At 42.0% G+C, this 258,134-nt stretch overlaps 2 protein-coding genes and 1 pseudogene across 33 annotated transcripts; 2 read left to right on the forward strand and 1 right to left on the reverse strand.

Moving 5' to 3' along the window:
• Nucleotides 1–20,931: 20,931 nt before the first annotated feature.
• Nucleotides 20,932–90,462, forward strand: Nrdc (nardilysin convertase). Of its 2 annotated transcripts, XM_075946303.1 has the most exons (33): nucleotides 20,944–21,482; nucleotides 35,145–35,454; nucleotides 38,323–38,456; nucleotides 39,241–39,310; nucleotides 39,456–39,537; nucleotides 40,783–40,936; nucleotides 46,218–46,291; nucleotides 49,697–49,792; nucleotides 51,014–51,136; nucleotides 55,792–55,849; nucleotides 56,759–56,832; nucleotides 58,000–58,069; nucleotides 61,058–61,135; nucleotides 62,593–62,713; nucleotides 62,791–62,849; nucleotides 63,106–63,160; nucleotides 70,904–71,008; nucleotides 72,636–72,759; nucleotides 75,594–75,680; nucleotides 77,095–77,214; nucleotides 78,450–78,501; nucleotides 80,580–80,730; nucleotides 82,553–82,680; nucleotides 83,543–83,705; nucleotides 84,915–84,946; nucleotides 85,136–85,274; nucleotides 87,114–87,161; nucleotides 87,405–87,457; nucleotides 87,749–87,832; nucleotides 88,617–88,707; nucleotides 88,822–88,938; nucleotides 89,539–89,628; nucleotides 89,751–89,983. In XM_075946303.1, the coding sequence occupies exons 1-33, from the start codon at nucleotides 21,145–21,147 to the stop codon at nucleotides 89,943–89,945; spliced, it is 3,675 nt and encodes a 1,224-aa protein (XP_075802418.1). In that variant the 5' UTR covers nucleotides 20,944–21,144; the 3' UTR covers nucleotides 89,946–89,983. The 2 variants fall into 2 exon arrangements, with proteins under 2 accessions (XP_075802416.1, XP_075802418.1); XM_075946301.1 differs by lacking the exons at nucleotides 38,323–38,456; nucleotides 39,241–39,310 and having other exon boundaries at nucleotides 20,932–21,482; nucleotides 89,751–90,462.
• Nucleotides 90,463–90,667: 205 nt separating this feature from the next.
• Osbpl9 (oxysterol binding protein like 9) lies at nucleotides 90,668–227,756 on the reverse strand. 31 transcript variants are annotated; one of them, XM_075946305.1, is made up of 26 exons: nucleotides 227,592–227,732; nucleotides 208,494–208,586; nucleotides 200,177–200,227; nucleotides 181,559–181,637; nucleotides 161,238–161,314; nucleotides 142,473–142,541; nucleotides 137,019–137,114; nucleotides 135,809–135,856; nucleotides 134,447–134,476; nucleotides 133,315–133,365; nucleotides 123,729–123,767; nucleotides 120,033–120,123; nucleotides 118,952–119,056; nucleotides 115,697–115,856; nucleotides 101,631–101,743; nucleotides 101,408–101,526; nucleotides 100,457–100,542; nucleotides 98,035–98,206; nucleotides 96,512–96,596; nucleotides 95,710–95,820; nucleotides 95,458–95,521; nucleotides 95,211–95,351; nucleotides 94,193–94,271; nucleotides 92,400–92,491; nucleotides 91,726–91,861; nucleotides 91,105–91,351 (listed from the first exon to the last, which is right to left on the reverse strand). In XM_075946305.1, exons 1-26 carry the CDS (start codon nucleotides 227,700–227,702, stop codon nucleotides 91,277–91,279), a joined length of 2,373 nt encoding a protein of 790 aa, XP_075802420.1. In that variant the 5' UTR covers nucleotides 227,703–227,732; the 3' UTR covers nucleotides 91,105–91,276. The 31 variants fall into 31 exon arrangements, with proteins under 31 accessions (XP_075802429.1, XP_075802428.1, XP_075802420.1 ...); XM_075946304.1 differs by having other exon boundaries at nucleotides 118,946–119,056; XM_075946311.1 differs by lacking the exon at nucleotides 208,494–208,586.
• LOC142834156 (rho-related GTP-binding protein RhoG-like) lies at nucleotides 128,119–128,764 on the forward strand (annotated as a pseudogene).
• Nucleotides 227,757–258,134: the final 30,378 nt, after the last annotated feature.

Consider the following 258,134-nt stretch of genomic DNA (forward strand, 5'->3'; position numbering starts at 1 on the left):
TTTAGACTCATGGAGAATGTTAGGCTCACTAAGGCCAGGATTTGAACTCAGTCTGGCTGACTCCATATCCTTCAACTACTCAAGGTTGCCAATGTGCTATGACCGTGCTTACTCACTGGGTCAGTCAGTCATCGAAAGCTGTTTGCTAAGCACCTAGTGTACACTGAACTTTTTAAATAAGAAAGGTGATTGATAAAACAGCAGAGTAATTTTCTAAGTAATATAAGTTTTGTCAGTGTGAATTGACACAAAAATCAGGGAGTAATTTCCTCGGAATATTTATTTAGTTAGTTAGTTGTTTTTCTGGAACATGATCTCCTATCGCTTGGGTTGGCTTTGAACTTCTGATCCTCCTGTTTCTACCTCCTAAGTGCTAGGACTGCAAGTCTGTGCTGTTTCTTAGGCTACGGAGTCATGTCGTCATTCAGCAAACACTGAATTTAGTGTGTGCTACTTCAGATAGTGACTGAGGATAAGGATGTGACTCATGGATCCTGGCAAGGGAAAGAGACAAATAAACCAATAAATACAGTATCAGTGTTAAAGAGATACCATAAAGATAACAAAAATAATGTGGGTACCCAGTGGGAAGGAGGTTGGTCTACTTGCAGGGTAGATACTTGGGTTTAGAGGATGACAACTTGGTGCCAACATTCATAAACTCTAGCAAATACCCCCATGTCCCTCTGGGTTGATTTATTAAGTAGTATTTATGGAGCATATTTATTTATTGAGCATCTACTCTATGCCAGATGCAGCAATATTTTCACTGATCTTATTTGATTCTTAATGGCAACTCAACGGAGTGTTATTGGTCCTGCGGGATAGATGAGGAAACTAATATCCAGAGAGGCAAGGTGACTTAAAGTCAGCCATCTGGCAAGGTTCAGTGTTGTGGAATATTAGTTTAACCTGTATTACATTAGTTTATGCTGTGGGGTATTTGTTTAATGATGCAAAGAGGTGCTGCAATCTTTTTATGTTGCATTTGTTTAACTCTGTGACGCTGTGTTACTTTGCCTGTCTAAAACACCTGATTGGTCTGAACGGCAAATAGTGAGGCAGGAGAGAGAAATAGATGGGGTTGTCAGGCAGGGAGAATAAATAGGAGGAAAAGTATAGCAAAGAGAGTGAGGGGTGAGGAGTGAGAAAAGGAGAAGGGGAGAATGTCAGGGACCAGTCACCCAGTCACACAACGAGCCAACGGGTAAGAAGGAAAGAAAGATACACAGAATAAAGAAAAGTAAAACAAGCCCAGAGGCAAAATGTAGTTGAAGAGAAACTGGATAATTTAAGTTAGAAAGCTGGCTAGAAACAAGTCAAGCTAAGACAGGCATTCATAAGTAAGAATAAGTCTCAGTGTATATTTGGGAGGTGAGTGATGGGCCCCCAGTGAAAAACAACAACAGCCCACCCCACAAGGGTCCGTCTCATTCTTAAATCTGTGTTCAAAACCAATGTATTTCATTGTCTCTTGGTACCAGTTGACACTTAGCACTATACTGAATTACAACAATTCCTTGAGTCTCTTTATTGTCTCCCTCTATTCAGTTGATATTGTTAGAATTTACAGCATCAATCTAACACCACCAGAAAAGTGTAATAGTTACGAAAATAAATAACGTCTGGAAGCCAGGTGTGGTGGTGCACACCTGTAATTTGGGAGGTAGAGTGAGGAGGATGGCCAACCTGATCTGCATAATGAGTTCCAGGTCAGCATGTTCGAGTGGACTAACAAGTGAGATGCTCGAAAGAGAGGGACAGGAAGAAAGAAGGGGGAGTGGAGAGAGAGAGGGGCGAGGAAAGAGATAGAACTGTCTCTGGAAACAGTGTGTAGATTGAATTCTAGCTCCATCCCTTACCAGAAAAGTGACTTTTGGAAATCACCTTGTCACTTTCGGATTCCATATCTGTAAAGGAGGGACATCTCCTAGGGCCACTGTACGTGATAAATGAGTTAGCATCTGTAAACTCTTCAGTAAAGCTGGCAGAGAAAATGCTAGCTATGCCAGTGTTCCTTTTCCCTGCACCTCGTTCTCTTTCCTCCTACATCCCCAACAATGAAACATTTTTTTTGTGTGTGTGTTTTGTTTTGTTTGAGTCAGGGTTTCTCTGTATAGCTCTGGCTGTCCTAGAGCTGGTTTTGTAGACCAGGCTGGCCCCGAAGTCACAGAGATCCACCTGCCTCTGCCTCCTGAGTGCTAAGATTTAATGTGTCTGCCACCACTGCCTGGCCTGAGAGTTCAATTTTTGCCAACTATACCTTCAAAGTGATCCTCTGAGGACAAACAACACCTAACCGACGTCCTTAGTGTCCTATGATTTAGGCCTAACCAACATCCTTGGTGTCCTAAGATGCTAAGTCAGACTTAGGAGACCTCCTTGCATTGGGACCCCGTGAACTTCTCCGGGGACAATGGTCAGTGTGCTTTGGGGTAGGTGATTAGATTCAGAAAGATAAGAAACCTGTCATATGAGCAGAGTGTAGGAAAGAACTGCCTCTGACTTCTGGCCTGAGGAGACAGGGGAAGGGAGTCATTAATGGTGTCTCCTGTACCTGGAGTCATATTCCATGTACCAGATAATACAGTCTCCAAGAGGAAGTGAGACTCACACCATTAAAGAATATCCATCGGATGTTTTTTGGTTTCCTCTTTTTTTAAAAAAAAAAAAAACAAACAAACCTGTTTTACAGGATTATTCTCTGAGCCAAACAACTGCCATTTTTGGAAGATTAGCTGTACCCACTTGCGGAAGATCAACCCAGCTGGGCTTGTTGACTGCTCAAGCCTCCTCTGTAGGGGCAAGGAGGAGCACTGGAATATCCAGACACTCCACACCATTCTTGTCCTAAGTGCTGGTAACCTCAGACTCTAAAGAAAGACTAGGGCTTCCCTCTCTGCAGCTGTGGGAATGCCATCATCTCTGCTGCGTAAAGACTTTCCAGTGTGGCCTTTGGGGGCACATCCCCCACTCAGATAAGTTTCCCCTCACCTATTCTCAGTAAGTTTATGGATTCCCCAAGGGAATCTTTGGTGGAATCCTGCCTCCCTTTGCTTCATTTATAGTTGGGAACTTGGAAAGAGAGGTCGATTTTAGCAACAACAACAAAACCCACCACGACCACAACCACCACCACCTAAAGGCTTTCGTGGTGGAAGAACATGAATAGTGATTAAAAAGAAGCCTGGGGCTAGTCTGCCAAAATCCAGCGAAAAGGCGTCTTTTAATTCCTTCTATCCAGAGTCCTACTGAAGAAAGACATCCACTTCTGTGTGTCTACTGCCCTCTTGTGGCTGATCAGGAACGTTGCTGCCAAAAACAACAGGTGTGTTAGGTCTTCACATTAAACTTCAAGAACTGGTAATGGGTTCACAACAAACGCTCACTGAGTGTAACGGCACCGAATCCTCAGGACATCCCTATGCAGATGTGTTTTGCAGATGAGAAAATCAGGGTTAAGAGTCTTAACCAATGGCAGGGCAATGGTGGCGCATGCCTTTAATCCCAATGCTCTGGAAACAGAGACAGGTGGATCTCTGAGTTCATGGCCAGCCTGGTCTACAGAGTGAGTTCCAGGCTAGCCAGGGCTACACAGAGACAGCCTGCCTTGAAAATGACAAGACGAAACAAAAAGAATGTCATCGGGCCTCAGGAATATCGGCCAACAAGAAACAAACTCCACGTTTTGTTTTGCAGATTCTTTTGTTTCATTTTGGCATATTTTTTTTTGTCCTATTGGTTTTTGTTTCTGTTTGTGGGTTTGTTTTTTTTTTTTTGGTTTTTCGAGACAGGGTTTCTCTGTGGTTTTGGAGCCTGTCCTGGAACTAGCTCTGTAGACCAGGCTGGTCTCGAACTCACAGAGATCCGCCTGCCTCTGCCTCCCGAGTGCTGGGATTAAAGGCGTGCGCCACCACCGCCCGGCTGTGGGGTTTTTTTTAAGAGAAAGAGAGAAGAAAGTTGAGTGGGTAGGGAAGTGGGGAATCATCTGGGAGGAGCTAGAGGAAGAAACACATGATAAAAATATTTTGTATAAAAAATAAAGTTCCTAAATGCAGCTGAAAATCATAAACAGAATGTTATCGGAGAATATAATTTCCAAATAAGATATGTGTATGTATGTATGTATGTATGTTTGTATGTACATGTATGTAAAGAAGGTGTACAGTGTAGCAATGTTAAGACTGAGAGGCCAGGAGGTTGGCTAGGCTGATCTAGCTCACATACCAGTATTAGAGTGTGTAGTTTGAGCAATTTTAAAATTATTTCAGGTCATGGACTCTTGGAGTTCACTTCTGACTAATAGAAAGTACAACACTGGACCTTTTAATGCCAGCTATCTGCTGTAATAGTACTGTCTCTGCTATGTGGGTTTGCGTGTTAAAGCAGTCTATAAGAAATGGATAAAAGATCAAATTAAGGTTTAAATGACAAGCATTTGGTGTGAGCCTTCGTAGCTAATATCAATGAGAATGCATAAAGGAGAAGTGAGCATAGTATCAGGATCTGAACTTTAGTTTATTCTCTCTCTCTGTTTTTCTCTCTGTGTATAGCCTTGGATCTGTAGACCAGGCTGGCTGCGAACTAGAAATCCACCTGCTTCTACCTCCCAAGGGCTGGGATTAAAGGTTTGTCCTTTTTCTTCTTTTTTTTACTTGTTTTTTTTTTTTGTTTTAAAATTTTTTTTTTTTATTTATTTATTTATTTATTAAGTATACAACATTCTGCCTCCATGTGTGCCCGCACGCCAGAGGAGGGCGCCAGATCTCAGTACAGATGATTGTGAGCCACCGTGTGGTTGCTGGGAATTGAACTCAGGACCTCTGTAAGAGCAGCCAGTGCTCTTAACCACTGAGCCATCTCTCCAGCCCCCAGGGCACCAGACCTCATTACAGATGGTTGTGAGCCACCATGTGGTTGCCGGGAATTGAACTCAGGACCTTTGGAAGAGCAGGCAATACTCTTAACCACTGATCTATCTCTCCAGCCCCCCCCCCCCTTTTTTACTTGTTATATATCCTTGGCAAATAAAGCCATCGACCTCAATGACAGTACTTGTTGAGTGGACTCAGAGGGTACTCATTTTTATGTAGTTGAACATCACTATTCCAGTAAACAGATTGTCTTGCTGGATTCTAATGACTTTTCAGTAGATGGAAAGCTAGTCAGGACCAGAGTTAAGATCTGAACTTGCTGAATGGATCTTTGGGATTTTTTTAACATTTTTTTTTATTATTATTTATGTATACAACATTCTGCCTCCATGTATGCCCAAGCACCAGATCTCATTACAGATGGTTGTGAGCCACCACGTGGTTGCTGGGAATTGAACTCAGGACCTCTGGAAGAGCAGCCAGTGCTCTTAACCACTGAGCCATCTCTCCAGCCCCGATCTTTGGGATTTGAAATTGTAGGAGCACATACACAAACAGGCAGAATGATGATCTCCCAAATATGTCCATGTCTTGATCCACGGAATCTGCGAATACATTATTATAAATAACAGGTATTAGTTAAGTTTGCTGAAGGAATTAAGATTATTAGGTAGCTAATCCTGAAATAGGAAGATTATATTGGGTTATCTGGTGGGTTCAACACAGGGTCTTTCCAAGGAGAATAAAGGAAGACATAACTACAGAGAGAGGCCATGTGTCTTGCTTTGAAGATGAGCAAGAGGGACATAAGTCAAAGAATTCGAGCAATAGGTAGAAGTTAGGAGTGGCTCTTCTAGATCATTAGGAAAGGGATGCAAACAGTTGAGGGATGCGGAGCCCAACAGTAGAGTATCTGCCTGCCAAGATGCCTAGTACATAGAATGAAGCCAAACAAGGGAGGAACACAACTATATTGGTGTCTTTACTTTTTTTCTTTAGATTTTATTTGAAATGGCACCTTGCTCTATAACCCAGGCTGGTCTGGCACACTTTCTGTATCCCAGGCTGGCTTCACACTTGTAGCAATCCTCCTGCTTCTGGCTCTTAACTGCTGCGGTTATAGGGATGTATCAGTCACAATACCTGGCTCAACTTTTAATTTTAGCGCGGTGTGACTTGTGTCCAACTTCTGCTCCATAGAAGTAGACAATAACACACTTGTGGTATCTAAGCTGCTAAGCTTGCGTCAATTTGTTTTGTATGCAACAGAAAATGAATACAGTATCTATGGCCATCACTGTGTATAGATTTATTATCTGTTCCTTGCGGTGGAGCAGGAGCAGCAGTGGGCTGGAAATCTGCAGAACAAGGTCCACATTCCACCTGCCATTCAATAGTTATGTGTTTACCAGTAAGTAGCTCTCTGAGTTTATCACAGGCAGCTCTGACCTCAGAGAGCTGTTAGAAAAACAAATGAGATCATGGGTGCGTAGGTGTTTTATAAAGCTGCAATGTATCCGATGCTGGCAATAAATTATTGTTTACAGAGCCTTGTATGTGATCTGCCAGGAAAACATGATAATTAGTCTTTGAAAGTCCTTGGCATTGATGTGGCAATGTGATTGCAAAATATATATTAGGCACATTGAGGAGAAAAATACATTATAAATGGTACCTACTGCTAAACTGGTTGCAATATAATCAGGAAGATAACATTCATAGAAGATTTAAACAGGAATATAAAATTTATATAAAATAATAACAGTACAGAAGCCCACGGTTCTATACGAATTATATATGATTACTCACCAAGAAAACAAAGCAAACAACTTGTATCTCCAGTCCAGTCACGGAATGGGTGATAAGCCTTTATAGGAATACTCAATGAGGCCTGAAGGAGGAACATCTTCAGTAGGACCTTGGAGGCTGTGGCTAGAGGGAGACTCCCTGCTAGTTTGCCCACAAGTGTCTGTCCACAAATCCAGGAATCACACTGTGCATTTAAGGCACCAGGAGTCAGTTCTGCTATTTCAAGTGGTACTCATCTTGTCACTATCCAGGAATTTTTTTTTCCGCAACAATTTCAAACTTTGAGGAAAGTTGCAAGTACAAAGGCTGTTTTCCCTTGAGCCTTTAGAGAATAAGTGTCCGCCTGACGCTGTATCTCCACAAATGATGGAAACCGGAATTTCTTTTTTTCTTTTTTGTTTTATTTTGTTTTTTGTTTTGTTTGTTTGTTTCTTCGAGACAGGGTTTCTCTGTAGCTTTGGAGCCTGTCCTGGAACTAGCTCTTGTAGACCAGGCTGGTCTCGAACTCACAGAGAGTTGCCTGCCTCAACCTCCCGAGTGCTGGGATTAAAGGTGTGTGCTACCACTGCCCGGCTCGAAACCGGGATTTCTTTGATTCATTTTCTTTTTTTTATTTATTTATTATGTATACAATATTCTGTCTGTGTGTATGCCTTCGGGCCAGAAGAGGGCACCAAACCCCATTACAGATGGTCGTGAGCCACCTTGTGTTTGCCGGGAATTGAACTCAGAACCTTTGGAAGAACAGGCACTGCTCTTAACCACTGAGCCATCTCTCCAGCCCCTCTTTGATTCATTTTCATTTTCTTTATTTTTTGATGATAGGGATCAAACTTAGGCCTTTGTATATGCTAAACATATATTCTAACATTAACAGCCAGACCCAGTCCCAAATCAGGAAGTTAACATCAGGGAATTACAGCTGGGGTACTTTTTACTGGGCGGGATATGAACAAACACCTGTACACCACAGATAGGACACCAATAATAGACCAAAGTAAAGATTCCACCAAAATTTCAATTGGGTGAGCCAATCAGTTTGTTGGACTTCCTTATAGGCATGTAGGTGACCCCCAAACAGCTCATCCCTGCAAAGTCACACTGCATCGCAGATAATAGCCTCATAAAAGATGTCCTACCTTAAATTAAGTGCCCAGTTTCTTTCTTTCTTTCTTTCTTTCTTTCTTTCTTTCTTTCTTTCTTTCTTTCTTTTTTGATTTTCGAGATAGGGTTTCTCTGTAGCTTTTTGGTTCCTGTCCTGGAACTCGCTCTGTAGACCAGGCTGGTCTCGAACTCACAGAGATCTGCCTGCCTCTGCCTCCCAAGTGCTGGGATTAAAGGCGTGCGCCACCACTGCCAGGCTCCCAGTTTCTTTCTTATTAATATTCATTGTACACAGACTATGTGACATGCAAGTATGAGCGTTTTCCTCCCTCACATCCTTTCTACCCCTGTTTTCACCCCTTTCATTAGTCCTCCTTGTTTTTCCAGACAGCTTCACTTCTATTTTTGCGTCATATAGACGTCTATGACATTACGTATCTGTATAAAATCTGAAACCATAAATGAGAGAAAACACATGATATCTGCGTTTCTAAGACTGACTTAATTCACTGACTATGATTATCTCCATTTGCATCCATGTTTCTTTTTTTATATATATTTATTTATTATGTATACAATATCCTTTGTGCGTGTATGCCTGAAGGCCAGAAGAGGGCACCAGACCTCATTACAGATGGTTGTGAGCCACCAAGTGGTTGCTGGGAATTGAACTCAGGACCTTTGGAAGAGCAGGCAATGCTCTTAACCACTGAGCCATCTCTCCAGCCCCTGCCTCCATTTTTCATTTTTCTACAGATGACATAGCTGCTGCTTCTTTACAACTGAAGCAAATTCCATTCTGTCATATACACATGCATATCTCACATTTCTTTTCCCCAGTGCCTGTGATGCCGGGTGCCTAGGTTGATTCCCTAACCTCGTTATTGTGCCCGGTGCTGACATAAACACTGGTGAGCAAGTATCTCTGTGATATGTCAACTTAGAACCCTGTGGTTAAATATCCAAGATTGATACAGCTAGGTCACGTGGTAAGGTTTCAGTTTTTTGAGACCCCCCACTGGTTTCCATGGTAACGAGGTTAACTTGCATCACTACCAGCAGTGTATGAGGGTTCCCTTTGGTCCACACCATCACCACCACTTGTTTTCCCAGTCTCCTGCAGCCCAGACTGGTTTCAAACTCACTAAGTCACCAAGAATGACCATGATCTCTTTGAGTCTCCCTCGCCCGCCTCCTGGGGGATTATAGATATATACCCATACACCTACGTTTAGGAGGTGCCGGAAACTGAACCGGGATTTCACGAATGCTAGGCAAGCACTCTTACCTACTGAGCTACATTCCAAGCCCTTACTCCTTTTCTTAATGACAGCCCTTCTGACTAGGGTGAGGTGGAATCTCAATGTCGTCTTAGTTCTTGTTTCTCATGTGTCTATAGCTATGTGGAATTATATCTGAGTCATTCATTCTAATCCATTGGTCCGTGTCTGCCTTGAGCTGCTCTCGTGGTGTTTCTATGGCTATGGCTCTGTAGTATAACTTAAAATAAGGCACGGCGGTAGCGCCGGCGTTGTTCCCTTTGGTTATCTGGAGGGTTTTGTGCTTCCGTATGAAGCTGAAGATTCTTTCTCGATTTCTATTTTTAAAAAATGACATTGGAATATTGATGGGGATTGCACTGAATCTGTAGGTTGCTTTTATTTAGTAATACAACCATTTTCACAATAATAATTCAAGGGAGGTCCTCTTGTCTGTCAGTGGTTTTTTTTTTTCACTTCACTTTTTAATACTTTAAAGTCTTCATTGTAGAGGTCTTGGACTTCCTTGGTTAGTTTTATGACAGGATACATCCTCTTAAGGGAATTGTGAATGCAATTGTTTTTCTATTTTTACTCTTCAGCGGGCTTGTTATTGGTAGATAAGGTGATTATTTTTAAATTTTATTTATTTCTGAGACAGGGTTTCTCTGTGTACCCTGGCTGTCCTGGAACTTACTCTGTAGAACAGGCTGACCTTGAACTCAGAGATCCACCTGCCTCTGCCCCCTCCCCCACCAACACGAGAATTAAAGGTGTGCACCACCACCACTCAGCCTGGCTATTTTTTTTAGGTTGTTTATTATATATATATATATGAGTGGTCGCCATTCTTTTTCCCAGCATTCTCTCTGCCCCCCAAATCCTGCCTAGCTATTGGCCATGCAGCTTTTTATTAAACCAATCAAATGACACATCTTCACAGTAAACAAAAAGATTATTCCATGACAGGATTTATTTCTTCTTTTAATTTACAGTCCATCATTGAGAGGAGTCAAGGCAGAAACTCAAGGTAGGAGCTTGCAACAGACCCCGTAAAGTAATGCTGCTCACTGGCTTGCTCCCAAGCTCATATTTACCTGCTCAGGGATGCCACTACCCACAGGATGCTATCCTACAATGATTAGCAGTTAAGAAAAGGTCCCCACGGATATGACCACAGGCCAACCTGATGGAGGCAATTCCTCAGTTGGGTTTCCCTTCTTCCCAAGCATGCGATGCTGACTACCAAGATTAACGGTTTCAGGTTCCTTTAGTGGTCACAGAGTCCCTTAGTGGTCACAGACTCCCTTAGTGGTCACAGACTCCCTTAGTGGCCACAGACTCCCTTAGTGGTCAGATTCCCTTAGTGGTCAGATTCTCTTAGTGGTCACAGACTCCCTTAGTGGTCACAGACTCCCTTAGTGGTCACAGACTCCCTTAGTGGTCAGTTTCCCTTAGTGGTCACAGACTCCCTTAGTGGTCAGATTCCCTTAGTGGTCACAGACTCCCTTAGTGGTCAGATTCCCTTAGTGGTCACAGACTCCCTTAGTGGTCAGATTCCCTTAGTGGTCAGATTCTCTTAGTGGTCACAGACTCCCTTAGTGGTCACAGACTCCCTTAGTGGTCAGATTCTCTTAGTGGTCACAGACTCCCTTAGTGGTCACAGACTCCCTTAGTGGTCAGATTCCCTTAGTGGTCACAGACTCCCTTAGTGGTCAGATTCCCTTAGTGGTCAGATTCTCTTAGTGGTCACAGACTCCCTTAGTGGTCAGATTCTCTTAGTGGTCACAGACTCCCTTAGTGGTCACAGACTCTCTTAGTGGTCACAGACTCCCTTAGTGGTCAGATTCCCTTAGTGGTCAGATTCCCTTAGTGGTCAGATTCTCTTAGTGGTCACAGACTCCCTTAGTGGTCACAGACTCCCTTAATGGTCACAGACTCCCTTAGTGGTCACAGACTCCCTTAGTGGTCAGATTCTCTTAGTGGTCACAGACTCCCTTAGTGGTCAGATTCTCTTAGTGGTCACAGACTCCCTTAGTGGTCCCTTAGCAGACACAGACTCCTTCAAATATTGTCTACAGAACTGCTTTAATGGTCATGATTTCTTTCAGCCTCTTTTTGTTATGGAAAGCTTTTCTTTGTTCATTTATGGCAGATAGTTTTGCAGCATATAGTAGTCCAGATTGGCACTTAGTTTCTTTCAGAGTTTGAAATAGAGCATTTCAAGTCTTCTCGGCTTTTAAAAGTTTCTGCCAGGTGGTGGTGATGCGCCTTTAATCCCAGCATTTAGGAGGTAGAGGCAGGTGGATCTCTGTGTGTTTGAGGTTAGCCTGGTCTACAGAGTGAGCTCTGGGCCAGGCTTCAATGCTACAGAGAAACCCTGTTTTAAAAACCCCAAATAATAATAATAATAATAATAATAATAATAATAATAATAATAATAGTAATAACAATAATTTCTGTAAAGAAACCCGGTGCTATTTGATGGGCCTGCTTTTTTGTGTGTGATGGGGTATTTATCTCTTGTAACTTTCAGTATAGCCTTTTTATATTTAGTGTTTTAACTGTAATATGGCTCATGAAGTATCTTGTCTGTGCCTCCTAGGCCTAGACGAGCATCTCTGTCCATAGATTTGGAGAATTTTAACCTATGGTTTTTATTGAAAATGTCTATGCTCTTGGAATGAAATTTTTCTCCTTCTATGTCTATGCCCATGACGTGTATTTGGCCTTTTCATAGAGCCCCACAGACCTTACATGGTCTACTTGTTTCGTCTTAATCATCTCTGAAAGTTCCAACTCCTCTGTCTCATCTTCATCCCTGATGTGTGTCTTCCCTTTGGTCCGTTCTGTTGGCAAGGTGTCCATAGAGCTTTGCATTTGGCTTATTGAATTATTTATTTTTAATATTTTTATTTATTTGCCACACATATATGTAAATATACACACACATACACAAACACACACACACATACACACACACATGTAAGTCAGAGAACCATTTTATGGAGTGGGTTTTTCTCCTGCTTTTCTGTGGATCCTGAAGATTGAGCTCAGGTCATCAGGCTTGGTGGCAAGTGCCATATCAACAGTATGAGTCATTGAATTTTCCACTTCTAGCATTTTAGGTTTTTTTTCTTTTTTTAAGTGTTTCTCTTTATCGAACTCATTGGTTCACCCTTATAATCCCAGTGTGGGAGTCAGAGACAGGTGGATCTCTAGGGTGCCCTGACCAGCCAGCCTAGCCTAATTGGCAAGTCTCAGGTCAATATAAAACCCTGCTCCAAAAATCAATGAAGAGCACTCCAGAGAAGCAATACCTGAGGCTGTGCTTTGTCCTCCGCCCATCCATGTGCAGGTCTGTACCTCTGTGCCTCACCCCCATACACACAGGGAGAAAAGTCATCAGATAATCTAAAACACCCCGGCTCTCAAAAGAGTCAGACACTAATCCGCCCAGAATGTATTTTCTTTCTTTCTTCCTTTCTTCCTTCCTTTCTTTCTTTCTTTCTTTCTTTCTTTCTTTCTTTCTTTCTTTTTTTTTTGATTTTTCGAGACACGGTTTCTCCGAAGCTTTTTGGTTCCTGTCCTCGAACTAGCTCTTGTAGACCAGGCTGGCCTTGAACTCACAGAGATCCGCCTGCCTCTGCCTCTCGAGTGCTGGGATTAAAGGCGTGCGCCACCACCGCCCGGCCAGAATGTGTTTTCTAACAAAAATCTATCAAAAGAAAAAATGAAAAGGAAAAAAAAAGAGGAAAGAGAATGCACACAAAACCAGAACTGTTCTGTTAATGGACTTTGGGTGTGAAGTTAAGGAGAGATAGATGTGTGGAGAGGGCTGGAGGAGTGTTCGGGCTGAATTCAGTCTAGCCCGCTTCCAGGTTTCAGGGGCAACTCCCTCAGCATTCCTTCCTAGGTTCCTAGATGCCTGCCACACCCCTGGGCAGCCCTTGAGAGGTCAGATCACAGATACCAATGGTTGATCCCTTATAGATTGCCTCGTAGATATTGGTCACACCTCTCTCAGCAGCCCTTCAAGAGTCAAATTGCAAATGCTGTCCTCTTTTTCAAAAAGTTAAACTAAAATTTATTTAATTTTGTGTGTTTTGCCTGCGTGTATGTCTGTGTACCACTTGAGTGAGTGCCTGGTGCTTGGTGGAGACCCAAAGAGGCTACTGGATTCCTTAAAACTGGAGTTACAGACAGTTGTGAGTCACCGTGTGGGTGCCGAGAATCAAACTGGGTTCTTGGCTGGTCTTACTGTTGGATTTGTATCTTAGAATATGTATATTTGTTCCCTGCAGGCTCTGGCTCAGACTTTGCTGAATACTTGTGTGGTTTTGATTCAACATTTTGGAAATATTCTGCTGGCCAAGTGTCATCAGGACATATTGTGTGGCACTTACTTTGACTCCACCGAGGGTGTGGTTCACAAAAGTTGGGGGAGTGGGCCACCAGGATGTTGTTTCAATAGGTTTTTTTGTGTTTGTTTGTTTGGGGTTTTTTTTGGTTTTTTCGAGACAGGGTTTCTCTGTAGCTTTGGAGCCTGTCCTGGAACTCCCTTTGTAGACCAGGCTGGCCTCGAACTCACAGAGATCCTCCTGCCTCTGCCTCCCGAGTGCTGGGATTAAAGGCGTGCGCCACCATCGCCCGGCTTAAGTGCCAATTTCTTGAGGGTCTCTGTCTTAAGTGTAGCTCTAGTCATTCTCTTTCACTGAGGGGGGGGCACTCCAGACCATTGATCCCTCCAGAGCAGAGTCTGCCACTCCCCCTCTTCTGTTCTGTAAGGTTTCCTATGTTGCTGCGTGGTTACATGGAATTTCTCAGCGTCCCCTCTCCTGGATGCTGTTCTCTAGCCTCCCCCGGGTTATTCTTTGTGGACTCTGGCAGACTGTATCTGCATGCAGTCACCACCTTCTGGCTCTAACCATCCACGTTCTATGTTATCTAACATCTCCCAAGATCACCTGCAGGTGAGGGCTGGAAAGAGGGGACAGAGGAAGTGCTAGAACCCCAGGTGAGGGTCCTGTGGTCCTTTCTCCTCTTTTACTATGGAGCAACAACAGCTTCATCACCATCCTCACAGGCTACACCACACCATTGCCTAATTATTGGACGTTCAGCTTTTTATTAAACCAGTCAGAGTGACACATCTTCCCAGTGTACAAAAAGATGATTCCACAACAAAGGTTCCTGAAACTGTGTTTGCAGTTGTGGTAGCTTTGTTTCTATTGCTGACAACACGTGACTTCAGGGAGGAGGAGTTGATTTTCACTTACGGTTCCACGGTACAGTCTGTCGTTGTGTGGAAGTCAAGGCAGGACCTTACAGTAATTGGTCAAGAGAAGAGAAAGATGATATATACACGCTTGCTTGTGCTTAGCTCAATGGCTCCATTCTTACACAATTCTGGACACCCTGCCTAGGGGATGGTGCGGTTCACAGTGGGTGGGGTTTTGCCACTTCATTAGCCTAGTTAAGATAGTTCCCCAGGCCCACAGGCAAACTCAATGCTGATAATCTCTCAGAGGTAATTTTGGTTCATTAGAAGTCGACAATTAAAGCTAACCACCATAATGTATAGGAAAAAAAGCAACGTTTATGATCATATAAAGTCCCTGGTCTAGTGCCACATGTAATTAGTCTCCAAAGACAGGACTCCCTAAGAATACGCCTACTTCCTGACCTAGATGGAGACAAAGCTGCTACAGGTGAATAGCAATCAATGGGTGGGACACCTATTAACTGAAACTCCAAAGATATAATTTCCTACATTGTGGGCCTTTGACAGGATTGAGGATAATATCTTCCTTATTTCCTCCCTTTGTTTTCTCCATATATTTTCTTCCACATTTGGCCATCTTCTCGCCCACCTCAGTTTTATGATAATCTCAGATTGCCTAAGGCATGCTCAATAGGGGAGTGGGGAAGAAGGAATGGAGAGAGAGAGAGAGAGAGAGAGAGAGAGAGAGAGAGAGAGAGAGAGAGAGAGAGAGAACAAATCCATTCACTTCACAAAATGGTATTTTACTTTCCTAAGAGTGTTATTGGCATTTCGGAAGAGTTATGGAGAGGATAATGAATAGCTAGTGAGGGGATTTTGTACAGTAGGGGAATAATTTAGGGCGGAAAACTTTAATAGGCTCGTACCGCGCCTCGTTTACTCGATGCAGAACCCACACTCTGCACTTCTGATATCCCAACTCATAAAAATTCCCTTTGACATCTAGACGTAAGCGGGGAGAAGACATGGAAGTACAAGGGTGAGTATTTGGGAAGAGGACGGAGACTGGACAGGGGTTAAGATGATCGAAGTACATCATACAAATTACATGAAAATGTCATGAAGTCTCTTTGCTTTGTGCATAATTAATATATGCTAGTAAAAAGGAGAAAATAATGTAAAATACCCCACTTAAATTCTCATACTAAAATATACTCAAAGATAAAATTATGAATGTAATGAACAAATTCAAAATAGTTAAAGTCTCTCTCTCTCTCTCTCTCTCTCTTTTTTTTTTTGGTTTTTCGAGACAGGATTTCTCTGTGGTTTTGGAGCCTGTCCTGGAACTAGCTCTTGTAGACCAGGCTGGTCTTGAACTCACAGAGATCTGTCTGCCTCTGCCTTCCAAGTGCTGGGATTAAAGGCGTGCGCCACCACCACCCGGCCTAGTTAAAGTCTCTTAACCAATTTTACTTTTGATACTTGAAGCTGTGCTATATGAGTAACATGATTTTTCCCTCAACTCTGGTCTCCATTATTCAAAAGGAGAAATTTTTTCTTATTAAGTATAGAACTTTATGTAATTTTCTTTTAATTTTTATCATCTGAGGTAATTCTGAAAGTAATTATCAAATCTTCAGCATTTAAAAAAGAAAAAGAATTAATCTTTGAATTTTAAGAGTAAGGTTTAGATCTGTCCCTGTGGTAGGTAGTCATTACATAACTAAAATGCGATTTAGAAGTCGTCATTAATCATAGAAATGAGATATTTTTAATTTTGATGATTTCTGAAGTCTTGTCAGAACAAAGGGAAGGATTGTGAAGTCCGTTAGGAGGTAACCCTCAGGTTAATAATTAGGAAAGACCATAGGATGGAGTGGAAATAGAAAAAAAGCCTGTTTAAATAATCTAATAAACTCTGAGGAAGTGAGGTTAAAAGTGATATCTTGGAGCTAGGGACACAGCCCAACCAGCAGAGTGCTTATCTGGCAAGCACATGGTTCTGAACGTGATGCCTGACCCCACATAAAAAAGTCACCCATGGTGGTGCACACTTGTAATCGCCTGGTTAGAGAAGAGACCAGCAGGTGCCTAGGATACACCAGTCAGCCAGCCTAGTCCACTTAGCAAACTCCAGACCAATGAGAGGCCCCTGTTTCATAAAACAAGGAGTATTGTTCCTGAGGAACAACACTAATGTTGTCCTCTGCTCTCCACATGCGTGCTCCCCTCCCCCGCCATGCTCCTACGCGCACACACACAGTTTATAACAATCTTGTGCTCTGTAACTTTATTGGTGATCTCAAAAGAACTTAATTTCGGAAAACATCGATTTTTTTTTTATAAGATGGTTATATAGGCAGCTTAAGTGTACCTTTTCCTTCACAATAACTATGGATATTGAAATGAGATGTGCAACTTTTACTGTATGTGTATTCTGAGACAGGATTCTGTGTAGCCCTTATAGTCCTGGGGCTCATTCAGTAGACTAGGTTGTCCTTGAACTCACAGAGATCCTCCTGCCTCTGCCTCCTGAGTGCTAGGATTAAAGGTGTGCGCCACCACCTGCCTAGGCTGTAGGTCACGTATGGACTTTAACTGTTGGGTATATATTCATCTTTATAGCTGAAAAAAGCAAGCTAAAGTATTTTTGTCACTTCTTGCCAATTCTTTTTAATCAAAATTTTTAAATACATTATTATATGTGTTTGAGCCCTCCTGTAAGCATATGCCATGTGGAAGTCAGAGGATCACTAGTCAGTGTTGGCTCTATCCTGCTGTGTGGCTCCCAGATCAAACCCAGGTTATTAGGCTTGACAGCAAAATACCCTTTATCTGTTAAGCCATCTCACCAGCCCCTGGTTCTTATATTTTATGCACCTAATTTGACACCTGATTTGAAACTTTAACATCTGTTCTAGGGAAACTTTAATCTCTCTCTCTCTCTCTCTCTCTCTCTCTCTCTCTCTCTCTCTCTCTCCCTTCTTCCCTTCCTTTCTCTTTCTCTCTTCTTTCTTTCTCTCGCTTTCTTTCCTTCCTTCTTTTTTTTGAGACAGGATTTTAGTAAGTTTTGTTTAACAACTAGGAACTGACCCATCTCAGGTTTATTTTCCCCCATCTTCAGCTTCTTTTCTTTTCTGATCTGCCCTCACTTGTGTGGTACACAAATAACACGATTTGTTCCAAACAGAGTTAATGTTTTCTCCCCTCCAAAACTGTTTCTCTTCCAGAATTTCTTCTTTTCCAAGTTACTAGCAGAATTGAGAGGGTCAAAACCCAGGCAAATCAAACCAGCTCAGCTCAGACACTAGTTAGCCCTTAAAAGGCCACATACAAAACCAAATGACTGTGTAAAGCAGAGGCTGAAAGGCTAGCCAAAGGTAAGGAGGGAATTCAGGCAATGGGGCACTCATCAGAAGTTCATCCCTGTTGAATAGACAGGGAGCGTTCACATAGGCTGGACTGGTCCACATCAGCTTTCAGCAAGTCCAGGGCTCGCAGTCATTCGGAGCACGTTGTAGCCAGCAACTGATGCTTAGATGTGTCTGCCAGTCAAGTGGGAATCTATTGAGATAAGTTTAAACTAGGAACAGAAATTAAAATTTTTGTACTTACAGCTCCTTTGGGTATCAGTGTGGCGATTTCTCAGAAAATTAGGAAACAACCTTCTTCAAGACCCAGCAATACCACTTTTGGGTATATATCCAAAAGATGTTCAACCCTGCCACAAGGACATCTGCTCAACTATGTTCATAGCATCATTGTTTGTCATAGCCAGAACCTGAAAACAACCTAAATGCCCTTCAACTGAAGAATGGACAAGGAAAATGTGGTACATTTATACAATGAAGTACTTACTACACAGCAGAAAAAAATAATGGTATCTTGAAATTTGCAGGCAAATGGATGGAGCTAGAAAACATTATTTTGAGTGAGGTAACCAGACACAGAAAGACAATTATCATATGTACTCACTCAGGCTTCTAGCCTGAGTCTTTTCCTTTCAGTCTCTCTCCTGAAGAGATAGCTGCTGCCATGGCTCCTCTCCTCTCCCCACCCCCGTTTCTCTCTCTCTCTCTCTCTCTCTCTCTCTCTCTCTCTCTCTCTCTCTCTCTCTCGTCTCTCTCCCTCCCCCCCTCTGTGTCTGTCTGTCCGTCCATCTCTATTCTTCCCCCTTCTTCCTTTACCCCCTTTCCCTTCCATTACCCAGTAAATCTCCAGGCTCACTCTGCATGGTGTGCTTATCCATCTGTCTCTCACCAGTCCTTATGGGACTGGCTGCCCCGCTGAGGTCTCTTACCTGCTATGTAGCTCCCTACCTGGGATGCGCTGCCCCTTGTGGCCCACGGGCCCCTTGGGGACCTGCAGCATTCTATTTTTACCATAACATCCTCCTCTTCGTTTGCTCACACATTAGTGAGTACCTACAGTTTGGTGGGAAACATTCTAAGATCTGGGAATCCTGTATGTATGAAACAGGCAGGCCAATGGCTTATTCTCTGGAATGTTCTGTGTGATCTTTGTCACTGACCCCTTTCCAGATTGTGAGTCTAACCACACCCAGAGCTTTCCATTAACTGAGTTCATTTTCGCACCAATCCTTATACAGTTTCCAAATGTTAGCTTCAATTTCTCTTCTTTGGGAAAACTCTCTGAATAGAGAGTATCTGTTTGTATACCTCCATCTAGAGTTATTTGTATGCTACTTTTTTGGGTCTTTATACTGACATTTTTACACTGAAAAAGAAAGGTATAAACGGTAAGTTACAGAGACACCATCTCTGCCGTTAATGTCTGCTCTTAGGGCTAGAGGGGGGAAGAGACAGAAAAGCATCGAAATATGTGTTTATGGTACCAGAATATTTCAGAAAAACATGGAACTCTTCATGAATTTGCCTATCCCCCATGAGCAGGGACCAGGCTGATCTCGGCACTGGTCCAATGTTAGTATACACGCTGCCACACTGAGCACTTTATGTGCTTCTTTAACGTCCATCTCTCCATCTCTTGTGAGCTCAGGAGAAAGGGGAAATATTTGTTCATTACTTTCAATTTCTGGCACATAGCAGGACTTCACTTGGTTAGTTAAATGAATAAATGTTTCACCCTAGAGAAAACCCAGCCAATCTCAATTAATGGTATAAATTCTTTTTCTCCTTAGGGAAACAAAATTGATAGTTGAAACTGAAGATTTCTTATTTTTGGCATTATTGCTTTGGAGATAAAAAAGCACACACACAACGTCCCTGAACAAAGCATAGACTAGGTCACTTAGGTGTCTATTCAACATTTACTATTGGTGTTCTACTCCACTGCGCAGCTGTTTTAGGGCTGGAGAGGCACAGATGAAGCTACTTTCCGTGAGAGGAGTCCAGTGGAGTAGCTTAAAAACGGATACATTTTTAAAAAATGTACTAACACTGGGATCTCTCAACATGTTCAAACACTTCTGCCCCACACCTCCCCAACACGTTCTCTTCCTATCCTGTACTGTAGTCTTAGCATTTATTGCTTTTGAACGTATCTGTTTCTTTACATAAGACAGTAAACTTCAAGAAAACAAAGATTTTATTTGTTTTGGAGGCAGGGTCTCAATAGGTAGCTCCAGCTAGCTTTGAACTGCTATGTAAACCAGGCTGGCCTCGAACTCAAGAGAGATTCACCTGCCTCTTGCCTCCCTGAGTGCTGAGTTACAAGGCATGGGCTACCACCACACCTGTAATGATTTGTGTTTTGTTTATGACTCTATCCTCAGCACCTGAAATTCAGAGGCAGGAAAGTCGACCACTAATGCATCTACCGGTTTCAAGTCCCCCTCCCCTCTGTTTATTCATGCTGAAAACGTTTATTTTCTGTATATGGTATGATGTCATTATCTAATAGTATCCGTATACTGTATCTTTTCAACTGCTTTTTATTTATAGTGTGTCTGTTCCAGTCTCAGCAATGGCTCTGGCCAACAACAAAACTTGGGAAAGTCACTGGAGGGCGGGCAGTCTTTTCAGCAAAAGTTGACTAAACTTAAAAGGCAGGCTGAGGGTTCCATTCTACGGGAAAGCTTAAAACAAAACAAAAAAAGAAAAACAAAACAAAACCATTTCGCATACAGGAGTGAGATAACCAAACTGATCTTTTAGGGACTCTTTCGGATTTGGGGTGAGAAAAGAACCAACAGCTTGGCGTCTACAGGATGGATAGGTGCAGTTGTTATTTCCGGTGCTGAGTGACCCACAAGAACAGCGTTCATCTCAGGACAGGGTTGGAAAAGACTTCCGGGGCTCCGCTTCTTTAAAAAAGACTTGCTGAGTCACTCTGAGAGCCGAAGGATAAGAAATACATCGCAAATGAGGAGGAAGATCAAGCCCCACTATCGCGGCTCACTCCGGCGTCGTCTCGCTGGGGAATATTTTCTCAGAGCCGCGGAGCGCTACGCGGTTTTCCTAACAGAGTCGCCGGCGCACGTCACAAACGCAGCCAACCTTCTCCCGTCATCTTCCGCCTCTTTCCCTTCGCCCCGCCCACGTCAGGTTTCGAAATGCTCTCTGGGTGCGTCAGGAACCCGGCCGGTTCCCATTGGTCCCTCTCCTTCCCGGCTCCCATTGGCTAATTGGGCAAACGTGACGTCTGTTCCGCCTTGTGACTGGCTAGAATCCACAGCGTCATTGGCTGTCAGGAGGGTGGGATGAAGGAAGTCGGTGTGAGCGAGGTTGGGTTGGAGGAGGGGTTCAGGCCTGTCCTCCCCAGCGGCTGCGGCAGCAACAACGCCGGCCGCCGCCGCCGCCCCTGGGACGCGGAGGAGGAGGAGTGGCTGGAGGAGTAGGAGGAGGAGGTGGGCCTGGGGAGCGGGATGTGCAGCGCCACGACTTGCTGGTGAATGCTGAGGAGAGTCACGGTTGCTGCAGTCTGTGCCACCGGGAGGAAGTTGTGGTGTGAGGCCGGGCGGGAGCTGACTGCTCTGGGGCGGACCGGAGCACGGGGTCTGTGTGAAGAATCTGCGAGACCCGTTCCCACGCTGACCATGCCGGGAAGAAACAAGGCGAAGTCCACCTACAGCTGCCCAGACCTGCAACCCAATGGACAGGACTCGGGCGAGAGCGGCCGGGTTGCTCGTTTAGGAGCGGATGAATCTGAGGAGGAGGGACGGAGCGGGTCTCACAGTAATGCCGGCGACCCTGAGATCATTAAGTCTCCCAGCGACCCCAAGCAGTACCGGTGAGGGACGAGGCTCGGACTGGGGAGAACAGGGTGCGGGCTTCGGTTGGTGCTGCCATGACTTCTGGTCTCCGAGTCTCCCCGGAGGAGCAACAGGGCGTTATTACTCTCATTCTAAATGTTTGCTTGGGTGCAGGTGGCAAGGGCAATTTGGGGTGTTCCAAAGAAGTCTCTGTGTAGCTCTGGCTGTGCTGGAACTAACTCTGTAGACCAGGCTGGCCTCGAACTCACAGATCCGCCTGCCTCTGCCTCCCGAGTGATGGATTAAAGGTGTGCGCCACTATCGCCCGGCTAATTTTGACTTTCCTTAAAGTAAGAACTGAGGTTTTCATTGGGAAGACAGGATGGATGATAAGGGGAATTTGGTGTGATACTAGGAAAGTTTGACAGTTGGCGATCTTAATTTTGGAAAAGAGGCTATTTGAGATGTGACTGTTATTTCTATTCTGTTTCAATCCAAAGATATATGAGAGTCCCGTAAGGAAAATAGGTAAAACGGAGTGAAATTTATGAAGAGGATGGTGTGGCCTTAATAAAAGAACTTTTACAGCATAGCTGGTCTAAGATGGAGTGGCTTGTGACTGTGGGTAGTTTGCCATAACTGGAATGGCTAGACGACTTCTTAAAAAAAAATGTATTAAAGAGGACTTGGGCCTCAGTTGGTGAATGGTAGGCTTGTAAAATCCTGTCTAATCCCGTGTTTCAATCTGTAATAAATGGTAACACAGTCTCCACCTGGATAAACATGATAGTTTGTTTCCGAAAATGTGGCTATCTTGTATTTGAAAGTAGTTCATATTATCTAACAGCTCTGCTTTACTGGCTGAGGAAATTGAAGCCCAGAGAGGTTTTCTTTCTTTAGAATTAGGCAGCTAAATAATATCAGAGCTTGAATGAGACTGGTCATCTGACATAAAAGCCAGTTGCTCTGTTTGCTGATATTTTATGAGGTTCTTATTCATGTTGAGTTAGAAGCCTAAGTAGTCTAGGTTGAAATTTATTATAAGCCTACAGTGTGTTACAGAGCAGAAAAGAAGCCTAGAGATCATCTTTTCTACTTTCCCCTACTCCTGTTCTCCTGTTTTACAAACTGAAACTCAGGTCCAGAAAACAGTGACACAGCCCCCACTTCAAGACCAGTTTAATCTCTCTCTCTCTCTCTCTCTCTCTCTCTCTCTCTCCCTCCCTCCCTCCCTCCCTCCCTCCCTCCCTCCCTCCCTCCCTCCCTCCCTCCCTCCCTCCTTCCTGGCTGTCAGGGTCAGGTCAAGGTATCTTTATAAATTAGGGTTAACTTCTCTTGTCAAAGATGTAATTGTAACATGCAAGTGAACACATAGAAAGTAATAATGTTGCTTGGTTTTTGCCTCTCAGATTAAATTGTCAATACAGGCTTTAGTGTTTTTTTGTTTCCTGTTCTTCCAAAGTTACCTAATAATAGCTCAATGTCAGATGCTGTTTTGTTGCTTTAAATGTGTTCATTGGCCTTATTTTTTTTTTTTGCAAATTTACTTAAGAAATGATTACTAACTATGTGTGCCAGGTGCCAAGGTAGCATTTCTGCACATTGGTCATATATATTACAATAAATAACATTTTGCCCAAGGTGGCATACTAAGATGATTAAACTCACAGTGTAGGAGGATATAGACATTTAAAAAAGGAAAATGAGAGTGGGGCATGGCAGGGTACCCCTTTAATCCCAGCACTGGGGAGGTGGAGAGAGGAGAATCAGAAGTCAGGAGTCATCCTTGCTTATATAGCTTGGGATACATAAGACCCTGGCTCAAAAAACGAACTAGGGAAGGGGAAGCAAAATCAGGGACCTAAAGTTTATGGAATTCCTAATAGAAGTATATATGTTAGAGTAGATTAAAAAATAAAGTAGGATATGTGTTGCTTTTATTGGTTAATGAAATAAGAAACTGGCTTGGCCTGATAGGGCAGAGTAGAGGTAGGTGGGGAAAACTAAACTGAATGCTGGGATAAAGAAGGTGGAGTCAAGGAGAAGCTATGGAGCTGCCACCAGAAATGTGCTGAAAAGTTGCCGGTAAGCCACAGCCACATGGCGATACACAGATTAATGGAGATGGGCTAGTTTAAAGATGTAAATGTTAGCCAGAAATATACTTAAGCTATTGGCCAAACAGTATTACAAATAATATGGTTTCTGTATTATTTCGGGACTGAGCAGCCGGGAACTAACTAGTGGCCTCCTACAACAGTAGGAAGTGATACGCTAGAGGAGCCAGATAGCTTCTTCCAAAAGTGTATGAGAAAGAACTTGGACTTCAATTGGTTGAATGGTGGCTTGTAAAATCCCTTCTAATCCTCCGGTGTTCCAGTCATCTGTAATGAATGGTGACTCAGACCCAACCTGAATAAACTCCTGAGCTAGTTTGTGGTACAAGGAAAAGGAATACTTCAAAAAAGAGAGAATGCAGCTGGATGTAGGGACGCACAACTTTAATCCCAGCACTCAGGAGGCAGAGGCAGGAGGATCGCTGAGTTCAAGACCAGCCTGCTCTACAAATCAAGTTCCAGGAAAGCCAGGGTTACACAGAGAAACACTGTCTCAAACAAACAAGCAAAAATCCACAAAAAAGCCCAAACCAAACAAAAAAAGGCAGGGATAATTCTTTAAAAAGTTACTCTGAGTAAAGAACGTACAAAAAAGAACAGAGATAACGCCTTTTTTTTTTAAAGACAGGGTTTCTCTCTCCAGGCTGGCCTTGAACTCACAGAGGTCCGCCTGCCTCTGCCTCCCCAGTGCTGGGATTAAGTGCGGCACCACCGCCTGATTGACAGAGATGACACTTAAGAGTCACAGTGAGTAAATTGTTGCATCTCTGTCTCATGTTCTTTGTTAAATCCCAACCTTCCCCTTTTCATCCCCCTTTAACTTTTTTTTTATGTACTGAAGTTTCAGATGGGATTTTTTTTTTTAATTTTTTTCTTTTGGTGGGGGTGCTCTCTAACTCTGGCTGGTCTAAAACTAACTATGTAGGCTAGGTTGATTCTGAGTTGCTGGGATTATAGGCGTGCACTACCACATTGTCAGTTTGACTTCTGAAAAAAAGTCTTTCATTTTTGTTACTTTAAAATAAAGATGATAAAACTTAGATCTTTAATTTCTGTGATGTTTTGTATCGAGAAACAAGCATATCAAATACCTTCAGCCTCCAGAACTGAATTACCTTTTATAATACTTGCATATAGATGTTAACTTGTGCCACACCTTTTTATCCCAAACGGATTCTTTCCATTGTGCCTCTGTAGGACTTCATCCAAGATCTATTCTAGTACATAGCCATCGTAGTAAGTCTTGAATATATGAATGAGTGCTAGACCTGTTTAGAGAAATATTATGGTGAAATGATGCCATCAAAGATCTATCAATTTGAGTCAGTTGGTGGTGGTGCACGCCTTTAATCCCACCACTCAGGATGCAAAGGCAGGCAGATCTCTGTGAGTTCAAGACCACCCTGATATACAGAACAAGTTCCAAACAGGTTCCAAAGATCCACAGAGAAACCCTGTCTCAAAAAAAACAAAAAACAACAACAACAAAAAAAAGATTTATCAGTTTGTATTTATTACTAGTTAACAGAATTTTATTTCTTTGTATATATAATTTGTATTTAGCCTTTTTGAAATGTTGGCAATATCTCCTGGATACCTCCAGGATTACATTTATTTAATTGTGTGTGTGTGCAGGTGCGTGCATGTATGCATGTGTTTGTGTAGGCCAGATGACAAATTGCAGAGTTGGTTCTGTCCTCTTGGGATTGGTTTTAGCACAGTGGTCGGTCTGGCTTGCCACGTACCTGTTGTACCAGCTTACTACAGAAAGGAAAGCTTAGAGAGTGAGGTGCGGGCTGTTTCAGAGTATTGCTTTACGTTGTTTACTGTTACATGATGCTGAACAGAAAGAACACAGTCCAGCTACAGTGAGGACACTAATATGTGCTGATTTCCTAGTTTAGTAGTAAGGTGATTTGCTTAGAAGCAGAAACCTTAGACAAATACAAGTTATCAGAAGGCAGACTTATATTAAAAATTAAGAGAATTTGTATTGAATTACTTTTTTTTTTTTTTACTAAAATCCAGTGGTCTGATCAGTGCTTCATTGAATATATTAGGGATTAATTTCCTTTTTATGTACACATACAAATTAATAGTGTGATCATAGGCCCTTAGAGTTATAAAAATAAATCATTTTGTACTTACTTGTATATAAATTCTAAGAACTTAGAAATATTCAATTTCTTGGTCTGAAACTGAATCTACACTCCAATCCCATTAAAAATTTATTTGTTTACTTTAGATTTTAAAATTTCTGTGAATGAATGTTTTGTCTGCATGAATGCATGTATACCATGTGTGTGCCTGGAGCCCTTAGAGGTCAGAAGAGGACATAATTTGGGGCTGTGTAACTGCAGTGGTAGAGTCATTGAGCAGACCCTAAAATGGAGTGCAATGGTGTTATATGTAAAGTCACTGTGTTTCCAGTTTCCAGTCTAAGCTATGTCACCTTGAGCAGGTTAATCTCTCAGGACCTTTAAGAGACACGCAGAGGGCTGGGCAGCGGTGGTGCAACATCTTTAATCCCAGCACTCGGGAGGCAGAGGCAGGCGGATCTCTGTGAGTTCGAGGCCAGCCTGGTCTACAGAGCTAGTTCCAGGACAGGCTCCAAAGCTACAGAGAAACCCTGTCTCGAAAAAGAGAGAGAGAGAGAGAGAGAGAGAGAGAGAGAGAGAGAGAGAGAGAGGGAGAGAGAGAGAGGAGAGAGAGAGGAGAGAGAGGGCAGAGCTATCCTAAAAAACTGAAATAGAAGCTGACAGGAAGAAGCAGAAGGAAAACTTAAATGAAGACCCACTGAAAGAGAACACTTTAGCAAGGAGTGATTGTCAGTAATCCTCATACTTGATACTGTGCATTAACAGAAGACTGAGACCTAAGAAAATATTCCTTCTAAAAATACTTTTAAAGAAATAATAAGGAGGCAGAAGCCATGTTATACTGTTTTAAAGAGTAAATGGGAAGGATGAAATTTTAGGCCACCAGGGAGATTTTTTCAATATTTTTTTAAGTCTGTTTGTCTATATCTACCTACCTACCCTACAGAGTTTCATATATTCCAAATTAGCCTTAATGTTATGTAACCAAGAATGACTTTGAACTTCAGATCTTCCTACCTCGACTTCTCAAGGGCTAGAATTATAGGCATTTGCTCCCCTATCTAGTTTATGCAGTGTTGGGGCTCAAACCCAGGGCCTTGTGAGTGTCAGGCAAACTACCAACTGAGCTATACTCCCAGCGCCCCAAGAAGAGTAAAATATTTTTTTTAAATGTCTATGGGTGTTTTACCTGAATTTGTTTGTGCATCACATATGTTCCTGGTACCCATAGCGGGCCCCCTGGGACTGGAGTTACAGACAGTTGTGAGCCACCATATGGGTGATGAGAATTGAATTCTGGTTCTCTGTGCTCTTAATTGCTGAGCCATTTGTAGCCCAAGAAGACTGTTTAAGGTGGAAGGGATGAGAATTTTTAGGATAATGCGGTGCCTAGAATAGAGGGAGAGCTTTTTCAGGGTGGAAGAGATTACATGTTTCACCTTTAAAAAATTTAAAGGGAAGCCGGGCGGTGGTGGCGCACGCCTTTAATCCCAGCACTTGGGAGGCAGAGGCAGGCGGATCTCTGTGAGTTCGAGACCAGGCTGGTCTACAAGAGCTAGTTCCAGGACAGGCTCCAAAACCACAGAGAAACCCTGTCTCGAAAAAAAAAAAACCAAAAAATTTAAAGGGGAAGGCAATCCTTAGATGTCTGGGAAGTGACAAGATCCATAATATCTATGGAATCTGTGGTTTTTGAAGGGATAGAAAATCTGTGCAGTGGAAGAAGGAGTGGAGAAATTGGAGAGCGTGTAAATGAAGTAGTGTGCACATGAGGTGATTCGCTCCCCGTAGGCATGGCCATGTATCTGTTTGGCTAGATTGTGAGTGGAAGCAGTGGCAAGTATGAAGAAAACTTTGCTTAGTTGTGCTGGCTAGTCTTGTCACCTGACACAAGCTAGGGTCATCTCACAAGAGAAAACTGCTGTTGAGAAAATGTCGGAAAAGTCTGTGGGGCATTTTCTAGGTTGATGGTCGATGTAGGAGGATCTAGCCCACTGTGGGCAGATCCTTTGGCAGGTGACCCTGGGCAAGCCTTGGAGGGCAAAGCAGTAAGCGCTGATCCTCCATCGTCTCTGCTTTAGTTCCTGCTTCCAGGTTCCTGCTCAAGCTTCCCTTCATGATGCACAGTAAGCTGTGGTATGAAACAAACCCTGTCCTCCCTAAGTTGCTTTTGGTCATGGTATTCATTATGATAGCAATAGAAAGCAAACTAGGGAAGAAGCTGGTACCAGAGATTGGACTGTTGCTGTGATAGACCTGATCATGTTGTTTGGGAGGATTGTGTTTGGAACTCCGATTGGAAAAGCCCTTGAGGGCTGGAGAGATGGCTCAGTGGTTAAGAGCATTGCCTGTTCTTCCAAAGGTCCTGAGTTCAATTCCCAGCAACCACATGGTGGCTCACAACCATCTGTAAAGAGGTCTGGCGCCCTCTTCTGGCCTTCAGGTATACACACAGACAGAATATTGTATATATAAAAAAATAAATAAATATTTTTTTTAAAAAAGGAAAAGCCCTTGAATGCTCAAAGAATAATGGACTGCTGTAGGTGATCTTGGAAGATAAGAATGTTGAGAGAGGTGCAGATAGGTGATAGGAAGCTGACTTGGGAAGTTTGAGTGTCCCTCAAAGACTCTATTGAGGCTATTTGTGTGATATTTTGAATTAAGAATCTGTGGTTTTGGCAGCTGGGGCTTAAGAGTCAGCTCTGATTTACTAGAGACTGGTACCAGTGAAGTAAAACCATTTCTTCAGTGGGCGTTGATGCTGGTTAGCTGTTGCTGAAGTATCAGCAATGATGAATATGAGACTGGAGTCACTGAAGTGAAATCTGCAAGGTGTTTCCTTAGGGTCAGCACGCAGAAGCTGCAGTCCAGAGAATGGCTAAGGCTGCATCTTAAGCGGATACTCCCACTTGAAGGGTCATGGAGAGCTGCTGAGGTTTGGCGCCAGGTGACAGGATGAGAGTGCATGCTGAGAGGCCAGGCAGTTCATTGGAGAAGGTTCAGCCTCAGTTGTAGTGGAGACCCCAACATGTTGGAGATGTCAGAAATATGGGATGACCACCACAAACTACAGTAGCTGTGGACTGGAACTAGCCTGAGCCTGCGGGATGAGCTTTGTGTGCTGTGAATGACAGAAAAGTGGGCTGTCTAAGCTCTTTGGAGCCCGGGAAGTCATTATCAAATACCATGTCATGGGGCTAATAGGATTTAATTTGCAGTGCTGGATGTTGGTTGTGCTTTGATTTAATTGTAACTGCCCTGGTTCTTCCCTCTTGGAATATGAAATATGTAACTTACTTTTGATTTTACAGAAGCCACAGTTGAGATACTTTGGATTTTTAAAGAGAGGTTGAATATTTTGAAGAGCCTGAACTTGTACAGTGTTGAAATTTTAAAAAATTTTTTACTTTTCTTGATTCTTTGTGAATTCCACATCATTCATTCTGATCCCATTTATCCTCCTGTCCCTCCAGGCCTCTCTCTGCCCTTGCAACCTCTCCCCTAAATAAAACCAAATCTAAAGGAAAAACCAAGCCAAACAAAAACAAAAATGAATTTTTTTTTAAAGTCTGTGGACTTTAAAAAGTTATATTGTGTATTGTGATAGTAACATGAGAGCTTAGAGATAAACAAGAAAGGAAAGGTTATGGTTTAATAGTGATGTATTTGTATGCCAAGTTGACAAGGGGTCAGTTTTACTGGTTTGTTTTTTGTTTTTGCTGTTTTTTTTTAAATTTATTTTATTTTTTTAAAAAATATTTATTTATTTATTTAGTATACAATATCCTTTCTGCGTGTATGCCTGAAGGCCAGAAGAGGGCACTAGACCTCATTACAGATGGTTGTGAGCCACCATGTGGTTGCCGGGAATTGAACTCAGGACCTTCGGAAGAGCAGGCAATGCTCTTAACCGCCGAGCCATCCCACCAGCCCCTTTTTTAAATTTATTATTTATTTATTATGTATACAACATTCTGCCTCCATATATGCCCGCACGCCAGAAGTGGGCGCCAGATCTCATTACAGATGGTTGTGAACCACCATGTGGTTGCTGGGAATTGAACTCAGGACCTCTGGGAGAGCAGACAGTGCTCTTAACCACTGAGCCATCTCTCCAGCCCCCTGCTGTTTTCTTTTGTTTATTTTTTTTTGTCAACTTTATACACGCTAGAGACAACTGGAAAGAAGGCAGGAACCCCTATTGAGAAAATGTTTCCATTAGATTGGCCTATAGGAAAGTTTGTGGGGCATTTTCTTGATTAACAGTTGATTTGGGAGGATCCAACACACTGTGGGCAGCACTATCCCAGGGCAGGTTGTATAAGAAAGCAGACTGTCCAAGCCATGGGAGGCAAGCCAGTAAGCAGTGATCTTTCTTGGTCTGTGCTTCTTTTCCTGTCTCCAGGTTCCTGCCTGAACTTCCCTTCATGATGATAAGCTGGTAAGATGAAGTAAACCCTTTCCTCTTTAGGTTGCTTTTGGTAATGGTGTTTATCACAGAAATGGAAAAGCAGGGTATTGGTTAGATGTTTGATAGCTGATGCAGAGAATACGGAAGAGAATAGGCGACAGTTGGTGAATGCCAGTAAGAATTTGTGGATTCTTTGAAAAATGGCGTAGGGAGAATGATGTTTTAAGATTAATCTGAAGGCTGCTGCTTAAATTCTTAGGAAGTGTCAAAACTGGCTTAAAAGGCAAAGTTGTACGTTGCGTAGGGTGTACATTGGCACAGATGGCACCAGGTTTCCCCTAAGTGGTATGCTGTATGCTCCCTTTTCACTTTTTGTTGTTTTCTTGAGACAGGGTTTCCCTGTGTAGGTAGCCCTGTCTCCCTGTCTGTCCTGGAACTCGCTCTGTAGACCAGGCTGGCCTCAAACTCGTTGTGATCCGCCCCTCTGCTTCCTGAGTGCTGGGATTAAAGGTGTGTGCTGTAGCACCTAGATTGTTTTGATTTTGAAATCTTTAAAATATTTTATGTGTTTGAGTGTATTGTGTGTGTATCTGTCTGTGCACCTTGTGCGTGCCTGGTGCTCACAGAGGCCAGAAGAGTGCCCTGACTACGGTTCCAGGAGGTTGTGAGGCTTGCTGGAATCTAACCCAGGTCCTCTGGAAGAGCTACAAGTGCTCTTATCCACTGAGCCATCTTTCCAACCCTTCAGTTTTCTTTTAGCTGTTCCCCTACTAACTCAATTTATGTTTGCAGACTAAAACTTCATGAATATGGAGAACTGTCTGCTTTAGCTGCCCTGTGCCTAGCACTTGTAGATTCTCTAATACTATTTATAGAGTATGTGAAGGCATGACTGCTGGGCATTTCTGTAGAACTCTTAGGAATATTTTTTCCCAGAAATTTCTTAGGTTAAATTTATATCTGGCCAGTTTCTAAAAAATGTTTATTTCCTAGAAAATAAATATAAATAGTCAAGTTACAAAACAGGAAGTACAGGTTATAGAACTAATAACCAATGGCAATACCGTAAAGCTTCTGTTTAGTGTAAAGTAAGCATTTAAATATTAGCTATATAGTTATAGTTACTGAATGATATTTGTATAAGGTTATTGTTTTCTTTTTTTTGTTGTTTTTTTTTTTAACTTGTGATTTTCCTGCTGCTGCCTCCGAAAGCTGGGTGTAGAGCTGTGCCACCATGTCCAGGTTGCAGCATGGGTTTTGTAATAGCAAAACGTTGGCAACAGTTTTAAGGATTATGTTGTGGTATAGTTCTACAATGAAGATATTCAAGTTATAGAAAGATAAGTGCTCCTTTCTTTTTTTAAATTTTGAGAGAGGGTCTGGAATTGCTCTGTAAACCAGGCTGGCTTTGAAATAATGACAGTGTGCCTGAGTGCTGGTGTTACAGGGAGGTTGTGTTTTTACAGTGATGTAGAAACTTATTATTGAGTTAGAACTAATGGTCAAAAAACATTGTATAATTTTGTCTTTAAGAGAAAAAGCCCACTAAAAACAGCACCTCTATTCTTAACCTAAAATTATTTTTTGTATAAATGTATATAGAAAAGGAAGATAGAACTTTTGTATTCTTTGATTTTTAATAGTTAAATGATATTAAATAATAATAAATATGAATATTATATGATCGTTGTAGGAATTTAGATACAAAAAAGAAAGGTTTAACATTTCCCACAATCATTGAATCTATTAAATAACTTTAGTGTTTATTTTCTTTTTTTTTTTTTTTTTTTGGTTTTTTCGAGACAGGGTTTCTCTGGGTTTTGGAGCCTGTCCTGGAACTAGCTCTTATAGACCAGGCTGGTCTCGAACTCACAGAGATCCGCCTGCCTCTGCCTCCCGAGTGCTGGGATTAAAGGCGTGCGCCACCATCGCCCGGCTCATTATGAATCTCAGACTGGCCTTGAATTAGGATCCCCCTGTCTCCCTCCTTAGGCTAGGGTTACCAGACATGTGCCAACACTCTCAGCTATTAACATTGTTTTGTCTATTCAGCAAATATTTCTTAAATGTTTGGTACTTGCCAGATGATAGCAAATATGGGAGGGAAAAAATCTTTGTAATTTTCTATTGAGTCAGAAAAAGTGTTTTAAAAGTAGTGACAAATGTTGCCGACACAGGTAAAGAGGATTGACGAGAACAGGGTTGACTGGTGATGGAGTGGTCAGGGACACCTTTCAGCCCAGACTGCCTTGCAGTTGGCTGTCCTTGGCATGAGGTCTTCTCATCTGGTCTTTTCCTGTGAGCTCAAGAACTAGGATTTGCTTCTATTTTCTTATATGTTGCCTTTTTTTTCTAACACTATTTTCAATCTTTTGGTGTATTATTTCGTTGCTTTGATTGGTAAACCCCTTTTTCTGGTTTCATCACATATAAATGGTGCCTAAACAATGTTTGTTTATCTTGCCTGCCTTTTGGCTTTATTTATTTATTTGGCTTTATTCTTGTGGTATGCTGTCTTTGTGACTTGCTTCCTGAAGATTACCAGTTTTGTAGCTTGTTGCTAAATATGTTTTCTTGTTTTATGATAAGCCAGTGTAGCGGGGGCATCTACTGGTGACTCAGCCACAGTTAATCCTCCTCTTGTCAGTAGACATTTGAATTCTTTTCAGTTATTCATGGTCTTTGTCAGTGTTCCATTGCTGTGAAGCAATACTTATCAGCAACTCTTATAAAAGAAAACGTTTAATTGGGGCTTGCTTACAGTAGTTTCAGATGTTAGTCCATTATAATCATGGTGGGAAATGTGGCAGCTCACAGGCAGACATGGTACTGGAGAAGTAGCCGAAAGTTCTACATCCAGATCCACAGGCAACTGGAAGAGAGAGAACCACTGGACTTGGCTTGGGCTTCTCAAACTTCCAAGCCTACCCTCAGTGACACACTTTCTCCAACAAGGCTACACCTCCTAATCTTTTCAAATAGTGCCACTCCTTGGCCTATGGGAGCCATTCAAACCACCACAGTTAATAATTGATCTTATCCCGAGCTTTTCCATACTTCTTATTTATTGGTCTGAAATTTCGACTTCTTTTTTTGGTGTTGTGGTGGAGAATTAATACACATCATGTGTTTAGATCTGTGGTTGTGGTTTTTCTTATTTATTTTCATTATGAATCTGATCAAATTTTTATAACTTTTAAAATTTATGATCTGCTAATGGCCATTTGTGCTCCACAAATCTTGCAATTTTTTTTAATATTTATTTATTTATTATGTATACAATATTCTGTGTATATGCCTGAAGGCCAGAAGAGGGCGCCAGACCTCTTTACAGATGGTTGTGAGCCACCATGTGGTTGCTGGGAATTTAACTCAGGACCTTTGGAAAAGCAGGCAATGCTCTTAACCACTGAGCCATCTCTCCAGCCCCCAAATCTTGCAATTTTATCTCTAAAGAAAACAAAACATAATCACTAGCTTTTTTTAATTGTTTGAATATGATTTTGATATGGTAGGGAATTAAATCCACATTTTTCCTTTTCTGTCTATATGGATGTACATGCTATGAAGAATAGAGTACCACCTTGGATACCAGTCCTTGCTTCTACTTGGTTTGAGACAGGGTCTCTTGTTGCTACTAAGTATGGCAGGCCAGCTGCCCATGGGCAGTCTGCTGGGCAGTCTTCTGTGTTGGCCTCCCATCTTCCATAGAAGCACTAGGATGGAGCTACCATGATTGGCTCATACGTGCCATCTGGAGATGTAAACTCCATCCTCACGTGTGTGTATATAGCAAGTGCTTCACCCACTGAGCCGTCTCCTCAGTGGGTAATACTATCTAGGCTTCAAGGCTTGCCTGAAATGTATTTTGTTTCAGAAGGTTTCCCTGACTGCTTCCTTCTTTTAAGAATATTCTGTGTTTGCTAGTTTGATGATCCTGTTACTGAACAGTGTGTACCTAGTGGTGAAGATGTGGTCTTAGGCGTTTTTCTTTTAACGTAGTGTGATGTCTGACAACGTAATGTGATGTCTGACAACGTAGTGTGATGGAGTTGTTAAATAGATGTTTATTGAGTGAATGCATAAAAGAATTAGTATAAATGTGAGCAGGTTATACTAGACACCTGGGCATCAAATGATAACAGTTTTACTACATAAGAGTCATTTACTTATAGGGCTATGAGTCTGTGGGATTATGTTTTCTTAGAGATACAGTCACTTTTTTTCAGTCTCTAAAAGTAGCTTTGAAAACCTGTACAATGTCAAATGCGTTTTATAGAGGCAAACCAGTGAGCTCACATTTGTGTGGTTGTGCTTTGGTGCTGACCTGGCATGCCTACTTTGACTGTGGAGAGCTGTTTTTCTAGGCCATCTAGATAGAAGGTTTGTTTTTGGTAAAATGCTTATTTCTTAACTGAAGGACTGGGAGAGATGGTTGGTCATGTTCTTAACCTCCAAATTTTTTAAAAATTGATTATTCATTGGTCGAGATAGGTGCTTTCTATGTTGTATGATCCAGGCTGTCTTGAAACTCAGGAACTCCTTCTGCCTCAGTTTTCCCAGTACTAGAATAGCAGGCATGAACTTGGGAAGAGAGTCAGACAGAGCTCACATTTGAGTTCAGGGTTGGCCTGGCCTACCCAATGAGTTCCAGGACAGCCAGGGCTGTGTAGATAGATCCTGTCTCAAAAATCCATATCAAACCAAACCAAAACCGAAAGAACAAAAGAACCTGACAGCTACCAAGATGATAATATATACATATATGTGTGTATGTATGTGTATAATATGCAGTAAAGATTTGTATCTATAGAATGTATATATCTATATCTCAGGACAAATAATCATTATTGCTTTTATGAAGGTTTTATTCATGCCCTAACTGGATGGAGTGGTTCACAATTTAAAAATGTATTAACTAATATGTATGGACCGTGGTTGATGGTGAGTAACTGGAACTTGGGGTAAGTGGGGGTACTTAGGTAGTATTCAGTGTGTGTATTAAACATATGTGTGTTCTTTTTACTGAAACAAAATGCTTTGTGTTTTGTTTTGTTCTCCCTGCCCCAGATACATCAAATTACAGAATGGCTTGCAGGCACTTTTGATTTCAGATCTAAGTAATGTGGAGGGTAAAACATGTGGAGGAAATGCAACAGATGAAGAAGAAGAGGAGGAGGAAGAAGAAGACGAGGAGGAGGAAGATGACGACGATGATGAAGACTCTGGAGCCGAAATAGAGGATGATGAAGAAGAAGGTTTTGATGAAGATGAATTTGATGATGATGAACATGATGATGACGATCTTGATAATGAGGAAAACGAACTGGAAGAATTAGAAGAGAGGATAGAAGCCAGAAAAAAAACCACTGAGAAACAGGTGTGAGTCATGTCTATATCATCTTTCTCATTCGGGAACTCCTTGGGGGCAATGAGTGAACTTGTTGTTTATTTCTTAGTAGCAAAAGGGAAGTATGCATTTATCTTTTGATTAATGTTTTTAAAGCAAGAGTCTAGTTTATATAAAGGTTATATTTTTTGAAAACAGTTTGCTCTGTAATAATGCTTACTGTACAGACTAAAGGAAACAAAAAGTGTAAAATCCATTCATTAGAGGTTAAAAATGGCAATATTTGAGTTTATATATATATTTATGTACACTGCTTTACAAACTGTCAGGAAGTGAGAATCTGTACAATTCTTAGCTGAAGATAAAGGGATAAGATCCTTGGAAAGACTTGAGAAAGGAGAACAAGGCTAGCGGTGTAACGTTTTCACCTGACCCTAGAGTTCTAAGTTACCCTGTGGGTAATTCCTATATAAGTAATTGACCTTGATCTCACCTATGAGAAAGTGTCAACAGCTGGAATTAGTAAGTACATCAGGAAAGTTTAAGTGAGAGACTTGAACTTAGTTTAATGATCAGTGAATTGCTATGTGGGTCTTGATAGGGATATTTTCCTCAACATGTCTTTTGAAGAACACTTCCATTTTGCAGGAGGGAATTCCTCTGTTAGAGGTTAGGTGACATCTTGGAGATATAGTAGAACCGACCAGCAACTGTTTGTTAAAGTTAGTTTCTTGGTTTTGTTTTGTTTGTTTGTTTTTTGAGATAGGGTATGATGTAGCCCAGGCTGGCTTTAAGCCCTGGGTAGAAGGAATGACTTTGTACTCATGATCCTCTAGAGCAGTGGTTCTCAACCTTCCTAATGCTGAAACCCTTTAATACAGTTTCTCATGCTCCCAACTGTAAAATTATTTCATTGCTATATCATAACTGTAATTTTGTTACTTTTATAAATTTTAAATATTTCTGGAGGTAGAGGTTTGGCAAAGGGGTCACTGCCCACAGGTTGAGAACCACTGCTCTAGACTCTACTTCCCAAGTGCTAGGATTACAAGCATGCACCATTATGCTTCACTTAAAGTTGACTAGCAATGCAACAGTATGGTATAATCTTAATATACAGGATTTATAGTTAGGTTATTAATTTAGATCTCAAAAGAATTTGTGGGACTGGCAAGATAGCTTAGTGGGTAGAGGTGATTGCTATGCAAGTCTGATGAGCTGAATTGATCTTTGGAACTCACAGGGCAGAGAAGGGAAAAACTACTGAAAGTTCTCTGACCTCCATATGCACGCTGGTACTCAACATATACCTACACACATCATTATCATCATCAGTCATCATCAAGATTCAGTTCCCAGTTTTTAAAAAAGTGGTTAACCCTCAAAGATTGAAAGTGTATGTTATAAGTAGTAATGATTGTTGTTGGTGTTTTGAGACCAATTCTTGTTAATTAACTCAGGTTAGTTTTGAATGCTCTACCTTCTTGCTTCAGCCTTCTGAGTGCTAGAATTTCAGAGAGCTGTGATTATAGACATGCTCTATCCTGCCTCTGCCTACCGCTACCCCCTTTCTTGAGATGGGAATGTCTTACTTGGTGGTTCAGGCTGGTTTCAAACTCTGGTACAGCCAGAAGCTGGGACTGTAGACATGTCCCACTGCTCTTGGCTTCACTAATTCTCTTAAATTAATTCTTTGAGAGTCCTTCCTCCTCTTCTCCTCTTCCTTCCTCCTCTTTTTTAAAAGACAGAGTCTTACTATGTAGCCCTGGGTGGCCTGAAACTTGCTCTGTAAACCAAGCTGGCCTCAAACTCACAGAGATTTCTCTACCTCTGCCTCCAGAGTGCTGGGATTAAAGACATATACCACCACTCCCCGCACCCCCTTTTTTCTTTTAAGAAAGGTTGTACCAATTTCTTTACCAATTTTTTGGGTAGATTGAGTTATGTTTTTCAGAAGCTTTATTTGTGTGTGTCACATAGTAGGCCAAGTTGTGTTAGCCTGGAGAACTTCAGAGGAAAACTCAAAACAGTAAATAAATTTCTACATATACTACTTGGTAGACGATTTTAAAGTTTTTACAGGCAAACTGGGAATTAATAGGCTTATATCTAATTCTTAATAGAGCAGTAGTAGAGTGGAGAATTTATGTGAAATGGAGCTGTAGCCTGAGTCTGTCTCTGGTGTCTCTGGTGTCTTGCACGGACTGGTTCTCTTTCTCTCGCACCCACTCTCAAGTTCACTGAGAGTTCAAGTTTCTGAGCTCTGTCTTAACTCCCCAAATAACAGTATTATTAATCTTAGCTTCTTACCTCTGAGTCCTGTACTTACCCTCCTGTTTATGAACCTGCAAGTAGCTTCCCTTGTGCTTTGGACTTTCTTCGGTAAGCAGTGAAGTTTGAAGAGATTTGGTCACTTGGCTCTGAAGCAGTGAGCATCCTGGTGGGAAAAGATTCCACGATTGTAACAGTGGGAGATGGTCTTTACTGAGCCATACACAATAAACATTGGGAGGGGAAATGAACAGGTTAGTTTAGGTGAGAGGTGGCTTGAAAATGGCATAGGTTCTGAAGTGATATTAGGATTTAATTTTTATTTGAGAAATGTGAGCCTTATGTAAGATAAATCTCATTAATGAAATGGGAAGAAAGTCTTGCCTTTTGGAGAACATTATCTAATTAGAAGTTAATTACTTTCCTGAAGATTTTTTAAAAATTATCTCCATTTCTGTCCTTCAAAAAGAAGTTTTTCTCGATCTGAAACATTAATAAATTAACAAGATTGAAATTTAAGTATGATATATTTGAATTATTATTTGTTCATAATTTTGAGTTTTATAACTCAATTCTCAAGTATAAATTTCTTGGGTAGAAATTCTCAAGTATGAATTTCTTTTCTAGCAATCGCAGAACCTGTTTTTGCTGTGGTCAAAGCTGACTGATAAACTGTGGTTTAAGTCAACTTATTCAAAAATGTCTTCAACCCTGCTGGTCGAGACAAGAAATCTTTATGGGGTAGTTGGAGCTGAAAGCAGGTTAGGCATCTATTAAACGTCACAGAACAGGTTAGACTGTGGTTTGAAGAAGTGGATATTCTTCCATGTTTTAAATGAGCTTATGTGCCTAAGTCTACAAAAATGGAACTTGAAGTATCAAGTGAGGCTGTTTGGTTCTTCTGAGCGTACAAGATTGGCTTGTATGCCAGCTCCATGCTATTTTTACCTTATCAAACAACGCTTCACCAAGTGGATTAGCTCTGAAAATTGATGCAAAGTTGGGAAAGTTAATATTTACTTTCCTATTTTCAAATTGACTATTTCTTCTACCTAAAATCTTTTAATTAATGATGATAGTAAGTCACAATGGAGTCTTGTGTACATCTTGGCCATCTATTTTGCTAAAAACTAATTTTCCCAAGGAATTTGGCAAATTCATATCAATAAGAAATATGTATGTGTGTTCAATACAAAGTGAAGAACTAAAAAGCCTCTTTAAATCCTGTAGCTTTTAATAACAAAAATTTTCTCTTTTAACCATTTGCATATTTTTTATTAGATATTTTCCTAAATTGTTATTTGCCCCTATCCCATTTTAGTAGTAAAACCTTCTGGGTTTTCACTGAGAAGTTTTACGTTTGTAACTGAAAAGTTTTAAACTGTGTAGAGCTCTTTATTCTATCAAGATATATTAATTCTGCAGATTGCCAAAATCTTGTAACTCAGGGAATAAACTCGCTTCAGAATTCTGAGTCAGCAACATGAAATGATGTCTGGGTGGCTGCTCTCTCCCGTCTCTGTCTGTTTCTGCTTTCTCCCCCAGGTCTGCGCCTGTTGAGCGTTTGGCAGGATGGCAAGTGGAGGAGCAGCAGGGTGAAACTGACACAGTGCTGGTGAGTTTCACTTTGCTGCTCCTCCCGATCCCCAGGGAAAGGCTTCTCTTCCTTCCTGTCGGAAAACTTGTTGGCATGAACCCTTGAGGTACTGGTACTGCCCCAGGATTGACTCAGCTATTTGTATGTGTTCTACTTACCCCAGTCTGCAGCGGCTCTGTGTGTCGGAGTTGGGAGCTTTGCTGATCCAGATGACCTGCCTGGGCTGGCACACTTTTTGGAGCACAGTAAGATCTTGTAAAATATCATTCCCGGGTGTGGTTTCCTTTTTCCCTTTAAATTTGTATGAACTGATTTCAAAGATTAGTAATTGGTTAATTGAAGTACATTTAAACTAAGAAAAAGCTAAGAAAAATATACTGATTTAGGAATAATCATAGGGAAAGACTTTTTTCATCTAAATATACCTATTAAAGATTTGAATGAAAACAGTCTCTTTCTTAATCTGTACTTTATTCCTTGAAGTAAGGTCTCAGTAAAACCCAGAGCTTGCCAGTATGGCTAGCCTCTCTAGCCAGCTTGCTCTGGGGAGCCTCTCTGCCTTCTGAAATAAAATGAATTACAGGGGGCTGTCCCACACCCACCTTGCATTTTACATAGATTCTTTTTTTTGGGGGGGGGGGACAGGGTTTCTCTGTGTTGCTTTGGAGCCTGTCCTGGAACTCACTCTGTAGACCAGGCTGGCCTCGAACTCATAGAGATCCATCTGCCTCTGCCTCCCAAGCGCTGGGATTAAAGGCGTGCGCCACCACTGCCCACATTTTACATAGATTCTAAGGATTTGAATCCTAACTCTCACATTTGTTGAGTGCGTGCTTTAACCACTGAGCATCTTTCCAGCCCCAAACCTATTTCATGTAGACATCATTATTTGGCAACGACATTGAACAGAGCAAGAGACAGTCGCCATTCTCTAGGAATTGGCTAGCTCTGGTTGGAACAGGTCTCTTTCAGTACTAATAGTACCCAATGACACCATAATTGTGGGGGCAAAAATTGTTTATTATTTATAAACAATAAAAAGGCATGGCTAATAAACCACAAGAAGAAACCATAATGTTTAACTACAAGTATGCCTCAATAAAACAATGCTACATGGCTACAGGTGTTTACACATGGACTTTTCTGCATTAGTTATTTTTTATACTTTTAGTTTCTAAGTTATTTGAAAGTAATCTTCTTACCTGACATCCTTTGCGGTAGTAGTTAATCTGCACATAAACTTGTTTAACTTTTAGCCTTCTGATAAGCAAATTAGTCATCTATTTTTAAAAAATGAAATGTTTGGGTTTTCTTGCAGTAGAAATAACTTCGGAGCATTGTAGAATGTTTCACAGCGTCAGTGTAGCAGAGTCAGAAACAGCCATTGTTAATGTGTTGCTTTATCTTTTATGCATAAAAAAGTTCATCTGTGATAATAAAAATGTTGTCTATTTCTTTGTGTTATATGACTTTTTATTCTTTTCATTTAGTGGTATTTATGGGTAGTTTGAAATATCCGGATGAGAATGGATTTGATGCCTTCCTCAAGAAACATGGAGGTAGTGATAATGCCTCAACTGATTGTGAACGCACGGTCTTTCAGTTTGATGTCCAAAGAAAGTATTTCAAGGAAGCCCTGGATAGGTAACTATTATTTAATAACATTATACAAATGGAAATATTGAATATGTTTTATGGTATTTTCAAGAAGTAATCTAGTTCTCTAGAACTGTCAGATTATATGAGGAAAACGGAGGAAACTCTTTTCTTTCTGAGACCAGGTCTCACTGTATATGAATAGCTGTCCTGAAACTCGCTATGTACACTTAGGCTGGCCTTTAACTCACATAGGTCTACCTGCCTTTTGTCTCCTGAGTGCTGGGATTAGAAGCATGTGCCATCATACCAGGCTTGTCTTTTTTTTTTTTTTTTTTTGGTTTTTCGAGACAGGGTTTCTCTGTGGCTTTGGAGCCTGTCCTGGAACTAGCTCTGTAGACCAGGCTGGTCTCGAACTCACAGAGATCTGCCTGCCTCTGCCTCCTGAGTGCTGGGATTAAAGGCGTGCGCCACCATCGCCTGGCTTGGCTTATCATTTTTTAAACTCTCAGGAACCTGCAGTTCAGTGGTTTGGCTTGACTGGCCAGCAAACTCCAGGGATCCCCCTGTCTCTACTTCCCTAGTGCTGAGATTGTGGTTGCGTGGCTCCATACCAGGCTTTTATGTGGATCTGGGATTGAACTCAGGTCTTTATTCTTATATGGCAAGCACTCTATTGATTGTGGCATCTTCCCACCTCCTTATACTTATTTTGAAAAGATTTAGTGTGTGTGTGTGTTTCTGTGTGTGGATGCTCACACATATCACAAAGGGTGTCAGATTCTTAGCAGTTGGAGTGACTGGTGTTTGTGAGCCACTTGGTGTGGGTTCTGGGATCCAAACTCTGGTCCTCGGATAGAACAGTAAATTCTCTTAACCACTGAGCAACCTCTTCAACTCCCTCATTTTTTTTTCTACACTAGCAGTGAAAAATCCAAAAGTGAAATTAAGAGCATAGCTTCTTTAATAATGGCATCTAAAAGAATAAAATACTTCAGAATAAACAAGAGGAGTAAAAGCCTTGTAACAGTAGGAAGTCCACAAATCAGTGATAAGTAATAATAGAGAGATAAGAAGCTGTGCTGTGAGCCTGAGGCTTAGGGTCTTGTTTTTTTTTTTTTTTAATATATTGATGTTTTACCTGCATGTATGTTTGTATGAAGGTGTCAGATCCACTGGAACTTGCGTCACAAGTGTGAGCTGCCGTGTGGGTGCTGAGAATCGAACCCAGGTCCTCTAGGAGACCCACCTGCTGAGCCATCTCTCCAGCTCAACACTTAGTATTGTTAAGAATGGGAGCATAGAATACTTCTTATTGTTAAGAATGAGAATAATTTCCAAACTGACTTAGAGCTTCATCCCAATCATTTCAAAATTTTTGCTGCCCCTTAGAGCAATCAGTGAGCTAATCTTTAAGTTCATATGGGAAAAGTAAGAAGCAATAGTAGTCCAAGTTATATTTAAGAATAAATTGGACACTTATTTCTCCAAGACTTGAAGCTGCAGAAATCCCAGTAATACAACTCTGTGTAAAAATTGACTCTGCTCAGTGGCCTATAACTGGGACTCTAGGAACAAACCATGGCACCTGCTGCCAATAGCAGAGTGCAGGACAGCTGAATGTCCACATGCAGAACAAAGAGCCAAAGTTCTTTATTCAGCTGTTTACAAAATTTCATTTAAATTGAGCCACGCTCTTAAATGTGAGAACAAAAATCATGAAACTTTGAAGATGTCAGCCTTTGTGACGTTTTATATTTGGTGATAGATAGGATGTGGTGTTAGCAAGGAGACAAATGTAATAATAGTCACAGAACTAGGCACCATCTACGTGGACGCTTAGACAAATACACTATGAGAAGGTGATGAAAGGCCCTTTGATGAAATGATACCAAGACAATTGAGTTTCCGTGAATATAGGAATATAATTGACTCCTTAACTCAAGAACACAAAAAATGTTCTGGATAGATTGTAGACTAAAGAGTGAACAAAATTGCTATTCTCTAAAGCCACAATTTAGGTATGCTTTGTCAAATAAGATTAAAAAACAAACCAAAAACCAGAAAGGAAATGGCATATTATATTCATGAGAAGAAACTGAAGAGGTGAGGACCTGGCTCAATGATAACAAGGCTCAGATTTGACCCCAGCACCATTCTCTATTGTTAATAAAACAAATAAAATGTATGGAGAATATTTTTGCAATAAATAACAAATGACCTATATTTTGAATAGTTTTTGATTTTTAATTTAGTAAATTTTTGTACACAAGTATTCAGTATGGTTTAAATTGGTATATAAAACATAAATATTAGTAGATGTATTGTTAGAATTAAAAATACAATAAATCAGAAAGATATTTGAATAAATATTAAAAAAAATAAATTCTTGATATAACTATCTAAAATGGCATTGAGCTTTATTAGGAATCAGGGAAATGTAAATCAAATCTGTTGTGAGATGTAACTATCTCAAAAGTTATGGAAAAATTTAAACTCTGATACTATCAAAGGAAAGTAAGGCTGTAGAGGTGTGGTGGGGGCAAATATATATTGGTACTGCTACTTCAAAAAAATTGTGTATTGTTTGCTAATGCATGTGTGTACTATTCCTTTGTAATTCTTTCCTAGGTGGTACCTAGAGAACAGAGAACTTCTGCGTATGACCCAATACACCGTATAAAAAACTAACTTATGGTAGCAGTGTTTGTAGTACTCAGTTCTAAAGCCCAGGTATCTGTTGATAGCAGTGGAATAGATGCAGAAATTCATCTCAGTGTTAGGCTGGAGAGAGTTAAGAGCACTCCAGAGGTCCTGAGTTCGATTCCCAGCAACCACACGGTGATTCACAACCATCTGTAATGAGATCTTGCGCCCTTTTCTGGCCTGCAGAAGTACATGTATACATAATAAATACATAAATCTTTAAAAAATTCATTCCAGTGAATGTTGTAACAACAGTGAAAATAAAGTACAGTCACATTTGCCCATATGGATGAATACACTATCATAGCATTGAATCAAACAATATATTACATACCGTGTATTTAAATTATTTTGCTTAAGAAGTGTATTCTCAATGGAAGTGATGGTATTTGTTCCCTTTGGTGACAAAAAAAAAAAAGAGTAGTTCTTGAGAAGTTAAAAAAGGTTAGTGCTGGGCAGTGGTGGTGCACTCCTTTAATCTCAGCACTCAGGAGGCAAAGGCAGGTGGATCTCTGACTTTGAGGCCAGCCTGGTATACAGAGGGGGTTCTAGGACAGCCAGGGCTACACAGAAAAAAAGATATTTGTTTGGTTTTGGTCCTGGTATGTTTAATCCCATGTGCTGAAAGTTATTTTATTTTAAATTTTCCTCTGTGTTTGATTTTCTTGTGTGTCAAGTGATCACCATTTGATCCAGCGTTGGGATCAAATCACGGGGGCACGATATGCATGATTAGTGCTGTGAGACTGATTTGATCACAACTCATTGTGCCTGTTGGTTGCTGTTGGTTGTCTTGTTTTGCTTGAAGTATTTTGCATATGACTTTTTTTAGAACTAAGTAAAAATATTTCCTGTTTTTTTTAAGGTATACTAAGTATTAGGAAGAATATAAATGTCTTAATGAATGTGTTGATGCCAGAACAAAGTTGCATAGCAAAAAATTCAGAAAGTTAGTCTTTCAGTTGTTTTATCTTTTCTGGAAAAAGAACAGCTTTGGGAAAGGTGCAGTGGCAACGTCTCTGTAATCTCAATTACTCAGAAGACTGAGGCAGAAGGGTCCCTTGAATTCAGCAGCTCGAGGCCAGATCAGGCAATATAGTGAGTTCCTCATCTTCAAAATGAAACAACAAAAATAGAGGCAGGTGTGAAGACGTACACCTGTAATCTAGCACTTGGTAAGCCGAGGCAGGATGATTGTCACAGTGAGGCTGGATGGTAGTGTGAGACTCTGTCTTAGCAAGCAAGTAGTTTTAAATGCTTAAACAAAACCAACACCAATTGTATTATTATGCATTTATATAAATGGCATTTACATGTGTAATTTGATGTATAATAGTTCATCTAAGTAAATATATTAAAACCAGGGCCATTGGGATGGCTCAGTGGGTAAAAGTATCTGCTACTCAAGCCTGATTACCTGAGTTCAATCCTTAGAACCAATATAAAAAAACAAGATGTGTTTGTAACCATCCATAATCCTTACACATCTAAGGCGAGATGGGAGGCAGCCTCTCGTTGCATGGAAGCTTCAGGGTCAGCCAGCTTGGAGTGTGCATCCCCTTAGAAACACCAGAGAGACCTGCCTTGACCGTGTAGACTCCCGGAGGTTGTCCTCGGACTCCCACGTGTGCACCTGCACATATGCCTGCATATTCTCCGTCTCTGCTGCCTCTCACGTGCACACACATGATAAGAAAATACTAGTAGAGCGCTGTGCTGAAGTTAGATCTCAATATGAAATTCTGATTTTAAGGTCTGTAGTGTCAGCTCGGTGGTTAAGAGCACTTGTTGCTCTCAGGACAGGCCTAAAACTACAGAGAAACCCTGTCCCAAGAAACAACAACAACAACAAAGAGCACTTGTTGCTCTTGGAGAGTACCCAGCAGCCACACAATGACTTGCAACCATTTGTAACTTTAGTTCCAGGGGACTCAACTCTCTCTCCTAACCTCTGTGGGCACCAGACACACATGGTACACAAATATGCCATGTAGGCAATATGTATATAGTATATGTACATACATATAATAAAATTCAAGTAAAACGAAAATTCTAATTTCTGTTTTCTATTTTAGAAATGTTGTAACACTATTAAATGAATAGAGTGAGTTTTGTTTAGTTAATGTATAGAAGTATGAATTTGGTATAAAGATTGTATATTAAATAATTGTGTATTAAAGAGGGCTGGGGTGTTGGATGTCTGTACCTTCAGCTACTTGGAAGGCTGAGGCAGGAGGGTCATGAGTTAAAGGCCAGCCTGGGCATCACAGCAGTGTTTCATCTCTTAAGGTGGAGATGTAGCTCAGTGGTAGAGTGGTTTCCTAACATGTGGGAGGCTGAGGCTGTGAGTTTGTTCCTTAGCACTATAAAAAAAGATGTGGAGTAGGAAGTTTTTGAAAAGGCTTCAATCTGTGTATTTATGTCCTAATACTTTTCTGATTGAGTGCTTTATTTCACAAAGAAACAAGGTGTTTTTAGATTTTAAAATATAGAAACAATAGACTATTATTATTTTGATCTTGTTGGTTTTGAGGTAATTCTCCAATTGAATAAAAATAGTTAATTAAAATGGATATCGTTTGATGAAACTGAACAATCCTAGAAACACTGTTTTACTTTTCAGATGGGCCCAGTTTTTCATCCATCCACTAATGATCAGAGATGCCATTGACCGGGAAGTTGAAGCTGTTGACAGTGGTAAGGAAGCTTTTTATGTTTCAGAACAATTTGTTTCTTTTATTCAAACTGGTGGTTAGCATTTTTTCATTTTTTCGAAACTAAGTCATTATCTTTACATTTCAAAGGGCAACATTGAAATAGATGCATCATATTTAATCCTGAGGTTGGTAAATATCTCATTCAGGATTGAGTTGCCATGAGCCGAAAGGATACTGGGTTCCTAAAGCTAATGTTAAAGTTCAGTTACTCTCTGTGTATGGAGAGACACTTTCCCTGAGGCTCCATTTTAAGTGTACTTACAGTTTGTCCTTTGTTACCTGGCAATTGTGTGTATTCTTTACGGAAAATAACTGTGGTATGTTTGTGGTTGAAGACGTTAAATCCCTGTCGGGAAGTGCACTTCATTTTACTTTCTCTTAACTTTGGGAATTTATTTGCAATGCTGAAAATCAAATAGGAAACTTTAAGTGGGATTTATTTGTTGCAAAAGAAGATTGTAGGAGAAATCAGTCTTAAACATTAGTTATTTTAAGCTAGTTATGATGGTATATTCCTCTAATCCCTGTACTGGAGAAGCTAATGCAGGAGGATAGACCTGAATTCCTGGGCAGGCTGGGCTACAGTGTGAAACCATGTTTCTAAAAAAGAAAAAGGAAAAAAAAACCCCTCAGCCATTTTAATGATAATTCTTATTTTCACTTAAGCAGGTATACTTGCTTACATAATGCACCCTAGTGGTTGGGGTAAAGGGTATGTCCAAAATGCATTTCTCTATCAAGGGTAAAGGGTATGTCCAAAACCCATTTATCTGTCCAATGACAGAGTGTGTTTTCTGAGTGTTCAGATACTTACACTGTATTTTTTTTCTAATCAACTGGATATGTTTGCATGTGTAGGGTATTAAGTACCTGTTGCTGTTGAACAAATTACTAGAAGTCTGGTGGCTTCAATTCAAACAAGTTATTTTCTTGTTGAGGAGGTCTGAAGACTGTTTCTTCAGGACTGCATTTTTGGACTCAAAGGGAGAATCTATTCCTCATTCCTAGGCTATGGCTCCTGTCCCTCCTTAGAGACAGCAATGTTGACTCTTCTTTGATCTCTGTTCTTGACAGTCTTTCTGAGGCTCTCACCCCTCACTCTTAAAACCCTCACTGTTATAACTATTCAAGTAGCCACTCAAGTAGCCCAGCGTATCCTCTCCTTTTCAGGGCTCCTGCCTTTATTCTATCTGCAAAGCCTCTGTTACCATGAAGCTAAATAATTTCACACATATCCAAGATGAGGGAATGGACTTCTCTCCAGCACCGCTCCCTGTACTGCTATATGCACGTATATATGCACACCTCAGCCAAGATGTACACTACTTTAAAACCATTTCTCTTAGGTTACAGCCATATCTTCATATTTTTACAGAGACGTTTGAGAAAAATATTTATCGTGTTCAAAGAACAAATATATTTTTAATGTCTCACCTGTATAATTTATAACTAAAGTGGATTCCTGAATGCTGACTTCTGCTAATGTTTCTATTTTTTTTCTAGTTTCTTACAGACTATTACAGTTGTGCCTCAAGTTTTCCTGGCTTTACTCTCAATTATCATCAGTTAGTTCTACACATTGGCATAAAGAATGGATTGCTTAAGAATCTAATAGTGTCATATCCCCGGGCCCCGTAAAACTTCTGCAGTGCTCTACTCCCTGATAATTAATAATCAGCATCTACTGAGTACTTCTTTGCTGAAACTAGGTTAGAGGGTTTGCTCACAGAGAGGCCCAGAGTCAGTAGTTTCCCCAGCTGTCTGTATTTGTACATGACTGGATGGTCAAGGGCTGTACTCACGTGATCTTTTGTCTTCCTTTTCTCAATGTTGTTCAGTCATATTGACCTGTCTCTTTATCAGAGGTGCCATATTCTCCTTCCTCCCCATTTATTGTTCTCTTTCTTTACTTAGAAAACTCTCTGAGCTTGTCCTTCAAGCTCAGCTTGAGTTACTTCTTAAGAAGTCTGTCTTTACAGTATCCATCACTAACACAGACATATTTGTTGTTTATTGCTTTTCTCCCCTATGAGAATATAAACTTAGTACAGGGCTTTTATTCACATTTCTGCTTCCAACTATTTTTTTATGGCTGACGAACAGTAGGTGTTCTGTAAATATTTTTTGAAAGACTGTCTTATGTAATCCTATGTAAGAGTGATGTACTCTTGGTCCTGTTAGGTCTCTTTATGGAATCAGGAAAGTTTGATCGCTTTCTCAGAGTTGCCTGAGTTCAGTGATATAACTAGGGTTGTTGGTTGTCCTAGTCTGTCTGGACTTCCTTAATAGAACACCCTGGGCTCAGGCTTATAGACAGCAATGCCTTACCATTGTAAAAGCTAAGGAGCTCAGTGTGAAGGCACCAGGAGGTTTGGTCTCTGGCAGGGGCCTGCTTCTTGATTTGTAGACTGCCACCTTTACCTTACATCTTCGCACAACAGAAAGACAGTGGAGCTCTCTGGGGTTACTTTGTCATTTTGGTTGTGAGCCTTCAATGGCTGAGCTATCTCTCCAGCACTTGGGTCACTTTTCTAAGCACACTGTTTTATTCATGAGGACTCATGACCTAAACACTCTAACATTCCCCTCTTTGAAGGCTGTCACATTGGAGATCATTTTTTTTGTTTGTTTGTTTTTTCGAGACAGGATTTCTCTGTGTAACAACCCTCCCTACCTGTCCTGGAACTTGCTCCTTAGACCAGGCTGGCCTTGAACTCATAGAGATCTGCCTGTCTCTGCTTTCTGTGTGCTGGGATTAAAGGCATGCACCTCTACTGCTGGGCATTAGAGATCAGGTTTTAACATACAAATTTTAGGGTGCTAAAAACATTGAAACTATAGCTTAGCAAAGATACTTGTGACTTTAAAGTAATTGTTCTTAACCATCACATATTATTATCAACATAGTTGCTTTGATGATATTTAAACAAAATATATGACTAAGGCCTCAGATCTGAAGACTGATCGATAGAGCATTTTAGTGCTTTCCTCGGGAAATCCTTAGATATAATAACAATGTATCTAGAGCTGAAACATTCAGATCATTAGCTGCATTGCCTCATTTGAAAATAAGAGCAAAACTCTAGAAAGGTGATCAGTTTACTGAGAATGATAGATCAAGTGATAGGACCAAGTTTAGGTCATTGTGTTACCAACTTCAGTTTTATAACATATTTTTAAAGTCAATTTTAGTACCCCCTTTAACCTTATGATACAATTTAATCATGAACTAAGTAAGCAGTAATATCAATTAAAGGAAAATTTAACATAAAAATATTAAAATTTTAGTACCCCTTGCTTCAGTTTTTATTATAAGCTTGAATTTTCAGACAACCAAAAAAAATGAAGTTTCATCTTATTGCAAATGTTTCTTTAAAACTGACAGAATATCAGCTTGCAAGACCTTCTGATGCAAACAGAAAAGAAATGTTGTTTGGAAGCCTCGCTCGACCTGGACATCCTATGGGGAAATTTTTTTGGGGTAAGATACTATAATTTGTTTCTGGATAAAGAAAACTGAGAACAAGACAAACTGGTACAGAGGGTTAGACAGTCAGGTGAGTGCTGCCTGGAAAGCACAAGGCCCTGGATTTGGTCCCCAGAACTGCAAAAATTGGGTGTGGTGGGTGCATTGTCATTCCTCAGGGAGGTAGAGGCAGGAGGATCAGAAGATCACTGTGATCCTCAACGTATAGGCCAGCCATAAAGGAGCAAGTATAACAACAAAATGAAACAAAAACACAATAAAATCTACCCACCCAGAATCCCCCAAACAAAAGAAAAATTAATAAGCTGGGACAGCTAAGTGCTTTTATCTTCTAGAGGGCAGCTAGAAAATTTCAAATAGCAAGATGTGAGCATGCTTGTGCTTGCTACTTTAACACTGGGTGTTGCTAGAACAGAATTGGACATTCTGCGAATGCTGTCTAGGTGCTGATACTGTGCTGGCTGTGTATGCATTATATGTTGGTTCATAAGAGGTAGGTGCCGTTATAATCGCCATTTAAAGGGAAACATGCTTGGGAAGTTGTGTAATTTGCTTAGTTACACAGGTAGTAAGTGTTTGATGAGGATTTGAATGTCTGTTTCTCTGATTGTAAAGCCTGTACCCCAGCTTGATGTTTCCGTTTCTCAAAAGACATCAGGAATGGTTTCTCTAATAGTTTTTGAGCTGTGGCCTAATTTCGTTTAACTGGTAAGCTGTTGAAGTAGTATCTGTTTTTCATAATGGCCTTTTATTGTTGGTAGAAACCACTTGTGACCTATTAATGCTGTCGTAGCTTGGCGGAGACCAAGATGAGTTGATCTAATCAAAGGCTATTTTATTATACATTCCTGTATCTGATGGGTAACATTGGCCTCTGGCTTTTTATGCTTTATTTTTAAGAATTAGGGAGAATATTAGTAAAATAATTTAGAGAGGAAAACAAATCAATATTAGACTGTTCAGCAAAGAAATTTAGACAATTACTGTCTGCTGTTGACATTTTTCTAACCATTGATTATCCTATGTGTCTATTTCAGAACTGTTTCTTGGCTTATGTTATTTTTACATACCAGCTCAGAATTCTTGAGTTACTTGGATAATTTCCTAGGTCTTTTAAGCTTGTAGGACCTTCATTGTTGGTGTAGAAGACCTTTAAAAAAAAAGTACATTTAGTTGCTTCTATAATTTTTAATATGTATTTATTTTTTTATGTAGGAAATGCTGAGACACTCAAGCATGAACCAAAGAAGAATAACATTGATACACATTCTAGACTGAGAGAATTCTGGATGCGTTACTACTCTGCCCATTATATGACCTTAGTTGTTCAGTCCAAAGGTAGTATTATCTGTTACATCCTTAAAGTTACTCTGAATTAGCAGGGCTTGAGTTGCAGTTTATTTTTGAAGGTTTGCAGCATTTTGGAGAAACTTGCATAAGAATCACACAACCTAGAAATGTCAAAAAAAATTAAGAAAAAGATATCTCATGAATGCATAAAATTGATAATAGTTATTTTTATTATTTATTATCATAAAATATACACAAACTGACAAAGATAAAATTAATCTAAACTCGGATAAATATACTGCATTATTTGCAGCAGAGAGAAATGTAAACTGATGTTAGATGCTGTATTAAAGCATAGCTACGTGGAAGTAATGGTCGTAAGTTACTGCTGGAATAGTTTCTTATTTATTGTTGTGATGGTGATCAGTGTTGTGACATCTGCATACAGCCCTGCTGATCATGTCCGAATGGACAGTTATCTTCTCTAGTAAACTGTATTGTAGGGTTTTTTTTTTTCGTTTTTGCTATTTTTTTAAAAAGATCTCATGGTACTCACATAGCTTTTTACTGAATATAATATGTATGAAGACTAAAATATGTGTTAATAGGTTGTTTATGTTATTGACAAGGCTTCTGTTAAGAGCTTGATGTTAGTTTTGGAGACAGTCAAAATTTAAATATCGGGTTTAGAAAGATGGTTCATTAGGCAAATTGCTTGTCATTGTAAGCATGAGGACCTGAGTTCCCATGTAAAAATGCCAAGCACCAGTGTATTGCCTGTAATGTGCTGGAGAGACAGACAAAGGCAGAGAGCTTGATGCCCAGCCAATCTAGCTGAACTTGTAAGTTCCAGGTTCAGTGAGAGACCCTGTCTCAAAAATGCGACAGAGAACAATTGAGAATGACAATGGCATTGACCTCTGGCTTCCCTGCATATCCACAGTACATGTGCATGAACGCATGCACAAACACAGAGCATGCACACACATTCCCATAGAGATAAATTACATGTGGTAGAGTGTGTGTGTGTGTTTTAACTGCCACCGGTCAACATTTCCACATTGTTCAAGGGTCAGCTGTATTACTTTCATAGGATGTTTGTCTTAATAGTATGATATATTAGTTGCTCCATTATTTGACATTAATTAAAAACAGGGGTTACATTGATTATTCAGTAAAGAGAGCTTGCTGTGCTTGGGTCTGAGCAGACTTTGGTTCTCAGCATCCATGATGGGTGCCTAGCAACCGCCTATAACTGTAGCTCCAGGAGATCTCACACCCTCTTTTGGCCTCCACCAGTACCCACGTATTAGGGCACACAACACACACACACACACACACACACACACACACACACACACTCCACTATACAGAAATAAAAATAGAATATTTTTTAAAAAATCGAAGGAGATTAAAATTTCAGTATGTTACAAAGTTCACAGAAATATAAGATCATCTCATACAAATTCTTTCTCATTGAAATGGGTTTATTTATAGGCTAATCTCAAGTGTCTGAGTATACCAATGTAATCATAGGCCATCTAGGGTTTTGAGCAGGCCTCATAGAGCCTCGACCTTCTGGAATTTCAGGCTTGGCTGTTGTGTTTCAGATGACTCAATTTGTGGTTTTATATTTAATACAGATTGACAATAAACTTATAGGGAAGTTGTTTGCCCATCCTTATTTAAGATCCTATAAGGTGATTAAGAGCAGCTCTTAACAATGATAGAAGTATCTTAAATGTACACGCTTGAAGAATGCCCGTGCTCCTTTCCTCCTGTGCTATTATCATGTGAGTGTCTCATTTAAGAAACTGTGGTAGCAACTGGCAGTGGTGGCGCACGCCTTTAATCCCAGCACTCGGGAGGCAGAGGCAGGCGGATCTCTGTGAGTTCGAGACCAGCCTGGTCTACAGAGCTAGTTCCAGGACTGGCTCCAAAGCAACACAGAGAAACCCTGTCTCAAAAAACAAATCAAAAACAAAAACAACACCCCCCCCCAAAAAAAAAAACCAAGAAGAAGAAGAAGAAGAAGAAGAAGAAGAAGAAAAGAAGAAAATATGGTCACTTTCTTTTGTTTTTTTTGGGGTTTTAACCATTTTTAGACTTCTCAAAATCACTTGCTAAACCATTCCTTTTGACATTACTTAATGATTCATATTCTTTAGAACTGACCCTCACCTGAATGATTCTCCTTCTTAGAAGATTTTGCCAAAACCTCTTCAAAATTGAGATCAACGCTCATAGCATATGAAACATTTTCTCACTTTTCAAAATTAACCCACAAATGTGACTCTAAATTTCTAACATACATTGCTGTTTTTAGTATAGAAATTAATTTATAAATTGTTGCAAATTATTTCATGTATATGAAATTTTATTTACCTAGGCATTTTGATCTTTGTATTCTTTTCCTGTATGACATGCTGATTAATATTACAGATTTTTGTTTGGTTTTGAGACAGGGTTTCTCTATATAACCCTTGTTGTCCTGGAATTTTCTGTATAGACTGGCCTGGCCTCAAATTCAGAGATCCACCTACCTTAACCTCCCAAGTCTTACTATAAAATTTTCAAATAAACAATAGAATTTTGATTAAAATCACATATAATCTAGATTACATTGATTTTCATGCTATCTCATTATACTATTTAAATGTCAAATAATTGGGTCTGGGGAGATGGATGGCTCAGTTAGGGAAGAGCTTGTGTCACAGGTTGGAGGGTCTGAGTTTGAATCCCCAGGTACCCATGTAAAAGGCAAGCACAGTGTCTTGCACCTATGATCCCAGCACTAGGGATGCAGAGATGGGGACCCCTGGGGTTTGCTGGCTAGCCTGTCTAGCTGAATTGGTAAGCTCCAGGTTCAGTGAGGCCATGTTGGAAATGTTAAAGTGGAGGGGCTAGGGCTCAGTGGGTTAAGGTACCAAGTGGGAGTTCATTTTACAAAGTCTATATGACAGACCTTCACACACACGACAAATGTCATTAAAAGTAGTTTTTTTGAAGGCAAACAGGAGTAAGTTACAAAAAAAAGTTGGAGAATAATTGAGGAAGACATCAAATGTCAATCTCTGTTCTCCACTTGTACACACACACACACACACAGAGAGAGAGAGAGAGAGAGAGAGAGAGAGAGAGAGAGAGAGAGAGAGAGGGAGAGAGAGAGGAGAGAGAGAGTGCCAGCAAAATGGTTCAGCAGATTCAGTACTTTTTGCCAAGCCTGATTTCCTGAGCTCAGTTCTTGGGACCAACATGGTACAAGGAAAGAACCAATTTCTCTGACTGCTCATAGACATTGGTACACATGAATACACACACACAAACACATATACACACATACACATGCATGCATGCGTGCACAAAATAAATTTAACAAAAATTCAAATATTTGTGTAAATAAAGTAGTTTAGGTTAAATTTAATATTTGATTAGTCTCATTTGTATATATCTTTTTATACTTTAATTTCTTTCTTTTTTTGAAGTATTAGGAATTAAGCTCTGGGTATCTCACAATAATCACATGGTCTGCCACTGAGCAAAACCTTGGGCTCATTTATTGAGAGTTATTGGAACTTATGGATCTGGTTGGAACTGACACATACTGTCCTGTCATAGGTTGGTCACTTAGATACATCTGAAGGGTTTTCTTTTTCATCTTGTGTTTTAATAGAAATTTCAAAAGACCAATTATGCAGTTTAGGAAAGGAATCAAAAGTTAGAAATTGCCGGGCGGTGGTGGCGCACGCCTTTAATCCCAGCACTCGGGAGGCAGAGGCAGGCGTATCTCTGTGAGTTCGAGACCAGCCTGGTCTACAAGAGCTAGTTCCAGGACAGGCTCCAAAACCACAGAGAAACCCTGTCTCGAAAAACCAAAAAAAAAAAAAAAAACAACAAACAAACAAACAAACAAAAAAAACCCAAAAAGTTAGAAATTATAATTTTATTTGTTCTGGTTCTCATTGCTGTGATAAAAGGTTGACAGAAGCAACTTAGGGAAGCTTTTCTTTGGCTTGTGAGTGTGGAATTCACTATAATGGGAACGTGTGCCTGGTCCTCACGTCCTCTGCAGACCCAGACACACAAAGGCAAAGACTGGTGCTCACTGACATCCTCCTCTTCACTGTTACCCAGTGTAGACCACTCGTTCATGGGATGGGGCCACCCACATTCAGATTGGTCTTCCTAAATTAGACCTCACCCACATGCCCAAGGTGTGTCTCCTTTGATTCTAAACCCACCCAAGCTGACAATGAAGATTTACCGTGATGCTCATACCTGAATTCTAAGAAAAATTTTGGGGAAAGCTCAGCAAATATAGTACAGTATATATATATATATATATACACACACACACACACACACACACACACATACATACAGAGCCTGGAAGCCATGTTAGGATGCCAAAGAGAGAAGGGTTAGTCTGGGGAGAGATGTATATTGGAGCGGGTGCAGGAAGGCAGTTGGTGTATTCGCGCACGTCTCTTGCCTCTTCATGCTTGCCTAGTGGTAAACAAAAGTCTTTTTGTTTTTTTAAACTTGGAGTCTAAAAAAGAAGTGGGTATTGTGCAGTTTTCTCTCATAACTGGTTTACACCAGTCAGTGTTCGCCTAATTCAAATGTGTATGAAAACAGACACCAGCGTATCACAGTTCTTTACAATGACTAACCACATTGTGTGTTCGTTATCCTCCTTCAAGAAACCCTGGACACTTTGGAAAAGTGGGTGACGGAGATCTTCTCTCAGATACCGAACAAGTAAGGCAGTCACTTTCTGTGAGTTGCAAGTCTCCACCATTAGAGAGCACACCTTTTTGTATGAACCCCAAATGTATCTTTCTTTTGTTTTTTTTTTTTTTGAAAAGATCATAAACTGAGATCTAAGGAAGTTTACTAGCTTAGTCAAGATTGTATAGCTTTTGAGTAGAAAAGCTAGGATCTATTTCCATAGTTCAAAAATTACATGCTTGTAAATTTATAGTAAGCAATAATTCTGAAGATCTTTTTGCTTTTATTTTTTACTTTTCTGTTATTGTCCAGGGCATTTGGAGCTGTGTAAGAGTGGAGAAGCATGTAAAGCACATCTGCCTCTCCTAACGAATCTTGTTTTTCTTCTCTTTTGTCAGTTGTTTGGAATGTGGAATGTTTTTCTCTATTGAAGAATTATCTTGTAGACAATGGTGATTTTTAAAAAAGATTTATTTATTATTATGTATGCAGGCCAGAAGAGGACACCAGGTCTCATTACAGATGGTTGTGAGCCACCATGTGGTTGCTGGGAACTGAACTCAGGACCTCTGGAAGAGCAGTCAGTGCTCTTAACCGCTGAGCCATCTCTCCAGCCCCAACAATGGTGATATATATCTAATCACTCTGCATATAGTTGTTACATTTAAACAAATTATTTCTAGTACAGCTTTACTTACTAAAGTACTACTTACAGGAGGAAAGCTATAAGTAGGTGGCACCAAAGAGGCAGAAATGATAGGGGCAAGGTCCCTGGGGCAGAGGTAAAGAAAGCAGAGTGCAGTCAGGATTTCTGTCCCTTCGCTCTGTAGCCAGCACCGCCCAGAGTAGATGGCTTACATGCCAGTCACTGAAGTACCCGATGACACTGTCGTAAAGGCTTTTCCCAATTAAATCCTAGTGTGTTTGTTTTCTTTACAGTGGGCTACCTAAACCAGACTTTGGCCATTTAACGGATCCTTTTGACACACCAGCTTTTAACAAACTATATAGAGGTTTGTGAACCTAAGGTTTAATATTGCTTGAAATAATTTTAGCATGTTTCCTAAAATTCTAGTCTGCCAATTATCTTTGAAAATGCAAACACAACAGACGTTATGACTGTTGAAAAGGGACGCATTGGGCTGCCTGGTCTGCTTCATGTTTTCTCCAGATCCCCGTATTCCTTTTGTTCTATCTTCTCCCCTCCTTCTTCATTTAACCTTAAGAAAGTAAAAGTAGAAGAGAGAAAATCATTTGAAAATTATCTTTTGAAATTTCATTATACCTAATGGTATTTGTTAAATGAAGACATCCTCAGGTGTCGAAACTGGAAGGGCATCTTTAAGTCTTACTAGAAAGAGAGCCTGTTTTGGCAAATTTCCTTTGATATGTTATAGGTAAATTAACATAAATATTCAAGATTATAAAAATATATACTTACTAAGTGTATATTTCTAAAAATATATATTCTTTTTAAAATTTGGCACCTGTAGAAAGTACATGATGAGTTGTTACATGATCATATTCTGATTTCCTTTCAATTTGCCAATGTGACAGAGCCATTTTTATGTTTCCTCTTTTTTTCTTTGTTCTTTTAATCATGGAATTTCTTTTTCTTTTTTCTTTTTCCAGTTTCTTTTGATCTTCTCTCTTCTCCTCTACCCCAGTGTCAGTCTCTCCTCGCTTCCTCTGGTCAGCGGGTGTTTTGGCACACCCGTTCTGCTGCAGGCTTTATCCTGAGAATATTTTCTGCTGTTTCTAGCTTTGGATTTTCTATTTATAGATCCATATTCTCCAGAAATACTTTAGCCAGTACACACATTTTATCACGAGAAACGGACTCAGGAAGTCTTAAATGCAAGTGAGTTTTATCAAATCCTGCAAGCAGTGCCACCAGGGGAGGCTGAGGGAGTTTCACATGGACCTCCTGCCCTTAGTCCTGCACCTGTCTTGCCAGAAGGGAGTCAGCCTTGTAGCATTTCAGTTCTCGTTGTTCTTTGTCATTCTTGCTCAAAACAATTATTCAAATTAGAAAATTGGCAACTTGGAGTAACAACTACATTTTATTTAACCATCCTGTGATTGCTGGAGGATGAAATATATTGAACAAACAGTATGTTCTTATGACAGAAAATATGATAGACAAATGCTTATACAGTTCTTCTGGCATTTTTGTTTAGTTGTTCCAATCAGAAAAATTCATGCTCTGACCATCACATGGGCACTTCCTCCTCAACAGCAGCATTATAGGTAAGCGGTCAAGGGAGGTTTGCTTCATTAAATATGGAGCTGGGGTCATAATATAGAGAAGACTGGGGTGCTTTAACTTTGGGGTTTCTATATTTAAAACTCGGGTGTCTTATAAACTAGAATGTAACTACTAGATTATTCAAGTCTTTAGGTATTTCATGGTTTTTCTCAGTATAAAAACTAGAATTTTTTTAATAATGAGTTACTTTTCCTGAGTCTTTGAAATCAAATATTTGGCATTGATATTTACATTTCTAATTATTTTTAATATTTGTAAGATGAAATATATCAATTTATGATTTATTTGTTCATAAAATGTATCTTTTGCTTATCAAAAGTGAAGGTTAAGCCAGTTAGTGGTGGTGCGTACCTTTAATCCCAGCACTCAGAAAGCAGAGGCAGGCAGTTCTCTGTGAATTCAAGGCTAGGCTGGTCTGCAGAGCAAGTTCCAGGACAGCCAGAGCTACACTAAGAAACCCTGTTTTGAGAAACAAAAACCAAAAAACCCCAAAAGTGAAAAGCTGAATAGCGTTAAGTTCCAATTTACTTCTGTGAGATAGGGACATTACATAAACTAGGTTAAAAATGTCAGTTTGTGTATGAGCAGCACAGCTCAGGCAGTAAGTTTTTGTTTTGTTTCATTTGGGTTTTATTAGGTAAGGAACAGTCAATTCTACAAATGCTATATAATAAATAAATGCACATGAATTGATATAAATTTAGCTTATTTTAAAAGATCTATTTGTTTTGTCTTTGAGACATGATTCTCTTTATAGCCCTGGCTGACCTGCAGCTTGAATTTACAGAGATCCATCCGCCTCTGCCTCTCAAGCGCTGGGATTAAAAGTGTGTGCCACCACCGCCAGCTTGTTTTTAAATTATGTATGTGTGTCTGTGTATGTGTGTGTGCGTATGGATATGCACACGACTGCACATGCCTGTGGAGGCTAGCCGAGGGTGTTGGGTCCTCTGGAGCTGGAGTCACTGTGTGCAAGCTTTCCACCACAGGTGCTGAGAACAGAGTTCAGTCCTGTGCAAGAGCAGCACACGCTCTAGACTCTGGAACCATCTCACCAGCCCATCTTACTTTTTTCTTAGGCTGCCAACAAAGCAAAGCTGTACAGGCAAACCCAGCAGAAGGAGAGGAAGCAGTGTGTATTGCTTGAGCTCAGTAAATGTTTTTGTTACATGCTAGAATATTTGAACAATCAAGCCCACTGAAATTAACAAAAGCATTATGACTCTAATGAGAAAGCAGGAAAGTGTGTATTACAAGAATAATATAGCAAAAGCAATATTTAGATTGAATATATAGTTATGAATGCCTTAAGAAATGTTGACATTGTTAAACTAATAGTAAAGGCCATTAGCTAAAACGCTCTTCTGTCGTTGTCTCTGCCCAACAGTAGTAGCTCATTTTATATCCTTCAGACATTAAAACATTGAATATATTGGGGCTGGAGAGATGGCTTAGTGGTTAAGAGCATTGCCTGCTCTTCCAGAGGACCTGAGTTTGATTCTCAGCACCCACATGGATTTTATCACTCCAGTTCCAGAGAATCTGACACCCTCTTCTGGCCACTATGAGCATCGCATGCATGTGGTACACAGGCATACATGTAAGCAAAACACCTATACACATAAAGTAAAAACTAAAAAGAATCAAATATAAAGCATCTCTTATGGAGTGGGATTTCAACACATGCTGTCACACTGACTTTTTGTCCTCTTATGGAGTGTTTGAAGAAATACTGACAAGTTGTAGGGTTGGTTTGTTTGCTGCCATCCAGCTCTTCTATAAGGCCTGATCCTTTATTTAACATATCATTATCAGTCATTTTTATACCCCAGATAAGTGAATTCCCAGTAAATTAACTTTAGTGGAGAGCTCTTTTTCACAGAGAAGCAGTGTTAATAGTTTCCTTCAGATGCAAATGTTTAGTTAGCTGGGCTCATTCAGCAGCTGCTTTACTTTGTGCCTCTCTAGTACCTCATTCAATTCATATTTTAATCTATATTGTCGAGGCTTTGAGAATTGCTTAGCAGAGCTGAAACAATACTTTGATTTTCAAGGACTTACTAAATATTTTGTGGGCATGGTATTCAGTATCAGTAGTCCCTGTATGTTCATTATGTTATAAAAATACTACTAAATTGAAATTTGTAGCCTAATCAGATTTCCTATCCTTTTTCTTTTTTGATAAATCTTTTTTTTTAAAGAAACATACCTTTAAATTGTAGTAGAAACAAATGATGAAAAAATTTGAACAACATATTTTTAAATTGACTATTATATAGTAGTAACTGACTGTTGGGTGAGGTTCTGAGAGTAGTGGTGGCTAGTCGATGAAGAGGAAAAGAGAAATATACTTAAAGGAAATTGAAACTAGACTCTAGATTGTCAAACCTTTAGGGCATTTTTTTTTTATCCTAGAGCTTGGTACAGTAGCGAAAGATATTGTAACAATCTGATTCTGGACACTGATTCATATATTGGGTTCTAAGATGATAATCTGTATTGTGGTAGAGGGAGCTAGGGAGCAGGGGCTCACTGGCCTGCTAGTCTAGTGTAATTGGTAAACCCCAGGCCTATGGATGGAGACCGTAAAGCTGACACTCGAGAGTTTTCTCTGGCCTCCACACGCATGCATGTGCATATGTACCTGAGCACACACATGCCTCTGGCCTCCACACGCATGCATGTGCATATGTACCTGAGCACACACATGCAAGTGTACACGTCGGACCATGAGCACACACACACATGCATACACATGCAAAAAACCTCAAAAACAAAAGTACCACCCCTTTCTCCTGCAAAAAGTGGCTTCATATGAAGTGCCTTACCATTTTCTGTCTTTATATTGTGGCTGTTAACTGATTGAGAATTTCTTGTTTACTGAATTTTTATAAGAATAATCTTAGATTCTCAAACCTGGTATATTTAAACCTTCTTTTGACTTCTGACCATTAATTTTTTTTTTTAAGGGTGAAGCCACTTCATTATATTTCCTGGCTGGTTGGACATGAAGGCAAAGGCAGCATTCTTTCTTACCTTAGAAAAAAGCAAGTATTCAATTGTTCATTATTTCTGTAACAATCTCTGAATAATAAATAGTAGGTTTTACTGTGCATTCCTCTGCTTTAGCTGCCATGAGGTCTAGAATTAAAACACTAATTATAGTCATAGTAATTACCTAGGTCGTTTTAATAACTATATTTTTAAGGTTTCTTAAAAGCTGTCTTTTTAGCTTGTGTTAGAAATAATTACAAGTTAAAAAAATACGTATGGGATTAACAGTTAATTCCATAATTATATAAGAAGGTTAGATAAGTAAGTCAATTATTTAAATGCTGTGGCTCTAGGGTTTCCAACCCAAAAGGTGGAAAAATCATACTGAACACGTGGAGTTAAAAGTATATGCAGCCAGGCGGTGGTGGCTCATACCATTAATCCCAGCACTCGGGAGGCAGAGGCCGGTAGATCTCTATGAGTTTGAGGCCATCCTGGTCTACAGAGTGAGTTCCAGGAAAAGCAAAGATTATCCAGAGACACCCTATCTCGAAAAATCGACTTTCCCCCACCCCCAAATGCAGCTACTTTAGTAGAGTGTGTCCTAATGCATTTCTGCAACTGTTTTATTTCTAGCCGAACAACAGAAACAGAACTTTAGAATCTGGAGCAGCACCTTTAATTTCTTCTTTGTCTTTTTTTCCTGTGTACTAATTTGCAAGAAATATTATTTAAGATATCATTGTGTTCCAGAACATTCACAGAAATTGAGAGGGCGGTTATGACTAAGAACTTTAATGACATGAGTATATATGTGAGCCTTTTAGGATGTGAGCAATGTGCTTTTTGACATGTGACCATTCTTCTTACTGAGCTCTGTTGGACTTGGAAACTCTTCATTTTGATGTACACCCTCTGATTTAAGTTTTTTGTTATTTTAGCCAGGAAACAATCTACTCTCTGTGCTGCTTTATTGGATAACCATGTAGAATAGCTTAAAGGCTCGAAGAATTCACTTGACATTCTGAGTTGGGTTGTATTTTATTTGTTTTAATACTTTTAGAAGAAGATGATAACTAAAATGTTTCTTAGTAACTGTATGAAATAGTTAATTTGTGTTTTTATTTTTTCATTAAGAATCACATTGACATCATAAAACTACTTGTACCATATCTATTAAACAGGGAAAGATGACTACCATTTTTTTTCTGGTGACTTCTAAATGTATTGTCATTCCTTGAACTCCTAAAACTGGAACTTGTAAACTTACTGTTGTCGGGTGTGGTGTCACAGCCTGTAATCTCAGCTGTGGGGAAGCAGAGGCAGGGGGATTACTGCAAGTCCAAGGCCAGTCAGAGCTATGTTGTCAGACTTGGTCTCAAACAAACAAAACCCCTTTAACACTTAAAGTATATGTTTACACAAAAAACTCAGGTTCCAAAAATTTACAAAGAAAGCTTGTTGACATTGTTAATTTAAACACTTATTAGATTAATTTTCCCAACTGTAGGTGCTGGGCTCTTGCATTGTTTGGTGGAAATGGTGAGACAGGTTTTGAGCAAAATTCTACTTACTCTGTGTTCAGCATTTCCATTACACTGACCGACGAGGGCTATGAGCATTTCTACGAGGTAATTAGATGGAGTTAATTTTCTTTTCTCTAGATATGATTTTATGCAAAGACTAATGAAATGTGTTCTGCTTCCAGGTTGCTCATACTGTCTTTCAGTATTTAAAAATGCTGCAGAAGCTAGGCCCGGAGAAAAGGTAATAAAGTTTCTTAGAATGAAACAGAGTTGATCCAAGTACAATTTTGTTTTCACATGCTAAAGTCCTACAAGATGGTGTTCTGGCATTTCTTGCTGTTTGCTTTATTGGCTCTGTATCTTGGTCCCTCTCCATCTGAGTGCAGACTATAATCTTTACTATTATTTAGCTAGCTCTTTTTATTTTTATGCCTCTTGTGGGTGATTGCAATGAGAAATTTTAATATATTTTCTAATTGTCATGTTCTCTTTCACAGAGTTTTTGAAGAGATTCAGAAAATTGAGGATAATGAATTTCATTACCAAGAACAGGTATTGGAAGGCAGATTATTTTTGCATGTTTTCTGTGAACAAGTTGAAACTGTGTCACCATTGTTCCACTCTATGGGATTTTAATCAAGATAACCTTTCGTTTTAGCGTTTAAGTTCCAGGGCAAGCCTAGGCCCGTGACATAGATCACGATGTGTGACCCACTTTCTATCTCATCATCTGTTTTGTCTGTCCCCTTGATAAACATTCAATGGACAGCTTGCCATGGGATTCAGTAGTTTAGGAATTCAAATATTGTAAAGATATTTTACAAGGTAATCAATAGCAATTACCATGTGTAATATTAAGAACACTTGAGCTTTGGGAGTCTAAGGAAAAGGAGTTTTTCCTTGATTGAAGGTCTTCATGGACATGGTAAATTTGAATTGAAGTTGCCAAAGCCATAAGGTTTGTTTATGCTCCAGGGAATTGAAAGCACACTAGTAAGAGCTTTGTGGGGCCCAGGCAGTGGCTCCGTGAGTACACTACTTGCTATTTTTGCATGAGGAGCTGAGTTTGCATCTCTGGTACCCATGTAAATAAGAATGGAGGCCTGGCAAGGTGGCACACGCCTTTCATTCCAGCACATGTGAGGCAGAGGCAGGTGGATCTCTGAGTTTCAGATCAGCCTGGTCTCTGTGGGAAGTTCTGTCTCAAGAGGAAGACATTCAGCCTTGGCCTTTGGCAGACACATGGTTGAGTTCATCCATGTTCACATGCATGCATACATATAAATGATCTTTAGGGCATTATGAAAAAGTTAATGATCCTGTATGTGTGTAGTATGAGGACATGCAGATGAAAGTACTGCAGGGTATTGAAGGTAAAATGTTCAGAGAAGGGGTATGTGTGCTCATATATCTACATGCCCTTTGGAAGTGTGTTGAAGCCTGTGAGTTGCTCCTCAGAATAACGCATCGTGTCAGCTCTTAGGCTGTAGAGAAGCTGGCACACCCTTCACTGCACAGGAATGGCTGGCACACCTTCCCTAGAAATCACTGGTGATGGTCTCCATTTGTTTTCCTCTCTATGTGTATCTTTTGTTTGTTGCTTTTGGTTTTTCGAGACAGGTTTTCCTTTGTAGCCTTTTAGATCTTACTCTGTAGACCAGACTGGTCTTGAAATCATAGCGATCTGTCTGCTCTGCCTCCCAAGTGATGGAATTAAAGGCGTGTGCCACCACCAGCCAGCTCTGTGTGTATTTTTTATTGGCCCATTTATAGTTGTCATCTGTATTTCATTCTCAGTGTCTCTATCACACAGGCATTCTCTTACATACCATTTCAGTCAAGTATATTGCCATAATTGGTAAAGTTAACACTGAAACAATGCTGCTAATGTACAGACCATAGAATAGTGGCTTTAAGTATGTAAAAGTACAGTTCGCAAAAGAATATAGAAATAAAATGCTCAGAATAGTAAAATAGTAACATGTGTCTTTCTTGTGTAGGAAGATCCAGTGGAATGTCTAGTGATTATCAGAGTTGTGCAGCAGTGACAATACATGCCATTTTAAATACCTTTAACAACCGTGTTGTGGTTTCTGTGGCTGGTAGTCATAGACATTGTTCATATTACCGTGTATACTGCTGATAGTGATACTTTTATTAATTTATCTTTACATGGTACTGGGGATAGAACTTGCATGTTAGAGAGGTATTCTACCACTAAGCCTCTGATTGTTATACTAAAAAAATTAGAGATTAATAAAAATATGTAATTTCTTCCCAGCCAAATTTAGGGTCTCTCTGATTTTGTTCACTGACATAAGGGCTCTATATTTGAGAGCTCTGATTTATAGCCAGTCAAACCTCATGAAAAATTTAGGTTTTTTTTTTATGATTACCAAAGTCTGTTCTCTCAATGTATACTATAGATGGAAGTTTCTGTCCCTCCTGGTCCCACAGCCATTTAGTCCCAAATAAACATACAGAGTCTTATAGTAATTATAAACTGTTTGGCCTATTGCTCAAGCTCATTACTAACTAGCTCTTACAATTTAAAGTAACCCATAATTCTTATTTATGTTTAGCCATGTGGCTTGGTACCTTTTCTCAGTAAGGCATTCTCATCTTGCTCCCTCTGCATCTGATTGGTGACTGCCTTTCCTCTTCCCAGAATTCTCCTTCCCTGTTTGTCCTGCTTATACTTCCTACCTGACTACTGGTCAATCAACGATCTATTAAACTGATATGAGTGACAAATCTTTACAGTATACAAGAGCCTTATCCCATAGGATTTTTCCCATTTTTCTTTTCAAAACAAGAACCCAGCCGGGCAGTGGTGGCGCACGCCTTTAATCCCAGCACTCGGGAGGCAGAGGCAGGCGGATCTCTGTGAGTTCGAGGCCAGCCTGGTCTACAAGAGCTAGTTCCAGGACAGGAACCAAAAGCTACGGAGAAACCCTGTCTCAAAAAAATCCAAAAAAAAAAAAAAAAAACCCAAGAACTCAGAATCTAATCTCCTTTGTTAATCTTTTCTTCCTGACCATTATTCATAACAACTTGTAACCAATACTCTAAACAAAGATACCATCCATAATCAATTTTTTGGGAATAATGGCATAGTTTTCTAGGCTACTACTTATTAACTGGGGATGCTGGTAATCTTTGGAGGACCCTGATGTAGGGCTATGGCCAAATCCTGACTAGAATATTCTATGAGACTTGAAGCTGTTCTGGATGTAGAACTCAGAGGAAACTGCAACAGATGCACTCTGAGATGTTAGATCACCTGGACCATCCTCTCTTATCAGAGATTTTTCAGGGGCTCTTTCTCAATTAAACCTGATTTTTCTTAACTCAGAATGAATCCACAGCCTCTCATTTCTTGTGGAAATAAAAGCAGAACCTTTTCCCCAAAATAACATATCTTTTGACTTAAATTTTGAAGTCAAGATATTTTTAAAATATGTGGGTTGGTTTAATCCAGTAACATTTATAATCAAATGTCTTTTGCAGCTGTTGCTCCTTCCTCAGCAGTCAGACAATTCAAAGACAATTAAAGGAGCTGTGCCTCTGCTTGCTTCTAGCAAACAGAGCCCACCCAAGAAAATACTGATCCAAAAAAAAAAAAAAAAGAATCTGTGCTTGACTCTCTTCTTTTGTGAATAGAATCTCTTCCCCAGCTCTCTGAGGTTTTATGTGGATGTAGTTGTTGAACGATGGGTGCCATTTCTAGAAGGAAGTTTATGTCCTGACTGGTCCTGCAGCTGTTCAGTCCCAAATAAACATACAGATACTTCTATTAATTATAAACTGTTTGGCCTATTGCTCAGGCTTGTTACGAACTAGCTCTCACAACTTAGATTAACCCATAATTCTTGTCTTTGTTTAGACACGTGGCTTGGTACCTTGTCTCAGTAAGGGTTTTTTGTCTTGTTTCCTCTGCATCTGGCTGGTGACTGACTCTCTGCCTTTCCTCCTCCCAGAATTCTAGACTGGTCGCCCCACTTATGCTTCCTGCCTGGCTACTGGTCAATCGGTGTTTTGTTAAACCAATAGAGTGACAAATCTTTACAGTGTACAAGAGCATCATACCACAGCAGGAAACCATAAGTAGTGGAGATGTAAGTTCATGAGGAAGGTTGCAGAAACTCCAGTTACTGTTGACTCCTCTGTATATATTTTCTATCCTTGAAGCCATCCAAAACTGAAATCAAAGTCTTACTCTATGAAACAGAATGGCTGCAGTGTCTCACCTGAGCTCTTAGAGAACCCTGTAGGCACTCTTCCCTGTACATAGATTGATTGTTAGAGTTGGTACCCACACATCCTGTCCAGCTACTTTACTGGGAGTGTGTTTTTCCATCAGCTGTGGTGGCAAACACAGGAGTCAGAATCACAAGTGGAGGTATCAGAGTGAGCATCTGTGTACTACAGCTGTAGGTGATACCCAGATTTCTATATTCTACATGGTTAAGAATATCAAGCTGGTCGGTGGTGGTGCATGTCTTTAATTCCAGTTCGGGAGGCAAGCTGATCTCTGTGAGTTCGAGGCCAGCCTCGGCTACAAGAGCTAGTTCCAGGACAGGCTCCAAAGCTTCAGAGAAACCCTGTCTTGAAAAACAAAACAAAAAAAACAAAAACAAAAACTTTTCCCCCTTGTCCCTCTAATTAGTTGGTCGTTATCAGGGTACCCCAACATAAACAATGACATCTTCCTGTGTCGTAGCTCCTCGTCCCTTTCTCCTGCATCTTTGTATACCTTGACTTTAAGATGTGAGTTCGAGAATCTTAGGTGAAAACCCAAGCAAATGTGCAACGAGAACAAATCAGAAAAGCCAGTTTTGCTACATGAATTGCTGAATGACTTAAAAGTATGCCGAGTTATTTCTCTTTTGGAGTTTGTACATTTCTATTTTAAATAAAACTGTTTCCTCTTCAAACTTTTCATCTGACTTTTGTCAATGAAGGCAGATAGGAATGCCTTTTTCAAAGTAATATTTTTAAAGAAAAAATTTAAGTTTTGTTAAGTATGCTTCATAAGTCAAATGTTTGAAATAGAGCTATATAATTTTTGTTTGTTTGTTTTTCGAGACAGGGTTTCTCTGTAGCTTTGGTGCCTGTCCTGGAACTAGCTCTCGTAGACCAGGCTGGCCTCGAACTCCCAGAGATCCGCCTGCCTCTTCCTCCTGAGTGCTGAGATTAAAGGCGTGCACCACCACCGCCCGGCATAAATTTTTAATTATTTGTTGTGTGTATGCTATACTATACATCAGGAGGCCAGAAGACAGTTTGTAGGAACTGGACAGTTTCTGTCAAGTGGGAATTGAACTCAGGTCATTAGGCTTGGTGGCACATTCTTTTACCTGCTCAGCTGTCTTATTGTCTCCGAGAACTGTGTTTTTAAAGATTATTTTTGTAGACAGGAAAATAGGACCAATAATGTAGCAGTTTATTGAAGTGAGTTTATGAAATGGAAAGTTTATAGAAGACAAACCAGTTAAAGGATGTAAATTAGCATGTGTTAGAGAAGCAGTGGATGAGTCTCAGTCCTCAGGCATATCTAGGAGTGGTAGATGTCACAGCTGCTTTGAACAAGTTGTCAGTTTCCTTAGAAACTAAACAGTTAACATTTGACCTCACCAGCTAGCTACGACTCTTAGGCTAGACTCTTGGGCTATACCCAAGAGAATTGAAACATACCCACAAACTTATATACAAAGGCTCAAATCAGCTTCATTTATTATAGCCCCAAATTAAAAATAACTTCATAAAGCATTGAATAAACATATAGTATAATAAATGAATAAATAGTATTCTTGTCATGAAATATTATTCAGCCATAAAGGAGTGATTTATATTACCTTTGAAATGGCATACTTAATGAAAGAAACCAGAACACTAAGGGGTAAATAAAGTCGACACTAGCGGTTGAATAGAGTCGACACTCTTTACCTGGAATGGTACAAGTGAAGTTAGCGCGAGAGAACACAGATGTAGTGGTGGGGCCGAGGGCAGCGAGTCTCGAGTACTGTGAGCTTGGGGAGTGTAATGATGGAACAGCTTTGTAAATATAAAAACTATTGGATCATAGACTTTAAAAGGGTAGATTTTGTGGTTTATGGATTACAGCTTCCAGCGTTAAATCTAAAATTATAACTAAAAATATGCATGTGCATATTTTCCTCTGTGGTGTTAGAGATTGAACACCTTGTCTTGCCATACTGGGCAAGTGCTCTGCCACTGTGACACACCTGGCTGATCTGTCTGTTTTACCAATACCTAGTCTACTGCTTTTGCATCACAGGTCAGCTTTTAGGTAGAGGCAGTTTGTCAGTGCAAATGCTTTTTAATTGCTCAGATTTCTACATGGTGGTCTGTCCCGCGCTACCGTCTCGCCAGCAAGAACGACGCGGCACATTCAGGATCCTTCTGCAGAAAAGCTTTATGCGTCTTGAGAGGGAGAGCATAAGCTTACAGAGCGAAGACCTCAAGGGTCGAAAACCCGGCCCTTATATAGCTTAACAGTCCTCGCCTCGGACGTGTCAAACTCTGACTGGCTGCAGCCTGTCAAACCCTATGATGCCACGGGAGAGGCAAAGAGCAAGGGATGGAAAGTTACTATGTGCATGCGCACTGGCTTGACAAGGTAAACTGTCGTTTACCATGCACATGCGCACTGGCTTGATTACAGTGGTGGTGCTGATGGTCAGCGTCATCTTGCAATGGAGTATGTGGGAACAGCTCCCCACATCAGTCAGAGCAGTTGCATTATAAGGAAGATGCTGGTAAAAAATAAATTACTAAGAATCTAACACAGGGCTGGAGAGATGGCTCAGAGGTTAAGAGTAATGGCTGCTCTTCTAGAGGCCTTCAGTTCAGTTCCCAGCAACCATATGGTGTCTCACTGCCTTGTATAATAAAATGTGCTGTCCTCTTCTGGCGTATAGGCATACATAATAAACAAACAAATAAATGTTAAAAGAAATAAAAAGGTAAAACAGAGCCAGGCCTGAGGACATGAACCTGTATTCCCAACTACTCTGGAGGCTGTGGCAGGAGGATTCTAGTTCAAGGCCTGAAGGATGAAGACAACTTATAAAACTGAACATTTAATTGGCTTGTGGTTCCAGAGGGTTAGAGTCCATGATGCCATATGAATGGCAGCAGGACCCTCTGAGAGTTCGTACATCTCGAACTTCAGGCAGGAGGTGGAGACTGCACCGGGAATGGTAGGCATTAAGGCTCACAGCCCACCCTCAGTAACACGCCTCCCTTTCCAATAGGCCACAGCTCCTAATCCTCAAATAGTTCCAGCTGGGGACCAAGTATTCAAACACGAGCTTATGGGGGGCATTCTCATTCAGACAACCACAGTGTGTTTGGGTGTGCAGTAAATATTTGAAGTGATTGCTCTTTATTCCTGGAACGTTCTACTTTACAAACCAGAGAACTGGTCATTTTTTCACTTTTAAATTGAGATAACATATTGACTAATATATAACTTCTCCGTAGAGACTTTATACAATATAATAATAAATGTCCATTTTTGAGTACAGTGTGATTTTACTACATATACAATGTTTAATGCTCAGATCAGAGTAATTGGCATATTTGTTACTAAACATTTATATATATTTAGGGAATATTTAAATTCTTTTTTTTTTCTGGCTATTTCAAAATATTTGTTGTTACCCATAGCTATCCTTCCGCTCTGCAGAACAGTGCCACTGCCCCGTCCTGTGGGGCCTGTGCCTGGCAGCTGCCTCTGCAACCTCTGCCTGTTCTGTTGATACTCACTCGTTTACTTTTCTGCTTGTCCCTGCTCTTATCTAGTGACACATTGCAGTTTGACTCAGCCTTACAAGGTTTCTCTGTGTAGCTTTGGAGCCTGTCTTGGGACTCACTCTGTAGACCAGGCTGGCCTCTAACTCACAGAGATCCGCCTGCCTCTGCTTCCCGAGTGCTGGGATTAATTAAAGGTGTGTGCCATCATCATGCGGCGAGTTTGATTCATCTTACGAGTAGTTTTTCACTAGTGGTACTTCAGTGTTGAGTCTGGTCTTTACTGACATAGCAGGCATGTGCCCACGAAGAGGCTGGTGTGACTGGAGTGGAGGAGTTAGGTTGGTCTTGGGCTCAGGGTGGCACTTTGCAGGTGCAGCTTCCTGGCACAGCCGCATGGGCTTGCTCTCCTGGGGTCCTGAGCATCCTCTTCCAGTGACGTAGTGCGTGTGCTGTGAGGACCAGGACAGCAGTGTGGCTCCTGTCTGAATCGCTAACGGTTGTACCTCCTTCCAGACAGATCCGGTGGAGTACGTGGAGAACATGTGTGAGAACATGCAGCTGTACCCACTGCAGGACTTCCTCACCGGAGACCAGCTTCTGTTCCAGTACAAGCCAGACGTAAGGAGCAGTCCTGTTTAGAACTTGCTTTAGGAAGGAGGAGAGTGCAAAACTGTAGTGTAAGAGCTGAGAGAATGGAGAGAATGTGCTAAGTTTAGTCAGAATCTTTGTTCAAACAGAAGACTAATGAGTGATTTCTTACGACTGGTACACAAGACCGTCTTTTCTGGTTTTTTTGGAAACAGTCTCATGTATCCTAGGCTGGCCTCACACTTGTTTTCCAATGAAGGTGACCTTGAACTCCTGATCCTTCTGCTTCTCCCAGGTGCTGTGAATGCAGGCGTGTGTCACCATGCCAAGTTCATGTGGGAGTGGCTGTCAGACCCAGGGCCTCTTGCATGCTAGGCAATCTCTCATATGATGAGCTACATCCCCAACCCCATTTGTTCATCTTTTTATATAAAGGATGAAAATCAAAAATTATTATACAACATTTGTAAATTTTCGAGTGCTGAGACACTTAAAATAGTTAAGACAGTTTCTAAGATTTATGTAGTTTGGTTCTGTGCATTCTTTTTTTAAAAAAATTTCCCTAACCTACTTGTAATTGGAAACTCAGGACAATTAATTTAGCTAGGTGTGGTGGCACATGCCTTTAATCCCAGCACTCGGGAGGCAGAGGCAGAGGCAGACGGATTTCTGTGAGTTCAAGGCTAGCCTGGTCTACAGACTAAGTTCCAGGACAGGAACCAAAGCTATACAGAGAAACCCTGTCCCAAAGGAAAAAAAAAACAAAGGAAAAGGAAAAAAAAAAGAAGAAGAGAGAAAGAAAGAAATTAATTACAGACCGGGTCTGATGGCACAAGCCTATAATTATAACTGTTTGGGAGGCTGGGCTGGAGGATCTCAAGCTCAAGTCTGCCTGAGCTGCAGATTAAGATCCTGATTCAAAATAAAAGGTTGAAAAATGCGTATCTCAGTGGAGGAGAGTTTGCCTAGCATGCTTGCACAAGGTTCTAGGTTTAATCTCCAGGGCTACAAGGGATTAAAGACTTACATATAATACTGTTTGCAAGTGAGCAACAGTTGGTTAGCCATGACTCTACTCCTGGGGAACAAGTCAGCTTCTTTCTATAGGGTAGCTTTTGTCAACCTGGGGTAGTTTGCCCTCAGTGAGTATTTGATAATGTCTGGAGATATTTTGTTTGGGACAGTTAGAGATGGGGGATGGGGTACTCCTAGAACCTATTGGGTAGAAGCCTGAGACTGTATGAACTATCTTAAAATGCAGAAGGTAGGACCCAGCAATAAAGAGTTTTCTGGCCCAAGATAATAGCATATGTTAAACATTGCTTCCTGCCACCTAGAGATAGCACAGTAAATGGCAGACCTGCTTCTCTGTTGCTAGTCCCATCAGAGCGTGAGGGTCCAGAGAGCAGCGTGTGAAGCACCATACGGACACAACACTTGGTGTTTGTCAATTTTTTCTCAATAGAAATAAAAATAAAGCTTTTGAAATAGTAATAAGCTTAAAGAGGTTTATAAATTAGGAGGTTTATGAATTAGAAACAGTTCACTGACATCAAGACACTAGGGTAACAATTGCTTTTTTAACAGGAGTGTATTCACTTAAATTGTTACTGTTTTTTTCCCTTCCCTTCTCTCATGTCACTGTCCCCTTTGTTAGGTCATTGCTGAAGCCCTTAATAAGCTAGTTCCTCAGAAGGCAAACCTCGTTCTTCTGTCCGGTGCTAACGAGGGAAAGTGTGACCTCAAAGAGAAGTGGTTTGGGACTCAGTATAGCACAGAAGGTAAGAGGCTTTACTTCCATATATCTAACTCAGTTGGGACTTTTTTTATTTTTATTTTATTGTATTTTATTTTTTTTGATTTTCGAGACAGGGTTTCTCCGTAGCTTTTTGGTTCCTGTCCTAGAACTAGCTCTTGTAGACCAGGCTGGCCTCGAACTCACAGAGATCCGCCTGCCTCTGCCTCCCGAGTGCTGGGATTAAAGGCATGCACCACCACTGCCCGGCGGGACTTTTTTTAAAAAAGATTTTTTTGTGCAATCATGTGTGTGTGTGTACCTGAGGAAATGAGAAAATGTCAGAACCCATGGAACTGAAGTTATTGGCAGCTGTGACCTGCTCTGTGGGTGCAGAGCAGCAGGTACTCTTAACTGCTGAGCCATCTTTCCAGCCCCATTAGCTGGGAATATTAACTTGATGGTTTTTATAGAGACAAAAAATGTATATGTGTGAACCTGGAAACAACCTAAATGCCCCTCAACCGAAGAATGGGTAAGGAAAATGTGGTTCATTTACACAGTGGAATACTACACAGCAGAAAAAAATGACAGCTTGAATTTTGCAGGCAAATGGATGGAGCTAGAAAACATTATTTTGAGTGAGGTAACCCAGACACAGAAAGACAATTATCACATGTACTCACCCATAGGTGGCTTTTAAACATAAAGCAAAGAAAACCAGCCTATAAGCCACAATCCCAGAGAACTTAGACAACAATGCGGACACTAAGAGAGACTTACATAGATCTAATCTACATGGGAAGTAGAATGTAGAAAAAGACAAGATCTCCTTAGTAAATTGGGAACATGGGGACCTTGGGGGAGGATTGAAGCAGGGAGGGGAGCAAAGAAAAATGTAGAGCTCAATAAATATCAATAAAAAATGTATATGTGTGCAATGCATATATAATTTAATTTTTATTATTTTTTAGACAGGGTCTCACTTTGTAGCCTTGACTAACCTTAGACTCATTGTATAGACCAGTATTACTGTCTTTTCCTCTCCTCTCCTCCCCTCCCCTCCCCTCCCCTCCCCTCCCCTCCTCTCCTCTCCTCTCGTCTTCTCAAGACAGGGTCTCTCTCCATAGCCCTGGCTATTATGTAAAACCAGGATGGCCTCAAACTCACAGAGATCTGTTGGCCCCTGCCTCGGAGTGCTGCAATTATAGGTGTGCTACCCTACCAGGCTCAGGGTGGCTGTCTTAAGGTTTCTCATGTCTGCACTATTATCTTCTAACTTCCCATAATAGCTCATTAAGCCCAAAGATCCTGAAGTCCTTTCACCGTCTTCTGACAGATGTGGTCTGTTCTGCCACAGCAGTCCCCACTCCTGGCACCATAGTTAGGGTTTCTGTTGCTGTGATAAAACATCATGACCAAAAGCAATTCAGGAAGGAAAGGGCTTGTTTCTTCTTAGAACCCTCAGGTCATTCTCCATCACCACGAAGTCAGGGCAGGACCAAAACTGAAACAGAGATCACAGAGGAGGGCTGCTTATTGGCTTGCTCAGCCTGCTTTCTTAGAGCACCCAGGGCCACCTGCCAGACAGGGGTGATAGCACCCATAATGAGCTGGGCCTTCCCATATCAACCACCAATCAAGAAAATATCCTGCAGACCTTCCCGTAGGCAAATATGGATGGAGGCATTTTCTCAATTAAGATTCCCTCTTCCTAGACATGTCTAAGTTCATGCCAAGTTGACAAAAACCAACCAGGATACTGGCCTTAAACTGACAGAGATCTGCCTTCCTCTGCTGCCTGAATGCAGGGATTAAAGGAGTATACCACTATGCCTGGCAAAAGTATAAGTTTTTAAAACTTTATTTGGGAATGAAACTTACTTACCCTTAGTGAGCAGTTCTTTTCTGCTTTATTTATATTTTTGAATTAGTGAAAATAGCCTACTTAATCGATCATTTGGTAGGTAGATTTTTATTTTTTATTCATTGTTATCGATAGTACTTATTGTTTTGGAGGGAAAGTCTTGTTATGTAGTTCTGGCTAGCCTGGATGCAGAACCCTCCCGCCTGCAGCTCCAAGTGCACAGCAGCCCTTGCTTTCATCTTGTTTTGGAGCAATAGTTCTCAGCCTGTGGGTCGTGACCCTATTAGGGGTTGGATGATCTTTTCATGGGGCCCCTTTAGACCATCTGTAAACATAAATATTTACATTATAATTCATAACAGTAGAAAAATTAATTATGAACTATCAACGAAAATAATTTTATTGTTGAGGGGTTACCACAACATTGAGGAACTCTATTAAAAGGGTTGCAGCATTAGGAAGGTTGAGAAACGCTGTTTTATAGAGAAATGTTTCTCTGGACATTTCTAGGCGTCACTGCTTAGCTCCTGCTGTACGCAAACTATTGAGAGAGAGAGAGAGAGAGAGAGAGAGAGAGAGAGAGAGAGAGAGAGGAGAGGAAAAAGAACATTTGTCAGACTCCCATGTGTGTCACGTGGGGATCCAGAATAGATTCTGACTGCGTGTGGTACATATATTTATAATCCAGTAGCCAGGAACTCAAGCAGGAGGAGCTCCAGTTAGAACATAGTGCAGGCTGTGGAATGAGAATGTCTCCAGAATGAAGAGGAAGGGAGGTACAGGAAGAAAGATTGACTCTGAACCAGAGATTCTGGGTGAGACCTGAGTTCTGCATTCTGAATGCTGTCGTAGATGATGGTGGTGCTGGGTCCTGCTTTGACTGTGAGTGTCTAGGTTTTATAGCTATGCCTGAGGAGAAATCTAGTGGAAAAGGCCAGTTGATGGCCACCTTGTTAAGAGAATTCTGGGCGTTGCATTATTTGTTGGATCTGTTTGTTTTTTTCTCTCTACAGATATTGAACACTCTTGGGCTGAACTGTGGAAGAGTAATTTTGACTTAAATCCAGATCTTCATCTTCCAGCTGAAAACAAGTACATAGGTCAGTAAAATAGTCATCATCGTGTGTGTCGATCCACGTGGTGATAAGACACAGCTGTGGTGTGTATCAGTGAACCCATATTTTAGGATATCAGCAGTATTCTGGGATGGGAATTGCTATTTTCTTTGTTTTTTTTTCCTCCACTGGAAAGTGGAGAAAAAACAAATTTAGAAATGCAAAGTGACTTATCCAAGTCCCAGAGGAACTTGACTCCTAATAGTCACAGCTGCTCCTTTCCCAGGAACAGACTGTTAGAAGGCTGTGAGATCAGGTCCAGCTTAGCAAGACAAAGAGCTTGCCGCTGGGTCTGACCTGAGTTCCATCCCTGGAGTCCATATGGTGGAAGGAGAGAACTAGCTCCTGCAAGTTGTCCCTGTCCCCACTGCCCTCCCCACTGAGCAAATGTATTAAAGAGAAGATGAACCAGGAAGTCCACATAATGGGCTTGAGTTTGCTGTGATGATTGCTGAAAACTTATGGTCTATGCAAAAGGAAAATAGGCAAATGTTTAATTGTACATAGAAATGTTGTTATTTCAAAACATTTTGTTCTAAATAGATATGTATCTGCAGACCTATCCATTAGCTTGCATTGGCAAACAGATTTCTAAGTTTCAGTGAGAAAATTAAAACTGGAGGTTTTACCAATGTTCGTGACTGTAGTTTACTCAGGACACCTCCTTTCCCAGCAGTCCATTCACCATCCATATCCACCAGAGAAGAGACAGTCCTCACATCCGTGTCCTTGCACCGCACAAGTCACAAGGTCAATGAGCCAGACTGATACACACGTACTTGCAGTATTATTCAGTCATGTAAAGAGGAAGTATTGATACATATTACAGTGTGATGAATCTTTAACATGCTACATCAGGGGCTAGAGAGCCAGCTTAATGGTCAAGAGCTTTTGCTGCTTTTGCAGAGGAACTGGGTTCAGTTTCCAGCCCCCACATGGCATGAGTTACAGATGGTTGTGAGTGACCATGTGGTGCTGCGAACTGAACCCTAATCTTCTGGAAGAACAGCCAGTGCTCTTAACCATCTCTGGCCCCACCAGTACTTTTTAATAAATACATTATGTGCATTTTTTGTTCTCCATTTTCTTTAACTATCTCTTATCGCTTACCTAATTAACATGTTAATTAAGCAGTTTGTCATTAATTTGAAATGACAAGATAAGCTTTATTTAAGCAGAACTGTTTGGTAATCTTTCCATATTGAAGAATATGTTCATTCAAAATTGAGTTATACAAGTACCCTGACCGCACTCTCCTAGTTAGCAATTGCTTGAGAAAAGGAATAAACTGAATGTACTGTTGGGAATTAGACAGTTTCAGTTTTCATCTAATGTAAGGTCAAGTGGATGTTGTATTCCAGTATTTGAAAAATGGTCACTCTTTTGTTCTTGTTGCTAGCCACGGACTTTACATTGAAGGCTTTTGATTGCCCTGAAACGGAATACCCCGCAAAAATTGTGAATACTCCGCAAGGTTGCCTATGGTATAAGAAGGACAACAAATTCAAAATCCCCAAAGGTGAGCTCTGCCCTAAAGGAGGGAAGTCTTTCTCCTGTGTAGCAATCTCTCTGTTCCTGTTGCTGTCTCCTTCCCCACTTTTTCTTTGAATCCCCTTTTTACACTGAGAAATTAATATGGGCTCCTGTTTCTAGGTGTGTGTATAGACACTCTGCTTTCCAGGAAAGGGAAACTCAGCTCTGGGGCTGGTGAGACAGCTCTACAGCTTACACCCCATACCAAGCCTGTGCTCTGGGTTTTAATCCCCAGGACCTGCATGGTAGGAGGAGAGAATTGTCCCCTGACCTACACACAACTTAAAGAATCAAGTCTAGACAGAAATTGTTTTTAAGTATTTATTCTTTCAGAACAATGAAATTAGAACGAGATATTTGACCATCTTAAAGGATTGATTATATTATTTGAAAATTATGTTTAAAACAGATGGGAAGATATGAGGAAAATTATGCCTAGATACAGTAGAAAGCCTAATCTAAACTTGTCACGGGAACTCTTCCCCAACTGCTTATCTCTGCCCTTTACTCCTAGCATGTAAAGCATGTGTAGTTTGGGGCTAAACAGATTCTTTAAATTCTGTATCTTTTAGGTGGTGGCCCCAACTGTGTTGTTCTTGTGTGTGGCAGCTTGGAGTCATAGAGTGAGGCTGCCATTTGATGAGTGTCCTGAACCTAGACACGCCCCCCTTTCACCCTTCCTCCCCATGCCTCCCTTCTCCAAAACTCCACTCAGTATGTCCAGACTGACCTCCAGATGCCAACCCCACTTCGTCCCCAGGCTTGGGAATCTGAGGCTGCACCAATGTTTGCCTTGAGTGACTTGTTAGAAATAGTGATTGCCTTTTAGTCAGCTTCTTTAGAAGACGGCTCTCGTTCTGACTTCTATGAACATTGAGTTACTTGACTAATGTTCCTAACATGTATACTTCTATAAATATTTTTGCCTATCTGAAGTTACTGGTAAATATGGTTATTCGTAGACCTTTCCATATGTTTGATATTCCCATAGGTTAAAGTGTGCCTTCTATGATACTTTATTTGGAATGGTAAAAAAATCCCTTTAAAAGCTTTAGGAATAAACATAAAGTATGAAGGGATAAAAGAGAATAAACATGTAATGAAGCTTTAAGGATTAGTAGTTTATTTAGATTTTAAAAGCCACATTAGGAGAAAATAGTAGGTGTTAAAATATTTGAGGCCTCTACCATCTGTATTTTATCCGTGGTCTTTTTCTTCCAGCCTATATACGTTTCCATCTGATCTCACCTTTGATACAGAAGTCTGCAGCAAAGTAAGTGTTTGGGCTTTTGTTGTTATTGTTTTCCTCAAAAAAGAAAAAAAGTCTAAACTGTGCCTGGCTAGTTTTATGTCAACTTCCAGAAGCCTGACCTTGCTTTTAGAAGACCTGTGGGAAAGCCTGAGGTACATTTTCTTGATTAACTGTTGATGAAATTGGGCTGAGCAAGCCATGGGAAGGAAGCCATCAAGGCATAAGCAGCACCTTCCATGGCCTCTGCATCAGCTCCTGCCTCCAGGTTCCTTCCCTGCTTGAGTTCCTGCCCTGACTTCCTTTGATGATGGACTGTGATGTGGAAATTTAGCAAAATAAACCCTTTCCTTCCCAGTTTCTTTTGGTCATGGTGTTCATCACAGCAGTGATGACCCTGACTGAAGAGTTGGTCCAGGAGGGGAGTACTGCTGTGACAGATGGACCATATTTGGGGAGGACGGTGGGAGGACTCTGGGCTGGAGAAGCCCTGGAGTGTTGGAAGCTTGTTGAGCTGTGGTGGGAACTGGGGGAATGAGACCGGTGCAGGCGATGAAGCCTGGCTTATGAAGTTTCAAGTGGAAGCAAAGACTGTGGGGCCTTTTGTGCGACATTGTGAATTAAGAATCTGTGGTATGTGGTCAGCTGAAGCTGAAGACAGCTGTGACTAAGAAGATCAGCACCGTGGTGGCAGACTCCTCTGGGAAGTGTTTCCTTGGGGCCAGCACACTGACTTCTTAAACCATTGGAAAACAGTTTTATTTCCATTTTTGTTTTCTGTGCTCTAAACAAGGCAGAATAATAACTCGTAAGCAAATCACAGAATTACTGGGTTGGGAAATGTCCTAAAATTAAGCTCTCACTGTAAACTAGGAATGGAGTCATCCAGGGACTGGCTTCCTGTCTTCAGAGAAGGCTGACTGCATTTCTGTTGAGCTAGTACCGAAAGGCTGCAGAATTTTAAGTTTTATTATAAACTGTATGTGTTTGTATGTGTCTAGGGATGGGGTGTGGTGGGGGTGCTGCTGCTGCTGGTGGGAATGGGTGCAGGTTCCAGAACAGGTCAGAAAAGGGCACTGGGTCCATTCGAGCTGGAATCATAAGCAGTTGTGAATTATCTGTTGTGGGTGCTGGGAATTGAACTCAGGTCCTCCGCAAGAGCTTCTAACTGCTGAACCATCTCTCCAACCCCAACATCCAGACTTTTAATTATACCTTGTTCTTTATAAATTATTCATGAATAATTCATTTGTGAAATTGTTCATAAATATTCATTATACCTGGGTTGGGAAAGGCCCTCACTGTACTTTCCAGACTTTTAATTATAATTTGTTTTTTACAAATTATTTTTACATATAAATTATTATAATGATTTGTCCTTTACAAATTATTATATTTATAACTTGCAGACTTTTAACTATACATATTATTCATAAATAATTCATTTATGAAACTATTCATATATTTTCATTTATATAGACAGCTACACTGTGGGAGATCAGAGGGCCCAAAAAGTGAGTTATAGGAAAGGCTCAGAAAATGTTAGTGAATTTCTTTTTTTTGTTTTTAGTTTGAGACAGAGTTTTTCTGTGTAGCCCTGGCTGTCATAGAACTCTTTCTGTAGACCAGCCTTGAACTCCCAGAGATCCGCCTGCTCCTGCCTCCCGAGTGCTGGGGTTAAAGGTGTGCTGCCACCCCCCGGCTGTATTTCTTTTTCTTTGCCTCTTAATTATAAAATCCAGCCCTAAAATAATAAGCATTATGCTATCTACCCCCCACCCCCTTCATGTATTACTGTTCTCCATTTGCTCATATTTTAAATGTGTAAGTCTGAAACCCTAAGCCTGGCTTTGAGGCTGGCTCATTCCCTTGCTGCGTGTGTACGTGTTGTCATTCTCTGTGTATGTGACATGGGAAGATTGGGACAGCTACTGAAGGTTGTCCTCTGATAGGCCTGTGAAGTTAGACTTCAGACCCCAGGGGCTGTATGTTCTAGAGCAGAGAATGAACGCCTTACTAAAGGGAGGTTTCTGATAGAAAGAGGTCTGTGTTCTTGTCTTTCCTGCCAATTGATGATGCTAGTTCCACTTTGTCCTGTCCAGTGTTGTCCTCTTTGACATCTTCGTCAATATTCTTACCCACAACCTCGCTGAGCCAGCTTATGAAGCCGACGTGGCACAGCTGGAGTACAAACTAGTGGCTGGAGAGCACGGTCTCATTATTCGAGTGAAAGGATTCAACCACAAACTACCTGTAAGTAAACGAGTTCTGCTTTCTCTGAGGGAGCTTTGAAATCCTGTATTTATCTGTGTTGTCCCAAAGCACTATAAGCAGAGACCCGATGGGCAGTGCCACAGGTTTGCCTTGCATATGACAACTGTTCTTTGAACATACACAATAAGATTCCTGCCCTGGCTTCCCTCAATGACGGACTGTGATGTGGAAACCCTTTCCCCTGTCAAGCTGGTTTTGGTCAGTGTTTCATGGCAACAACAGAGACACAGACTAGAACAAGCCTATCCCTGAATCTGGGCTTAGTGACTGGCAATCTAGGGTTCTTCTGTCTCTGGGTGCTGTGGTGGGGTGGGGTGCAGGTTCTCATGCTCCATGGCACACACTTTACTGACTGGGCCACCTCCCTGGGCCCACAAAGAGTTTTGTAAATATATATATTATATATAAATATTTATATATATTGGGCTGGAGAGATGAGTCAGAGGTTATGAGCACTTGTCCTGAGTTCAATTCCCAGCAAGCACTTGATGGCTCACAACAATCTGTAATGTGATCTGGCGCCCTCTTTTGGCCTGCAGCCATACATGCAGGCAGAACACTGTATACATAATAAATAAATAAATCTTGAAAAAGAATACACTAATAAGATATATTAATGTATATTCCGGCAATACATAGGAATACACCTGTGCTTTAGGGCTGATCTTATTTTGGTTTGTTCTGTTTCTCTGAAGCCCACGGTGGCATTTAGGTTTGGTCTGAGGTAAATTCTCACAAAAGAGCAATAACAAACTTAAGGAAGGACGTTAATATTCTGGGAACTGTTCACATAAGGAAGGTAGCACAGGAAAGAACCTGGCAGAATCCAGCCCTGCACTGAGAAAACTCTGAAGTCTAATTCTTCCCTTTATAGCGTTGCTGCTGTCTGCCCACCAGGAGACGCTGTGGAGTGACTTACTTTTGCCCACCTTCAAATGTAGCGTTAAGATTCAAACAGATTGAATCCCAGAATGCAGTGAGTGTCATCTGGGAAACATGTTTAGAAAGCTGTTTAAAATACAAACCTTGGAAAATTGGTGTTTTCCAAGTTTTTGAGGTTTGTCTCACCTTAATACTTAAAAGTGATATATATTTATGTATAGAAAAATAAAGATTGATTTTATTTACAGGATATAGGTGTAAACTTCTTAAAAATTTTGAAAATTAAATATAACAACATTGTACAATAAATGATGCACCTTGGCTAAGTTCCTGAATGACAGAGCCGAAGCAGTTTTTAGAAATGATCAGAAACAAGTATTTGAGTTACAAATCGGGAAAAAACAAAACAATGCCCAGGAAAAGGAAAACGTTTAAGTACTATCTAAAGAAAATTGTAAAACTTCACATTTCTGAATAAGAATTTTTTTTTTTTTTTTGAGGCAGGGCCTCACTATACGTCCCTGGCTGTCCTAAAACTGGTTCTGTAGACCAGGCACTGGCCTTGAACTCACAGAGATCCCCTGTCTCTTCCTCTCAAGTGCTGGATTAAAGGTGTGCACCACCATGTCTGATTTGGATTAAGACTAATATTAAACAGTTATCACTGCATCCAAAATTTATATGCAAATAAAATAACCTTCCAGTTGAAGGCACATTTTCCAGGTAGTTTGGAAGGAAGATGCTGGAAACTGAAGACAAACTGCCTCAGCTTTGAGGAATGCAGCAGCCTTGGCCTGTGGGGACTGAGTCCCGAGCACTCCTCTCAGGTCCTGACTCCGTGCTAACTGAGAAAAGCCTTTCCTCCCTGGAGCGGAGTGCGCTTTCCGAGCTTTGCTGCTGAAAATGCCTTTTCTTTTAGCTGCTCTTCCAGCTCATCATTGACTACCTGGCTGAGTTCAGTTCCACACCCGCTGTCTTCACCATGATAACTGAGCAGCTGAAGAAGACCTACTTCAACATCCTCATCAAGCCGGAGACTCTGGCCAAGTAGGTGGACATGGGACATGACTAGAAACTGCTGGCTTCCAGGAGGAGGCATATGGGTTGCTGAACCTTTTAACCTCCACTGTCGAGAAGAGTGCAGAAGGGATCTCCACAGCCTGAGCAAAAGCATAAACCCTCTGTGACAGGGATGCCTTGGCTGATTGTAACCTGCATGGCTATCTTTGTGTGAATCAGAAAAAGGTGCCTCGGGGTGCTCTGCATCTTCTGACAAAAGAACGCCTGTGGGAAGGGCAGAAAAGGCTCTGTGAGGGGGCACAGCCCTTGGTCCTTTGGCTTTAAGCCACTTGATGACTTCATGGCTTAGGCATCTGTAAATGGTCATCCAACAGCCTGACCTTAAACATAGGCCCGCTTTTGTTTTATAAGTGAGAATGAAAAATTGAATCACAGATAGTAAGAACTCAAAAAATCCAATAGCTATTAGGGAGTCAGTGTGGAGATGGGGAGTGAAGTTAGTCAGTCATGAACTCGGGTTACTGCAATCATAGACATTTTACTATACTTCAGCTAGCACTACAAATTAGTGACATTTCTAACAAAACAGAAATAATTAAAAATTTGTGTATAAAAAATTAGTACAATTAGTTAAATTTGACTTACTTAGCAACTTATGTGAAATATTTCACTCTATAGCTGAGTCAGGAAGGTGCATTGTATTGGTGAATAAACCCATTTAAAACTTTGTATGCAGTTTAATCTCTGCTCTTGCTATTTTGGCATTCATTTTCTCCATCATGCTATGGTGGGAATCACCTGTCTTGAAACACTTCTACAGAATCTTGACCTGACCTTTTTCTTAAGATACATTTCTTGCAACATTTGCTTTTAAATGTCCTTTGTGCAGAGATGTGAGACTTTTGATCCTGGAATATTCCCGCTGGTCTATGATTGACAAGTACCGGGCTTTAATGGATGGCCTTTCCCTTGATTCTCTGCTGAACTTTGTCAAGGATTTTAAATCCCAGCTCTTTGTTGAGGGCCTGGTGCAAGGGAATGTCACCAGCACGGTGAGTGTGGTGCTCTTACAGTGGGTGGGACCTGTGAATTTCATTCTTCTCCCGAAAGGTTTTGTTGGGCCAGCATCACCAAATTCTGGTAGGAATTCCTGATCTGATGCCAGGCCAGGTCTTAAGCAAAAGACTGTTTATGACTTAGTGAAAGGGGTTTGTTATTATTTTGCTTAAGATCACATGAGAAAACTATAATGTAGAGATTAAAATAGGAAGAGTTGAGTGATAAAATGTGTGCTGCGCATACATGCATAGCCAGAATCTGCATGCAGGCTTGGCCAAGCTCAGCAGTGAAATTTTAAGTATCTAAGTAGTAAGATGGATAGAAAAGGTGGAATGGTAGTTTCCAGGGGCCTGTGGGGCTGGAAGGGAGGCAGAAGAGAAGTGTTTAATGGGTATATAATTCTGATTTTCCAAGATAGAGATGTTTTGAAAATATGTCTCACAAGCATGACTATAGTTAATTGAATTGTGTGTGTATATATATAATTTCCAAGACAGGGTTTCTCTGTAGCCATAGCTAGCCTTGAAATCAGAGATCTGCTTGCCTCTGTTTCCTGAGGATTAAAAATTGTTCTAGGATTAAGAATTGTACACTTTGTTAAGTGACAAGCTTTGTTATATGAAAATGACGAAGCCTGAAAATAATGAAGTAAACGAAAAGTGCTTAGGAGCTAGCCAGGGAGATGTCCAAATTCCCTGCCAGAGTGGGAAAATGCTCCCTCTTAGATCTGTGGCTTCTATTCTTCCCCTTCTTTCCGGTTTTCTCTCCCAAACCCCAAGCCAGCCTTGGTTTCTGTCCTGCCAAACGAAAGACTTCCCAAAGTCTCAGTAGCAAGAAAAGCAGGACAGCTGGTTGTCTAACACAGTGGGAGGGCCAGGCAGGAGTTTAGGCTGGAGACTTGATGTCATGAAGTAGCTGCAGGGGAAATTATTACAGAGTTGATCATCTTATAGGCAGAACAGAGTCTGAGGAGGAACAGAAGGGATGCAGTCTGTCAGCTGCTCAGACTTGTACAATACAGCACTGGCCGCAGCATGGCCTAGCTAGATAAGCCAGTGTGAATACACTCGGCGGACGGGCAGCGGGAATCATTCAGCACTTGATAAACATCTTGTCCAGTGATCAGGTCACAGGCTCTGCTTTCCTACTGCTGTCTGTCCTAAGTGCTGCAGAAATTGGAGTTATTCTCTTTTATCTTTTAGGAGTCTATGGATTTCCTGAAATACGTTGTTGAGTAAGTATTGGATTTTTCCTCTGAGGTTTAGTGCTCTTCCCAGAAAGAAACAGGCTGGAGCTCGTCTGTTACTCAGCTCTCAGACCCTCCCGGTGCTTGCTTTTCTTGGCCTGATATAAACAGCAGTTGAGAGGGGGTTGAGGGAGAGCACTCAGTGTGCCCATGTGACCTGCACTGACTCTTTTGCAGCAAGCTGAACTTCGTGCCCCTGGAGCAGGAGATGCCTGTGCAGTTCCAGGTGGTGCAGCTGCCCAGCGGCCACCACTTATGCAAAGTCAGAGCCCTGAATAAAGGTGATGCTAACTCGGAAGTCACTGTGTACTACCAGGTGAGTTGGCCCCACCGCACAGCAGGTCTCCAGTACTTAGGCTGAGTTTCACCCTTTTGTTGTATTAAACTTGGGGGAGTTTGTGCAGTTAAAAACCGTCACTAATATGCGCCTCCCTCTTGAAAAAAAATCACACTGAGTATTGTTTTATTAATCAACGGGTAATGTAGAACACACAGTAAACGTGATGGAGCTGGGCAGTGGTGGCACACGCCTTTAATCCCCAGACTCGGGAGGCAAAGGCAGGAGGAGAGTTCGAGGCCAGCCTGGTCTACAGAGCTAGTTCCAGGACAGCTGTGACTGTTACACAGAGAAACCCTATCTTGAAAAACCAAGAAAAAAAAAGTGATAAAATTCCTACATAGTCCCTAACAGAATCCAAGGAGTGAGATCGTTTTAAAGGACAGCTTGGAAAGAAATGAAATGAACCTAGCTAAGCAATCAGCATAGAACTGGTTTTTGTGGGATGGTAAATCCAAGGCAGTTTGCTATTTTCTGTGACTCAGGTCTCCTTTATGTGTGTGTATTTTTTCTACAGTGGAGGGCTGGGGTTGGGTGTGGGTAGGCTGTAAAGGCTTCCCAGCAGACCCCACTCCACTGAGCCTGCTGCAGCATGGCCTTGTTTACTTTTGGGGGGGGGACTTTTTATTGTGTGGCTAATCATGGGCCCGTTGTATGTACATGTATATGTTTCAACAGGTGTATGTGGAAGTAGGTCAGCGGTCAACCTTGGGGATCATTCCTTAGGTGCCATTCCTCTAGCCCTTCCCTTAAGAACCCCGAGACAAGGACTGGCTTGGAGAACAGCAAGCAGGCGAGCCTAGTGGCCAGTAAGCCCAAGGATTACAAGGACATGCCACTACGCCAAGAAGTTTTTTCAGAAGAATTATTTTAATTTTAAGAGTATGGGTGTTTTGCCTGCACGTATGTCTGTGTACCACATGAGTGCCTGGTACCTGCAGAGGCCAGAAAAGGGTATTGGATCCTTGGAACCGGAGTTAACCGTGAGCCACCACTGCCCCAAACCCATCATCTTTTAAATGTGGACTCTGAGGATTGAACTCAGGTCCTGGTGCTCATAGGGCAAGCACTTAGCCTCTGAGCCATCTTGCCGTCATTCCTCCTCCTCTCCACATCTTATTTTGACATTGTCCTGTTTGACGGATGCAAATTCCCCTTCTGATGCCCTGGCCATCTCATACTAGCTGCTTCCATTAGGAAACTTTCCTTTCTCACAGAACACACGAGTGGTCATGGATAGCCCCCTTAAAGGGAACAGAACTTCTTGGTGATTGTTAATCAGACTCCATCCTCTTCCTCTGGTAAAACAGGAAAGACAAGGAATGAGTCTGTGCAAGGAATCTGCAAGAGACCGTATGATCAGCACCCTTGTTTTCTGAGTTAGCTTGCTGTTCTCCAGACTTCTCGGGTACTTCCACAGTACTTGGTTTGACTGCAGAAGCTACCTTTCAGTTTTCATGCATTTTGAGAAACAGATTCAGATCCTCCAATCACTCCACATTTCCTGCTGTCCTCCTTAGGGCTTTCAACTACGTACTTGATTTTACAGTGTATCCTGAGCCTTGCAGGCAGGACCTGTCAGGCTTAGTATTGTTGGCTTCACCCATGTCTACCTGGAAGTCTGCACAAGTGCCAAGAATACAGGTGTTCTAGCACTATTCCTGTTCTTAGGTTCTCAGGATAGTGGGAAGGCATAGTAAATAGGATTGTTGAGACAAGAAGCTAAGGAGTGAAACCCAAGAAAGTAGCTGCCAAGATCATTAAACCCTTGCTTGTAATCGTTAAGTCATTGCTTCTCTGATCATGTTTTCCCTTCAGTCAGGTACCAGGAGTCTAAGAGAATACACTCTTATGGAGCTGCTTGTGGTAAGTTCATGAAGTGGTGTTCAGGAGTTCCTTGTCTACCTATCATGAGGCCAACCTTCATGCCTAAGGGATGTGGACCTGTGCTAGTCAGAAACTTGTAAATGGAAGGTCAGGTGGTCATTTATTCTCATCCAATATGCACAGTCAGGGGCCTGGACCATTTAGAACTGTATGGAGGAGGATCTTGGAGATCATCACACCTTAGGGTGAGAAATAGCTGATGGAAAGTATGTTGAATTACAGATGCACATGGAAGAGCCCTGCTTTGACTTCCTTCGAACCAAGCAGACCCTTGGGTAAGTCTGCTGGCAAAAGCACTGAGAGCCTGGAACTCCCTTGCAGAGTTTGCCAGTCTGCTTTGGCCCTCCCATACCTTACACTATAGTACCTACATGTCAGTATTTCTGCAGTTCCTATGTTGGACTGTGATGGGGTTTTCAGTTTGTTCAGGCATCTGGATAAGCCAGAAAAGTGAGCTTGTACCCAGTTCAGCATCGGGGTGGGTACCTTCACCCCATGTTCATTGCTTCTCTGGACAGGAACCTGGTGACCACATGAACAACTCTAACTTCTCTGTCTGGCTTTAGGTACCACGTCTACCCAACATGTAGGAACACATCTGGGATTCTAGGATTCTCTGTAACTGTTGGGACTCAGGCAACCAAATACAAGTAAGAGAGTAAATGGGTACACTCCTGGTTTTCCAGATGTGAGGGTAGGGTGGGGCTCTACAGGTGCATCCCTGAACATCTGTGCTATGTACAGCTGTGGCTATGCATGGTTTGCTTTTAGTTGGAAGGGGTGGGGTGGATAATGGACAGCCCATCTAGGACTAATCAGAGCTTTACGGGTCCATAGGGTGTGGCTCAAACCCTACAGGTCACTCTGCAGGACTTACTAATATGCTTGTTTTCAGAGAGAAAGTGGATGTTGGACTGATGATGTGGTCATCACTGAATGCACAAAGCCCTGGCCCTGGGTTTTGATTCCCAGTACCACATAAAGCCAGGCATAGCATAGCATCATCTTATAGTCAAGGCCAGCCTGGGCTGCATGACTGTCTTAAACTGCAAAACCAGCAGATGGCTCTGCTGTCCGGAGCACTTGCGCTCTCGCTAGAGATGTCACTGCTGACAGGTCACAGCCCTAATCAAGCTCTGACATCACTCGAACAGTGGCTCACAACTGTCTCTAACTCCAATTTCGGGGAACCTAATGTGCTCTTCTGACCTCTGTGGGTACAGGTACACATGTGAGCAAAACATCCACACACACAACCTGAGGTGTAAGGCCGTGGCAGTTCCAGCTGTCAGTGTGTGAGCACTAGGAAATGAGGCCGGAGAGGAGAGGAACAGGATGTTCTCATTTTCTTTGCTCTCCTGGCTTAGGGTGAAAACATTTAGCCTTTATGCGAGTGAACCTGAATTACTTTGGCTTCTATTCAAATTCTTTCAGCTCTGAAACTGTTGACAAGAAGATAGAAGAATTTCTTTCCAGCTTTGAGGAGAAGATTGAGAACCTCACTGAAGATGCATTCAACACTCAGGTGACTGTTTTCGGTCTGTTCACGTCCCAATATCTAACCAATGTCCCTTTAAAACCCAGTGTGCACGCATGCCACGCTGGCACGTCTGAATGGGTGTGATGTTGTGGCTGACAGGTCACATCTCTAATCAAGCTGAAGGAGTGTGAGGACACCCACCTTGGGGAGGAGGTGGACAGGAACTGGAATGAAGTGGTGACACAGCAGTATCTCTTTGACCGCCTTGCCCATGAGGTAACGAGTTCTCAGATTAGGGCAGCCCTGAGGACACTGAGTCTCGGGTTCAAACCGCAGATGTGGAGGAGGAACCTAGGCCACGGGGCCTGGTTGTCTGTCTCTTAAATCTTTAGTTGTTAGAGTCCCTGTCATTTCTCTGTAAGATGCACATCTTTACCTCTGTTCGTGGACCAATTCAGCCAGAGAAGCTCCACTTTGAGGTTTATTATGAGACTCGATGAGGGTAACTATGGGTTTCTACTAAAGAATATATAGAGTTTATATTTTTATGAACATGGAGTTCTAAAGGTCTTTTGGCAACTTCTAGCTGGAATTACTAAAACCATCACAAAAGAGCTTTGGTCCTCTCATCCAGGTGACTGATAAGCACTGTACTCACTCTGTGAGCCTTCACAGTTGCTGAGTGTGAAGTCCTCTGCTGATGTAGACAGCTGTTAGCAAGTGCAAAGACTGGTCCTTGAGGATCTCTGTCCTTTTGTGGAAGGGTGGGGGCAGACTGAGCAAGTTCCGGAAGATAAACTTAAGGTGCTGAGGAGTGGGGACAGAGGTCTGCCAAGGACAGCCAAGGACACCTGTTTCTTTCCTGTCCTCTGCAAGATTGAAGCACTGAAGTCTTTCTCAAAGTCAGACCTGGTCAGCTGGTTCAAGGCTCACAGAGGACCTGGAAGTAAAATGCTCAGTGTCCACGTGAGTACACTCAACCATTCGGAGTTGCTGGCACCTAGCTGGCAAATTTTTCACCCTAGTCTTCGGCTGCTTCCAGACACCTAGCTGGCAAACTTCTCACCCAAGTCTTTGGCCTCTTCCAGGTTGTTGGATATGGGAAGTATGAACTGGAAGAAGATAGCACCCCTTTTGGTGAGGACTCCAATTCTCGTGAAGGGATGCAGCTGACCTACCTGCTACCCTCTCCTCTCCTGGCAGATTCTACCATCCCCATTACTGATATCAGGGCCTTCACATCAATGCTCAGCCTCTTCCCCTACCACAAAATAGTCAAATAAACTGCAGTCTCACTGGCCTGAAGCAGTGTGTATTTAAAGCCGTGTGTGAATTGTATGGAGTTACACTACTGCCTTAGGACTTCATTGGATTTTGCGATGGCAACCTAGGATTTGATTTACTCTTCTCTCCTCTGCAAGACTAACCCAGGGTTACTGCACTGGATGGCAATGCGCCAGTAGCCAAGTGTGACCCAGACACTTACGTCAGCAGCTTGCCCGGCCTGTGTCCTCGGAGGAGGAGAACCCAGTTTTGTTTTGTTTTTTTTTCGAGACAGGGTTTCTCTGTGGCTTGGAGCCTGTCCTGGAACTAGCTCTTGTAGACCAGGCTGGTCTCAAACTCACAGAGATCCGCCTGCCTCTGCCTCCCGAGTGCTGGGATTAAAGGCGTGTGCCACCATCGCCCGGCGAGAACCCAGTTCTTGTGTGCCTACATGTAACTAATTTGTTATAGCACCAGACTGCCCTGTTTTGTTTTTTAATGTATTTTTAAATAAACATAGTTCTGTATTTCCCTTCAGATCAAGCCATCTCCCGTGGCTTTTTTGGGGTGGGGAAGGTGGAAATGGTGTGCTCCTCGAGCCCTGGAAGGCGGGAAGGTGTTTCAGGCTGAGCTCCCTGTGCTATAGAGGAGCAGGGCTGGAGTCCTGGGAGAAGCTCTGCCTCAGTCCCAGGTTGCTAAATTGGTTTCCAAGGTTAGTCATATAAACAATGAAAGAAACGTATTTTTAAAAAGGTTGGAAAATTATTTTATGAAGCCTTAAGAAGCACTGCAGATAATTGGACTAATCCAAGTTTAGATACAATCTAATAGTTCAATTCTAAAATAAAGGTTATAGGTGAACAATGAAATTTCCTAATACGTGACGTTCATACATTGCTCTGATGTTCTAAAAGGACTCTGCGGAAACAGTGTCTACAGGTGGTGGGCTTGTGGGAAAACTCAGGTGTGTCTGTGTGTCATGTCTAGAACCCAAGATTATATGAACTAGAAGACAGAGATTTTATGCCTGAACAGCAGAAGTAGAGGACAGGACACTAAGACCGGGGTCTCTCTGGAAATGCTTTTCAAAGCATGGGATCTGGAAAAGGAAGAGACATCTTGTTTCAAAGCCTGAAGTTTTTCTCAGGATTGAAGTCAGAATTGTAACTGCACAGAGGAGAAAGGGAAGCGTTTTCCACTTTAATTGTTCATCTGTGTCGTCAAGTCCAGTATCCCTGAGATAGGAACCACTGCAATAAGAAAGGAAGTGACAGGTTCTCCTGAAGGAAGATCGATTGTTGCTTAATTACGCCTACTGCCCTGGTCACCAGGTGTGAACTGAGTCGCCAGCCTAATGTTTCACAGCACCAAGACGCTTCAGTAATGGTTCGTCATAAACCCAGCACTCTCCATCTTCATGGAAGAGCTACAGAAGGAAGAGAGGACTCGGTTAGACAGTGCACGCTGTATTGCATGTGATGCCCATCCCAGGACTCGGTTAGACAGTGCACGCTGTATTGTATGTGATGCCCATCCCAGGACTCGGTTAGACAGTGCACGCTGTATTGTATGTGATGCCCATCCCAGGACTCGGTTAGACAGTGCACGCTGTATGGTATGTGATGCCCATTCCAGGACTCGGTTAGACAGTGCACGCTGTATTGTATGTCATGCCCATTCCACCTGCTGAAATGAGTATCTGGCAGGGACCAGAGGAACTCTTGGGTTTACCTCTTAAGTATTCACAGAAATAACCAAGTTACCGCTCGAAGCTGCAGAGGAAGCAGGATCAGGACTTACCCTCGTCTCCCACTGAATTTCCTTCTCCTTCCTTTCTCGGGCTTCTGCTCTTTGTCTTTCTTCAAGTCTGTGCTTTGCTTCGGTTGCTGCATCAATGTCTCTGATTTTTAAATTGAAAGTGACATCCTTCCAAAGGCTAAAGAGATGGAAGGAGCCTGTGAGCTGGAGAATGTAAACCTACAGCCACCTGACAGCTGCTGAGTACAGACTAGACCTCCTTACGCTGCTAATGGTACCAGAGCAGTAAAGAGCCCTCTGCTACTTGTCCGACCATGTGTCAAGCTGCCTGTCCCTACTTCCTTTGTTGACAACAGCAGGAGCTAAGACTTGGGAGTCTGCCTCTGCCTCTACAACTCTAGGGAGTCAGTTTATTTCTCGGGCTTGAGTGTCTTTAAACAGAAAGGGGAAGGGTCAAGAGGTCAACTGCAGGGACTTCAGGGCATAAGAAGTGGCTCCTTTATGTTGCTGCTATTTCAACTGTAGGGCAAGAGGCAGAGAGAAGTCAGCAAACTTAGCTGTAGTTACAAAGCTCTTAAATGTGGGAACTGACAAAGGGCCCAGGCACTGAGCTCAGCCTGTACTGTTTTTCAATGCTCTGTTTCCCAGACCCACCTGGACCCGGGCCTAGGCAAGCAGGAAGCACCATGGCAGCTTACTCTAGTTATGCTCCTTACCAGCGGGACTCATACTCGTTCTGATCTTCCAATTTCCTCACTTTTTTCTTGATTATAGGCAACTTCTTGGTATCTACAAAGATGGTATTTTCCTAGATAACGAGAGGTAAAATGGTGTGTTATCAGTCAGTGTTACTACAGAGTCAACTTCCCAGGAGACTTTAACACACAGATCCTATAAAGCTCAGCACAGTGAGTTTCAGATGCAACCTAAATCCAATAATTCTTACGCTTAGAAGCTCAAATCAGCAGGCACAGTCTGTGTGTTCACTACATGCTAGAGCTATCTCTTAGAGCTATACCACCTCTATCAAGTAATCCTCATGTCAGGCAGCCTCTCTGAAGACAGGCTCAAATCCTCTCTAGACTCCAGTTCACAGCGCTCCCTGCTCATCTATGTACCTGACTTAGGAGAAACAATGAGAGTACATAAAACCCAAGTTCCTTAATGGTGGACTATCTTATTTATCTGATGCAAAGCCATCAGTGAATTTCATCATAAACCTGAGTGTATAAAACACAAATTAGTTTAGCACTTTGTACTGGCTAATTTTATGTCAGCTTGACACAGGTTAGTCATCTGAGAGAAGGGAGCCCAACTGAAAAACTGCCTCCCTAAGACTGGGCTGTAGGCAAGCCCTAGGTCATGTTCTTAGTCATTGATGTGGGAGGGTCCAGTCCGTTAAGGATGGTATCATCCTTGTTCCGGTTGGTCCTGGGTTCTCCTAAGAAAGCAGGCTGAGGGCTGGAGAGATGGCTCGGTGGTTAAGAGCACTGACTGCTCTTCCAGAGGACCTGGGGTTCAATTCCCAGCACCCACATGGCAGCTCACAACTGTCTGAAGATCTAGTTCCAGGGGATCTGACACCTTCACACCAATGCACATAAAATAAAAAGTTAAATAAACGATAAAAATATTTTTAAAAATTAAAAAAAAAAAAAGCAGGCTGAGCAAGCCATGATGATCAAGCCAGTAAGTAGCACCCCCCTCCATGGCCTCTGCATCAACTGCCCTGCTTGAGTTTCTATATCCACTTCCTCAAATGATGAACTATTACATGAAACTGAGTGAAATAAACCACTTCCTCCCTAAGCTGCTTTTAGTCACGGTCTTGCATCATACCAATAACCCTAACTAAGCACATTTCATCTTACCAACCTTTTGACAAGAGACTGAACATTTACCAGGTGACTGCCAAGTGTGGTGATATTATTTTGTTTGTACTTTAACAAATAAAGCTTGCCTGAAGATCATCAGAGTGCGGAGCTAGCCACTAGTTAGCCATAGAGGCCAGGCAGTGGTGGCACACACCTTTAATCCCAGCACTCAGGAGACAGAGGCAGATGATCTCTACGGGACTCAATCAGTCTAAAAGAGAAACAGAGCTCACATCTTTGATCTCAGCACTTGGGATCACGTGCCTCTAATTCCAACACTAGGGAGGTGGAGATAGGAGTGATATGGTTGGGGAAGAGACAGGAACTCAGAGCATTCTCAGGCAAGGCATTCAGTAGAGGTAAAAAGTCTCTCTAGTCGCGGGCTCATTACTTCTCTGATTTTTCAGCATTTACCCCATATCTGACTCTGTTTTCTTATTAAGACAAATTAGAATTCAAGCTACAGCCAAGCGTTGCTTCTTGTTTTAAGACCAGAAAAAAGTAAAGACCATTCTGTTACCTGCACTGTAGGAGAGTGAGGAGGGAAGGGCCCAGAAGAGATGAAGGAAGCTACATACACAAAGGGCAGGCTACAAACAATGCAGCTTAGACAAAGAGCAAAACACGATTCTTACCCCTGTTGCATATTTTGCATACATGATACCATTCCATTCCCCTTCAATTGAGCAGAAAGATTTCTTATCATTTGGAGAACTAAAACAAAAAACCAATTTAGATTAGTCTCAAGTTTCTCAAGTAGTTTATATTAGTCTCAAGAAAGTGGTCAGAAGAACAAGGGACAGCAGCCGCAAACCCCTTTCATCACAGTGAGAAGCTGTCTGCCCCGTTCTTCCTTATTCAGGACAGCGGCCTTCAGAGGGTGTGTGGATGCAGCAATGGACTGCACACACACAGCAGGAGAGAACCCATCTGTCATCTTCTATAAATTACATCAGAGCTCAGGGATGCTCCAAACAGACCTAACCATGTCTTCCTTCTGGAGGCCGCAGAGTGACTGTCGACCGTGCCACTCAGGCCTGCCCACTTCTCTACCAGTAGTAAACTTTTCTTCCAGGGTTCCATCCTACTTTGGGGGTGGGGGTGACAGCTGAATCTGACATTCAAATTAAATCCTCTTGGGAAATTGATTAAGCAGCTGGTCAGGATGCTGTTTTCAGGGCACAACAGGACAGCCTCCTTTTGCAGGCAATGTCTGATCTACAAACTCTTACTCAGAAACACAGCTGCCTCCCAGGTCCTAACTATTGAAAAAAAAAAATCATGCCAGATACCAAGGTGTGATGTTTCCTGTTTCCCCAATAAAGGGACAGAAACGAGGGCTTCGTACAGGCCTGTAGGTCTTTCCTGGGGCCGCACAGCCTGTTTTCACGGTCCAGCCTGGCAAGAAGGTTGGACTCTATGGTACAGGGAGCTTGGCACCGGATCCCCTGTATACAAGTCCTCAGGGAAGAGAGCCCACCCACCACGCCCGACTGCTCTGGGCCCAGGGTGTAGGTCTCTTCTGACATGAGGTTGTTTTGTTTTAAAAAGGAGACAGGCTTACAAAGTCAGTTGATGGTTAGTTTCTAATGGAGTTTCAAGAGAGTAAAGTACTTCAGAAAAGTGGAACACTGAGGCAGAAAAAATACCTACAAAATCTCTGCAGTAATTCTGTGCTTCTTGCCCCCATAGAAAGGTTTAGTGTGGAAGACGATATTTGCACTGTAACCCGTTTTGGAGCAGTTAATATTGCATTCTCCTCCTAATTCCACCCAGGGCACTGTCAGGATAGACCTAAAAAATCAAAGGTTCTCAGGTAAGACTGGCGGTTTGGAGAGAAAGGAGGGGCGTGGCTTAAGAACAGCAGAGCTGCAGCTGACAAAAAGCACAGTCTACTTGCCTTCCATAGCCATTGGGGAAGGTGAGGATGTAGTGCTCATCGTACTCCAGACAAGAGACACAGCCTGTGGAAGAACAACAGCTCTGCTAGGGCAGCAGCCACAGCCCATTCACTTCAGGGGTGCTGAGGGACACATCCACCCCTGCTCTCTTCTCCAAATTCATTTACATGGAAATGATGACACCCAGCCTTACTTTCAGGGGTCATTTTTCCCTAAGAAAAATGCTAGAATCTACACTACCACACACTTACCCTGACCTATGTTGTGTACCCCAATTGACATCCCAAGGAATTTTGATTTAGTCCAGATATGAGCATTGAATTGTATCTTCTTGTTAAAACACTCAGCGTAAAAGGCTGAAACTGAAAAAGAAAATGTTTCCCGTGAGTGTTAAGTAGCCACTTCTCCAAACTGGCCCCACAGAAAAGCCTTTTTCCTCGCAGAGAAGAAACTCCGGTCATGCTTTCCCCAGAGCAAGTACACTCAGAGCCAGTGGGCAGCGCTCCCACCACCCTAAACATAGGGTCACGGCCAATCCCTAAGGTTTGCAATCTAAAGGGCAATCTGTTCTGGTCAGCAAGTCTTTGCTCATGCTCTCCCTCCCTGATCTGGGCCCTTTCAATATTTCTACTCTTTTTTGTTTCTTGAGACAGGGTTTCTTTAATTATAGCCCTGGCTGTCCCAGGCTGGCCTCAAACTTACAGAGATCCACCTTCCTCTACCTCCTGAATCCTGGGATTAAAGACAAGTGCCATCACGCCCAGTTCAGTATTTCCACTCTTAATACTACACTGAACAAAGATAGTGAGGCTATATATTCTCCCCACCATGTCTGGAACACATCGTGCAGAAACGATAAACGTGACTTTAGAAGCACTGCATGTTACTTCCCAAACCCCTTCATTTTGTACACAGTCAGTCAGTGATGCTGAGTCTTTGAGACTACAGTTTCCAGTTGAGGTAACAGGGGAAGGACAGCACTCAAGTGGTAAGTCGGTAACTGGCTTTAGGACAGTTTAAGACTGAAGGCTGTAGGAAAAACCTGTAACTTACTGGGTGGATGATGGGAAACTTGCTCAGCCACAAACGTTACACTGTTCTTAGAAACCCAGGGTACCGGCCCTTCTGAAACAAGCTCCTGGAAAGAATCGTAACATCAATTAAAAATGTTTCAGATGATGCAGAATCTAGTAAGCAGCATCTCTGGTCCCTCCTGGCCACACACATTTCCATTACGGCACTAAACTGCACTGTCAGTTAGGATCTGTAGTTTCCCCGACTAGACTAAAATTCTGAAGACTTCATGTGCCTAATGTGAGGCGGGCTGTGAAGCCAGGCCTGAACAGCCATCCTTGTGAATGAACAAGAACTAGTATGCTCTGCCTCTCTCTTTAGTAAGGACTACACATTAATGTGGCTCCTGGAAATAGATGCAGGAGTCTCATTTTCCACAAGATTATTATGGGCCAGGCACTACAGACTAAGACCTTTTACATGGCCTACATTCTTGGTTGTTGGTCTCTGTCTGCAAAACAACTCTAAATAGAGCCCTGGGCCAGTGAGATGGCTCATCACGTGCCATGAAAGTCTGGAGACCCGAGTTCCACCTCTAATACTCATGTAAAATGGAGAGAATCTACAAAGTTGTCTTCTGCTCTCACATCCATCATGTCTCCCTCATCAAATAAACAAATGCATAAATATTAGGGCCCTGGGCTCAGCTCTAGGCTACCTACTCTTCTCTAGCAGGCTGTACTCTTGTATAACTTCATCCAGACCATCAAGGACACTAAAGTCTCTTTTCTCCAGAGTTCTCTAGAGAACACACACTCAAATTTCACTCTGAAAGTTCCACTTCCAAGTCCAACAGTCTTGCTTCGCCTGGGTTTATCCTTCCTTCGACAGTAAACTGACAACCGGAGTGCTGACGTCCAGATGCAAGGACGCCTCTCTAACATCTCTCTTCCTGAGTCCGCTCTCCACGCATCAATTTCACCTTGCACATGCAGCTGGAACCAGCTGCTTTTTCTAGAATACTGCCTCTTTAAGCATTGTGGTTCCAAATTTAGTTTTCATAAAATCATTATAATGATCTTTTCTCAAAGCAAGACCAAGACCCCAATAAGTCACAAACTTAGCATTATAGTGTACAAGGCTGTGGTAATTTGACTCAATGCCCATCCTCAGACCATGCTACTCTTTCACCTCCCCTCTACTTACAGAAACGCTCATCAACAATGCTCTTTCAATAGTGAGCATCTGAGATCATTGCTTTCACCATTATTTGATCCTGATAAAGGGAATCTTAAATCATTTCACACAGTGTGAAATAACTGAAAACCATAACACAGGACCACCAGAAGGCTCAGCCAGACAAGGTGTCTGCTGCCAGGTGTCTTGAGTTCACTCCCCAGATCCACACAGAGAGAGCTGCCTCCTGGAGCTGGACTCTGAGCACACAAGTGTCTATGGCACACACTCAACCACATTCACAGAAATACACACACATACACACATGCACACACACACACACTCTCTCATACACATGCAGAGAGAGAGAGAGATGGAGAACTCACTGCGCTCTCTTCAGCATCGTTCGGCAGTGTCCAATGGCACTGAAAGATCTCGCCCAAGATAGGATTGTACGGCTTTTTGGCTACTGATCCTCTCCTTCCGGCATGGAAAGCTGAGAGGTACCATTTCACAACCTGAACCATTCGATCCCTGGGATCCTTCTGGTCACTAATGCTGGAAAAGACAATGACTAATGTGATGTTCTACCCTTAGGCAGGATGAACACTGGTGTAGCATGCAGCATGGTTGGTCTACCTTGGGCCACATGTACTGTGGATGCTGATCCCAATTGGACACCAAAGTACAACATGTACGACTACTTCGTTTACTTACTGTTTGGCTAGAATACTCTAGCAAATGTTTATATCCATTTAGTCAGTCATCACTCAGTTAGAACTTCCCTCATTCCTAGAGTCCCCAGCTCCCTCTGCACACTTCATGCCCTCCTGAGGCAAATTCTGCTGCTAGTTTTGGGAGCCAAATCTTGCTTTGCTTATTCTAGGACTTTATGCAGGGGTGCTGCTTCACTGCTGGAGAGACTCCCTATATTCCAAACCACCAACCACTAATTTAAACATGGCTTGGTTTATGAAAGAGGGTCTTAGTCTGTGGCCATATTGGCCTTTAATTTGAGTTAATTCTCCTACCTAGTTCTTTTAAGAGCTGAGATTACAGGTGGCTTACGCCACCACATCCAGCTGGCTTAATTCTTTTATGGTCAAAAAGCCATTATGTAATTATAATTGTTTTTAATTGATTCAGATATTCTATGAGATTACTGATTTTCTTTTTTAAATTTTATTATTTTGTATTTTATGTGTACTGGCACTTTGCTTGCATGTATGTACATGCACCACATGCATGCCTCATGCCTGTGGGAGACAGAAGAGGGTGTTAGATCCCCAGGAACTGGAGCTACAGATGACTGTCAGCTGCAGATGTCTGGGTTCTGAGAACCAAACCTGGGATCCTTGGAAGAGCAGCCAGAACTCCCAACCACTGAGCATCTCTTCTGCCTTTATGATTTCTTGGGGTGACTCTCCAGTCGACTCTAGAGGAAATGACTGGCTTATTTCTCCCTGTGGTTTTTCTTGTTTTGTTTGGTATTGGGGGTGGTACTGGTGATCGTGTGAGGGCTTCACACTTGCTAGGTCACCTTACTATTGGGCTATGCTAGGCCTGCTGCATAGATCTTGAAGTTGTGTGTGTGTGTATCTTTATATTTTTTTCCTTGATAAATTCATTCTTTCATCATTACAAACTGTCTTTATTTTGTCTCTGGATTTGCTTGTTTTAAGATAGGATCTCACTCTTTAGCCCAAGTGCTTACTATGTATGCTAACTGGTCTCTAACATACAGCAATGCTCCTGCCTCTACCTCCTGAATGCTGGGACTACAGAACATTTATCTTCTTTGCCCCTTTGATGCTAATACAGCCATAAGACTTTGCTGTGTTCAGTGTTTGCATGGTGTCGTGGTGAATGAGAATGCCCCCCTCCACCACAGGCTCAAATGTTTGAATGTTTAGTCCCCAGTCATCAGTTGTTTGGAGGATTAGGAGGCGTGTCCTTGCTGGAGAAGGTATGTCACTGGAGGTGGGCTTAGAAATTTCAAAAGTCCAAACTAGGCCAAGTATCTGTCTGTCTTTCTCTCTCACACACATCCCTGCTACTGTGGTTAGGCATCTGATTCCCCTGAAAGCAATACAAAAAGGTATCGTCTGTCAATTATATATTAAATTTACTGAATACTACCAGAGATTTTTTTAAATACTTGCACTTTGAGAACTGGTAACATGACTCTTAAATCTCGCTTTCTGCTCCTTCTCCCTCTCCTCGCCCTTCTCTGGTTAGTGTGTCCATTGACTATGAGACCTCAGTGATGTGCATATGGCTTCAGGAAGCCACGATTCCTCCACAACAAGGGATGCAGTTACAGAATATGGACTAGAATATTTCCTGTTAAGAAAGTTTGCCTGCTGCTAACAAAAAGCAATGAGCCTTCGCCAATCCCTGTGCACACAGCGCAGACCGCAGGCTTTACATTACAGCTTATGATTCAGGCAATAATTGCACTCTCCAGCTTTTCCTTGCTTCAGGTTATAACAAAGTACCTTCCAAATGACAAGGACGTTAGAAAGGTTTGCTAAGAAAATTAACTGAATTTCAAGTAAGTTCAGTCTTGACCTTTTAAACTCCATCTGCCCACCTGTTAGCTAGCTGGCTTTAAAGAGGCTTCTGAGGTGACTGACTTGATGGCTCCCCCCCACTCCACTACAAGACCTAAGCAGCAGGCCCTCAAAAGATTCAACTTTTACCCCAAATGCTTGAAAGAATACAGAGGGCCCGGCTGGCCACCTGGAAGGAAGGCTACCAAGAAGTAATATCTGTAAAGACTACAAACTGCTGTGCTCAGCCAAGTACCTCACAAACAGGTCCGGATGGGCGAAAAAATCTGCATACATTTCTAAAAGAGATCTTCTCTCAAGAATAAACGTTGGAAGAACTACCTGTAAAACACACATTTGACTCCTGAGGATCGAATTCCACGAGAAACAGATTTCTGCATAGCAGGAAGACATCCATCCCATGACACCCACCACGGGTCCTCAGTTGTGCTTTACTAAACCCTTTCCCAAGATGCTCTGGTTCAGAACACCCAGGGCCCCGCCCACCAGATGTGGAACCCCAGAAGGGTCTCAACAATTCCATGTGCTTCTTCTGCACAGATTTCTGCCATCCGTCAGTGTGACACACTAGCACTTATATCTTAGTTGGAATATAACAAACATCACACAAGATTAAGATTAAAACGCCCTGGGTCCAGCTGAGGGAAAAATGCTCTGGGCACGAGGAAGAGGCAGAGCTAAGAAGCAATGCATCAAGTTGCTTCTTAGAGGACAGTAATACTGTAATAAGACAGACGTGACACAGAAGAAGACATAAAGATGTGGGGACAACCACTCCTTCACCCACAGTTACAGCAGACAGAAGCACAAACCCAGAGTGTGACACGTATTAGCAAGAAAATGATATGGGTCCTGTCAGACTCCAACATTTTCATTTTCAGTAAGTATTTTCATGCCAGAGGGCATGAATCTAAATATGGTTCAGAATCTAAATATTGTGAGGGTGGCAAGGATTTCTCATTTGGGGCCAATCAGTCTCAGTTCTTAGTCCATACAGCCCACACTGCTGTCTGACAACTAGCATTTTCCTCACCCACAGCCATGCTTTGTTTAGCCATCTACATACACACGAAACAGGAGACAAGAAAACACACGTGGGATCGCTATGTTCATTTTGTGGTCATCCACCCATGTGTACCCTGTGTCACCTGGAAGACTTGGATGGAAGGACAGATTTGGTTCCTACCTTGGTAAGGTCCATTCCGAGTCTGACTTGTGATAACAGGTGCATGATAACGCTCTTGTGCTCCTCCACTGATCCCGCCTCCCCTTCATCATCTCTGTCGTCATGGGAATCAAAAAGATCTGCAACAGAACAGGCTATCTTATAGGCCGGTGTTAGATTGGCTGGTGGTGCCCTACCAGTATTACGAAGATTTCTAAGAAAAGAAAGGTTTCAGGCCCCTCACCAGCATCGCTTGTGCCATTGGACATGGAGGAATTCAGTGATTCTGTGGTGTCTGGGCGCTTTAGGCTATTTCCAGAGCTGCTGTGTGTCAAGACCGAGGCAGATCCTGAAGAACTGAATTAAAAGACAAGGGGTGTGGGGAGACAGATCAGTCTTTACAGCTGATGAAAGAGCATGGAACAAAAACGCTGATCACAAGTTACTTGAAACCTATACACGGACAGATGGCAGAACAGCCACTGCATTCCACACCGAGGTCTGGGCTTTGGGCACACGATGTGTCGGTCAAGCCCAGCCCACGGCCATTGTCAAGGCAGTGGGATGCCTGCGTCTGTATCCAAACCTGAAACCTAGATTCCCATTCTCACTTCCTTGTGCACATGGAGATGTGCCAGTCACAGCAACTTCCTCAAAAACGGCAACAGGGATGCTGAGGCAGAAGAATTGCTTTGAATTTGAAGCCAGCTTGAGTTACAGAGTGAGACTCTTTGGGGAAAGATTAAAAAGGTAACATCACCACACCTTATCTCAGGTTTTTATTTCCTGAGGTCCTTGAAGTAGTCCACAGAGGATTAATACTTTCCCCAACATTTCAAAGGTAAATTTCAATTAACAACATTTTAAAATATATTATTTTTACAAATAAATTTACGGCAACTGATTTTATGAGCACCTACCCAAGAATTCATATAGAAATTAAATAACCAGCCAGGCACGGTGGCACACACCTTTAATCCCTGAGAGGCAAAAGCAAGCCATTCTTTTTGAGTTCAAGGCCAGCTGAGTCCACACAGAGAATTCCAGGCCAGCCAGGGCTACACAGTAAGAAATTGCCTCAAAAACCAAATAATTACAAGGGCAAGCAATTATGTAAAGTATAAAAACATAAGCCAAATTTCTCATAATGCATACACTTAAACATGCTACAGAATACCCAGTCTTCTCACAAATCTTTATGTATACTGTACATTATATACCCTAGTTAAATAGTTTACCCTGTTGTCTTTTTCTGACCTTTAAGAAAATAAACTATTTCACAGAAGACCTGAGCAAGTACAGAGTGCCCAGCACCCCCGCTCCTGCACAGCACACCGCCTCTCTCCAACGCTCGGCACTAGGGCAATATTCTCATTCCAACTGTGGGGTCCACAGGACACCCCAGGCCCCCAGCACACAGTTTAGGCTTCACCCCTACTGCTATGCACCTGCCGGGTTTGTAAGACAAATGAAGAACGGCATGTACGGAACACTTCCATCTCAAAGGCCTCTGGGCTCTGCTGAGATTAATAAAGTGAAATCGAGACTAGGGTATGCATTATCCTAGTTTGACTGCAGTGCTCTAGGATACCTTGTTTCCATCTCCTCAGGTAATTACTCACTGCCTTTCTGCTACATCATAGGGGGTTATAAAGTATATCTATAAGAAGGAATGGAATGAGTGAAAGACCCAGGTAGGAAATCAAATTATGTTTACAAAGAACCGCATGGGAATTCTTGCCAAAATGTGTGGCCCCATGGCAGATCATTAAAACAGAGTCAATCTTTTAAGCCAACTCAATTTTATACTAAATTATATCAGATTTTTACCAAATTGATCTTCAAACCTCAACTCCTATTTTATTCTGATAAAATTCCAAAGGCCTGTGATTTATGCTGTGCCTTGTCTCTTTACCAATGGCTGCAGCAGCCCAGCCGGGCATGTGAAACAGTCTCAAGATGGAAACAAACAAATGCATGGGATACATTTCCAGCCATTCCACAGCTCACCCCATTCAGAACAAAGAATGGGATTGTACACAGTATTTAGCTTGTACGTCCAAGATAAGGGAACGTTTTAGGCTCTAACATTAACTAGTATAACTTACGAAGCATTCGTAACAACCCTCCCAGAGAAGCACGATCATTCTGAGAACAGCGATGTACTAGGGATCAATGAAGGCCTGAGGCCCTAGGGGCAAAGCAGAGGTTGTTTTGAATGCACACCTGGCACAGGTTCTTTCCAACACAGCTCTCACTGACGGACAGTCATGGAAGCACACTGGCTAGTGATGCCGTCTCTAACACAAGTTCCTAACTGTGCAACAGTTCCACAGTTCCTAAGGAGCTGAGTAAGTAATGAAAGGGCACAGACTCCCTCCTATCAGAGACACACAGAGAAACACATAAGGACAAGAACTTGACCTGAGTTATAGGCAATTGGAGGTAGCAGTCAGCAACAGGGGTCACAGCTCCGGCTCCAAACCCAGTGGCGGGCAACAGAGAACATGAGCAGACTAGTCGAACACCAGGGCTAGGAGGCCATAGCCAGCACTAGCCAGCACACCCAGCTCAGAGTATTCAAAGCCTCATCACAAACAGAAAGCAACTGAGTAAAATCAACAGCAGCAGCAGCAACAACAATAAAAAGAACTTAGTTTGGCCAAAAGCATCTATATTCTCCATGAGGGTGAGAACCAAACTGAGACAGTCCAAGTCTAATAAGGACTGAGAGACGAGAGGAGCCTGAAATGCCAGGCTCAACACGGTGCTGGCACATGGGTGTGTAGGGGGGCAGGAGGCACAGAAGAGAGAGAAGAGAACCAAACAGAGGGAAGAGTGAGAGGGGCCAGAATTGTGCACATGGTCTTACAGACACACCTATGACGCAATTACCATCAGCATGGCAAGAGCAACCTTTACCCAGAGCAGAGACTTGCGGTGACGCTGTCAGCAGTTCCCTGTGTGCTGCTAGGTTTACTGTAAAAGACTTCAGTGATGTGGCTCAATCTACTGGCTGACAAAAGATCTTCACTCCTGCTATATTTAGAGTGATAGTTAATGGCTGGTGGGGTGTCCCAGAGGGTTCAGACATTTGTCACCAAACCCAGTGATCTGAGTTCAGTCCTAGAATACACAGGGTAAAGAGAGAAAATTGACTCCTACAAGTTGTTTTCTGACTTTCATAGGTGACTGTAGTACACACACACACACACACACTGTAATAACAAAAAGAAAATAGCTATTGTTTAAAGAGACTTTAAATTCTGTTTAAATATAAAACGACAGCCGAAATAAGAAAATCAGCCTTTTACTTTGCAATTTTGTCGAAGTGGTTATTTGCTAAGCTTGTACTGTTCATGACAGTCATTAAGCATATCATTACTGTAGTTTAAAAGTTGCACATAAGACTCCCCCTCCCACTTTTACTGTATGATTTTGTTGAGTGATCTGTTTCTCCATCCCTAGGCAAACATGAATGAAATTATGTTAAATCTTTAAAAATTTCTTTAGGAAAACTGTTAGTGGTTTCTCAACTGCTTCCGTCACGCTGTTCACTCGTGCTGTCCCCAGCCCGCAGGCCTTGCCTGCACCATGCTGTCTAGTAAGTGTCCAAGACTCTTGTTCCACCCACACTATCCCCACACACGCAGGCATAGCTTTGGGTAGCACTGCTTGCATATCAGTGCAAGCAAATTCAGTCATTTGTCCAATTTACATAAATTCCTGTTTAACACTGAACTGGAATCACCTGTTCCTCCAACTCAGAATCAACACTGATATCTGAAGACTGACCAATCAACTCCTCATACATCAGATGAAATTACTCAAGCGTGGACAATAACCAAACAAAAGTTCCACTCATCAGAGAGACCTAGAATCTCACATTAGACACACAACAAAGGAAAGACATCCACATGGCCAGGTTTCCTCACAAACAACAATCTGAAAGGCCAAGGCAGTGCATATCCTCCCCTAAACCCAGCAGTCCTGCAGAAACACTCTCCAGGGAGAACTACCTAGATGAACCCGAGGATACAGAACTTAAAAGAATAATCATAAACGCCATCAAAGAATCCAGAGTTTAGTGCAGACACACACAGCTCAATAAGCTTGAAGAGCAACAATCACCCAAGTGATGACCACAAAAACACCGACACTGGCCAAATGAAACGATAAACCAAATAACCAGAGTTTTAAAACTGAATTCAAGTAAAGGCAGAAGTACTGAAGAGAACCCAAGTAAGATAAAGATTGAATTGAAAACTCAGTAGCCCAATGAGAAAACTCAGGAGGAAGCCTTACAATTAGAATGGAGCAAGGGGAAGACAGATATCAGAGCCTGCGATAAAACAGAGGAACCAGAGCATGCAAACAAAGAATATAAAAAATTAAAACACTAAGGCCATGTGGGAACTGTGGGATATATGAAAACATCGAGTCTGGGGCTGGAGAGATGGTTCAGAGGTGAGAACACTTGTTACTCTTGTAGAGCACCTGGGTTCAGTTCCTAGCATACACATAGTAGTTCACAACCATCCATAATTCCAGTTCGAGGATCCAATGCCCTCTCCTGACTCTGTGGGCACCACACACACACACACACACACACACACACACACACACACACACAGTGCACATACAGACTCATACGCATAAAATAAATACACCTAGTAAAAATTAAATTTCAAAAAGATATTTTAAAAAATCAATTTTTTGAAGTATAGGCACAGATGAGGGGAGAAGAATCCCAGGCTAATGGTATATACCAGGTCTTCGCAAGACCACTGAAGAAAACTTCCATAAATCAAGGAAACACATTTACAGATATAAGTAACACGTAAAACACCAAATAGAACCAGAAAAACCTCCCTATTAAAAAAAAACACTCCCTATAGCACATCATGGTCAAAACACCAAATAAACAGAACAAAGAAAGAGTACTGAAAGCTGCAAGAGAAGGGGAACAACAACAGCAAACTCCACAAGTCACAAAAGAGGGAACGCCCATCAGAATGACAGCTAGCTCATCCATGGACATTTGAAAAGCCTCAAGAACCTGCAGCAATGTCCAGCAACCTGGACTACTGACCCCAGCAAAACTATCTGCCATAGGTGAGGGAGAAAGAAAACACTACCACGATATAAGCAGGCTAACAGGATCCATGACCACCACCCAGTTCTTTTTTTTTTTTTTTGGTTTTTCGAGACAGGGTTTCTCTGTGGTTTTGGAGCCTGTCCTGGAACTAGCTCTTGTAGACCAGGCTGGTCTCGAACTCACAGAGATCCACCTGCCTCTGCCTCCCAAGTGCTGGGATTAAAGGCGTGCGCCACCACCGCCCGGCCCACCACCCAGTTCTACACAGAACACTGGAGGGAATACTTCCGACTGAAGAGAGGAACAAGCAGAAGCAAGAGACCATCAAAGGAGAAAAATGAAAGTGTAATCATTCAAATGCAAAGTACTATTAACAACAGAAAATCCAATAATGAAATAACTGCAAATCACTCTGCTCCATAGTAACTTCAAACACTAATAGTGTCAAGTCTCCAAACAAAGACATGAGACAGCTGAATGTTTAAAAAACAAAATTTATCTTTCTGTTGCCTGGAAGAAACTCAGCTGTGAAGACAGGCAAGCATCACCTTAAAATGAAGACATTGTAAGGTGGGTGGGATTTCAAGTAAATGGGATTGGGAAGCAGGCAAGTGTTGCTATTCTGATAGTCAACAAAGCAGAGTTCTAATTAAAACTAACCAGAGAGATAAAGAAACATTATTTTAATCAAGGGAACGATTAATCAAGAAGATATTTCAATCCTAAACACACATGCATCAAATTCTGAAGCACAGAAAGTGAAGTGCTACAATGAAAAGACTCAAAAGATGAACTCCAGCTCAGTTGCAGATGATGTCAAGACCGCATTTTCTCCAATATGTCACCCAGACAAAAAATAAACAAACTTCAGAATGAAACGTCATCATACAGCTCATGGACCTAAGAAATATCTACAAACTATCCCACCAAAACACCAAAGAGCATATATTCTACTCAGAAATCCATGAAAGCTTCTTTAAAATAAATAGATCACATACTGGGACACAAAACAAATCTTAACAAATTCAGAAAAACTGGAATTTTTGTGTATCCTGTCAGACAATGTAGTAAACTTACAACCAACAGCAAACAAACCTTGAGCATTACACAAACTACTCATGGAGATTAAACAACACATGACTGACTGATGAAATGTGCCAAAGAAGACCTCAAGCAGGGGCCGGGATCCTAACCCCAGCCTGCCACAGGACTCCAGCAAAGTCCCCACCCAACGCTATGCAGCCAGGGTGGGAGGAACTCAGTCAAATGCACCAACCAGGAGCCTACCTGCCCATGGTGCCAGGTAGCTGGGCATTATAAGGATCTCTTTGAGTTAAGGAAGTATGTGGCCCAGCCCAGCCTAAAAGTCAATCTGAGCAGGACAAGGAGACCCATATGCAGGCCTGGGGCTGTCTGCCCTGGGCTCCAAGGAGAAAAACATAGTCCCATCTGGTGCCTTGTAGAACTACTACTAGAATGAGCAGAGGTATGATCTGGTGTTGTGTGGGAGGAGGGAAGGAGGGAGAGAGGAGAGTGAACAGTTCAGGTCCTGTGAACAGAGGCATATCTGAAGAAATGGGAGGAGACGGGAGCAGGCTGAGATGGTGCGGGAGCTGACTGACCCCTTGACCAGGTGCAACACTTAAGAAGAGCAGGCCCTGCACCTCATCAGGGCAGTATAATAGAGCCAACCCTGTTAGCAGAAGGTGGGTGAGCCAGCCCCAAAGTTGTGAGCATGGGAGAGCTGTCCACAGCACTTACCTGTCTTGTACAGGCAGGGGAGAGATGCCTCACCCCTTGCCCCTCCCAAATGCCCAGCAATACCTGAGGCAGATGGGACAGCTGGCCCTGTGGTCCTAAGAACAGGAGAGCTGTCTCTGACCCCTACCAGCTACAGCACTCAAAGAGAGCAGGCCCTGCACCTTGTCTAGGCAACACAATGTAGCTAACCCTGTTGGCACAGGTGTAGACAAGCTAGCCCGGAAGTAGTGAGCAAGGGAGAGCTGTCCCCATCATCCATCTGTCTTATGACAGCAAGGGAGGGGGAGAGTTGCCCTCCTTCCCACCCTTACCTCCACCTACCAATGCCTGAAGCAAATATGAGAACTGGCCCTGAGGTCACAAGAGCAGGAGAGCTGTTCCTGCCCCACGAGCTGCAAAACTTGGGAGAGCAGGCCCTGCACCACACCTAGGGTAACACAATAGAGCCAACCTTGTTGGCGGAGGTGTGGGTGAGCCAGCCCCTAAGTTGTAAAGCATGGGAGAGCTGTTCCCACAGTCACATGGCTGTGTGGGAGGGTGAGAAATGTCTCCCCAACCCAAAAACTGAAAAGTGGGACTCCATAAAACTAAAAAACTGTACAGCAGAGGAAGAGGAAACTCACAGAATGGGAAAGAATCTTTGCCAGCTATACAGCTGATAGAGGATTATATCCAGGCTATACAAAAAACTTAAATAAAAAAAAAACTAGACTAAAAACACCTAATTAAAAAAATGTGCTATGGATCTGAACAATGAGTTTATTGATTAGATAGATAGATAGATAGATAGATAGATAGATAGATAGATGATAGATAGATAGATAGATAGATAGATAGATAGATAGATAGATAGATAGATAGGCAGGCAGGCAGGCAGGCAGGCAGGCAGGCAGGCAGGCAGACAGACAGACAGACAGACAGACAGACAGGCAAAGGGAAACCTTTATTTATTGTAAGTGGGAATGCAAGTGAGAAAAATCAAGTGTGAAGAATTCTCAAAAAGCTAAAACTAGGCCAAATGAGCCATCCAAAGGATGGTAAGCATATCCATCCAAAGGATCAGACGTCCTACTCATTGCTCAGCTGTGTTCATTATTCTATTTACAACAGGTAGGAAATGAAAATAGCGTAAATGTCCTTCAGCTGATGAATAGAATAGATAGTGAAAATATGATTACTTATACACAACAGATTACTATTTGGCAGTAAGGGAAAATGAAATGATGAAATCTGCAGGTAAGTGGATGGAATATAATATATTATACTGAGTTAAGTAAAACAGACCCAGAAAGACAAACACCACACATTCTCCCTCATCTGTGGTTCCTAACTCCACAGCTTCAGGTATAAGTATATAACCTGGAGTAATTGCAGAAGCCAGGAAAAGTAAAAACAAAAACAAAAAACATGAAGGTGGGGGAAGGAAGATGCTCTAGAGGCAGGGAAAGGCAGGACACATGGATGCTTTAACCAGGCAGGGGAGAAAGGAGGGCAATGCAGGGAGAGGGAGGAAGGATGTTTGAAAAGCCACAGGAATCATATATTACTACTGGGGAACTCATTCCTTCTCCCAACCAAGTTTGTCCTCAGGGTTAGGGACATCTGCCCTTGGATATAAGTGGTACAGGGTTGGGGGTGTAAATTAAGTAGGCCCAGGGATCTCTTTTGAAAAGGGATAATAGGTAGGTTAGTGTGCACTTACATACACTAATATGTGTGACAATTTATAGATAATTTACACTGGTATAGATTCTTGTATATTGATATAAATTCAAATTATATTTGTTATATTGAATAAGTTATTTCTGTATATAATATTTGTGCACCTATGCAAAGTTATTTTTGTCATATTGTATGCATGCATGCTTCTACCTCCGCTTAAGATATTTTGTATACTGATGCAATTTTAGTATATACTTATCATATTGCACAATATATTTCTACCTCTGAACAAAATACACATTGTTTACATTTGAAGGTCATTGTCCTTATTTGCTGCACAGTTGTTTAAAAGATTGTTTAATATTTTAATATGAAGCCTTAGACTTTAAACTATATAGGTATTAAGAATTATAGGTCAAGGCTGGGCGATGGTGGCGCACGCCTTTAATCCCAGCACTCGGGAGGCAGAGGCAGGCGGATCTCTGTGAGTTCGAGACCAGCCTGGTCTACAGAGCTAGTTCCAAAGCCACAGAGAAGCCCTGTCTCAAAAAACCAAAAAAAAAAAAAAAAAACCAAAAAAAAAAAAAAAGAATTATAGGTCAATAGTCATCCAGGATTGTCATCTTATAGTCAGAATAATCAGGTTCTATAAATGCACAGAGATTGTATTCTGCATAGATAGGTAACCTTCAACCACTTCAAAGAACTGTAGAAAATGGCACGTAAATAACTTAGGATTCTGTTGACATTGAGACACGATTGCTCCTGGCAGCACCGATCTATTCCTGAGAGAATGTTGGGCACCAAACACACCCCACTTGAAGCATGTTTTCTTCTTGGCAAAACTGGCCTTTAGGCAAAGAACTGCCCCTGCCTCAACCACTGATAAAGTGCAGTGTCCAGAATGGATAAACAGAATACAACCAAAAAGACTGCCAAAACTTGCCAAGACAGGGTAAGATGGTTTTGAAATTTTTACTGCCTCTGAAAACTGTCAGTCAGTCACTCTAGGCCTTAGCCAAAGTTGGTTGCCCCAACACTGCAAATGAGACTTTGGGTGATTGCCCAGGTAGCCAATTGTCTCTGTCATTTCTTGTATCTTTTGGAAGTTGCTCAATTGCACTTCCTGTTTACTTAAGTAATATTACCTCCCTTATCAAGTCTTTGATGGGGTTGAAGACTAAAGAGCTGTAGTTACTTTCCTCTCATGACTTAGTCAAACCATTTCTAATATAAGACTTAGACTCCTTAGGATAGGATAACTATTAAAACATTTAGCATATATTTCTTGCTTGATGTTGTTCATGCTGGTTGTAATTCTAATTTTTATACTTGATATTTGTTCTTATTATATATAGTTTTATATTAGGCTTAGAACTCTCTTATTTAGACAAAAGTGGGAGGTGCTGTGGGAACTCCTTCAGCCAATAGCCTTTAAGATATTGGCCCACTTTGGGTGTGGTCTCAGGTACTATAAAGGCAGACAAAAAGCATGTGCAGGCCCTTTGGCTGCTGGATTCAGTTCCAGTTCCCAGAGCACACAGAGGACTAAGAATCACTACTCTTTCTGTGAGTTTACCCCTAATAAATAAACCTTTATTATACTCCATCCTAGGCTAGTGTAGAAATCATTCATACTGCAACATATTATATCTACCTAAAATTACATACTAAGTATACATGTATACATATGTGTATAGTTTAAGTGAAGTTATGATAGTCACCTAGGATGATAATGCTCCCCCAAGAGCCTAGACTAACACAATCCCCAAGTAAGAGACATGGGGAGCCCTTTGAGTTGATCAGGAGAGCCCAAGCAAATCCCAAACACCATAGGCTACTGCTATTGCCATTCCAGAATTTGAAGAAGTTCCTATTGCTGAAAACACAGGACTTGGAATACTGAGCTGGATCTGACCCAGAGGGCTCCTCTGAGCACTAGCCTTGGAGTACAAGAGATGATACACAATCTATAGTCCTACCCAGCTGTGAAGCCTCGTGGTAACCAACAGCTGTTTGACTGGACTTAACACCCACCCAATAGAGGAAATGTCTAATACTGTAAACCCAGCTAACTCCCCGTGGCCAGTGAGGCCATGGGACCTACAGAAGAACCTACTACAGCTACTTTCCCAACTTTCCCTCTAACTATTCTCTCTAACTGCAGTCTAAATATATATCCTTACAATGGGCAAATGCAGCTCCCATCTCACATCAAAAGCTTCATTTTCTAGCAGAGAACATAACAAAGTCAAAATGCAGACAGAGAGCAACTGACCTTGAGATACCCAGCCCCAACTGATACACCTACCACACAAATGCCATACTCAAGACTCAGGGAACATTAAGGGGGTTGTAATGGTGAGGGAAAGATTTTAAGAGCCAGACGACCAGGATGTGTGCTGCAAAATTTTATCTTCTCTATATAATAGGGAAGACACACCCATAATATCTCAACAAAATGGCTACCTAACAAGATTCAACAGTGACAATGCCAGTTGATGTGGATGGAGGAACTCTCGCCCCTAGTCAAAGAGATACAAGTAATTAACAACTACTGAGAGAGGGAGATTCAAGTTTTCTCCAAGGAGCGCCCCTAATTAGTTATCCAATACCAAGGTCAGCCTTAAGGACACACATACACAAGCAATACTAATGGACTCAGCAGGTTATTTATATGCTTATTCATATATATACACACACATATATGACTACATGTCGAGTATGTATGTAATAATATTAAAGAAAAAGGTCATGAATTTGAGGTGGGAGAAATGAATTAAAAATAGTAAACATGAAAAACTTGGAAAGCTAAGGGGGAGGGATTAGAAGACACAGAGCAAGAGAGAGAAAAAGAGAACCTAACTCTTGTTCATCTGGCCTTCACCCCTTCCTCCCCCAACTCACACGCCAGGTGTTAATCTAGACCATATTTAATTTACTTCCTCAAATTAGAAGTCAAATTCCCCTCACTAAAATGAACTTCACAAGCTACCAGTTGTTTTCCTGACAACTGTTGGTTTTGAGACATTATTACAGATGAATTCCAGTTCTTAATTCACGTACATAAGAGTCCCACACACATTTCTAAGTGAAAGAACTCTCAATGACTAACTGAAATGTGCAGTTCACATATAATCAGTCTCTTAAATTTATCCTGCCACACAAAGTAAAACCCAACCTACAATAATTATACCAACTTCAAAGAAAGCAGGAAAAGCAGGAAGAAATGTTTAGCAAAAATAAAGCTAACTGTGCCTCTGACAAGCAGAAGTAACGTGAAAGCAAAGTCTGTGTTTTCTAGGAGAGCAGTTATGCTAAGCTCAGCACATCTGACTTACACTGTTCTCATCTAAACATTCACAAAGACTTCTCCACACTGAGCTTATTATTAGCCCCATTTCACCAATGAGGAAACTGAGGAGTACACAGGATAAGTAAGTTGACCAAGGGCACCCAACAGAACAGATTCAGAAGGCAATGTATCAGAGATTCTAGAATTCAGGCATCTGAACCATAGCAACCTACCTGTACAGAGGTCGATAAGTCTGTTATTTAATTAGCTAACACCTGTCAAACTTTTTCTGTACAATGTTATGTAGCTAGATTTCAACTAATGGAGGAAAACAAGTCAAATGTTTTCTAATGAAAAACCTATCAGAGGGCCTGCCAACCTTCCTGCTCAGTATCTTCACTCCAGCACTGGCCATTCCCAGGGACCACCACAGGGCAGGTCACTTGAACTTCTTAAGTCTACTACCAGGTTTTGTCTTCTCTTTCTATAGGCAGTAAGCACCATCCCGCAACACTACACAATCTGAGGCACCTATCCACAAAATGCAGACCTGGCCAGAAACTGCCAACATTCATAGGACAATGTTCAAAATTCCTAAAAGCTTACCAAACAAAACCATGTACCTTGCACTTCAGTTGCACTGAGCTACTACTAACAAATCAAGCCCTTATATTCATGCCTTTGGGGAAGGGCACAAAAGATATTATAGCAGTTTTATTTCTAACAACTAAAAATCTGTTAACAACTAAAAATCTGTTAACAGCTTGGCAGCCTATCAATAAATGAACAAAATAGTGTAGTATATACTCCTACAACAGAAAAATGCCCAGCAATAAAAAGGAATATGCTAGTGACATAGCAATACAGGGATAACATGAAGGAACTTCAAAATAAAATGCTGTGTAAAAGAAGGCAAAAGTGCTCACTGACTGTATGGCCCATTAATACAACATCATTTTTGCTCTTTTTGTTGTTGGTACTGCTTTCTGCCCCACCCCAGTGCTGGGTTTAACACACATTAGGCAGGCACCACTCAATTATACCTCAGCCCTGCAACATTCTTTTTTTTTTAGGTTTTATTTTTTTATTATTTTTATTGAGTTCTATATTTTTCTCTGCTCCCCTCCCCTTGAACCCTCTTCTCAGGGTCCCCATGCTCCCAATTTACTCAGGAAATCTTGTCTTTTTCTACTTCTCATGTAGATTAGACCTATGAATATCTCTCTTAGGGTCCTCATTGTTGTCTAGGTTCTTGGAGATTGTGATTTGTGGGCTGGTTTTCTTTGCTTTATGTTTATAAACCACCTATGAGTAGTACATGTGATAACTGTCTTTCTGTATCTGGGCTACCTCACTCAAAATGATGTTTTCTAGTTCCATCCATTTGCCTGCAAAATTCAAGATGTCGTTATTCTTTTCTGCTGTGTAATACTCCATTGTGTAAATGTACCACATTTTCCTTACCCATTCTTTGGTCAAGGGGCATTTAGATTGTTTCCAGTTTCTGGCTATGACAAACAATGCTGCTCTGAACATAATTGAGCACATGTCTTTGTGGCATGACTGAGCATCCTTTGGATATACACCCAACACTCTTAAAGAAAGAAAGAAAAAGTATCTAGTGACAGAAAAGAGATCAGTGATCGCTTGTCCACAAGGAGGTCAGCAGTGGGAGAGGGCAAAGGGACACAACAGAACTTTGAAATGGTTGTGCATCTGAGATTGTGCTGATGGTTTGAAGTACACAGATGTTCATGCAACTATCAATTATGCCTTCACAAAAAAACCAAACCCAAACCAAAACAAACCAAAACAAAGCCAATCACCAGCAGTGAATCCTGTCTGTTGAATGCTCCACAGCACTGCTAATGGAGTAACCAAAGACGAGGGCCACTTTGTCCATGTCATCATGACCTGACTTGCAGAGCCTATCCATTAATGCTGCAAATTCTATCACAGACACCTCAGATTTTGGACTGAAATGTGAGAAATAAAATCCTATTATTTATAAGCTTCCATTTTATAATCATTCAAATAAATAACCCCACATGTCATGGAATATATATATATAATATATATATTTATATTTTTTCAACAAACTAAGTTATTTCTATCATTCCACCACCCAGTAAAATCCCTGCTTTAGTTGTTAAATGTCCCACTCTAATACAAGCACATGTGACAGTGACTCCCCTTTCATAATACCTTACAGCTTACTCAGTTCTCACTGGATCCTCCTCCTGAAGACAGTGCCACTAAAGGAATATACAGAGCTGACATGACATTACTAGCACGTTATCACAGTTGATGTCATTTATTCAGTTTGTTTTACTAAGTCAGGAGTACAAGTCAATACTTATTGCTCAATAAGCCTGCAAAATGCAAGCAGTCCTCTCACAGACTGAGCAAGGCAAGTGTCACTAAGAGCAGTCCAAAGACCACATTGTTTAGAAAGCAGGATCCATTTGAATGCATACATTACTCACATACTTACTCTATTAAGCGCTTTGGGGATGAGCCACTTTGATGGAATTCATCAGCATCATAGAACTCATCTTCACTGCTAGAGTAAGAGAACTCTGGGACTGTATTTGGAGACAAGTTGACATGGCTGGGAGGAGTTAGACTGCTGCTAGGTGGTGAATTCCCACTGCCTAGGAGTCAAAAGTTTTCAATTAGGGAAAAAGATGGCAATTGGGGAGATGGGCCCACAACAGACCTTTCTAAAGTCAAGACCGAGTTTAGTTAAATTGATAAAATGCTCTATATTACTCTTTTATTCAACACTTAAACAATGAAAATAAGAAGGCAACTTGTACTACAAGATGGGGTACAGTCTTTTTATTCTTTTTATGGTACTGAAGACTGATCCCAAGGGTTCATACATACTAGGAGAATGTCTTCCTGCTGAGCAGTAACATCCCCCAGACTGGATATGGCCTTTTAAACAAATGGAAAAAATTTCATACCTCCACTCTGTAATTCAAGATTAACTTGTATTCTGTGTTGGAAAGGGGTTCTTTTGACTATACACATGCTGGTGTTTGGCATCTGACAAGAGACACTGGCACCAGTGGGAGCCAAGGATCGATCTTTCTACTATAGACTCAGATACTAATGCCTGTGGAAATGCAAGACGAAGCCTACACGACCGCTCAGGGTGCCACACTCATATTCATTCTTCATGGCACTCGTCTTAGTAAATATAAACATCCCCATGAAGCCCAGACCCTTCTGCCTAAACCTAAGTCAGGTGCCTATGGCTCGGAGCAGAGGTAAAACAGAGCTACTAAGGGAAAGATGGAGAAAAGGAAGAAGAGAAGAGCATCTTTCTAGTGATGAAGTCTAACTACAGAATCCAGAACTATGGAGAGCCCTCGCGGGGAAAGTCTAATCTCTGAAGTGACTGTTTGGTACACTGTTCAGTAATAAAGCAAGAACAAGCAAGCACCAGTGTACTGAGACTAAGTCACTCAATGTCTGACAGCTGTCAGGCTATTTGAGGCTAATCTATTGTAGATGCCTGGTGGAAACTGAAGTTCAGTTACTGCTACCGCTACCAATCAAAAGCCAAGGAACCCAGGCATGACGGTGTAAGCCTTTGATCCCAGCACTTTGGAGACAGAGGCAGATCTCTGTAATTCAAAGCCAGCTTGGTTCTATCTAGTTAGTTACCGGCCAGCCAAGGCCACGTAGAGAGATCCTGCCAAAAACAACAAAAGCAAATGAAGACCTACCCCCAGACTTTTAGCCTGTTCTTGTAACTTGTTAGGTTCAGGTTAATAAACAAACCAACTAGTTCACAAAGATTCCTTTTAGATAAAACAGCTTGTTCTCTAAAGTAAAACTTATCGCAGAAATTCCAAAGGTAACTCTCCTTACCAAATAATTAAAATTCTCTCTGTTCCTCAATAGCAAAACTAAGAGACCGAAGAAACTCTTATTGGAACAGGAAAACACGAAACAAACAAACAAAAATTAACGACAAATACTCTGGTGACCACATAACAAAGCATAGGAAAAGAGTTGGACTGGGACTGCAAGCTCAAGTACTAAGATTTCAACACGACCTCTCATTAAAGGATGTATTTCTTCTCCATGCCAGAAAAGGAAGAAAAGAGATGGAAAAATAGAGAAATTAGGAGGACAACCACACAGAAATCATATGCTAACTTAATTTTCATTGTCCTTAAACATATCTCCAAAATGTTAGGATACTCTGAAGTATCTTCTTCAGAAATAATTCTCAGAAGATAACCCTCACCCTCTGAAAATAATTTATATTAAAATTAGTTGGCATACAGAAATGTTTGTCACATTTTCATTTACTAACCAGTTTTATGTATTTCCAAGTAGAGGAAATTTTGATCATTTCACAATCTGAACATATATCATACAAAAAAAAATAAGAAAAGCTCATGGGCTTTTTTGTTTGTTTGTTTTCATTTTGGTTTTGTGAAACAGAACCTCTTGCTATGGTAGCCCTGGATAGCCTGTAATTCATTATACGGGTCAGGCTGGCCTCAAGCCTGCAGTGTCCCCCTGATCCAGCTTCTCAATGCTGGCATGATACCTGTGTATCACTACACTCAGCTACAGATTCTGCTTTTAAGCTAAAATATGACATAGTCCATAAAATACAGGAGTCAAAAAAAAACCTTAGTCTCAATGAAATTGTTTATTGGCATTTCCCAAGTAAAGGAACTATTGTTGGCTCATTTTTTTTCTTTTGAAATTTAGAAGGTATTAATCTTGTTAAATATGAAAGGCACCACTCATTGTCCCCAAATTTAATATGGGCTAAAGTCACATGATAATTTTTCACTGTTAACACAGAAAAGTTCTACCAAGAAAGTGTCTGTGGAGTGACAAGAGATACCAAGCCCCCACCTGCTCACCAGGACTTACAGTTTTTAAATCTCCTGGTTGAACAGAGTCAAAAGTAGTAACTGTACTTCCTTGAGTCTGATTCTACAGGTAACACAATGCAAACTTGATTTTAAAGGAAGAAATAAATCTAATATCTAACATGGGTGTAGCCCTGCATATCAGAGAAAGAGAAAAGACCATTATAAATAAATAAAATATAAAATAACATAGTTAACTATATAAAACTGACAAGAATGGGACTGATAAATGTTTGCTAAAAGGTGAATCACTGATACATCACCCTACAAAGAAATTACTAGAGTCACCTAATCATCAGTGGGCAAACCGGTAACAACCACCCAGGTGGCTACAAAAAGAACGTTGCTGAACCATGTAAACATAGGAAACTCTCAATCATCTCTGTTAAGAGAGCCAGGCACAGGAACACACGACTTCACTGAGTTAGAACAGAGAAGAACAAAACTGCACACAAGAGGCGCAGGTGCACACGTAAATGAGGGGGAGCATCAACAAGGCCTTTGACTCCAGTCTGCACTTACATACTACCATATGCCTTTTCCATGAGAAAACGTCCAAGTCTAAAGTGAGCAATTTGTTGCTGTTGTTGTTTTTTAATATTCAATCAGGAGCCCTAAGTAAAGGGTACACAAAGAAAGCCCTACACTAAAAAATTAAAATTATAATTACTAGTGCTCTTGGATCAATCACAAAGTTACCCAATTCGAGAAGGAACTCTAATTAAAAACTATTGTTAGTGCTAGTAGCTATTACATTTCTTCATCCTTTTCCCCACTAGAAGCCAAACACAATCCCACATTAATGGAAAGTCACAAGAAATAAAGGTCACACAAACCTGTACCTGTACTATTTGGTGTTGGAGTCTGATGATGTCCCAAGGTAGCTAACACAGGTCCAACAGGTAAGGAAGATGGACGCTGCTCTGACTTACACAACTGAGCAGGTTCTAGATTTGAATATGTGAAATAAGTTAGAAATGCAATTGTTTGGAATATAAAACTCCTAGATCTGGATTTTTCTATACTGAGTCAAATTCAAGTTATTTCTCTTTATGGTCTCTGAGCCCCTCATAGTACCTGACACTCTCGGCACCAGCACAAGCGGTCAGAGAGGCCAACACCCAGCACAACTGCTCTGTCAAACCTAAGGCTTCTGACAGCAGTGTGCACCTGACACCCAAGCCCTGTAAGATCGGACTCAGGGCCCACTCTCCCTTGTTAGGGCTCAGTGATGTAAGTTCATCCTAGAGCAGTTCATAAAAGACTTCATTTGGTCTCTTTATGAAGGACCTCCTTTTCTTTATACAGTGTAGTCTGTGGTTTTACTAAGTCATTGCGAGAACACAGAACTATATGGTGCAACAAATGGATTTTTGAGAAAAGAGTTCATTATTAGCTCAGGCTAGCCTCAACTCTTGGGGATCCTCCTGCCTGAGTGCTAAGACACAGGTATGAGTCACCATACCTAGCTTCTGTTAATTCTATTTCTTTAAATAGTATTAACTAGTCTCCTCTCAGATAGTAGGGCCTCTTATTACAATTTATATATATTCTCTCTCATTAATGTCTACTGTGGTAAAATATTTATATTGTTCAGAATGATAAAGAATACCCCACATTTGCATATTGCTGGGTTACACTAACTAGATCAGGAGTCTCCCACTGTCTACAAATGCTGAGTCATAGACTTCAGTCCTATCAGCAAAGCGACACCTTCACTGCTGTGCTGCCCTCCACCTCTATCAACCAAAGCTCCTTCCATCGACCCCAGATATTGTCTTCTCTTCCCAGCCCATTTTCAGCTGTAGTATGTGATGGCTACTATTTTTTAAATATATAGAAAATCTGAGAGTAGTGCGATTATCAAACAAATTAATTTTTTCATATCTACTACTCTGTGAAACATGATTCCAAATACTGTACCTGGAGGTAAGACAGTCTGGGAAGGCATTGTGCTGATCACAGGTTCCAAGGGACTAGGTTGGTATATTGCATCTACAGGATTAATAGTACTCTGAGATAAGAAACACAGCAGAGTTATTTTTAATTAAATGTTGTTCTCATGCTTCCCCCCAAACAATAATATGCCACATTTCTAACAGCAAAATCCACAGGAGAGGACATAGGTAACACAAAGGGAAGTGTGTCTTTTTCATACACAGGTGTAAGAGTTCCTCCCAGTGAAGCACAGAAAGGAGGAAGAATGAGTGAATCACTGTCATCAAAGAAGCTAAGTGGGAAACCTGCGGGGCAAGAAAGCAAACACCAGCTCAGTTCCACTGAGTGCTCCGCACCCTTACCTCACCACAGCACTGCCCCTTATAACATGACACCAGTCACGAGGTAACCGCTGGGACCCCATCTCCCGCACAGCTGTACGCCACGCAGTGGAGGTGTCTCACTACACTCCCACAATGGGGGCCTTCGACAGAGCATGGGAAGAAGCCTTCCTTGAGGACTTTTTTTGGGGGTTGGGTGCTCAAACATGTAGTGACCATGTAGGGTAAGGACAAAAATCTAGACTTCTCTGATTCCAAATCAAGAAGTTAATTCTGACAGCATGATGCACTTTAACCCAAACCTCACAGCGTGCTCACTTTGTTCTTTGTTTTGTTTTGTAGCCCAGGCTGTCCTGGAATTCACTATGTGGACCAAGCTGGCTTCTAACTCACAGAGATCCACCTGCCTCTGTCTTCTGGGATTAAAGGTGTGCACCACCTGCCCAGACTCACTTTGTTTTTTTAAAGAGGGAGGTAGTCTGAGTAAATTTAATTTGATAATCAATTAAAAGGACAGATTTTGAGACAGGGTATTATTCTGTGGTTCAGGATAGCCTGGAACTCAGCATGTAGGCCAGGTTGGCCTCAAACTTTTATCTTCCTGCCTCAGCTTCCATCATGCTATGAGTACAGAGGTTTGCTACCATGCCTGGTTTGTTTAAATAATATTTGTGCTACTGAAGGACCCCAAATGTATCTATAAAACTTTAAAAACCACTTAGCAACAAAAACTGAGATAATGGTAGAGGTTTTTTTTTTAAAGTATTGTCATTTAATGTCTAAATTGTTTGTCATGCTATCAAAACTCTTCTCTATTTTAAAAAGTATTCAATCTCATTTTCTTAAATGAAATAATTTGAACATAAGAATTCTGATTCTAGTTAGCACAGATATTAACTGAAAAAGCAAAGGACACCTACAGATGACACCATGATAATCTCAAATAATCAAAAATTTAGCAAAGGGAAGTAGACAATGTACTGAAACTGAGACCTGGCATTTTCATTCCTTGCAGTACTTAAGCCTCTCATTCTCTCTGGGCTCAGTTTCCCCCAGTGAGTAAAATGGAAGAAGAGCCTGGATTATATAGCCTCAATGTAGCAGGACTCAACATGTGGGTCACAATCCCTCTAACAAGCCTCTATCTCTAAAAATATTTAATTACAATTCCTACCAGGAGCAAAATTACAGTTGTGAAGTAGTAACGAAAATAATTTTATGGTTGGGGTCACCACAGCACAGGAACTGTATTAAAGGGTTGAAGCATCAGGAAGGCTGAGAACCACTGCTCTAATGGCTTTCTGACTATTATTCTGACAAGCCTTGAGGCTGCTCTGGAAAAAAACTGCTTGTCTCTCGTGCTCTTCTCTGAGGACTCCAAGCTGCAGCTGTGTGGTGGAGACTCACCGAACATAATAAGGCCCTGGGCTTGATCCCCAGGACTCTAAAACCAAACAAAGGCAAAGTCCCCTTCACTAATACTTTGATCCACATGAATGAAAACACACTATTTTTCCACTGAAGAGTCTAAGAAATAACTAGCATGCAGAAGCCAAGCCCAAGGCCAGGAGAGGACAGTAAGAGGCAGGACTACTGCATAGCCCGAGCACTGGCTCTCAGTCTGTATCATGGCTTCCCATCTTCAAAATGAAACTTTTATACAAAAAGACTCAAGATTGTTTTCTACAAGTTTAATCTTGCTACACATGAATCTTCCCAATGTTCTTAAAACTGCAAAGGATTAAACATGTGTGGTATGCTTTCTAAAACCCTGTCTATTTTTACACACAATGAATTGATCTTTGAAGGGAAAAGAGATTAAAAACAACCAACCCTTGCATCTGTAAAGGGTCTTCTTGGGGACCATGCACATAGCCCCGCCCACAAGGCCGACCACACTGCACTGTGCTGATGCCATGAAGCTGTGGTGTGCCAGTCACCAGGGCTTACACCTTGAATACAACTAAAAATCCCAATATATTTATTTATATTTTAAAAGTGATTCCTTTAACTACTGTCTAAAGAAGATTTTAAAAACCTATAGATAATGAACAAAACAGATGTAAAGGCCACAAGCTCTGCCCTCCAAGGCACCATGAGGAGATTGTCAAGGGTCTACCATGTCATCTCCAGGCCTTAGACAAGCTGGCACTCAATATTAGGGTAAAGAGACTGCTTATTGTTTCACTCGAGATAGTCTGGTGTAGCTCAGGATGGCCTCAAACTCCCTATGTAGCTGAGCATGGACTTTAATTCCTAACCTTTCTGTCTTAACTTCCTGAGTGCTAGGATTATAGGTGTCATCATTACATCTGTTGATGTGTTGGGAGGAGGGAATATGGGTCAAACTCAAGGCTTCGCATGCTAAGCAAGAACTCTCAGCTAAGGTACACTGACAGCTCTACATTAGCAATAGTCAACAGAAGTCACTAAAACTATAAAACTACTGATCTTTGTGTGTATGTACGAGGGTGCCTGTGTGTACACACATGTGTGCCTGTGCGCAGAAGCCAGAGGTCAACAATGGTTGCCTTCTTCTAGCACTCTCTACCATATTTTTTGAGACAGGACCTACAGGTCTCTCCTGTACCCCCAGTGCTATGACCATGGATGCATGCCACCATGCCTGGTCTTTATGTGAGTACAGTGGATGCAAACTCTGGTCCTCGTGGTCTCATGGCAGGCACTTAATCCACTGAGCCATCTACCCAGCCCTCAAGCTTCAAATCATTAAAATCTTTTATTACCAGCTAAGAAATATAGCCATAACTTTCTTCTTATTTATAAATAAAATTTTAAGAGTAATAGAACAGTAAAAAGCTAAGGAAGAATAAGAAAATAACTATGTCAAAGAATCCATGTTTATTTGTTCTACCAAGAATACATTATGCAACACAGTACTATTGACAAATGCATATAAAATCTAAAAAGCAAACAAGAGGAACATATAGATATACATATATTTTTAGTAGATGAAGGTATGTTTCAATACTGCACACCCTCCGTCTGCTTCAATCTGAGAAAAAAGTCGGGTCAGGAAAGCAGTTTGGTGAGCAATGCCTGTGAAAGCTGAATGACCTTCAAGCTGACACATGCAAAGTGATTCAGTCACAGAACCAAGACTTAGAACAATTTTAAGACTGCCATTTTCCCTCCAAATGATTGTTGAAAGATGGTCAACTTTAGGAGCTCAAGAAAAATCGCAAGAGTTAAACAAAAAGCAGTGAGCAGGTGAAGAGAGGAGTCTGTGCTGAAAGTGAACGGAAATTCAGGCTTCTCTTGACATGACTGGTTACCACGCGCTGCGAGAGCAAAGGGACAGAGACCACATCAGACTTACTATAATTCCATCTGCGTGCTGCTCCGCATTACTCTGGTCCTTAGGGAAAAACGTTAAAGACATTAACTTCACTCTTACATTTAAGTAATGTCTTGTGTACTTTTCTTAATAAGAAGGCTTCTTTTACTAGGTAAGGAAGTTAGAAATTACTTCTCTGCTTTCACTGAGACTTTTCATCTCATGTGGTACTCATTCCTAACCAGAAACACCTCTATCACTGGCAACACAACCCAGAAGAAAATAACAGTTACCTCTACAGAGGCACTGACTGGCGCTCAGCATGTATCCTACCAAAGTTTACTGACATTCATAGCAACAATTAAAAGCAGATATGTTGATATAAGGACAGAGACCCTCAAAATTTCTAAGTTTCAACTTTACAATAAGTTATGCCAACTCCTCACAATCCCTACTATTGCACTTGACGGGCATGACCCTTGTCTGAACCATGATCTGAAAAACCTAGAATGGTCATTATTTCACACATCTGGTTATGACTTCAGAATTACACCAATACTTTCCTAGAGATATATTCTAATTTTCATTTCAGTAAACTTAACAGCTGTTTCCACAGAGTGATGATGTAACAGCTAACACTGCCTGGTAAGTATTGTATGTACATTCACTTACTCCATCAATAACCCTGTAACAGGTGCTTTTTTCTTTTTTGTTTTCTTTTGTTTGTGCCTGCATGTTTGGCTGGACTCAAAGGATGACCTGAGCTCTTGATCTCCTTGTCTCCAGTTACAGGCTTACACCACCACACCTGGTTTACATGGGGCTGGAAGCCAGGATTCTGCGCATGCTGGCAGACACTTTACTAACTGAACTGCATCTCATACCCACAGGCAGCATTACTGTCACCACTGGACTGTGGCAGATGGAAGCTCCCAATACAGGCAGCCTCCCTGCAGAGTTCACGCTCTTGGCTAACTACCATTTTGTCTTACCTCTGCAAGGTTGTGTGTGCCTCAGGGGGTGAAGAAAGTGGTGGAAAGTTGGTGACACAAAAATCCTTCCTCACAACTGCGTGAGAAAGGACTTAAGACTTTCAATAGTGGACCCTGAACTCTTCTGCACCCTTCTTCCCACTTGCCTTCTAACAGGCTCTGTGCCCAACATGGGTGTGAAGATGAAGAATTAGTCTTCTGGGGTGCTCTCAGGCATAGACAGGCATGGGAAAGCATCTCCTGGTGAGTACCATCTAGAAAGTAATCAAAGATCTCTGCAAGAAAATACATACTCAGAAAAATATGAGGAATCAAAAATCCTTTAGCCTGAACTGGCCATCTCCTGTGACCAGATCGGTGCTTGGCCCAACTGTCACCAGAGAGGCGTCATCCAGCAACTGGGGGAGAAGATGCAGACCTCAGCCAGCACTGGTCGGAGAAGAGGATAAAGGACTGTAGGAGCCAGAAGGGTCAAAGACACTACAAGAAAACTCACAGAATCAATTCACATGGGCTCATAGGGACTCATGGAGACTGAGCCAATGAGGCAGCCTGCAGGGAACTGACGTAGATACTCTCTATATATTAGAGTTGTGCAGCTTAGGAGGACTCCAAACAGTAGGAGCGGGGGCTATCTCTGTTACAGACTTTTAGGGCCCTACTCCTCACACTGGATAGCCTTGACCAGCCTTAATACATGAGGAGATGCGAAGTCTAATTGCATTTTGATGTGCCATGTTTTGTTGATACTCTTTCTTATCAAAGAAACAAGAGTTGGATTAGGGGAGGGAACAGAGATGGGATGGGAGGGGGGAGAGCAGGGACTGGGATGAGAGAAGGGAGGGGAAACTGAGGCTGGAATATAAAAATCACTGTATGATTGTTGTACTTTTAGAATACTGCAACCTCAGAAAGCTATATTTCTTGGGTTTCTTCATGTTCACTCATGTAAAATTGTACCTATTTCAGAGGATATAATGAGAAAATATAGGAAAGTATTTAAGGGAGAAAAGTTAGATATAAAACTGAGTTTTTAAAAAATATTTATTTATTTATTATATATACAATATTCTTCTGTCTGTGTGCATGCCTGAAGGCCAGAAGAGGGCACCAGACCTCATTACAGATGGTTGTGAACCACCATGTGGGTGCTGAGAATTGAACTCAGGACCTCTGGAAGAGCAGGCAATGCTTTTTTTTTTAAAGATTTTATTTATTTATTATGTATACAGTATTCTCAGTATTCTGTCTAAAGGTATGCCTTCAGGCCAGAAGAGGGTACCAGATCTCATTGCAGATGGTTGTGAGCCACCATGTGGTTGCTGGGAATTGAACTCAGGACCTTTGGAAGAGCAGGCAGTGCTCTTAACCACTGAGCCATCTCTCCAGCCCCCTAAAACTGAGTTTTTTAAATTAAAGGAAACTAATGCAGTGTCCTAGATAGAGTTGTCAACTTGACACTAACCTATGCACATCTGGGAAGAGAAGCCTCAATGGAATAAATGTCTCCATCAGACTGCCTGTGGACAAGACTGTAGGCATTTTCTCGATTAGTGACTGATGGGGAGAGAGGTAGCGGGCTGTTGGTGGTGCCACCCAGGCAGATGATCCTGGGGGTAGAAGAGAGCAGCCTGAGCAAACAATGGACAGCAAGCCAGTAGGCAGCATTCCTCTATGGTTTTTGCTTCAGTTCTGCCTCCAGGTGCCCTTCCTAACTTCTTCAGCAATGGAGTGTGACCTGAGAGCTGTAAGAAGAAACAAAGCCTTTGCTCACGGTGTTTGTCACAGTAGTCAAACTGTAACTAGGACAGCAGTACCAAAGGAAGACATCAGAGACTCAGACTAAGATAAAGTAACAGCTATAGCCTTTGTTTTTTCCACTAGACACTTGGGGGACATTCCAAAACAGGAATGCAAAGAGAAGCCAGGTACACAAGTAGTATAAAAGAGTAATCCCACAGTAGCAAGCAAAACCACAACCATCCTCTAGTATTATGCAGATAAAACATATAAATAAATAAAATGCTAATGTATTAAACTGTCCTTTCTGGAAGCTTTCTGGAAGATTCACTAGAAGGCAATCTTTGTTTGGTCTTTGTTTTAAACATACTGGTCAAATTATATCCGAAAATTTATCTATTAGTATAGACCTTCAGAAATCTAGACATCAATGTGTTCATCAGGAAGAATCTGAAGACTTGGCATCACTTTTTAAAGTGCATATGCAGAGAAGGGCTACTACAGCAGACCTGCAGCAGTTCCTCTGTCTCAAGTCCCGAATACAAAGAGTGGCTCACTAAGCCTCTTGTGGGAACAGCATGGTCTACTGATGAGCCTCTGGTAGAAACCTGGGCACAGTGTCTCTAAGGAGCTTCCCTAATAAACAACATTTCTCACACTTGGTAATGGTTTGTGACTGCAGGAACTGGGCACATCATATAGAATTTCACTAGGGAAGACTTGAGTATGTGTCTGGTTTTCTGAGTGCTATTTCTGTGCTATTCTCTTTGCTGATCTTGGTTATGTAACTCTGTGACTGAATGCTGTGTCCTATCTGTCCTAGCCAGCCTAGCTGAGGTCTAGGAACTCTTGGCCCAGCACACACATTCTCTACAAAATTCCGAGAGGAACTGCTTTTAATATCTACACAACTCAAATTAGTACTTTCCCCTTTATGTAAAAAATTGAGTTAACTACACACTTGAGATTCTAAAGTCAGTAATTCTGATACAGAAAAATTTTAAATATGGATCATTTAGAATTATGGAGAAAGAAAACTCAATTTTCCTGCTCAGTTTATAAACTTATGACATTTTCTTTTCTTCTTCTAGTTTCTAAACAGCAAACTGATTTTTCCCTAAGACTTTAAGAATATGAAATATAGGAGATCAAAAGTGCCAAAATGGTCTGTTGTTAAGCAAATATCATATCCTCTCCAATGCCAAACCTATGTGGGCCTTTGTGACTATCCCCACTAAGAGCAAAAGATATGCATGATTTCCAACACTGCAACCTGCCTGGCTTTCTTGGAAATGACTTCACTGTGAGGAGGCCTGGGCAGCCACAAAGACACTACAGAGAGGGACTGAACTCTTCTCCCCAACACCACCACCATGTAAGTAAGCCATCTTCAAAGTGGGTCCTCCGGACTGGAGAGATGGCTTAGCTTAAGAACACCTCCTGCTCTTCCAGAGGACTCAGGTTCAGTTCCAAGCACTCAAAAGAACGCCAGTTTCAGGGGATCTGGTGCTCTCTCTCTTCCGACCTCAGGGGGCTCGTGTATGCATATGGCACGCGCACACACACAAACACACACACACACACACACACACACAGAGAGAGAGAGAGAGAGAGAGAGAGAGAGAGAGAGAGAGAGAGAGAGAGAGAGCGCACCAGAAGAGGGAGGAGGCACCGCCTCCACTTCCGCAGCTTTGTACACAATGCAGAACATCAAGTGTGTGGTGGTGGGTGATGGGGCTGTAGGCAAGACATGCCTTTTCATCTGCTACACGACTAATGCCTTCCCCAAGGAATACATCCCCACTGTGTTCGAAAATTACAGTGTCCAGAGTGCAGTTGATGGGAGCACAGTGAACCTGAACCTGTGGGACACAGCGGGCCAGGAGGAATGTGGCTGCTGTGCATCCTTTCCTACCCTCAGACCAACGTCTTTGTCATCTGTTTCTCCACTGCCAGTCCACCCTCCTATGAAAATGTGAGGCACAAGTGGCATCCAGAGGTGTATCACCACTGCCCCGATGTCCCTATCCTCCTGGTGGGCACCAAGAAGGACCTGAGAGCCCAGCCTGATACCCTATGGCACCTCAAGGAGCAGGGTCAAGCGCCCATCACACCGCAGCAGGGCCAGGCACTGGCCAAGCAGATCCATGCTGTGCGCTACCTTGAGTGCTCGGCGCTGCAGCAGGACGGCGTCAAGGAGGTGTTTGCAGAGGCTGTCGGGGTAGTGCTCAACCCAACACCGATAAAGTGTGGGCGGTCCTGCATCCTCTTGTGACCCTGGCATTCAGCTTGGAGGCTACCCCTTGTCCCCCCACCAGTTGTGCCTTGGCACCTTGTCTGCCCCCCAGCTGTGCCTTAAGGACTAATTCTGGCACCCCTTGCCAGGGGACTCCCTGATTGCCTTTTATTCCTTAAGGAGGTACACGGGGAAAGGGGCTTTGGGCCCTGCCCCACTCTGCTTGGGAATATCAAGTATTCCATGAGTTCACCTAAGCCAGGGTTGACCCTTCCAAGAGGCAAGCCCAGTGCCACCCTCCATTTCCTGCTACTGACCAGTTCATCCAGCTTTCCACAGAGTTGCTGCCTGTTGTGGTGCCTCCTCTCAGGTTAGGGGCTCTAACCTCTGCCTTTGCTCTTGGAGTAGGCTCTCCAAGATATCACCCCCACAAAGGAGGAGCCACAGAACCCTGAGAAGAAAAATGCCCTAACCTGCCCCATGTGCCCAGACCTTATGTGTCTGCTGACTAACTTAGGCCCCATGCTCCTAGGGGCCTTTCCTACACCATCAGCATCAATAAAACCTCCTGTCTCCATTGGAAAAAAGAAAAGAAAAGAAAAGCGGGTCCTCCAGCCCCCAGTGAAGTCAACACAACACAGAAATGGATGAATAAGTGAGTAGAAGCTATTTTAAGACTCAGTTTTAAGGTGGTTTGTTACAGACTACTGGCATCAGTTTTAAGGTGGTTTGTTACAGACTACTGGCATCAGTTTTAAGGTGGTTTGTTACAGATTACTGGCATCAGTTTTAAGGTGGTTTGTTACAGATTACTAGCATCAGTTTTAAGGTGGTTTGTTACAGACTACTGGCATCAGTTTTAAGGTGGTTTGTTACAGATTACTGGCATCAGTTTTAAGGTGGTTTGTTACAGACTACTGGCATCAGTTTTAAGGTGGTTTGTTACAGACTACTGGCATCAGTTTTAAGGTGGTTTGTTACAGACTACTGGCATCACTGGTGCACTTTCATCTACAAAACCCAGGGTTGGGGATGTAGCCCAGCTTTACAGGAAACTGCAGTGTGGTCCTCAGCACTGCACAACCTGGGAATGTCTGCACACTATTGTAGCCCCAACACTGCCAACGCAAAGCACAGGCCCCAAACTCATCCTTAGCTCACTGAGTGTAAGAACAGCCTGAGCTACAAGTAACCCTACCTCAAAACAAAAACACAAATTCTAGTACAACAAAAACCAAGCACTTCTAATTCCTGTATGATAAAATGAACTACTTGGACAATTTTCCCTCAAACTTTTTTTTCATATATGCTATCTTACAGGATATTCTAAATCAGACTTATTTGCCTTTTAAGGTACATGAAATCCACATAAGCACACAGCCTCTTTAATGCTTTATCATCCATCATAAGCTGTAGATAGCTGGTCTCTTACTTTGCATAGTTGATCAGATTAGCTACAGAAGAGTGTCTAGTCTCCCTGCACCGAAGACTCTACTGAACTCAAAAGGACTTAGGAAAAGGGCCCTGTCACCCCACACAAATCACAGCATGAGTACCACATGCAAGGGCTGTTTCTACCTTGTTTGAACACATGACCATGACTAAGATCTGGAAATATGTCACTAAAATAAGCATGTGTACTTTATGATTTGGGGTAACTTTTGACTAGAATTATGAACTCCAGTATTTTTTTTAAATATTTTTATGGTTTATTTAACTTTATCTTATGTGCATTGGTGTGAAGGTGTCAGATCCCCTGGAACTGGATCTTCAGACAGTTGTGAGCTGCCATGTGGGTGTTGGGAATTGAACCCGGGTCCTCTGGAAGAGCAGTCAGTGCTCTTAACCGCTGAGCCATCTCTCCAGCCCAAACTCCAGTATTTTTAAACCATTGATACTTTTTTTTAAAAAATTAAAGATTAAATACATTCTACACTGCCCTAATGAGGCAGTCTTAATTATATACCCACATAAATTCTTTTTTTTTTTTTTTTTTTTGGTTTTTCGAGACGGGGTTTCTTTGTAGTTTTGGAGCCTGTCCTGGAACTAGCTCTTGTAGACCAGGCTGGTCTCGAACTCACAGAGATCTGCCTGCCTCTGCCTCCCGAGTGCTGGGATTAAAGGCGTGCGCCACCACCGCCCGGCTCCCACATAAATTCTAACTTATAATTCAAGTCTTATGAGATCCAGCAAATGTGGCTGTGAAGATAGAAAATTCACATTAAAGAAGGAATGAATTTGGATTCTTTACTCATACTATAATAAAAATCAAGGTGCAACACTGCCACAAACTTGAGAGAGAAAATAAAAAACATACAAGCAAAATCTTCATCATCACAGACAGCAGAGAATCTAAATGTAAAGCCACAGAAAGGGGCTAGAGAAATGGCTAACGGGATGAAGAGAAGACTCAGTGGTTAAGAGCACTGACTGCTCCTCCAGAGGACCTGGGTTCAATTCCCAGCACCCACATGGCAGCTAATAATAGTCTCTAACTCTAAGGTCTGTCACCCTCACACAGACATACATGCAGGTAAAATACCAATGCAAATGAAATAAAAGTAAATAAATTATTAAGAAAAAAAAACATAGAAAGGCTTTGAGAGGACAAAAAGAAAGAGCAGGTGCTAGGCCAAGAAAGGATCCCTCAACAGAAGCTCAAAAGGCTAGAGCCTTAATCTCTAACACCCAGAATGGTAAGAAAATTAATTTTGGTTAAGCCATCTAGTTTCTATGATATTTTGTTATAAAAGCCTGCGTTGATAAAGGCAGGTGACAAGTGAGTCCTTGAGGAGACAATATGCTCTCACAGAGAAAATAAATGTCAGTAAGCACAATACATCATGTGGCTGTGACCAGTGATGCAGGGTTAGGAAGAAAAAGAAACTGGTGTGACATGGAGATTGTTCAGATAGTCAAGATATTTCGTCTGGCAGAAACTGGAGCAAAGTGAGGGAAGAGACCATCCTGGAGAACATCTGTGAGAGGAGCCACCCAACAGAAGCAAAGGTCCCTAAAACTGAGAAGAAAGCTGTCTCCCCTGAAGAGAAAATTAAAGGGAAACAGGCCCCCCGTTATCAAACAGTGTGGTCAAGCAGTAGATGAAAGAGAGTGAGGGCTCAAACGCTATGGTGCCCAGTTGACATCTCAAGATACCTGCGCAGGCCTCTGTGACGATGGACACAGAAAGGAAGCTTACGGATGCAGAGTCATGTAGGGTGTAGCACGCTTGAAAGCCTTACAACATGCTCAAACTTCCTGCTGGGATTGATTAAAGTGACTCCAGGGTACCACCACTGAAAAGTAGATCTGTCAGCCTAGACTAATACATTCAGCTGTAGGAACTAGTAGAAAGAAACGGAATAATCTGAACTGTAATACAGTTCAAAGACAGAGAACATCAAAAATACTCCTGATGAGGACCAGCAAGACAGTTCAGCAAGCAAAGGTTCTTAACACCAAGGCTGAAGACCAAATTCCCCATGACAGCATCAACACAGGCTAGCTGCTCTGACTGCTACACACAATGAATATATCACGTAATAATCGCTCCCTAATGAGTAACTAAGAAGTAGCCGCTGAGCCAAGAAAAGGCTACACTCGAAGTAGAGCTATCTGTCTGAGTATTTTGAATGTCCTCCAGAGACTCCCCAGGCTGGCCAGCAAGTCTAAGCTGCATTTCTTCCGCCACCATACTAGATATGCTTTTGGATGAGAGCGTAATTCTTCCCTCTCTGTCCCCTCCCCTATATCTGCAGGTGCTCTCCATGCAGTCACGTAAATTTAGATCCAGAAAAACTAAACAAAACCTTAGCCTGAATTTTGTCTCCGGCCCTGCCCTATGCTACTGTGTTACTAACAATGTGAGGGAAAACGAGATTCTAACCCTGGGCAAACAAAACCACGTGAACAAGTAAAACACACCACTGAGTATTTTCCAACCTCCCTGCCAAGCTGTCACCTACGTGCTGCTACCCACTAGCTACAGGCACACAACGGCAAGCATTGGTGAATGCAAGGCTTATTCTCAAACCTACTTCTCTCTCTAAAAGTGGGTATAGATTAGTATTTAGCCCAAAATAATTCACTACCCATTTTGTTCCATGGATAACAACAATTAATGACTGGTTTACCAATGTAGTTCAGTATCCTCTCCTCCTCAAAAACAAACAAAATACACCAATTTCAAAAATGTATTTACTATACTCTATAATGTACAAGAAAACAGCTGTGGTAAAGCTTAACTCTTGATTTCTAAGAAAAAAATTGTGTAAAAGATTTAAAAAAAAATAGCCTTCTATTCCAAGCTGCAGCTGTGGTTAAAGCAAAGAATATGTGTGCCCTTTAAACATGCTCCCTTATTTCCTACCCAAAGAATGGGCTCTTTAAACATACTACCTTACTTCCTAGCCACAATGAAAAATTTTACCAGAAAATAGACAGGTGTGTGTGTGTGTGTGTGTGTGTGTGTGTGTGTGTGTGTGTGTGTGTGTAAACATGCAAACATAGTAATTGTTTAACAAATTATAGACTTCCACAATTCTGTTTACTGTTGAAAAGTAATGTTTCAGAACTAAGTTTGTATATACTAAGGAAAAATTCCAATACAATTTCTTAAATTATAAACTTTGAAAGGAAATATAAAGTAAAGTTTACTTACTTTAGCAATCTGTAGCAGCACAATGCAGTGCTTAATTGATTCTACCATGCTCTATAAAGACAAAACACTGATTTTAGGGTCTTGCTGCAAATAAAATAGTTATATGATATTAGAACTTAAAATAGTCTTAAAAATCAGTTCAAATATACAAAGGAGTAAAGTCTACACATTAAATACACCTTTCTATGTATATGGTGAGTTCTAATTTGATGACAGTGTGACAACCTACTTATTAGCAATTCTATGATTTACTAAGGAAGATCACACTATCATTTATACCAAATAATATCTACTATTTTTCTCTCAAAGAGAAAGTATGCGAGTCCGAGTTTGATTAGCCTTCAATTGTTTAGATCAACAGTAGCAACCCCAATGTCAATGCCTAAAGCAAGACACGGGGCAGAATCTGGTCAGAATACTCAGATCTGAAATATTATTTTGCCTATTTTAAAAATACTTTTATCAAGATACAAATATCATTAGTAACATCATATTAAATAAGATCAAAGGCCAGTGCATTAAGGAAACTCAAATCTTACTGCATTTTCAAGAGGAGAGTATGTATATATTGAGTATCCCTCATCCTCCAAGTTCCAATTCACAATTTCAGGTGTCAGGAAGTCAAACTGCAAGCATCAGCTGCAAGAAACTTAAATGGATCTTGAGTTCAGACTTGAGTCCCCTCCTCTATTTATCTTATATTATGCATGTGTAAACGATCTATTAGAGATACTTCCAGTGCCAAGTATCTCATATATGAGATACCATTTTTTTCTTTTTCCCTTTTTTTTTTGATTGTTGTTGTTGAGATAGGGTCTCAAAAATGAGATCACTATGTAGCTGAGGCTGGCCTTTACTCCTAATCCGTGCTTGGATCACAGGTATGTGCTACCATGTTGAACAACAGCCTCCTATGCACGGAGGATACTTTTATCCCAAGATACCACTGAAGTTAAGACCAGAAACAAATAAAATGGTACATCAGATTAATTTCAACCACAGGGATACAAATTCTTGGCCAATGACTTGATTCTTAAATACCCTCATAAAAATCCACAGAAACTAAGACACTGTTTGTTCTTATTAATAACAGCAGGTTCTAAATTAAAGCCAGAGTTTAGTAATAACTTACATTTGTTGTGTCTTTGAGAGTTTCAACTTTCTGTGAAAAATAAATTTTATAAAATAGAAATAATGAAAATCACAAACAGGTGCATATTGTTATTTTCGGGGATTAGGCATTTGAAGGGTTTTTCACTTACACTATTCCAAGTTAGTGTAATTAAGTTAGGAAAGAAATAGTTTTTGTTATATTTTTTAGTCTAAATCCAATATTTAAATTTAAAATTCCAAATATTTTATGGATAAATACTCATAAAATTCATGCACTTCAAGACTTGTAAGAAAGTATAAAACATTCTTATACCTTTCCGGAAAACAGATTTTATATTTATTATAGACTTCATGATTTTTCAAAAATAGTTTCCTAAAATGTCATTTAAATAAACTAGAAATAAATTCCAAAACTAAGAATTAATGGAAGGTGAGTTAGAACATGAATTTATATTATTATTAAGTGTAGCTGACCAAACTGTAAGGCCACTGTCAGCAAGAAAGCAAAACAATAAAAAATGCTGCACCAGGAACAGTGCAAGAAAAGAGAAGACGCGGCACCTATGAGCCCCGACAAACACCCAGGAAAACCAAACTGAAGGCCTGGAGGCCACAATGCAAGCACTGGCTCTCCCTGTCAAATGCTCTTTCCGAGCAGTTCTCTCCCTGAAGTGACCACATGGAAACAGTAACTTTCTTTTTGTTTTGTTGTTTGTTTTTTAAGACAGGGTCTCACTATGTAGCTCTGAATGTCTTGGAACAAACTATGTAGAACAGGCTGGCCTTGAACACAGATCTGTACTTGGATTAACGGCATGTGCCTGGTCCCAAGTCCTAGAAATGTAATGCCTTTCTACCTTATATGTAAAGAACTTACTCCCAAACATCTAATACTTGCAAAACAGAATTACATTAAAAACCTGAATATTATCCTTTTATTTAATTATTAAGCTGCAACTGAAAATTTACCAGAAAACACCACTTGAGGGAACATTACAATAATACATAGTAGATCAGTGATATTGTTTCTGGTGGGTTGGTAGATTTGGCTTTTTGCTATTGTTGTTTTTTGTTTTGAGATGGGGGTCTCACTATGTAGTCCTCACAAAGCTTAATGTGCTGGGATTAAAGACATGTGCCACCATGCCTCATCCATTTTGTCTTGTTTTATATAGAATCTTGCTAGGTAGTGCAAGCTGGCCATGAACTCCTGATCTTTCTGCCTCAGCCTCCCCAGAGCTGGGATTCTAAGTATGCCTTAGTTCCCCCCCCTCCCGTTTCAACAATATTAACATAATAAAATACAGGTGTATTTCTGTTACTTTTTCAAAACATTTTTGAATTTTAAAAAAATTAAGTAAATTATGGTTACAGAAGTTACCTTTCTCTGTTCATCATCTTTACAATTCTGAAGCTTGTCATCAAAAAGCTACAGGGTATGAAAAAGACACTTTTAGTATCAAGATATTTACTACACTGTGTAGACTCACCAAACAGAAAAGTAAACCTTAGTTCCTAAATATTTCTGCTGTGGCTAACATACACATAAATTATTTCTAGGCTCTGTATCAAATCTCATTCTTCTATGAGAATGACTGTGAACTGCTAAGACCAAATGCCATGGTAGAATTACAGTAAGAAAGTGATTCTTGCCTGTGTTTGCGATTCATGTGTGCGTGTGTACCTATGAGGCAGAAGAGCATGTCCAGTGTCTTCCTCTCCCACTCTCCACTTTGCTCTGTGAGGCAGGAACTCTCACTGAACCTGTTCTGGGCAGGCTAGCTGGTCAGCAAGCTCCCAGGATCTGCCTGTCTCCATTCTGCACATTTTATGTGGAGATCAGAGAACACTGAGTGTCTTCATCATTTTCTAACTTATTTCTGGAGACAGAGTGTCTGCCTCAACGAATGTGGAGCTCTCACACTTGACTTGACGGTGCCCAGAAAGCCTGTGGTATCACCCATGCTGGTGTACAGACATGTGCTGCTGTGCCCAGTGTTTCTATGAGAACTGGGAAACCAAACTCAGACCTTATGCCTGCACATCAAGCACTGAGCCATCTTCCCAGCACCTCCACAAGACTTTTTATTGTTTGTTTTGAAAACAGGGTCTTACTCTGTAAGCTAGGCTGGCCGGGAAATATGTAGCATACTGTATAGTTACTCTCAAATAGGTGATCCTCCTACTTCAGCCTGAGGGTTAGGATTATAGACACTAGACCCACAAAACTTGCAGTAACTAGGAAGATTTATTTAAACTCAAAGTTTTTTTCTGCTTTGTTTCCTAAGTTAATGGGTTTCTTTTTCTTCCTATGACCTATCATTTTAATTCAAAGAGAAAAGTCACTCCCAAAAAAATGAAAGGGAGGAGGAACCCAAGATCTCAGCGACATCCTATTTATCTTTTCCTCAATAATCAAAGAGTATTGAACATACATTTTATCAATATAATTAGAGGATAAGATCCTACTTTTAAGGAGTTATCAATTTTAAAAATTGCTGAAAACCGTGAGGGATGTAAATTACTCTCAAGTAACTTCGAAGCCCAGCTTAGCAACGTTTACTACTTTATGTCAGAACAGCATGCCATACCTTTAATTGTTCTATCAAGATCTGCAGGTAAGCGTCAGCCTCTGTAAGTTTCTTATCAAAGTCTTGGACACTAGGAACAAATCCTGAATCCAAACCCTAGAGGAAAACAAAGTGAATGATCTGGCAGTGCCCAAGCCACACATATTATTACAGGAAACACTTCATCTTCATGAATGTGTAATTTCAACTTTCAAAACCGTCAGTCCATTTACACAAACAAGTTTAACAAAATTTCCCGAGACAAGTACTGCATCAACCTTCCACTCAGGAATACATGCACTGCAGCTGCTCTGAGAGAGGGTTGGTGCCCCACCCTCAAAATCACCACCCCCCACGACTGGCTCCCTTTCCACCAGAGTCACAGTCATTTAGTATAAATTATAATATAATAAGAAATAGAAAACCTCCTAGGCTATTTCATATTTCCTCCCATTGTTTTCCTGTCCCAAGAATCATGTTTGTTTGTTTCTTTAGAGGTAGGGGCTCAATGTGTGTGCTCAGAGGACAGCTTGTGGAGTCAGTTTTCTCCTGACACCACGCAGGTTTTCCGAGACAAGATTTCTGTGGAACAGTCCTGGCTGTCCCGGAACTCTGTACACCAGGCAGGCCTCAGACTCACAGACTGCCTCTGCTCCTGAGTGCTGGGATTACAGATACTTAACCCATCCCATCAGCTCAGAAATTTTCCACCCTCTTTTTTCCTTATTAAAAAAAAAATTTTTTTTTTAAGAGAAAGCTGAGCACAGTGGTACACATCAACAGTCTCATCACTGGGAAGGCTAAGACAGGAGAACTGTAAATTTACAACTAGCCTGGGTTATAGTCTCACAGCCTTTTCTAAGTGCAACTGCTGATTCTTCTCACCTTATCAAGTTCCCTATTCACTTTCAGCCTTGGCGTGAACACTACACTCTGGACAGGGTGTAAATTATTTATCTAGATGCCTCTCTTCTTCCTCAGTTTAAAAGTACAGCAATAGCATACCCTACTTTTTGTACATCTGCATCTCAATACACTTTTTGTTCTGACTGTTCAAAAGAAATTTTGAGCTCTTAATTATCTCTGACTACATGAACAATCGTAAAAGGTTAAGCACTGGGAGAGAACCACATTCCCAGCCCCTGGTATCTACCTGCACACCCAGCTGTCCTGTCCTGAGGAACTACCACCATCGACTTCTAAGCCAACCAGAAAACTGTACTAAATGGGTGACAGATGGTGTAGCCCAGCAAACTCAGCTGTTCCCAGTCTTCTGCCTTTGGCCAACGCACACTGCTTGTTTGTATATTCTCCACTTGAGTGAGCCGACAGTGGAGCTCTCCGTATTATAGCAACATCCCACCTGGGCACACGGAACCCCCAGCTCGCCCCACTCCTTCCCTCTGGCTCTGTCTACTAAAACACCATCACATCACTACTTACTATTCACTGATGCTCTTCTCAAACTACAGTTGACATTCTGACACCAAATGTTAAAAAATTTTAAAAATTACAGCCTGTCATGACCATTGGAAAAGCCAGTTATCTTGTAATTATTTTCTTTTTCAAATTTAAAGCTAATAAATCTTGCCGTATTTACTTTTACAAGCATGTAAAGAAACTAATTGAAGAAAAATCCCTTCCCAGTAAGTGATATATATGAAAACAATGTTTAAGAAAAATTATAATCAATGTATTCACAATCCATATAATAACAAAATTATACTCAAACACATTCTTTTGGGTTTTGTTTGTTTTGACATAGGGTCTCACTATGTAGCCCTGGATGGCCTGGAACTCAGAGACCTGCCTGTGCCTGCCTCCAAAGTGCTGGGATTAACCATGTTGGGCCACCACACCCAGCTACACACTTCTTCATTTTTAAAAACTATCCCAGAGAACTTCATATTAGACATGTCTGCTAAGCAAAGTGGAGTTCAAACATTTCACAGAAGGGACAGTGCCTCTGACACTTAAAACACCACAGGAAAATCGGGTGCCTGCCTTAGTTTTTGTTTAATTCCAAGAGTAATCCAGCATAACTAGCAGTGGTTTAACTATCAGGAGCCAGCTACCATCAGTTAAATACACTGCTCTTACTCAGTAGTTAGGAGAGACCAGTGACACATCCAGAGTGAACAGACGGCAAGGGGGAGAAAGGAAAGGAGATCATCAAGGACTTTGCTCTTCTAAGCTTTTAGAACTATCACTGTCAGGAAATTAACAGCGCTTTTTAAATAAATCAGTTAGTGAAACTCTTCTACAGAAGAGAAACACATTATTTAAACTTCAAGTCTGAACTCCACCTCAATTAATTCTTCAGAAATATTTGTTGTTTCTTGGATCTATGACCTCACTAGGCTCTCTTCTCAATCCCGCAGGCGCTCTTGCACAAGTTCCCTTCACCAACAGAATAAACCCCGGGCTTCATAACCTCACGGTATGGAAGGCTTATGGAGAGGTTTGTAATGGTGGTCATCAGCCTAAAACCGCGGAACTGGAATAACTTCCCTGCACAGCAATACGAAAATTGTAGGTTGCTTTAAAAGAAATTCTACAGAGTTAGCTTATCTACAACCAATTAAATAATATGTACGGATTTATCAGGAGCATGGACAGGCAGGTGGCAATGATGATACCTTTCTTAAAATGACTAAGTGCACTAAAATTACCCCCAGTTTTCCCATCAGCCACCGCCTCTATCTTCCCATTCAGACATTAGAAATGTGGCTGGGGGCTGGAGAGATGGCTCAGCAGTTAAGAGCATTGTCTGCTCTTCCAAAGGTCCTGAGTTCAATTCCCAGCAACCACATGGTGGCTTACAACCATCTGTAATGAGGTCTGGTGCCCTCTTTTGGCCTGCAGGCATACATGTAGACAGAATATTGTATACATAATAAATAAATAAATAATAAATAAATAGATTTAAAAAGAAAAACAAACACAAAAAAATAAGTGATGTGGCTGAGTTGTCTTGTCTCTATCTCATGGAATGACAAGATACTTTTAAAATTTCTGATTACATTTTGTAGTATAAAAATAAAATTATAAAACTGTTGAATTTTTATTTTTTAAAAAAAAGTTGAAGAGCTGGCTCAAAAGTTCAGAGCACTCGCTGTTCTTGCAGAGGGTCCACACAGTGGCTCGCAACTTCATGTAACTCCAGTTCCTGGTGACCTAATGCCCTCTTCTGGCCTCCACAAGCACTGTATGCACATGAACCCACACAGGCACACACACACATGCACGCACATGAAAAACAAACAAAAAAAAAAAAACATTAAAAATTGTATTATATACCTGTTGTTCTTTCCAGCCAATATTCATAACAATGAGACATTACATTTATTCATATTGGTCCTTTTAACTTTAAAAGATACTTTTATTTATTGTGCACACATGCGCGCGCGCGCACACACACGCACGCACGCACGCACACACGCATGTAACTCCAGTTCCTGGTGATCTACACACGGTACTACACATGTATGGATGCCAGAGGGCAGCCTGTAGGAGTCAGTTCTGTTCCCTCTTCAAGTGGATTCTGGGAAATGGAATCTATCATCAGGTTGTGCATCAGGGGCCTTTTACCCAGTGAGCCATCCTGCTGACGCTGCAGACTTCTTTTTAAATAAGACTAAGAACACAGACCTTCCCCAGGCTGAGGGTGGTCTGTCTTCCTTTGGGAAGAACTGCAAGCAGGGCAGACCTTTAAAAACGGTGCTAATGCACACTGCTAAACAGCAGACTGGGAGTAAAACAGACACATTTCTCAGTTCTTGGCACCTGCTCTATCTAACGCTGAGCACATGACTCTTTGACTTCTCTGAAGAGAGACACAAAAGACAAGAGCTGTGCCATTCCTTCATCAGCACCCTCGGGGCTGTCGCAGTGCTAGATGAATGCATGTGGCAGCTGCATCGAATGTCCACTGCTGCTCCCCATGCTCCTTTTGGATTTCTGTTCTCTGCTCCCTCTTTCCTTCTCTTGTCTACGTCCTTCTGCAATAACTGAAGTGGTCATATTGCAGTGCTGGCAATCAGGACCTTGCTGCTCTCTGGCTTACAATATTGAAGTACCACAGTTCTATTATTTGTCAGTCTGGATAGAATTGTACTTTACATTTTAACTAAAAGTCCATAGCCCCAGCATTTAGAAGGAAGATCAAGAGTTCTGAGCAGCCAGACTTCTCTAAAAACACTAAAATTTTAAAAAGATTAAAAGCAGTGATAGAAAAACACACACAAAATGGTCTATGATATAACAAGAAAAATGAATCTTCTAATTTCTAATATACAGGACTAGCTTGATATTCTCAGGGGACACCTAAAAACTAACAGCCAGCAAATTAAATTAAATGAACTCCTATTAACGATTTTAGGTGGGACATTAAATACACAACAAAATGTTTCATCCAAATTAAAAAGAGCATTACAAGGGTCATCTTAAACCCCGAGAAACATGCAAATCATAGCTTGCTTTGGGACTCTCCTAGTAAGACTTTTGAGTCAGGCTGTAAAAGGTTTTAGAGCAACTCCTGATAACAGTGACAGACCAATGAACAAAGGTCAGAGTTACCGAAGGTGGCTTAAGGTATTCTTGACCAGAATCAGAAATTAAGAAACTTATGGGTAGCTAGGTGGTGGTAGTGGCTCATGCCTTTAATCCTAGCACTAGGAGGCTGAGGCAGTCAAATCTCTTGAGTTTGAGACTAGCCTGGTGTACAGAGCGAGTTCCTGGACAGCCAGGCTACCCAGAGAAAATGTGTATTGGGACATCCCCCACCCAAAAAAGAAAAGAAACTTATGGGTAACTTGAGGAACTAAGAGTAACACTGAACAGGAGACTGAGTAATAAACACAAAAGAATGTGAAAAATAATACAGTTTCAATCAGTCTTATTTCTTAATGAAAACTTGAAGGACTGAGTTTGCTATGCAGCATTTTTCTTAAACAGAACAAAATAATATGCAATAAAAAATATGTACTCCCTAAAAAGGAAAAGGAAGCTATGTGTGATTGCACACGCCTAGAATCCCAGCATCTGATAGGTGGAAACAGGAAGTTCATAAGTTCAAAGCTAGCCTGAGTTATAGTAACTCCTGCCTTAAAACAAATTAATTTATTTAAAAGGAAAACTATATTTTAAATAAATTATTTATGTCTTCAGAGAAAGTTCGAAATGATAGAGAGCAAGTCATTGGCAGTAGAACTATAACGAAAATATAGCTTAAAATATTAACAAAGGAAAATTCAAAGAAAACACACCTGATGAAAAGTAAGAAAGAATATGGACAAACAGGCATTTTATTAGCAAAACAAATACTCTAAAAATAATTAATTTTTACACAAATTCCACTTTAATTTAAATAAGAGCACTTGCAACATCTATGCTAACAACTGAGGATGACATGTTTGAGATGACCTGTCACCCAATCAAAGAAGCAGAGGACATACTTACGATTCAATCACTTACAATTATTTTTGAAAATTCAAGAACTGGAGAGATACCAGAAGACTGGAAAAAAGCAAGTGTGGTACTGATCTTCCATAAAGGTAAGAAAAGAGAGAGTAGAAAGTTACCATGCTGTGAGTCTGACATCAGCGACCAAAGGACTAAGAGAAAACCTGTAACTATACAGAGGAAAATAAGGACATAGCAAGTGACACGTTAAAAACCAAACAGTCTGCCAAAATCACTGGCTTTTGTGTTTCTCAGAAAATTAAGTGAGCATATTAAGCTCTTAGGGAAATGGCACCACCTTGTCCTCCTATCAGTTCATTTAATAACAAAAAAAAAGTATACAAAGAAACAACTTAGTAATTTTCATGTGCCCATGATTCCATGAGGGATACTAATGATATCCTGAAACATTTACAGCCCCACAGTGCAGCCACATCAGCCAAGAACAGGTCTTGGAGCTACTGAGGAGTCCTGAAGGCAAGCATGTCTAAGTATTCTTAACTCTAAAGATGGAACAGTCATCTGCCAATTTATCTGGAGACAAGATTATCAATTTTAAACATCCATAAAACTGAGCACAGCGATAAACTTTTTCCTCCACTACACTTTCTTGGAAGACATCTTTCCATGGCTACATATGGCTTCAAATCAGTTTCTCTTACCCACACTGCTGCTATTGGTTTCTTACCAAAACCTTCAGGGCACCCCCAGAATGCATAAAAAGTCTTTTCTGAACAATTCTAAGTGAACAATACTGACACTATAGATTCACCATGAATAAGACATATTGAATTTTTTTCAGAGTACTATACTATAAAGTCTGTTAAATACTTATTTCTTATTTTATCTCAATTGATTATGACACTGTAAATAGTTATAGGCAAAGCTCAGTCCCAGAATCCCAGCACGTGGGGGATTGAGGCAGGAAGACAGCTGAAAGTACAAGGCTAGCCTGGACTACAAAGTAAAACCTTGTCTTAAAATAAAAGAGAGAAGAAAGATCATGAGCTAGACTAACCCTGAACCTATTTCACAAGTGCTTACCGAACATTCAAATCTTCCAACAGTATTTTTTCTTTTCTTTTTTATTGAAACTAAGTTTTTTTTTTCCATACAATATATTCTGATTGCAGCTTCAACTCCTCCGACTCTTCCCGATAGTATTTTTAATTAGGATTCTAACCCACTCCTCTACCTTACAAATACTACTACATTTTTCTATTAAGTTATAGTACTATTTGAAAAGAGGAGACACGTAATCTGAAAATCACACAGGGTGGTGATGTAGTGGAAATGAAGCACTAACAAGTGTTAACAGAGCAAGTTCTGAGTCCTGACTCTACAGTTTCCTAACAGACTCCCACAGCTGTACTCAGGCTGGTTCACTGTCCCTGCTTTCATTTCCCTATCAACAGGAGGGGCCACTAATTAATGGTAGCTGTTCAATTTCCTTTCTAGATCCGGAGCCTTGGAAAGCCAGAATTCACTTTCTTTAATCCCAAGCACAGTACTTCACAGATAAGTCATGCTGATGGATTTTAAAAAGAGAAAAAAGACTGACGAATAATACTATAAGCCACGTGCAGTTTTTCTTGGGAATAAAAAACCAAGAAAAAGGCACAAGCATTAAACTTAACACTCTTTTTAAAAGAAAACTAACAATAAGTTGATGAACTCTGAAGAAGATAATGGATGGTATAAAAATGGTAAAAGCAGTAACAAAACGTGGCAAAATACAGCCAACAAACAGATCAGAGGAAAACCCTGTATGGATGTTCAGAAAACAGTTGGCTTTGTGCCTACAGCAAAGAATGTAAGCTGCACCTAGTAACTACCTTGGTAGCCAAGAGTCAAAAGAAAGCTTCCCTCCACCAAAGATTATAATGGTTAAACACAACTCTAATCAAACAAACTACTAAAACTGTTTCTATTTTAAAAATTTATACAGGAAATAGTTTAATAGTTAAGTTTTTGTTTTGTTTAAAAAAAGAAAAGTGAATGACAAATTCTAAATTGCTCACCCAGAGATAGGGCAGAAATGGGCTGTTTCACTCAACAGGAGAATCAAAAATTAAGATCAGTACAGATATCAGCACTAAAATTCATGACTGGGCACAACTGCTTAGTTCTTAAGATGAAACTCTCTGCACTCTTCCACTGACAGGACAAAATATAAGCATGGACTTCATAAAGTGATAATGGAACAATTTAGCTGGGCAGTGGAGACTCACGCCCAGTACTAGGGAGGCAGAGGCAGGCAGATGTCTGAGTGTGAGGCCAGCCTGGTCTACAGAGTTCCAAGACAGAGAACCCTGTCTCAAAAAACCAAAGAAGAGGGAAAAATCATGAAAACCTGAGTTTGCTGGCCTTTGTAAACTAGTTAGCACTAACTGATTAGCTCACAACATGAGTGACACCGAAAGTACACTTAGAAATCCACTGTAGCTGCACACTGTAAACTGTGTCTTTAGGTTTATACGCCCTCACACTTCCAGCTCCTCCTGAAGTCAAACACACACAGGGGAAGGCCATAGAATTCTGTCACTTCTTGGGTGGGACTCAGGAAATGGGGGCCAAGAGAGATTTGTGCTTACAGTTTTTGCTTGACATGTTTAACTTTTCTAAGTATTTTTTTTTATAAAAACATCAAGGCTTCATGGAAAAATATTCAGAAATCACAAGTTATACATATTTTTCAAAAAATTATATGCAAAGTCACCAGGTTTACTCTTTAAAGATTATCTATGAAATCCTAAAATATACCAAAAAAGAGTTGGCATTGCTGAAACTACTCATACCCCATTCCAAGCAAAATGAATTGTAGCCAAATTTGTAACATCATTAAGGGTAAAGTGCCAGGCAGCAAAAAGCCCTGCAAACAGAGATTGTTGACATACTGGGGGAAAAATGAGCCCCTTAACAAAAAATAAAGCAAGACACTGAGGGCATTCCACACCCATCCTGCCACCGTGCTCATGACTCGGCTTCTAAGAAAGCAAACTTAAGGTTTGCAAACAGAGGCAACTCAGTTAGCTGGGCTACTTGAAGGCTTTTTATTTGTTTTTATTATTCTCAGGTGGGAGTATGCCATAGAATGAGCACACACAGAAGACAACTCTTGGGGAGTGGATGCTGTCCCTCCACCTTTATGTGGGTTCCAGGAATTTCAGTCAGGTCAGCAGGCCTGCACAGGCAGGGACTTTCTTTTACCCTCAAGGCCATTCTTCAAGTTGTCAGTTAGGTTATCTCAGCACTTAGGCAAACTGAAACAGAGGAGCAAACATTCTTCCCTGTCCTAGTCTGAGATTACCAACATTCTACCAAATGCAATCGGTTCAGGTAAATTTCCTGGAAGTACGCTCTATGTGCAAGCAGGAGAAAGTAAAATTAACCGTCTAAGTTTATAAGCTGATCATTTAAGCACACACTTCTCCTAACAACTTCTGATTATGCAATGTTTTCTAAACAAACCCACTATGCTCTACTGATATGACCTGACCTCTGCACAGCAAACAAGCTGACAAATTAACACTCAACGAGATCTGCATGATAAACTATTCACACCAACGTTTTTAGCTCGCATCAAATGAAACAAAACAACCTTTGAAAGAATGGGTTCCACGGTGTCCTGACAAAATCCCTTAAACTGCATTTGCTAAACGGTCTTTGTATAAGTGATTTCTACTGCCAGGTGATGTCCAGTAGAAGGAATCACATGCTCAATTTTGCTGAAGTTGCTCAAAGTATACGCAAAATTATCCAATTTAAAAAGTTGAAAGTCTACCAAGATTGAAAGACCCTCAGAGAGGACCTTTCCTCCGATGATGAAGACCCCAGAACCAGGACACTCTGAGACCAAACCACAGGATGCAATTAGCAAGAGGTTTATTGAGTAGGCACAGGTACCTGCGGGCGGCAAGATCTCTTGAAAGACTTGCGCGCCTGCCAACTGGAAGGCGGGCTTTTTATAGGGAAGAGCAAAAAGCAAGTTTACAGAAGCAAAAGCGTGGTTATCGGAATGAGGCGGGGGGGGGGGGGGCATGAATGGTTTCCTCTCTCAGCATGGATGTCTGGCAACAGTCATCCTGTTCCTATCTTTATAGATATCCTGTTTTGCAGTCAACCTGCTTTGTTGATGTCCTCTCTTATAGACATCCTGCTCTCTCAAGCACATGGGATGTTCTTACGAGAGCAGGCTGGCTGCTGATCCGGAGAATTTTTTTTTTAAGCAAACAGGACGTTCCCCCGGGAGCATGCTAGCTGCGGGTTTTGAGGAGGGGGTCTGTAGGGTCTTTCAAGAATAACCTGAATTCGTTCTTCTTTACTGTATTCCCCAAGCTAGTGCTTGGTTTGTGGCAAATGCTGAAGAAGGGGGGAGAAAAAAGACGGTGACTATAGAACCCCTTCAGCATGCTCACCTAACAGTGCATGAAGAAGATAAGGAAGCTCCTCTAAATTTCACTCAAACAGCACCCCACTCTTAGTAAAAACTGCACAGATGCTGATGTCCGACGCTGACGAGAAACTTTATTACAAAAAGAGGTGACAGGACAAAAGGCTATTGCAGCATGGCACAGAAGGTGATCAGGCAGTGACAAATTTCGTTCTCTCACGCCAACTCTTGTCATGAGCACATTTTTACACACACTACTCTGGGCTTTACAACTCTATGCTACAATGATTATTTATTCATTGGGCAGCTCCTGTGACTACACTCTGTGCTGGACACCCTGGAGATGCCAAGGTGAAACAGACAACTGATCCTGACCTAAGAGTTTCCATCTATTTGAATTGAGATCAACATCTGTCTAGAACAGTGGTTTCTCAGCCTATGGGTCACAACCCCTTTGAGGTCAAATGACCTTTACACAGGGGTTATCTAAGACCATCAGAAAACACAGCTGTTTACATTATGAGTCCTAAGACTAGCAAAATTACAGTAACAATGAAAATAATTTTATGGTTGGGGTCACCACAACATGAGGTGTATTAAAGGGTCGCAGCTTTAGGAAGGTTGAGAACCACTGGTCTAGAGGATCTGATTTGAACAGAGAATGATGCAATGAGAAAGGCACCAGAAGACTCGGAGGAAAAGAGGGTAAGAGAGATTTTAAGGAGGAGCATTGGGGAATCCAGGCTCTGGACAGAGGCAGGAGTCTGTATTAGAGTAGTGGGGCTGTGGCTCATCAAATGTCATGTTCGAACTCTTCTTTCATGGCAACTATTCAGGGCTAAGCAAGTCAACAAAAGATTCTATAGAACTTCAGGAATTAGGGACAGCAAGGAAGCTTTATCCACCTGAGCCTGAAGAAAGAGCAAGGGCTGGACCCAACAGCAAAGGACAACTGGCTTCAAACAGAGACGGGCAGGAGCAGTGACACTTATTCTTGTTCCCTTCTTCAATCTCCTGTCACTGCCTCCCATGGGCTAAAGCCAAACAAAAGCCCAAGAATAAAGAGCCTGTAACACTGGCTCCTGGGGCACAAAGAGAACAGAGAATGATTCTGGGAGAAGGGAGAGCACAGCAAACACAGACTGATTTCAAAGGAAACAAAATTAGCGGCTGAATCAAGAAAATTCCTAAAGCTTGAGCGGCTAGGTGAGCAATGGGTAGAGATGTGCCAAGAGCACCAGGAAACATCCTGGACGTAGGCTCAATCCCTACTTATTACAGACTTGGTAAATCACTTGGTTTCTGGAAGACACCTTCCATTACTTATAAAAGGTGGTGGTGAGAGGTGGGGGAGAACGGCCATCATTTAAATTTTAGGCTTCCTTCCTTCCTGTTCTAGGATTTCCTGAAGCAAATGCATCCAGGTTAATGACTGTTCATGCAGAGAGTAAAAGCTCCATCACACTGGGCGGATCTACCACTCATTTACATAAAAACAGGAAGTTGCAGTTTCCAACTATACAAGGGAGTCTGACAAAGAATGCTAAAACTCAAGCACCTATTGTTCCTTCCTTGTAACCTTGAATCTTACAAATATAACAGCAACCAGAGTTTAAAACAAGCTCTAGAATACCAAGAATGCAAAGAAAGATAAGCAACTCAGCCGAAGATTCACATACTAGAAAAACAAAACGAGCTGTAGTCCATATAATTCGGCCAAGTTCTTCAAATTGTCCCCAGAAATGTCAATACTGTCACCCTCTTGTCTGTCTGTCTGTCCGTCTGTCTGTCTGTCTCTCTCTCTCTCTCTCTCACACACACACACACACACAGAAAGGGAGAGAGAGGGGGGGGCTTCTTTAAGGATAATGGACGAAACAGTAAATAGAACCCAGCATTACCCAACCAATGTTAAACTAAAATTTCACCCCTTCCTAAGTTCCCTTGACTGCTCTAGCCAATAACATGCTTTGTCCCATGATACTGTGCACCGAAACCAATCTGTGTTAGTATTGCTACTGGTATTATTTCAACATCAGAAATCATACAGAAGTCACATAGATACAGAATCTGCCTGCCACCCCAGCACTGTCTCTAAACATTTTCTCCAATTCCCTGTGATACTTTAAGTAATCAGTTCAGTCTAGTGATCTAAGATATATTTTAATTCACAGGAAAAGGAAATCTAGTTCCAATACAACTGAGTAAAAGGTTTGTATGCTTAGGTTATTATAATGGTTCATATTTGGACCATTTATGTCAGGCCCAAAGGAAACTCCATTTGCCCAAATGCTGCTGGTTAGACAAAAGCCAACATTCTTCAGGAATTTATGAAGCTAGTTTCCTTCTACCAAAGGAGGAGTCATTTCCCCTACTAACACCAGTAGAAGGGACAAATGCTGTGTGTGGTGCCTATTAGCATACCCGAACACATGCTCGCTTCTAGGCTTCCTCAGTATCACAAGTAACTGTTATACACACCAGTGTCCATGCTAACATCCTAGCTTTTTCTACCCGCACACACCCTAAACTTCCTCCAGCTCAGGGGCTTCCTTCCCTCAGCTTCTTTCTCCTCACACCCCTGCTAGGTCAGCTATGCACTCTCTTGATTCTTTCTGTCTTTGTCTCTTGCTCTCCTCTGCACCCTGCTCTGCTCCTGCTCCTCTCATGGCGAGGTCCAATCCACTGGCCATGTCCAGTCCACTACTTTCTCTCTCTGCTCTGAAATGTTCCAGAAGCCTCTGGCTATTCTCCCCTACATATACAATAAAAACCCTTCCCTTAACCATACCATAAGCGGTCGTGTCGTCAGTTTATACAACTTACCCATTTGCTAAACACCTACGATGTTCTACTGGGGCTCAGAAAGCCAAACCCCAATATAGCACTTGTGAATGCTGCACCCCTGAAATGAAGGACACCAGAAGGGCTCAGAAACAGCCTCTGAATTCCTCGTGCTTCCCTTTCCTCCCAAGTAGCTGGAGAAGCTACAACTCCTTTACCCACAGTCAGCCTTAAGAACCAGACCCACACTGGGCAGTGGGGATTTCTCTTGTTAACTTGTTTTGTTTATAGGGTACCAGATGTGACCTCATGAGTAAGGAAACGTAAGAGACCACTCTACATGGCCAGACACTCTATTGGTGACAAAGTTTAACACAAACCTTGATTTCCAGCAAATTATGGCCTAACAAGAGTCAAAGAGGTGAAAAAAATTTACAGTTAGCAAAGCCATAAGAGCTATGGACAAATTCTGTGACGGCACACAAAGTCATCCACTGCCTTGCTTTAGGCAGCAAGGGGAGGGGACTAGACTCAGCACTAGAGTCCAAGACAAAGTTTAACCACCTGAAATGTGGGTGGTAATGGAACAGGAGAGAAGGCGGTGTGAAGAGAAAGAACTGAGGCCAGACACGCTCTGGGGAGAAACCGCTCACAGGGAACACCTGGAGCAGAGCGCCTACAACTGGCCCTGACTGTGGAGGGCCTTAAAGGCCTGCCAGGAGCTGGGCTAGGAAAGGCACCCGAGACAGAAGCGTGGCAGTGACTCAGTCAGTGTGTTTTTGAGTAAAGAGGATGGGTGTGGCTCACACACTAGGTCAGATTTCCTAAAAGTGTAGCAGAGAGATGATGGTCTCAGAGCAGTATCAAATCCAGAGATATTAAAAATCCAAGAGACATTAATATTACAAAGGGTGACAGAGCATTAGACACAGAGAGTAAGGTGGATAGAAACAGCTATGAATGGAAATGGCCCTATGGTAGATCTCATTAAAATATTTAAAGAGGGGGACTAGCTTCAGAAATAGCAGTGACTGCTAAATCTTTATTTAAAAAAATTCAAAATATATATTATAATGTATTGGTACTATACATTATAGTACCAATAAAATCTTTGCCTTGTGGTGTAAGAATCACTACAATCATCAGTCACTTCTCCACTGTGCAGCATCTAGTGATGGAAGTTAACACATCCCAGAGGCCATCCCGGAATATTTTAGAATAAATGCATGACTGTGGATTGCTTTGTCATCATCACTACCTTTCTAAATCAAGAGTGCAAAACACGGGTGTGGTGGTGCATGTATGTAACCCCTGCAGGAAGGTCAAGAGTTCAGGTACCAAGACCCTCTTTCAAAAAAGTGCAAACCACACAACTGGCTTTCCAATAAACAGAACACAGTGAGATCACAGAAAACAAATGAATCTACACTGAACTAAATTCCTTGCTGATCTTCAACTTGACTGTGCCCAAAATAGTTTTCAGTCTCTTATTTACTAAGACATGCTTCAAATACAATGTCATCCCTGTCCAAACCAAACTCAGGGTACTCAGGAAACACCCAACTTAAAAAGAGTGTTTCTTGTTTAAATTCTCAAACTAAAATTCCATTTTTAGTGATGTATGCCTACTCTGGAGTAGGGAAAACCATCTGGCTTTTATTTAAGTAATCTCTTGTAGAGATGCACCAAAAATAAAATTAAAAAAAATCCCAAGTAAAAGTAAAGGACAAGAAATGTTAGTACTGGTCACTAAAGAGCTCTAGTACTTGTTCCAGCACGGGGGTGTTCTGAAGGATGACTGATGAGTAACTTCATCAGAGTTCCCCTTTTAAGTCGCTGGGAAGGCTTTTTAAACTGCAACTACCACTTTAAGACTCTTCCCAGCGTCCCCGGTGAGAAACCTGGAAATAGTTATCTGGCATTCAATTTCTTTAAAAACAGCTAACAAGTAAAACAATCTGATCACGGAAAACCAAGTCTTCAAATTAGAAAATGTTCTTTTTCAACCTAACTCTCAATTTCTCCAGATTGGAGCCTTCCAGCTGTATTAATCATAGGCAACTTTCCTCAACTGTGCTAAGGCTGACAACCTAAAACCTTCCTTACAGTTGTTCCCTGAACCCCATAAAACTGTACTGAAGTTTCCAAAACATTTCCAGTAGCTACTTAAAAACAATAACAACCTCCTCCTCACCCACCTACAAACAGCAACATCCATAATTGACACACAAATACAGGACCAGGCACCAGCACAACGCAACAACATCCCAAATTCTACTTGGCCTGCAAGTGAAGATTCTACTGACAGGCGCTGGGTCAGAGCTGAGCTCTAAGACGTGAAAGCTCAGCTCTGACTGCTCATTGTGAGTCAACCTTCGAAAGGAGAACCAAGTTCCACAGAGATCTTTCCTAAGCAGGGCAGAGGGTCCCTCCGATGGGTGCCTGGGGGCGTGGGCTTGGGGAAGGCCGCCCCTCGCCCCTGGGACCCGAGGGGTCTACTCACTCCGCAAGCGGCCAGCAGGAGAGCCATTCGCCGCAGCCGGCCGCCGTCCCAGGGGAGGGGAGGGCCTCCTTCCCCGCCCCGGATGCCCCTCCGCGGCCGGCGCCCCAGCTCAGAGCAGCCGGAGGACGCCTCCCCCGCCCTCCCCCTACGCCGCGGCCTAGACGCCGCCCCGATTGGCTGGCCCAGGCAAAGAGGCCCCTGGCGATTGGCCACGGGTCACCTGCATGGGAGGTGAGCGGCTGGCGATTGGCGGTTGGCCTCGTTAGGCGTCAAGGCCCAAGGAGCCCAGGCAGCTCAGGACTCCCACCCGCCTACCCCCCTCCCCCGCCGCGAAATTGGGGGGACGTGGGAGCCAGGGAAACTCGCTTCACCAGCTAGTTCGCCATCACCTTATTTTGGCAGCTCCTGAGCTCAGAAGTTCTATGTTGATTACTGATGGATTTTGCCAGAAAGTTGTTCCTGTCGCTCGAGGAAGGTGGGAGAGGAGGAAACACTACAGCCTACCAGTAAACAAGAATTTGGGTGTCTTTTATTTGTCGGTGGAGCGTCCGTGGGCTTGCTGTTTTGACAGCACCGTAAGGAGTGTAGGTGGTTTGTGAAGAACTTGAAGAATCCAAAAAGTGTAACTGTGAAGTTCAGGCTTGGAGCACCTGGGCAGAGGCCCAAAACGCAGCAAATCACAAACACCAGTGATTGGCTTATCGATCTGGAAAGCAATCTCCTTTTCTATTTTTCCTTGGTATCTCAACCCTTCTAAGGTTCTATGAAACATCCAATTATTAATTTTGTGGCACACTGTTGAAGAAATACTTGCTACACTCAAACTGTACTGCTGTACTCATTGGTATTTTTAACTGATGTAAATGGTTTCGAAGTTCATTCTGCTTCCCCTTTTATAAGCACAGAATTAGTTCTCTCATGATCTCTATCTCAGTAAATGGAACCACCATCATCCACTCTAACCTAGGGGCCTGCCTCCCCTGGTCCCGTACTGAAGTCTATCAACCTAGTTCTGTAACTCTCACTTCCAAGTGCGCTTTCAATCCCACCTCTCCTCATATCCCAAATAATGGCCCCTCTTGGAGTAATTCTCTTACTACAGTCTTCCTGAATCTACCAGTTAGTTCACTCTCAACATAAGGGCCAGAGTGTTATTTCCATAGCATTCTATTACTAATCAAGGAACTTGCTATAGCTTTGCATGGCAAAAAGGGTTTAACTCAACACAACAGTTTTATAGTCCTACCTGCATTTTTCAACTTTTGTACCCCCTATTTTTCTGCCTTCCACACAAAGGCCCTTTTCAAGCTTCTTTAATTTGCCAAGGGCCTTCCAACTTCAGGACCCTGTGACCACTGCTGTTTCTTTCACACTATCTCCTTGACAACACCTTTGACTCTTAATTTACTTCTCACCATCATTTCTAGACAAACAATGTAAATTCTTCCTATTTTAGGTCATCATTAGCCCATGTAACATTTTGTGGAATTTACCACAGCTATAATTTTACTTTATTGAGTTATTTAATAACTTTTTGAGTCTTAATTCAATGTAGTGATTTGGATGAGAATGGCCCCCAAAGGCTAGTATATCTGAACACTTGTTCCCTAGTTGGATCTATCTGGGAAGGATTTTGGAGGTGTGGCCTTTTGGGGAATATTGCTCTGTGAATGTGTGCTTGCCCAGTAGGCCCTGGATTTACTCCTCAGTAAAAAGACTCAAGTCAGGCTATGGCACTTTACTTTCCTGCTGATAAAACACTGGTAAAACAGTGACCAGGAAGCAACCAGGGTGGGAAGGGAAGGGTTTGTTTAGTTTACAGGTTACAGGCCATTATGGGGGAAGCCAGGGAACTCAACCCCAGGACTTGAAACAGAAACCAACAGAGAAATTCCACTTCCTGCTTGCTCCCAGTGCTTGCCCAGCTTGCTGTATTACAACCTGCCCAAAGGCAGTACCACTGCCGTGGCTGCCACTCCCCATCCACTAGCAATCCCAAATGCCCCACAGAGTATAGGCAAGCTAATGCAGGCAGTCTCTCAAAGCTCCCTTTCCCAGATGACTCTAGCCTATCAAGAAAATCTAACCAGCACACATGTACAGACCAAGAAGAAACAAGTTTATTTTTCTAAATATTAGAAGACTATCCCAAAAGGCCAGATAGTTCCAAATGTTACATATAACAACACTTAGGCACTGAACTCAAGAAGATCATCTTTGGCTAAAGGGTGAGTTGGAGGCCAACCCCAGCTACATGAGACCTTGCCTCAAAAAAACTCAAAACAACAACAAAAAAAACCAAAACCTATGTGTTAGGTAAAGATGTGTCACTAGAAATTGAGTAACAAATGTACCATCTGGGTGGGAAACACTGATAATAGGGGAAGCTATGCATATGTGGAACAGGGCTATGATAAATAGGAAATCATTGAACTTCTGGTTTTTTGGGGGAGGGGGGGTGGGGTGCTTTCTCTCTCTCTCTCTCTCTCTCTCTCTCTCTCTCTCTCTCTCTCTCTCTCTCTCTCTCTCTTTTTGCTTTGAACCTAAAACTACTCTAAAATACATGGTGCTTGTTGTATTTTAAGCCAAACCAATTTCTCTAGGCATTGACCTAGCAACAGAAGCCAAATGACCAGAGCAGGTAAAAGACAACTCGATTTTCAAAAGCAGTCTATACAACCTCAGTATTTTAGCCTAAGTCTTCAAAAATTTTAAACTGAAGTCAGCCAGTCAATTCCTATGTAGGAATGTAGGCCAGGTGGAGTACCTATGTCACCTGGCACATGGAAGAAGCTGCCATGTTTCACCAGGGGAAACTGTAACCAACACATTCTCAGAAGGAAATATTCTGTTCAGAATTAGAATTAGCAGCCTTTCCACAGGCCCACAATGCCTGCAATAGTGCAAAGTCTTGCTGTGTCCTCAGCTTCTCATCACAAGGGACTAGCATAACAATTAGGAGCTTAAAAATGTCTGTTGGGGTAATGAAATGCCAGGCACTGTACTGTAACAGCCTCAATACACTGTGTGGGGGGGGGGAAGGTGAAAAAAACAGTCTAGGGTACACAACAGGGAAGTCAGAGGACAAGAGACCAGTTTTTCCTCTATGAGTCTTTAGTACCATTCAATTTTTAATATTATATTTGATGTATACAATTGCCCTAATTTTTATAGGGAAGATTCTGCATTGGCCACTTTATTCTGAAAGAACTTCTAGATTTCATTTTTAAAAACATTACTAAATAAGTACAGGCCTTTGCCACTGGGCTGAGCTTACATGAGTCTTAGTTTAGACTCCACTGCTTTGTGTCGGTTGCATTTCATTTGGAAGCTCCCTTGAATGACTTTAAACCTGAGGCATTTACATCTTGTTCTATATTTGCCTACATAAAGTGATTCACAATAAAAAAAAATGTGAAAAAAGGGTAGGAAAGGCTAAGAGAAAGGAAAGAAAAAAGAGAGAGAAAAGCCTACAGTTAACATAGAATAACTGCAGGAAAACGTTGCTTCACGGGATTTAAATGGACAGAAATTTCTGTTATATTTCCCATCTCCATTCTACTCTAATTACAATGTGCTCATAAATTAGCAGAGATGACCCAGAAAAACAAGGACTAGAATTAAGATGAAGAAAGGGTAAAGAAAGCTTTAGATGAAATGACAGTCGGAATAGAAGACTATGTGCAAGCACTGCAGGTTAGAGATTCCAAATTACCATCACACAACTGCTTTGCTGAGGTTTTAAAGCCACTTTAAAGATGAAGAAACTGAGGTTAAAGCTAGGGAGGCATAATGGTGCACACCTTTAATCCCAGCACTTGGGAGGTAGTGGCAGGCGGATCTCTGTAAATTCAAGGCCAGCCTCATTTATATAGGGAGTTCCAGAATAGTCAGACCTACAGAGAGAACCTCATCTCAAATCCTGTCCCCTAAAAAAAGAAAGAAAGGGAGGGGGAAGGAGGGAGGAAGAAAGAAAAAGAAAGGAAGAAAGGAAGGAAGGAAGGAAGGAAGGAAGGAGAGAGAGAGAGAGAGAGAGAGAGAGAGAGAGAGAGAGAGAGAGAGAGAAACTGAGGTTGAAAAGCAATTAAGTATCACCATAGATTTCACAGCTAGGCAAGCCCTAAGTCCTAGTCCTGGTTCACCTAGATCTAAAGCATTTCTTCTTACCCAGTTCTCAAACTACCCATGAAAACTTGGCTAGTGCTGGGCTTCTGTATGTGTACCATGAGCATACATAGTATATCAGTAAATGGATTTCTCTCTCATGAGCTTTACAAACTTAAGAGAGGGATGTATAAGTAAGAAGAGAGGATGCACCTGAAGCCTACACCGCTCTTAGCAAAGACAAGTGTTCAAATGTTCACTGCTAAGATGACACAGCAAAGTATTCTGGGGCTACAAGGGGGGAAAGCACAGCAGAGGCCGAGGGAGAGATTCCTCTTACTATAATAAATATAATATACCTGTAATTTTGCTACTCTTATGAATCATAATGAAATATCTGATATGCAACCCCTGTGAAAGGGTTCTTTAATCCCCAAAGGGGTTGTGACCCACAGGCTGAGAACTACTGCTCTGGAGGTTGTTTCTTTCTCCTCATTTATGAATGCCTCAGGATCATTAATGATAGTTGTTCATTTAAAGGATGAAAAAGAAAATAAATTAAGGAATATAGGTTGGGATAGTACAAGAAATAGAGCTGCCAAGATAAAACGAAAGCCTAGGCTGAGAGTGACTGCACTGAAGTGGAGGGAGGGAGGGAGGAAGGGAGGGAGGGAGGGAGGGAGGGAGGGAGGGAGGGAGGGAGGGAGGGAGGGAGGAAGGGAGGGAGGGAGGGAGGGAGGGAGGGAAGGAGAGAAGGAGGGAGGGAGGGAGGGAAGGAAGCAGCCGCAAGACTGAGCTTCCTATCCCTCAGAAGTCAAGGTTGGCATCATCAAAGAAAACAGAGGCTTAATGACAGGGCTTGAGAAGGAAAGGGATGGAGGCACCTTTGTAGCCCTGCCTCGGGTATTCCAGGGCAGTAGATCCCTAAGGCAGAGGGGACTGAAAGCTTTATGAAGATAGGAGGGGGACTCATCTACAGAGAGTTTAGTTCAAGTTACGAAAATGGCAGAGGCAGCCACAGAGTCAAGGAAGGAGGCCTCGGTCTCAAAGGAATCAAGGTTATTGATCTTTGAGAAGGAAAAGAATATGTGAAGCAGAGAAAAATCTCAAGAACTGTTGAAGAAAAACCTTTTTATGTGAAGAGAAGAACATGGATTTTTTTTTTTTTTTTGCGTCTTTTTGTTTTGGAGGGGGCAGGATCTATTGATGTTTTTGAGACAGGATCTCACTATGTAATCCTCGCGGGACAAGAACTCACTCTGTAGACCAGGCTGACCTCAAACTCACAGAGGTCTTCCTGCCTCTGCCTCCCAAGCTCTGGGATTAAGGTGTGTGCACCACAACATCTGGCTGAAAACAGGTTTTTATTAGATTCTAGATCTAAAGAAAAGATCTCACTGTGGGAAATTCAACAGGCAATGAACAAAAGGTCATTAAAAGCTTCTGGAGCTGGGAATAAAGTCAGTTGACGGAGTGCTGCCCGGCAAGCACAGAGTCCTGGAATTTTAAGAAAGAAAGGGGAAGTTTTTAATCATGATGGATATTCCATTAGAGGTGGAAAACAATTAAAATTGAGATAAATATAGCCACTTTGCTTTGGTAGCTTCTTATTTTGAATTTATTTTATGTTCCTGGGTGCTTTGCCTACAGAGGTCAGAGAGGACATCTGATCCTCTGAAACTGGAGTCACAAGCTCACAGAGAGTTGTCAGCCACCATGTAGGTGCTGGGAATTGAACCCGGGTCCTCTGGAAAAACAGGATGTGCTCTTAATCACTGGGTCATCTTGTCAGCCCTCATAGCTTCTGTTATAATGGGCAATAAAAGCAATGAAAACAGATAGTTGTAGTCTCAGGAATGAAGACTAGCGTAATACACAGTAAAAACTGTCCAGTCACAAGAAATTCTAATGGTGTTGGCTAAAGCAATGTTAAAGAAGCGGGCCACAAGTTCTACACTGGGAAATGAGGTAAGCAAAACTGGAAGGAGACTAAAATGTCCAGGGAAAATGGATATGAAAAGACCAATGCGAGAGAAGAGAGGTTTGGAGGAAGTAAAGCAGTAGAAGAGAATGGAGTGAAGAAAACACTCTGACATTTGAGGTGGTGTAAGTGTAATAAGCAGACCAGAGCAAAGCTGAATCTCCACTCCCAGGTGATATGGGATGCCCCTCTGTATGCTGTGAATATGTTTTATTATAATTGGTTAATAAAGAAGCTGCTTTGGCCTATGGAAGGGCAGAATAGAGCTAAGTGGAAAAACTAAACTAAATGCAGGGAGAAAGAAGACAGAGTCAGGCAGACGCCATGTAGCTGCTGAAGGAGAAAGATACAGACCTTACCCGGTAAGCCACAGCCTCGTGGTGATACACAGATTAGTAGAAATGGATTGATTTAAGATATAAGAGCTAGCTAAGCCATTGACCAAGCAGTATTGTAATTAATATAGTTTCTGTGTGATTATGCGGGTCTGGGCAACTGGGAATGAAAGAGCAGTCTCTGTTTATACCCAGGCCCTCCCAAAAGTGCCAATCTCTTAGTTCTTGACAGATGTGTTATGTGCCTGCATGTACTTAACAAGTAACGGTGGAAAAGAACTTCAACTGTTTATGTATCACTTCAGCAATTCCTTCCCATCACTAACACTTGGTGAGCTCTAATGAACCACCAAGCACAGGAGAAGGGATGGCAGCTGACTTCTGTGCAGCTCTTCCAACAGGGAGGTACAACTGGAGTCTATACTTGACTCTTGTAACTACCACAATGGTGCTAAGGAGGAGATATTGTCAGTCAGATAGGTCAAGGTTAATGAGTAAATGCTAATCACTGCACTGGACTACAAATCGGATACCCAACTCCAGAGTGAGGCTCTTCATCACATTCCACTCTCTCTGAGAAGACAGTACTGCCCACTCAAATAAACACACAGCTTCATAGTTCTAAACATCCTAGCCTCTCTATTTACTAAGAACATTTATATTACATGTTTTCTTAAAATGCCAAAGTGGTCAAAGCCTAGAATATTTCAAAAATATCTTTTCCTTCCTGTTGTTCCCCAAACATGTAAGCTCTCTTTTTTACCAAACTCTAATTCTGATTCTATAATTGGATCCACATTGGTACCTGATTGGAAGCAGTTACCTAGTAATGGGAGTTTTGTGTGCTTTGAAGATAGAGAAGGCACAGAACTCAGGAGAGAGAGGCAGAGGATTTTGAGTTCCAGGCCAACATGGGCTACACAGCAAGATCCTGCCACCACCACCCCACCAAAAGTACTTAGGAACTGTGCAGTGACTGTGGCATCCAAAGGGAGGTCCTTCAGCTTGAAGGATGAAGGTCTGTACTTGTATGCGCTACCAAAGAGGTCAGCTCTGAGCTAAGCTACAAAAAAGGCAAATGGTATTAGAGGCGGATGGGGAGACGGAAAAGAAAGGAAGAGGGAGAGAGAACAAGAACATCACTCAGAAGAATGTAGAGACCAGAAAGCTATAAAGAATGTTAAGGGAAAGAAGTGCGTAAGAGCGCTTGATGGGTTTCATGGCCCCACAGCAGAGGCCTCTAAGGGCAGGCTGAAGACACATCAGACACCTGCATGTCACTTTAGCCAGTTAGGGGGAAACTGCATCTGACACATTCAATGCAATTAAATGTAAAACAATTACCTTCTAATTGGACCACACGTCTGTCCAAAATATGCTATATTTTATTTATGGAACTACCTAAATTTAAAAAAAAGAACTTGATGGCAATCATGAAGCTGCTATAAAAAGCATACATCAGCGTAATCTACAAGCCTTTTCAACTCCATCTTCACTGTTCCCATCCCTTAATAACCACATCAAACACTGTTTTCTAAGCCTTCTCATGTGAGAAGACCTGAGGTAAACCTTACCAAATCAAGCAATTTCTGGATCAGACAAAATAGAAGGGGGTCACAAGGCACCAGTTGTCTAAAATTCAAGACTAAAAAAACATAAAACAAACTCCTCTGTCTGCCACACATGGACATTCAGAGGCGAGGTGTAAGCAAGCATTTTCTCTATGTTAGAAGAGGTGTGAGCTGCATCTGTCACTTACCCTGTTTTGCTTCCTGTTCTGAAGCTACTAGGGCAGGGATGGGGTGGCGACATCTACTGCCCACTATTAACAAGGTGTTTTGTTTTCTAACACATCTCAGCTCCAGGCTGGAATATGACCCAAAAACTCTGACTGCTTAGGATTAGGCTCATGACCATAACCAGTTTTTTTTTCTTTTTTAAAGACAGGATCTCAGACTGCAGCCCAGGCTGACCTTGCTCTCAGGGATCCTCCTGGCTCAGCCTCCTGAATGCTGTCACCACTCTGCTACTCTGCCACTCAGCCACTGACCTGCTCATCTTACTGACTATGGACCTAGACTTCCTACAATACAAGGCTGGCAACTGCTGCAACCAGTCTCACTACCACTGAGGCAATGAAATAAGTCCCAATAATTATGAGCCAACAAAATCCAGAGATGGAAGGGGACTCTGAGTATAGACTTCAGATCTCAGCCAGCTTTGTTTCTCTTGACCCATTTATACTGAGTTTTCTTTCATCTTTATCCTAATTAGTATTAACCAGGTGTATGTGGTAATAACCAAATTCTATTAACAAGAAAATGAGGTCAACTTCTCAGCATTTATCAATTAGAATGCCTACAATTTGGTTTTATCGATAGCCCAATATTGATACAAAATACTTAAATATGTATCTGGCACATTTTAAAATATCATTTCACATTCAAATTGCCTTATACTAACTTCATTCCTGATTTTAAAAAATCTGTATTTTGCCCTACAGAAAGTAGAAAAAAATAAATGCTTGTAACTTTTCTATGCAACACTAAAAGTTAAGAATAATCAATTCAGAAATGAGTTCTCATTGTATTGTAGCAGTTTTTCCCCCAAAAAACAACCATTCTCCCCAAAAGAAAGCCATAGACAAACTATCCAAACACCATGCAAAGCCTCTTACTTGAAGCTGGAGAGTATGTCGAAGAATGGTTTCTTCTAAGGCATGGATCCACTTCTCTCGTTCATCGGCATCTCGAGCTAGAACAAAAGATTAGAATTTGCTGTGTCATTTCCTTAACAGGTTCATCTTAAGGAAGTATCTTATTTCTTAAGTAGATCCAATATCTAATAAGAATTACAAACTATAACAATTTTAACAAAAAGAATGGTTATGCTTAATAATGAGTAGGTTACTTTTGTCACAGACCAACACTCCCATGGACTGATTAGTTTTTACTAGCTTCATTTAACAGATGAATGGGTTTTAAAATGTGGCACATATACCCAGAGGAATACCAGTCAGTCATTAACAAAAATAAAAACACAGATGGAACAGCGGAGGAAGCCAGGCACAGACACACAAGTCCATATGATCTCACTTGTATGATCCTCAAACAGTGCAACTCGAGAGGTCAATAGTGGATTGCAGGTTATGAGAGGGTAAACAGAGTGGAGAGAAAGGAAGATGGGAACAGGGTAGATGGTAGGCACTAAGTTACATTATCTGGAAGCCAGCAGCTCTGTTTAGCTGCTGTACTGTTAGGTGACTATCAACACCAATATCTAAAAGAAGATTTTGAAAGCTTTTACCAAAAAAGAAATGATTAATGTTTGCAAAAATAGGTACACTTAGACTGATTTAAAATAACACGTATACATAACTGAGGCATATTAGCCCTGTTCAGGATCTTATGTTTTTACGTAGCAGTTAAAAAATATATTTAACTTAAATAAATTTAAAAAAAGAAGAAAGAAAAAGAGGTTGAAGGCACCATAAACCAAGGTAGTAAAGAATTACCGGTTAGCCCCTGGAGGAGAAGCCTTGCATTCAGTGATGCTCTCTGCCTAGCAGCATGATAAACTCCTCAGGAGGAGTTGTGGGCTGGATGCCGCACTTGAGATCTGACAATGTGTGTGCCAAGGGGATCTGGAAACTCTATTTTCTGGTACATCGAGACTGAGCCTGAAAGTATTTTTTAAGAGAAGTTGAAAATAGGACCCACTAACACTGTGGTTCTCAACCTGTGGGTTGTGACTCCTTTGGCAGTAGAATGACCCTTTCACAGGGGTAACCTAAAACCATAAGGAAACAGAGATTTTACATTACAATTCATAACAGTAGTAAAATTACAGTTATGAAGTACAATGAAAATACTTTTTTGGTTGGGGTCACCACAACATGAGGAACTGTACTAAAAGGGTCCCCGCATTAGGAAGGTAGAGAACCACTATGCTATGCTAGCAAAGTGGAGTAAATTAGGCCATGTCTTGATTGGACCCCAAAATGCCTTCACTTTGGAACTAAGGAAAAAGCAGAATTAAGCCAACTATTTGGTCATCTGTGTGTTCCACAAAGATCCTGATATCTAAAATAGACTAAAGAACCCCATACTGTTAGTGATTCTGGCATCTGGCTAGCAAAGCTGGCGAAAATCTCCTCTAAGGATGGCAACCCCATCTTGGTCACAGACTCATCTACCTGCCTGCCTTCCTTCCTTCCTGCCTGCCTTCCTTTATTATGCTTTTTTTTTTCCAAGACAGGGTTTCTCAGTGTAGAACTGGCTATCCTAGAACTCCCTCTGTGGACCAGGTTGACCTTGAACTGAAAGACCTGCCTACCTCGGCCTCCAAGGCCTCCAACGTGCTGAGATTAAAAGCGTGTGCCACCACTGGTCTTGTATTTCTACAAAGAATTTTTCAAATATAGTCTAGCACACAAGCAAATACAACCAAATACACATAAATGAAGTTGCTTCTGCAGATGACACCACACATAACTGAAACTAAGGTCAATAGGGATTCCAGATTATTTTATAAGTAACAGGTAGTATTGTAAAAGGTTTTTTTTTTTTAACTTATCATCACTGTGTAAGCACTTCATGTAGGTCAGAGGACAACTTTGAAGGTTCAGTTCTCTTCACCTTTTCCTGTATTCTAAGAATTAAATCCAGGTCATGCTGAGCCATCTATTTGGCTCCTCATTTTATTTTTCAAATAACCAAATACGAAATCTAAAATTGAAAAACAGTATTTTTAATATATATAATAATAAAAAATTAGGAGCTCAGTGGATGGTTTAACAGCAGATTGAGTACAGTCAACAAGACAATTAGAGCCCTGGAAGAGATCATAAGGAGCAGCAGCAGCAGCAGCCACTCCCGGGTATGGGGTACTCATAGTGGGCTGAGAGAGGTGTCCAAAGAGCGTTCTCAATGCTCACATTGGGCAACTCACAACCACCAAAGCTCCAGGTCCAGGAGTATCTGAAAATATTCTTCTGGCCTCTGTGGGCACTTGAACACACATGGCACACAAACACACACACACACATGTAAGTAAGTAGACAAATTTAAAGTACAGATAAAGGGGTTAAAAATAAATAAATAAAAAGGTAAGAAAATTTAATATGACCATGATTGGAATACGAGGGGGAGATAAAGAATAGATGAGAAGTCCTACTAAGGAAAGAGAGAAAACCAAGAACAAATACGGGGCCATGAGATAGGAAGAGAGCCATCATCCCCTGGATCTTGTGTACATTCCTAGCGGGCTGAGTCTCATGGTTTCTGACAACACCAGCAAAGGACATGATACTCCCTTTGCCAAGAAAAATTTCATGAACAAGATTATGAAACATGTTTACAGTCAAAAACACGTCACAACCTCTTAGTAACCACAAACAGTACAAGTTTCCCTGAGGAAATCTTACCACGATTATGAATCATGCTAACACTCAAGATGTCTTACTGCCTATGACCTATGTGTTGCAAAAATTCCTGACCTTTCTTGTCCTGCACTTTTATATAATCAGCACACCTATCTGTAGACCCCCACAGTACACCTCATAAATCACTTTACACGCCTTCATTTACCATTAGATAAAAATACACCAAAACAGTTTAATCTTTTAAACATACCTACAGTTCAAAATCTACAAAAGTCATATACCCAGCTGCTTCTAAGAAATTTCAGCTAACCTCTCTCAGGAAGTCTACACTTCCTTGTAGTGTGTATAGTATCCCCACCCCAATACACTCTCTCTCTCTCTCTCTCTCTCTCTCTCTCTCTCTCTCTCTCTCTCTCTCTCTCTCTCTCTCTCACACACACACACACACACACACACACACACACACACAGAAGCATGCTGCCTGTTTGTGATAAACCCCAATCTTACTTCACACTGACTTCCTGAAATCACTTCCTGAGATTTGAATAGAGATCTTGATTTCACTAGAACGGAGGTTCCTAAAGCACCCTGAGAAGTCACAGCTGCCCAAGCTGCACACTGCTCACTGCTGGTGGCACTACCTCGCTGGGAATTTTCCAAAATTGATGAGCGACATTACGCCACAGATTTCAGAAGCCCTCAGAATCCCTAAGAGGTTATTCAATATAGAATCAAATACTTAAGCAAATATTGAAGGCACTCTCAATACTCCAGAGTAAAGTGGCTAGATAAGCCATATAGAACTATGTAGGTATATATATGTGCATGTGTGTAATGTGTGTGCGCACGTGCAGACCAAGTGATGGTAACTCAGATACTCTTGGGATAAAGGACATTTCTGGGTCAACTGGTGGAACTTGAGAGTCAGTGGATCAATGGTGTTGCTATATCAATGCCAATTCCCACACATTAACACTTCTAACGCTAAGAGCTGTATTGCACATATGGTGTAGGAGGTCCTTTTGTATTTGTGTTGCTTTTATTGGTTAATAAAGAAACTGCTCGCTGGGCGATGGTGGCGCACGCCTTTAATCCTAGCACTCAGGAGGCAGAGGCAGGCGGATCTCTGTGAGTTCGAGACCAGCCTGGTCTACCTACAGAGCTAGTTCCAGGGTTCCAGGACAGGCTCCAAAGCCACAGAGAAACCCTGTCTCGAAAAACCAAAAAAAAAAAAAAAAAAGAAAGAAAGAAACTGCTCTGGGCCTGGTGATAGGGCAAAACTTAGGTAGGGGGGAGACAGAACTGAATTCTGGGAGGGAAAAAGCAGAGTCAGAGAGAGATCCGCCATGGAGACGCCAGGTCAAACATGATAAATCTTTCCCAGTAAGCTACAACCTCGTGGTGAACACAGATTTAATAGAAATGGGTTAAATCAAGATGTGAGAGTTAGCTAATAGGAAGCCAGAGCTAAAGGCCAAGCAGTGCTTTAATTAATACAATTTCTGTGTGATTATTTCGGGGGTTAAGATAGCCGGGTGGCCGGGATGACAAGCAGCCTGCCCTTCCTGTTACACACATATGTGGGAATTTTTCATTTACAGGAAATAAAGAACTCAGAAGGTTCTTAATACTATAAGGTTGAGGTAATTTTTAAATTTGTTTTTAGGGATTTACATATTTGTAGTGTGTGTCTGGGTGGAGGTTAGAAGACAACTTGCAGAAGTAGCTTCTCTCCTTCTAGCATGTGGATCCCAGATCAAACTTAGGTCATGTTCATCAGGCTTAGTGGCAAGGGCCTTTACCCACTGAAACATCCCAGCAAACCAAGATTGGGATTTTTAACTATAACTTTTACATTTTAAAATAAACTCTATGATAATAAACATAACATAAATAAATGCAAACATAACATTCATAAAGAACTCCCATTCTATAATGCTCAATTTTAATTCAATTTCTAGAGTAAATAGAATGCTAATTAAAATAGAAAATGTTTAATTTTGCTAAGCTGATTCCAAAACTTTTGTACAAATGCAGAGTACAGAACAACACAGAACTTGCTGAAGAGAGAAGTCTTGTCAGAGAGTCTGTTCCAAATATGAAGTCATATGAAATGGTTAGTAAAGAAAACATAGGCAGTTACTTACCAACCCTCACTGCTAAGCCTGCCCACTTTCTATGCATGACTGAAGTCTGGGCATGCGCACCCTCTTGGAGGAGCTCTTCCTCCCCATGCAGCTGCTCAAAGACTCCACTGCTGAGCCTGCCTGCTTTGCCATCTAACTCTCACTCCTAATCTCATAGCTCATTCCTGGCTGCTTACTTGCCTACCCTCTGGGGCTTTAACTCCAATAAAACTGTTCTTGAGTTTCAAAAAGAAAAAGAAAGGAGAAAATATGAGGCTAAAAGTGTGGATCAGTTGATAGTGTTTCCCACAAAGGCCCCGAGTCCAATAATCCCAGCATAAAGACGGCAGAGTGTTGGTGGCCATGTCAGAGGAGGAATACAGTCCAGTGGAGAGCAAAGCTTCCTGGGTATATCCTGGAGAGGTGAAGCCCCGGAAGGATCATTTCCAGAATGCCCTTCGCTTCCTCCTGCTTGTCACTGCCGTGTTCCTGCTGTATTTGGCATGATATGATTACCACGTGAAAGGATCCCACTCCTCACTGGGCAACTTGCTTGCTGATCATAATGACGATGATTTTTATAAGAGTAATGGTGCTTAGTTAGATCTATGATTTAACTGACATTTCCGAGTCAGCCTAAAAGACAGGTGGCTAAGACAGGTAGTGAGGATGATTAGGGAAATGGTTTGGGTTATTCTGTCAATTGACTCCTACAAGTTGTCTTCTGACCATGTGTGCAGACACTAATGAATCCACACAGAAACACACATAAAATAAAAAATTAATGAAAAATTTTAAAAAATAGAATTCATAAAATATTAAATCAACTGTTTGACAAAAGTTACTGTCAGCCATTTTAATGTCCCACAAAACCACTGCTTACCATTCTCTCTTATGCTCTATGGGGTAAAAACAAAGAGGGCTGGCGCCTGGGTCCAAACTCTGGTCTGATTCCTGGCTTTGCCCTACTTCACCTGGACCTTCACATTCCTTATGCCCTCTGTGCCTTAAGTGTCTCATCTATTCTGAGGATGATAGTACCACGTCTGAGGCTGAGAGGCAGTTCAAAGCCAGCCTTGGTTACACAGTGAGTCCCGAACCAGCCTGGGCTACATAGTGAGTTCAAACCAGTTTGGGCTGCACAGGGAGACCCTGTCTCAAACAAACAACAAAACTCAAACTGAAAAACTATCTTATTCACACCGGGGTATCTGGCAGGTATTTCCCTCAAAATGAATAAAAACAGCCTGTATTCCAGGAAGATTTTACAGTTTGTTGCCAATTATAAAATGGGTGCTGGGAACCAAATTCTGATTCTCTGCAAGAGCAATTTTATACTCTTGACCTCTGAGCCACCCATCTAGGGTGGTTATTTTGTTATGTCTATTAATGAAATGGGTTTACTGATATCATGAGATTTTTTGTATTGTTTGTGAATTGTTTATTTCAGATAGTTTCCCCCCTAAAACTCAACTATGTTGCCCAGATTGGCCTTGAACTTAAAGCCTCAGCCTTGAGTGCTAGGTTTATAGCAGTGTATAATTATGGCTGGCTCTTATGATACTGTGAGTAAATATGTTTAAAATCAGTTTTAATTTTTAAACTCGAAAATGTTGGTATACACATGTGACTACAATTTTTCTGGAGACATATAATTTTAGAAGGCACACAAGGATACTCAAACAAAAAAGTCTGAGAGGTGCTGGCATACATGTAATACCTTACTGGATTACTTATTACTTCCTCCACTGAATTCTAAGTACCCAGAAAGCAGAATTTGCTCAACTGAATGTGTTGCTGTATTCCAAGCACCTAGCAAACCACTTTGCTTACTACATGATGGATGGATGGACGGATAGATGAATGGATGGAAGGATAGATGCTAAACACAACCATTCCACTTATATAATTTGGTGGCTCAAAATGCAACTGACATATGGAATAGTCAAAATGTTTTGTTCTGTTTGTGCAGTGGTCAGTCCAGGTTCTCAGAATAGCATGCTGGGCCAAAGCTCACCCACTGAGCTATACCCCAAGGAGAAGCTTTTTTTTTAATATTCATTCATTCATTCATTCATTCATTCATTTATTTATTATGTATACAATATTCTGTCTGTGTGTATGCCTTCAGGCCAGAAGAGGGCACCAGACCCCATTACAGATGGTTGTGAGCCACCTTGTGGTTGCTGGGAATTGAACTCAGAACCTTTGGAAGAACAGGCACTGCTCTTAACCACTGAGACATCTCTCCAGCCCCAGAGAAGCTATTTTTAGAAGGCAGTAAGGTGATATGGAAAGAGAATGATCTCATGACCAAATCTAAACCAATATTTTGATAGTTAGAAACTTTCAGAATTATGGTTTTAATTAGCTGCTTACTATAGAAGTTAGAGGGGAGAGCAGATAAGAAGATATATGTATCTCTTCCTTGTATACCTTTCAATCAAAGCAGATAGAATGGTCCAGGCTTATGACCCCACCCCACCCCCCACTTCCCTAGGTCAGCTATGTTTTCCCTGGGTTCTGGACTTCAATCTGGTCCACATTTTCTTAATTCTCTAACACTATCATTTTCTTAGCAACTAATAGAACAAATGGTCATTTGTCTTCTAGAATGATGCCTTTCTCAATGAAGTCTCCTGACCAGCCTTATCTCTGTTCTTTGTTTGTTTGTTTTTCCCTGATGCTATGATAAAATGCTTTGATAAAAAGAACTTATGGGAGGAAGGTTTTAGTTTTGCTCAGGAGACAAGATACAGCAGGGAAGCCAGGGCAACAGGAGCTCGAAGCAGCTCGTCACATCTATTCACGAGCAGAAAGCAATGAAGCATGCTGCAGCTCGGTTCTCTTCCTCTATCTTATTCAATCCAGGACCCCAAGTCCAGGGAATGGTTCTGCCCACTTTTAAGATAGGTCTTTCCACACCAGTGAAAGGAATCAAGCTAACCCTCCCACAAGCATCTCCCGGGACTCTCTTCTACAGTCTGCCAAACTGACAATTAACACTAACCATCACAAGTCTTTACAGAAGACTGCCCCCTACTCCAGCACCCCCCGTCCCACTACCTTGCCCCTACTGTTTCTTTAGTGTCCTTATGCCTTTAACACACATGCTGATTCAGGCTATTATTTATTGCCCATCTTTCCTGTCCCTGGAATATTAAGATCCACAAAAGCAGGGGTCTTTCTGGAGGATGGGGGTGGTGCGCACCTTTAATCCCAGCACTTGGGAGGCAGAGGCAGACAAATCTCTTGAGTTTGAGGCCAGCTGGTCTACAGAGCTACACAGAGATACCCTGTCTCAAAAACAAACAAACAAAGCAGGAGTCAGTCTTTACTTCTCGACATATCCCAGCCAGTTAGAATCTCACCATGGAAACGACTATTCAACAAGATATTTGCTGAATAAAAATTGATGGCCCACTAATCATATTGCTGGGGATAGTGCTTCATTTCCTGTTTGTCATCAGAAGTTAAGTTAGAGTTTCCTTCCTCTCTCTCTCCCTCTCCCTCTCCCCCCCTCCCTCCCTACCTCCCTCCCTCCCTCTCTCTCTCTCTCTCTCTCTCTCTTTTATTTTTTGAGGCAAAGTCTTACTATGTGGCTCTGGCTGTCCTAGAACTCACTCTGTAGATCAGGCTGGTCTCGAAATCTGAGATCCATATGCCTGTGCCTCCCAAGTGTTGGGATTAAAGGCATATGCAAGTTAGGGTTTCTAAGAAATCACTTTTGCTTGATATGTTATTAAATTTTCTACAATTGGCTCCTTTGAAGATTTATTAATAGTTATAGCTGAAGTCTCCAAACTGTCAAAATGCACACAAATATTTGCAAATGTGTCTCTCCTCCACAACTTCTGTTTTGATTATCTGAAGCAATATTGTGAATCTCCAAGACAGAGTTAGCATTGTGTCAGGCAACTATGTGTTCATTCAGTCAAGGACAATGAAAACCATATGAGTTCTTTTCAATTCATTCACCGATCACATGCTTGTCAGCCAAATTATTCCTACTCAATGAAAATCCTTGACAAATTGCTATGCAAATATATATACTACTACTTTTAGCTTCTACAGCTTTCTACACTGCATTAACTTCGGGGTTTTGTGAAGGAGTCAAAGTGTCAGTCAGACACTATTCCGTAACTTTAAAAAAGCAAGACTTTGTAAAGTCCTTTTTCCGACATGGGGATGTAGGAACATTTAGGAAGGCTGCGGCTTTAGAGAGTTCTCACAGGCATTAAACAGGAAGGTGCTTTGGCTGTGCAGAAACTAGGGAAGGGGAGTGAGCGGCTAATGGAGCAGCAGAAAGTGTGAAGGAGATGATAAGGGCCTGAGCCACATGACAGGCTTAGGAGCCAGAAGGAGCACCCTGTGGACAAAGTGACACAGGGGCACAAGGGGGTGCAGATGCAAAGCAGGAGCAGGCTTCAGCTTGGCTCAGTGGGGAGATGGAGGTGCTGGTCCATGGCACAGTCTTGGCACTCAGGAATGTGTGTCACAAGAGGCCAGCCGAGCAAGGCCTTACACAAACACGACAAAAGAATATACAAGATGAGAAACGAGGGGGCTCCAAAGGTTTGAAAAGCCTCACTTTGTGTGGGTTCTTGAAATCCACACTCAGGCCCTCATGCTTGTGTGGCAGGCACTTTACTTCCCGAGCCATCTCTCCAGCCCCAGAAGCGCTAAACTAATGGTACATGCCTGCAATCCTAGCCTCTGGAGGCTGATGCAGGAGGATGTCTGTGAATTCAAGGCCAGCTTGGAATACATAACAAGTACCAAGTGATCCAAAGCCATATAGCAGGTCTTATCTTTCAGAAAATTATAAAAGTTTTACTGAATTTATGAACAAAAGTACTCAAACACATGTTATTAGAAAAAAATCCCTCTTAGAGAAAAAACAAAAATGAGACTATATCTTTAATTCATTTTGGAGTCGAGAAGGGAAAGTGGGACGGAGAAGAAAATTTAAGAGTTCAAGCAAAGTGTCAGCTCACTAGGAGAAATACAGAACTTTAGAAAGAAAGGAAAACGTTATAGGGTCACTTTACTTGGATTAATAAATGAAACGAAACTAAAGAGGAAAATCAAAGCCTATTTAAATCATAAAGAAAGATCAGGAAAGAGCAGGGTGTGGTAGCTCAGGCCTGTAAGTCCAGCACCTGGGAAGCTGAGTCAGAGTTCCAGGTAGCCAGGCTACAGAGGGAGGCACACCAATAAATAAAGATAAATAAGTCAAATTCAGGAAATAGACTAAAACAAAGCAAGCAAAATATGTGAAAAGAGAATTATCTAGTAATTCTTTTGTTTGCTTTTGAAGTAAACAAGATCAAATAGATGAGACCTAACAAAATAATAGAATCCTATGAAAAAAATCATAATAATTTATGTTTGCTTCTTTAAATAAAATGCTTAGAGAAAATAGACATTATCCTTTACATACTGCGGGTAGAGCAGCATATAAAAGGAGAAATGTGCACATGTTTCTTTGGAGCCGAGTATTGGGAAGGCATTCTGCATTAGCATGTATAAAATTCCTTCAGAGGGTTTCACTCTGGCTCCAGTTTCTCCAGGGAATTCTGCTCAGGGCAAAGAGCAACAAGCCACTTCCTCTCTCTGCTATATTTAGTGCTAAGCTTTAACACAATATCTTTGCCTTTCCTTCAGAAAGACTACACTTCCAGACCAAGACTGTATAGAACCCTGTACATATCACAAGCTTCAGCCCTGCCCTATAAAAGAAAACCTAGACACAGAAAAAAATGTCATTAATTCAGCACTCATCACAACACAGGATTTATATTCTTGCCAAATCACTATGCTTAAATCAGTGCCAAACACCTCATGTTCCACACTGAGTTCTCATAGAAAAACCACTATGAGAAACACTTGTTTTTCTGAATGACACAAGTAACTAAGAGAAGACAGACATGTTGGCTTCTTTCCCTCAAAAACTTTGAACTGCTCCCTCTGCTGGTGTAAGAAAAGAACTGTGGATTATGAACAGACTGAAATAAGAGAGAACAAGGTCAACGCCCGACCCCCTCATCAGTAACTCCATTCAGGGAACAGTCCCATGCTTTCTGTGGCCAGCTCCTAAGTCTCCCTAAGAGCTGGTGACCTGTGATGTGATTCACTGCCATCTCTTCCGACCAGTGTCCCAGTTAACCTTGCTTCAGTGGGCCCAGCACAGGGATGAGTCCCTGCTTGGATACACACTGAGTGCAGACACAAACCCACCTGCTACCATGAAGCACTGGTTTAGAAAGAGGCGACAGCAGCAGAGCAGGTACAGAGGCTAGAGTATGATAAGCAATTCAGCGTGACAGGAGTCCCAGAGAGTACGGCGTGAGTGAGCAGCACTGTACAATGACAGCTGTGGATATAAATCTAGGCCCTGCTATTGTGACCATGAGTAAAAATTCATATGAGCCTCAAGGTCTTGCCCATATGGTAAGGATAAAACCATCTTCCTCAACAGTGTGGTCCCGTCCCGCCAAAGGTTATCGTGCCCAGCATAACGTTCAGCTGACCCTCAGTGGCTGCTTCCCCACCAGTCCTGTTTTACTCCCCAGAGGCTCACTTCTACTGTGCATTCTAACCTCCTTCTCTAGGAAAAAAATCTCCAGTCGTCTTCTACAAAGACAAAACGCAAAACAAAAACCACTCATCACATCCCTGCCCTCAGCCTTACACCACCCATGGCATGCACTCAGATCAACGGCCTTTTATATAACACCAGACTCCTCTAACACGGAGTCACTTGAAGATGGCCTCATTGCAGCCAGCAGCCCAGCAAGACAGAGCTTTATATAATTCATTGAAATCTCAGCCCTTCCTAGATGTCAGTAAGTTGTCTTAAGGTCCTCTTAACTTGATTTTAAGAAGATGTGGATTGAGGATGTAGCTAGCTGGCAGAGTGCTTGTCTACCAAGCACAGAGCTATGGGGTTTGATCCCCAGCACTGCACAAACCAGGTATGGTGGTGTACACTCCAATTCACACTAGGACATGAAAGAAATTCTGAGTTCAGAACCATCCTTAGATAGCACATTTCAGGCCAGCCTGGGATACATGAGAGCCTGACACACACATACAAAAGACAAGCATACAATATAATTTCAGTTCATATGATAAACTTATGTTACATGTGGAGTGTATTAGGAAGGGTCGCAGTCATGAAAATGCACGTTCACACCCTGGATGTTAATAAAAGGGCCGAGAGGAAACGCTGGCAATCTGAAAGTTAAAGCAGGATCAGTGTAATCCAGGCATTGTCAGAGTTGCCAAAGTTTTAACTAATTTAACCCATAATATGAAAAGTACGAGAAAGTGTGCAACCAAGAAGTTGCTGCTGGAACGAGGATTTGAAATTGAGCTTCTAAATCTATGAATTTCACTGTTTGCCCCTCTTTACACTGAGAAGATAACCTAGTTCCTTGTGTTACATACATACTCAGGTACTTGTTGATTTCACAAAAACAAATCAATTTTTAAAAATAAGTAGATGAAGTGGGCAATAGTGGCTCACACCCTTAATCCCAGCACTGGGTAAGCAGAGGCAGGCAGATCTCTGACTTGAGACTGGTCTGGTCTACAGAGCAAGTTCCAGGACAGCCAGGGCTACGTAGCGAACCCCTGTCTTGGAAAACAAATGAAACAACAACAACAAAAAGAGTGAATGAAGTAAACTGAACACTAGTATTCTTCACAAGTGCCTAAGCATTGTAAAAAGTAGAAAAGTTCCTTTCATTATGTATCTATACTCACTCTTCACACCAAGCGATGTGCCCCAAACTAAAAAGATTGCTTACTAAGAACCACAAGGTCCCTCCCAAGATTATATACCCAATAACAATTGCTTGGGAACTCTCCAGACACAGCTCCCCAGAGTCACCACCCATGCCGGGGTTGGGCTTTCCCTGATGCAGTTGTCCTTTAGTTGCCAAGCTCCTAAAGTAACCCAAACAAACTCTGGCTCATGCATTGCTCTGCCGTGCCCTTCACCGCACGATGTACTAATGCATTTGAAACCATAAGCTGAAATAAGAACTCCTCCCTTTGAGTTATTTCCATCAGGTGTCTGGTCACCGCTACATAGAAGTTACTAACAGTCACAGGATGACTTGTTCTTACACATACACTGGACCAGAGGCTCAGGGAGGTGACCCTGATCACTCTCACCTTCAGGCAGTAGGACCGGAGTGATAATTAGCAATGTCTTTATATTACTCTCCCAGCTTGTCACACTGAAATATTACATTAGCAATTAAGAGAAATGAGTGGTGGGATAAATTGTAAAATTGCTAACAAAAGTAATACTGGATTGGAGACATCTAACTACTCACTATACCAGAGTCCATAATTAGACTCGGGAAGATTATAGTTGCAAATATTTAGGGAGGATCACGAACAGAAAGCAAATTAAGAAAAACATAGGAACATTAGTGAGATCTAATCCTCCTACAGTTATACAAGAAAACTCCCAACACACGAATCCAGCCTACATAAACATCCTGAGCACCACTGAAATTATAACAGCTAATTACAGATTTAATTACAGTTGATTTATTTCTCTTATATGAAGTGTCACTTTTTGTGTCGGAGAGGTTATCACATAGAAATCAGAAACATTTAACTACAGAGGAAATATTTCAAGTCAATAGAAGACACTGCCATGTTTACCAGGGATAATGCTGAGGTACCTGCTCCCCAAGCAGGAGTCACCTAAACCTATCACCGAACGACTTACTGTCTAGTCCAAACAACAGACTGTGTAGGTGTGTAATAAGCTGGCTAATATTCGTGTACTAGAGGCATCGATGCACTGATATACTTGAACAATATGACTTTTTAAACCATTACGTTGCATAATAATCCTGCATTTTAATAAGTAATCCAGCTTTAAGAGGGCTGAGCTGAAAATGTTGGTTATCATATCAACTGCAGACAACTGCTTCCACTGAGATTTATGGAGTTCTACTCTAGGCTTCTTTTTGATGCTTTGCTTTAAAGTGCTGTATTTTATCTTAGGAAACTTGTGTTACTCTAAAATATGTAACTTATACTATTTACAGTTTGTACTGTTTAGAAGATGTTGTCAGTAAACACCCCCCCCACACCGCCCTGCTTTTTTGAGACAGGTCCTCACTATGTAACCTAGACTGACTTCAAACTTATGACCCTCCTGTCATTGTGCCCAGTTTTATGGTTTTTCATTTTTTAAAAAATGAAAAAAAATGTTTATATACCAGGCTTGCCGAAGGCGAGACACCCTTTGATACAAATTAGATTAATCATATTAAGGGCAATCTATGATCAAGGCTAAGTCACTTGGCTCTGCATCTCACTCATCTATACGTTAAGGATGGTCCTAGAGCAACTGCCATTCCAGACTCTGGAGCTCAGGCTTTCAAAGGTATTATGTGCGCTGTGGAGGACCCATTCCAGAGTTTTTGGCTCACAAGGGCACATTCCCACGCAGTGCTGAAGCTCTATCTACAAACACACTTTAGAACCACTGACCTAGATGGATCTGAGAACAAATCCTGGCTCTACTACTTGTGCGTCCTAAAACTCAGTTTGTCCAACTCTAGAAACAAAGCTATCTGTGATTACGGGTTTAGCAACTATATACAGCGGTGTCCACTGTCCACTGAACAGTGTCTGGTTCATATCAGTTACTTAGTAGCAACCCGATAGTTGCTGCCACTGTAGCACTGTAACGGAACACAGGGACATTAAGGGCATGGTATTTTACCCTTGCATTCAACTGCATTGTTATTTGAAGGTACTCTTATTTTACATTAATTCTTTCTTGATAAAATGATAGATCATGATAGCTAAGTGACTTATGTCTTTAACAATCCCTCTCAAGAGAGCTTGCCTGGTATGCATGAAGGCCTTGGTTTGATCCTCAGTAGCTCATAAACCAGACAAGGTAATGCACTCTGCAAGCCCAGATCTCAGGATGCAGAGGCAGAAAAATCATCCTCACTGGCCATAGATCAAGTTCTAGGCTAGTCAAGAATTTATGAGAGGGGCTGGAGAGATGGCTCAGAGGTTAAGAGCATTGCCTGCTCTTCCAAAGGTCCCGAGTTCAATTCCCAGCAACCACATGGTGGCTCACAACCATCTGTAATGAGGTCTGGTGCCCTCTTCTGGCCTGCAGACATACACACAGACAGAACACTGTATACATAATAAATAAATAAAATCTCAAAAAAAAAGAAAAGAAAAAATGTTTTTTTAAAAAAAAAAGAATTTATGAGAACCTGTCTCAAAAGATAAGGTACTAAGTACTATGCTCAGTTTTCAATTTTGCTTTATATCAGCTGGGTGGTCCCAGCTTCCTTATCTATAAAGATGGCACTAGTACTTACTTTGTAAAGTGAGCTGCATGATTTAATAAAGGTAGAACGCCAAAATAATATCTCACATAAAATAAACACTCAATAAATGTTTGCTATTATCCCTATATCCATAATGCTATAAATCATTACAGACATTAAATCATCAAAGATACAACTTCATAAGCCAGGCATAGTAGCTCACCCTTACAATCCCAGTACCTGGGAAGCTAAGGCAGACAGATAAGTCATTCAGGGTCATTCTCAGTCTCATTTTGAAGCCAGGCTAGGTTGCATAAGACCTTGTCTCAAGATGAAGACCAAAAAAAAAAGTTACAACTTTTGATCTATAAAAACAGTACTTTCAGATGATTAGGTTCTGGGCTGGGAAGATGCCTCAATGAGGTAAGCACCTGCCACACAAGCACAAAGACCTGACTTCAGATCCACAACCCTCACCTGAAAAGTCATGTGTTCCCAGAACCCAGCACTCTAGAAGCTGAGCTAGGCAGTTCCCCAGGGCTTGCTGACCTGGCCACCAGATTAGCCCATTGGTAAGCAGCAAGTGAGAGACCTTGGCTCAAAAAATAAGGCAAAGAGTAATAGAGGAAGACACCTGATGTAGACCTGGCTTCCACACGTAAGCACAGGCATTTGCGCATGCCCAAGCATGCATGCACACACACACACACACACACATGTACACATAAACATACACATGTGCATGCACATGCCTCCATTCTAACTTCTTTTATTGCTCTTCCCAGTCTACTGGCATTCCATCCTCTTTGCTTGCTGTGATCTCCTAGACAGACAATAGATATTTCTGCCAATGTTCTTAACTATAGATTTAAAATCCAAAGGCTTTATTTAGCTCACAAAGGTGCAGTTTGACATTTTTTAAAACATTTAAAAATCTGGAACTATTACACACTCATTTCCCATTAAGAAAAACTGACCTCTCTTGAAAAGAAGTAGAGAACCTGTCAACGTTCAGCAAGCCTTACCAAACATCTTAACTGTCTGGACCAGGTACAGCAGCTTCCCCTCTACATTGCTAGTCTGGATTATTATTGCTACATTTTATTTCATGTTGTATGTGTATGGTGTGTGTGTATATATGTGTCTATGTGTGCCACTGCACACATGCAGAAGTCAGAAGGCAATTTTGGGCAGTCTGTTCTCTTCTCCCATCATGTAGGTTCCAGGAATTGAACTCTGGTCATCAGACATGCAGACCCCAAATTGCTAGTCAACAACTCCCCACTCCTGCACCCCGGCCCTTTTCTCTCTGGCATCATCAGCTCTTCCTCTCCATGGAAATCACTGTTGTCAACACAGAAACACTATTACTGTTCCTTTTTTTCCTTAATTAAAATCTCCCCAAGACTCTCATGGCTCAAAATCCCTTCTATTCCTGCTATCAGCTCAGCCGAATCTGAAAGCACTCTGTCCTGGTTTATGGTGGCTCTCCTCAAGGTTTTCAAGAACCCCTCCTGATAAACTCCATTATGACATCACTCCCTACTGCCCACTTCCCTTGTTCATCAGCAGCGTCTGGCACAGTTGCTGACCTCTCTCCCTCCGAGAAAGCGCCTCTCCAGGCTTCACTTGTTTTTGTTCCTTTGTCACCGCTCTCCAGCTGATTCTCCCTCATCTTGGGGTCTCTAAAGTATATCTTCAAGTGCCTACACCTTGGTGCTCAGACTTTTTTCTTTCTACTCCTATTCCCAAATTCCCACGGCCATAAACACTGTCTGTGCCAATGAGTACCCAGATTTATTTTTCTAACTAGAAAATTTCCCCTGAATTCCATCCATATCCAAACTACACATTCAACATCTTCAACGAATTCTCCTTTCTTCCAAACTAGTTCTTCTTGGAATCATCCTCTTCAGTTGGCAACTCTGTTCTTTTTACCTCAATCAAAACTCTCAGTGTCAACCTGAACCTGTCTTTCCATCATCTACAACTCAACCTTCAAAATAAATAAAATATCATTGTCCAGTCAGTGGTGGTGCACACCTTTAATCCCAACACTAAGAGGCAGAGGCAGGCCAATCTCTGCGAATCTGAGGCCAGCCTGATCTGCAGAACAAGTTCTAGGACCACCAGGGCTGTTATACAGAGAAACCCTGTTTTGAAAAATAAAATAAAACATGAACTAGAACTTAGCAACATAAAAGTAACTAAGTTATACAACAACTTGAAAACACTGTTCGGAGCTAATAAAGTAAGGCAGAAGAAAATCCACATGACACGATCACATTTCTGTGAAGCTCCCCAATGGGTATGCACACCTCTACTGACAGAAAGCAGATCAGTGGTTGCCTGGCCCAGGGCTGAGGCGAGGGGGGGGGGGTGCTTTGAAAGGGAAGAAATCTCTTGGAGTGATAAAAATGTTCCATATCATGGAGGCAGCTATCTACAAATAAGCTGACCAAAGCCTACTAAATTATATGAGACATATTTTTATTTATATTATTGTTATTATTATTATTATTTTGGTTTTTCAAGACAGGGTTTTTCTGTAGCTTTTTGGAGCCTGTCCTGGAATTTGCTACACCAGGCTGGACTCAAACTCAGAGATCCCCCTGCCTCTACCTCCCGAGTACTGGAATTATAGGCGTACGCCATCACTGCCTGACCTGAGACATAGATTTTAAAATGTTTTTATCTGAAGGTCTTTTTAAAAGTTGTCATTTGCTGTTGTGGTTATTGTATGCTTCAGCGTACATATGAATCTGAATGCACATACGATGGAGGGAGTTCAGGCATGCCACAGCATGTGTGAGGAGACCAGAGAACAGTTTTATGGAGTTGGTCCTCTCTTCCCACCTTTAACTGGGCCCCAGGGATCAAAGTCATCAAGCTTTTGCAGCAAGAGCTGCACTGAGCCATCATCTCATCAGCCCCTCATGCATAAATTTATTACATGTTAATTATACTCCACTAAAGTTGATTAAGCACACACACAATCTGACCTCCCTACCCCCACTGGTACAGTACGGAAACCATCTCTTTCTCTCTTCTTGTCTACAACAGCCTCCTAAATGGCTTCCTGGGCCTGTGCTCCTCTGCACCTTATTCTCAACACAGTGGCTGGAGCAACCCTGCAAATTATGAATCTCGTCATACCACTCTCTGATCAAAATGTCCTAACAGTCTTTCATGACAATAAGATTCTTTTTTATTTCTTTTTTGGCAACAGGGTCTCACTCTGTAACCCAGGCAGCCTGAAACTCACTCTGTAGACCCAGAGTTCTAGCTTGACACAGGAAAAAGACAACACTCAACATGTTATGATAATGTATCAACCTGAATTTGCTTTCAATTCTCATCAGCAATTTAAGGTCAAGAAGAATACCATAAAATTTAAGCTCTATCAGACACTGAGAGGTTTTCTATCAAATCTGTAGATCTTCACTAAGTGTGAAGTAATTTTCCTAATCACCTAAACCAATGCACAGTCTTCTTTTCACAAGCTCACACTGCTTAACACTCCATAAATGCTACAGTAGAAAACAAACAATCTGGCAGGCTGGAAACTCAGGGTTCATTTTTTAAATTCTTATTTATCTTTATCATTTAAACAATGTCTTGTTTTATCAGCAAGCCACATAAATATAAAAATGCTAAGGAGATCAGTTTAACATAAATAATTAAAGGTAAGGCAGAGGTGCCTTTGCTCAGAGATCCAAGGCTCTTTCCACCAGGCAAACAAAGGTGCTCTGGCCCGGAGGGGCCTCCTCAGGAGCTGCAGAATCTGTGCTGCAGCCCCTGCAGCCAGCAGCTCCTAGAACTGCAGTGAAGTACTCAACTCCATTAGAGTAAAGAGGCACAGTTACCTGCTTTGGCTTATAAACAGCATTGCATATGTAACCTGAGAATCAGGGCTGCTTGGTGATGAAAAGGTTTCATGAAGTTAAACAGAGTGGAAATTTCCAGGGGAGCACTATTATTTAAGCAGTTCTAAACAAATAATATTCTAAAGCACAGTTAGTATTTTAAGGATAAGCATGACGACATATTAGAAATGTCACTGGCGCACACTGGCCTGTCTTTACTATGCACAGGCAGCATTTTCCACTTCTATGAGTCAATCTCTTAAACAAGACAATGAAGGAAACAACTACAGCATGCTGTCCTAGTGTGGGACAGCAGTGGCCTAAACACCTTTGCCTGGCACTTACGGTCACCAGCAGACCTCATAACCAAACATTTCTTAGCTGTAACTGTACTTAGTATTCATTTGCCTTGATGTACCTGGCAACCGTAACAGTAATAATCACCTACAGGTTCAGACAAAGTACTAACATCTCCAAACAGTCTCATTTCTAAGTTTTCTGGGTTGCTTTAAACCTAAAACAGAGATTGTTCTGGATAGGCAAAACAATAAAAAAAAAAAAGCACCAAATTAATAGGTACTCCTAACAGACAACAGGGTCATAGGACCAGATCGCTAAGATCAGCTTAACTGATGGAGCGCTTCCAAAGCAAGATGAAATGGGAATGATCACACAGTACCTTACCCTTTCTACCGGTGAGCCATAGCATGCAATGCCGAAACATAGCAGTGGCAGATGGCATTGGAGTTATTAACTACAGAAAGGATAATAGCAGAGGAATGATGGCTGGCAGACAAGACACAGAAATGCAGATGGAAATATGCAAACGTGGAGTTCTTGAAGCAGAGTAAAACCTTTCAGGCAAAGGCTGCCTCTAGCTTCAATTGAATTTACATTTTGAGCTTCACAAGGACAAACACTGCAGCCTTCACATTCAGTCTTTAGACTCTTCATGCAGAAGCACACTCCTCGAGAAAGAAGATCAGCAACCTTCTGTAAGCACAAGCCAGCAGCAGCAGCAGCCCATTACTCTTGCTTCTCACTGATTTTTATCCTTTAAATTTTTAATCTCCAATTGCGGCCAGATCCACAGTCGCTTCAAATTAATGTGCATCCACTGCAGATACAAATCCCTGCCTAACCTGCAGTACCACTTCATCCAGAAGGTTCCTGTGCACTCGTTCATGCAGGATCAGTTGCAAAAGCATTCAAGGCATTCAGCAAACAACCCACGAGAGAAGAGAAGAAGCAGGCGGGACCATGAAGAGAAAGAATCTCCCCTTTCAGCTCACCCTGGAAGTGGAAGGTTTTCTGATCAACAGTTATTGTGAAGGTGCTGTCGTCCTCATCGTCTATACCAATCACAGCTCCCTGTGAAACAAAGAGCAAAATCCCAATAAGGCAAACAATGACATCAGCAATATTCACTCCTGCTACAGCCCTGGAATACCCGAAGCAACGAGGACACTGGAAGCGGGCTAGACGAGCAGAGAAATCCGAGAACCTTGTTTTGCTTAAGGAGGAAGAAGTAACGGAGAAGGGCTGGAGGGATACCTTAGTAGTACCCTGCATGGAGACTTTCCATGCCTTGCAGAAGGGACATGGATGCAGTGGGAGGGGAAAAGCACAGACGCTGAATCTGGAATCTGTTTAACAGCGAGCCACTGCGCCTTTCTGAGCTTTAAATTGCTCTCTAAAATGGGAGTCAGAAACCTACACCGCCCCAGGTTGTTGTGCCGTGCAAAGACGGCAGGTGCTCTTCACCAGGCTGCTGCTGTATTGCGCTTGTTAATGCAGAAACACCAGCTGACATTTGCTCCAAAACACTGCCCAGTGGCCAGATGCTCCCACAGCCACTGTGCTTTGGTGGGCGCTGCAGCTTTCACACTGAGTTACTGTGCGCTCCTGTGTCTGCCTCCTCCCACTAAACTGCTGTGAGCTTCTGGGAACCAGGACAATTTCACTTATTCTGACAAATGGCACTCAAGTGTATGCTTTCTAACGGAAAACACGACTTTCAGAAGGCAGTGAGAGAGCAGGGAGCTACACTGGTTGGCTGTTTCAAAAACTTTTAACATTTTTTTATATACAACTATACGCATCCTAATCAGACAACCGGAATTAAAGGGGGAGGGGGAGCTATACAAAATCAAAGTCTACTGGGCAATGGTCTCAAGGACTCAATATCTTGTATATCCCAGAGGGGCCAGAGAACACATCACACCACATAACTCTCATACAGTCCATTCTTAGATACCTTGAAATGAAGGCTCAAAAGAATGGAGGGGGGACAAAACCAATAACAACCTCATCACATGAAAAAAGTAGGGTGACTATTATCTCAAAAATATTAGTATAGCCAAATACTTATTCATTTCTTCCCAGATATATATATAAACCTCACCTTCATCTAAGTTCTACACACCTTACTTAGCTTACTTATTTCAGAGTAAATTTTGTCCCTGTTCTCAAATACAGAAATGTCTGCAGACAGAAGTTCACAGCAGGGCCAAGACCGGACGCCCCTGGCATGGCACCTCTTAGTCCAGCAGGATGAACACGGTCACCACCATCACGCACTAGAGCAGTTCATTCTGGCTAACTTCACTAGGCTAACTGTGAATTTCTAATAAATCAAACACAGCAGCACTGAATAACCCGGCAGAGGAGTGTGTGCTAGATGGAGCACAGGAAACAATGGTCCTTGCTTTAAGACCTTTCTGTTCCGGAAGAGCAGATAAAACCCAGCAGTGAGCTCAACCTGGACAAACCTTGGAAACAGTATCAAAGACACTAGTCACCAAGGAAATAGGCACAATGGACACACACAGAGATGGAAAGTACTTCAGTAGTTCCCTGAGGGTACAGCGAATAGGGACTGAATGCTAGTAAGCAGGAGTGGGGGAAGGGTTGTTTTGGAGACGAGGTGTTGCTATCCTGCCCAGAAGGCCTCAACTCCTGGGCTCAAGAAATTCTTGTCTCAGTTTTCCACTGGAATTATAGGAACACACCGCTACACCTGGATGGCATTATATTTCTTCATGGAGTGATGAAAACATTCTAAAATTGACCATACCATTGTGGTAGTTGAACAATCCTAAGAATATACCCAAAACATTAACCATATACTTTAAATCAATATACTATACAGGATGTGAATTTTCCTTCTTTAATACCGGGTCTCATATAGCCCAAGCTGACATCTAACTCTATGTAGCCAACGATGAGACTGAACTCCCGATCTTCCTGCCCATCCTCTTGAGTACTGGGTTAATGGAATGTATCATCATTCCCAGCTGATTTGGTGTTTGGGATCCAGTCCACAGCTCGACAAGCACTCTACCAATTAAGCTACATCCCCAGGCTCAGTGTGTAAATTATAACTCAACTGAGCTGCAATACCCACTTCCAAATGCCTGTTTGTTTTTTCTTTTGGGTTTCTCAACGTAAGTTTGTCCATCATCTAATCACTCAAGACAGGCCTCAGGAGGGCTCACAAAGGCCCTCATCCTGTAACTGTCTATGCTCATTTGGAACTTTTACCTTTGCTTTTGTTCTCCTTCAGTGCTGGGGACTGAAACTAGGGCTTCGCACCTGCTAGGCAAGACACTCTACACTGCGTATCCTAAGTTCACTATCTTCACAGCTGCTGATACAATGGCAGTTTTCACCGATTTCTTGCTCACTGATGCAGTCTGTCTTCAGTCTGGACACCAACTAGGCCAGTCTTTGCTATTGCCAGAGAAGCAGTTTCTAAAGTGCAAACTTTAGGAGGCACATCTTTTTAAAATATTCCTTGGCTTTCCATAAACTAATCAAGTCAACATTATTTCTTAATGCTCTTCGAGACTGTTCAAGTTTGGCTCAGCTAACCTCTTCTACTGTCACCACTCTGCCCCAGCAGGGAGAACCCTGTATGTGCTCAGTCTCAACATTTCTTCCATGCACCAAAAAACCAGCATGCAGTCTCTCTTTCTCAAACCATTTTTCCAGTCCAGTTCCCCATCATTTTCTAAACAAAACCCACCCAAATCCCTCTAGCGCCCTCCTGCTCTGTGAAAACTGCCCAGCTCTTAACCTTTCCTCCATCCCTGCATCCATGCCTCCTTCCTCTCGCTGCATCCCAGGGCCAGTAAGTACTCTTTAGACAGAACTCAGCAGCGCACACAGCCGCTGTCACCTGTTCCCCCTTAGTGACCTTTGTCCCTACGCTGAACTCGAGAGAGCTCTCCCCAAAAGAACCTTTGCTAATCTAAAATGGGAAAGGGCACTTCCTTTGGATCCACGGCACTGCACTTCCGGAAGGCTTCAGAACCTGTAACTAGAACTGGAGTCTCCTGCTGCAATCAGGATGAGACACTACCTGAGTGTCCTTCAGTACAGAAGGATGCTGCACCTGACACTCTGGCCTCTCCATATGATCTGTTCAAAAACAATCTTAACTTCCCTTGAGAATGCCCTAGATATACACTGTTCAATGCTGTAGCCAACAGTCCTGTGTGACCATTTAAATTGAACTTATTTAAAATTCAGCAAAATTTAGAGATGAGTGAAGTCAAGTTCAGCTCTTCGGGAAGGCAAAGCTTAGCACCAGTAAGGCCCTGGGTTTGGTCTCCAGACCAGAAAAAACACACTGGAATTTCAAAAGCTCAGTAGGTCCAGAAAGCTAGTGGGTGTAGAGGGTACAAACACAGACCATTTTAGTCACTGTGGAAATCACAGGCACTACAGACCACAAAGAGGAGGACACTGAGGTCTGGCCACTGAGAAGAAAATCGCAGCGAAAAGCTACTGCCAATTGGACATCTGCACTTTACACACACTCACTTTGAAAAACATTATTTTGAAATGTAACATACACAAAGGCTGTGTACAAGGTCAACTCCCCTATGTAACTTTTCCTAATCTCTTACACAGCCCTCCCTCCCAAAGGCAAGCGCTAGTGTTGAGAATTTATTTGGAGGTTGTAGCAGGGGAGTGCAGTTACTCTTGCACCCCGACCAAAGGACAGTCCTCCTCTACAGACAAGATCACAGAGGGCGAGCAGGGCGGTGGTGGCACACGCCGTTGATCCCAGCACTCGGGAGGCAGAGGCAGGTGGATCTCTGTGAGTTCAAGGCCAGCCTGGTCTACAAGAGCTAGTTCCAGGACAGGAACCAAAAGCTACGGAGAAACCCTGTCTTGAAAAAAGGATCACGGAGGGCTTGCTTTGGGAGGGATGCAGAGTGCTGTGAGGGAGGAGGGGAGCAGACTGGCCAATTGACTGGAGCTTCCCTGGGGTGACAGATGTTGTAGCCAGACAATGTGGATGACAGATGTTGCAAGCAAATCGCCCTTACATGCAGTGAGGTAAACACTGTTCTTGAATATTATGAAGTCCTATCCGTTTTGAGTTTTATACAAATGGACTCTGTATCTTTTAATCTGCTCTCACACAAAATGTTTGAAATTCACTTATGTTGCAGGTAGTACAGTTGTTGACGGTTTTTGTTTTATAGTTGTGCTTCTGCGTAGCTCTTCACAACTTATCAATTTCACTGTGAACAGACATTTATACAGCTCCAGATTTACACTAGGACAATGCTATTATGGACACTGTGGCTCTTTTCTTACGCATAGTGCCTGGAGGTGGATTTACTAGATCAGGGGTATACACATGTTGGTCTGCAGACATCCAAGGGTTCCAAGAGTAGAAGTGCTGATTATATTCCCACTTCAGGAGCACTTTTTGTTGTTGTTGTTGTTGTTTGAGACAGGGTTTCTCTGTAGCTTTGGACCCTGTCCTGGATGGAACTTGTTCTGTAGACCAGGCTGGCCTCCAACTCAACAGATCCACCTGCCTCTGCCTTCCGAGGCATATGCAGCCACCACTACACCAGGCTCATAAGCACATTTTAAATCACTCAGCAGTGACCACTGACATCTGACAGTGGTTTTAATTTCCTTTTCCTTGGTAACTGATGAAATATCTTTTCATGTCTATTGTTATTTGAATATCCTTTGTGTGATGGTTCAGTGTTATCAATGAGCAAGAAGCAGACCATGTTCTATTTATATAGTTTTCTTTCTATTGTCTATAGAATCTGTAGTCTGACTTTTGCATCTCCTTTCTTCTAAGGAACAGTTCTTAACTCTAATTCTTTCCCTACAATGTACTGAGTTTATATTTCATAGTTACACTTTCTGTGGATCCTTCAAGTAGTCTTTCTCATTCCTAAGGTCAAGGAAATATTTCCCTACACTGTCTTCTAGAAGTCTTTGTATTTCAATATTAGGGAAAGTAAGTCCTCTCACTTTCCTTGGCCTTTTTACGTTCTGAACCAACACTGTCACCAGAGTCTTAGGTCAGAACATGGAACCTGTCTTCTGAGGTCTTTGTAAGAGGCTGAGAAATCAAGTGGCAGAACCAAGAGTGGTATTCTTGACCCTCTAAAAATGTTAGGGTCCACTGAACAAGTTTCGTGCATGAGAGAGCGCACACAGCAGCACACTAACTGGGAAGGCTACCGATCGACAGTTTAACAGTTTCAATTCAATGATACTTATGGTTTTCTGGGTAAAGGGTTCCAACCACCTTTTGTTAATCATTACTCCTCCACCCTCTCCATTCCCCATCACCTTTTCTCTGCTCCTCACCCTCCCAGTTGCATCTACACATATGCAAGTCTCTTCTCTGACAACAGTAAGGATGCTCTGGGTCTGTACCCACTCCAGCAATTAGACCATTCCTCTAAATCCCTTCCAGTCACTCAAGCCTCCTGTCTGTGAATCACTTCATCTTTCCACTCCTTGAAGATACCTAGCCACTGGCTCTTCTTCACCTTACATAAGTTAACTTTATGGCCTGGTTTACCTGGAACAATCCTGGATTATTCCTGTTGCCCTGGCAAAATAATCAACTTCCCCTTTCATTGTCAAGACTGTCCAAGTTCCAGAGATGGTCACACTCCACTACATCTTAGTCCCAAGACTCTAACCTCCCTCTCTAGACTTAGCTCTTACCAACTTCTGCACTTGAACTGCTCAAGGTTTACCAGTTGCTGCAAGTTCTTTCTCACAGCCATGTATCTCCAATTGTTCCCCCTATCTGCCATATCCTTTCCCCTACCTGGATTTGCTCTGCTTCTTGTGGTTATCTGGAACAAAACTCCTCTTGGTAACTCACATATGGAATGGTGCTCTATCATCAAGAAAACTGTTGTGCTAACCTACCAAATGCCAACATTTTGTGATGTTTTTAAGGCTCATTCCATGGTCTCTTGTGACTTTTCTCTGAGGTTTTCGAATGATTAGCTTTCTATGTTCCATCAGTACTTGATGCATACTGCTTTAGGTTGCAGACAGAAACTATAGCTTCAGCATCTTCTCCAAGTGTGTGATGGTTTGAAAGGAATGGCCCCCAATGACTTGTGTGTTTGAATGCTTTGCCCATAGAGAGCGGTACTATTAGAAGATGTGGTCTTGTTGGAATAGGTGTGGTCTTGTTAGAAGAAACGTGCCACTGTGGGCTTTGAGGTCTTATGTGCTCAAGCTATGCCTACTGTGGCACACAGTCTCCTGCTGCCTGAGGACCAAGATGTAGAACTATCAGCTCCTTCTCCAGCACTGTCTGCCCGTACACTGTCATGTTCAACCATAATGATAATGGATTAAACCTCTGAAAATTGAAAGACAGCCACAATTAAATGTTTTCCTTTAAAAGACTTGCTGTTGTCATTGTGTCTCTTCATAGCAATAGAAACCCTAGCTAAGACAGAAGTTGGTACCAGGAACTGGGGTACCACTGTGATAGGCCAGGCAATGTTACTGTTTAGAGGAATATGAACTTCGGGACTGTATATTAAGAAAGCAGTTGACTGCTTTAAGTGAGGCTTAATGAGCCATCCTAGTAGAAGCATGGAAGACAGTGGTGCTTGGGTTATATGAACTGTGGGGGCCTAGTTCAAGAGGTTTCAAAGAATTTTAGTATGTTGCCTAGAGACCGTTCTTGTGATATTTTGGCAAAGAATATGGCTGCTTTTTAGCCTTGTCTGAAAAGTTTACCTGAGGCTAAACTGAAGAGTTTTTGGATTAATTCCATTGTCAGAGGAAGTCTCAAAACATATTAGTATTGACTCTGTTATGTAGTTATTAGTGTTCACTCTTATACAGATCTGGAATGAAATGGAGGAAGCTGTGCAAGGAAAAATACAAAATGTACGATTTGAGGAGAAAGGAGGCATTAGGAGGTGGAATAGTTAAATCCTATGTTCAAGGAGATAAACAAATTAAGAAATGGAATAAAAGAAGTGGTGACTTCACTCGGGAGGCAGAGGCAGGCGGATCTCTGTGAGTTCGAGACCAGCCTGGTCTACAAAGCTAGTTCCAGGACAGGCTCCAAAGCCACAGAGAAACCCTGTCTCGAAAAAAAACAAAAAAAAAAAAAAAAAAAAAAAAGTGGTGACTTCAGAGTAAGACTCCACCCAGCTGAGCTTCCAATTTGTAAAAAGAAATTAACCGACCTAAACTAATCCAGTTTAGGTCCAGGCGTGAGGGTACTTGCCTTTAATCCCAGCACTCAGGAGATAGAAACAGTGGATCTCTAAGTTCAAGGCCAGCCTGGTCTATAGTCCAAGTTCCAGGACAGTCAAGCTTAGGCAGGGAAGGAAAGCATCAAAAACACAGAGTTGGAGAAGATGTAATTGAAGAAGGGGTCCATGGTCAAACCCCAACAAGCAGCAGAACTTAGCAGCTAGACATGTGGTTCTGGCTTTAGAGTCAAGGAGAAAAGAAGGGTTATGGAAGTCCCTCTGTGACTTCGGCAGGAAAGCTGCTGAAGCCAGGTGTGTACTGAAGTCAACAAAGATCAAAGGAAATGGAGACTTGAAGAATGATTTGACATCAGACATGGAGATGCAGAGTTCTAAGTTTGCCCAGCCGGCTTTTGGTCTTGCTTTGGTCCAGTATTTTCTCACTATGTTCCCTTTCCTACGTTTTAGAATAGTAATATATATCCTGTGCCATTATATGTTGGAAGTATGTGATCTGCTTTTTTATTTTGATTTTACAGGGGATCACAGTTAAGAGATTACATGAATCTCAGAAGAGACTTTGAACTTTGGACTTCTGAACAGGGTTGAGACTGTTATAGTATTATAGTGGTATGGTGACTTTTGAAGTTGGATTGGATGCGTTTCTGCATTACGTGACAGTTACAAGCCTGGGGGAGGAGGCTGGGTAATGTGGTTTGAATAGGAATGACTCCTATAGACTCACTGAATGCTTGGCCCATAGAGAGTGGCACCATTACGAGGTGTGGCCTTGTTGGAGGAAGTGTGTCACTAAGGAGGAAGGCTCTGAGGTCTCCTATGCTCAAGCTATGCCTACAGTGGCACATGGTTGCTTCTGCTGCCTGTGGATCAATATGCAGAACTCTTAGCTCCTTCTCCAGCACTATGGCTGCTGAACACTGCCATGTCCCACCACAGTGACAATGGACTGACCCTCTGAACATTATAAGACAGCCCCAGTTAACTGTCTCCTTTGTAAGAGTGCTGTTGCCCTGGTGTCTCTTCACAACAATAGAAACCCTAAGACAAAGAGGATGGATCTCTTATTTTCTTCCTCTTTTTTCTATACACCCAGAAATACTTTAAGCATGAATAATGGTTCAAATACCTATGATGGAAACAGTTTTGCTTTCATGATTTGCAAAACAAAATAAGATTCTGGCCATTCTGCAGGTTTTTTTGCATAAAAGATAAAAGTGGGTTGGTGATTCCAAAAGTAATAAAAGAACGACTACTTCAGAGTGTAAACGGCTCACACACCCCCTAACGGAGCACGGCTGATGCAAGCGACTCCCTCATGCACTAAACACACACTGTCCCTCGCTGCTGAAATGCCAGTGGAACTTTACATTCATATGGAGCTTTACACATGCTCGCTGAGATTCAGGGGGAACAACTGGTACCTCATCTTTAGGGAACAGAAGACAGGCTCAAAGAAGTAAAGTGTTTGTTCAAAGACAACAGCTAAAATGTAGAAGTCATTCTAGCAAGTCCTGATACAAAGCAACATTTACTATTACTTCAGAAAACTTACTGAACACCTATTCCGGGCCAGGAGCACTAACAGCCAGGAACTGGAAACAAATAAGGTGCTTCAACAAATGAGCCTGTGGGGGACATTCATGGCCACCAACAATGTTTGTTTTGCTCTCAGAATAAAAGCTGCTTTTAAAAATAAAAGTAAGTAAGTAAATAAATAATGTGTCTGCACCCTGAAGGAATATGGAAGAGAAAAGAAACAAGTCAATGCATAAAGAGGAGCAGAAACACTTGCGTTCAGCCTGCTCACAAAGGTGCTGAAAGGAGGGCCTGCTGCAGCGCCATTCATCCATTCAGTGACTCAACAAGCAACTATGGGGGTGGGGCGCTGACTTTTGAAGACAGGGTTTCTCTGCCCTGGCTGTCCTGGAACTCACCCTGTAGATCAGGCTGGCCTCTAACTCACTGAGAACCACCTACCTCTGCCTCCCAGTGCTGGGATTAAAGATGTCCGCCACCACTACCCTGCACAACCTTCTTTTTACACTTATCATTTGTTTACTGAAGCTGAACACACACACACACACACACACACACACACACACACACACACACACACACACACCTTCCACACTGAGAATCCATACATGCTTTCCATGCTGAGAACATACCTCTTTTACATTCCTGTTTCCTTTTATATGAGTTGAATGTACATTTCATTTTTAAGTATACTTTTTTGTTTTCTTACTGATTTCATACATTCTTTTGGTTGTTCCTAATTTATAGTTCTTCATACTTTTTTGGATATTAATCCTTTGTCAAACATATGCCTTATATTTTCCCTCTTGTCCATAGGTTACCTTTTTCTCTTTGGTTGTGGTAATAATTTAAAGTTATTCAGGTCTCCCTATAGTTTTTCAACAATGGCTTATAAAAGAATACATCTGTCTTATAAAACATATTTCTAGGAGAGTTCTATCTAATATTGCAAACACAGGTCTTTAATTCTTCTCCTAATTGATTATGGCAATTATTGAGGAATATTACTAGTTTTTGCACATTAATTTCATATCCAATTTGCCATTGTTCCGTTGTCGTTTTTCAGACTGAATCTTACTGTGTGTCTCTGGCTGATCTGGAACTCCCTTAGTAGACCAGGCTAGCCTCAAATTCAGACATCCATTTGCCTCTGTCTCCTGAGTGCTGGTTTAAAGGCATATGCCACCACATCCAGCCCCATATATTTTTAAGAGTTCTTTTTATTTCCAAGTATGTGTGTGTATCTCTGTGCATATACGCTGTATATGTAAAGGTGCCTACAGATGCCAGATATGGCTACCTGAATTGAGTGCTAGAAACTGAAAAAACAGAATACACTCTTAACCACTGATCTATCTCTCCAGCCCCTCCACATCCAAAATTTTTGCTCAATTTACACAAATAAATTATCTGTAATTTCTTCACATTAATTTATTTATGTGTCATGGCACACATGTGGAGGTTGGAGGATAAGTTGTGGGAGTTGGTCCTCTCCTTCTACTGTGTGGGCTCCTGCAATAGAGCTTAGGTCATCTGGTGTGGCAGCATCTTTACCCACTGAACCATCCCACCAGTGCGTCTGTAGGTTCTCGAGGACTTCATGCACATACTCCTATCTACAAACATGAGTAACTTATTCTCCCACTCTGATCTTTTCTTCTTTGTTCTTTATTCTCATGGTGCCACATGATTTCTCTCTTGCTTGTTCTTTGCTTGGCATTCTGGGACCTGCAGGGTGTAACAATGAAGCAGCACCAAACAAGGACCCTATCTTGCTGCTGACTTTATGAAGACTGTGAGGCTAGGAGCTAGCCTGGTAGTTCAAGTACTCACTGAGAAAGCTTTTGTCAAGACCCCTGAAGCTTTGGTTTGGGTTCCCTGAACCCACATGAATGCTGTTCTGTTGCTAAACCCAGCATTTGAAGGCAGAGATAGGGGACCTCAAGCAAACAGGCTAACATGGCAAGCTCAGAGTTCACTTGAACAACCCTGCCTTAATAAATAAGGTGGAGAACAATTGAGGAAGACTAAATGTCAACCTCAGGCTTCTACACACAGATGTACACGCACCCACACATACATGCAACATACATGTGAACATGCATGCATATCACATAAATATACAAAAATGAAAGAAAGAATTTATATACTGCTTCATTATTATGTACATTAACAGCCTTCTGGCAAACATTCTTTACGAGGTTTAGGAAGGCTCATTTTGGCAAGGTCTGATAGCACACAGCTTTATCCCAGTACTCAGGAGGTAGAGGCAGGCAGGGCTCTGAGTTCTAGGCTAGCTGGGCAACCAGGGCTATATAGTGATACCATATATATGTTTATTTTGATCTGGATGTAGAGGCAAATGCCCATCATCCCAGCACTTAGGAAGTAGAGGCACATGGGTAAGGAATTTCAGAACATTTTTCATGTCAAATTCGTAGGGAACAGACAGAGCGGGCAAAGGCTACTGCATTAACAAGTGAGCCCTAAATTAACTGAGTAATTTTTCATCATGAAATGACAAGATAATTATAACATTTCTTGTGGGACATAGGTTTTCAGATTAGAGGAGGACATTTTTAAATTTATACATTAATCTAAATTACCTCCCCACATCTGCTCTAGGATGTCTCTTATTTTTAGATGCAGTCCAATACCAGAGATCGGGGAAAGTATCACAGGGCTAGAGTAAAGCATAAGTACCCATCAGTGCTGACGGTATTAATAACCTTATATCAGTAGTGGTGTGCTACTGATCTCTCAGGGTGAGCTAAGAGAAAAGAGAACAGATGATGGCTTCCACAGGGAATCAATCCACTTATACCCTACACATGACAGATACATGTCATACAAGTTGAGTATCCTGAGTTTAAAAAGAAAATCTGAACTCCAAAGCACTACAAAATCCAAAAATCAGGCAACACAATCAGAAAATTCTACACCTGATTTCACGTACCAAGGGACAAAAATATTGTATAAAATTACCTGCAGATTATGTGTATAAGGTATATAATTGAATTACACATTTAGACTTGGGTCCCAGTCCCCAAATAGATCATTATGTGAACGCAAATATCCTACAGTTCAAAAGAGGAATATTTTATGGCTGCAAACATTCTATATAGCGATATTCAGCTGGCCCTCTTCGCTGTACTGGGTCACTTCAAGTCATATACAGATCAACAGTCTTCAAAGTACTTTTACTTAACATTAAAACTCAGTTGACTTATAATTCATCTCACTCTGGTGGTCCCTACGCCTCTTCAGAACACCAGAATCCAAGGTTCAACTGCATCAACTGTGCTTATTATAGCCAGGCCTAGCAACACAGGCAAAAAAGCATGAGTTCAAGGCCAGCTTGGGCATCAGTAAACTCTGGTCTCTAAAAGTTCAAAGGGAGCTGGGAGCACCACTCAGTGGTGGATTGCTTATCTGGCATCTCTAAAGCAGTAGGTTCAGTCAATACTACTTTTCAAATATATTAACAAATTTGAGGCTGACAATTCTTGAGTGAATAGTATGCTTATTTTGTTAGTTTTTTTTTTTAAAAACAATTTATTTGTTTTTCTTTTGTGTGCACTGATGTTTTGTCTGCATGTATGTCTGTGTAAGGGTGTCAGGACCCCTACAACTAGAGTTAGAGACAGTTTTCAGCAGCCATGTGGGTGCTGGGAAGAGCAGCCAGTGCTCTTAACCACCGAACCATCTCTCCAGCCAGGTCTTTTTTTTAAAGACCTGCCTCAATTTATAAAGCTAGCTAAAAAGCAGAATTCACTTTTAACCTCCATTCCACAGATGCCATGCTCTTTTCTCTACATCACATGTCTCGTTAATGCTATTACTCACCCATTTTGCACTATTTCCTAAAAATGTTTTTTTGCTTTCAGATAAAACATGGGGGTGAAGTAGCTTAGACCTAAGCACCAGCCATTACCATGTCCTCGGGTCAAGGGCGCCATCTAGTGGTACATACTTGGTAACAAAAGTCAAATTTTTGCTGACAGGCATGGTAGTTCAGACCTGTAACCACAACACTTGGGAGACTCTGGCAGAACTGCTATGAGCCTGAGGACAGCCCAGGCTACATAGTGAGTTCCAGGCCTGGCAGGCCTATCTACAAAGCAAGCCTCTGTCTCAGAGAGACAGAGATTGATTCTCACTTCCCCATTTTCTTCACTGATTTCTGCTGCTTTGCAACAATGTGGCATGTCTGCATTACTTCCTCTAGCCTGGAGAAACTGAGGAGGGGGGAGTTGTTCAGCTGTAGAACAGTTGTTTAGAATGCAACAGGGCCTTGAGTTCAATCTCCTAGCACTGTCCAAGTCAGGCATAGGGGGCCACACCTGTAATCCCCACACCTGGGAAGTAGAGGTAGGAGGGTCAACAGGGAATTCAAGGCCAGCCTGAGCTACAGAAGAGAGGATTAAAGGGAGTTTGGGAATGGGAACAGACCAAAGTTCTGTCCCAGATTCACTATCAATGTGTGGACTTGAAAATTGCTGAAGTCAACTTCATCTCAGAAGAGCCTGGAGATGTGGCTCGGGAGTGGAGTTCTTTTAGGGCATTACCAGGCACTGAGCTCAACCCTCGCTCCAGAAAACAAGATTGCCAAGCCTGACCTTGCAGAACATCTGAACTAGATGTGCTAGTGTCTCAGACAGTAAGACATGGGCTCCCTGAGATCCTGCATACATCATGGAGTCTTTCCACAGTGATCTTGTCTGCATAACACGATCAACCAGACAATCCGCTCAAAACTAAAGATTCTAGAATCTTATTCTAAAATAAGGTGTGGAGAAGGGGCTCCTGGAAACCTATATTGTAAACAAACACTCAGATGTTTCTCACACAGGAAGCCAAAGGACAATGTCTTTTTTTCCCTCTTCTTTTGGGGGTAGGATCTCATTTAGCTCAGTCTAGCCTTGTGTTGGCTAGATTTATGTCAACTTGACACAAACTATAGCCCTCTGAGAGGAGGAAACCTCAATTAAGAAAATGCTTCTACAAGATTAGGCTGCAAGCCAGCCTGAAGAGCATTATCTCAATTAGTGATCAATGGGGGAGGGCCCAGCCCTTTGTGGATGGTACCATCCCTGGGCTGGTGGTCTTGGGTCCTATAAGAAAGCAGGGTGAAGTCAGGCGGTGGTAGTGCGTGCCTTTAATCCCAGCACTTGGAAGGCAGAGGCAGGCAGATCTCTGGGAGTTTGAGGCCAGCCTGGTCTACAAGAGCTAGTTCCAGGACAGGCACCAAAGCTACAGAAAAACCCTGTCTCAAAAAAAAATAAAATAAAATAAAAACAAAAACAAAAAACAAAAAAAGAAAAAGAAAAGAAAGCAGAGTGAGCAAGCCATATGGAGCAAGCCAGTAAGCAGCACCCCTCTATTGTGGGATATTTTCATTGTACTCTGACACTCCCAAGACTGCCAATAAAGTTAAACCTTGAATCAAAGGGTGGAATCAACATTCAGCTGACCAGAATTAACCACAGAGTTTTTGGCTGACACAAATTAGGATAGAGAGACACAAGAAGGAATAGGTAGGGATTTAGAAGGATTTGCAGGCCTTTTCGATCTCATAGTGTGCAGAAGCAGGGTCAGCTGATCATTCCTCTGTAGCTCTTTGGATCTATCAGGTTTCTACCCCAATATCTGACTCCTGAAGTAATTGCTACATCTGGTACTGCACCCCTCCACGGCCTCTGTGTCAGCTCCTGCCTCCACGTTCCTGCCGTGTTAGGGTTTCTGTCCTAGCTTCCTTCAGATGGACTACAGTGTGGGAGTGAAGGCCAAATAAACCTTTTCTCCCCAACTTGTTTTTTGGTTATGGTTGTTTCATTGCAGCAATAGAAAGTAGGACAGGCCTTAAACTCACTGTGTAACAGAAGATGACCTTGAACTTCTGTCCTCCCCCCCAACCTCTACCCTCTCAGGGCTGGGAATAGAGGCGTGCACTACCTAAGCCTAGTTTTATGCAGCACTGAGGATCGAACCCAGGGCCTTGTGCATGCTAGGAAGCACTGCCAACTGAACTGCATCCCAGCACTGTCATAAATACATTTTATTACCCTCCTCCACTGATGTGCCAAGTACCTAATGCTCACAGATTCCCACTAGAAAGGAATTATAATTCCCAATTAAAGAAAACTCAAACTCAAGCTTATAGCTTCCCTCTTTCAGTCAACCAAACAAAGGGTAAATTAAAAGCAGGTTCCTGTAGGTTCTCTGTCCTGCTATGCAGCAGGCATGATTCTAAGAATGACATTTGTTCTTGGAATAATCTCTTCTCCTGGGATATGATGAGATCACTGCAGTGCTTATGGTAAATGAAACAGCAAAAAGAGTTTCTGACATAACTGAATTGCATGAGCCTTTTAAAAACAGTGCTTTCTACAGGGGCAGCAGAATGGGAAGTCAGAGGGATTCACACCAGGGGCTGATGTGAACTGTTGACTCCTGTAGAGACGAGATATGGCAGGTGAGCACAACCCCCAAAAGCAGAGTTAAGGACCACAAGTGACAGCAACCAAGAGTCCTCAGAAGTTTAACTGCAAACAATTATATCTGACCAACAGCCTAAAAAGGGTTCTTTCTTAGAGCTTCCAGATAAGGACTCATCCCAGTCAACTTCTTGACTTCAGTCCTGTAAGTCTCAGCAGAAAATCCAAGTGAGTTGTCTACCTGTAGAATTGTGGAACCAGGAGGCGGTGGTGGCACAGGTCTTTAATCCCAGCACTTGGGAGGCAGAGGCAGACAGATCTCTGTGAGTTGGAGGCCAGTCTGGTCTACAAAGCAAGTTCCAGGACAGTCAGGGCTAAACAGAGAAAAACAAAAATGAAAAAGAAATGTGGAAAATTCAGTTTTTTGTGTATGGTGACAAAAATATCAGGTCTGCAGCATTAAGGACATTTATCCTTCTGTGCAACTGTCATTGCCATCCAGCTCTAGAAACTCCCTCCCCTGCTCCCTCTCTCTCTCCTTCCGCCAGTCATTTTTGGTGATATCCTAAGTCTCTGGGGTTCCAGCCCCTGAGTCCTGGTCCTCGGGTGGTGAGTTCCCTCTCATGGTAGGCCATGCAAGTTGTTCTGGGTTTTTGTTTTTTCATTTTTCGAGACAGGGTGTCTCTGTGTAGCCCTGGCTATCCTGGAACTCACTCTATAGACCAGGCTGGCCTTGAACTCATAGAGATCCACCTGTCTCTGCGTTCCAAGTGATAGGATTAAAGACATGTTCAACCACCACCGAATCAGAAACTACATTTCTAAACTCAAACAACTCCATACTCACCAAATAGCTTCTTGTTTTCCATGCCTAGGCTGGAAACCACCAATTTATTCCAGTTTGTATGAATTTGATGACTCTTCATATCTAATAGGACTCACAATAATGTTTGTGTTTTGTGGCTAGCTTAGCATACCACCCTCAAGGTCCATCATGTTAGCATATATGAAATTTCCCTTTCTTTCCTTAAGGCAAAATAGTATATTGTCTTAGTTTCTGGTCTAGTTGCTGTGATAGAATACCCTGAGACAAAAGCAATGCAAGGGATAAAGGGTCAATTTCAGCTCCCTTTCTCCTGCTATATAGTCCAGGACCCCAGCCCAGGGAATGGTGCTGCCCACAGTGGGCAAGTCTTTCCATCTCAGTTAACCTAGTCAGAACAATCCCCAATAGCTATGTCCAGAGGTCCATCTTCCTGGTGATTCCAAATCTTATTGGGGAATATTAGACACAATGCAAATCCCACAGGCCTAAGGGCAGGACGGTTCAGCAGGTGAACTGTGAACAAAAGGCACCAGTTTTAAAATAAGCAAACTGAATCTACAAAACTGCTGGGTTCTGGCACACTGTGATCCCGGCAGCACCCGAGAGGCAGAGACAGAAGAATCACCTGAGCTCAGGAACTAGAGACCAGCCTGGGAAACACAGTAAAATATCTAAAATTTTCAACTTAAAAACTATAAAATTTCGGGATGTCACACTATAAAATTATAAAGCAATGCAGAGGGTGATTAGTTAGAGGAGACTAGAGCCATAACCTGACTGGGGCATGTACCGAGCTTTCGGGCAGCTGGCGAAGTTCTCTCTTAACCTGAGTGCTAGGCGCAAGGGTTAAGAATTCAACTATATTTAAAAACCAAAACCAAGAACTAAGCCAGCACATTAACTATACCAACAAGACAGAGGCCTGACCCCAAATACAATCAGCTGACCTGCTGTTTCAACACAGCCCTGGCAAGGCCTCACCACTGGCAAATCTCAAGCCAAGAAAGCAGTTAAAACCAGAGCAAGTGGAAACTGGGATCGATACCAAGTACTCAGGAAAGCAATCTGACCACAACAAGAGGAACCACAGGAAAATTTAAAAATACAGAAGTAGAAGGAAGGTGTGATTGGTCATGCTGCAGCCCCAGTACTGGAGAAGCTGCAGCTAAAGGAGCATCACGAATTCAGGACCAGGCTGCCATGGTGAGATTCTGTTTCAAAACAACAAGAAGGAAGACCAAGGGGGGAGGGGGACAAGGGAACAGCCTAAGTTGCTTTTTAAAAATCTTTGTATTGCCATATATTCAAGTTAGTCTACTTTCCATTCTGCAAACAGTCACACTTACTCCCATCTCAGTTCAAGACTTTTCCCATTATGTCTAAGCTTATGTTTTCCAGTTCTTGGTAGAATGTTAATAAAGGTAACAATGTTTACCAAATATATTCACATCTCCAAAAGTAAGGGTGCACCCTATGTTCAGTTCAAAGCACCACAAACAAAAAATGATACAGGTGGGGAGGAAGGGAGAAGACAGAAAGCAAACAAACGAATGGAGAAAGCGGCCAGAAGCTGAGGGGCCTCGTCGGAGAAGGGAATCAGTACAGAAGAGTGAATCTGGGAGCTGTGGCCCCGGCCAGTCCCTAACTCAACAGCTGCAGAAACTGAAGGAGCAGCTAAAAGCAGCACCTTTTCCCATATATTTTTATATATGGGTGTTTATCACAAAGAATCATTGGTCTGGTTCGAGGCCCCTGGTCTCTGCTGCACCATCTGTGCCGGGCCCTCACTGGGACTCTTCTGGACATTCCGTTGCTGTCCTGTGCCATGCCGTGGAGCCCTACAGCTCTGGGTCCACAGGACTCACACACACACACACACACACACTCTCTCTCTCTCTCTCTCTCTCTCTCTCTCTCTCTCTCTCTCTCTCTCTCTCTCTCTCCACACTCCAGCAGGTCACAGACAGGTGGATATTAGTGGACTACCACCAATTTTTAAGTTATACATGTGGTTCAAAGTATCTTTCTACTGCCCAGCACTGTACTACACAGTACTGAAAAGAAATCAGCAGCTAATGAGATTTTTTTGAGTCTTTCCCACTACCGCTGTTGACACCAACAGTGTAATTCCAGCCTTGTCCCTTGTCTGTAAAATGAGGTTTTAAAGGAAAGCCAGGAAGTGTTTTAAGCCATGGAGTAAACCGCGGATCAAAACAATTGAATCTGGCCGGCCAGTGGGGTGCACGCCTTTAATCCCAGCACTCGGGAGGCAGAGGCAGGCGGATCTCTGTGAGTTCGAGACCAGCCTGGTCTACAAGAGCTAGTTCCAGGACAGGCTCCAAAAACCACAGAGAAACCCTGTCTCGAAGAAAAAAAAACAAAAACAAAAACAATTGAATCTGGTGTTCTGGTCCTGATACTTCTAGAAGTTACTTGAAGAAACCCGATTTTCTTCCCTGTGACTTGGTTGTATAGCCCAATGGCTAAGAAAGGAAATTAAGTTAAATCCAGGCTCCAGCACACCATCAAAATATATCCTTTCTGTTGAAATTAGTCTTCATAAAATGAAGGAATACTCACCCTGAGTCTAACGCAGCCTCTTCGAGAGCCTCTCATCATTTTGTCCTTGGACTAAAAGAAAAACAAAACACTCAGTAAATAAAAGGTTACAGACAACTGTTTTTAGAGTCAGCTGGGAGCTAAAAACCAACAAAAATTTACAGAACTGACCATTCCTTCTGCCCATTACCTGCCCCAAAAGAAATTTTTTGCGGGGAATGACCAGCTAAATGAACATGGTTTTGTAGTTTATACAAACCAACCTAAGCGCAGAACCGTATGCACCTCCTCACTATCATGTTTATCCCTCCTCATGCCCCTTCACTGTAGCCCAGCGTTTCTCTGGGGTTTAAGAATCTCCCCCGATGATGCTGGCAAAAGGCAAAGGATCACACTTTAGAAAAGGTGCTCAGCTTATCCATGCGGTCCCCAGAAGTCATTGCTCAACCTGTTTGGTTGCCGCTCATCAAAGTGCTTTAGCTGTCGGCTCTGGATTCTCATCCCTGAGCACCAGCCTCCTGCATGTGTTCTGTACATGGACACCCTGTGGGCATGCCTCAGAGGTGAGAGAGGCACTGTCTTGCCTTATCTTATGCTTTAGTACAGTGCTGGTATACATTAGGTGCTAAAAAAACATCTCCTGTGAGACACTGTTGTCCCTCCTGTCCCCTCACTACACTGGGAGGAACACGAACACAAGGGGCACAGAGCTGACATCCAGGAAATGTTCCTGAACATAAACTGGTCACACAAAATAAAGTAAAAGTAGGAGAGGGAGTTTAATAAATACGTAATATTTGTGGAATAATAGGTATTTCCCACATCCCACCTATATGAGAAAAATCAAAACAAGCTGATTCCACATGACTGCATAATTGCCTCCCTTGGAGTCACAGATATTTAACCTCCAAATCTTTAAGCCATGGGAACTCATGTTCAGAAGTGGATGAACTGAAGACAGCTTGTTTTTATTCTATTTACAAATAAATACAAGAACAAAGACATACATTTTAGGGGGAGAATATCCTCACTACCAAGCACGATCAAAGAGTTCTTTTTTTTTTTTTTAAGATTTATTTATTTATACAGTATCCTGCCTGTAGGCCAGAAGAGGGCACCAGATCTCATTATAGGTGGTTGTGAGCCACCATGTGGTTGCTGGGAATTGAACTCAGGACCTCTGGAAGAGCAATCAGTTCTCTTAACCACTGAGCCATCTCTCCAGCCCCCATCAAAGAGTTATTTACTAATAACACGCAGCTAATGAAAACACTGCTAACAAAAGCATCCCTTTGGCATTTAATAACCTTCTTATGCACCTATATTTATCTTCTCTCCAAAATAATAAAGGCAGAATACAAAAACAATTAGGTTACAAACAACCAATGAGAATAGAATGAAAAGTAAGCTAAAAAAAAAAAAAAAGTAAAAGCTGCATACTCATCCTGGAGCCGCTCACATTGTAAAGCAGTTTTTAAAATCACAAGACACAGCCAGACAGGCCAGTGATGTTGCTAACATTTGGTTTAGGAATTATAAAACCCTGAAAGAGACAACTGGAAGCAACTGCTCCAGAGAATCAGAATATGGAGCATTCTACAAAACAACTGACAGACGCTTAGAAAACATGGTCGGGAGAAGGCAGAAAGTCTAACGCATAAACAGTCATAACACAGAGCAAAGCAAGCACAAAGTGTCCCAGACTCCAGAGAGGAACTCTGAAGGGACCAGAGAGTTTCAGGCCTGGGCAGCAGAGTGACTGCATGCCGGCTCCTGGTGAAGGCACTAGCAGCAATTTGATCCAATCCACCCCTTCTGTGGCTCCTTTCTCAGTAAGCTGTCTCCTTTGCTGTAAACCCCACTCCACACATACAGACACACAGACACACACACACACACACACACACGTTTGTCAGTTCGGTTCTTTCTTCCAGAAAACAGTATCTGAAACCACTCCCGAGAGGTACCCACTGAATCCTACTGTCAAGACCAGCAGAACTGCTTTGAAGTCTGAGCCAGGCTGATCTATACAGCAAGCTCCAAGCCAGCTTAAACTACATATTGAGAGTGTTTCAAAATACATATAAATATGTAAAGCAAAACAATCTTCAGTGGCCCTAACCTGCTGAGATCTGATCCAAGAGCCCCAGCATTCCTGTGGTCGAGGCTGACTTTCCAGCTCCCGGAACCAGTCAGTCACCTTCATGCCTAGGGATTTTCACAGGCTGTTCTCTTGCCTGCAGTGTTTGCACACGTTACAGGTTCCTTAACAAGCTAATTCCTGCTCACCCTCAGAGAATTCTAGCTGAAGCCCAGGACTGCATTATAACCATTCTGGCCATGAGTCATTTTTAAAAACACAATCTTTCCCTTTATAATACTGTGGGGAAATAAAACTTCCCTGAATCTCTCTGTGCGCCAATCAAAGGCTGTAGGACATGTCATTATAATTAGATTTTTCATTTTTCTCTGATCTCAAACAATAATAAATATTTTCCTTTCCCAGCAGAGTCTGAAATATTGTATCTGGAGTAGGAAGGTCATTTTAAGAAGCTCAGTATTAAATCTGCTGTATTCAAAGTACTCTAAGTTTTATCACTTTAGATGAACTTCAGGATTCTACTTAAAAAGCCATCTATCAGGTAGATGATTCTCTGGTTAAGAACACTTGCCGCTCTTGCAGAGAACCTGGGTTCCACTCCCAGGACCCACATGGTACCTACCACCTGTTACCTCACAAGCACCTGTAACTCCAGTTCCAGGCCTCTTCTGACCTCACTGGGCACTGTACACACACCAGGCAATTACATACATGCAAGCATAAACATAAAGTAAAATTTCTTAATCTTCAAGGGCAAGTGAGATGGCTCAGTGAGTAAAACTGCTTGCTATACAGGCCCTACAACTTGACCTGGAAACCTTGGCGGGAGGGGTGGACTCCCAAAAATAGTCTTCTGGCTTCCATACTATGCCTGTGCCATGGCACATCAGCTGTACAACACACACACAAACACACACACCCCACTGACAATAAATAAGAATTTTTATTAATTTCAAAATATTCTCCATTTAGGCTCCAAGGCCACAGATACCATTTATGTGAAATTTAGTCTTTAAATGTACAAAATCATTTCAATCCAATTTCTAGAATTACATACATCATACATACATACAAACATACACACGCACACACATATACCCAGATGCTGTGGGAGCTCCTTCCACTCCTTCAGTCAACAACCTTTAAGATTCCAGCCCCTTGGGCGTGGACTCTTATACTATAAATGTAGCTGTAAACCATGCACTCGCTCTCTTGCTTCTAGCTCTCACTTCCAGTTGCTAGACTCTGTTCTTGTTTTCCGTTAGTACAGAGGACTGTGATCTATGACAATGTTCTGTAAGTCTCCCCTAAATAAATAACCCTTTATTATACGTAAATCTGAACTAGTGTGGGATTGTTTTGTATATTCTGCTGTCATCTGGTGTCCAAATGTGGGGAACAGTCCACACTTTTGGGGATTGGTCTGCCAGCCACGTGGCACAATGGGAACTGACTCTCCTGCCCTCCACTCTAGCGGGCTCTCACACACAGCAGGCTGCTCAGCACTCCCTGGCTCGCACCCACACGCTACCTCTCTATGCATTACATGCCGGCCCACACGCTGCTGCCTGCCGTCCCCGTGGTGCACATGGTCCACCAGTCACACTGGCTTTTCTTTCTCCTGGGCCCCAACTCTCGGAATCGTTTGATCACCTTAATAACTGCTCTTAATTTGTTAAACAAAACATATTTTTCAGTACCTAAGTATGCAACAGGTGCTGTTCACTGCCGCTAGCGTCTCTTGGCAACTGCAACTGTGACACTTGCTAGCCAATAATGGTTATTACATCTACTCTAATTCATTTTAATTGCCTTACGACAGCAAAGATCTGAAAATCTACAAAAAAATTATTTTGCTTATACTATGGAAGGTATTCTGCAAGGCTTATGTGATTTTTCTTCTATATCCCTTTATTTGATTCTAGAAATAAGCTTTGTTTTCAATATTATCTCATTTTAAAAAAATGGGTAAGGAATTGCCAATGCCTCGACCACTGACAAAGTGCACGATGTCCAGACTGGACAAGCAGGATACAAGAAAAAAGACTGCAAACCTTGACAAGACAGAGTAAGATGGTTCTGAAAATGTTCCTGCCTCTGAAAATGGTCTGTCAGTTACTCTAGGCCTTAGCCAAAGTTGGTTGCTTCAACATCGCAAGTGAGACTTTGGGTGATTGCCCAGGTAGCCAGTTGTCTCTGTCGTACGCTGCACAATTTGGAAGCTGCTTGATTGCACTTCCTGCCTACTCAAGTGGTATTATCCCCCTTCTCAGGCCTTCGATGGAGTTGAAGATTAGATAGTCGTAGTTATTGTCTTCTTATGATCTAGTAAAGCCATTTCCAATGCAAGACTTAGACTCCTTAGGATAGAATGTTTATTAAAATGTTAGGATATGTTCCTTGCTTAATATTGTTTATGCTGACGCCGGGCGGTGGTGGCACACGCCTTTAATCCCAGCACTCGGGAGGCAGAGGCAGGCAGATCTCTGTGAGTTCGAGGCCAGCATGGTCTACAAGAGCTAGTTCCAGGACAGACACCAAAGCCACAGAGAAACCCTGTCTCGAAAAACCAAAAAAAAAAAAAAAAAAATATATATATATATATAGTTTATGCTGGTTGTAATTCTAATCTTATACTTGATATCTGTTTCTAGTATACATAGTTTTGAATTGGGTTTAGAACTCTCTTATTAAATAAAAGGGGGAGGTGTTGTGGGAGCTCCTTCAGCCAATAGCCTTTAAGATACCAGCCCACTTGGGCGTGGTCTCTTATACTATACTGTAAAGCCTGTGCTCGCTCTCTTGCTTCCTCTCTCGCTTCCAGCTGCTAGACTGTTCCTGTTCCCCATTCCTGCAGAGGACTGTGATCTATGAGTCTCCCCTAAATAAATAACCCTTTATTATACATAAATCTGAATTAGTGTGGGATTATTTTGTATCTTCCGCCATCATCCAGAGATAAAGAATGTATCTATAGACAACACTATAATGAAACAAGGTAGCTGTGGAGTTGAAATCCAGCTCTGCCAGTGAACCAACTATGCAGCCTCGACCAGATCTCTTCTGTTCTGACTCTAGTTTACCTGTCTGTGAAAGGAAGACCTGACTTACACTCACAAAGTTGTCCCAAATACTTAATGAGGAAATCATGCAGGACACCAGTGTAAAGCTGGCGCAAGGTTTATGCTCCTTCCATGCTCCTACCTTAAGTACAGCAAATACCCTCCCTCATCTGCTCGAAGAGGGTTCCCTGACCTGTGGGAAGCCCAAGGACCGCCCACCTCTATCCAGGTCTCCAAAGGTGAGCATCCAAATTGCCTAGGCTCCCCCAAAGCCAGTACGTGCAGTAGGATCAAAAACCCACTGCGATTGTTCCTGAGTTCTCAGTATTCCTCATTGTCCTCTATGTTCAGCTAGTCCAGATTTATCCCATGCTTTTTCAGACCCAGGCCAGCTGGCCTTGGTGAGTTCCCGATAGACCTTGATGGAGGGGGGGGGATGGGAGGCGGATGAGGGGGGGAGGCAGAAATCCTTAATAAGTAAATAAATAAATAAATAAAAAAGTACAGCAAATACAAATTGTAGTGATACTCTTTAAAACTAAACAGGCCCTATTTTCAAGTGTGACACATTTTATCAGAGTTCAGCATGTAACTAGGCAGGCAGAAGCAGTATTCTAAAAAAAAAAAAAAAAAAAAAAAAAGCACATGTGCCTCCTCCCTTCAGTTATTAAGACCCTTCAGATCATGGGCCCCAAGGGATTGGAATTTCCCAGGAATGCTGGTACCTGCAGAGAGATTTATTTATCGGAGAGATTTCACACAATGCCAACTTCTTGGAAAATAGACCAGGAATCAGAAGCCAATGATGGGTCAGTGATGGGCAGGACTATACCTTGACTCAACTGCTTAGCTATGCATACATCTGCCCTCTATTTAAATCTAAGCCTGAAGTCTGGACCCTGAAGATGGACTTGGAATGAGGGACACTGGCCCTCTTCGTATTCCCACATCCCAGCATGACCGCACTGAACAAACCTCTTCTCTGCTTCTCACTATTACTTGCTGCTTTAACTGGCCCACTGAGGGCAGGTAGACTGAGTATAATTTGTTAGGGCTCCAGGAGCCAGACTTTGACCCTAAAAACTCAAGTAACAAGAACAAGCACTCCCAAACATGACACCTTAAGCAGCAGCCTAAAGGTCTCCTGAGTCTCCTTGTCTTCCTAAGGAGCAGATCCACTGGACAGGAACAGGGTTGCCTGTAGCTTCCTTACCAAAACTGTATTAACCAAGGGTGATTAGCAACCAGGTGGATCACAGAGGAAGAAGTTGAAAATCAAACCACACAGAGCCAGGGGAATTTTGTCTCATGTCGCTGCCTGTTCTTTGGGTCCTCCCACTCCCCAATATCACTTACTCCCTGCCCTTAGAAGGGTCACTAGCTCCTCAGTTTACTCTCCCCTGTACAAAGATGCTAAGCCACAGGCATCTGATTCCTCAAAGTCGCCTATTTTGTGTGGTTCCAGGTGCCCTGATAAACTTGGACACATGTGCTTTTGATTTGGTTCATCAAACTTGCCAGCTCAAGGAAGGAAACTTCCCTTTACTTATATGTGACTTATTTCAAACATGCCTTATCAACTTTGCCCAATCTACATAAATCCTGCACGTGTGCGCACACACACCTGCTTTAAATAACACATAGACCACTCCAGGTGAAAGAAGAACAAGCACCAAAAGTCTGTAATTTCCCTCATTCCTGCTCACAGCGTTCCTGCTCACAAGCGTTCCTGCTCACAGCGTTCCTGCTCACAGGGTTCCTGCTCACAGCGTTCCTGCTCACAGCGTTCCTGCTCACAGCGTTCCTGCTCACAGGGTTCCTGCTCACAGCGTTCCTGCTCACAGGGTTCCTCTGGATCTCCCCACACTGGACACAAGGAACTGCTCTCTCCTCAGCTGTCTCTGCCGCACTGGTTATTATGCTGTGTCATGCACCTTTGACCCCTGTTTTCCTAGTCACACAGGACGAAGTCTAATTATCATCTCATGTGATTACCTTCAACCTGTCTCCTAGAGTTTAGTGACTGCCTGGGACCTGGGAGGTGTCAGATAAATGCATACATAGATGCATACTCCTCTCCTCGGCATCCTACTCATTAACAAACACAATTTACTTAAAATATGCTTATTTAGCCCCAATTCAAGCTATTCAACACTCCAGATAAAACAGAAGAAACTTTTTTCTTTTTCTAATAATGTTCTGAGTTATCTGTTGAGACAGAGTAGCACAGGCTGGTCTCAAACTAGCTATGTAGCTAAGGATAACCTTGAATTCTTAATCTTTCTTCCTTCACTTCCTAAGTACTGGGATTACATGCATGTATTCCAAGAGGCTTTTCCTTTTTATTACATTTATTTATGGGAGGAAGGGCTGCATCTCGGCATGCAGGTGGTCAGAGGACAGCTTCCAGGAGTGAATTTTTCTACTTCACCATATGGGTCCCAGGGACTAAACTTAGGTCGGCAGGCTTGATAAGCACCTCCATTTGCTCAACCATTTCCCCCACCCCCACACTCATGTTTTTTGACCAAATTTTTTTCAATTGCATTTTGAAAAGTAACATAAAACAATTACAGGTTAATAATAACATTATATAAACATGAAATCAAGACAGTGCCAAAGTAATTACTTATTTTTTATACTTTTAAATTTATTTCTTATGTGTATGGATGTCTTGCCTACAAAAATTTATGCTGCAGGAATTCCTACCACCAGTAGCCTTTAATTTACCCACCCAGTTGGGCATGGCCTCTTATACTATATATGCCAATGTAAAACGTGGCCTTCCCCCTCCCCCCTGTAGGATTAGGTTGCTGTTCCCGTTCTGTCAGAGGATTGTGATCTGTGAGTCTATCCCTAAATAAGTAACCTTTTATTATACTCAATTCTGAGCTAGTGTGGGATTTCTTTTTAGTGTCCTTCTTCAAATGTATATGCGACACATGCATGCAGTGCCTGAGGAGGCCAGAGGAGGGTGTCATAACAAGCTGGAGTTGCATAAGGGGTGAGCCACCATGCAGACTCTAGGTCCTCTTCAAACGCAGAAAGTGATCTTAATTGCTAAGCCATCTCTTCAACCCTAGCGTATCTATATTTTTATGTTAATTGTAACTACTTAGTTCTCCAACATTTTTATAAGCTTTGAGAAAGTCAGTTCAGTATATTTTTAGCATACATTAGCTACTCCAAAATATGAAGAGCTGGGGATGCAGCTCAGTGACAGATTCTTGCTTAGCAGGCACGAAGGTCCTGGATCCTGGATCCAGCGCTGCAAAGAAAGAAGAGGAGAAGGCCTTAAGTGACTCACAGAATCTGGCTTGAAGCCAGTATACCATGCTATCTATGAAAACCTGTTTAATTAAAGTATAAACATGGGTTATACTGCTTCACAAGTAACTGTGTTGGGAAAAGTTTTGCACAAACATATTTAAAACTCCCTGGAGAAGATCAGCTTGCCATTTAAACCAATCTTGCTATCCTTTCACAAAGCCAAGACTGTCCCCCAAGCCACTTAAACTTCTATTTGAATGTACATTTTTACTTTGCTTAAAATACATTTGTCTTAAACAAGAGTCTCACCTGACTTGCTGCAAATCTCTCACAGCTACAACTGACTTTCCATCCGAAGTCTCTGACCTGTGTCCGAGCATAGCACTCCTACTGTCTCACATGATAATGGATATGAGTGCCTCATCACTGTTTCTAACGAGACAGGGTGTATTCTTGTATCTTTTCCCCTAATTGGTCACCAACCACCCTTCTGTAAAAAAAAAAAAATTGAATAAACGATAGTGGGCATCGTGCAGACAAAGAATGTGAACAGATGTCAAAATGCTTCAGCACTGAGCACACCAGGAGGGTATGTACCTAGCCAGTGCTGGAACTTGGACCATCAGTCAATCCTGGGGCAGGGACGGCAATATATCAGTACAGTGAAGACAGAAGCCATGGGTACAGAAACACTTGCTCTTGGAAGCGGGACAGATAAAGGACAGGAAGGAACCCTGCACAATGGCAATAATTCTTTATGCTTCCATTAGGATACAGTAACAAGGTCATAAGCAAATGTAAAAACTTATTCAAATATAGTTAAACTGATTTTAACTTGGCACAATTAGCATTACAGAAAGTGCGTCAAACCTAGAACCAGGAGGCCAAAATACAAGTTTTGTTGATCCCAGGTAAGATGACTGGGTTGTGGTAACATGTCTCTAACATAGAGATGCTGCATCTTCCTGTCAACATCAATGCCATTAAACATCTGTAACATGAAACTCCCCTTGACCTGATGCTGTATATAAACTTGGCATCCTATATCACCTGCTTTCAGAAACTCAGATGGCCAAAGGCTTCACTCCTTGCTATGAACTAATGAACTGGAACACAGGCTTTCATAATGGGACCCAATGTGTACTTCCTGTGTAATACTAAATCAAACATAGACACTGGCTTTGTTATCAATACCATGTGTCCTGAGCCAGACACTATGCTTGCACTTCACTTCCGTCATGTTTACGTTGTCACAGTGAGCTTATGAGACGGCTCTTTTTACTTTTATTTTAGCTTTTTGAGGCAGGGTCTCACTTGAGTCTGTAACCCAAACTGGCCTGGAATTCACAGAAATTCTCTTGCCTCGAGTCTCCTAAATGTCAAGGTTATAGGCAAGAGCAACCACACCCAGCTTTGAAGAACTTCTGTATCAGCTATTTTAGTGCGTGTGTGTGTGTGTGTGTGTGTGTGTGTGTGTGTGAGGGGGGATTACATACTAAGGTGCACATGTGGGAAGAAATCAAAAGACAACAACTTTTTTTATTTTTAAAAAAAAGACAACTTTTAAGAGTCAGTTCTCTCCTTCCAACATGAGTTCCAGGAGTGTCAAGCTCACATAGCAAGACCTTTTTAACTGCTACGCCATGCCACCAGCCCTAACCACAACTATTTTATAAATGAGAAATCAAAGGGTAACGTTTAAAAAAGTTGAGCACGGACATTCACAGACAGCAAATGAGACAAACAGAAAGCAAACCCCAGGCACATCTATAACAGTCATGGTAAGCCTGCTCACTCTGCGTCTTCCCTAAAGTGTCTCTGTGTCATAGAGAATGAATGTAAAATGAATGTCTTCAGCTGAGGAAATGTCACCCTGCAGACAGCTGTCAGTAGTGCATGCTCAGGGGGCAGCACCCTGCCTTCCCGCCTTCGTCCTTTAACCCGAGAGCTTTCTGGATCTTTTCAAATTCACAAATGCAGAAAGGTAATATGCATACATTACATAAATTACAGTACAGAACTAGACCTCAAGTACACTCTGGGGTAACCAGGCATGCAAATCTCACAAGCACGTTACTATTTCTGCAGTACAGCACATAAATATTTATAAGTGTAATGAAGATTAGAAATAGCTACACATTAATTCAAGACAGGCTTTGCTTTCAAACAAAAAATGCCATAAATTTAAAGAAAAGGCTTTTGGAATTCAGAGCTTTAGGGATTTCAACATGAGGGGTAACGGTTGGCGCTCCAGCTCTGGCATCTCCCTACTGCACTGTACGGGCGCATGCTTTCACTACCTTGGCTTGGGTTCTTAGTGCTGAGGACCAAACCTAGGACGACCACTGCCTTACCACTGAGCCCCCAGCCCTTCCACTGTTTTTTGTTTTGCTTTGGGGTTCTCTGAAACCCAACTGTCCTATAACACAGACTGGCCTGGAACTATGTGCCCAGCCTAGCCTTGAATTCTAGGCCATCCGTCTGCCTCAGCCTGCAGGGCGCTAGGACAAGAGCGAGCATGTGACAACAGACTCAGCTCTTTCACTCTTCTTTTTAAAAAGGACAATTTTATCTTCAAGGGAGAATTTCGGGCTAACAGCTCAGGGAAGAGAGCCACAGGTTCAATTAAGGACAACCATGATGACTTAGGGTTTTGCATTCTTTATTAAGTTAAATATTAAATACTAAAGAGCAGCACACGCTTACCAAATTATTTATAGCACATCAGCACTGTGTGCTAGACCTCAAGGCAGACTTGTTTTGTTTCCCAAATACCGCCGAAAACACTAAATATTGATTCATGTTTTTTTAAAGAGAGTTGACTGAGGGAAATAATGGGGAAGTGTTAAACTCCAAGTGGTTTGTGCTTCAATATTAGTATTTCCCCCACCAAACTGTGAAAGTATAATCCATTATTTATCATTCAATTTCATATCTTTATAAAAATAGCCTGAGGAACATTTTCCATACTTGGAAAAAGACCAATGTGGGTACAAAATAAAATGAGGAAAAGAAGAAAAAAACCCTACCATTTTAAAGAGTGAGTCGCGGCTTGGGAGGGAGAAGCATTTGCTGCAAAATAAAGACTTGAGTTTGATTCCCAGAGCCCACATGGTAGAAGGAAAGAACTGATTACCCCAAGCTGTTCTCTGACCCTGACATGTGTGCTATGTAAATATTTGCACACATGTACATACACACACATGCACACACACACATGTAAACCAAAAACACCCCCCCCAAAAAACTTTAAAATACATGTGTGTGAAAATGTGGATAACACACAATACAATGCTGGTTTCTAAGAATAACAGCTGGGACAATGGAGCTTGGACACTGTCTATCCCAGGACTCACTCCACAGAGCCTACCAGTTAGTTAGCTTGGACACTGTCTATCCCAGGACTCACTCTACAGAGCCCAGTTTAGAAGGGGCTATGTTCCAAAACTCCTTGTTCATATCTGGAGTTTAGGATTTAGGAAAAAAGTGTTTGCAAAGAAACTTAAATTTTATTTCTAAAATTTAATTTATTTCCCTAGTTAGCTAGGGAAAGCATTTGAAATCTAGTGTGTAAATATGAAACAGAGGGTAAATCTTAAGAATTCAAATACTCCCTCAGAAATGATTTCCTTAAAGAATTTCTATCAGGCCGGGCGATGGTGGCGCACGCCTTTAATCCCAGCACTCAGGAGGCAGAGGCAGGCGGATCTCTGTGAGTTCGAGACCAGCCTGGTCTACAGAGCTAGTTCCAGGATAGGCTCCAAAGCCACAGAGAAACCCTGTCTCGAAAAACCAAAAAAATAAAATACGTGGAGAACTAGTAAAAGGGCTCGGTGCGGAAAGAATTTCTATCACAAATGTTGGTGCTTAAGGGAAATATGGTCACAAGAGAATAAGAAGGTAGCTAGAATTCAGAGCCATGCCAAAGAGGCTAAGAAATTCCCTAAAAAAAAGAAAAGAAAAGAAAAATTCCCTAAGACTTGAGAAAAGGTGAGGGGAAACCACTTTTGTAAGGCAATTTAAAGTCAAAGCACAAGCAAGCCCTGGTTCCTTCCAAAACCTAATGACTTCAAAACTTAGAGATTTACAAAAGGGAAACCAGGTATGCTGGTACACTCCCATAATCCCAGTACTCAAATGGTGGAGGCAGGAGGATTGATAGCAGGCTTGAAGTCAGCCTTGGCTAAATAGTGAGACCCTGATACTAAAATACAATAAAATAAAAGCAGAAGTTGAAAGTTACAATGCAGGCACACACAACACGGGGGCTAGTCATGCAAGATGTTGCCTATCAGAAATTTATCCTTGGTCCCCAAATCCAGGTGATTAAAATTCAAAGACAAATGATCTCCGTTATAATGTGGGTGCTGAGAGTTTCCCACAGAGACGCATGTTAAAGGTCTGATTGCCATAGCCAAGATCAGACGCTGAAGACTCTCGCCTAGTCAGTGAATGAACACCTCGGTGGATCCTCACTACAGTGGACATGCTAGAAAATGGGCCTAGTTAAAGGCAACAGCTCACTGGGGACACATCACATTCTCAGCGTGTCTTTCTCTTCTTTCTGGTCACTATGAAATAAGCAGCCAGCCCTGCTTTGAGTTCTCAACAATGACAATAGTGCCTCATATTGGGCTCAGAAGTAGGAGAGCAGACCATCCACAGGCTAAAATCTCCAAAACCGGCAGCGAAATGTAAACACTTTGGACAAAGTTACAGTAATTAACCAGAGGCAAAAAGACCACAAGTTCAAGGTCAGACTCTGCTACAAGTGGGATCAAGAACAGTCTGGTCTATATAAGACCCCATCTCAAAAAATCCACAAAATGAACAAATAAAAACAAAACTCTGTGAACTAAATAAACCTCTTTTCTCTCTAACTTCCCTAGCCTCAGGTTTTCTGTTATAGCAATACAAAATGGACTATGAGAGATGCCAAGGCAATTCAATGGGAGAACAATCTTTTCCATGGTACAGGAATAACTGATTTAAATATACAAAAGAATAAAGTTGGATTCTTACCACATTCCTGCACACACACCAAAAAAAAAAAAAAAAAGGTTAGAATTACCTAAGACCTAAACCTTGGAGCCAAAATTATCAATTTCTTAAAATAAAATAAAAGTTTTTAAAAAAAGATAATAAAAACCAAAAATGCAAAAACAAACAAACAAAAAACTCACAAACACATGGATAATATCAAGTGCATTCTGGGTGGTATGACCTTAGGCCTTTCTATGTTAGAGTAAGCCATGACATCTAAAATTTGATGCCAAAAGCATAGGTACCATAAGAATAAACTGGACACTTTGTGCATTAAAGGAAACCACCAACTACGGAAACACCACGCTGTGTGCAGGTTAGTGGCAGACTGCCTGTTTAGCATGCATTAGCTCTGGATGTGATTCCCTAATACTGCACCAAAAAAGAACAAAGGAATTAGAGTCTCAAGCAAAACAAGTCTGCAAATTAAGTATCTGATACAAAATTGGTATCTTGAAGACAGGAAACTCAGCTGGGTCTGGTGGCACACCCCTGTACTCAGAGCAGGAAAATCAGACATTCCAGGTCACCCTCAGCTACAGAGCCAGCATGAGACCAGCAAGGGCCACATGCCACAAAGCAGGGAGGAAAAAAATGACACAAATCCCAGCATGGAGAAGGGGATTTGAACACATAGTCCCGTCCCTGACAAGAAGCTACTTGTAATCACCAACAACTGCCGGAAAAGGGAAAATCCATTTCCCAATGAAGTGACATGGAGTCTGCCAACTGCACACAAGGACAGGCTGCATGAGCAGGTGGAAAAGGTACTCCATTTTTTGGGTGCTTTTTGTTTTGCTGTAGTAATTTTTCATCACAGTACTGTTTCTTTATTGGTTGTTTTTGATTATCATGTTTTGTTGGGGTTTTTGTTTGTTTGGTCTGAAGGAGGAAAATAAAGAAAACAAGAATATAAATTTGGGTGGGTAGGGAGGAAGGAGGAACCTGGAAGGATTTGGGGGAGGGAAAAAATATGATCAAGAATACATTGTGTGCAGAAGCTTTTAAACAGTAAGAAAAAGAGGGATAAAGATTCAACACGACATCTGCCAACAAATAAGTGAGCACCCAGAGACTACGAGGTACTGCCAGATACCAAACTTGAGTGAACCTTGGAAATGGTAAAGGGGCTTCCAGAGGAAACGCTGCCACATTAGAGACGGATGACAGCTGATAGAGAGTTTCAAGAGCGAAGAAAAGTTTCTAAACTGTGGGGACTGTCACAGTTGGGGACTTTGCTAAAATGAGTCATTTTAGGAAATCATTTTGGTGAATCATCAGCTTAGATGAATGAACTGTATGGTATGTGAATTAAATCTAAATGAAGCTACTGAGGTGTCAAGGGCGCGAAGCATGAGGGCCTGTGTCCCGTCCCCAGCATGGAGGGGAACAACTGTGGGAAGACAAAAAACAGGCAACCGAAAATCTACCTAAGACTGTAACAGGCGGGAAGATGGCTCTGGGTGAAGAGTACCTGAGCTACTCCAGAGGGCCTACACCTCTGTACCACCAGGTCCAGGACACCTCTGCCCCACCAGTGCCTACACTCCATCCCCCGCCCCCCGCCACACTCACATGCACACACACACACACACACACACACACAACACACAACACAGCTAAAAATAACAATAAAATGAATTTTTTAAAAAGTTTAAGCTGTTACAGCTAAAATGCTTGTTTACAGCTTAACAGAGCTTTAACAGACATTGGCAGTCCAGAGAGCCAGGATTTTAAGACAATGAGAAAGAGCGGAGATAAAGCAGAGGAGGGTAAAAAGCTCTCCAAATGAAGCTCTTGAAAACTCAGTGCCAATGAGACCCAGTGCACTGAGGACACTTCCGTATGAGGGAAGCAAAGCACCTGAAAAGGTGAGTGCAGGATTCTGAGCTCCAGCAAGCCTGGGTATTGTCCCTGAATAGTGAGGCCACTCCTATAAGGAATGAGAAAGAAGGGGGAGTGAAACCCTGCAGAGCCTCAGAGGAGCAGAGCACATTTTTACCCAGATGTTTACATACCAGCTGTGCCATGATTACAGCTAAGTCACCATGTCCTACCAAGAGGTGAAGGCAGGAAGATGGTAAATTTGAAATCAGCTATATAGCAAGACCCTATCCCAAAAGACAAAATACTGCTAAAATAAAATATGAGAAATAAGCACAGAGACTTTACGTGAATAAAATCCAAGAATCATCCCATACCCTTTTAAAAATTTTTGGGACAGGACCTCATGTAGCCCAGGCTGGCCTCAAGCTCACTGTGCAGCCCAGGACAGACCTGAAATCCAGATTCTCTCACCTCCACATTCTGAGTGCCGGGATAAAGGCATCACCACACGTCCCACTTAGAAAAATCAGCCTCCAAAATGGCTTTAACCTTGTCAGGTGAGTAAAAATAAATTATGAGTAACTCAAAATACTTTCTTTGAACATGATTCCATTCATATGAAGCCATGTCCCTTATAAACTTAATTTCTAAAAGCAGTCACTTTTAAAGTTTCTCTTTTTTTAGAAGAAATGCATGCACTCGGGAAGTTGAAGCAGAACACGAGTTCTCAGCTACCCTGCATTATCTAGACTGTCTCAAAATAAAGGGAAGAAAAAGAGGGAGGGAAGGTGGGAGAGTGGGAGAGAGAGGAGAAAGGAGGGCGGGAGGAAGGAAAGGAAATAGGTTGGTCCTAGTCTGAGAAGACAGCCCTTTATAATAAAGTCCTTAAGAAGGAAAACAAATTAATCTGTTTTTCTCTATCAGTATTAAAATAATGCCATTCTTAATCTAAATCATTTACTGTGTTCTAGTTTTGACTGCAATTGCCTATTACATATCTGAAAATCTAATTGGAGGTAACTCCACATATACACATGACATATTTAAGATTAATAAATTCTTTCTTTTGGTTTCCTTTTTCTTTTCAGTGTATATAGATGTTTAGCCTACATGTAGGTCTACGTCCCATGAGTATAAGAACTGGGTGGTGGTGCCTTTATTGTCAGCATTCCAGAGGCTGAGGCAGGCAAACAGATCTCTGAGTTCAAGACCAGCCTGAACTATAGAGTGGGTACCAGGACAACAGCAGCAAGAACTGACAATCTGTCTGGATTAACACAAGAAGCGGATCATATGGTTCTTCAGCCTCCAGATGATTAATTAAAAGCCAGCACTCGGAAGGCAGAGGCAGGTGGATCTCTGGGAGTTCGAGGCCAGCCTGGTCTACAAGACCTAGCTCCAGGACAGGCTCTAAAGCTACAAAGAAAACCTGTCTCAAAAAAACAAAACAAACAAAAAAATAACAAAAAGCTGCTGTTACTATAAATTCAAGTGGGTTTTATATAAGCCATAGACAATGGTGTATTTGATATTAATATATCTGTAAACTGGAGTCCCTAACTGCCTCCTGTATCTCACCTCTCAGCCTGACTCGAAGGAACAGGACATTCTATCCCCTGGAATGTGCTACACTGTGGGCCTTGAAGATTATGATGTTCAGTACAAACTGCCACCAAGGAGGTTACAAGCTTGCTGTACAGATAAAGAATGTACAAGAGATATGGCGAGTTGACTATAACAGTTATCAATGACAAAATGCTCCAAGGAATTAGATTGAAAGGCCCTGGAGTTTTAGAAAAGAGGAAAAAACAAGGCTTGTATAGCCATGTCCAACCTGAGACCCATGTGGAGCAAGACCTTCGGTTCAGCTGTTAAAGTAACCCAAACTTCCTGAAAACACGAGGTTTATTGCAGCTGATGACTCAGCTCTCAGAGCTGAACTTTGTAGGTGACAACACTGTATGTAATGTCACACCTGGACACACCTGGCAGAGTATGAAAGCAAAAGGAAAACTATGGCATTTCCACCCACTTCTTCCCATGGGTTCCACTTATTTCCCTAGTTTACTTTCTTGGGGTACTTAAATTCAGATACACTTTGCTTTCATTCCTTTTACAAATCTGAAGCAGCTACTTTACATACAGATTAACATCCCTAAATCTGAAATTCACATGTGCATACATATGTATGTGTGCACTTGGCTATAGAGGCCAGAGTCCATTCTGTCTTCCCAAATCACTCTCCTTATTTTTTGAGGCAGGATCTCTCACTAAACCTGAATTTGGTCTGTAATCCCAAAACATTTCATATGTGCAAATTCCAAAATAATTTTTAAAATTCTAAAATACAAACAACTGGTCTCAAGAATTGCAGATCAGAGACACTCAACCTGTACCGACACTTACCATATAAGATTAATGAAAAGTTCATTTGATTGTGTGCAATACAGTTTACTGATGAGTGTGCTGGTTGATCCATACCTGTAATCCCAGGATATAGGAAGTTGAAGCAGGAGGATCATGAGTTCCAAGGCAGCCAAAACTAATAACAAGATTCTTCATTAAAAAAAAAAAAGTTTACTTAGGAAAGTATAAATTGACTTTTAAATATATGATGAGGTTGACGTTAACATCATTCTAGAACGAAACTACTACCTCTTTTACAAGAGAGACAGAAACATTTTAGTGCTTCAGAAATCAAAAATCCAGCTGGGCAGTGGTGGTGCACACCTTTAATCCCACACTTGCGAGGCAGAGACAGGTGGATCTCTGTGAGTTCGAGGCCAGCCTGGTCTACAGAGCAAATTCCAGGACAGGCTCCAAAGCAATAAAGAGAAACTCTGTCTCAAAAAAACAAACAAAACAAAACAAAAATCACCTGAAATCCAGAGGCTGAAGAGATAGCTAAGCAGTTAAGCGCACTGGCTGCTCTTGCAGAGGACATGTGTTCTATTCCCAGCACCCACATGGTGGCTCATAACTGTCACTAACTCCAATTCCAGGCTATCTGATACCCTTTCCTGGCCTCTGTAGGCCTCAGGCATGATGCACAGACATACATGCAGGCAAAACAGTCATACATATAAAAACAATAAAATACATCTTTAAAAAGAAGAAATCTAAAATCCAAGTAAATTAGACAAAACTTTTTAAAACCCCATCTTCTAGACATCGCTATCAACTGACAAATAACACTGACCTGTTTGGCTAGCAGGGTTTTAATGCAAAATCCTCAGACTCATTTTTGCTAAGTCTCTGGCTCTAATCTTCCCAGCCACCCACTGCCGCGCACTGCGCCCCTGTGTCTGCGCTCTGTGCTCTGGCACCCAGTTCGCGAGCTTCGGGCAAGGGGCTGGAGGTTGAGAACACAGACACACACACAGAGACAGCAACACGGGTCATCCTTGAATTCCCCAAGAATGCCCCCTTTATTGTGTTCAGGGGCAGATTATATAGAGATAGCCACGCCCCAGCCAAACCCACCAGAAACCACTCTCCTGCCATCAGGAACTCCTGAAGGTCTCATGCTCAGAGCAGCTATAGGCACTCAGATAAGGGGATTACAAGAAATTCAGGATCTGGGGTCTCACTGCTCCCAACAACCCACATGCTAAAGCCCCAGCTCTTTTCTCACAACTGCTCTCTCCTTTTCCTTCTTTTCAAGGCTGTGATTCTGTCTTCATTCCTCAAGTCCACTTTGTTCTCCTGTCACCCTGAACCTTGCTACCTCACCACACACTATTACTCAGGCACCACCCGTTCAGCCATCGATCCTGCCAGGTTTCTGCAGGGAAATATCTTGGATACTCTACACTCAACCGTCTAGTCTTACTGTCTCCTCTTGTAGCCACTCCTTCTGCCTTCTATACCTACCTCTCCACAGAAAATGCCCTCACTTGGGACATCAGTGATATCCAAGTCCATTCATCCTGTGGGGTATGTAGTAGAGGTCATCTGTACACACATCCCCACTTTGACTTCTACCTTCTTCTATGTCTGGCTGTTGTTTTTCTCTCTGTTTTTTCCTACCTATCACTCCTTAAACATGGCTGTCATGGATTACAATCTCAGCACAATTTCTTTGAAAAGACAAAGCCTAATTTTCCTCCCCATATGTAAAATTTCCTCCTGTAGGCCCATGAGCTGAAACAATGAGTAGAACACAGCCGAAGCAGTGACAGTGATCATAAAAGGATGATGGCTTCCTACCTAGTCTCACCTGGATCTCTCTCTTGGTGAAGTTGGCTTCCCTGCCATGTTAGCGCTCAACTATCCCAATGGAGAGGCTGCCTGATGAGGAACTGGGACTGCCTTCCAACAGCCAGCAAGGAACCAAGGCTTTCTGCCAATGGCAATTCAGAAGCAGGCCCAGCCAAGTGCTCCAGATGACTGCAGCCCTGACTAATGTCTTGACTGCAATTTCATGAGACCCTGAGCTTGAAACCCCCAAAGTTCTGTCCCACAGAAGCTATGAAATGGTAATGTTTGTTGTTGCTGTGCTTTAGAGACTGGTCGGGAGGCAATGAGTAACTAATCCAAGGGTATTTTCCTGAGGTGTCTCCACAGATAGCAGTTTGCAGTCACTCTAATTCTTCATATGTAACAAATTAGTACCTTTTTTCAGTCCAGATTTCTCTCCCAAACCCCAGATCCTTAACACTTCAACCTATTAGAACCCAAAACTACTACCCTTCTCCCATTCATCTTGGCTCGCAGACCAGACGTTCCAGGGATCTGTCTCTGCCTCCCCAGCTCTGGGAGACAGCAATGCGACTGCCCAGTGTGCATCCACACTCAGGTCCTCATATTCACACAGCAGGCACTTTACAGACTGTGCCATTTTCCAGCCCCAGGTACTCAAGAGTTTTATGTTTGGATCTCATTTGGAATCCTGACTCAAAGCAACTCCTGAGAGAATAATGGTCAAGATGGTCAGGAAATCAAATAGACTTCAAATTTGATGTAATTAAACTATTATCATTCAACTGTAATAAAGGTATTTTGGTACCATTTTGTAAAAGAGAAACCTTTGGGCCATTGAGATGTCCAGAGTACAGGTACCTGTCATCAAGCCTGGTGGCTTGAGTTCTGACCCAAGAACCCACAAGCTGGAAAGAGAGAACTAACTATGGCACGTTGTCCTCTGACTGTGAGCATGCACAAGTGTAAGCGAACACACACAATACAATTTTAATTTCAAAAAGCTTTTAAGAAGTCAATGTTTAGCGATATACCAGAAATATTCACAAATAAACTTTAATATTTGGAATATGTTTTAAAATAATCCAGTTCAGCTGGGCATGGCAACCCTCACCTGTAATTCTATGAGTTTAAAAACAGCTCTGGCGCCAGGCAGTAATGGCACACACCTTTAATACCAGCATTCAGCAGAGGCAGGTGGATCTCTGTGAGTTCAAGGCCAGCTTAGTCTATAAATTGAGTTCTAGGACAGCCAGGGCTACACAGAGAAACCCTCTCTCAAAAAACAAAAACAAAAACAAAACAAAAAAGCTTTGGCTCAAGTGAGACCCTGGTTTTAATAAATATATATGTGTGTGTGTGTGTGTGTGTGTGTGTGTGTGTGTGTGTGTGTGTGTGTGCGCGCGCGCGCGCGCGCGCGCGTGTGCGTATCCATCCTCTGAATGTAGTAGCATACATCTGTGATCCCTCTGCTTTTGAGGCAGAGTCAGGAGAATCAGAAGCTCAAGGTCATCTTTGGCTACACAAGGAGAAAGGGAAGGAGAAGGAAAAGGAAAGGAAAGGAAAAAAAGGAAAAGGGAACGGAAAGGGAAGGAAAAAAGGGGAAGGGAGAAGAGGAAGGGAGGGGAGGGAAAAGAAGGGGAAGGAAGGAGAAGGGGAAGGGGAAAGAGAAAGGGAAAGAAAGGGAAGGGGACAGGGAAAGAGAAAGGAAGAATATTAATAAACAGGATTAGCCATATGCTGATAACTGTATGGCTGGATGTCAATAATTCATTATTCTATCCTCTTTTATATGAGTTTTAAAATGTCAACAGTAAAAGTCTTTTCAATATTAAAAGTACTTAGAATATGGCTCTTCAGAGCCCTAGGGATAAAGTTCAAATTGCTTAGCATTTCAAATTGAAATGCCAAGAAGTCTTTCATGGTCCAGCATAACCCCGTTTCTGCCTGCTCAGCACTCTAAGGCCATCTCACTACAGACTGCCATCCCAAGCTGCACCACCCACAGGCTCCTTACCTGTCTCTTCCAAGAGCATTCATTCCCTGTGTCTCCAGTCCTGCTCCCTCCCTGCTCACATGCCCAACCCCTGGACTCACCAATCAGGTCCCGACAATCTTGTTTTCTCTAGACAGCATATCCTAACCTGCTAAAACTGCCAGGGGTACACCTACAGGGCCTATACCCCAAACATCTTGTGAGTTCCCAAAGCTTTTACCTGCCGTGTCCTCCAGCACGCTCTAGGTATTATGACAATATGGGTGGCTTCCATCTCGTTTGCTAACTCTACAGCAAATTATACCAACTCTACCAACTTTCTCATCTTCCAACTCCTCACAAAACTGTGACTCCTGCAATCTACCTTCCTTTCTGTCTCTTTTTTATGACCATGATTCACACTGATGGTTCGTAGTTCACATAGTGTTCTCAAATTTACATCTTTAGCTTTCTCTGATTATCTCATCTAATAATAAAAATAGAATTCACTCAAGAGGTGGATGCAGGAGGATCCAAGTTTTGAAATCAGTCTGGACAACAAAAGTATACTCTCAAAGTGTGGGGGGCGATATATGGCTCAGTCAGTAAAGTGCCTGCCACACAAACATGAGGACCTAACTTGGAGTCCCTAGGACCAACAATAAAAGCCAAGCATCCCACCCACATATCTGGGGGGTGGAATACAAGAATTAGGTGGATCCCGGGAGCTCATTGACCAGTCAGCCTAGCCAAATGGATGAGCTCCATGTTTAATTTTGTCTCAAAAAATAAGGCAGAAGGGGTTGGAGAGATGGCTCAGCAGTTAAGAGCACTGGCTGCTCTTTCAAGGTACCTGGATTTAGTTCCTAGCACCCAAATAGAGGCTCAAGCTGTAACTCCAGTCCCAGCGAACCTGATTTCCTCTTCTAACCTTTAGTGCACCAGGTACACACATGATGCACAGATACATGTGCAGATAAAACATCCCTGTACATAAAATAAAGATGTTTAAATACATAAATATGGAGAAACACAATTGAAGAAGACAATGGCAACCCTCTGGCTTCCACATGCATACACACTGGTAGAACACATGCATGTCCCACACATACACAATTTAAAAAACCTAAAATAATAACAATAATACAATGAAACAATTTTGTGCAATCACCCAATAAATCCTTATCTGTTGCCAGGCCTGACCTATGACTCCAAATACCTCTAGAGTCAATCTCTGATCGGTTCTCAAATATTTCTTTATGTAAGTGCTGCTGTCCTTCTGGTCTTTTCTGGGCAATATTTCTGCAGATTTCTATTTCTATTGTTGACTTTGTCACACTGATTTTGTGTATGTTCATGTGTGTAGTGTGTATTATGTGTACATGTGTTCACATGTGTGGGGGCACATACGTGTGTGCATGTGTGTGTAGGCCCAAAGTTAACACTGGGTGTCTTCCTTGATCATTCTTATTTACTGAGTTAGGGTCTCTTGCTGCATCCAGAGCTCACCAATTCTGTCTACTGTAGCTACTAGCGAGCTTGCCCAGTTGATCCCCTCTGTCTCTGTCTCCACGGTGCTAGAATTACAGCAGCCATCATGCCTGCTCAGCTTTTACATAGGATGTGGGGATCTGAATTCTGGTTTGTGATTGTATAGCAAGCACTTTATTCTCTAAACCATCTCCCCACCTGTCATATTGCTTTAAAATTATGTTTAGATATCTGCTCTGCCAGATCAGAAGTTCCTACATGAAGGAATCATGCCTGTATTCCATACATATACACTAACTGTACTATTAAAAAGTTGGCCCTACAAAGATGCTTGCTAAATGAACTAACACTAAGAATATATTATATCTAATGATTAAGAGACTGAGTTAGCTGGGTTGTGGTGGCACACGCCTTTAATCCCGGCATTTGGAAGGCAGAGGAAGGTGGATCTCGGTGAGTTCAAGGCCAGTTTGGTCTACAAAGTGAGTTTCAGGCCACCCAGGTCTCAAAAAAGTTTCAGGCCATGTCCTCGAAAAACCAGAGAGAGAGAAAAAGAGAGAGAGAGAAAGAGAGAGAGAGAATGAGTTAAGCTAGGTGTGGAGGCACTCACCTTTAATCCCAGCACTCAGCAGATCTGTGAGTTCCAGGCCACCCAGGGCTAGTGAGAGCCTGTCTAAAAAACTACACACACACACACACACACACACACACACACACACACACAGGAATTGAGTCAGTACTAAAAAAGAATCCCTATAACAATACATTAAGCTTTCCTTCAAAATCAAAACACTGGGCTGAGGACATGTTAGAGGTAGTATGTTTGCCTAGCATATGCAAGATTGTGGGTTCAATTGCCAGCCTGGCAAAGAGATTATGAAATAAATGAAAAGAATAAAGTAAACAAATCATTCCAGGCTGGAGAGATGGCTCAGATGGTAATGGCACTTGTCACCACGGCTGACAATCATAGTTCCATCCCTGGGACCCACGTGGTGGAAGAAGAAAACTGGCTGCCTAAAGTTGTCCTGACTTCCACACAGGTGATATGGCATAAACATGCCTGCACATTAACACATATACATGCACAAATGAAAAGTGTAAATTTTAATTTTAAAAAAGTGTCATTCCATCCCCAGAATTTTGTGAATTTTGGTGAAGCTCTAGGCTGAAAATAAGGCTTAGTTGAACCTATTTAAATTTAATCCCTGTGACTCTGGCTCGATCCTGAAATTATTTAATACTGCTTCTCAGTAAAAGCTGACTCTAAAGCAAGGGCAATCTAGTTTAGTTTAGAATTTTCCGAGATAGTCTAGAAGAGATCAACAACCACAGTGCCAGCCCAGCACTCAAGTAATTTTGGAAACAAGGAAACAAAGCATAAAGTGACTATTTGCTGCCTTGATTAAAACGTGGCACTACTGGCAAGTGTGTCCTGGATCAGTGCAGCCACGGCGGCTTGTGTTCTCTTCACTTGTACCTGTTGCCTTGCCCTTCCATGCTACCCTGGACCAACACTGACCTTGGGACGGCCACTTAGTCACAATTCTGTGCCCTGTGGGAACCTGAACCGAGCACGGATTCTGCAGCCAGCTCGGCGCTTGCACAGGTGCCTAGAAGGGTCACATGCTAGTATCACCTGTGCAGTGATGGAACCCTTGGACTTAGAGGGAATCAAGAAGCAAGGGTGGTATGTCTTGAAACTCTGTGACACGAGTGACCCAGAAAAGCTCTCAGTAAATTCACATTTATGAAGGACTTGGGCTTAGACAGTTTATACCAAGTAAAGGTTATTATGTGGTCATGGAAGACAAATTTAGATCTGAAATTCCTAATATAGATGCAGAGAAGTTACTATGTCCACAAGAAATTGGAAATTGCAGATTATATCGAAGATGTATATATATATATATATATATATATATATATATATATATATATATATATATATAGCGTCTTCCTCACGGAGAGTTCTCAGAAACTGGCAAGTATCTAGAAGTGGGAACACACGGTGGCGTCATCACTGACAGGAGTTCTGCTGGATTTGAATTTAAATTGTTTGAGTGTTTCACCCTTTAAAAAATAAATTCATTAGAAAAAAAATGTGGTACAACCAGTTCAGATAGTCTTACTGAACGGTGTGGCTGTAAGCAATCAGTCACATGAAGATCATTAAGATAGACCCATCAGAACTCTAATGTACTAAGCAGTGACAGAACGCAGTGCCCGAATTCAATCAGACCCCTACTCTCCTTTTGGTTGTCATTTCTATTTTCACAACATAGTACAATTCTCTGCAAGCAAATAACAGAAGAATGCAGGAGATAAGTTTCTAAACAGCCATTAGTGAGAAATATGATCCCTCCTTCCACTAGCAAGGACTTTCATAGAATCTAATCTCAGAAGGGAGGACAGCATTAAGGAAGAAAAAAAGAAGTTTGTGAAAAACTTCTTTTAGTCAAAAGAACAAGGAGTCCAAGCACTCCAAATCTACAAGGACAAGGAGACAGAAAAAAAGCAAAAAGCAAAAAAGGGAACATCTTGTCTGGGCTAGGAGCTCCCTAGAACCATAACTTGGGACCTCCCCAAACTGCCCTAGATTCAGATCCACACAAATTTGGGATTTGAAGAGTAACTTAATTCTATAGTGCCACTAACTGAAATTACTTCACCATGAATATGATGGCTAGATTCAATGGATTTGCTGATAATCACATTCACATTTAGTGAAACTTGATATTACTCTTTGAGTCATAGGGTTTCGTAATTCTTCAGTTTGTCAGTTTTCCATCCTACATAATCTTAATGTGGTGTGTGTTTTGTTCTTGAGTGTTTTTGGTTTGGGTTTTTGTTGGTGGTAGTGGTTTGTTTTGCTCTTGTTTGTTTTTGAAACAAGGTCTCATTAGGTACCCTAGCCTGGCTTAGCCTTAACATTTCCAGTCTAAAATGTGAACATTTGGAGGTTACATATATGGGTCACTATATTCAACTCTGAACAAGGCTTATGTCTCAGTAAAGTTTGATCTTTTAAAACTTAGGTAGAAAGGGGATAAGAATGTGGGTCGGTGGTAAAGTGTTAACCTAGCATGTTCAAGGCCCTGGGCTCCAACAACAACAACAATAATAAGCTGCAGAGAAAAGTTCACATCGAAAGAATGATAAAGGCAATGCTCTTACTGTTGCAGACTCACGTTAGTGACTTACAGCATTTACTTTTCTTCTTCGTATAGCAAAAGAGCAACTTAATGGGAATCCTGACTCCACCACTTACAGCTATCTATTTGAGTTTGGCTAATTGCTTAAAAGCCCACAGCCTTGGATTCCAAAACTGTAAAACAGGGACACTAAATGGGAATAATGAATACCTATCTTGCAAATGAATTAAGAGTAAATGAATTAAGGTGCCCACTAGACTACACTAAAAGCTCCCGAGAAGAGAGGCTGTGCCTACACTGCTGTTGATTCTTGGAAACAAGCAGAACAGGAAGGCAACGATATTTTTAAATGAATGAATAAACTATGTATCTCTATTTCTCTCAGCAACACTAACTCTTCTCCAGTAACTGTATTTCTTCCTTTTTCTTCTATCATTTTCTAATGCCTTCAAGGCATTTTATATTTTGTTCTTCTGAGTGTTTTTCTTTTCCTCACGGGCTATTATTAACTGTACAGCTCAAAGAAAGTAGCCCCGTTAGTAATTTCTCTAACACCGCCCACTTCCATCTATTAATGTGACGGGGGTGGATGAGGCGGTCAGAACACAGGTTCACAGCACTTCACCTATTTACCCTGGGCCACTGACTCGTGTCAACAACAATGAAGTCGCACAGTCGGCCCACCCCAGAACACAACTTTCAAGGCAACCGCCCCATCCCTGTCTACATCTCCGCAACCAAAAGACTCGCGCAGAGGGAATCCTCTGCTCTCAAAAGTTACAGAGTCCGTTACACTCGCGTCCCGCTGGAAAGCAGGATGAATCCCCAGAGTAGGACCGCCGAGCTGGACAAACGGGCGGGAATTCTGAACCCGTGGTGTGGACGAGGGTCACCTTTGGACCTGGCCAAGCTCGTCTGACCACTGCTCCGAGAAGGCAGCGCTCGTCCAAGCCCAGAGGAGCTAAGGGGTGCGGCCGGTATGAGGGCGAGGGGCAACAGGGTTGACAGTGTGGACCGTACGGCTGACGGGCCACACCGGGACTACGCCCACCCGCACCTCGCCACCGCGCCGACCCCACCTAGCCCCAATACCACTCCCCGAGGCACCGGCTCGCCCCCCCCCCCGGCCCATAAATCAGTCAGCCGACACTGCTCACTGGCTGGGTCCGCAGCTCCCTCCTGGTCATTGGCTACCCGCACGCAAAGCCCTCCTCCACAAGGGAACCTCGCGTACGGCGGTTCCCACAGCTGAGCACCCTCGCCCCGGCTCCCCGTAGCCCGCCGTCCCGGCAGCGCGGCCTCAGCCACTCACCGTGTAATAGGAGAGCAGCCCCGCATTGTAGTCCAACACGAACCAACGGTACTGCCAGCCCTTCATCACGTTAGTCCATTTGCTCAGCGGCCCTTCCACGATGGACGCCATCTTGGGAGCCGCCAATGACAACAAACGGCCTGACGTCAGTCGCCTATAAGGCATTCGGCATGCAGAGGCGGGGCCTCCGAGACCCTAGGCGGGGCCGAGGCGTGAGTGGGTGGGGCCATAGGCGGGGTCTCTGTGCAGCCGGTGGACCCACGCCCCTGGCGATAGTAGTCAGCGTGCTTTCTTTCTTTCTCTCTTTGCCTATTGTGTGTAGGAAGGGATGTTATGGAGGCAAGCTGAGAAAGCAAGCATGGACTTTAAGATTATTTATCCAGGCCGTGCATGACGGTGAAAGTAGTTCAAAGCCAACTCAGCTAAGTGAGACTGTCTCAAAAAAAAAAAAAAGAAAAGAAAAGAAAGAAGAAAAGGATAGAAAAGAAAGGAAGGAAAAAAAGAAAAACTGTAATCTCAGAAATTTGATAGTAGAAGAATCGAGGCGCAGCGATTAAGAGTATGTACTGCTCTTGCAGAGGATCCAAATTCGGATCCTAGCACCCACATAAGGGGTAGGGGAGCTCACAACTGCCTATAACTCCAGGCCTTCAGAACTGAGGGCACCTGTGCTTGCCTGCAGATATCCCTACCCCACGGAGACACACATGCTCAAAGTATATATAATTAAAAATAATTTTTTTTTACATTCAAGATCATCCTTGACTACATAATAAGTTCAAGAGTAGTATGGGCTACATAAAACATTTTAAAAGTTATTCACATAGGATTTTATTTTTCTTTGAGACAGAGTCTCTTTGTAGTCCTGACTGTTCTGGAACTTGCAAAGCAGACCAGGCTGGCCTTGAACTCACAGAGCTCTGCCTTCCTCTGCCTCTCAAGTACTGTGATTAAAGGCATGTGCCACCTAAAAAATTATTTTTTTCTTTCTTTCCTTCTTTCTTTCTTTTTTGTTTTTTGTTTTTCGAGACAATTCCTCCCAAATGCTGGTATTAATGGCAAGTAACACCACTGCCTGGCATAAGAATTCTTTTTTTAAGAATGCAATGATTGATTGGGAGGTTGAGAGATGGCTCAGCAGTTAAGAGTACTGGCTGCTCTTCCAGGGGACCCAGGTCGGATTTCCAAATGGAGGCTAACCACTATTTGGAATTCCAGTTCCAGAGGATACAACATCCTCTTCTGGCCTCCATGGCACCAGGCTCACATGTAGCACACAGATATACATGTAGGCAAAAAATACCCATACACTTTTTTTAATTGTAAAGAAAAAGAATACAGTGATTGCCAAACACTCCACCCCTGCTATATTAATCAGGGTTCTCTAGAGTAACAGAACTTATAGAATGAATATATATACATATATAATATATACATTTATATATAATGGAGATTTATTAGAATGACTTCTATAGGATGTGGTTCAGCTAATCCAACAATGGCTGCCTATGTACAGAAAGTCCAAGATCCAGTAATTGTTCAGACCATGAGGCCAGATGCCTCAGCTGGTTTTCAGTATATGCCAGAATCCTAAAAAGTAGGTATAATACCAGTGAAGGACTAGGCTTGCTAGCAAGGCCGGGTGAAGTAGGCCCACAAAAGAAAGAGCTTTCCTCTTCCATGCCCTAATACTGGCCGCTAGAAGAATGTTTCCATGCCCTAGAAGAATGTGTGGCCCAGATTAAAGATTGTTCTTTCCACCTCAAAGTTCTGGATTAGAAGTGGACTACTTCTAATGATGCAATTAAGAAAAAAAATCCCTCACAGGCGTGCCCAGTCATTGGGTTGTAGTTAATTCCAGATGTAGCTGAGTTGACAACCAAGAGTAGCCTGCCACCTGCCTCACTTAAGGAGACTTGTAAGCCACTCCTCACACTTCAAAGGACTTCACCCCCAATATTCATTTCTGTTTCCTTCCACAAACACTCACTTAATAATCATAGTCTGCGAATGTAGCTCAGTGGTAGAGTGCTTGCCTGGCATGTGTGAGTCCCTGAGTTCAATTCTCAGAATTTAAATGTACGCTGTTTTGCCCTGAGAACTCTTCTAAGGCTTCGAGAACATTTGCAGAAGGTAGAGGGGGAGGCAGAAATAGACAACAAGATCCATGATGGAGCATAGTAAACCTTGCTAAGTGCTATGGGTAAAAAAATAAAGGGGAGAGGAGTTTGGAGCTGCTATTTTAGATACCCGAATGAGAAGATGACTTTTTTAAGGTTTTATACATGGATATATGTATACATGTATGTATATATGTATAAATTGCGTATACATGTGTATATTGTGTATTAAGTATTACTTCTCATGCCCTCCTAACTCTCCCCTTTCTTGTCCCTTCCCTCCCATTACTCTCATTTGTCCCTCTAGACAGTTTTTCTTCTGTTTTCAGGTCGTATAAGTACGAACACACAATTTTATGATTCTACATAAAATATAGCTACCACAAATGAGAGATGATATGTGCTATTTGCCTTTCTAAAACTGGCTTAATTTGTTAGAACGGCTATCTATAGTTGTATCCATTTTCCTGCAAATGACATGACGGCACTGTGTGTGCACTTTTGTCTCTGTGTATGTTTATGTGTGCACGTGTGCGCGCAGTATTCATGCGGGGTCAAAGGACAACCGGCAGTGTTGGTCCTCACTTTCCACCTTGTTTTAGACAGTGTTTCTTATTAGTTACCGCTGTGTGTACCAGGATAGCTGGCCTAAGAGCTTCTGGGGATTCTCCTGACTGCAGACACCTGTACAGACACACGCTACCCCATCCAGCTTTATGTGGTTTTGTGGATTGGAAATCAGGTCCTTCTCCTTGTGTAGCGAGCACTTACTCTCTCAGACATCTCCTCAGCCCTTATTCTTTTTCTTTTGACAAAGCAAAGACCTGAAGGAAGTGAAGGAGTAAGCTGGGGGAAGACCCTCCCAGGGAAAATGACTGGCCACACAGAGCAGATGTTAGGAGTGAGCCAGGCATGTTGAAGAAACAGTGAGGAACACAAAGAGAGGAGCAATAAGGCAAAGGGAAAGGTAGTAGGAGACGGAGACAGAAAGGGCAGACCACGCACAGCCTACAACTATGGTGTAAGTATTTATGGGTCACGTGCTATATCCAGACACCATCCAAGGTCCTGGGATCTTCTATGATGAAAGCAAATAGTAAACACGAAAACTACCCAACACCAAGACTCTAGAGATGGCTCAGCTGACAGAGTGCTTGCCGAGTAAGCACGTGGCCTGAGTTCAGTCCTACACACCCACGGGAAAAGCCAGGGGCACACCTGTAATCCCAGGACTGGGAAGATGGGAACAGGAAGTTCCCTGGGACTTGCTGCTCAGCTAGTCTTGCCAAATTGGTGAGAGATAGATTTAGTAATAGGTTGTGTCTTTAAAATAAAATATGTGAGCCGGGCGGTGGTGGCGCACACCTTTAATCCCAGCACTCGGGAGGCAGAGGCAGGCGGATCTCTGTGAGTTCGAGACCAGCCTGGTCTACAAGAGCTAGTTCCAGGACAGGCTCCAAAACCACAGAGAAACCCTGTCTCGAAAAACAAAAAAATAAAATATGTGGAGAACTAGTAAAAGGGCTCGGTGCGGAAAGGCACCTGCCACCAAGCCTGATGACCTGAGTTTGATCCCGGGGGCCCACGGGATGAAAGGGAGGACTAACTCCTAAAAGCTGTCGTCTGACTTCCCTGTGCAAGCTGTGGTCCACGCCTGTGCCCATATATACAAACACACATGCCTGCACACCAGTAAATAACATGTAGCTTTTTAAAGAAAGGAAACCATCCAGCACCACTTTGCTGAGAATGTAATAAGCTGAAATAGGATGTCAAGAAGAGGTAATGTCAGCTATGAAAATACTATCTAGAAGTGGAGATTAGGTTGTGTAGAAGTTTTCTTTGGTATTTTTTTTGTGTGTGGGGGGGTTGTTTGTTTCTCTTAAGGTTGAAGGTATCCAAGAGGCTAAGGCAGAAGGATCACTACCAGTTCCAAGCTAGCCTGTATTTCAGTGTGAGACCCTGTCTCAAATCGAAACATAGAAAAGATACTGGGAAATATGACTTTGCTTATTTTCAGAGGTAGCAAATGGAGACACTTGAAATAGGAGGAAATAATAGTGGTAAGTCCTTGACAGGACTGAGACTCTAAGCCCAAGGGAAGGGGTAACAGCATCTGGAAGCAGACGTACTCATCTGTGCCAACAAAAAGGAGATGGGGGAGTATGAGCTAGGTGCCAGAGGTTTGGTAGTTACATGAGGATGCTCCTATCTGCCTCTGGGTGAAGGGAGGCTCGGAGCTCAGGAATTAATGATGTGGGCTTTGAAACCACAGCACAGCAGCACAGTCCCGCACCATGTAACAGAGTTTGGCCCACAGAAGACAGGGCAGATAGGATGGTGGTCCCCTGAGATTACAACAGAGCTAAGCTAGGAAGGTTCCATTAGGTAATGATGTTAAGACTATCATAATTGGATAGTCCAGACACTTGGCTGTGTTTGTGGTGATGCTGGTATAAGTAAATTTATACTGTCAGGGCTGCTTGTAGCTTATACAATAATGTACACTATGTAAGCTTGACAGCGGTAGACAATATGTCATGGGTTATGTAGTCTCTAAATTCCCAATCACTATTTTAGAGTGCACCCCTCCTTATTAAAAATGAAAAGCTGGGTGTGCTGGTTCATGCCTATAATCCCAACACTGGCAGGACATAGGCGAGAGGCAGGTGGATTGCTGTGAGTTTGAGGCCAACTTAGGCTGAAAAGAGAGTTCCAATCCCGCTTGGGCTAGATAATAAAACCTTGACTCAAAAAAAAAAAAAAGGTGAGGTGAGAGGTAACTAAGGCAGCCTCAGGCTGGTCCTCTAAGAAGGATTCCAGGAGAAATACAGCTACTCCATGTGCAGTATCTCTGAAGACTTTACAGTGGACCAGGCATTGGAGTGGAAGACAAAGATACTGATTGTCTTATTCTAGCATAAATTATCTGTAATAGTTTAGGGGTGAAAGGCCCTCCACAAGATAATGTTTGAACACGTGGTCTTCAGCTAGTTGTGCCATTTTGGAAGTTTGTTGGACAGTCAGGTAAGGCAGAAAGTGGAACATTGACTTACAGACCTGATGGGTTATGGCCAGCCTCTGTTCCAGCTGAACATTCTACTTCCTGGTCCACGAAGATGTGGAGGAGTCCTATCCCCATGCCCCCTCCACTTTTGCACTACATTGAATGGTAGCCCTTCAGACCATGATCCAAAACCAATTTTCCCTCCCTTAAGTTGCTTCTGGTCTAGTGTTTGGTCACAGCGACTAGAAAAGTAACTGATATATAGGCTGTACTGTAGAATTTAAGTGTGTCGGATGCCATCTAGGTTTGTATAAGTCTGTTTGCACAATGATGAAAAAAACTCATGGCCTGTTTCTCAGCAAGAATCCCTATTGTGAAATGGAAATGGAAACTACTTTGAGATTCCACCTCACCCTAGTCAAAATGGTTACCATCAAGAAGACAAAGGACAAGAGATGCTGGTGAGTTGGGGGTGTGGGGAGAAGAACCCTTATTCGGTGTAGGTGAGAGGGTAAACTGATGCCGCCACCATGGGAATCGGTATGGTGATTTCTAACAAATTAAAAACAGAACTACCAAACCAGGCATGGTGGCACATGCTTTGAATTCCCACCACTCCTGAAGCAGAGGAAGGCAGATTTTTCTGAGTTGGAGACTAACCTGCTCCAACTAGTTCCAAGCCAGCTAGGGATATAGGGTTATATCAAAAGAAATGATAGAATTACCATGTGACCATACCGCTCGTGGGGATAGACCCAAAGGACTCTAAACGTTACCACGGAGACACTTCCATTTCCATGTTAGTGCTGCACTGTTCACAGTGTGAAGAAAATGGAATCGGCCTACATGCCCATCAATAGACACGAACAGATGCTGAGCAAGTACATATACACGATGGAATTTTATTCTGCAATTAAAAAAAGTGAGGGTTGGGGAGGTGGTACTTGTTGCCACGCCTGACAACCTGAGCTCAGCCCCCAGAGTATAGACGGAGAGAACTGACTCCCACAGGTTGGTCTCTGACTTCCACACCCATGCCACGGCACAGATACACACACACACACACACACACACACACACACACACACACACAATAATAAGTGTGAGGAAAAATGAAATTTTTTGTGGTAACTTCATTCCATGCTACCATTCTGAGTTACAGAGTGAGATCTTACCTTTAAAAAAATATTCCCTCTGACCCTGGTAAAAAAAAAAAACAAAAAAAAACAAAAAAAAAAAAACAAGAATTGGGCTGGAGAGATGGCTCAGAGGTTAAGAGCATTGGCTGATCTTCGGGAGGTCCTGAGTTCAATTCTCAGCAACCACATGGTGGTTCACAACCATTTGTAATGAGGTATTGTGCCCTCTTCTGGCCTGCAGGCATACAAGGAACCTGAACACTGTGTAAACAATAAATAAATAAGTCTTAAAAAAAAAAGAATTAAGAGCTATGTGTTTCCAAAATATTGCACCCCAACTGCAAGCTATGCTTGCACCATATGAGTTTTTTGAAAACTACTTTGTGGGCCTGGAGAACTATCTCAGTTACTAAGAGCACATGCTCTGCTCACAGAAGACCCAAACCCAGTTCTCGGGACTCAGTCTGGCCTCACAACTAACTGCCTTTAACTCCAGGTCCACGGCATCTGGTGCCCTTTTCTGGCCTCCTTAGGCATTGCACTCACATGTACAAGCTCACGCGAGCTCAGGCACACACATATACACATAATTAGAAACAGTTCTTAAATGCCTTAGACATAAAATAAACAGTATCATCAACCTCTAAATCTGTCTTCGCTTCCCTCAGGGTCACCAGGCATCAGAAGGCTTTGCTTAGCTGCAGCTGTGAAAAGACAGATCAACAGGAACAGGCAGGAGGAAGGGCTTGGCTCCTAAGACAAAATCCAGTTCAAAGCACTTTGTCTACATTCTACACTCCTCCGCTGAAGTTAAACGTGGGGGAGACATGCGGGTCTCATCCTGACATTCTCCTGTGACCTTGCCTGAAATGGAAAGGCAGCTGAAGTATAGAGGAAAAAGACAATTAGACTCAGAGGCAAAGGGAAGAGACAATGCTAATCAATACACACTATAAACTCTCTGAGGACAGGAATTGAGGCTAAATACATCCTAGCACTTGGAGGATCAGTAATTATTTTGTTTGGCTCTGGGATTGTACTCAGGGCCTGAGTATGCTAAGTCACTCTATCACTGCCGTACACTACTAGCTCAAAATGTAATTTAATTTGTGTTTTGTTTTACATTTTTAAATAAAATATTTATTTTATTTATCTTAAATAAAATAATTCTATTTTATGTTTTGTTACAATGGAGGTCTTGCTGTATAGTGTAGGCTGACCTTGAACTCATATCCTCCTGCCTCAGTCACCCAATTAGTGGGGAATGCAGGCCTATACAAAAACACCTTAATCCAGTGTGTGTGTCTGTGTGCACATGCAGAGTGTGCATGCATGTGTATGTGCTGCTAAGAATTGAAGATAGACCCTGTGCATGCTAAACAAGTGCTTTGCTGCTAAGTTACAAAGCCCTAGCTCAAAATTAGATGTTTTTAATTTTAAGATTGTGTGTGTGTGTGTGTGTGTGTGTGTGTGTGTGTGTGTGTGTATGTATGTGATAGTGCCCAAAGAGACCACAGAGGTCACTGGATCCCTTGTAGCTGAGTTATATATAAGCAGTTGTAAATGGCTCAATGTGGGTTCTGGGAAATAAACTCTGGTCCTCTAGAAGAACAGCAAGCACTCTTTATCTGCTGTGCCATCTCTCCAGCTACTTAACTTCTATTTTTTTTTAAAGATTTATTTATTCAGAGTGTGTGCGTGTTGGTGTGTGTAGGGTAAGAGGTCCTTGAGCACACAGATAAGCACTGAAGGAGCCAGGAAGTTAAACACACAGGCCTGTCTCCTCAACGGAAGGAGATGTTTACCTGTCTTCCTCCAAGAATGCTGGAAATGGTTGCAGTTTGCAACTTGGTGATCTTTTGCTATCTGTAGATCCAGACTTCACCCAAATTCCCCAGAATATTGTTTGTTTATTCCAGACCCCCCCCCCCCCACGCCTACATCTTGAGCGTTGCTTCTCAACCCACAAAACCCATCCTTGTGAGAGACGTCACGTGTGCGTTACAACAGCTGAGGTACTTCTGTGTTATCTTAAGGCCAGGTCACTCCTGACTCCACAGGCCTTGTGTTTACCTCAGTCATTCTCCCTAGACCCTTATCTTGAGCTTTGTTTCTGAGTCAACAGAACCCATCTTTATGGAAGAAGCCTTATGTACTTTATAAAGAGTTTCAATGTAAACGTGATTTAAGTTTGTTGTATACTTGGGACTGACTTAATTGTCATAAAGAAACTTTTTTCCAAAATTGTGCTGTGCTTAAATAGGGCTAAAATAAACCATCTGGTGTTGTACTCCAGAAGCTTGGCCCATCACCCGCTAATTAGGTCCAGCTGAACCGTTTCACTCTTACCTCACCTAGATCATTTTTCTGCCGACTGTAACACTTGCAGGGACCCCCACATGTGTGTCTGTCTGTAAGTACACAGGTATGAGGGTGCCCATGTGTACACAGAGGTCGGAGGAGAGTTTGGATGAGTCCTAGTCATCCTCCTGTCTCCAGCCCCTCAGAGCTGGGGTTACAGACATGCCCTGGACACCAGGCTTATCACATAGGTGCTGAAATTCCAGTCCTCTTGATTGCGTAGCAAATACTGTTAACCACTGAGCCATTTCTCTAGTTCCTCGAGATGAGTTTTTTTTTTATTTTTATTTCTTTTTAAACCACCCTAGCAGCAAAAGTGAAGCTGAAACGAGGAGAGGCAGACATGAGATGAAGCCCAGTATAAAGGTTGTAACGTGTACTGTAGTCCTAGCACCAATGAGGAATGCCACAAAACGAGTTCTAAGCCCACCGGGGTTACATGGTGAGACCCTGTGTCAACAATAAGCCAAGCGAATAATGAAAGATTCCATGACTGGACAACCACAATAGGGACAGAGGGTGATGAAGATTTGCTACTATATATGTATTCTGCATAATTAATTAATTTTGAGTCTGTGTCTTCCATAGTCCAGGTTGTATTCAAACTGATATAAAGTGGAAGATGACCCTAAACTCCTGCTCCAGAGGCTGCCACCTTCCAAAAACTGAGATTAGAGGTTTTTGATAGCAAACTTTATTTCAGTTAAGCAATAGAATTCAGTACTGCTTTCTCTCGTTTGTGTGACTGGATAATCAGTTAAGTCGCCGCTTTTTGTTTTGCTGGTGGTGGATCTGTGTTTGTGTATTGCTGGCTTATGGCATTCTTTGAGACAGGGCTTCTCTAAATAGCTCAGGCTGGCCTCAAACTGGAGACCATCTTCCTGTTTCAGCCCCACTCCTCAACCACCCCTGAATGCTGAAATTAAAAGTGTAGACCACCTTTGTCTTTACTGTGCGAGGCAAGCGCTATTTTGAGTCTTACGGTGTATTGTTGTTTTTTAATCCCCTGCCCCTACATGTTTTTTTTTCTTAAAGAAAGAACAAAAAACAGCTTATGTTTCTCAATAGGAAGTTTCCTTCCTGTGCACAGCTGTTTAGAAATGAATGTGTGTTCATGTTCGTGTGTGTGCGTGTGTTTCTAGGAGAAATGATTTGTGCCTTTTTCCTAGCCTTCAGTCCTTCAGTGTAGGTGCAAATTGCTCCACAGTGCAGTCTGTCAGTGCTGGCGTGAGCCCTTCTCTTCCTAAACTTGCCACCAACTGTTTTTTGTTCTTGCTGTTCTTGGTGTCATGTTCCTTAATTGGTATTTGTTGGCCATCAAATAAAACATGTCCAGAATGCTGCCATCTTAAGAGAAAACACAGAAACCTACAAAAATGTAACTGTCCTCCTGTCCTTAACTGGGTGTCAAGGAAACGGATCATGATCAGATGTGGGGACGGCAAACTAAGACAGCTGACTATTTTTGTCTGCGACCAGCAAGTGTAGCCGTGGGTTCTTTCCACCCGCCCCTGAACCTACAGAGGAGAAAACAAGTGAAGTGTCTGGCTGACGAGATGTGGCTACAATGTGAGGTGAAAGGTTACTGAGAAAGGAATGAGCTCATCTTTTGACCCCTTCCAGTGTTCCCTCAGAGACCCACATCCCAGCTAGCCTGGGCTCCATTCATTTCAAAAGCACCCTCCTTTCTCATGTGCTATTAACACTTTGCTCCCTGTACCCGACTGTACCCTTTAAAAACCTTGGGTTGTGTTGTTTAGCCCGTGTTGGTTTTTCAGATAGAATCTCATGTAGTTCAATCTGGGCTCAAACTCACCTCACTATGTGTAAGAGGCTGACTTTGAACTCCTCATCCTCCTGCCTCTACCTGAGTGCTAGGATGGCAAGCCTGCACCTCCCCAGGCCTGAGGTCCCTGGCCTACTCTTATATCCCCACTTGAAGCACATTACCTGGGCCATAGCCACCACAAGTCTGAATGGAACTCCTATGCTTTTTCCTGTGTAATTCCACCTCCTCCTTATCCTTTCCCTGAGAACAACTTACTAACCATCCAGGTTCCACTTTTGTTGTAGAATATTAGTTGAAGATGTGTTACAGGAGCCTGGAGAGATGGCTTAGAGGTTAAGAGAACTGGCTGATCTTCCAGAAGATGTGTTATATTCATTTGTGCTATGGAATATTTGTTTAATGATGCAAAGATGTGTCGCATTCTTCAATGTTGCATTTAACTCTGCAAAGCTGTGTTACTTTGCCTGTCTAAGACACCTGAATGGTCTAACAAAGAGCTGAATGGCCAATAGCTAGGCAGGAGAGAGAAATAGGTGGGGCCACCAGGCAGAGAGAATAAATAGGAAAAAGGAGGAAGAAGAGGGAGGAGCAAGAAAAGGAGAAGGAGAGGAGAATACAAGGGGCCACCTACCCAATCAGCTATGAAATAAAATGTAAAGAAAGGAATTAGGTTAGAGAAAGGTAAAAGCCCAGAGGCAAAAGGTAGACGGGATAATTTAAGAAAAGCTGGCTAGAAATAAGCCAAGCTAAGGCTGGGCATTCATAAGAAAGAATAAGTCTTCGTGTATTTATTTGAGAGCTGGGTGGCGGGCCCCCAAAGAGTAAGAGTTAAAAAAAATAAGTAAATAAATAAACAGCTACACACTTTGAAGCAGGCGAGGACAGGGGGATTTAGTAAGCTGGGACTCGGTTTGATTTGGTTTGTTCACAGCTTCTTGCTTCTAATAATGCACCTGCAGCTCGGCTCCCTTACTGCATATGCATGCTATGCGTACACCCTTCTCTGAACAACAGACGTATATCCCACCACTAATGACAAGTGGATTGAGACAGTTTCCATCCCAGTGCATCCATGTAGAAGAATGGAAGACCAATCCAGTCCGAACTACTTTGGGACACAAGTACCCTCAAATGTTAGTGAGAATCTAGTTACCATATTATACTTACACATACTTGGGTATGCATCTGATTAAGATCAAATGCACTATGGGAAGGGACATACACAGAAAAATTATTATAGAACCTAATCTTTCAGTCAAAACAGAAAAACACTCTACTATACCATTTAGTATCCAAATTCCTCCTCTTCTTGAATCCCATAAAAGTAAGCCCCAAGCTGGACGGTGGTGGCACACATGAGAGGCAGAGGCAGGGGGATCTCTGTGAGTTCCACGCCAGCCTGGTCTACATAGTGAGTTCCAGGACAGCAACAACTGGGTCCTTTGAGTATCCTCACTCATGTGGGCACTGTCAATCTGTCAATCTTGACAGTGCATCCCTTTTTGATTTGTACTATCATTTCTCTTGAAATAAAGTTTTCCAAACAGGAGAACAAATGGAACTGAATCAAAGACCCAGATATCAGTCCACACGCCTATGAACACCTGATTTTTGACAAAGAAGCAATATATATGTATGTATATATATATATGTGTATATATATATACACACACACACATATATATAAAATGAAAAATAAAAGGCATATTCAACCAATGATACTGGCATAACTGGGTGTCAACATGTAAAAGAATGAAAATAGATCCATATCTATCATCATGCACAAAACTCAAGTCCAAATGGATCAAAGACCTCAACATAAAACCAACTACACACACTAAACCTCATAGACAAGAAAGTGGGAAGTACACTTGAACGCACTGGCATAGGAGACCACTCTCCCCGTAAGAATGGCCAAGATCAAAAACACTGATGACAGCTTATGATGGAGAGGTTGTGGGGTAAAGGGTAAACGCTCATTCATTGCTGGTGGGAGTGCAAGCTGGTACAGCCCCTTTAGATATCAGTGTGGTGATTTCTCAGAAAATTAGGAAACAACCTAACTCAAGACCCAGCAATACCCCTTTTGGGTATATATTCAAAGGATGCATGCTCAGTCATACCACAAAGACATATGCTCAACTATGTTCATATGAGCATTACTTGTCATAGCCAGAACTTGGAAACAACCTAAATGCCCTCAGCTGAAGAATGGATAAGGAAAATGTAGTACATTTACACAATGAAGTACTACACAGCAGAAAAAAATGACAACTTGAAATTTGCAGGCAAATGTATGGACTTAGAGAACATCATATTGAGTGAGGTAACCCAGACCCAGAAAGACAAATATCACATGTACTCACTCATACATGGATTTTAGACATAAAGCAAAGAAAAACCAGCCTACAGTTCACAATCCCAGAGAACCTAGACAAAAAGAGGACCCTAAGAGAGACATACATGGATCTAATCTACATGGAAAGTAGAAAAAGACAAGATCTCCTGAGTAAATTGGGAGCATGGGGATCATGGGAGAGGGTAGAAAGGGAGGGGAGAAAAAGGGAGGGAAGCAGAGAAAAATATATAACTCAAAAATCAATTTTAAAAAGAAATAAAGTTTTCCTGCTTCTTTTGCAAATCCATATGAGTCCTTAGTTCCAGTTCTTTGAATAAAAGGCCAAGAATCCAAAACACTTGGCCTAGACCCTAACCACTGTTAACAACTTCAAACATCAGTTCTTTGAGGTTTCTGTGGAACACCCACAACTATGCCAATGTTCTACCACAAATTATACACAGATAATGATCATCCCAAAACATCTAAGGGTTCATTAAGATGAGTTCATCTGTGATGTACTGTGACAAGGGTATGCTACATGGCCAGATATCAGTGTTCATTATTATTATCATCATCATCATCATCATTATTATCATCATCATCATTATTAATTACTCTTATAATCTGGTGCTGGGAATTGAACCCAGAGACTCTCACATGATAAGCATGTGTTCTATTACCAAGCTACTCCTCCCATCCCCAGAAATGTTTCAGATAAGCAATTTATCTGTAGTGGTTAAGATGGATTTCATGCTGGCATCAAGAAGACCTGAACAAGGGCTGGAGAGATGGCTCAGTGGTTAAGAGCATTGCCTGCTCTTCCAAAGGTCCTGAGTTCAATTCCCAGCAACCACATGGTGGCTCACAACCATCTGTAATGAGGTCTGGTGCCCTCTTCTGGCCTGCAGACATACACACGGACAGAATATTGTATACATAATAAATAAATAAATATTAAAAAAAAAGAAGACCTGAACAAGTGAGCCATGAGTCCTAAATGACAGCAGCAGGAGGAGAGAGGAGGAGGAAGGAAACAAATGCTAATGGCTTAGGAAAAGGCAAGGACCAGCTGGACTCCAGCTTTCTGGGCTGAGACCAGGACGGCAAATGGAGTTTTCCTGATACACGTAAAGCTGAGTGTGTTGAAGTGTGCAGCACACCCTGGATGGCAGGTGTTGAGCCAACCGTGGATGTTCCAATTTGGAGCTTAGGGAGTAAACCAGAACTACAGGCCCAGACTTGGGAGTTTGCCCTTCTAGGGGGTAGGTGAAGGGAAGCACGGAGGTCACACAGGGATCTGAATGAAGTGTCTGGGACAGAAAGGAGTGACAATGAAAGAAGGCAGAAAGAAGGGAAGGAGGGGGGAATGCTAAGATCAAACAGTTATAAAATATCCTAGTAAAAGAATGGGAGTTTGGAGGAAAAATACCTTCAAGGTCAAATGCAAGAAAAAAGAAACAGGTTCCTCTTGTGTGAACTGTTTTATTTTGTTTTGTTGCTAATTAGGAAAGCACTAACAGGATAGATGTGTGTGTTTGTGTGTGTGTGTGTGTGTGGTTTTTGGGGGGAGGGGCAGGGATCTGCATGATTTGCTGTAAAATCATGAATTGTGAATAGCAAGAAGGACTAGGGGCAGGAGCAGAGATGGCTCAGTCGGCAAAGGCACTTACCACCAAGCTGAAGTCCTGAGTTGGATCCCTGAGACCCACCTTGTGGAAGACAGAACTGATTCCTAAATGTTGTCCTCTGACCTAGACACACACACACACACATACACACACAGAGCAAACAAACAGCACAGGTTTTGAGGTTATGAAGCCCCTCTGGGTGTAGAGACTATTAGCACTGACTTATCAAGATGTGGACTTTTTCTTTTTTTTTTAAACAAGTGATGCATTTATTATTATTTTTTTTATTTATTTATTATTATGTATATAATATTCTGTCTGTGTGTATGTCTGCAGGCCAGAAGAGGGCACCAGACCTCATTACAGATGGTTGTGAGCCACCATGTGGTTGCTAGGAATTGAACTCAGGACCTTTGGAAGAGCAGGCAATGCTCTTAACCACTGAGCCATCTCTCCAGCCCCCAAGATGTGGACTTTTTCTTGAGACAGCATCTCACATAGTCCAGGCTGGCTTCAAACTCACTGTGTAGCTGAGGATGACCCTGAACTTCTGATCTTCCTGCCTCCCCCTCCACAAAGTTTGGATCGAAGGTTGAGCTACCATTTGCACTTTATGCACTGTGAGGGATTGAGCCCAAGTGTCTCAGGATTTCTATTGCTGGGACGAAATGACTTGACCAAAAGCAAGGGGAGGAAAGGATTTATTTGGCTTACACTTCCACATTGTTGTTCATCACTGAATGAAGTCAGGACAGGATCCCAGAAGCAGGAGCTGATGCAGAGGCTGTGGTGAGGTGCTTCTTAATGGTTTACTCCTCTTGGCTCTCTCAGCCTGTTAGTACTCAGGCATCTGTGCTGGCCTGCCCTTGGGGTCCTGACAGCATACGTTCTCAGTTGCAGCCATTAAGAGCACCTCCTGTGCACATCCACTACATTCCATTTTAAAAGGTGGGCAAGGCCCATCTTCCATCTCTCCCTCTCTCTCCCTTTCTTTCCTTCTCTCCCTCTCTCTCCCTCTCCCTTCCTCTTCCTCTTCCTCCCTTTCTCCCCTCCCCTCCTCTCCTCTTTTCTCTTCTGCCACTCCTGTCCACAGAATGGCTTCTCCCCTCTTCCCTCCCCCCTTTCCATTTCCTTTCTTGTACCCAGGACCACCAGCCCAGGAATGGCACGGCCCACAGTGGGTTGGGCCCTCATGGGTTGGGCCCTCCCCTCCCCCACTGATCACTGATTGAGAAAATGCTTTACAGCCCGATCTTATGGGCCCATTTCCTCAACTGAGGCTCCTTCCTCTTGGATGGCTCTAGCTTGTGTCAAGCTGACACACAAAACCAGTCAGTACAACAAGGCCTCATGAAGACAAGGCAATTACTCTTCATGCTCAAATCTACAAAGTCCCTGCAAAAGCCAACAAGGAGACCGAGTCCCGTATGTAAAAGCAAAGAGCCTTCTTTTTATGCAAGTTTGCCAACTCAGTTTCTCTGCATGTCCAACGTATTAGAATAAACAGAGAGCCCCGAGCTCAGTTAGAGTAGGGTTTTTATAGTAATAAAGGGGGGGGGTGAGGGGTTTCTGAGGTTTTAGGCCCCCTGATTGGCAGACATTTGTCTAGGGGTGTCCTGGTGAGTGTGTGCTAGCAGGTGGTCCTACCTATAGTGGTTGGAATGTTAGCATTTCCTTTGAATGATTTGTTCTTGGGTGGAGGTTGGGTAATCTCAGCTTGTGGTTCTTGCAACCAGGCATTGCTTCAGGGTAAACTACTGAGATTCAGGCCTAAATTTACTGCTGGCCTAATTCTACTGGCAGGAGATAATGGTTGGAAGTAAAGAACTTCCTTTGGGTGACCTGCCCATACTTAGCTTATCACTGCTGGCCCCCACAACCTACATCTTTTTTCTTTTTTTTAAATTCCAACAATTTTCAGCAACCTGAGTGCAGCAATGGAAATTTCCCAAACTAAGTGAGAGGAATGGCTCAAGTGAGATGATAGACCGTGAAGTCTAGGCTGAGGGTGGCGGAAAAAGCGGATAAAAGGTTCTGAGAGATGGTGTTGTGGAGATAAGGCAGATGGGAGACAGGCTGCCGTCAGAGGAAGGAAGTTTGTGGTTTCAGACTTGAGAAGACTGCAGGTGATCTCAGGAGCTGAGCACTGGTGTGTGGCATATAGACCATGGAAGGCCTGAAGTGAGGGCACAGGGTACCACATTCTGGGCACTCCACTTTTGTGGAAGTTGAAATAAGCTATACCACGGCAGGGGTTCCGGTTAAAAGGACAAGGTCACAATGCCCAGAAAGGAAGTTGCCAAACAGCACTGACGAGAGTCCTGGGTGACTCTCAAATTTCCTCAGAGACTTAAGTGGAAGACTAAAGAAGCTCGATTTAATGTGTAGGAATTAGGTGTAATTTTGCTTTTTTTTTTTAAATAATTTTTCAGTGCTAGGGATTGAACAGGGAGGGCCCTGGACACGCCAGGCAAGTGCTGTGTCACTCGACTACATCCTGAGCCCTAGACATGACCTGTGGATGCCAGTTGTCTAGGCTCTTCACACACATGACTGGAAGGATCTGCTCCAGCCACCACAGCACAATGGCGTCAGGAACTTCTAGGAGTCTATCACCAAGGACATTACCTGAGATCTGTGTGCAAGGATCCTGCTGTATGAGCAAAGGTCACAACAGCCCCACATAGGCTTTGGAGATGATGCTCAAGGACTGAAGGCACACCCAGCGTGGAACGCAGGCCTAGTAATGCCCACCCTGTGTCCATCCCTAAGTACTACAAAACTAACGGGGCTGGAGAGATGACTCGGAGGGTAAGAGCCAGAGGTCATGAGTTCAATTCCCGGCAACCACATGGTGGCTCACAACCATCTGTAATGAGGTCTGGTGCCCTCCTCTGGCCTGCAGGCATACACGTAGGCAGAACACTGAACACATAATAAATAAATAAATCTTAAAAAAAAAAAACCCTAACTAACAACAACAACAACAAAAAATCCATAGGCTATAATGATCTATTTAAAAGTGATACAGGGAAAGTTGTTCTTTCAGAAGACACGGGGTCAATTCCCAACACCCTTATGGACGCTCACAACCATCCATAACAGCAGTCCCAGGGGTCTGACTCCCTTGTCTACCCTCCATAAGCATCAGGCATACTGTGGTGCCCAGACATAAATGCAGGCAAAATACTTATGCATATACAATAAAAATAAAAAGATATAAAATCAAACAATATATACTGTTATAAAAATTCTATATTTTATTCCAACTTTATTTCTAAACTTATGTATTTATCCTACAGAAGACTGTAAGGATTGGTAGTTTGAATGTAAATGGCTCCTATAAACTTATAGGGAGAGGCACTTTTAGGAGATGTGGCCTTGTTGGAGTATGTTTGGACTTGGAGGAAGTGTGTTACTCTGGAGGTGGGCTTTGAGGTCTCATATATGCCCAGAACCTCAGACCACTTCCTGTTGCCTGTAAGATGTAGGACTCTCGGCTCCTTTTCCAGCACCATGTCTGCCTGCATACCACCATGTCCCACCATGATGATAATGGACTGAACCTCTGAACTGTAAGTGACCACCCCAATTAGGTGTTTTCCTTTGTAAGAGTTGCTGTGGTCATGGTGTCTCTTCACATCAATAGAAATCCTAGCCAAGACAAGGATAAGCACAAAATATCTGTAGTCAGTTCATGAGATAATTGCTTTTTAAAAAATTTACACTTTTTTTGTGATTTCTAAATTTTCTGAAAGAGTCATTATATTTATAATAAGAAAAAACAATTAAGTCCTGGAATTACAGGCAAGTAGGTACCCCATGCCTGGGTAGACAGTAGATTCTTTTTTTTAATGATTTACTCTTTTTTTACATGTATGTGTGAGTGCTGGTGTGTATATATATGTGTCACATACTTGTTTGATGCTTGCAAAGCCAGAAGAGCGGGTCATCGAGTTCCCTGGAACTGGAGTTACAGACTGTCCTGAGCTGCCACGTGGCTCCTGGGAACCAAACCCAAGTCCTTTATAAGAACAGCATGTGCTCATAACCATTGCCATCTCTCCAGCCAGACAGTAGATACTTGGCCTAGAAACTGAGGACACAGAATAACCCGTGCAGCTTTGCCTGGGGATCTAGCATGATGCGCACAGAGAACCTAGCACTGTGCCTCTGCAGTAATTAGTGCTCAATCCAAGTGCATTTCTTCTCTTCTTTCTAGGGAAGGTAGGAAAGGATTCCAAAGGAAGTAATGTTTGCGCTACGTCTTCAGGCATGAAATCTTGGCTGATTTAGAAAGGAGAAACCAACATTTGTAGCAGCACTACTAAGAATAGGTAGTCTCGCTGGGCTTCCCAGAATGAACAAAAGGGAAAACATTCCAGGCAAACAGAGCAACTTAGGAGAGACACAAAGGCTCAAACTCCCTGTGGTGCACCTGGGAAGCAACCTAGTTATTCTTCCAGCCATGGCTAAGCCAGACAAACCAGTGCATCCACAGAGGGGGCTGAGGCTGATGGCAGAGACATGGGTGGAGTTTAAATGTCCCGCTAGCCTTGTAGAGCTGCAGGCACCTCACCTCAAGACAGAGGGGAATTCTCACGGATCTGCCTGAGTGCAGGAGTATCATTTACAAGGATCTAACCTCCTATCTAATTCCCAGGACTACATAATGATTTCCAAAACACGGGCTATGGTGCATAATTTATGCATTCACTTTGTAGCTTTGTAATTAAATCTGCACAGGATCTGGAAATGCCGAGCTGGTACAACTCCCAGTCCATTTCACTGCACCATACTGGAGGGTAAAACTGATGGGCTTGAACGCTTCCCTTTCCCACCTATAAACTCATGACAGATTATGGCTGCAAATTGAGTGGACCGGACAACCAAACAAATGAAATTTTAAAGAGCAGGTGAACTGACTGGCCACACGGTCTTTCCGGAATCCCGTCACCATCGGGATCTGCACCATACATTTCAGTTTTAAAATATCTATTGTGTATTGTTGTGGGGTAGAGACCAAAGACCACTCAGCGTGACCAGAGTCCGAATTGAGAGTCTCTATTAAGCCAAGTGTGTGGAGAGGAATTCTTTTCACAGAGCAGGCTTGAATGCATTTTACAGGGCGTTTTTAAAGGCAAAGAACACAGAAAAACTACATCCCGGTTGGCAGTTGCAGAGAGAAGTAAAGCAAGAGAGCAGTTTAATAAAAAAAAAAAAAGAAAGAAAGAAAGAAAGAAAAGAAAAGGGAAAGGAGAGAAGGAAAGAAGAACGAAAGGAAGGAAAGAAGGAAGGAAGGAAGGAAGGAAGGAAGGAAGGAAGGAAGGAAGGAAAAAACTGTTAGCTGGGGCATTTTGACCTGAGTTTCTAGCACAGGGCGGGTACTTTCCCATGGGACTTTTTATGGCAGGGGTAGAAAAGGAAAAGGGTATGTGTTTCGGTTTAAAACAAAATGACTCCAGCTGAGTCAAAATGGAGGAAACTGCCCTGTCACAGTATGGTCTGATGGTATAAACAGGATGTTTGCCAAGCATATTCTGTGTCCTGGCACTCATCTTATTGAGCGGTGTTCTATGCCAACTGCTGTAGGTTCAGCCATCCTCTGGCAGCTCCTGAGTGCCTCCAGAACTCCTACAGCAGCTGCTCAAAATTGCTTTGATCCCAGCACTCAGGAGGCAAAGGCAGGCCCATCTCAGTGAGTTCAAGGCCAGCCTGGTCTAGGACAGCCAGAGCTACACAGAGAAACCCTGTCTCAGAAAAAAAAAAATTGTGTGTGTGTGTGTGTGTGTGTGTGTGAGAGAGAGAGAGAGAGAGAGAGAGAGAGAGAGAGAGAGAGAGAGAGAGAGAGGAAAATGTGAACAGGAGAGATCAATAATTACCCCAAAGATGACTTATCCCTTAGGCATGCTGCCAATGGCACTTAGTACTTACAGGAAGTGAAGAGAAGAAAAATGAATATGCTGATAATTAGTATCTAACAATGAGTCCAACCTGTATTATATTTATATTTATGCCAATGCAATCATATATGTGTATGTTCGTGGGGAATGCACATGTATGTGTAATGTGCATGCACATGTGTGCTGAGACTAGAGGTCAACCTCTGGCGGTGTTTCTCAGATGCTTATTTGATTTTAGAGAGAGTCTCTCACTGGGACGTGTGGCTTACTGATGAGAGATGAGGGATCTGCCTGTTTCTACCTTCCCAATGCTGGGATTAAGGTAGGTGCTGGAGATTTAACATGGTTCTCATGTGAAACACGATTAATAAAAACTCAGAGAGAGAAATTGGGGTTCAACCTGAAGAACAGAAAAGCAAAACAGCCAGCCACTGGCTCTTACCTCTACCTCAGTCCAAAATGGTGATCCTGCCTCCAAGAATCTCAGAATGAGACTATGTGAGAACTGTCTTCTCCCATTTTACAATCCTTCCTAGGGCTTGGATAAGGATGTTCACTACTGGGATTAAAGGCATGCACCGCCCGGTTTCTATGGCAACTAGTGTGGTCTACTGGCATTAAAGGTGTATGTCACCACTGCCTGGGCTGTTTCACTCTCTGACCTTTGAGCAAGCTTTATTTATTAAATACAAATGAAATGCCACTACATTTCCCCTTTTTATCTAAAATAAAAAGGCTACAACTAATATAAGAAAACTATATACATTAAGTACAATGACTATATACAATATATACAGGCAATAAATACATCAACAATGTCTAGTCCATTTGCATTTGACAAATTCAGAAAAAAATACTTCACATCTATCCTCTCTTGGTGAGTCCAAAGTCTTATACCTAATTTACTTTCTATCATATCTTGCTTTCTGTGTCAGGTAAACTAAGAAAACTATAACTATAACTCTCTAATCTTCAACTCCCTCAGAGACCCAAAAAGGAAATAATATTAACTGAATAAGCACGAAGTGCAAGCAAGCGACTTCCAAAAAATGTAAGTAATAACAGAAACAGCTGGCTGTCTGAACAGGCACCCAAAGTTCCTCTGTAATGATGGGGCAGCCATCTTTGGCCTACAGGCCTAGCATATCTGACAGACTTTTCAGTGAAGCAGTATATTCTGAAGGGCTGTTCCTCCTTGTCTTGACATTGTTTGACAGTCACTTTCTTTTGTGTCCTGCTTGTCCAAGTAGGACAGTGTAGGACCCAGCCAGTCATAACAAGCTCAATAGAGGCCTGAGTCTCAATAGTTTACCCTGGTTCCAAGAAAGACCACAAACTGAGACTACCCAGGCACCACCCAGGAACAGACCACCCAAAGGCAATTCCTAACATTCCAGCCATTGTAGATAGGATCACCTGCCAGCACACACCCATTGCTTTTCACCAGGACACCCCTAGACAAATGTCAGTCAATCAGGGTTCCTAAACCTTAGAAATCCCTGACCTCCACCTTTGCTACTATAAAAACCCAACCCTAACTGAGAGCTCAGGGCTCTCCGATCACTCCAATATGTTGGACACATGGAGAGTCTGAGTTTGCAAACTTGTGTAAGAATAAAGGCTCTTTGCTTTTACATACAGGACTCAGTCTCCTAGTTAGTTTGGGGGGACTCTGTGATCTGGGCATAACAGACAGCATGCTGTCAACAGTCGAGGCAAGGTCATTTTCTTGCCCAGTGACTTGCTTTTGCCACAAAGAAAGTAAACTTCATGTGGAGTTTCTTCAATGCCCATCATCTTCTCTGAAATAGATTGGTGTTACCAGGATCAGGCATGTCTCATTGTCATAAAAAAAAGAGCCTTGGTTATTAAAACATCTTAAATGCCATATTCTGTAGATCTCTGAAATGTTTGAAGATGACCTGTCTATCTAAAATGTATTTTTGTTTGACCTTGAAAACATGCCTAATATGACTATAAGTTCAATTATAATAGGTGACTATTAACCTGCATTTCCTTATTATCAGAAATAGTTGGCAATAGTAATTTTCAAGGACTAGAGATGTGCATTAAATGGTTAAAGAGCTGTGTGGGTACAATACCTTGAACAAGATTAGAAATGTACAGTATGTCTTAACAAAATTAATCTCAACTTTGTATCAATATACAAAATTTGTATACAATACTCAAAAAGCAATGCAATGTAAAACATTTAAAACTAGTAGTTGCTTTTTAAAAATAGATTCAATAATCTACCTTTTTATCTTATCATATCTATATCCTTCTTTTTTTTTCCTCAAAGCAGATTCAATATTCTACCCTTTTATCCTATCATAACTATATCCCCATTTTTTCTTTTCAAAACAAGAACTTTGAATCTAATTTCCTCTGTTTAGTTTTTTCCTGACCATTATCCATAACAACTTGTAACCAACACACTAAACAAAGACAAACATCCATAATCCATTTAGCCAAAAACCACCCACCCCGCCTCTTGGGAATGTGGGTATTGTTTTCAAGGCTACTTCTTGCTGACTGGGGGCACTGATAATTTATGGGGATCTGAAGAAAATTTAGGATTATGGTCAAATCCTGACTGGAGTATTCTGTGAAGCTGGATCATCTCAGCCAGCAGGGTTGAAGCTGTTCTGCATATAGAACACAGAGGATACTGCAACAGAGGCGCTCTGAAATGTTGGATCATCTGGTCTACCTGTTCCTATTAAAGATTTTTCAGGGGGGCCTTACTTGATAAAACCTTATTTTTCTTAACCCAGAATGAATGCACAGACTCTCAGTTCTTGTGGAAACAAAAGCAAAACCTCTTCTCCAAAATAACATACCTTTTGTTTTGTTTTGTTTTTGTTTTTCGAGACAGGGTTTCTCTTTAGCTTTGGTGCCTGTCCCGGAACTAGCTCTTGTAGACCAGGCTGGCCTCGAACTCCCAGAGATCTGCCTGCCTCTGCCTCCCGAGTGCTGAGATTAAAGGCATGCGCCACCACCACCCGGCTCAAAATAACATATCTCCCCCCCCCCCCATTTTTTTTTTATCAAGACAATGACAGACTAAAAATTTATTTATTTATTATTTATTCTGTCTGCATGTATCCCTGCACCAGAAGAGGGCACCAGATCTCATTCCAGAGGGTTGTGAGCCACAATGTGGTTGTTAGGAATTGAACTCAGGACCTCTGGGAGAGTAGGCAGTGCTCTTAACGACTGAGCCAGCTCTCCAGCCCCAAAAGTAACATATCTTTTGACTTAAATTTTGAAGTAAAGGCATTTTTAAAATATATAGGTTGGATTAATAGAGCAGCATTTATAATCAAATGTCTTTTAGCAGTCGTTGCTCTTTCGTCAGCAGTAAAGCAATTAAAAGACAACACAATAACATACAGTGTCCAGATTCTCTGTGTATTTTCCATCTTTACATAGAAGCTAAGCCAGGGCACATGGGAGCTGGGGACGCTAGTTCTCCTCCTGAACCCAGGTGCCTAGGTTTGGGTTCCAATTCCTAGAGCTCTGGCCTGGGATGGTGGCTAAAAAGCCTCAGGCAAACAGGTTTTTTTTTTTGTAAATTTGGGCCCCACACTGGGTGCCAAATGAAGCACAATTAATAAAAACTCAGAGAAATTGGGGTGCAACCTGAAGAACAAAAAAGCAAAGCAACCAGCCACAGGCTCTTACCTCTACCTCAGTCTAAAATGGCGATCCTGCCTCCATGAATCTCAGAATGAGACTGTGACTGTGAGCTATCTCCTTCCATTTTATAATCCTTTCTACGGCTGGGATTAAAGGCATGCACCACTACCACCTGGTTTCTATGGCAACTAGTGTGGCTACTGGAATTAAAGGTGTGTGTCACCACTGCCTGGTCTGTAAGGCTGACCAGTGGGGCTTTTTTTTACTCTCTGATTTTCATGCAAACTTTATTTATTAAAATACAAGTAAAATGCCAATACACTCATGCTTACATGTCAAGCATTGTACTTACTGGGAGATTTTTCTCAGTTCAATTCAGTCACCTTTAAACACATTTTTTAATGGAGGAAGGGACCATGAAACCTCTTGCAAGAAATTTGGTTACATCATGTAAAGATATGTCTCTGTGATTGGTTTAATAAAAAGCTAAAGGGCCAATAGCTAGCTAGGAGGTATAATATAAGTGGGACTTCTAGAGAGAGAAAGCTCTGGAAAGAAGAAAAGGGGAGTTGTCAGCTGGACACAGAGGAAGCAGGACATACAGGAGGAGGGGTAAAAACCATGAGCCATGCAACAGCACGTAGGTTAATAGAAATGGGTTAAGTTATAGGGGTTAGTTAGATATAAGCCTAAGATAAGGCCAAGCTTTTATAATTAATAAGAAGTCTCTGTGTCATTATTTAGAAACTGGCTTACAGATTAATAGATAGTCTAATAATCAAACTTTTAGTCATGTTAGTTAGGTTTTATATATATATATATATATATATATATATTTCAGTTAAATAGATAATCTTCAATACTTTAAAAACCTTCAGAATATGGCATTTAAAATGTTTTAATTAACTTAAACTTTGCTCGACAATGAGACATGTTTGCTTCTGGCAGCACCAATTACTTCAAGAGGATGATGGGCATCAAAGGGGCTTCTTATGGAGTTTGCCTTCAACGTGACAAGGCTAGCCATTTGGGCAAGAAACTGCTTCGCCTAGACTGCTTGATGATATGCTATATAAACTGAAAAATGACTGCTGAACTTGCCTAAAGAAGGTGAGACAGTCCTCTAGGATTACTGCTTCATGAAAGTGTCTGCCAGACATTCTGCAGGACACAGAAGAAAGTAACTGACAAAGTGCTAATAGAGGCAAAACAACCTTTATTTCCTGCTCCATGGAAATGTCTGCCAGATACTATGGGCCTGCAGGCTGAAGATGGTTATAGAAGAACTCTGGGTGACTGCCCAGGCAGCGAGATGTCTCTGTCATTTCTCGAGTTTTGGAAGTTGCTTACAATGACTTCCTGATTACTTAGGTAATATTGTATCCTTCTGGAGTCTTTGATGGAGTTGAAGACAGATAGTTACAGTTTTCCTTAGTTATGATAAAAGATAAATTAGATATGAGACTTTAAATTCACAAAGAAATATTGTGACTGTAATTCTTGCTTGATACCTGTTTTGTTATATGTAATATTATGTTAAAGTTAAAACCTTCCTAAAGTTAGACACAAAAGGGAGATGATGTGAGATTCCCCTCTGTATGCTGTGAATGCTTTATTACCTACCATTGGTTAATAAAGAAGCTGCTTTAGCCTATGGCAGGGCAGAATAGAACAAAGTGGGAAAACCAAACAAAGATATATAGAGAGAGTAGGCAGAGTAAGAGAGACACCATGTAGCTGCTGAAGGAGACAGACACCTGAAATTTTTCCAGTAAGTCACAGCCTCGTGGTGATACACAGATTAATAAAAATGGGTTAATTCAAGATGTAAGAGCTAGCTAGAAATACACCTGAGCATTGACCAAACAGTGTTGTAATTAATTTTGTTTTTGTGTGACTATTCAGGTCTAAGCAGCCAGGAAACAAATGAGCTGTCTCGGTTTACAGCTTGGCCCATAGGGAGTAGCACAATTGGGAGGTGTGGACTTCTGGCATAGGTGTGGTCTTGTTGGAGGAAGTGTGTCACTGTGGGGTGGGCTTTGAGGTCTCATATATACTTAAGCTTCACCCAGTACACAGTCTCTTCTACTGCCTGTAGATCAAGATGTAAGAACTCTCAGCTCCTTCCCCAGCACCATATTTGCCTGCATGGTGCTGTGTCCCACCATGATGATAATGAACTAAACCCCTGAAACTGTAAGCCAGTCCCAATTAACTGTTTTCTTTTATAAGAATGCCGTGCTCATGGTGTATCTTCATAGCAATAGAAACCTATCTAAGATACCCTATCTAAGAGACAAAACCAGAAGAAAGACAAGCCAAGGTCAAGCAGGCCTCAAGAGACTGACATCCCTTTAGATTAGATGCTTCTAATCTGCGGATGGAAATGGAGTCTTTCTTTCCCTCCTAGTGCCTGATTCATAGCAGATAGAGCAGAGAACCTGGAAATGAACTGTACTGAGTAGGTCCAGGGTGCTTTACATAATTTTGCTATAGTTGAACAAGCATGCCTCTCCAAAATTCATATGTCAGACATTAAGAGGTGGACCTTCAAAGGGTTAGTCCAGCAGGGCTATGCCCTCATGAATGGGACTAAGACACTTAGAAAAAGTGCTTCAGGGAGCAGCCTGTGCTTCTCATATTTTCTTTTATGTGAGGTCACAACAGTCAATCTTTCTACCTCCTTCTACCTTTTTCAGACATACCAAAAAGACATCATCTGGATACAGAGAGCAGCCTGACTTCATCAAATACAGAATCAGGTGGTGCCTTGATCTCTTCCTATCCTTTGGGGACCTTGAGAAATAGATCTCTCTCCCCATCCATCCCTCTTTCTCTCCCCCTCTCTACTTCTTCCCTTCTTCTTCTTTTTTTAAGTCTCATTATGTTGATGACTTTAGTTCCTGGGCTCAAGTAATTCTCCTGTGTCAGCCTCTTTTGCATCTGGGATTACAAGCATGTGCCATGGTTCTCAGCTGAGAAATAAATTTCTAATTCTTAAAAACTACTCTTTTGTTAGAGCATCACAGGCTAGGGCATGTTTATAAAAGTGGTTTGTTTTTATTGGAGAATGACAAAACCTCTATATATGCTGCAAATATAGGATGGATTTTTCCCATATGAAAAGTACAAATAAAGCCAGTTGTAATAGACCAGACTCAAATGATAGAGACAGATGATCAGGAGGTCAAGACCAGCCTCTTTTACATGGTGAGTATGAGATGAGGCTGAGCTCAAAAGGAGAAAGGAAAGGAAGGAAAGAAGGAAGGAAGGAAGGAAAAAAGGAAGAGAGGATACCTGAAGATGAAGTCTACATGTTTTATCAATCTATAGGATTCGTCCATCAAAGGACAAAAACAGATGACTTTGCTAATGAAGATACTTATCATTTATTCTATATCAGATACCCAGCATAGTTCTGATCTCAGCATATCTTAAAAGGAAATTTAATTGTGCATAATGTGCAATTTAAAAATCCACCCCATCAGTTTACACTCATTGTGCCAGGAACTGAAAATATAAAAGCAAAGACAACACAGCAGTTGTTGTCCTTGAGGAGTTCATTGTCAACTCTACCATCTTGCTGAGAAGGAACAGCCCACTGGATAGGTGCCAGTCATATGGTGGTTCTAGCTTACCAGAATGGAAACCAGGTTCTTTCTTTCTTTCTTTCTTTCTTTCTTTCTTTCTTTCTTTCTTTCTTTCTCTCTCTCTCTCTCTCTCTCTCTCTCTCTCTCTCTCTCTCTCTCTTTTTCTTCTTTTTGAGACAGGGTTTCTCTGTGGCTTTGGAGCCTGTCCTGGAACTAGCTCTTGTAGACCAGGCTGGCCTCGAACTCACAGAGATCTGCCTGCCTCTGCCTCCCGAGTGCTGGGATTAAAGACACACCCCCCCACCTGGCACTGATGATTTCTTACAAAGACTAAGACGTTATAAACACTACAGTGGTCATTATGAAAGAAAAATGTTATTAGAGCATCAGTTAGACTCATCAAGTCAGAACTTTTTTGAACCCCTGAACCCCATTGGTGTCTAGAACAGCAATTCCCTGCGGGAGTCCAGTTTTGTGTGTCTTCACACGTGTGCCACACGCACACAAACACACAGATACACACACATCTGGAGTCTGGCAATGTGTAGAGACATCCTTAGTTGCTACAACTGTTGAGGAGAGTGGTCACCGTCATCTGTTAAGTAAAGCAGCTAAGCATCCCCCATTGCAGAGGACAGACCTCACGACAGAGGAAACTTGCAGAAATGCCAGTACCGCAGACTGAAAAACTCTGGCCTTGAGTAACCAAATCCAGAATTACCCTGATAGCATTCCAGGCCTGGACCAGTGTGCTGTTTATCTCCCTCGGCCTTAGTCTCTGAGTCCTCCAGCTTCCTGGGAACTGTATGTTCCAGCGCTATCAAACTATGACATGGTTTAAAAGGGTGATTAGATACTCAGGCTCTGAAGTCCTCAGGTCTGGACTCCTGCAGAGCTGGGCCCATGATAGAGTTCTTGGCCAATCTCGTCTCTCTCAGAACAATCCCACCTAGCTCTTTGGCCTTCAGTACCACTTATCTCCCTCAAATGTATATTTGCAGCCAGGACTCTTTCTGAGTTCCAGTTTGGAAATTTTAATTTTTTTGAGACAAGGTCTCCATGCTGTTCTAGAATTCATACGTAGTCAAAGATGACCTTGAACTTCTTGTTCTCCAGCCTTCATTACCCACGTTCTGGGTTACATGCCTAAACCACCATATCCAGCTTATATGGCAGTGGGCATCATACGAGGGCAATGCATGCTGTAAGTCATTCTACCCACTGAGCCACATCTCCAGTCTCTATTACTTGTTTGTTTTTTAAAATAGGATCCAGTTTTGCTGTGAGCTGGTCTTGAACACGCAACAACTATTCTTCTCCTGCCTCCTGGAGGCTGAAATTACAGGCCTGTTTCACCACATCTAAGAGCTTGTAATCTTTTATTTGGCATTCCCAATTTAACATATAGTAGTTAATATTCTCTTTGTAGGGTAGGGTTCATGTAGCCCAGGGTGGTTCAAACTCCCTATTCTCCTTCTCCAGTTTCCTGAGTGATGGAACTGTGGTGTGTTCCTTCATGCCTGACCTGGGATATTTTTATTTGATTTTATTTCTATGCATGTGTGTACATTTTGTTTGAAAGGGAGTGCACATGTGTGGAGGTCAGTGCATGTAGTAATATGGGCGGCGGGGCTGCGTCCCCAACACCCCAGCCGCCTGCCCGGCTAGTTAATGCCCCAAAATAATTACACGGACACTGTATTCTTTTAAACACTGCTTTGGCCCATTTCTACCTAGCCTCTTCTAGGCTAACTCTCCCACCTGGACTAGCCCATTTCTTATCATCTGTATAGCACCGGTCTTACCGGGAAGATTCTAGCCTAAGTCCATCCTGGGTCGGAGCTTCATAGCGTGCGTCTTCCCTGGAGCAGGTAGCATGGCGTCTCTCCTGCGTCTGCTCCGGAGAGGAGAGCTGTCGAGTCTGACCTCACTTCCTCTTCCTCCCAGCGTTCTGTTCTGTTTACTCCTCCCACCTATCTCCTAACCAATGAGAGCCAAGCAGCTTCTTTTATTTTAACCAATGACCTTCCTCCATCAAGTGCACCATGTCCTGATCCCAGAGATATTTTTAAATATAACTCTTAATCTGGACATTGTGGCTCCTATAATCCCAGAGATTGGGAGGCAGAGGCAAAAGGATAAGGAGTTCAAAAGTCATTCCTAGCTATAGAGTTGGTTTAGAAAAACCATCTTGGGGAGCTGGAGAGATGGTTCAGCAGTTAAAACCAATTGCTGCTCTTCCAGAGGTCTTAGTTTCCCTTCACCCAAGAGGCAGCTAACAGCTATCTGTCTGTGTTTCCAGTTCCAGGGGATCAAACACCCTCTCCCTCCTCTAGGGGCACTATGCACACACAGCACACAGACATACATTCAGGCAAAATACCCACACCCATAAAAGAAAACTGAAAACAACCATCTGGGCTGAGACTGTCTCAAGCAGCACTAATGACATCACTCTCTCCGAGGCTTCCCTATGTACCATGGTAACTCCTTGATTTACCAGCTCCCGCGAGGCCTTTGCTCAATCCCTTGTCAACCTCACCTCCATGCTCACTGGCTCCAGCCACATTGGTCACATTTCTGATACTGAAGTGAGACAAATTTGTCCCTGTCCTAAAAGCTTTTGGACTCAATGTTGCTGTTGTCTGGAATATCTGCTGCAGTTTAGCGTATGGGTTCTCATCCAGACCTCAACCGAGCGTCCCCTTGAGCAGGATTCCTTGACCTCTTCCCTCTCCAGTCTATCAGCCCTTTCCTACTCTCTCTAGTCCTCTAAATCATTACCTTGTTTCTCTCCATGCTGATGACCACCATCTGCTCTTTCCTTACCATTAGCTGTCCGCTACAGTAGAAAGAGAGCTCCACGGGCACAGGTTGATTCTCACATTCTCCTGTGGCTTTGGTTCCCAGCTCTGCCTCACACAACAGAACTTCAGGGAATACATAAATACTAAATGAAGTTCATCCAAGGGGCTGGGCCCAGAAGGTCCAGGTTCTAGTTCTTACTCTACCTCACCATGATA

The sequence above is a fragment of the Microtus pennsylvanicus genome, chromosome 13 (genome assembly GCF_037038515.1).
Source record: "Microtus pennsylvanicus isolate mMicPen1 chromosome 13, mMicPen1.hap1, whole genome shotgun sequence".
NCBI lineage: Eukaryota > Metazoa > Chordata > Mammalia > Rodentia > Cricetidae > Microtus > Microtus pennsylvanicus.

Bases quoted from the DNA above. Each gene is read 5' to 3' on its own strand.
- Nrdc (XM_075946303.1), top strand. From the start codon at position 21,145: ATGCTGAGGAGAGTCACGGTTGCTGCAGTCTGTGCCACCGGGAGGAAG. The intron at 40,937-46,217 runs GTAACTATTATT...TTTACTTTTCAG, and splicing joins TTCAAGGAAGCCCTGGATAG to ATGGGCCCAGTTTTTCATCC. The intron at 83,706-84,914 runs GTGAGTGTGGTG...TTTATCTTTTAG, and splicing joins AAGGGAATGTCACCAGCACG to GAGTCTATGGATTTCCTGAA.
- Osbpl9 (XM_075946304.1), bottom strand. From the start codon at position 227,702: ATGGCGTCCATCGTGGAAGGGCCGCTGAGCAAATGGACTAACGTGATG. The intron at 96,597-98,034 runs GTGAGTTCTCCA...GATTCTTTCCAG, and splicing joins ACGATGCTGAAGAGAGCGCA to GAGCTTGTTTCAGAAGGGCC. The intron at 95,522-95,709 runs GTAAGTGTGTGG...GTTCTTCCACAG, and splicing joins GGTACACAACATAGGTCAGG to GCTGTGTCTCTTGTCTGGAG.